Here is a 238151-nt window from a genome sequence, read left to right on the forward strand (position 1 = left end):
AACTGTGTTGCTTCTTTCTTTTTTTTTTTGATCTGGGAAAAGAGAATCCTACAAAAGATATATGCAGCTCCCACGCACTGTGGTAATCGATGTAATGGAAGCTTTCTATGGTGTTTGATTGTCGATAGTTGGAAATGATATCGACGACAAATGTGTAATTTCTTCAGAGTTCAGAGCTTACTTCAATACGGGAGTGGTGACTTAGTGTTAAACGTCATATGGCGTGCACCAATGCTATTTGTTTGCGTAGCACAAAGAACTCACAAGAAGACGTGTTTTATTGAGGCATTCTCTTGCGCCGTTGTTAATAATCTCTGAGAGGGTTGAGCATTATTATTGCCTCACATGCTACGTCGCATCCTGCGAACAGTTTTAAACTTTAATTGACTTATGGGGCTCTACGTGGCCAGACCATGACCAGACTATGAGGCACGCCATAGTGCCGGACTCCGGATTAATTTTGAAACCCGGGTGTTCTTTAACGTGTACCCATATCTATGTGAACTACTGCTTTTGTATTTCGCTCTCGTAGAAATGCGAGTGCCATGATCGGGATTGAACCCACAATTTCGATCAACGCCACAGCCGTCAAGCTATAGCGGGGGGGGGGGGGGGACAGAAGTTTTAATTGGGCGTGCGTCCGCTTGAGTAGTGTCACATAGACCTTACGATGTTTTAATGCGGCTTTCCGTCGGCACGCCCTGCGTCAGTTATCCGCTTGAGGAATTCGCATGGTCTTTGTCTTTCAGAAATAGTGGAAGCGTACCGAATCATACCTTCACTTTGCCCGCAACTGCTGTTTACTTAACTTTCCATGCCATCCCTTCCCTATCCCGCTGTATGGGAACTCCGAGATAGGCAAGGCTGTTACTCGCTTTCTTCGCGACTGCGTCGGTTCCACCCCTTCTCTGTCTCCTCTCCCGCTTCGTTCTGCATTTCTATCTATGTAGCCTTTGGACTTGCTATTTCGTACAAAGGCGTACAAAGGTAAGCGGGGCTGTTTCTGCAATGCTTTCTAGGAGGGTCGAAGATAATTAGCTGTCAAGAGGCTAATATGGCGATGCCCAGAGAGATTCAGAGTGCATTGTGCACTTGTTATGGAATGGACAGGTCCGAACGAGTTTCGCGCGTGGACTGCCATGTATTGTCATGTCCCCCCTGCAATGAGCTTTGGCCAGTTAGAAGCGGCGGCGTTCCTTGATAATTACGTCCACAGATGAAGCATTGTTGTAGAGCAACAAGGTATAATTCGTCGTACGCAATCATTTTGAGGACTTGGCCAACTTTACTAACCTCGGCCATCTTCTCGTCGAACTTCCGGCAAAGACTTAGCGCGTCTTGTACGTACGAGACACACGATTCAGTGGAAGTCTGCACTGTGATAGTAAGCTCTTTTCTCGCAGCCAGTTGGCGACCAGTGGGGCTTCCAAAGGGGTCACGGGATCGAATCCCTTGCACGGCTGCCGCGTATCATATGGGGAAAAATACAAAAACACCTGTGTACTTAGATTTAGATACACTTTAAAGAACCCCAGCCGTGTTAAAATTCCGGAGTCCTTCCCTACGGCGTGCCACATCAAAAGACCGGGATTTCGGCACGTAAAACAGCATAATATTTTAAACATTATCTTGTCTGTAGAATATGCCAGGGCCGCGGGGTATGATAGCCGTGACGTAAGTTGTTGGAGTCGTAGGCGTTTATGCAGACGAGGTCTCGTCTCCGGGAACCATGGTGGAAAGCTTAACTATGCGGAAGCTGCCGAGCTCCGTGACGAGAAAGGGGAACGCCAACCTTCACCAAAATGCTACGCGAACGATGGATTGATTACGATAGACTGGTTACAACGTATATTTACAGAAACAACAGCAGCGCTGGCCAGTTCAGCGGACATCTCTAGCCTCAAGAGCAGTTCATGTCCTTTGCTAGGGCTCCCGCGCGCGTCGTCCAAAAGAAACACGCAATATGCATGTAGCAATATTGTCACGGTGTGGCGTTGTTCGAATCGCCAAGCACCAATAAACGGGCGCCAAAAGGTTGTGGGAAGAGGAACCGGCGAGCAAGACGGGTATGGCCAACCACTCGGGCAAGCGGCGGGAAAAAGTCGAAAGCAGGTTAAGAGATTCTTTCCTTTTTTTTTTGTCGTCGGCGCGACCGTGACGCCCCGACAGCTATTTGTAGGAACCCGTGTGTATACTCTGCCCCGCGCGTGCATTAAGAAGCTTGCTAAGACAGCAGGGACGCGAATACTCCCAAATATGTGGTGTCTCTGTGCAATACCGTGTCCACGAATTGCTGAGAGTTTGTGTATGTTTGGCGCCGTGTGGCCGGCTACCGTCCTTTCTTTTGTGTTTGTGGACGGACAACAGAGGTCCACCATAAACTCAGGGGTGTTCGCGTGGGTCTGTGTGGTGTAATGCAAGTGCGCCACCTCTAACAGCATGGGAGAATCACCCGCTCCCTCGCCCCTAATTAAAGCGGGCGTGGTAAAGGCCTTTGGAGGAGCCGGGATACAATTGGGTGAGTGTGATTGGATCGCACGAATATTTGCCGTTCCCCGACCCAGGGAAATAGGGAAAGAAGAAGTTATTTAAAAGCAGGTTTTAGACCCAGCTAAGCAGAAGAGAGGCAAAGCAGAAGGGTGGGGGTAAAACTTATACTGCAGAAAACTAAAGTAATGTTTAACAGTCTCGGAAGAGAATAGCAGTTTACGATAGGTAGCGAGGCACTGGAAGTGGTAAGGGAATACATCTACTTAGGGCAGGTAGGGACCGTGGATCTGGATCATGAGTCTGAAATAATCAGAAGAAAAAGAATGGGCTGGGGTGCGTTTAGCAGGCATTCTCAGGTCATGAACAGTAGGTTGCCATTATCCCTCAAGAGAAAAGTGTACAAGAGCTGTGTCTTACCAGTACTCACGTATGGGGCAGAAAACTGGAGGCTTACGAAAAGGCTTTTACTTAAATTGAGGACGACGCAACGAGCTGCGGAAAGAAGAATGATGGGTGTAACGTTAAGGGATAAGAAAAGAGCAGATTGGGTGAGGGAACAAGCGCGAGTTCAATGACATCATAGTTGAAATCAAGAAAAACAAATGGGCATGGGCCGGACACGTAATGAGGAGGAAAGATAACGATGGTCATGAAGGGTTACGCACTGGATTCCAACGGAAGGGAAACGTAGCAGCGGGAGGCATAAAGTTAGGTGGGCGGATGAGATTAAAAAGGTTGCAGGGACAACATGGCCACAATTAGCACATGACCGGAGTAGTTGGAGATGTATGGGAAAGGCCTTTGCCCTGCAGTGGGCGTAACCAGGCTGATGATGATCATGATGAAGCAGTCTACAAGCTCAGGCTATAATCTGTTGAGAAGCTTGAAGGAACTAGCGCCATCCAGTATCGCCTGGGCAGTCTAGCTGCGTCTGAACTGCGAGTGACTATTTGGCGTAACAGACAACAAACCAAAGTCTGCAACGATGCTCACGGTAGTTCCCCTCAAGTTAGCTCAACCTGCTCGACGGAAGACGTCAGACCTGGACTCCCGGGAACCCAAGCGCAGCAATCGCATCCACAGCAACGAAATCGGCTTGCCAGCGTTCTTGGGGAAAGCTCTGCCGTCGACTGCACGCTTTATGGACTTGCTGCTGCTGCCCAGCTATGCGTATGCCATCATATGTTTTTTTAACTGTATTCAGTGAACCGCCATGAAGTGTATTCTTGTGTAATGTAAGTATCTATATGCACTGTTAATTGTTTGTTCTATTTCTTTTGTCGTCATCATTGATCTATATTAGGTGCAGGTGTGTTAGTGTTTTTGTGTTTATTTTAATTTTGTATCGCGGTCAATCGATAAATGATTTTTTTTTCTTTCTTTCTCCCGACTCTGGCGTCTTCACTGGGTTAGCTTGAGTACAGAACGACCGACCGGCTTGTATACACCGTCGACAACTTCGCGCCGACCGAGAACGGGTGACAGGCCGTGACATAAACACATGCTCTGAACCACCTCCGAAGTGGCGTGCAAGACAATAGCAGCAGCAGCGTAAAAGTCAAAGGACGAGGCAAGGACAGCTTCGCTTTAGAAGGAATTGCGCAGAGGGTGGATATTTGTCTTACTTAGTTTCTTTCACTAGATTCACTGAAGACCGTCGCACTGTACAGCGGCGTAAAAAACACTGCTTCTTCAACTGTGTGCTGGGCTCGGAGGAAAAACATGACGAATGTCTGACAATTATTGGCTCCACTTCTGCTACGTAAATGTGCACCCAAGGCATAAAACGGGATTGCGTTTGCATTCCGTCCCCATAAAATGAATAGTCACAGTGGCAAATCGAACCCACGGCTTCGTGCTCAGGAGCAGAAGTTCATAGCCAGTGAACCGTCCTTCACGTTTCCTTATATGTAGATCACACCTTTTGACGAGTGCTACTTGTGTACGAGTGACGATAGTGGCCGTTGTGGTAAACTCTGACGCATACTAAAGAAAGTGCGTTCCACTGTGCCTTCATACATTTCTTGTACTTCTGTGTGTTGCAGTGGTTGAACACAACGAAAATTGAAATACGCTCGACAATTTATGTTCTTTCACTGCCATTGCTTTTCGCCTTTATAGTGTGTGGAGTATGAAAAAATTGCATGTGTGACTAGAATGAAACAGGAATTGAGACAAGTAGTTGACGTATCATTAGATTTTTACTAATTTATTTTCGTGCCAAGCCTGTTGACAGTTTTGCTGTCGCACAATAAAGGGCTGCTTTTCGCCTGTTGCAGTCAAGGCATTGAAGCTGGCAGACTTGGTGGAGTAGCTATTTCTGAGGGTGCATTTAGTCGAATCAAGTGACTCTTTATGGATAGCAGGAGAATTTAGCCAGGCCATCCCACTAGAAGGCCAACAAAAATGCTGGAATTTCGTTGAAAGCGTGGACGGCCTCTGGTGCAATTATTGTGCATCTAAAGAATGTTTTATAGCGTAACTCCGTGACGCCAAGTGTACACGCCTTCTCATGTCTTGGACGTGGTATTTAAGCTTTATGGTCGACGCTCCAAAGCTTATATGGCATTGTCGCAATCGCAGAACCCAGGACCATTCTGAGGTTCAACCATCAGTCCGCGCCTGCAGGAAAAAGAAAAGAAGCAAAAACACACTTAAGTGACTCAACCATCCATACTAACATACTGCTAACATCTATACTAACATCCACTTACATCGGAGTCTTCACTCGAACTCCGAACATAGTGCTATATTGCAGTTGCAGACTGTTGTACGCAACCGCAAAAATACGATGGCGACGATTTTTATGGTACAAGAGGGCGACGCGACAAGTGCACTCGAAGGGATGGTGAAGCTTAATGAGGATGACAATGGAGTGAAGGTATTACGAAGACTACGACGGCATCGCGGTCGATATAACATGAAAATGATGATGGCATAAGGAAACACAATGGCGAAGAAATCAAGGGCAAAGGAAGTGAAATCAACCTGCAAGTGTGCAAGCTTGGGTGAGTTGGTAAAGGTTATTTTGATGACAGAGACACCGCACATATACTTTTCAATGCGATTAGCATTCTTAGGGTACTTCATGCGTTTTCCGAAGGCTCACTGTCTCTCTGTTTATTTCCCTTAGAACCTGGGTCATTCAGTAGGTCATGTTGAAATCGGTGTGGCATCTGGCTACTCTGCTGAGGGAACAGGGTCCGAAACCAGCTTTCGGACAAACTTGGTTCACTTGGTAGGTAGCAGTCCGTATCTATGTGCCCCTTTTCAACGAACCCTTTTGACTTGACTTTGGTCACTGGAGATGTGACACTGCGCATGTGTTACTAGGTATGCACCGCTCACCTATAAGGTTATTTGCCCCTGACTTGGAGCACTGGGCATATGACATTTGATCTGCAGTGCTCTTCAATGAATTTATTCGACGCCAACTGAGTCACTAGGTGTGTGCCAGTAAATGTGTTCGCTCTTCACTGAGTCTCTTTGACGCATCCGAGACATTTTCTATGTTTGCTCTAAGGCGAAAAGCAATGAAACCATATGTCACCAGAATTAAAGAACAGATAATCACCTACGAGCAGACCACTGCTTTGGAGGACTCATAATAATCACGAACTCTCCGAGAGTCCTCATTTCTTCCATCTGAAAAAGAAGCTCACCATCACAACAGATGTCTTCAGGTTTTTATCCGCAAATTCGAGGCGTGCGTCTGGCAGAGCGATGCGCCCCCTCTCTAAGGCACTGTTCCTCGGCCTCCTAAGCTATAGCTCCGCTGTAAGGGTTAGCGCCAGTACGGCCAACCACCGTGTGCTCCAGTCTGTGCAAGTCCAAGGTTTGCGTATATGGGTTGGCCTACCCAGGTGTGCATCCAGGGCAGCAATAATAGCCATCGCTTGTGAACATTCAACTCGGTGCTTTAAGAATGCACGTAAGACATTTCGCCCGACTTCCATCGCATAACATCGCCTCCCTTCCTGCCTCTAGATTTTGCCCACCGTTTAGCAGGATTCTCGCTGCCAATCGTGGAACTATACCGTCAAACCCACGCCTTCAATATGATCATTTCTATGACTGTGGTGCCTCCAACCAATCCATGCCATCTTTATCATTTCTGGCGTCAACAAGAAAATGGAGATGTCATCTTTTTCCCTAAAACAAAACGTACTTTTCTTCCAGCATGAGAAGCAATAAGAAAGCGTCCACGTTAGCTAAGATGGTTCCGTTTCTTCCAGAAGGTGAGCTGGAGCAGTGGTAATACCTGAGAAATCTATCGTAATTCAATACAAGACGTCTCACATTGCATCATCGACGGCTGCAGAACCAGCAGCGATAAGTCCTGTTCTGGAACTTATTGGCCACGAATCATCACAGCCATTGTTCATCTTTTGTGACTCGAACGCAACTCTCCAATGTTTGCAGGCCCTGTCCTAATATGAACCTAACCTGCAAGTTGTCGTCGACATCTGCCTTCTTCACCATCACGCATTCGACAAGGGGCACAACATAATCTTATGGCGGATCATCATCATCATCAGCCTGGTCACGCCCACTGCAGGGCAAAGGCCTCTCCCATACTTCTCCAACTGCCCCGGTCATGTACTAACTGTGGCCATGTTGGCCCTCCAAACTTCCTAATCTCATCTGCCCACCTAACTTTCTGTCGCCCCCTGCTACGCTTCCCTTCCCTCGGAATCCAGTCCGTAACCCTTAATGACCATCGGTTATCTTCTCTCCTCATTACATGTCCTGCCCATGCCCATTTCTTTTTCTTGATTTGAACTAAGATGTCATTAACGCGCGTTTGTTCCCTCACCCAATCTGCTCTTTTCTTATCCCTTAACGTTACACCTATCATTCTTCTTTCCATAGCTCGTTGAGTCGTCCTCAATTTAAGTAGAACCCTTTTCGTAAGCCTCCAGGTTTCTGTCCCGTACGTGAGTACAGGTAAGACACAGCTGTTATACACTTTTCTCTTGAGGGATAATGGCAGCCTGCTGTTCATGATCTGCGAATGCCGGCCAAACGCACCCCAGCCCATTCTTATTCTTCTGATTATTTCACTCTCATGATCCGGATCAGCAGTCACTACCGGTCCTAAGTAGATGTATTCCCTTACCACTTCCAGTGCCTGAGCTACCTATCGTAAACTGCTGTTCCCTTCCGAGACTGTTAAACATTACTTTAGTTTTCTGCAGATTAATTTTTAGTCCCACCCTTCTGCTCTGCCTCTCCAGGTCAGTGAGCATGCATTGCGGTTGGTCCCCTGAGTTACTAAGCAAGGCAATATCAACAGCGAAGCGCAAGTTACTAAGGTATTCTCCATTAACTCTTATACCCAATTCTTCCCAATCCAGGTCTCTGAATACCTCCTGTAAACACGCGGTGAATAGCATTGGAGAGATCGTATTTCCCTGCCTGACGCCTTTCTTTATTGGGATTTTGTTGCTTCCTTTATGGAGGACTACAGTGGCTGTGGAGCCGCTATAGATATCTTGCAGTATTTTTACATACGGCTCGTCTACACGTTGATTCTGCAATGCCTCCATGACTGCTGAGGTTTCGACTGAATCAAGCGCTTTCTCGTAATCAATGAAAGCTCTATATAATGGTTGGTTATATTCCGCACATTTCTCTATCACCTGATTGATAGTGTGAATATGATCTATTGTTGAGTAGCCTTTACCGAATCCTGCCTGGTCCTTTGGTTGACGGAAGTCTAAGGTGTTCCTGATTCTATTTGCAATTACCCTAGTTAATACTTTGTAGGCAACGGACAGTAAGCTGATCGGTCTATAATTTTTCAAGTCTTTGGCGTCCCCTTTGTTATGGATTAGGATTATGTTAGCGTTCTTCCAAGATTCCGGTACGCTCGAGGTCATGAGGCATTATGTATACAGGGTGGCCAGTTTTTCTAGAATGATCTTCCCACCATCTTTCAACAAATCTGCTGTTACCTGATCCTCCCCAGCTGCCTTCCCCCTTTGCATAGCTCCCAAGGCTTTCCTTACTTCTTCCGGCTTTACTTGCGGGATTTTGAATTCCTCTAGTCTGCTCTCTCTTCCATTGTCATCGTGGGTGCCACTCGTACTGTATAAATCTCTATAGAACTCCTCAGCCACTTGAACTATCTCATCCATATTAGTAATGACATTGCCGGCTTTGTCTCTTAACGCATACATCTGATTCTTGCCAATTCCTAGTTTCTTCTTGACTGTTTTTAGGCTTCCTCCGTTCCTGAGAGCTTGTTCGATTCTATCCATATTATACTTCCTTATGTCAGCTGTCTTACGCTTGTTGATTAATATCGAAAGTTCTGCCAGTTGTATTCTAGCTGTGGGTTAGAGGCTTTCATACATTGGCGTTTCTTGATCAGATCTTTTGTCTCCTGCGATAGCTTACTGGTATACTGTCTAACGGAGTTACCACCGACTTCTATTGCACACTCCTTAATGATGCCCACAAGATTGTCGTTCATTGCTTCAACACTAAAGTCCTCTTCCTGAGTTAAAGCCGAATACCTGTTCTGTAGCTTGATCCGGAATTCCTCTATTTTCGCTCTTACCGCTAAGTCATTGATCGGCTTGTTATGTGCCAGTTTCTTCCGTTCCCTCCTCAGGTCTAGGCTAATTCGAGTTCTTACCATCCTATGGTCACTGCAGCACACCTTACTGAGCACGTCCACATCTTGTATGATGCCAGGGTTAGCACAGAGTATGAAGTCTATTTCATTTCTAGTCTCGCCTTTCGGGCTCCTCCACGTCCACTTTCGGCTATCCCGCTTGCGGCAGACGGTATTCATTATCCGCATATTATTCTGTTCCGCAAACTCTACTAATAACTCTCCCCTGCTATTGCTAGTGTCTATGCCATATTCCGCCACTGCCTTGTCTCTAGCCTGCTTCTTGCCTACCTTTGCATTGAAATCGCCCATCAGTATAGTGCATTTTGTTTTCACTCTACCCATCGCCGATTCCACGTCTTCATAGAAGCTTTTGACTTCCTGGTCATCATGACTGGATGTAGGGGCGTAGACCTGTACAGCCTTTATTTTGTACCTCTTATTAAGTTTCACAACAAGACTTGCCACCCTCTCGTTAATGCTATAGAATTCCTGTATGTTATCAGCTATATTCTTATTATTCAGGAATCCGACTCCTAGTTGTCGTCTCTCCGCTAAGCCCCGGTAGCACAGGACGTCCCCGCTTCCTATGGCGGATACCGGGTCACTACTGAATTTCTGGTTATGAGAGTGCGGGTGACGCTGCTCGATGCGCCCATGACGGTGTCCACTGTATACAATTACCTCTGTAGAGAACAAATGCAGCCACAAGGCTTGGCTGGCTCACGCGTAAAGACTTACAAACGCCCTGTGAACACGAGTACGTTTACCAACACACGTCTCCGCAAATTGTATCCATATCTGTATCTCGGTCCAAACGGAAGCGACATTTCTGTGGCAACTGTGGCTCGGCCTGGCCTACACGAACGCCCTATTCCTGAACCAGTTTCATTTTTTTCTCGCAGCTGGACCTTTTAGGCATCAGATCAGTTCTCACAATTTGCTAGATTCAGCATTTATTTTATGTAGAATTCAGTGTAGTAGAATAAATACACACAGCTAGCTATAAGTTCATGCACATGCTACCGAAATGTGCGACTTCTTCACTAACCACACCGGGTAACCTTAGGGAAACGTCAATACAAAAATGCTGCGTTTCTTGCGCCTTTGAAGTTATCGTTTTTATTGTAATGGGGACTTTCTTTCTTTTCTGAAGTTTAATCTACTGATGCTGTTTAATTTACAGTTTTGCTCAAGATTATCTTTCAGAAAAGAAGTTGCCCACATGACTTAAAATACAGAGAAAGAAATTTTTTGTCAGAACCAACACCTTCGGAATCTTGGTCAACAAGTGCGACTGTTCGAGTTGTGTAGGGAGACAGGCCGTCACATTGGAAGATACCAGCATGAAAGGCTTGCGTCCAAGATGAGAACCCACGAAAATTAGGAACTTTGGTGGAGGCTTGCTTTGTGAGGGTAGGACAGAAAGTCAGGCCAAGTACCTCTTTTACAGACTACAGGTGATGGTGAAATAATTTCAACATGTACATGGTGAAGCATAACGGCAAGTCGGCCTAGTTGGAACAGATTCATTTTTTGTATATGTTCTTTAAAACAATTTTTAAATTGTTTGCACGCAAAAAAATTTAAAGAAATGTACAAGGTGTGGGAGGGAGGGCCGGAAGCAGGGGGTGCCACCACGGCAAAAACTCGTACCTAAATACTACTAGATGGTGCCCTTGCTCTGACGCCGTAAAATGCAAGTGCGGAATGCTTACTCAAAAATGGTGCAAAGAACGGCAAGTCTCTCAGATCACATGCACTTTACACAAGGCAATGACACAAAAATTTTGTTTCCTCGTGAGTTTTTTTAGGCAGTGGTATAATTACGGTACAAGGACTCAATTCCTTGAGTGACGCCAGTAATTATTTACAAGACCTCTTATGCGACTCATTCAAACTAGCGCACCAAGTGCAGTGCGATTTCAATTGTGAAAAAAGAGACTTTCGGGTCACCGAAATTATAGGTGGTGGTCATTGGGTGCGACAAACTACTAAAGGACGCGCCTTCAGCCCGGGGCGGGAGTTGATGACCATAAAATGAGCTCGTTGTCTAAAGCTGTCATAGTGGCCCTTGCAAACGTGTATTCTCATGAAAACACAGCATAGGCCGCTCACCCCTTTAGACCCGGCGAGAACTGAATGCAGTGCTTTCTGCATCATAGTCATAGTGTATGTACGCGTCCGTGATGTTTGGCACTGCAATACTGCCATATCAGGTTTCAGTGAGATGAACAGTCCTGTTTTCTCTCGCCTGAAGCTTTGCTATGCTTGGCGCACGTTTAGAATTCGGCAGCATTAAGAAACTTCCTGTTTATTGTGCGCACAAGCGAATCAGGCTCCATAGCATTATTACTGGGCCAGTAGCTACTCAATCAAGAAACAAGACAAAGGTTTTTTTCCCGTACTCCGTTAGGACAATGATAAATTATCTTTTTCTGACCAACCATCACGTACACGGACAGACTACGTAAGACATCTGAGAGGTTTTCAAAGCCAGTTACCCTTGATCACAGTGAGTGAAAGTGTTACCAGGACTGTGCTTCGTGTCATTCCTTAAGCGCGAAATATCGGATACTGCGTGCTACGGTAAGTGACGTATGTAGAGATTGTGTCTCTGAGCAACACACCATTGAGGTGCAGCGCACCACCGCCATAAAAAAAGTCACGAAACTGGATCAAGTAACCTTACACCCGAATATTTATACTATCAAAGTTAAACTACTGTAACTTTTCGATGGGTTACATCGATGCACACCATTTTATTGAGTAAATTTGGACCCTTCGCTTTTGAGCTTTTAGATTCTGATAAAAAAACGAGAATATAGCGTTTCTTTACTCCAAAGCCCCCTTTTGATGAGTCCGTACATATGAGCAAGAAAACCTAATTCCCTTAATAGTTGTTCATGGCTAACTGAGCCCACATCTCGGTGTATTCCTTGATTGCATGATGCTTCAGTTCAGTAGAGATTGATTTGGGGCTAGTATGAATAGCGGAATTACAATAAAGAAATGCCGAGAGAAAGTGAACAAACATTTATTTTCAATACCTATTTCCAGGTCTGAGTTATAGGGTAACACAGACTCTGAAGACGACGTGCACAGATGAGAATGCGCTAAATGAGTAGCAGAGGGGGGGGGGGGGGGGGGCTTACTCGTTTATCCTCGTGTTTATGCCGTGTTTATGCCTTACTTCTACAGCACTGTATTCTAATTACGGTGCAGTAAATTGGTGGGCTAGTTGGTGCAACATTTTGTGCAAAGGTGTGTGGCAAATTGGTACAGGAGATAAGTAGAACTCGAACGCCGTGCCGTTCCAGGAGTGTTACGCAGTACGTGGCGAGATTGTCGCTAAGCTTAGTTTGCGCTAGCAATCAACCAATAAAGATAGCTCGGAACGCACGAGAGCTGCAGACAATAAAATATCGAGATGAAGCCCCGTATGCCAGCTCGGGCGCAACCTGCGCACACCGCCTGCTCTTTTCCAACACAGAAGAGTGGGCAATGTTAGCGCCAGCGCCGCTTATTGTTCTCAACCCAATATTATCATCATCATCATCAGCCAATTTTATTCCAGTGCAAGACCCGCTCCACCTAATTTTCTTCTGTCCTCGACAGCACTTCCCGTCCCTTGGCACCCATTCTGTAACTCTAAAGGCGGAACCGCATGGCGCGATTTCAGGCGCGATTGACGCGCGGATGGTGGGACGCGCGCGTCATTTTGACGCGTGCCCAGCATGATCCGCCACGAAATCGCGCCGCCGCGTGCTGCTGCTCGGAGTAGAAAAAAACGCGTCGCGCGGCGCGTCCACCAATCAGAGTTCAGGTAAGGCACGTGGCATTTGGTCACGTGGCATTTTGGTTCTTTTTTTGCCACCAGATGGCCTTGCTCTCTGCGCATCTCGACGGAACCTCCTCGGCGGCACTTTTTTTTTTTTCTCGGCAGAACTGGCGCGCGCGTCAAGGAAAACATGTGCTACCGTAATTTCGTTCGCGCATCGTGTTCACCTAAAATGAACAAAGCAACCTTCAACGAGGCCCTAATAACTAAAGTGGAGAAGCGTCGCGTCTCATCGCTAATACTGGCAAGACAATTTGCTAATAATATTACCAGTGTATGGTGTTAGCTCTCTTCTCAACCAAGCAGGCCGCACCCACATGTACCTCCTGACCCGCATTTTTTCTTGCTTTAGTATCAGCATCCCCCTTAATAGTAGCAATCGCCTCTTCTGCTCGGTAGTAAGCGGCCGACCCTCCTTTTTATATGTGAAGTTGTAAACAAGCAGCGGCTTCTCAGCATGCGGAAGGTACATAGTCGCAGTTTCGCACACAATATTGCTGCTTGAAATTAAGCTTGATAAATACACTTCGGAAAGAAATGTCGCTGTCTAGTTACACTCAGATTATTTTTATTGTAGTGTTCTGTAAGTTTAAGGGCATATTATATATGCGGTAACAGAGACAATATATGTCTTTGAGAGTTATGTTGTCTGGCAACCCGGAAAACGCGGCGCGAAAGCGCCGCTCCTTTTTTTCGTACGGGTGCTCGCGCGTCGGCGGCAACGCGGGCGTTTGCCGCCCGTCGCGTTTTTCGCTCGCGAAAAACGCACCATGCGGTTCCAGCTTAATGGTCCACCTTTTGTCTGCTCTTCACATTACACGGCTGGCCCCGCTTAATTCTTTCTCTTAACGTCAATCATAATATCAGCTACCCCCTTTGCACATTGATCCACACCGGTCTCTTCCTGTGTCCTTACATTAGGTCCGGCATTTTTCGTTCTAGCGCTCTTTGCGCAGTCCTTAACTTAATTTCGAGCGTCCTTAAACTCCTTATGCCACTTCTATAAGTTAGCACCGGTAGAATGCAATGATTGTACCCTTTTTTTTTCTACTAAAGTGGTAAGCTTTCAGTAAGTATCTGGTAATACATGCCTTATGCACTCCAACCCACTTTTATTCTTTTGTAAATTTTCTTCGCATGGGGCGCTGTCCGCTCTGAGTAGCTGACCAAGGTAAACGCGCAGAGTCTAGAGGCTGTTTATCATGGATTCTTGTTTTCTTTCCAGGCTATTCAACATTACATTTATATTCTGCATACTGATCTTCCATCCTGGTCTTGTACTCTCGCTGTTATTGCCCTCAATCATTTGTTGCAATTCATCTTCAGTGTTGCTGAATAACGCAATGTTATCTGCAAACAGAAGGTTGCAGGCATATTCGCCGTTGATCAATCCTACTATGCCTTCCCAGTCTAATCGCTTGAATACGTCGTCTAAGCATGCAGTGAATAGCGTTGGAGATATTGTGTCTCCTTGCCGAACTCTTTTCATGATAGGTAATTTTCTACTTTTCTTGTGGAAAACCAAGTTACCTGTGAAATCTTCGTAGATATTTACGCAGTGATTCACGTATGCCTTCTGAACGCTTCGATTACGTAACAACTCCAAAACTGCTGGTATCTCTACTGAATCAAATGCTTTTCCGTAATCTGTGTAAGCCACATAAAGAGGCTGATTGTACCCTCCAGATTTCTCAATTACCTGATTGATGGCGTAGATGTGATCACCTTCTCTTGCCGCGTATCCCTGATACATGCCTTGCAAGACCATTTCAACTTCATCGATAGTTATGTAAGGAGGGTCTGCAACCTGTTCAACACTACTTCGAATGAGGGTAGCGTGACGGCTCTGGGCACTCTATAGGTCAGCATCGAATTATTTTGCTGCTTTTACCATATCGTTGAAATTTCTTATGAAATTGGAATTTCTTTCTGGTGAAGTCGCATCAATTTACGATAAACAAACAATTTGAGCAGCTTTAGCTAACATTGTGCAATCGAAACATTTTTTTTACTATACGCTTGTAACCGAAGTGCATTTTGTATTTATCACTTTACTGCCTAAATGTTATATGAATTTATCATGATGTTGTAATCCCTACCTAATGCTCTATAATGAAAAGTCTTTGTACTTATACATTATAACTGGTTCTATTTGTCTCTTTTTCTATGAATAAATAAATATATATAAAAATCAGTTTTGACAGTTCAGCGAATTCTATCAGATGTCTTGAGTGGACATTTTCTCGCTTTGTCGTTTTTTGTTAGGTCTATGGTTATATATGGTTAGGTCTATGGTTAGGTTATATGGGAGAGTTCACATAATTGTTGCCTTGGTGCCTTGCCTCCCACTTAACTTGCTGTTTGTTAAATTCGCCTACTTGCGGTTTCCTTCATTACCTCTGTGTTATCTTCATTGTTATGCTATAAAACTGCATTTTTGTTATGGAGAACCAGCCTGATTTTGCATGCGTTAACCAATAATGCCTCTAGGTTGGTCTGTTTCTTCTTGAATTATTTTGCTATTTCTCTCTTCAATAGAGAAATCCTAGAACTACTAACCTATGGCCGCTGCCGTCTAGCCAGTCTAACACATACAACCTGCAGTATGCTGGGATCGATAGAGACTATGAGGTCTGTTTCTTTTCTGGTTTCTGCATTAAGGCTTTTCCAGGTCCACTTCTTGATCTTCCTGAACAAGGTATTCGTTCTCCGGAGCATATTTGTTTTCCGCGAATTCTACAAACATCTATCCACTAGTGCTCCTGGGTTCGATGCAGTAGTTGCCAGTTGCTTGTTCCGCAGCTTACGTTTTGCCCATTTTTGCAGTGATTTCGCCCATGACTACAGTGTTTGTGTTAACACCTTTGCCTTTGCCAGTTCAACATCTTCATAAAACTTTTCTATATCTTCTTCACCGTGACGCAAGGTTGTAGGATAGTCTTGCATGACCTTTATTCTATATCTCTTATTCAGCTTTATTGCAAGGACTGCTACCCTCTCATTAAAGCTGTAGATTTTATCAATATTTCCGACTATGTCCTTATGGATTATAGATTGTACCCTTTATTCTCTATGATCTGGAAGCCTGTGCAGTAGATGATGTGGTCGCTGGTCAGCACTATATAAGCCTCATGAGTTATTCTAATCTTGGTAAGGCCAATAATATCTCAGGCAATCCGTGATATTTCCTCAAGGATCCCTTCTAAGATAGCCCGAATCGAGAGAATTCACGTAATAAACATTGCTGGCTACAGTTTCTAGTCGCCACCTGTCTAGACCCATAGATTCTTAGCACCCTCTGCCACGTCACAGGTCTGACCACCGCTTGGTTAGGTGCTCCGCAGCCGTTGGGGGTTAAGGGCCATGGGTTATTGCAAGAGTCATGAGGGATGTAGTGGCCGAATGCTGCACAAGGGAAGGAAATCCCTTTTCTTGCGAGGGAGTGTTTTGTTGAAGCTTAATGGGCTTTCCTACTTTTCTTGCAGTAGGAGTGGTATAGCCCCACTGGCTCCCGGCAATGTTTTCTTCTCGGTGTCAGGTGCGACTCAATACCTGAAAATGTCGTGGACTGGACGAGGATCCGAACTAACGACCTTCACATCAGAGGCCCGGTGTTCTACTTCTGCTCCACGTCACCACCACCGAAACATCATAACCACCACCAACAACAACGCAATATCCTAAAAAATTGACAGTCACTTTAGCATACGCCACAGAGGGTCAAGGCCAAAGCCTGCGAGCTCAAGATACATTGAATATCTCACTTGACATTCTCATTCGAGTGCAAACCAGCCGTGGTTGCTTAGTGGCTGTAGTGCTGGGCTGCTAACACGAGGTCGCGGGATTGAATCCCGGCCACGGCGGCCGTATATTGAAAAGGGCAAAATGCGAAAACCTCTTATAGATAGATCCAGGTGCACGTTAATAACGCCAGGGTGTTCAAATGGCTGGAGTCTCCTACTACGGCGTGCATCCTAATTAGATAGTGGTTTAGGCATGTAAAACCCCCAAATTAAATTACTAATTCGAATACAACACTGTGGCGGATTGGGCTATTCGCTACATACTCGGCAGGGCAACAGCGCGAAAGGACGATGGACAAGAGAGGGAACACACAGCTGCGGTGGAGCGTGTTCCCCTTCTTGTCCTTCTTTTGGTGCTGTTGCCCTGCCATTCGAATGCGTTGTTCGTTTTTATTACTTGTTTTCTCCCACCAACTGTTGTAGGCTCGAGCGCCTTAATTGACCATACCTTAATTACCTGTGCCTTAACTTTCAGCTAATTAACACCAAAGATCATGGATTATAGTGCACGAAATAATTCTATATTCTTTAAATGTACCATAATTACCTTCGCTTTAATACCTAAGGCCGTGGGTTCGACTTTCACCTAAGCTCGATGGTTCGGCTCCCATCGAAGGTCGTGGGTTTGAGTGCCTGAATTAAGTCTAGCTAATTACCTTTGCCTTTTTGGGGGCATGATGAGCAGGATCGCAGCCAGCTGGCAAAGAAAAGGATGACGAACGCGTGAGCTGTGGTAGGAACGCGTCTGCGCAAAGCGAGCTCACATGACTCTCCTTACTACAGGCCGCGTTTTGCAGACCATGGGGAGTATGAGACAAAGATTTTCGCAATACCCGGTTTGTCTCACTATGTAGATACACACTGGGCGCAAGCCGCTGGCCGCACCCTTCTTGTGCGTTTCGCCCGTGTCTCCCTTTCAGACGTTGTCTGTCTATGCACCTTCCAAATGGCCATAGCAGGCCATTGCAGTGCAGGCCATAGCCTTCACTCGCGGTACAATGCAAAATGTAATATATTGCAAATTATTGGAAAGCCCATTCAGTGCGCGTGTTGCACGTTATGAAGTGCTTGTCAACTACAACGAAGCACCGTATAGAAAGACAAGAGAAAACATTCGTTATCTTACTGACACACGTAACAACACATCGGGCGTAACGACAAAAAGTTGCCAATGGTTTGAATATGGGACTCCTTTTTCGGCCACCTGTGAGGCGACGCCAAAGTGACGGCAATCCAGCAGTAAATCTAAGTAAGCCAACAAGACTACACGCGTGTCAATGGCTAAATTTCGTGCCTTGACTCCATTAGCTCATCACACCTGAGGCCAGGCCTCGCGAAGAACCCGCACTTTGCCCAACTCGGCCGCTCCTGCATAGCACTGTCATTCAAGTACCTTCCACAATAAACTGATCGATCATCTTTCACCCAAAATTAATGATTCTACCTCCTCATCCTGCAACGATGCTCTTCCAACCTGGGGGCCGCTTCTTCCACGCTATTCACCGAAGCTGGACTCCACAGCCGTTCGGCTGCCGCCGAAGCGCGGGGCCTGCGAGAGAATGCAATGAACGGAATTCGCATATTCAGGGTAAATCAAGGAAAAGAGGAAGCAAAGAGCAAGGCTTAACCTGTTTACTTTTTCGGCGCCTAGCTGCGGCCTTTCAAGAGGCAAAAGATGACAAGGTACAGGGATTGTTTTTTGCGTGGAGCAATGATAATTGCAATGCCATGTTTTATGGTGTATCTGAAAATATCTGCCTTCCCTTGGCAGCAGTTACTCATTTTCTCAATTCCATTTCTACTAACATTATTCAAGTATTGCTTAAACAGAATCCAAGCTTTTCCCCGCCTGTTAGTTTGGACGCTCAAGGTTTGCTCTCTCCCGTTCCATAGAATGGAATGGCAGACCCGCTTTTCTGGATAGATACAACCTAGCAGTTATCTTTGTTATCCCAGATGAAACTAGAGTACCTGGGACCATACGCTGGTCCAAGGTGCTATAGAAATTAAGTGGTGTTGTATCCTTTATTGTTTCAGTTTCGTTTCTGTCAGTGTACATATTGTCATCGTCATTCAATATGATTTCCTATATAAGTGGCTTTACTGTGACGAATAAAGAGGGTTGCATACTGCGCTTGCGTGGTCCAGTGTCATGCGTCTGGGCTGAGCCAGACACCACATATTGGCGACGAGGGTCAGTATCGGAGCCATGCCGCTCGGGTGTTTCCCAGCACCGCCCCCTTTCTTGCCTGCACCCGGCGACCCGGCTGTGCCTTGGCAGCAGTGGAAACGCGTATTCCTGAATATTCTGGAGGCCATTGGCGGCGATGAACTGAAGCCGAAGCGTTGCAAGGCAATTCTGCTAAACTCGCTCGGGGTTGAAGGCCAGCGAATATTCTACAGCATCCTTGCACAAGGAGCAGACGTGACCACGGACGCCAAGGCCGAGGACAAGGTGGACCAGTTCAAGGACGCGCTTGCTGCACTGGATACGCATTTCGCGAGCGCTACGAATGATTTGGTGGAGCGGCGCCGGTTTCGCCAAAGACAACTGCCTGGTGAGACCTTTCAAGCATTTACAAACAGTCTTCGGGAACTTGCGTCTACTTGCAATTTTGGCAGTGCTACCGATAGCATGATTCGAGACCAATTACTGGAAGGCACTTCGTCACGAACAACCCGTGAACGCATGCTTTATGAAGGGTCTTCGCTTACACTGCAGCGTGCTGTTGACATCGGGAAGCAAATTGAGCAAACGCAACAAGAGCTCGGGGAATTCGCGCATAGCACTGTGAACAAGATTCAAGATGTGCGAAAAAGGTCAGACTCTGAGCAAGGAAGTTGCTACAGGTGCGGCTCGTCATCGCATATGGCTAACTCGACTGCATGTCCGGCGAGGAACAAGCGTTGCCACTCTTGTGGAAAAATTGGTCACTTTTCAAGCATGTGAAAATCGAAGAAAAAGAAATATGCCGTTCGAAAGCCCGAGAAGGCCAACGCCGTCACGGTACTTCAAATCGGTGACCGTAATGCGTCGGCGAAAGATATTCGAGCCAACATTTCTATCGGGAAGATAAGATTGTCGTTGCTTGTCGACACGGGCGCTACGGTTTCTTTGCTCAGTGAAGAGCACTACCACAAATATCTAGCCAACACCTACTCATTGCGACCGCCGACTGCCAATTTGTGTAACTATTCCGGAAAACAAATCAAGTTAAGCGGTTGCTTTCTTGCTGACGTATCTTACAAGGGAAACAAAGCCAGTGTGCTTTTTCATGTCACAACCAAGGGCACTTCGCTGCTGGGGCTTAATGCCGTTCGGAGCCTGGGAATCACTATCAACGGCTCAACCTTGAATTGCTGCCAGGTGACATGCCCTGATTCACTGCCTTCAGAATTCACGCACCAGTTTGCGCACTTGTTCACGGAACAGTTAGGGCATGTGAAAGGCTTTGTTCACCATGTTAAATGCCGTTCATCTGTGAAACCAGTCGTTGCGAAGCTCCGACGCCTGCCGCTCACGCTACGGCAACAGGTATCGGTAGAGATACAGCATCTGCTGGCCGAAGATATAATTGAACCTGTCAACGCATCGGAGTGGATTTCACCGATCGTCGTCGTGAGGAAGAAGGACGGTTCGATTAGGTTGTGTGTGGACCTACGTGAAGTGAACAAGGCAGTAATTGCCGATGCTTTTCCTCTTCCGCATACAGAGGAACTACTTCATGAACTAGCTGGAGGAACGTGCTTCTCAAAGCTCGACTTAGCGTCGGCGTACCACCAGCTAGAACTGACTCCAGAAAGTCGGGGACTAACCACCTTTATCACACACGAAGGATTGTTTCGTTTTAAGAGAGTGTGTTTTGGCCTTGCATCTGCCCCTTCAGCCTTTCAGACAATGATGCAGCATATTTTGAAAGATTGCAAAGGCGTACTTTGTTACATTGATGATGGGTTTGTGTGGGGCAAGACACGTGAGGAGCACAACAAGAATCTACACCAGGTGCTAAAACGCATTGGTGATTCAGGTTTGAAGCTCAACCAGAAATGCACATTTGCTGTTTCAGAACTATCCTTTTTAGGGCATATGGTGAGCTCAAAAGGGCTCACACCATTGCAGTCCAAGGTTGACGCTATTGTCAAAGTGCCTGCTCCTCACGATGTTGCCACTTTGAGGTCATTTTTGGGTCTCGCTGGTTACTACGCTCGGTTTGTGCCGCGATTTGCTGATCTCGTCGAGCCGCTTAGAAGGCTCCTGCGGTCTGGTCAACAGTTCACGTGGGATGATGAGGCTGAGCGTAGCTTCCAGCTTGTTAAGACAGCTTTGTCTTCAAGCCCAGCCATACAAATGTTTAACCCAGACCTTGATGTAATTGTTACGACAGATGCTTCTGATAAGGGACTGGGAGCCGTTCTTCAGCAACGCGATGGTGATAGCGTACGCACGGTAGCCTTCGCATCGCGTGCCCTGACTCCTGCTGAGCGGAAGTACTCCGCTGGGGAACGTGAGGCCCTTGCTTGTCTCTTCGCGTGCGAGCGCTAGCATGTCTACTTGTGGGGTAGAAAATTTTTGTTGGGTACGGACCATCAGGCACTGGTGACGTTACTTTCAGCTGCCGGTACAGGACGCCGACCTTTGCGTATATCCAGATGGTCAGCTCGACTTTTGTATTATAACTTCGACATAGAGTACCAAAAGGGATCGCAAAATGTCGTGGCCGATGCGCTTTCACGCCTACCTCTTGACTGTGATTCGCAGCAGACGATGCAGGAAGAAATTGTGTCCGTTGTATCAGAGTGCCTAACAAAGGAACGGCTGCAGGTGGCCACTGCTGCAGACAGCACACTGCAACAGGTTGTTCTGCACGTGGTACATGGTTGGGCGCCTAGAAAAGCTTTGCCAGCAGAAGTAATGCCGTACTTTAACGTGCGGGAAGAGCTTTCTTTCGTTGATGGCCTTTTGATGCGCGGCGAGCAGGTAGTCGTGCCGAGTGAATTAACCTCGCTCCTTGTTGGTTTTGCGCACGAAGGTCACCCAGGAATTGTGAGGACGAAGCAGAGACTGCGTGATCTTTACTGGTGGCCGCGTTTGAATAAACAGGTAGAAGAAGCAATCCATTTTTGTCATATCTGCCAGGCCGCGGACAAGTCCGCTAAACCGTCGTTTGCACCGCTGCAGCCGGTGACGTTTACAGCGCTACCATGGCAGAAGTTAGCAATGGATATAGTGGGACCGATTGACTGGGCCCCTTCAAAGTGTAGGTACATGATATCGCTGATCGATTATCATTCCAAGTGGCCTGAGGTTGCCTTTTCATCTACAGTGACGTCACAGAGTGTGGTCGATTTTTTGCAGACTGTGTTCAGCCGAGAAGGCTATCCGGAAGAAATTGTCACAGATAATGGGCCTCAGTTTAGATGTTAGCACAATATCTGCCTGTTCAAACGCGCTGGCGCTAAGGGCGCATACTCTCGCGCAACCGCGTAACAAGGCGCGTACTTCCCGGAACGGCATTTATTGGAGCCCATAGACATGCATGTTCACTTACAGGCACATTGTTTGTGCCTTTGAAGGTTTAGGCGCTGTGACAGAGGGCTCTGGATGGACAACTCTTTTCTATAGTGACTCTCTGCACTCTACCCTCACCGGTGGCCAGAGAGGAAGGCAGTCGCCTTTCACGCCAGCGCTCTCTCCGCTGTATACAACCTTTAAAGCAAATCGGCATATGTACATAGCCATCTGTATTAGCGCCATTGGTGTGCTGGTTAGCGGGTCAATTCTCTACGGAAATACTAAATTACAAAACAAATACTGCGTATAATTTCTGTAGTACACATCTCACGATAAATGCGGACGTTGATGAGATTAGCATTCCATTTATTTTCATTTTATTACCTTAAAGGCCCCAATAAATGGGGTGTGATATAGAGGGTGGGGAGAATAAAAATACATAGTCACAATAACATTAAGCTTTTTTACATTTGCGACGAACTTCGATGAGCACATGATGACAGCAGCGGAATCGCTTTATTAAGGCCGTTCCAGTCTGCAGCTGTGCAAGGAAACAAAAAGAATTTCAAAACATGACAGTGCGTGAGCGTTGACCGGCAACCTGTAGCTGATGGCTGGTGCGGCGAGATATGCGTGTAGGGGGAACGATTTCCAGCGCTGAAGTAATGTAGCAACGTACCATATTGGCAAAATTGTTACTTCGGTTAGAGTGTACTTGTCTTATTCAATGTTCTGTTAACGACATTTTCCTAACTTCTTTGCAGCTAAACGCTCCTCGCTCAATTCACGTCACTTCTTTGCAGCTAAACGCTTCTCGCTCAATTCATGTTCTGGTACCATTACTTTCATTTACCTTTTTTATCCTCAATAGTCAGCTCTTGATGCCGGCTTTGTAATGTGCTTGTAGGTGACGCCCTCAATTTCCTCTTGGCGACCTCACTTCTTGCTTCTTGTTGCGCTTCATATCTGGGCGCATACCCTGTGGCACATTCCCCCCTCTGAAGCGTTATTCAAGGGTGTCTACATACCTAGTGCCAAATGCCCATTTGCTGAATCCTATGGCCCAAGTTAGCGTGACAGAGGTTAGAAACAGACACCATTCCGGGAAGTGCGTGAAGTTCCCAGAGAATGTTAATTGCAGTAATACGCTCACGGCGACAAATATAACCTTTGGAGCAGCACATCATTCTTGTAATAAGGCCAATGGCATTTCTCAGTATAAGAGTTAATCTATTCGCTTACAGTGACAATCATCACCGACAGTTTCTGAGCTTTAATGCAATCACGATTATTTGGGAGCTTCAAGCATTTTCATGTGACTGTCAGCCTGTTTGTCTACAGTAGGTTTTGCACCAACTAGAGTTACTGACACAGCGGTAAATGGGCGCCCTATTCTGTGCACGTTGTCAAAAGTAAAGTTTCACCAACGATCCCCAGCAGTCACCTTTCTGCTCTTCTTAGGGAAATGAGTTCAAAACCAACCATTCGCTACGAGGTTTATTGAGTATTAGCGGGAATCGCAGCAACGTCACGTCCAGCGCAGAGAGCAGCCGAGCAATTCCAGCCAAGCGCGAGTGCGAGCAAGAACAGCGACACAGGCCGTTTGGTCTTTGTCTTTCTCACTTCACGTAACATGTGGCCGCAGTAACGCTTGTGCTCTGTTCATCCTTACAATGGCCCCACGATAGAGGAGTAGCCATCCTGGCGACTCACGGTGACGACACGATAAAGGGATCATTGAATATTGAATATGTCTTTATTTCCAACAGACTGCGGGAGACAGGGAAGAAAAGCTGCAAGTGCAGCTGGAAAAACACCCTGCCCCCTGTGACCATAATACGCTTTGAGCCGGTTGAAGTGCAGACACTCACGACCGCGACACCGCAGATCATCAGATCGAGTCAGAGGTTCGACCATATAGTTTACAGCAGATGTACACGCGACGATATGGTACGGTCCGTAGTACTGAGCCAGCAGGATAGATGAACGACCGGGAACATGAGGTGGTATCCGTGACCAAACGAGGGAGCCAACGCGGAAAATGGTAGTGCTCAGGTCACTGTCATGCCCTCCATTGTGAAGGTACGGGCAAGTTGGTGGCATTTTTGAGCGTACTTGTTAATTGTGATAGGGGCCTAAATTGGGAGGGGTCGAGTTGGTATGACATTACTGTTTCGAGCATGAACAAGGGTTCTCGTCCATACAACAAAAAGAACGGACAGAACCTATAGTCACTTCAGTTGCAGTATTGTAAGCGTAGGTTACAAAGGGGACAACTATGTCCCATTTCGAGTGATACGGTGCGACGTATGTAGTGAGCATGATGCCAAGAATGCGACTGAAGCGCTCAGTTAATCCAATGGTCTTAGGATTGTACGAGATGTGCGGTGGATGACGTGGCACTCGGCAAGCAGGGCTTCAACCATTTGGGAAAGAAAGACACGCCCTCTGTCACTGACGAGATCTAGAGGAGCGCCATGTCGAAGCACGACATTGCGCAGGATGAATAAAGCAACCTCGCGTGCTGTAGCGGCACGCAGGGCGGCTGCCTCAGCATATCGGGTGAGATGGTCAACACCAGCAATTATACATCGGTTTCCAGACGTATTCCACGGGAGTGGTCCATAAAGGTCGATGCCGACGCGATCGTAAGGCCCCGCAGGTCAAGCTAAGGGCTGAAGAGCGCCTGTCGAGCGTTGCGGAGGAACCTTGCGTTGTTTGCAGGCTTTGCAAGCACGAATATAGTTCAGGACAAAGCTGTACATATCACGCCAGTAAAAGCGTCGGCGCAACATTGCACCAGTTTTCAGGACGCCTGCGTGAGCACTCTATGGGTCGGCATAAAGAGCAGCGCAGATGTCGGAGCACAAGTGACGAAGCATAGCGAGAAGCCACTTGCGACCACCCGGTATATTGTTGCGGGGGTAGAGCATGTTGCCTCGCACGGTAAAATGAGAAGCTTGACGGCGTAGCACGTGGGAGGGTGTGATGGTGGTAGAATTCTACAAAGGGTCGAGCATAGCAACAAGCCACGGATCCTTCCGTTGCTCCGAATGCATGGACTCGACGTTGAGCGCTGAGATAGCGGTGTACTGTGCCGAGAGAGATGCTGTATCATGGGCTAGTCGAGAGCGAGAAAGAACGTCCACGTCGGAGTGCTTGAGGCCCGACCTCCATACTACTTGGATATCATACTCTTGCAGCCGCAGTGCCTACGGCCAAGGCGTTCCGAGGGTTCTTTCAAAGTGGACAACCAGCAAAGAGCGTGGTGGTCTGTGGCGACGTAAAAGGGTGGTCCGTAAAGTAGGGTCGGAACTTCCCAAGAGCCCACACTTTAGCCACGCACCATATCTAAGTCGTTGAATAGTTAGTTTCGGCGTTTGTGAGGGTTCGGCTTGTCCTTTGGTTGAGAGAAGTCTAAGGTGTTCCTGATTCTATTTACGATTACCTTAGGAAATACTTTGTAGGCAACGGACAGGAAGCTGATCGGTCTATAATTTTTTCAAGTCCTTATTCTCCCCTTTCTGGTGAATTAGGATTATGTTAGCATTCTTCCAATATTCCGGTGCGCTCGAAGTCATGAGGTATTGCGTATACAGGGTGGCCAGGTTTTCTAGGAGAATCTACCCACCATCCTTCAACCTTCATCTTCTACCTTGTCAGGGTTCGGCTGTTGTAGGCCGAACCCTCACAAGGTTGAAGATGAAGGTTGAGGGATGGTGGGCAGATTGTCCTAGAAAAACTGGCCACCCTGTATACGCAATGCCTCATGACTTCGAGCGTACCGGAATCTTGGAAGAACGCTAACACAATCCTAATTCACCAGAAAGGGGACGATAAGGGCTTGAAAAAATTATAGACCGATCAGCTTCCAGTCCGTTGCCTACAAAGTATTTACTAAGGTAATCGTAAATAGAATCAGGAACACCTTAGACTTCTGTCAACCAAAGGACAAGGCAGCATTCCGTAAAGGTTACTCAACAATAAACCATGTTCACACTATCAATCAGGTGATAGAAAAATGAGCGGAATATAACCAACCCTTATATATAGCTTTAATTGATTATGAGGAAAGCGTTTGATTCAGTCGAAACCTCAGCAGTCATGGAGGCATTACCAAATCAGGGTGTAGACGAGCTGTATGTAAAAACACTCAAATATCTATACTGGCTCCACAGCCGCCGTAATCCTCCATAAAGAAAGCAACAAAATCCCAATAAAGAAAGGCGTCAGGTTGGGAGATACGATCTCTACAATACTATTCACAGCGTGTTTACAGGAGGTATTCAGAGACCTGGATTGGGAAGAATTGGGGATAAGAGTTAATGGAGAACAACTTAGTAACTTACGATTCGCTGATGATATTGCTTTGCTTAGTAACTAAGGGGACCAATTGCAATGCATGCTCACTGACCTGCAGAGCCAAATCAGAAGGGTAGGTCTAAAAATTAATCTGCCGAAAACTAAAGTAATGATTAACAGTCTCGGAAGAGAACAGCAGTTTGCGATAGGTAGCAAGGCACTGGAGGTGGTAAGGGAATACATCTACTTAGGGCAGGTAGTGACCGCGGATCCGGATCATGAGACGGAAACAATCAGAACAATAAGAATTGGCTGGGGTTCGTTTCGCAGGCATTCCCAGATCATCAGCAGGTTCCATCAGCAGGTTGCCATTATCCCTCAAGACAAAAGTGTATAATAGCTGTGTCTTACCAGTACTCGCGTACGGGGCCGAAACCTAGAGGCTTACGAAAAGGGCTCTACTTAAATTCAGGACGACCCAAGGAGATATGGAAAGAAAAATGATGGATGTAACGTTAAGGGATAAGAAAAGAGCAGATTGGTTGAGGGAACAAGCGCGAGCTAATGACATCTTAGTTGAAATCAAGAAAACGAAATGGGCATGGGCAGGATATGTAATGAGGAGGGAAGATAACCGATGGTCATTAAGGGTTATGGAATGGATTCCAAGGGAAGGGACGCGTAGCAGGGGGCGGCAGAAAGTTAGGTGGGCGGATGAGAATAAGAAGTTTGCAGGGACAACATGGCCACAATCAGTACATGACCGGAGTAGTTGGAGAAGTATGGGAGAGGCCTTTGCTCTGCAGTGGGCGTAACCAGGATGATGATGATGATGATGATGATGATGATGATGACGATGATGGCTGTTTTAGACGACAATATACTCGTTAGAGCAAGGCTTGCGTTGCGCGAGCAACGCACCAAGGCTCACGCCGTTTGCATCTGTGTACCTCCGTAGGCTCCCGGGGATCGTAGTGCCGGAGTATCGGAGGATATGTGAGCAATTTGCGTAGTGTCTGGATAGTGTCATCACATTCGGGAGACCTGTTACACATGTTGGTGTCAACGGCGAGAAGGCGCGTCAAAGGAGCAATAACGGTAACGAAATTGCGCACAAAGCGGTGAAAATAAGAACAAAGATCGACCGATGAAGCTCCGGAGGTTCCTGAGCGACGTCGGTTTATCGAATTCAGCGACAGCTCGAAGTGTCGCAGGATCAAGGAGGACGCCGTCTTTGGATACAACGTGGCCAAATTTTGTCAAGGTGCGAACTGCGAAGCGACACTTTTTGATATTCAACTGAAGACCACCGTTTTTTAGACATGTCAAAACTTGGTGGAGACAAGAGAGGTGCGTCGAGAAATCTGAAGGAAACACGACGATGTCATCAAGACATATGCTCCATTTTAGACCCCGAAGTATGGTATCTATCGTGTGCTCGAAAGTTTTGGGCGCATAGCAGAGTCCGAATGACATGATGTTAAATTTTTATAGCCCTTTAGCGGTGACATACGCTGTCTTAGGATGATCGCGTGCGGCCATGGGAACTTGCCAGTAACCAGATCTAAGGCCCAATGACGTAAGGCCGCGCAGTACTCGGCGTCCTGTAAGTACTCGGCACCCTGTAAACAATCAAGTGCATTGTCAATTCGCGGTAAAGGGTACCTGTCTTTCCGTGTTACTTTGTTGAGACGGCGGTAATTGACTCAGAATCGTATAGAGAACATCCTGTTTGCGCGCTAGCACAACTGGTGAAGACCACGGACATTACGATGGTTGAACGACGCCACGTTCGAGCATCTCATTCACTTGATCATTGATTACACGACACTCCGCCGCTGAGACTTCATAAGGGCATTGTCTGAGGGGAGGCTGAGACCCGGTGTCGATGTGGTGGGAAACACTGTCCGTACGACCAAAGGCGTGTTCCGTATAGTCGAATGAAGAGCGGGATCTATCTAGGAGGGACATAAGTTGGTCGCGGTGTTCGAGGGAAAGGTTGGCGTCACCGCACGAATCAAAGGCATCGGTAGAAAATTAGGAGCTCCTTGAAAATGGTGTCATGGCGTCGACCGAATGTCCAGAAGAGGAGACCGGCACATCCCAACAATCCAACATTTTAATGGGTTCGACACAACCGAGGGACTCGTCACGAAGAAGAGGGAGCGGGTGTGCCAACGGTGTTTTGCACGAGCATAATTGTTGCGCAAGCGGCGAATGGACGCGGTAGAGGTTTGCGGTGAAGAAAAGTAGATAAGGGCGTGATCAGCACCTGGTCGTCGGGCACCGATGGACAAAACAAAGGCACCGGTATCGAGATGCTTTGTGACAGATCAGTATTGGCGGCGAGAATAATCTTTAAGGGGGCGAGCGAGGCGGCCGGCTGAGTGTTGTTAAGGACTTACAGAGCGACTTCTGCCCGGGCGCAGTCAATCACGGCACTACGGCGCGAGAGAAAGTCCCATCCCAGGATGACATCATGAGAGCAGGAAACCAGAATTTAATCGTGTAAAGTACGTCCTGAATAACGATTCTAGTGGTGCATGCGGCTGAAGGTTCAACGGGCTCCGTGGTGGAAGTAGGAAGTACAAGGCCAGAAAGTGATATGGTGACCTTCCTGGTCTTACGGCAGAGTCTCTTGTATGACGGAAATGGCAGCGCCTGCGTCCACAAGCGCGAATGTAACGACTCCTTCAACTTGTATTTCTATAATGGTTTGCGACGATAGCGGAGGTCTTGGGAATTTCGACAAGGGCGCAGTTCTTGCGTCCGAAACTGCAGCACTTAGTTTCCCTCGTTAGAAGGCTTGCGACCACGCATCGGCGATATCGAACAGCGGTGCGCTGATGGTGAACGACGGCTGCTGAATTTATTACGACCGCGTCAGAAGTTCGGCGACGGGTTCGAATCAGCATCCTGGTGGGCTTCTGGTACGTGTGGATCAACAGCGACGTGCAGACGTTGCAGGCGGCGGCGACAAAGCACGCCACATGTCCCGCGAGACCGCAGTAAAAGCATATTGGCCGATTGTCCAGCGTGCGTCATGGATCTTGCGGCCGGAAGTACTGAAGGGACATTTGAGGCACCGGGAGAAGTGCTTGGCGTGGTGGCGACGTTGGGTAGCGAAGCGTCATTGGACGAAACACGCCTTCAGCATACGTCAGCCGTAACGGCCTAGGACAAAGGTTGGACAGGCTTCTGGATCAAAGAGAACAGCGAGAGCTGGTGGGCTACCTCTTCACGAAAGAAGGCTTTGATTTGAGGTAGCAGAAACTCGTCCTCAGTCTGCCCGGGAGTAGGCACGAAGTTGGAAAAGGAGGCCACGTGAGGAACAGTTCGACGGAAAGCGCTCGTTGCCGGCGTAGTTCACGAAGTTTTGGCAGTAGGTGACTACGGCTGCGACGGTAGTAGGTTTCTTAGCCAGGGGCATTTGAAAAGCCTTGTCTTCAATGCTCTTGAGAATTTGATTGATAGTCTCTTCCTCCGTCATCGTTCGTCTCCCTCGGTTGCAGAGATTGATGGCGTCCTCGATGTAACTAGTGAAATTCTCGCGTTGCTGCTGCGCTCGTTGGCGGAGGCATTGTTCGGCGCGAAGCTTTCGCATTGCCGGATGGCCGAATACCTCAACGAAGGCAGTCTTAAAGTCATTCTATGTCGCAATAGTGGCCTCATGGTTCCGGAACCAGAGGTGGGCAGCATCCACAAGATAAAAAATAACGTTGGTCCGTTTTGTCGGATCGTCCAATTTGTTCTGGTTGCTCACCCGTTCGTACGACGAAAGCCAGTCGTCTACGTCAGTATCAGCGGCGCCACTGAACACAGCTGGGTCTCGTTGACGAACGGCACCGCAGGTGATTGGTGCAACTCACGAAGAGGGTCGTTTACCGCCGTCGTCTGGCACGGTCGTTGTGGTAGCGGTAGCAGAGCTCGACTCCGGAGTTCCAGGGCGAGGCGTTAGGGTACCCCGCACTTCCACCAAATGCTACAAGGTTTATTGACTATTAGCTGGAATCACAGTCCCGTCGGGTCCAGCGCAGAGAGCAGCCAAGCAATTTCACCCAAGCACCGACGCGAGCAAGAAAGTGGACAATGAGCGTTTGGTCATTGTCTTTCTCACTTCTAGAACCATGAGGCCGCAGTAACGCTTGTGCTATCTTCGTCCTTAAACATTGGACAAATTGGGATCATTGAGCGAGTCGGCATTGTAGCGAAGAAGACAGCCGTCTGCTCCGGCTGCATCGTCAACGCTTCGCTTAAGGACTGAAGCCCTGTGGCTCTTCAACGAACCTCGTTCGCACCATCTTGGGTCACTTGGCGCATGCCACTGGTATGTGACGCTGTTCGATGTGAACCTCTCTGACGACAGCTTGATTCGCCGGGTATGCGTCACTGGGTATGTGCCGCTCCTCAAATAACATTTTTGGCGCCAATTTCGGTCACTGCGTATCTCCCACTTGGCTTGTGTCAACACACTCTGACACCTAGGACAACATAGAGGAAATTACTTGTGCTTATTAAATGAAATAAAGAAACGATGAAATAATGCAAATGAAAGTGGATGAAAAACAATTTTCCGCAGGTAGGGTTTCCCCTTCCAACAAAGTGGATGGGGAAACGGCGCCGCGGTAGCTCAATTGCTAGGGCATCACATGCGAAACACGAAGGTTGTGGGTTCGGTCCCTCCCAGCGGCAAGTTGTTTTTTCATCCACTTTCATTTCCATTAATTTACCGTTTCTATTTCATTTATTAAGCACAAGTAATTTCCCCTATATTGTCCTTGGTGTCCGTGTTTGTTGGCTTCTTATGATAAGACTAATATAAAAAAAAAACGGGCCCCTTGGTTAATCCCCTTCCTTCTCGTTTATCACTTGGTATGTGACGCTCTTCAGTTGCAAAAATATCGCTAAAGCTTTAACCGGCACTGGGCCGGATTGAACACACGTCATATCTACTCTGGCTATCCTGTCTCAAATATATATTCCCCCACGAGCGACGCTAGATGGCCCAAGGTTTTAAGTTGGAAGCGCAAGAGAGAAATTCGGCTGCACACCGACCTCACAGATAACGCGTCTCTGTGGCGGCAATGTGGTGGGCCGCTTCGGACATGTGGTGCTCAATGCAAGGCTGAGAGGTTTCGAGAGTAATCAAGATGAGCTTTAATAGAATACGCAAACGTTTACATGACCAGAAAAGGCTTAACGCAAAGACTTCCACGCGCAGTCGACTGTAGTAACTTTTTTCGATCGTTGTCTTCATCTTCTTCATGCTGCTTCAACTTTTACTAGAGTCGACTGGCTTCTGGCGCATGACACGCAGACCGGGCACGAGGATCCATTGGTGCAGTGAAAGGAGGGGTTGCCAGAAGCGCGCCCGGACATCGCATCCCTCAGGGAGTAAAATTCTTGGTTGGCCAGGCTAGGCTAACGCATTATTGAAAAGAACAGTTACGCAGAGACCATTACGCCACAATAACACAATTTAGTCGCGTACATAGCTTCTGAGGTACGATGGTAACCGACGTTGACCTTCAGGTCTCTGGTCAGCTGTTCCTTGGTCGGAAGCCGAAGTAGCTTGGCGTTGCGAGCAGAGTGAGATTTGCGTTTCAGTACCGTTTGCTTGTGCGTGTACTGTTTCTTCTAGCCGTAATGGTGACACTGAGACGATATGCATATGCCTCTTTAGAGGCATATGCTGTTCTTACCTAGTGTATGTAGAGGTCGCCACTGTTCAGCCCTGTTTATTAGGCTGCCACTAGAGTGTGGCGCCCGCTGTGACCTGTGTGTGTCTGTCTCTATATATGTTCGGGCCCAATAAAGGAGGGTCATTACCTTTTCGTCTAAGCAAGTGTCGGTACGTGTCGGTCCGTCCCCGCGTGCCTATGCCCCGCGGCACTAACCACGCGACATGGTGTCAGAAGTGGCAGGATAACGCCCCCCTGCCTTAGCCCTCACCTCATAGAAAGGCACTAAGATGTCCCTCGAGACCGGCGAGCCACCGAAATTGTACGGCGTCTACTTCCAGCCGCCGGCACCGTTTGACTTCGCGAACCCGCCAACGTGGGCGACATGGCTCAGCCGCTACGAAGACTACGCAGTGGTTTCAGGACTGACGCAAGCGTCGGGAGACATACAGGTACGCTCGCTAGTGTACTGCATGGGCCCGGAGGCCCGCCCGCTTCTCGAGACTTTCTCGCTCGACGCCCAGTCGCTCGCTTCTTACCAAGCCGTTGCCACCCGCTTCACTGAGCACTTCGTGCAACCGGCAAACGAGCTTTGCGAGTCGTCATGGTACCACAGACGTGTTCAGCTACTCGACGAAAGCGTCGACACGTACTACGCGGAACTGTGCAGGATGGTTAAGTGCTGTAACTATCCGTCTGCTGCTGTCGAGGAAAGGCTCGTACGCGACCGGTTCGTCGTCGGCCTCCGCGACTCCCGTCTCTCGGACCAGCTGTGCCGGAACGCGAAGTTGACACTCCAGGACGCCTGGACACAAGCCCGTCAATCCGAAGACGCCGACAGGGAAAATGCGTTGCCCCAGAACCACACCGAGCACTCCCGCGAGCTCAACCTCGACGCCACAAAAGCTAACACGTTCCCCTCTCGTCGTCGCTCCGGCGCTAAGCCTCGTTCGCCGCAGCCGCAAGCAGAGCGCTCACGCGAGCCGTCCACATGTGAATTCTGCGGCCGCGCGCCTCATGGACGTTCAGACTGCCCGGCCCGACGATCCGCCGACTTGTGCAAAAAGAAAGGCCACTTTGCCGTAGTTTGCCGCTCGCGGAAGTTCAAGCAGAACAAGCTCAGCTCCTTTCCCCTGCACGCCGTCGCGACGCCCGCCGCGACAAAGTTCGTGGACGTCAACGTTGACGACTACACTGCGCAGTTCAAGGTTGACTCCGGAGCCGAAGTATCTGCCATTCCCAGCGACTCTGCTACGTTGGCCGACAAACTCGACCAAGTCGACATTCTACTCACTGGCCCGGGACGACAGCCACTGCGCGTGCTGGGCTCGTATGTGGCACGACTTCGGTGGCAAGGGAAAACAAGCTGTCAGCGCCTCGACGCGATCCAGTCTCTCACTCTGCCTCTTCTGGGACTGCCAGCGCTCCAAGCCCTCCAAGTAGTTCCGTTTCTTGATCAACTGAAGACTTCCAAAGCGACGCTGCACGCCGAGCTCTTCAATGGTTTGGGCATTCTCAAGGACGAATACAACATCCGGTTGAAACCCGATGCCGTAACTTTCTCGCTAAGCGTACCTCGCAGGAACCCCATCCCGCTGCTCGAGATCGTCAGCCGCGAGCTGGACAAATTGTAAAGCGCAGGCGTGATCCGTAGGTTCGACAAGCCAACACCATGGTGCACGGGTCTCGTCGTCGTCCGGAAAGGCGCTGGTTCCTACCGCCTCTGTGTCGACTTGACACAACTGAACAAGGTCGTCCTCCGGGGACGACATATTCTACCAACTGTCGAGCAAGTCCTTGGCCTCCTCGGCGATGCAACAGTTTTTTCGAAGCTGAACGCGACCGCAAGCTTCCACCAGGTGAAGCTCTCTAACGACTCCCAAGAGCTTACGACATTCATCACCCCATATGGCCGATACTGCCAAAAGCAGATGGCACTCCCAAAGCAGATGAAAGCAGTACTCCCAAAAGCAGATGGCAAGAATCCTGGAGGGCCAAGAAGGAGTCGCCAATATGATAGATGATATTTTGGTTTTTGGACGCACCCGCCAGGAACATGACGCCAGACTGAGCCAGGTGCTATCTCGCCTTGCGAAAGCAGGTATCACATTGAACCAGGACAACTGTCGTTTTGGGGTACCCGAGGTGTCCTTCCTCGGTGTTGTCGTCTCAGCACAGGGCATCAGGCCAGATCCGGGCCAGGTCGAAGCAGCCAAAGCCATGTAAGCTACAACGGGCGTCGCCGGCGTTAGAAGACTGCTCGGAATGGTGAATCATCTTGCCAGATTCTTGCCAGGCATCTCGGACGTCACAGCTCCCATCAGAGCCTTACTGAACAAGTCTGCGAGTTGGGTGTGGCAGCACGAGAAAAAGGCAGCATTCGAGAAAATCAAGGAACTCTTGACGTCAGACAGGTGCATGGCCAAGTACCACCCGTCGTACGCCACTACGGTGTCTGCAGACGCAAGCTCATTCGGACTCGGCGCAGTTTTGCTACAGACGCAACCCTTAGGAGAGCGCCGCCCAGTCGCGTTCGCTTCAAGGTCAATGACTTAGACCGAGCAGCGTTACAGCCAGACTGAAAAAGAAGCATTGGCAACGACGTGGGCTATCAATAGGTTCGACGAGTTCGTCCGTGGCATCCCCTTCGACGTCGACAGTGACCACCTGCCGCTCGCTTCACTTCTCGGCAAGATGGAACTTGACATGTTGCCGTCTCGTATTCAGAGACTACGGCTGAAGACCATGCGATACAAGTTCCGTATGCTGCACGTGCCAGGAAAGCTGCTAGCCGCAGCCGATAAGTGGTCACGCATCACCTACAAGCCACCCACTCCTCTAGACACTATCGAACTTTTTGCAGCACAGGTAGTCGGCTGCACGTCGGAAGTCTTGCCACTCAGCCCTAAAGACGTGCGACAGGCACAAGAGTCCGATGGTGAGCGCAAGGCCGTCGCCTCCTACTGCCAGCATGGTTGGCCACAAAAGACCAAGATACCACTGCACCTCTCAAAGTACGCCTCGGTGGCAGACGAGCTCTCTGTCTGCGACGGTGTTCTGCTGAAAGGCGCCCGGATAGTCATGCCATCGTCCCTTCGGCCAGCGGTCTTGACGCTGTTGCACGAATGTCATGAGGGCATCAACAGGACCAAAGCCCTAGCTTGGGAGTCAGTTTGGTGGCCTGGTATCTCGGCAGACATCGCCTCTCTCGTCGCCAACTGTGAACAGTGCGCTTCCACCCGCGTGAACTTTGCCGAGCCCCTGCTCTCCACGGCCCCACCTGGACATCCATGGAAATTCCTTGGAATCGACTTGTTCCACCTCAACGGCCAGACGTTCATCCTGGTGGTGGACTATTACTCAAGATTTCCTGAGGTGGTGACCCTGAGGAGCACGACAGCTCAGGCAGTCATCGACACTCTCAAATCCATCTTTGCCCGCCATGGAATCCCGCAAGAAGTCAGGTTAGACAACGGCCCACCGTTCTCGTCGCAAGAGTTCGCGGCGTTTGCAGCGTCATACGACTTTAACCATGGGACCAGCAGTCCACACTATGCTCAATCGAACGGATAGGCAGAGAGGATGGTGCGTACAATCAAGGACCTGTTTCGCAAGTCAAAGGATTTTCATCTGGCTCTGCTCAGCTATCGGGATACTCCAGGAGTCGATGGCTTTAGTCCAGCCCAGCTGTTGATAGGATGTCAACTCAGAACCAGAGTCCCAAAGCAAGACTCCCAGCTACGTCCCAACTGGCCGCCAACGAAAGACGTCGTCGCCAAGGATATGGCTTACAAGCAGAAGCAGTCCGACAACTACAACAGGCATCACAGAGCTCGAGACTTACCGCCCCTCCAAACAGGTCAGCGTGTCTGGGTGCGACCTGATCAAGTGCAGGCCACGGTGCTCAGTCCGGGGCAAAGACCAAGAAGCTACGTGGTCGAAACGGAGCGAGGTGGCACCCTACAGCGCAACCGGCGTCACCTGGTGTCTTTTGGGCCTACTGCCTCTGGAGAGGAACCATCACCACTGCAGCAAGTTCGCTGTCAGGAACCTGAGCCTGCGAACATCGTGGAATCAACGGTCCCCCTCGGACAGTCTGTGCAACAGTTCCCTGCAGCCAGGGACCGCAGTGTCGGTGTGACACGAACACCTTACGGCCGGCCTATTGTTCCGCCGCGCCGTTTGAACTTGTGAAACTTATGACGCGTTTGGCTTCCTGAGTCCCTCCCGTCTAACCTTCGGTGCTTCACGGGGGGAGATGTAGAGGTCGCCACAGTTCAGCCCTGTTTGTTAGGCTGCCACCAGAGTGTGGCGCCCTGTGTGAGCTGTGTGTGTCTGTCTCTATATATGTTCGGACGCAATAAAGGAGGGTCATTCCCTTTTCGTCTAAGCAAGTGTCGGTACGTGTCGGTCCATCCCTGCGTGCCCGTGCCCCGCGGCACTAACCATGCGACAATGTAAAAGACGATTTCTCGAATCAGCAATGGTGAACATCTTGACAATTATATTCACGTCGACATTCATCGTTAGATGAGCCCTGCCATATTGTCTGCTGTTGATTAAAGTATTGAATGCGATGTGAATTGCTGTGTTTTTATTATTTTTTATATACTTACGATTACACTTCCTTGTTCTCAATGCCCTCCATGCCGCGCTTATAGGTTTCGGATACTAGTACAAAACGTAACGCCGTGCTGGTGAATGTAGGGCGCCGCAGTGAAGCTGTTTGTCTCAGCTGCGCTGCGGTGGGAATTTTGGAGAATTTCGTGCGTCAGAGGCTTTGGAGCATGCCTTTCGTCACCAAGGAAGCAAAACGCTGTGCCGCATGCGTGCACTGCGCACTAGAATTTGCAGACGCCGCTTCTGTACGCTGTCGATTTCGTGCGTGTGCTGATCGAGTGACGCGATGTCAAGCTGCAACGGCAGACGGCCTAAATATGTGTCTGTTCGCTTAAGCACCTGCACCAACTCATAACCGGGGCCTAATAACAATGAATGAGCTAGCTAATGAAACTAATTTAATAAGCTACTGGCGTTAGCGCCGTGAGTCAGCTTCACCGGTTCTAGTATGTGTTGACGCTGAGACTGCCGGCCTCGTGTATGCTTATGCTGCAAAAGCGCATTTTCAGACATGGCAATCAGTAAATACCGTGAGTGTCTGTAGCCTTAGCGCTGACGCGCAGTACTTCTTTCTTTTCGGAGAAATAACGATACCACAGCTACAGTTTCGTTTGTTGTCATTCATTTGTCCACCGTAACATGTGATATGACAAAGGCTGCTTACCACTTTTTATGTTGAGTTGCCTATCTTTTTGCCGCAACTGACTCTCTGCACTACGTCAATCAATTCATTTTCTTCCGCTTGTTCTCTCAACAGCGCGTTCTCAAGCAGTTTCAATCGCTCTGTATGAGCTGTCGCTTAATTAGGTAGGCCGCTTCACCATCAGGAATTCATTTAGGTGCTGTAAATTCTTGTGCGTGGCCTGTTTTCTAACAAAAAGAAATCATCCCCATGCATCTTAGGAAATGACTGCCTTTTTCGTAGTTAAGTTAAGATGGGGCGCCCTCTCGACAAGGTGATTCACAGGCCTTTTCCGATAGCTGAACATTAAAATAAAACAAGAAATGAACCCTGAACACACACACAAGGCAATCGACACCTGGTGTATAGAGTCCTGAGACAGCGTATCTGAATGCGGAGCGCTGCGACTCTTATATTACCCAGCCAATTTTGCCACTCTGCACCCGCGTCCTGTGCCCACACCCAAAAACACCCACGTCCTGTGCATTGGCAGCCAATTAGAGATCCCCTGGTAGTCAAAATTAATGCGGAGTCCCCCAATACGGCGTGCGCCATAACGAAATCTTAATTTTGGCACCTAACACCCCAGAAGTCAATTCATTCAATATACTTCGCAATGCCGTATTGCGTTCCCTTTTGTCCGCGTGCGTCGCGCTGTAGCTGCCATGAAGCTACACCAACTGGCCCAATTTCCCATTTCATTAAATCTTGCGTTCCAGATAATGCTAGTCAAGCAGTTCTATGAAAAAGGAAAGAGATTGAAACAACACGGTGCAAGAATTGAAGGAGGCTGACGAGGTACGATGTTCGGTCGTCAGCCTTCTTCGAATCTTGTCCGACGTTTTCTTTATTTAACTTTTTTTTTCTTTGTGCAGCTTGGCTAACGTGAGCTGGGCCACTCTAAGCAAATATGATATGCAGCACAGGTTCGTTGCCTTGCGGCGAATTGCGGCAGTATTAATAAGACAGAATAAATGGTTGCCTACCGCTGTTAGGGACACGTGTAAACTATGAAGATAAAAACATGCAAGGCTCGTGCACTGTAGTCTGGAAAATCAAGGCATTTCATTTCATTAGTAAGTGAATGAGTACTTTTATGTTTGACGAATACTCACGCTGCGTATTCTTGGGCCGGGATAACGTAAAATAATTGCAATTGATTTTTATTTCATGTTGTACATTTCCTATCCGTGGTAGGTCAAATTAGACCGGGCGCAGCCCATATATAAGGGTGGGCGCCATGCCCTTGTGGGCGGAGCTTTGGCCATCTGAGCTAACGCGAAGGGTTGAAGGTGGATCAGCGATAAAAACGGGTTGGAATGGATTAACGTTATAACGGTCATTTTATTGTCGCGAACAGAAACTGCTTGCTAGAATTTTTAGAAAGAGAAAGTGTTCATTTTGTTTAGGCCGCAGTGTGCAAGCAATACACACACACACACAGACACACGCACACACGCGCGTCTTCCAGGCAACAATCTACACTACTTCCGACTATCCTATTACGTTTCACTTTATTGTAAGTTCTCCTTCAGGGGGGGGGGGGGCGGGGGGCGTTTATCCTTTCTTGCAAGCTCGTCAGTCTTGCCGGCCTTTTTCCTTTGGAGTTTGCATATGAACTAGAGCCCTGCTTCAACCAAATTATTTCTTGAAGTTAGCGTATGTGTTGTGCCCTCCGTCTGTCCCGGTTTATCGTGCTTCACTTGCCCTATGCCTTAGGAAAGAGAGCGAATGTGCAGCCTGCTGAACAATTTTAAGTTCGCTGCTTTCTCATAACACACACCCGGACTTTTTCAGGCTTGCCACGACTTAGCTGCAACACCCATTATGAGAATGCCACTGGTAATATACTGTTAACACCGCTAACAAGCAGACTTTATTTCTTTGCAGAGATAATACTGTAAACAATCACGCAATCAGTGCTTCTGTATATTGAGTTTGAGTGCGTACCATTTACACCCTCCCCCCTTTGGGCATATACTAAGATATCAAGCAAAACAAAAAGGACGAAAGACTAAAGAATACAGCCGGCTTCAAGCAGGCTAACTTATGTTCTGAACAACCTAATGTATGTGAGCGATGGCTCATGGAGACTGCATTACACAGTGGATGTTGAGTAGCTGCTTAAAAGAGGCGCCGATACTATAGTATAATTGCCGCCTTTCGCATTCTCTGCGGCAAATAACGCAAAGAAGAGAGAAAAAGGTAGATCACCAAGTCCTGCTTATGATGTTAGTGGCGTCTATGTATTCGGCCCAGAGGCAAACTTCCCCGCCAATGACCAGAGCCTTCTGTTCGGGACTGCCTGCACAGTGAAGAAAAGTGGCGTCCGTTAGCACGACGCAAGCAGAAAACTGGCGTACAACTTCAACTCCAAGTGTTGAAATATGACACTTCATATTTCGATAAAACGGAACGTTCCTTTACCAAACCTGCGTCTCTCGGAGAATTACTGATCAAGCATATTCTTCTGCTTCGCTTTAGCCACTAAGATACCTCTGCCGAAGCACATTTATTTGCACACATTAGCGAATTGGCCACAATAATGTTTTTTTTACTAGGGTCCCCTTTTAAACAGGGCTGTGACAAATAGTTGCCTAGCCTGCTTGATTTATCAGGTACAATGTACATGTTTTACAGCGCAAGCCATCATAGGATCATTCCAAAAGCCGTTTTGGTTGGCGATGGTGTCCGCCACCAATACCGGTGTTGTCCGGTGTCCGTAGCAGCTGTCACCGGGAACGAGCAAAAGAAATACACAGCTCCCGCCGAGATCGAACCCGTGAATGCTTCGCGGGCGTCAGCTGCTTTGACTTGCAGCCGCGCCAACGCTTTCGTTTTCTTTCTTTCATGCTATTTATTGCAGTAGCAGGTAACGCGATAGATTCTTCAAGCTTGCAGCGGGAAAATTCCCTATACACGTGCGCCGCGTAGCGTCGATACGTGCCCACTTTGCATTGCATTTGCTATTATTTCACCAGGTGACACCTTATGTATAAAACGCACAAGTAGGGGTAAAGCGTAGTTAGATCAGGTTTGAGGAAAAAAATAAATTTAAGTAGATGTATGCAAAAATGGTACACGCACCCAGCCCGCGTTTATTGCTCGCGCACGCGAAATCGAATCGCGTTCACCAGCTCACCTTCACACGCTTGCACTCATACGGAACCTCACGGCGAAGCTGAAATGCAGAAATGCCCCTGGAGTGTTCATACAATTGCTATCGCATTACATTCTAAACACTAGTCAAGGTATCGCAGGAGTGAAAGGGCCGATTTACTCTTGAAAGCGTTGTTTTACTCTCGCAAAATGTCGAGTGGAGCGAAATGCATTGTTCGCACCGTCAGCAAGGAGAGAATGAAATGTGCTTTTCACTCTGCCCTTCTGAGAGAGAGTAGAATGCCCGTTCTACTATTGCTGCAATAGAGAACAAAACATAGCGTAATCTTCTGCTTTAACTGTAGGAGGCTGGCCCCGAACATGGCGATGTATCACTCACGCACACTGAGCAATGAACACACCACCTTGCTTCTAGCCACAGTTCAAAGGAACATGGAGCCAGCGCTCTAGTCTTTCACTCGGAGTTGCCCCACCCCGCGCGCGCACAACATAACGGGACAGCACAGGACCAGTGAAGGGTGATGCATAGATAAACTCAGCAAGAGGGCGAAAACTGGCAACAGGAAACACGTCAGGCCCAGTATTAATGCCATCCGTTAGTTGACGCGAGCATGGGAAAATAAGATTGTGAAATGAACTTACAGACAACGTTTTATTCTTTTAAGGCCTTCCCGCGAAACTGCGAAGCTTTGCGTATAAATGAACTGATACATCGCGATCTACTTTTCTTGTGTTAGCTAGCAGAAAGCCAGCGGCACGCCAGACCCGCCATATGATGCGTCATGCGCCAGACGTGCCACCGAAGCAAGCGAGGCCGGCTACGCATGTGAAGTTCGCCTGTTCGCCGACCCGTCTCTGCTGGACGTAGCCCGTTTGTTGGGTTCCCGGCGTTTTCGTGCGTTTCTTCTGCATTTCGATACGGCACCACGGCACTATTAGACTACGGCCAGGTGAGAAGTTTTGTTTGACAGTCTGCGACGCATTTCAACCAAATTTGGCCTTACGGCACAAAACCGAGACCACAGTGACGCAGTTAGCGAATAACAGCTTGGCCATTCTGGCGCAGTTAATTTGAGTGAATGACTCGCATTGGGAAATGTTTGCGACGCTTTCTATGAGGCCCAACATTATTGTAACTTATATCGGTAGTTTTTGGGCACGCTTGCCGCACCCAGCTATGTGACGCAGTTAGAGAAATGCAGCGCGACTGTGGTGACGGATTCGCGTGTACTAAATCTTACTGGGGCAAGTTTGTGACGCTTTCCCTGACCCCCAACTTTATTGTATTTCGCTACTTTTGGGGATATTTCTCATGCATGCTCACCGTGCCTGGGGTTGTGAAGCAGTTAGCAAAAAAAGCAAACCGGCCGTGGTCGCAGTTGGCGTGTCCTGAATTTTAGTGGGACACGTTGTGACTCTTTTTATGGCCCTGCAACAACACATACCTTCTTTCTGTACTCACGCTTCCAGAAAACGCGACGAGCGATTGCGAAGAGTTATCGCACGGGGGTGTGTTGCTTGCGCCGGCAGGTCGCGTCAAAGGTAACGCCGAGGAGCTCAAAAACCAAGAACTTGACAATTCTGTCTTCTGAGTGACGGGAAACAGGCTTTGCACCCACGAATTTGACTTGAGCGCGACTAGAAGGCATTCTGCGAACGTGTAACATGGTCTGGCTTAGAGCGTGTGTTAAAAATTGTGGGGTTTTATGTGCCAAAACCACTTTCTGATTATGAGGCACGCCGTAGTGGGGGACTCCGGAAATTTCGACCACCAGGGGTTCTTTAACGTGCACCTAAATCTAAGTACACGGGTGTTTTCGCATTTCGCCCCCATCGAAATGCGGCCGCCGTGACCGGGATTCGATCCCGCGACCTCGTGCTCAGCAGCCTAACGCCATAGCCACTGAGCAACCACGGCGGGTTTAGAGCGTGTGTTGTGGCCACCTCTGTGTACTTGGTGTAACATCGCGTCGACTGAGGCCAAGTTATTTTCGAAAGACGCAGTCACTCGTGTATTTGGGCTCTTAAAGCGCAGGCGCAGCCTCGTTCGGGAAGATGCTATTTGCCGAGAGGCGCCCATTGCATCCAGTTCATGAACACTGGGAAGTGCCGAGAAGAGCTACTTCCAGCTCAACAAAGAAAGTGCAGCAGTAATCTACAGCGTCAGTCATTTTCATAAGTACATAGCTGGCCGGCATGTGACCATAACAGATCGCCAGGCATTGATTGGAATCGTGAGTGAAACAAAGCCAGTACCCTGGGTCTTTTCATCAAGAATTACACGATGGTGCCTTAAACTAGCAACATACGATTACAAGTTGCTGTACAGGCCTGGCCTACTGCACCAAAATGCGGACACTCTAAGCTGACTTCCACTACCGGCACAAGTTGAACCTTATACCCCAAGAGACGTGCTCATGTTGGCTACCATGCTCAGCTTCGAGCTTTCACCGTGCCAACTAGCACGAATGACTCGAGAGGACTCAGTTCTGTCCCAAGTGCTGGAGGCTGTTTTAAACGGTGAAGTTCATAAACTGCCAAAAGAACTGTTTTCATCGTGCCGGAAACTGGAGACTGAGCTTTCAGCGCAGGAAGAGTGCCTTGTTAGAGTATCCCGGATGTTAACTCCAAAACAAAGGCGAGAAACTACCTTCTTAATCTCGCACCTGCAAACCACCATATAATTGCGGTCATGAAGGCATGTGCACGAAGGTAATTTTGTTGGGCAGGCATTGACGCAGATATCGAACGGCTCACTAGAAACTGTGCAACTTGTTGTCAGCACGAAAGGGCACCAGCCAGGGCACCAGTGCCCAAATGGGAACGCACCAGAACGCCTTGGGACACAGTTCACGCAGACTTCGTTGGTCCCATGGAAGGCAGAATGCTGGCTTATTGTTGTGGACACATACAGCAAATTGTTGGAAGTGTGCTCCATGCATAATACACAGTCTGCCACATTGATTGAGGAACTCCGGAACCTTCTCGCAGCTTTTGGGCTCCCCAAAAAGCTTGTGACTGATAACGGGCCATCCTTCGTTTCAGTAGAAGTTAAGAGCTTCCTAAAGAAGAATGGGGTGACCCATGTAACAGGCACACCGTACCATCCTACAACAAATGGCCAAGCAGAAAGGATGACTTTGGAAACAAAACGAGCATTAGCCAAAAACAAGGACGGAACATTCGCGTGTAAGCTGGCCCAGTTTTTCTAGAGCAACACACCACCTGCACATCAACGGGTGAAATGCCAGCTGCACTTGGGTTCGGGCGTGAGGTGGATACAGCTCTCACGTGCATTCAGCCCCAAGCAAAAGTGAACAAAATCCATACCAACTGCAACAGGGACACAAAGTCGAGAGTACTCGCTGTCGCACAAGCAGTTTTCTTTCGAAACTTCAGAGGGAATCCGATCTGGACAGAGGGAACGGTTTTGGAAAAGCTAGGCCACAGATCGTGGCTCATTAAAGGCCCCAACAGGTTAGTGCAATGACAATGTGACCACATCAAGCCCGGTGTTTTGAGACACCCCACAGAAGATTTGGCGACACAGGATAAGGGCTGTACGCTAACCGCGAGCAGTGTCCCGCTCCCATTTATGCTTGGGATAAAAGCAGATAACTCCACGTCGTCAGAGGCCACTCTTTCAGGAATGCGGAAGCCTTCGCAATCATCGGTGACCAAACCAGAGACTGGTACTGCCCCTGAGACCGTGCCAAACACAACTGCAGAGTCATGCCCGCTGCGGGAACGACACCCCCCCGATCACTACGGCGACTCCATCTGAGAAGGGAGGAAAATGTTGTGTACAAGTGATGCACCACCACTCCTCGGCTGGACAAGGCACCAGTGAAGACGAAACAGGAAGCGACCCTGCCCCAAGTGGAGTTCCAAGAATTATCCATCACCCCCAGCGTCTCGGCCACTAGACAGGGACCGAGAGTTTGCCCCCTCGAACACATGCGGCTCTCATCTGCATCTCTTGCAGAAAATAAACTCGGTCTGTTTTCTGCCACCAACCAATGCGCATTCCTTTCACGGATGGGGCCAGACCCTGTACGTAACAGCTTGGAAGAACGCGCATACACGAGCACACAGGTGTATCTAAGCCAATGAGCAAGGGATCTGTCACAGCAACAGCATAGCCTGCTGAAGCGCCGCAGCATTATCTATTAACATACTCCTATACAGATGGTTCTATTATCACGGAATACAGCTGTGTTGATTGACAAGTCACTTCGTCACCGAGCACGCATGTGAATCATCAACAGTGGCTTGTTGATTTAGTTGCACTTTGATGCTGAGGTCTCTTTAGTAGCTGTCAAGTTAATAGTGAACCTACAATTGCTTACATGATGTAACACCGAATGAATGTACAGGAGCGCACAGAGCTAGCATTTGTTCATTCTATGTTACGTCATTATTTCCAAGTGCACTGCCATGTCAAGTCATGACTAAACAACTAGCCATCAGTACGTCTTGAGCAATTGATTACAATTATGACATACATAAAAGTTATATGTACATATCACAGTTACTTCTTCAGGCAGAGGTGCTTGTCAGATATGTTTTCAAGAGAAGAATGTTTGCATGAAAGCGAATATTAATTCATATTGCTGAAAAGACACCCCATATAGGCGCGAATTCACCTAATGTTTACATTTCTTGTTGGTGCTAAAAATGTCCCTGCCAATAGAAGTAGTGTTATGTCATTCATGCCTTAAGAGATGACAGAGGTTTACAGGGCACACAAGGCAGCAATGTCCATGCATAAAGGCCTGGGTCACCAATGTGCTGCCCCTTCACTATTTATCCATACCTCTATCAGCATATAAACAATGTATAGCCTGTGTTGAAAGCGAATACAGGCATGCTTGCTCTCTCAGCAATGGCGACAATCAAGGATGATTGCCTTGAGACCGTTTGCTGCTGTCAACATCATTTATGCATGCATTGTCTTTTTATTCTTTTCCCTAGATAAAAAAGCAGTGTGCACAGTCAGTGAGCTATAGTAAAGTAATGTTATTTGATAGCGTTGGGCATGGCCCTAATCTCATTCATGTAGTGACAACCTAGCTAGCTAATGCACAGCCCCATTAAAGAGAAAGAGAAGTGCATAGGCTAACAAACAGGTGCCCAGTACTTGTACTTCATCTCAAAGCAAAGCAAGATTATCAAGTGACTATAGAGATCTAGATTAAGGGGATACAAGCATTGAGGCCCCCTAGTACTTCGAGCCTCAACGATTGCATCCCCCTGATCTAAAACTCTCTAGTACCCCTGACACACGGGCACTCTAAAGTCCTTTAGGTAAGGGGACATCTACCGGAAAGGCGTTCAAGTGCAGTGACACACGACAAAGGAGTATCTCCTTTACGGCAAAGTTCCTTTTCGGGAAAGGAGATCGCGCAACTACTTTTCGAGCGGAAAAGGAGTTACTCTCGCACACAGCGTGCACAACTCGTCAATAGAAGGAAAATTGCCATACGGTGCCCATAGGTATTTTTTTTAGCTTGCGAAAATGTTTTAATTGTTAGCGGTAATACAATTTGTCGAATAGTGAAGATTTCCTCTAGCTATACTGTCAAACGCTCGCGTAACGTCGCTAGTGCCGCCATGTTGAATTCTGGCAGTGTCGTCGTCGTTTGCTGCGCGCGTGTGGTGTGTTCACGTCGCGAGATGGAGACTGCACAATCAGCGCCCGCAGGAAATACCCAGAAGAAACCACAGTTGTTGGAATAACATATTGAATAAAACGCGTTACGCCTGCGCACACAAAGGAAGGGACGACAAAGACGTGGAAAAGGAGACAGAAACGTGGGCATCGCCAGAATAAACAGCACGCACAGCAAAACACCGGCTGCACATAGTTGCTGGACCAAGTTAAATGGCTGCTAACAACGCAAAAACGCGAATAAAATAAACGACTATAAGCATTATTAGCCATCAACAATGAAAAAAATATGTTTTTAGGTTCTACAGTAGCTAAGTGTAATTAAATACGCAGCTTTTTAAGAATGTTTTCTCTTGTGGCTTTAACAGCCAGCGCTATTTTTCTTGCGGCGTTCATCTGAGGAACTACCTAAAGAAGTTCAGTGCGGTGCCGTGTGTCATCGGCGCAACTCCTTTCTGCAAAGGGTCCTTCAGAGTAGCAAAAGGGGTTTACTGGAAAGGACTTTAGTTTTGCCCGTGTGTCAGGGGTATGATAAGCTTTGCAATGAATGCAGTGATCTTGCATGCGAAATGGTTGACGTAGTAAGTCGTTTTATATTTGCCTTTCTGAATCAGTAACAGCTTAAACAGGTACACGACAATGAAATGAAATGCTGGCTCATATGGTGTACAAGACACAAGTAGGGGACAACATTTGCCATGCCTGCTGTAACCCCAATTCCAACATGCAGTAGCTTGTAGGCAATGAATGCAGGTTCACTGGGTCAGGGCAACTTGCACCTACCCCTAATGAAAGAACAGAATGTCTGCATCGTAGACATTAGTTAATTAGCAGCATGTGCGGGGCAGCACAAGAAAGTAAGGGAATGTTTGTTGCCATTTTTTGTTTTCATAACCAACAGACAGTTTTTTTGGTGGAGCTCTATGATGAATTCATATTATTTTCTGTGTAAATCTGTAATGTGGGCATGTTCTATTATTTGATCACTTCATAAGTAGTCAAATGAATGCAGGTAGCCCCATAAACACTGTGAAACGGAACGCAGAAATTTCCAGTTAAGAAGCCATAGTTACTCACACTCTGTGCTGAACATAATGTAGAAAAAATGCGTAGTGGCAAATTGGGTGCACGTTCTCATCTGCCATACAAATCCATATATTAGAAGTAATCTTTCACTAGTTCTCGTATTTCTTACAGTTGCACAAACTTTACTGCAGCTCCTCTGTGGAGTAAAATAATCTTGCCAGTCACAGCTTCTTGTTCACTCTATTAACAAAAATTAGCCCCCAGGCTCTCCTGCATTCCTTCATGCATGCTACAATAGCATGTCTGTGCTCAATCACCTCTTTTCATTCCACTGAAATGAAGATGGCATATATTTGTTACCAAAATATGCTCTAAAGCATAACTGTTTATCATTCTTTAAGCCTCTGGGGAGTAAGGATGGATGTTCAGCCTTGCTGTTGTGGCATTTCATAGGTCCTAACTCGCCGTCATATTTCTAAACAAGCAATGAAGAAATTATATAATCAAGCCATACCATTAGTACAACTGAGGTATTGCTTTCCCAGGAAGTCTCACTGCCACCTCCCCAATTTCGTAAATAATCAGACATGTTGACAACCTCGACATGTTGAAGTTACCTTCACAGCCTGTGTTTTAACACGACAAATAAACCAGATTAACCAAACAGCCCTTACATCATTCTCTTAATCACTTGATATACTAACTAGCACATGGCATTATAGTCATATTATATTCTGTTTGTATGTTTGGTGAATTGCACAAATCATTTTTGTCGCCCTTACAGCCTAGCTGATGCTGTCTTTCTTTATAACAATGAAGCAACAACCTTACTTGGTGCATTGCTGTCAGAACTATAACTAGCTTCACAGTAGCACTGCACATGTACCCTCAGACCACATCGTAGACATGCTTCTGTACATACGAGAGGCTAGCCACAATCAGCATAATTTTGAAATCTAGACGAACAGGGTGCAAATTCATGCGTATCAAATAAATGTCTGTTCCATTGAGAGGCTGTGTGTATGCGATATAGTTATCAGTTCACTATACTTATGGCAGAAGAACAGAATACACAAAACAACAAAATCAAGTTCTCTCTGAAAAGCTACTTTTTGCCACTATTATATGCAGCGAAGTAAGACTTCAGAAAGCAGAAATATGGCTTAGAACGACAGAAAGCTGAGCTAGTTGGTACGGAATCATTGTGCAAAAAAGAGGTGAGGTGTGCAGACAGGACACAAGAGTAGAGAAGTCCACTTCTCTACTCTTGTGTCCAGTCTGCACGCCTCACCTCTTTTTTACATCACAAATATGGCTTGGGCGCATCTTCGTGCATTGTGAGGTGGGCGAATGTTATTTTTTTTCAAACAGAAATTGAACAAAAATATTAAATGTCAAATATTGAATAGTGACACGACGACGTGAGTATTTGTAGTAGCAATATTTATTTCCGTATATTTAGGTACTACATCTTAACCAACTAGTGCGAAATAGAGCTAACTATTGGGGACAAAGGATAAGTTTTAAATGCAAGGCTACTAATGTTATATATAAAAAAATTACTTGAATAGTGTATCAACAACTTTAGAGCCTCGTTCAAAGAAGCTTTCCAAGAAATAATGGCTGCTGTATGAAGAGCTTCCAAAAATGCAAAATAAATTGTTTCCAAAAAAACATGAAAGTTGTAGAAAAAACAAACATAATGAAGGGTCAATGTTTTGCGGACACATGTAAAAGGACTTGTTGCAAGGAAAACAGCACAGACTTGTCACATAAAAGATAAATCTGCTAGATCGAGATGGGTGGTTGGCTTTAGGCAAAAAAAGCCTATGGGAATGTTTTGTGCCAATACGGCTAAAAGATGCATTCGTTACCGTGCTCGCCTTTGGAAGGCTGCATACGCTTGTTCACATGCAAGTACTTGTCACATATTCGTTGTTAAAAAACTTCCAATTTATATATTGACACAAAAGCCTCCTCTGATCACGGAAAAAGAATAGTATTGTCATATAGTATCCATAACATTTAGAACATCAGGCTACTATTTTTCACATTACGCAAATACTCATGCAAGACAAAACTGCAAGAAACAGCATAACACTTTGGCATAATCCGTAACTGATTATATCAATGAGTTTCCCATTTCATGAGGCAAAGTTGCATAGGGCAGATGGGATGTGATATCTGTGATTCAGAGATGCGTTATTGTATCTGAGCACAAGTATTATACAAATGATCATTGTGGGAATAAAGAAATAACAGGCATTGATTACCAGTATGTCATCATGTCACTTCTATCTGAAATGTGACTATCATATCAAGTCAAACTTGCATTGAGAATCATGTTTATGTGCCCATATATGTGGGCCCCATGAACCGTTGCTTTAAGTTATGTTTAGTGTCATGTCATTCCTGTATGTAAATGTGGTTTTGCACTATACACCTATGAAACTTTTGATCAGCATCCTAGTACATTTCCTTGAATTTGCACCACAGGCTTTCTGTCGGAACACCCTCTTTGCACCCATGATAAATGCTGCAGTCAGTAAAATAGAGCTTTAGATTATTTCCTAAACTGCTTTCATTCCAGCAAGTAGACGCCGAGCAGACGTGCGCCGCAAGTGAACATTTATGAGGGCGTTCATACTTGCTGTTTATTAAGGTGGCTGCAAGGTAAATGGAGGGAAAGTGTACAGGTGAAGCGAAGCTCCGCTGTCGCATGCACGTAAACAAAGCTTCTGGTTATGGCGTCAAAACATTGTTTTCATCAATCCTCCAACAATGGAGCATATACTGACAGGATGGAAAGCAGACACCGAGCAGACGGTGCGGTGCGATGAAGACACCTTGAGGGTCATTCAGCCTTCCTATTAACTAAGGAGCCCTGCAGCTTCCCCAGTGCGGCAAGGAACTACTGAGATGAAGTACAGCTCACAGAACAAGTTGTTAGCGTGAAATGTTGGTGTCGTGTTCCAGGGCTTCCGTGAATGCAGAGGTAGACTGAACTTGAAACATGTTTTATTGCATGGCAGCAACTTAGCGTGGCAGAATGACAGCCAAGGAATATAAGGACAAAAAAGTACACCACAGCTTGGCGGCCAACGATTATATACACATAGTGAGCGAGGGTGATGTGATCGCAATATGGACCGCATGACAGAAAGGGAAATGCTATCACACATGTACACGTGTACAGATATGTGACAGTTGGGCAGTGGCAGAGAAGGTGTTTTGCTGTGTCGCCACATGTGCAAAAGATTGCATAAGGAGCATTTACATAGCTTACATTACAGCACATGACACCTAGCACAAAATGAATAATTGCAATACGTGGAGCAGTGATATAACTTCTAAGCTGTTCCCGAGCCTCCCCTCTTCATAAAGTGTAAAATGTGCAGAGACAGCTCTGGAAACAAACGTGTACAAAGCAAGGAATCTGCTTTGATACAATACCTATATTGAGAGGCATAAGAGCATAAGCGACCAGCGATGCTTCTGCAATGTTTATTACTGCAGAGCACATGCAATTGACAGAAAAAAATCACAGACAATTACGGCACTCCCTAATACAAAATTTTAGTTCAGCTCTACATGTGTTGTCATTTTGCTACCAAGGACAATCGGTCTCGTGTGGCATGCTGCAGATGGAGCGAAGTGTGGCACCACTGCCTTGCCAATCTGGAGATCGCGTGAGCCAGCGCATGGGTGACGCGTGGGCGTGGTTCACAGATGCCATCGCCAACAAACCTCCCAGACATTGCGTGCTACTCTGGCACCATCCCGTAGCTACCGTCACTGTACTTCGCTTTTATTCGCACACTTTCGACATACGCTCCCCTGCTTACTGCCTCATGGTTCCGCTGCACCATCCTATCCACTTTTCTCCTCATGCCTCTTCTCACTTGCCGATTTTTTAATCTCCCACTGCATGCTGCCTTTGCTCTCACCTTTTGCTGAACTCGTTCGCTCAGTTTAACCGAGCGAACGAGTGGTCCTCACAACACGACAAAAGCTAAAGGAAATGTGCACAAAAGTAAATGGATGCAGCATGCAGCTTTGGGATTCCGCTAGCGACTTGAACCTTGTGCCTGCGGGTCTAAGCCACATGAACTTCGTTTTCGCCGACGAAGACCTTGTTGCCACCGAGGACTTCACGACTGAAGAAGTTGCCGGGAGTGTCATGGAAGAGACCTTGGCGGACAGCGCCTCCGACAGCGAATGCGACGATGCTAGTTGTGCCCCTACGCCGGTTACCTCCGCAGCGGCCATCGCAGCTGTTGACACGCTACGGATGTACCTCGGGAGTCCGGAGTTCGACCAGATCTTTGGTTCGAAGTTGGATGGTATGAAAGCCGCAATCCTGAAGTCCGCACTCGCGAAACGTGTTCAGGGGACGCTGGACCACTTCTTTCAGCGGCAATAAATCGGTACGCCCATGTTAGCATTTTTTTTTCATAGTCCACATATAACGAAATAGCGGATATAGCGAAGTGATTTCCGATTCCCGCCGACTTCGTTATAACGGGGCTAGACTGTACTACATTTGCATGACACTGAATTACGTACAGAGGTGATCCCACTTGTCCACAGCGACTGAGCTGAACTCTGCGCAAGGAAGAAAGAAATTTTAAAGGAGGTATCGAGGTACGAAGAAACAACTCGAAACTCAAGTGGAAAAACGTGAAACCCGTTCAGGCACAAGTACTTTGTCCTTAGTCATGCATCTACGCTAAATTTCAGTGCATTTTCTCCGCCGTACGCTGCTCGACGCTCTAGACGAGCCTGATCATTCCTGTACGCTACGAGTTTTGTAAATTGTTGTATTCTACAGCCGTTCTTTTCAGAAGTTTACATTTGGATACGCACTAAGATTTGTTTCTAACTGCACCGGAATAATTTGATGAAAACAGGAGTGCTTCAAAAACAACTAACGTCGGTTACCGGTATGCATTTGCGTTTACTCAGTGTTTTCGAAAACACAAATATATGGCTTCTTGCCCGTGAGCATATTCAATGCTAGTAACGACATGCTGACCTTTACAGAGCAAGTACCTTCACGTACTGTGGTGTTAAAGCAGTACGGCGGGCCCTTGATTGCACTCGTCTGTAGGCAGAGCGACTCGACCCTCAGCTCGGTGTCTCTAATGGAATAGTAAGCTGTAGGGTTAGTTGGTTTCGCATGATTTTTGCAAAGGGAAGCACAGAAGCGTTGTGGAAAAAGAAGACGTGGATAGGAAAGACGCTCACTTGCGACTAAGTATATTTTCAGAGACAGAATGATTTCAGACAACCTAAAAAGGATCGGGAAAAAACACGTCGTTGACCTCGCCTTGACAGCTCCTCTCAAGCTTTCTCGGTTGCGTGCCCTTGCAAGACGGCCATAACAAGAACAAGACCTGTGAAAAGAAACACACGAAACCGCTCGCCCCCTGTGCTCCTTGTGTGACATATCAGATACCACTCGACTGTGGGATAGCTTACATTGGGCAGACGGGGCGCTGTCTAAATGACAGGCTAAGAGAATATTCTTCATGTTAAAAGACCCTGAGGAACTTCGCCCACCTTACTGCGAATTGCAGGGATCGTGGCTGTAAGCCACTTTTTGATAAAACGAGATTATCAGCATATCTAAAGGCAAACTCGAAAGGAAAATTCTCGAGGCTGGTCAGATTCACGTTCAGGCTTACCTTTGTATTGGTGCCCCGTCAATGCATCTGATGGATAAGGAATTTACGTTCCGCGCCTTTGGCTTAAGTTTCTACGACCCCCTCCTGTGTTACCCTCCCCACCGCCTAAGTTTTTTTTTTTTGGAATGACTTCTGGCAGGCCACTTGCACGTGCCCTTGTTGCTATCACCTACACTATAGCTGTCATTATTGATGTATTGATGCATGGCCCATTGTTAGGAGAATTTTATATTTATAGAAAGTCTAAATTTGTTTTGTTTACAATTCACGATGACGGCGCGTGCGCATTAGCGATCCTGGTGGTTTGTCTCTGAACATATACTTAGTCGCAAGATAGCGTCTTTCATGTCCGCGTCTCCTTGTTCCGCAACGCTTCTGCGCTCCCCTTCGCAAAAATCGTCGCTAATGGACTTGAGCAGTAGCATATGACGAGACCTGCGTTGGATGTAGCTTCGCCTTCACTTACACACCTTTGCGTCTCTTAGCGAGAGAGAAAGTATGGTTTGCAGCAAAACCAGAGGGCCTGGCGTGCTTTGCTGCTCGAGATGCACACGCTTGCAAGATTGCCTTATCACCGTCGCGGCAGCCATTTCGACCTACCGTCGCGCCGCCCATAGTCGCTGAAATGACCGCATAGCCCACATATTATGAAACGCGGACATGGGCTAGCGTTTGTCATTATTCAAGATACCACACCATTTTCGCGGCTGCCTATCGAACGGCGCCAACCTATTTGAGTAGCACACTTGAATTGGTGTAGCGCCCCCTGGCTAGTGCTGTGCCGTATTGGAGGGCTGTATATAATGAGTTCACTGCAGTCAGTTCGTTTTATTACCATACAATTGGACCGAATGGTCCTGAGAAAGCACCGCCGTGTACATTTGAATGCGTGTCGCCAGCCGCCTACCCACACTAACGCGTGACGGGGCTGCCTGCTGTTGCTAGGATTGGGGGGAGAATAGGTATTCCTATCGTATAAGTTAAAAATTATTCACTTTGCAGTAAAGGCGTGGTTCCAAATTATAAGCAGAATCGTCGCTACATCCGTGGGTGCGGAAAAGTAGGACATTTCGCTTCAGTTTGCCGCTCGAGGAACCGAAAGCATCGACAGTCCCCTGCTCGTACGCAGCTTGATTTCGCTACATGCCAACAAGTGTCAGGAGTTGCAGCTGACCCAAGCGTTCAGTATCCTTCTCTTCCGCATAACGCTCCCTCGGAGTTCGCCCAGTCGTACTCAGGACAATCGGAACTTGTAAATGACTTCGTCCACGACGTTCATCTTCGAGCTTCAATGCAACCAGTCTTGGCGAAACTGCGCCCTCAACCTGGGGTTCCCCGTGAGCAAGTCTGCGCTGCAAACGGTATTTCGCCGCTGGAAAACAAAGTTCAATCAGTTGTTGAGGCACCACAGCCAACTGACAACAAGTCGCTGCATTCATTTCTTGGTGTCATGCGATACTACGCTAAACTGATCCCCCAGTACGCTGAATTGGTAAAGCCGCTTAGGAAACGGCTAAAGCAAGGACAACCGTTTGTCTGGGATCAGGATACCGAGTATAGCTTACAGACTATTAAGGAAGTGATTGCATGCGAATGCGGCTCTTACGCCAAAAGTGTTAAGACGTACGTGGACCGTCGTCGTGCATCAAAACGCCCTCGATTTCGTCCAGGAGATCTTGTCCGAGTACGTAACTGGAGAAAGTCCGGTCCTAAATACTCGGGTTCATTTAAGATTTACCGTACGGTAGGTCGCAATACTTTCACGCTTGAAAATGGCAAGCGATGGAATGCATCCAAACTTGTGAAATGCCCTGCACTACAGGAATTTCTTGGAAAATTCACTGAAAAGAGTCCCTCCAGTCACTACCCTTCCCTTGATGATTATCTCCCACCTTTTCTTCCAGTTACTACTGGTATAGGGGATACATTACGTTTATTGTAGCGTAATCGTGCAGTACGCACATCATTACTACGATGCTGACCGCCATACGAATTTGTCTTTCATGCTGCCAAAAAGCTTTTTTAAACATTAAATGGCCTTAGCATTCTTACGGGGTGACTATGGAGTGTAAAGTGCTTACACGCACATGTCCAATCCACGACAGCCACAGAGACTGTCTCGAGTCAGGGTCAGGGCGAATGAGCCACCCATCAGTGTTGTCCCAGGGGGCACACAGATGTTTGTACTGTCTACTTTTGTACTTCGTGAATTTTTTTTCCATGTGTGATCTGTGTGTGCAAGGCTGCATTTAATAGTCTTCCCAAGACGGGTACTGATACTCTGCAGAACTGGAGTGCAATAGTTCATATTCAGTTTTCATGTGGTGCGTTTTTCTTAAATGGGGAAGACAAAGATGTCATTTTTTATTGTGTAAAGATCTCATCACGAAACACGTGTGTTACAGTGCTAACATGTGTTCTTCTGTAACTCGTGACTTACTTTTGTTGCGAGAAGACTGAGTAGCGCATTTTCCTATCAAGGGAGAGGCGATGTGGTATCCTGTGTTGGCTTCTGGTTTCGGTTCTGGATCGTTTACGTCAGGGCGCCACTTAGCGCGCTGTAAGTTGCCTCCTGTTTCCCCTCGCAGAAATAAAAGAGCCTTCCTTGTCTGGTCCCCGACTGAAGCAGTCCCGCTCTTTCTTGCGGCGCAGCGTGCCCCGGCCGTTTAGGCCTCATGCCGTAAATCTTTCGACCGGCCGCCCCGTCGAAGCTACAACAGTAAGCTTTGAGACGGCTGACGTGGATGATGTCAGAGAGAGGTGAAGGCACCGTGGCGTTCAGCCGAGACGCTTCATATGTGACAGAAGTCACCTGGCGAAGGATGCGGTAAGGGCCATAGTATCGCGAGAGGAAATTCTCAGAAAGACCAACATGCCGAGTCGGATACCAAACTAGCACAAGGGCACCTGGTTCGTAGTTCACGTCGTGATGGCGCTGGAAGTGACGACATTTCTGGCGTGTCTGTGACGCAAAAAGACGAATGCGGGCTATCTAGCGTGCTTGGGTCGCTGTGGCTATTACATCCCGAGTGTACTCTGTCGGCGAGTCGAGTGTGGTCGAAACGAGAGTCTCGAAAGGCAAAGTCGGCTCACGGCCGAAGAGGAGATAGAAGGGTGAATAGCCAGCTGTGTCGTGGCGCAAGGAATCGTAGGCGAACATGACAAATGGTAGAGCAATGTCCCAGTCGCGATAATCGGAGGAAACATACATTGCTAGCATATCAGGTATTGTGTGGTTCAGGTGTTCGGTAAGACCATTAGTTTGAGGATGGTAAGCGGTAGCAAGTTTGTGTTTAGTAGCACATGATCGAAGTAGGTCTCTATGACTTTGGCAAGAAAGTATCCACCGCGATCGATGAGAAGTTGACGAGGTGCACCGTGGTGCAAAATAACGTTGTGAAGCAAAAAATCAGCGACGTCGGTAGCACAGTTGGTCGGTAGGGCCCTAGTAATGGCATAGCGAGTAGTATGGTCCGTAGCTATGGCAATCCACCTATTTCCGTCCTTGGATATAGGGAATGGTCCGAGGAGATCAACGCCAACGCGAAAAAACGGGTAGGCCGGTATATCCAAAGCCTGCAGCAGTCCAGCAGGAGGCACAGCTGGTCTTTTCCGGCGTTGAGACGACTCACACGCGGCAACATAGCGCCAGACGGAGCGGTTGAGACGGAGCCAGAAAAACCGTCGCCGTATTCGGTCATAGGCCCGCGTGCCGCCAAGGTGTCCAATGGTGGGAACGTCGTGCAGTTGCTGCAGTACAATCTGTCGCAGATGTGATGGATGACGGCGAGGAGCTCGGGCCCTACGGGGTGCATGTTGCGGCGATACAGGATGTCATTTTGTAGTACGAACATGTGAAGGGATGGGCCAGATGAATCAGAGAGCAGGCGTTCGATAACTGGGTGTAACGACTCATCGCGTCGTTGTTCAGCGCCAATGTCTTGCAATGCAGAGAGCGAAAGAACACATATCGGTGCGACAGCCACTGAACCGTCCGGTACATCGACGGGATGACGAGACAGGCAGTCGGCGTCCTGATGTAGACGACCCGACTTGTAGACCATAGTGTATGTGCATTCCTGCAGCCGGAGGGCCCAGCGACTGAGGCGTCCAATGGGATCCTTGAGAGAGGAAAGCCAACAAAGGGCGTAGTGGCCGGTTGTAACTGTAAATGGTCGACCATAAATGTAGGGTCGGAACTTGCCCACCGCCCAATTTAGGGCGAGACACTCGCGTTCAGTAAACGAGTAACTGCGCTCGGTGGGAGAAAGAAGGCGGCTGGCGTAGGTGATAACGCGGTCGTGCCCACATTGGGGTTGTGCTAAAACTGCGCCGATGCCGTGGCCACTGCTGTCAGTGCGGATTTCTGTCGGAGCAGAGGCGTCAAAATGCACGAGAACAGGAGGTGTGGTGAGCAGCGTGATGAGCTGCGAGAAAGCTGACGCTTGTTCAGAGCCCCGACAGAAAGGAACGTCTTTTTTCAGGAGGTCAGTCAGGGGACGGGCAACATGGGCGAAATTTTCCACAAACCTGCGGAAGTAAGAACAAAGGCCCATAAACCTGTGAACATCAGTGGCAGAAGTTGATACTGGGAAATGCTGCACAGCATGAACTTTAGCGGGGTCGAGGCGAATGCCTGACGAATCGACGAGGTGTCCGAGCATAGTTATTTGGCGGTGAACGAAGTGACACTTTGACGAGTTGAGCTGCAAGCCAGCGGTGCGAAAAACAGAAAGAACAGATGAAAGTCTTTCAAGTTGAGTCGCAACAGTTGAGGAGAATACGATGACGTCTTTCAAGTAGCACAAACAAATGGACCATTTCTAACCACGCAAGAGCATGTCCATCATCCGTTCGAAGGGGCGCGACACCGCCGCACCCACTATGTGCTCACCCCTTCTTGTAACATAGGTTGCTCTCGCTCTCTGGCTCGGCCCGCTTGGAAAGCTCGTCAAAGGTGCTCCGGGAACAAGCGCAACGAATGAAGTAGCATCGAAACACGGGCCTTCCATCCAGCCGGGCGTGCTTCAAGGCGAAATCGTCTCCCCGCCAAAACTGGAGTGCCTCGGATTCCTCGTCTGGCAACCCGGAACCACAGCAACAGTATTTAACCGCCCACCTTCGTCGCATTCACCGGGGCTCGACACCGCCGGACGCACTCACCCCTTCTTGTAACAAAGGTTGGTTACAGAGCCATTGCGCATGCATGCGAACTTCAAACCCATTTCTATTTGAGGTGTCGTGCCCCCGTGACACCAAGGACTGGATATTTTGGTTTGTTAACCGTTGTACGTCTGCGTTGTGCCATGTTGCGTTGTCACCATTGCTGTTGGCTGTGTCAGGTGACGTGGAGTCGAACCCAGGCCGTGATTGCGTTCAGGAATCTAGTACACAGACCGACGCAGTGGATATGTCTGCTGTCTTGCAGATGCTTACCAAGCTTCAGTCAGGTCAAGAAAAAATTTTGTCGGATTTAGCGGACATATAGACTAAACAATATGCCACTGGTGAAAAAGTGAACTTGACTGAACGTGTCGACCTATTAGAGCAAGGTCGCTCGCAGTCCAGTAACTCTTCGGCCGCTTCGAAAGCCCCGTCTGCAGAAATAGCTGCTTTGAAAGCTTCCACGGATGATTCCGAAAATAGGCTACGAAGGAACAACCTTCTATTTTTTGGTTTTGAGGATAACCCGTTGGAAACCTGGAAGCGAGCCGAAGAAACTGTTGTTACGCTCTGCTCTACTAAGCTAGGTGTATCGCTTGACCCCCTAAATATTGATCGAGCGCATAGACTGGGCACTTACAGTGAAGATAAAAACCGCCCCTTAATTGTTCGCTTTGTTAGATTCAAAGATAAAGATGCGGTATTGGGTGGGAGGGGAGGGGGTCCGAAGTTCAAGACAAGTGACATTTCCATCAGGGAAGACTTCTCTCGTTCGGTACGCTTAGCCCGCAGGAAACTTTCCGAATTTGCAAAGGCTCGGTCCTCCTCGTACAAACTAAGGCACGATAAGCTTCGTATGGATGGACGCAACTTCACTTACGACGCTGCTAGTGATAATATCGTGCTGCAAAAAAAGTGAACTTGAAACGCCGTCGAGCAATCCCTGTTACTGAAGTTAAAGGTTCCGTCAGCGTTCCCCGATGCCGCCCCGTTGAGCATGTGCCGTGCGGTCCTTCATTGGTAAGCGTTATGCTTATGAATTGCCGAAGCGTCAAGAACAAAACCGACGAGTTAACATGGCTCGTATCATCTTTTGGCCCTGACGTTGTTATCGGGTCTGAATCTTGGTTGGATGAATCGATTTCCAGCTCTGAAATATTTCCTGTGGAATACGTGGCCTATCGCAAAGACCGCAATACGCACGGTGGGGGCGTTTTTGTTCTAGTCAAGCAGAGCTTGTCAAGTTTCGTAGTTGACGTGGGGGATAACAGCTGTGAATCTGTTTGGTGGAAAGTTGTTCTAAAACATAGCAATCAGCTTACAGTTGGAGCATTTTATCGTCCACCTAATGACAACAGCAGTCATACCTTTAATACCCTTTCTCATTTATTACTTACGGCCTCAACAGATTTTCTCGTCGGTGGTGACTTTAATATGCCAGATGCGCAGTGTATATATATGTCAGGTGCGCAGTTAATAAGCTGCCAGTACTTCCTTCGTGCTCAACCCTGTCGTCGGCTTTTTACGATCTTTTCGCAACGCAAGGTCTTTATCAATTCGTGGAATGACCAACACGGCGCCATGGCAATGCCGCTTCCATCTTAGATCTTCTGATTTCAAACTCTCCGTCATTGCTGCAATCTGTTTCCATCATTCCCGGAATAAGCGACCATGATGCAGTGGTTGCCCATCTCGTTGCTCCCAAGCCGTACATACTTTTCTGGGTACCGAAACCCAGAAAAGTTTATTTCTTTGATAGCGGAAATTACTCTCGTATTTCTGAAACGCTTGAGTCAAACTTCGATACTTTCTCAGAACAAAGCAGCACTGTATCTGTCTCTGAGTTATGGCTGCTGTTCAAGGAACAACTTTTACAGCTCATTGACTTGCACATTCTGTCTAAACTTCTTTCTGTGAAACACCGAAATAATAAACCTTGGTTTGATAAACCCATAAAGGTGCTACTTAATAAGAGGAATCGTATGTTCAAACGGTATAGAGAAAAGCCCGATCCACTGCAATTTTCTAAGCTTCGACAACTTGGTTCTGAAATCTAGATGAAAATCATAGAAGGAAAAAAGCGGTACTTTGACTCTCTTGCCTCTAGAATTAAAGAAAATCCAAAGAAACCTTGGAAACTAGTGAAATCAAACAGTAAAGACGATGTTGGTATCCCTCCGTTAATCCACAATAGTGCTGCTGTTACTAATGATGGAGATAAATCAAGCTGTTTTAATGATTACTTTGTTTCTGTGTATTGCAGGCAAGTACCTCAACATCTTCCAGTCTGCTTGAGCAACGCGCTTGATGATATGCCGGATATTGCTATTCACTACTTCGGAATAGTCAGCCTTCTCCAAAAATCAAAACCACACTCGGCACCAGGCCCAGATAGGATACCCAATTTTGTTTTGAAATCCTGCGCACATATCATATCAAGGTATCTAGAAGTACTGTATCGCAAATCTTTTGAAACCTCAGAATTACCTGAAGACTGGAAGATGGGCGATATTGTTTCGATTCATAAAAGCGGGCCCCGTGACAGTGTCATGAATTATAGACCTATATCTTTAACATCTGTGTGTTGCAAAACCCTGGAGCACATAATTTACACTAACATCTTTACCCACCTTCAAAATAACAGTTTATTTGTTCCTTACCAACATGGGTTGAGAGCTGGTCACTCATGCGTAACTCAGTTAGTGGAATTTACCCATGACATGTTGACGCGAAATAAGTTTGCACGTGATGACACGGGACCCTTAATGCGAGTACGTACGACGAAGTTCGTGGTTCCGCGCGCGCTCTCCGAGGACCAGCCATCGCTAAAGGCAGACGTTTTTTTGCCAATCTGTCGGTGGTAAACTGTTTTAGTTGTAATAGCTGGGTGACAATATGCACATCATTTGACAAAGGTTTACAAACAGACTGCATACTATTAGATTTCCAGAAAGCGTTTGACAAAGTGGGCCATGTTCTCTTAATTCATAAGCTTTCACTTCTTGGTTTACCAGAAAAAATCTTTTATTTGCTCGAAAACTACTTGACAGGTCGTTTACAAAGAGTGGTAATTAATGGAACAGAATCAGAATACGCATGCGTATCTTCTGGCGTTCCGCAGGGTTCCGTCTTACGTCCTCTTTTATTTCTTATATATATAAATGACATTGGCACAGGAATCACCTCGAAAATCCGGCTGTACGCATACGATTGCGTCCTTTACAGAGAAATTAATAGTGATTCCGACCGAGTAGTATTGCAGACAGACCTAAATAAAATTTCTTCATGGTGTGACAGGTGGCTTATGTCTCTCAACATCTCAAAATGTAAGCCTATTTGTTTCACCCGCAAGCGGCAACCAATCCGTACACAGAATTACTTGAACAGCTCCCCTTTATCAGAAACAAGTGATGCTAAATATTTACATGTCACATTTTCCGCCGATCTGACATGGAATCGTCACATTCAAAGTATCACTTTAAAAGCAGGGCGAGTACTTAATTTTATTAGACGGAACTTTAAGCACGCGCCACTAGATGTCAAGAGTACACTTTACCTCAGCAACTTTCGCCCGATTCTCGAATACGCGTCTGTTGTGTGGGACCCGCATGCACAAATTCTTCTCAATAGCTTAGAAGCGACACAGAAACGTGCGTCCCGTTTTATAACCGGCATTTAGTCATTTCCAAGCAGCATCAAAGAAAGAAAACGTCACATACGTTTGGAAGATCTTTCACTACGCCGTGTTGTTTCCCGCCTCTTTCCTTCGAGATACTGTCTTCAATCGCTCACCACTAAACAAAGAGACTTACCTACAACCACCAACGTACATATCCGGGCGCCGCGACCACTTACTTAAGATAAAATAAATATGCGCGCGCACAACAACGTACCAAAACTCCTTTTTTACCCGTACAATACACGAATGGAGCCTGCTGCCTCCTGAACTAATTAAAGTTGCTTCGGATGTCACATTCCCCACTGCTCTCCAAGCATATGTTTGTATATATAAATGCACTCGCCGTTTGAAACTTTCTTTGATGTTTATGTTTCGCAATGTTAGCGAGCGGCTGTCTTAATGAGTGTATCTTGTTACCTGGGCGAAACTTGTTCTTAGTGCTGTCTCATGCGCTCCCTCAGAATGTAACACTTGTATGATTAGTATTGTACCCATGGTCTGAAGTGTTTAGCCTTTTTAAGAGTGTGCAATCTTGTATTATGTATTGATTATCTGTCCTCCCTACTGTAATGCCCAATGGGTGAAGTAGGTATGTAAATAAATAAAAAAACAAAAGGTCGCTGGAGCATTGCACAAGCCAAATGGCATTTCCCAGAACTAATATAAGCCGTCTGGTGTGACGAATGCGGTCCTTTCACGGTCCATTTCATCCACGGCAATTTGTCAATATCCAGAGCGAAAGGCTATAGATGAAAAATAAGTGGCACCGTGGAGACAATCCAGAGCATCGTCAATGCGGGGAAGTGGATATACATCTTTCTTGGTGATCGTGTTTAGATGACGATAGTCAACGAAGAATTGCCAGCTGTTATCCCTCTTTTTGACAAGAACAGGGGAGGCCCACGGGCTGGACGAGTGTTCAATAATCCCTTTGGCAAGTATCTTGTCAACCTCGCTCTGGATAACTTGTCGCTCAGAGAGCGACACCCGGTATAGGCGTCGACGAACAGGTGCTGCATCGCCGGTATTTATACGATGCTTCACGGCCGTAGTTTGACGCAAAGGGCGATCGTTCAGGTCAAAAATGTCGGAGTAGGACTGGAGGAGGCCACAGAGTTCTGCGGCTTGTTGGGTTGAGAGGTCCGGCGCAATCATCTTTGTAAAGTTGTCGGTCGGGGCTGATGCAGAAGGCCCAGAATGAGCATTGGTCGAAGACGGTGCAACAGATAGAGCAGAAATGTGGTACTCGTGCGTCGGTGACAACGTGGCAAGAGACATGCCTCGACGAAGTACTTGTGGGCACTGTCCGAAATTTAGCATGGGAAGACATGTCTGATTGTCCGCAACAGAAACGATGGTGTGTGGGAAGAAGAAATTGCGAGAAAGCAGGACTGAAGTCGCGGGAGTAAGGACATAGTCTCCGTCAGGTACAGGTGGGCAGGCTAAAACAGGGATGCAGGTTGCTGCAAGAGATTGCAGGCGTATAAATTCCGCGGAACAAAGCTGAGTTGGAGCTTGAGCAGGAAGGTCAATGTGAAGAGGTAAGGGTAGGTTAAGTTGTACAGTGGCGGAACAGTCAATCAGAGCAGAATTGGCGGACACAAAGTCGAGTCCGAGGATCACATTGTGATGGCAACGTTCGAGCACACTAAAAAAAAAACGGACGTCTGGCGGCCTGCGACACTTACACGAGCAGTACAAATTCCAAGAACAGCTGGAGTTCCACCATCTTTGACCTGGAGCAGTGGAGGCGGAGCAGTAGTAAGTACTTTCTTCAAGCGCGTTCGAAGCCCGCACTCATGATGGAAATTTAGGCTCCAGTGTCGATGAATGCTGCAACGGACAAACAATCCAAGTCAACGTCCAGAAGGTTCCGATTAGTACGCAGGGTCAGCAGAGGAATTTCAGGCCGGTGTTCTAGAGCAGCGTCACCTCCAGAAGCTGCCCCAGTTGGTTTCCCGTCGGAGAGCGGCGAAGGTTAGCTGGGGATGGAGAGCGACGCAGCTGGGGCGAACGAGAGCCGCGACTTTGTGGTGATGGCGAGCGGCTGGTCGCGGTGGCTCGAGCGTTGTCAGGTGCGTCTTCAACCTCGGTGGAGAGTGATGGTGGGCGATGATTCAGTGGGGAGCGGCGGTAGGCATGAAAGCTTGGCCGAGAGTGGGCTGGCCAGGAACTTCGACAGTGGCGAGAGATGTGGCCCACACGACCACAGTAAAAGTCATGTGTGCGCCATTCGGGCGGGTTGCGATAGCTCGGATATGGACCGTATTGGCTCCGGTAAACAGGGGCAGAGGCAGCAGACGAAGAAAAGTCAGGACGGCTGGCGGAAGAGATGGATGGAATACCCATATTGGCAAGATCTTGGCGAATGACTGACTAAATGAGTGACACAAGCGGCCGGGAATCGTCAAAGCACTGCGTCACTGGCATGGCAGGACACGTTCCTTCGATTTCTCGCCGAACGATACGTACAACGTTCTCGCAGGAGGTGGGCTCACGCGTGTTAAGAATGGCCGTACGGGGTGGCAACGTGCCAGCTTTCAGCCCGCAGCACGTGTTCCAAGCCCACCAGACAGGGCGCCCTTCGGAGAACTGCGAAGGGTCGGGAGCCACGTGGCGCGCGATCAACTCAGGAAAGTGGTACTTGGCTGAGCCATCCGGGACAAAGCAGAGCTCTACGAAGCCCTCTGACGTCGGCACTGAAAGCTGGGCGGTACCGAGAACTGTCCGGCCTTTTCACCTGTGTGTGTGTGCAACACGAACATTTCCGTCCACGGGGACCTCGAAGAGTGACGTCGAACGATGACGTCGAACTATGACGTCAAGCGGAGAGCTTATAAGCAGCGTTTGCCGGCTGCTAGAGCGTGCTCGTGTCGGGCTCGTGTCGTGCTCGTTGTCGCGCTCGTTGTCGTGCTCGTTGTCGTGCTCGTTGTCGTGCTCGTTGTCGGGAGCTGAGTGCTCTGTCATACTAGAAATGTACTAGTGAGCTGTGTGCTCGTAAGCTGTTTGCTGTATGTTAGTCTTGCGGGCTTCATATGGGAGTCGCGCTAGACTGCTAATGTATCTTGCCTAAAATGTAAATCCTGCAATTAAAGCCTGCTCGCCTAGTTCCTGCCAAGGTCCTTCCTACAGCTACGACTGCCTAATCTAATAACTGAATGGCAGCGGTGAGATCGGCCTACGGCTCCTAAATCGGCCTACGACTGGGAAACAGCAACGGCAGCTGACGGACGTTGGCACATGGTGACCGACCGGCATCCTGATCAAGTTGGAGGCGACTTGAGATTCACCACCTCTTGCAACTGACTGGATACGGCGGGGAAGGACTGGTGATATGGTGCTGCTTCAGTGGGTAAGCGTTTGGTTTTGGCTGTAAGGTTTACCAGGCTTCAATTTCTCTGTGTTTTTTATTCGATTTGCTGGGATCTGTTACTTGTATTTTGATTTGCGTGGGTATCGCAACAAGTATTGTGTGACAGCAGAGCCAAAGCTTAAAGCAGCGACCATGGTCCTAATGTGTTTGACGGGATCTGACCTGTTGTGGTTGTGTGAGCAGATCGGGGTAAACGTAGATGAGAACTTGAAGGAATCAGAAATTCGTAAGACAATTCTCGAAAGTGAGAATGATTTGAAATTCATAGAGCAAATGGGCAAACGAATTCTAAGTAAGAAACGGGAACAGGAAGCAATTAGGCAAGAACAGGATGAATTTAGGCAAAAACAGGAAAAAGCTAGGCAGAAACTAAAAAGGGTTTCGCAGGAAGAAGGCCTAACAGCAGTAACGAGGCCGTACATTGAGGCACTGAACAAAGAAATTGAAGGTTTTTTGCAGGTAATCGAGCAAAGTCAACAGTGGCTTGAAAAGTCTGTAGGCTGGACGCAGCGAAAGTGGCCGGAAGTAAATAGCAGATTTTGTTCAAAAGCCGAGGAGAGTAGTAGTACCTGTGAGAGTAGCAGCACGTTCACAAGTTAACTCGAAGTGCTAGCAGCTAACGAAGCCTTAGTGGCAACAGATGCCGTTAAAGGCCAGAGTGAGAGCGACGAAGTGCTGTGCCAAGAGATGACTGTAGAGACAGCTGGGCCAGCTGCGAACAAATTGGCACAGTTACCGCGCGTGTGCGTCGCATCTCATGGTAGCGAGGTCGTTAGCGAGGTACAGAATACTGCGGACTTGACAGACGCGAGCACCCATGTCGAGTCAGATCTGCGTGCAGAAGTGAAGTGCGAACTGGACGATGCAGTTGAGAATAGTTCTCGGGGTGGCGAGCTCCGTAGCTCACGAGAGAACAACTGCATTGTTCAGGGATCGGTGCGGCTCTCCGCCAGTCTAGATAGCCTAGATAGGGATGATTCAGTTGTTAATCATTCGGACTGTGCGCGTGAGACAGCGATCGATACCGACGGGCTGTGTGCAGATGCACAGCGTGAGCTGGGCAATGCAGTAGAGGGCAGTTCGCAAGAGTGCGAGTTGCATAACTCGAGTAAAGCCTGCTGCATTGTGCCAGAGTCGGTTGAGCTGTCCGCCAGTCGAGGCAAATTTAGAGCAGATTTTAATGTAAATCACTCAGACTGTGCGGGTAAGAGACCGATCCGGGCCGACGAGATGTGTATCGGCCAGCACGAAGCGCGAGATGACGGCATGAAAGAGAGCTCGAGGAGAAAGCGCCGAAAGGATCGGAATGCGGTGGCTAGTGTAGCGAAGCCAAAGACGGCGACAGGCGCGAAAAGGCAGGGCGCGAAGAAAAGACAGGTGCGGTCGTCACGGACGATGTTGACGCATCAAACACGTTCGAGCCACCGGTCAAAAGGGGACCGAGAAGCATGTTCTGCACGGACGCGGACAAAGGGCACGGGGCAGTTAAATTCCTCGTCGTTCCGTCGTTCTCTTCGAAGCTCAGCGTGCAGTACAAAGAAGCGCAAGGTGGCAAGGCGAGACCAGGTGGGGAGTAGCGACGCGGTCAATCGAGGACATGCTGAAAGCGAGGCGCGAGGACGCAAATTGGCAGGGGACTCTAACGTCTTGGGGGAGCTGATAGTGAGTCAGCCCTTTTGTTCTTCCCCCGTAGCCAGAGTAGCTTTCGGACCGCGACCACCTCGAGTACGGCTCAAAAGTATGAGTCAGTTGTAAATGCTTGGAACGGGAGGCCAAGGGAGCTTCCGTGGAAGTAAAGCATGTTGTTTTTTTTTATTTTTTAGCACTCGGATAATTTTGGCGATTTAAGTTTCTTTCAATATGTAAGGCATGAGCTCTGTTTATGTTTTGTTTGAGGAGCTCGAGATTTGAAAGACGCGTTTTAAGTAAACCTGTATTCTCGCGAGGTGTTCATTAATAAGTATATAGGCTTTCTTTTTTTGTGTAAGCGTGAGTAACCTGAAGGTCAAGGTTATCGTTGAGAGGCCTATCGTAACGCGCGTGTGTGCTATTTAACCTTCTTTTTTGAAAGCGTTTTTTGAATTTTCTAAGGTTAAGCGCGTAGATTTTCAGTAAGTGCACGATTTGCACTGAGAAGAGCTCTTAAGTCCTTTAGCGCGTGTCCTGTGTGGACGGAAAGAAGCAGATTTATGTCTGGGTTGCTCGTGTGTGTTGAGGGCAGCCGTATTCTGACTTCTCTAGTACGCGTGCGTAGAGCTAGTTATTAGAAGACACATTTGTTCGAAGGTTCCTCTGTGTTGCGTAAGTTACGCAAATTTGGTTGTTTGTTTAAGGAACGTGTCCTGTGTGGACTAAAGGAACAAATGTGAGTCAGCGTGATGAAAACTTTGTTGGATGCAAGCACGTGTTCGGAATAGGGACCACAAAGCTAGCGCGATTGTGATTGCGTACCTGTGGAGTTGGCCAGACTGTTCAGTGGCAACAGTACGTGAGATAAGTACGCCACTGCGATAGGGTAAGAACAGGCTGTTCGTGAAGTTAGGCTGCTTATGTTATGTTTGGGTATTGGTGTTTGAGAGCCTTCGGGCTAATTCTGCGTAAACCTTTACTCTTGTGCAGCACGACAGTCAGGTTTGGTCGAACTGAAAGGGGAACGTGAACGCTCGCTTTGGCGGCTCGAAATTTTGGGGCAAAATTTGGGATTCCCAGTTGAGTGACTTGCATTGGAATTGTGATGGGAGGCCTGGTGGGTTAGCAGCTGATTCCGGGCGTTTGAACGCTGAGCGGTATTGTGTTGCCGGGTCGGCTCTTCTGTGCCAGTTGTTGTAAGATGGTTGAAGGCATTCCAAGTACGCAGGGGTTGCAGAGAGCAAAGCCATCGTCTTGCTCGCCAGCCATTCTCTTCCTGCCCAGCGGTTGCCAGCACTGGCCAGGCGAGATTTTCTGGGCCATGGAGGAGCTGTTAAGAATGGCCGTACGGGGTGGCAACGTGCCAGCTTTCAGCCCGCTGCACTTGTTCCAAACCCACCAGACGGGGCGCCCTTCGGAGAACTGCGAAGGGCCGGCAGCCACGTGGCGCGCGATCAACTAAGGAAATTGGTACTTGGCCGAGCCATCCGGGACAAAGCAGAGTTCTACGAAGCCCTCTGACGTCGGCACTGAAAGCTGGGCGGTACCGAGAACTGTCCGGCCTTTTCACTTGTGTGTGTGTGCAACACGAACATTTCCGTCCACTGGGACTCCGTCCACGGGGACCTCGAAGAGTGACGTCGAACGATGACGTCGAACTATGACGTCAAGCGGAGAGCTTATAAGCAGCGTTTGCCGGCTGCTAGTGTGTGCTCGTGTCGTGCTCGCTGTCGGGAGCTGAGTCTCTTTGTCAGGTTAGAAATGTACTAGTGAGCTGCTGTGTGCTCGTAAGCTGTTTGCTGTATGTTAGTCTTGCGGGCTCCATATGGGAGTCGCGCTAGACTGCCAATGTACCTCATGTTTTAAAATGTTAATATGTAAATAAATCCTGGTCACCGAGTTCCTTTCTACGACCTTCAACTCCTTCAAATGGTGGCAGCGGCGAGATAGTCCGACGACTCCTACATCTAGCTGACAGCGGTAGGATCGTCCGACGAATCTAATACGCGGTGGACAAATGTCTTCGCACGTCGACGAAGCTGCGGTATTAGGTAGACGCGTAAACTGTTGAACCATGCGGCCACTCTTCGCGTCTTCAAAGCGGCGACATTCGTTAATGATCTCATTGACCGTTGTAATGTTCTTATAAACAAGCAGGTTAAACGCGTCGTCCGCGATGCCTTTTAAAACGTGGCTGACATTGTCTGCCTCTGCCATATTGTTATCCACTTTGCGGCAAAGAGCGACGACGTCCTGGATATACGCCGCGTAAGATTCTGTGGACGTCTGTATAGGGGTCATAAGGTTCTTCTTCGCAGCACGTTGGCGGCCGACGGGTTCGCCGAACAAATCTCTAAGCTTCTGTTTGCACTGGCCCCAACTCATTGTCTATTCTTCATGTGTTTCGAACCAGACCCATGCTGTTTTCTTGATGTAGAATAATATATTACCCAGCATAAGCGAGTTATCCTACCTGTTGTGTGCGCTGCCCCGTTCATAATTTTGTAACCAGTCATCCACGTCAACGTTGTCAATCCCGGAAAACACGCCAGGGTCGCGAGGCTGGGCCAGGATGAGCGTCGGTGGCGACGATGGCGCTGTGGTTGAACTCTCTCCTTCGGATGACGTGGCGGCCAGGTTACGTCCGCTGCGGAGTTCCGTCTTGCGCAAGTGATTACTCAGCACTTCCACCATTGATGTTACGGAAAGGAATAAGCGTGCGTCTACTTACAGATGGCTTTTAATGACTGAGCCAAGAAGCGTAGAGTAGCCATAATACTAAACTCTTCGTCGTCTCCAAGTCCAGCATCAGCGTCCTCTTCTTCCCACATCACCGACTGTGACAGTATGAACTTTCTCCTCGCTCCTCATCCCTTTCCATTCAACGCAAACGGTATTTTCTAGGTAAATTTCCCTCAAAAGCTGTAGACAATCGTCACCTAAGCCTTCCCCTTCTAGAATACCCCGCAATATGTTGCTGTCTACGTTGTCATAGGCTCCTGTAATGTCTAAAAAGCCACATATAACGGTCTTTCTACTTTTGATATTTCAATACACTGAGTAAGAACAAATAATTTATCTCAACGCCTACGTATTCTGAAGCCATTCAGAAGTTCTGCCAAAATGTCATTATTCTCTGCCCATGCTTGAAGGTTTAATTTGATTGCCTGCATTGCTAGCCTGTATATTACCGATGTAATGATCAACGGTCTATACGAGTGAATTCTATCTTTCTCCCCGTTACCTTGATAAATTAAATTCATTCTACTTTGTCGCCAGCTTTCTGGTACTAGTCTATCTTTTAAAGTTTTTTTCCACTGCTTTCATCACAGCTTCCTTACTTTTTGGTCCTAGTTCATTAATCAGCCTAACGGGAAGCTTCTCTTTCTTGTCTCTGTCGTTTTGCGCTAAACAAAGTATTCATGGATTCGCACCAACTAGCCCGCCAACGCATTGTGCTGAGCCATGCAAGGGAAACGGATTTTTGCGTCGCCCATTACAGAGATGGCGCCAATTTCCTGTGCCACCGGAACCGGGGAGTGTCCCCCCCCCCCCTGCGGCGACGTCGTTATCTCCATTTTACTTCATACGGAACATCACCGCGATGACGACTACGACGGCAAAAGCGTGCCTTGAGTTTCCTATAATTGGCTATCGCAATAACATAAGGAGAGGGGAAATGTGTGTCTTCTTCCTTGAAGTCCATCAAAGCGCTGGCCCTAAAATATGTCAACATTTCATAACACGAACTGACAAAAGAAAAGATTGGAGGACCCTTAAGTTTCGCCATCAAGAGTGGAACGCGATAGCGTTATCGCACCCCGTTCGCACTGCCCACCCATTCGCTCGGCATGCTATTGACGAGACGAAGGGGAGAAGCGGGCGAATGGCACGCCAGCTGTCGGGGCAGCGCCGTACATTGCGAGAGGGTCTTCTGTGTTTTCGGCAAGATGGCTCAGCGTGTGCGCCAAGCGCAGAAGAAATGTAGCGGAAACGTACTTCACTACTCGTTTAACTGCGACTCCTGTAATTTACATGCGCATAATTACCGCTAAATACCGCAGTATAACTATCTACGGCACGTACCTAAGGCAACACCGCATTCACTAGAGGCGCTTTTGTCCCGTTTTAAACCATCGAACTCATGGCTGAGTGGTAGCGTCTGCACCATCGAACTCATGGCTGAGTTGTAGCGTAGTGGACCAGCGTCTCCTTCTCACACTCCGGAGACCCTGGTTCGATTCCCAGCCAGCCCTTCTTGCAAGTTGTTTTTATTTATGAATTGCCTTGCGGGATTTTTCGCTCACGGTGAATGCCGCCAACGCCGACGACACCGGCTTTTCTGCGACACGAGCTCCTTAACGCTGTAGCGTTAGAATCCCACAGAAGCCATGTTACTTGAGTATCTACGTCAATGCAATGCATTTCCGACTGTCAACGACGCGCGAGGCAGGCGGCGACGCGACGCGTCGACGAGATAAACACTGCTGCGGAACGCTGTCTTCTAGGGGAAACAACATTTAGTTGTCTCCGAATTTCAAATACCAAACGTTCTATAATTCCTAAATTAAAGAAAAAGCTAAATATAAAGCATTTATTCCTGTATTGTAGTTCGTATTACTGATATAAAAAGGCTTAAGGCCAGGTACTTTATTAGAAAAAGGGAAAGTTAGGAATAGTATGCAAAATTCGCCGAAAAAGCTCTTCTCGTGAATCATGTTTTACTTCTGAACAATGAACCGTGTTAGCTGATAGTGCGTATTTTTATGTAACTGCAAATAATTTCGAATCGCCTCTTGTCTCATTCCTCTGCCACCGTGCACTTGGATCTTTCGGACGGCCTTTTCCCCAAGCGCTGTTCAACTGCTACTGAGCTTCGAAAGATCTCCTTCTTGGCCTTGCTCATGCTTGCTCAAATACACATACGCCTCTAAAAGAACACACAGAAAGGAAGACACATTGACGCAGCTGTTGTGCTTCCTATTAGAAACTAATATGTGTTTTCAGTGAACAACACGTCGTACATGTAGCCCACGGTGCATTTCTCGAGGTCACAGATCTAGTACTCAAGGAAATAATTGTTCATCGTTGTACAATCAATTGTATGAATTTTATGCGCAGGAACATAATCACAAGATTGACTGGGACAATGCCACCGTTGTTGCCAAAGAAAAGAACGTGTCATCCCGACGGCTGCTAGAATCTCTAATCATTCAATCGACGCCAGCTACGATGAAACGGACACCAGGGACTATGCCTGCCGTTTACGCACGTTCATTTCGTCACGTGCTGGCTATATAAGTGACGACGATCTCCTGTCCAATTCAGTGAACAAGGAACCCGTACGCGGTTCCGAAACGTCAGATTATTCACCAGACTTGGTCAGTGACCGTAATTCTCTTCATTTCCATGCCTGACCAGACGAACTTTCGCCGAACCTTTAATTACATCTCCCGCGAATTGCTTCTGACTGTCAACTCACCTGAGAAGTGGTGCGGGTCGCAGACGTAGTACTTCTTCCAGTCAGCACCGTAGGATATGTAGTCCAGGTACCAGCAAGCTGACAGTAGTGCCCTGTAGCCCGCAGACGTTACCGAGGACAGCTCCTCATTCTGTGGCGGCTTCCACACGTGCACCACCGTGTCCGGAGCAATCTAAGAACACGGTCAGCCACTTAGCTCATGCACTGCCGTCTGTTTCGCTCGCTCTCTACATACACAAAGAAGAGCAAAACTGGACATCAACCACCTCCTAAGGAAGTGTCCTGGATTTGACCTATTAATTGCGGTGGAGACCTGGACAAGCTCATTCACTTAACGGCTGGACGTGGCCGTAAACACTTCAGAAAGGCCGGGCTATTATCGTCTCTTTCTTGGAGTTCCTTAAGGTTGCGACCCTTCAGTGCCTATAATGATCCCTTTCTTCATGTAGGCCCGTGTACCGTAACCAATAAAAACGACATAATTGTCCATGCTGCAGGGGGACCCACTAGTAAAGTACCGTTTTTTGTCATATGTGGTTCTACATTTGACTAGTATACTTCCGGATCATGTGAGGAACGCGCCAGGTGTTGTAACCAACTTCCAAGAGCACATCGTGCTTATGCCAGGACCCTGACAGGCTTTGAGAAAAAGCTGCCAATATATTTTGCCGTCTCAGATCAACTAGCAAAAGAGAAATAAAATAAGAAAATAGGATAATGAAGTAAATGAGGAAGTGTTTGGGGAACTTCAGTTGTACTGGCTACCAAGAATGGCGCTGATTACAAAATTATTATTGCATTCCTCAAAACTGATAATTACTTTTCGACTTTGTCCTTGCACTTAATGGTCGGTGAAAGTTTCTGCGTTCTGAACTTCTTGAAAGCTCACTAGCAACTTCCACTTCACAATCACAGCAATTCGTTGCTGACAACGCTAGAGTGAGTGTATTTGGTTCAGAGTCTGATGTATACTGCATGAAGCGTAGCAACAATCTTTCAGTCCCTAATGAACAAAGTTCTGAAGAGAATTGCAAAAGTAGGATCTTACACTGTGGTTGTGATAGTCGTTGGCGAGAATCAGGAAGAATGTCAAAGAAATGTCAAAAAGGTCCTCACTTAGCTTGCGCTGTACAGAATAACGCTCAAAGAAGAAAAATTAGAATTTTTCAAGTCTTCCGTCGTTTACTTCGCAGAAAAGGTCCGGTTCGGACATATTTCTGGTTAGGTCAGTTTGTTTCCTTAAATCCAGCTTTATTCGGATTCTTAAAGAAGGGCTAGTAAACAGGTAACGAACACTGCATGAAATTGTTAATTATAGGATGAAGGAGCCATCAGTGTACCTGAAAGGGTGGTATACGCATGGCGCACTATTTATGAATAAAAGTATAGTGTCATGCGTATTTCGCTTAACGTGTTCGAAAGAAAGATTGCGCGCTTACCGCTGTACTGGTCTTGCTGAAATTTTGAAAAAGGATCGCATTTTTGAGTCTACGTCGTTTAGTGCAACACTTGTCATGGTTGATTGTGTGGTGCTCAAGAAAAAAAGTAAAAATTTGACTTCCCTTTCAGGGAAGCGAGCTACTGCTGCAACTGCGCCAGAATTATCGTATGTCACTGCCTGTCGGCAGGTGGAGAAAGCAGCGTTTCAGGGAGGGCTGCGCTATGTTCCAGGAGTGGGCAACACGCATCAACCCTCTTGGCTGGCTGCATTCTGTAGCAGACGGCAGGCGGCGACAGATGCACTAGTAATATCTGCCTCTTGGAACAATCGAGCTCAAGGACAAAAATTATGCCATCTGCCACAGATGATTTTTAAAAGTTCCATAAAAGGTAGAAGTCATCACGCTGTATATTCTCAATGAACGCTTCCTATTCTAGTTTGTGAGTACTTTTAGTAATAAAGTGTAAGTATACCTGATAAATTGTCCAAGTTCAATATTATAAACGTACCCGATGGTTTGAAAAGATGCTCTGCGAACTGCGTACTATTAGAAATCGCGCGTACCAACCCTGATGATAAAGTACTTGGCATTAGTCGCCTGGAGTCTGATAGGGCGAGATATCTTCTTGTGGCATGGATAGTGTCTACTTTTTGCACCGACGATCATTCCGAGGAAAGCTGAACACGTAAGCGCGTCTTGCATCCTCAGTTTTAACTACGTACCCTGACGGTTGGGAACACAACGATTGTTAGGCATGGCGATGTTAACGTCGCACCGTTATTGAAATTTGTGCACTTTTCAAATCTTGTTGCGAGAAAGGCGCAGTGATGCAATTTAGGAAGGCAGAAAATTTCATCCACAGGCGACTTGACCCAGGAAGTCAGTGCAGGTGTGTTCCAAATCGCACGGCGTTCAACAGAGGCTTTCTTACGAAGTGTTTGACGAGCCACGACAGCAAAGCCACGATGGCACCCAACTCACGTGCCGCAGCACTCATGGACAGGCGTGACGGCCAGGAAGGACGCGTTTCTTCGATCACCTCCATTTGATGACGTATATGGTCGTAGACCATATATGTCATTTGCATACGCCCACTGCTGGGCCTTTGCCCTGATGATGTAGCCAGGCTGATGATGATGATGATGATGATGGTCGCCGACTTCAGGCACTGCTGCGGCCTTAACTTGCTCCATATGGTGATGGTTCTACCCATTCTCTGCCTCCGCTCTGCCGTTCTAGCTACCTCCCTTCAGTACTTTTGCTCGTTAAGGCAAAAGTGAGCACTGCAGTTTCTGCAATGCTTTTGGACAAGTCGCGCTTAATTAGAGCCCTCAACACCGTATTGTTTCTACACCTAGGGATCTTCCGAGGTAGTTGTGGTGACCTGACAGAGAGACCTAAACGAGTTTCTCGTGTCGCCTTTCCTCTTTTACACGCTAATACTGCAACGCTTTCTGGAAGACACGCGGGCGCCAGCTATTACTATGGAACCTTCGATGACTCATGCATAAAAGCCGACGCGTTTGACCGGCAGATAAGATTTCGACAATAGCCCACTGCATTCGCCGCTATCGTTGTGCTTTGAGTTTAACTTGCTTTTGTGAGCACAGGTTCGCCCAATAAAAAAGTTAATCACAGTTTCGGCGCTGTGTCTTTCACCGTTACTAGCACGTAACAATGTGTACTATCGTGAACAATATGAGCGGTGTTACATTTCGCCTCCGACGCGCGGTATAGCCGGCGCGGATGCAACGGACGCCGGGGCTTCGTTCAAAGCGGCGGACATTTTGGCCCGTTCAGCGTTGCCGCAACGCCTCCTGCCATGCGCGTCCAGGCATGTGTCAATGCCACGTGTCTTCGTGTGTGCGTGTGTGTGTGTGTGTGCATGTTGGTGCCCACGCTTGTCAAAGCGCGGCAGCCGGGGAGAGGAGCTCCCCTACTGTGAAGCGAGGAGGTCTGACCGGCGCCGGCCCGGCGGATGCGTCACCTTCTAGTCTCAACGTGTCTGCGCGGCGCCGTCACGTGCGCCTCATCGCGAGCCGTTCCTTCTTGCCCTCGACTCCGAGAGTATAAAAGCAGCAGCCCACGGACGCCGAAAGAGGCTCCGATTTCTTCCGTCGAGTAACGTGCTCTCCCGTCTCTCCACTTCGGTCGACCTGACCGGCCGCTCTTTTGCGATGCTATAATAAACAAGTTGTTCTGTTAGCAGTCGACTCATCCTTTGCCAGGACCTTCGGATGCTTCCAGCTGTGCCCCAGGCCGCCAGGCCAGCGCTACCCTTGGGGCTTGCGACCCAGATGCAACAGCGGTAACACACAAACGTGTAGCACATAGCCTCGAAACCGAGATAAAGCGATATGCGGATGGCGCTGTCGAAAACAAAGCGGTAAGAGGGGCGCTCTTCCGCTAACTTTTCGCACTCTCACGGCGCCTGCATTTTTTCGAAAGCGGTAGCTCACGGCAGTTCATTGGCCGCCGACACCCGATTAGACGGTTATGCGTCGCAGCGACTTACAACTAGTATTTTCTTTTTCTTTCATCCTTTTTATATTTTAGAGCGCAACTGTTGCTGCCGTTCCTGCGTTTGGCGCAAGCTGCTTCCATATATACTCCAATAGGACCTCGTGTATACCTTATGGAGGGCATCGTGTCAAACGTTACAGGCAGACGGAAAGATTTCCCAGAGAAATGGCTCTAGAATGCTTACGCATCGAAACAGTGATACTATTGGCACGCTTCAGTGCACAAAGTTACCAGGAACCGCAATATCAAACAGCGTTATCAATGTGCGCTGGCGATGTGAACTTCCGCACTTTCTATAAAGAGACGCACGGTGCGAGTCCCAACGGTTATTAGAACAGCGTCCTCCTTTCCACTTTGTTTCCGACGGCGGCCGCCGCGTATCACCCATAGCAGGGTTCGAGGCTATCTGACAGCGCTCCTGTGTTCCCGCTCATACTTCTCCCGATACTGCGCTCTGAACCACATCCAGACGTGGCGTGCAAGACAGCAGCAGTAGCAGCAGCAGCAGTGGAAACGTCAAAGGAAGAGGAAAAGAAAGCGCCTCTTTTCAAGTGATATAGAAGATGTTTTACGTAATTTGAACGAAGTATTAAAAAAAAGTGGTTAGCCGCAGCTGAATGAAACCAACGGCGTATGGTTTGTTGTCGTGTGGCGCTCCTTAGGTTATTTTTATATACCGTTTAAGTAGTTAATTAAATGACGTGAATTGTGCAAAAATTTCAATATTCACTTTAGGGCGAAGTGAGTTTCGTTGCGTTGTAGAGGGGATTGAGAAACGACCGATCCAGTCTTTCTTCTTTTCTCTTTGTTTACCTTTTCTTTTCTTTTTTTTCTTTTTTAGGCAAGGTACAGTGCCGTCCACTCTTAGGGTGAACACGGCTCACCATGGCCGCGCTCCGCGGGGCGCCAGTGCGTCCGGCGCGGCGGCGCATCGAAGCGAAGCGGCGCAGGCGCACACGGACCTCAGGGAGGCGCATCGCGTCGACTGCAACAGCGCTGGAGCGCGCCGCTCTGGCTTTGGTGCGAGTACATGTCACCAAACGCAGGCGACCGAGGTGGCTTCGTGGGGAAGTGCGCCTCAATCACTGGCGCATGTTCCGGCTGGTTTTCACTACAGCTTCCGAACAGCCTGCTTAGGCAATGTGCATGAACAGAAACGAGCTTCTCACCACATAAATCACTTAGCATTTTTTTATAACTGATGATGATAATAATACAGTCATTTCTCGCGCTTTTTATTAGGCTGGGGCAATTTTACTTAACTTTCACAGCACTTGGTGTAGTGCATACCGATAAACCTATTAGGCGCACTCTTCTTCGTTGGAGTCATCCCGTGATGAGCCTAGCACGCCGTGTCGCGCATGTCTTGATCCTAGAACGAATTTGCTTAATTCACTTAAGAAGACGACCGAAAGCCGCAATAAATTTCACAGAAAGTTAGAGAGCGATTGTTAAATCATGCGCCATCATGTTTGCTATGGATTTTACCCTTAAGGAGGGCAATAATATTACTTCGACAGCAACTAAGAAGTGGCATCCGCTGCTTCGCGACTCTCTTATTGACGCTTTAATGTCGCTGGTAGGGGTGCATGGAGCGAGTTATGCGATGGTAGGAAAGTGCTCTACCCGGCATAGAAACTGATTTGGCGGCAATTTTACCCCCCCTTTTCATCTTTCTACATCCTATAAAAAAATTCATTTTTGTTGTCACAGTTTGGATAACATCACCGAAGCGGTGCTGGTTCTTTGACGGCTACCTGACGCGAGAAGTCGCATTCTCATTTAGAGGAATCGTCGGTCAGTTATTTGATTGCATTGATTAGGTGGAGTAAAACATGTGGCGCCGACGTTTTCTTGTGTGTATCCTTGGAGAAACAGCACGCAACATGATAATGCTGTTTATGTCAAATTTTAATAGATGGTATGAGTAAAACATCTATAATTGGCGTGTCAGTTTCCTAGCATACATTAAGTTTTCTTCTTTGAAAAAAGATGCAAGACAAGGAAGCTAAAAAGGAAACAAACGCTTGACATATTGTTACTTTGGAGAAGTCACATACAAATGTGTATTCCCGATATTTACGAGAGAGACAACGATGCATAAACAAGATGGCTGTCGAGAGCGGTTCCAACTCTACAAGTCAAATCTTCTGACTGGTGGCACTCTTGGTTACGCCGTAACAGCGTATTAATAAAAACATTTCTGCGAAGACATGGAAGAAAACGTTGACGAATGCATGTGGCGAAGATACACGTAGAAGGAAGAAATATTTCAGCCATAAAAGAAACTCAGTGAAGTCACCATCTCTCTTCACGGTTTTCAGTAGCCTTTTTGTCATCTCCGATATAACGCGTTGAGAATAGTGTTGTAGGCACAGATCTACACTGCGGCGTCTTTCGTTTTCCGGTACCCACGACATGGTTAGTTTCGGAAAGTGCACCGGGGAAACCAAATTATCCTGCACTGTTACAGCGTTTTTATCGCCGAAGTGCCATGGCAACCAGGAACCAAACAAAATGCAATTCATCATGCAAGTCGACAGAAATGCGTTTAATGGAGACACCTCTGGTGTCTTTCGATTTGACGAGTCATCCCAGAATCTTTAACTCGTGAGCGGCCAGCCGCATTAGCAAATTAAGCTAAGATGGGATAGCATGACCTAAGCAAAAACAAAAAGTCTCGGCGGTAGATCGGGCTGACGCCCATGGTCAGTTAAAAAGTAGACTGGCCCGACCACAGCAATATGGCTGGGGCCGGGATGGACCTTTGCAATTTCCGAGCGGCGCGCTCCAGCTCTGTAGGGGAGGCGCTTCGCGTCGCCTGCTACGTGCATGTGCGCCTGCGCCGCTTCGCGTCGATGCGCCGCCGCGCCGGCCTCATTCGCGCCCAGCGGAGCGCGGACACGGTGAGCCGTGTTCACCCTAAGAGTTGACGGCACTGTACATGCTGCGTGGCAATTTTTTTCGACTTTTAAACAAAGCCCGCGAAATATGACATAAAACCACGTAACTACGCTCGTACGCTATTGCCGCGCCTTCAACTGTACGTCGAGTCTATCACTTATCAGGGACGACGGCACGTCCTTCCGGTGTTGCACCGCCAAAGATGTTTACACACTGTGAAGCTGATTCCCAGAGCCGCGGCCGATCACTTCGCCACGGTCCGCGCGCAGGGTTCTATCGCACGCGGCGCGGTGTAGAGCGCTGCAAAACCTTAGCGCGTGAGTGCAGTTACGTGATTTTATTTCGTATTTCGTTGTCTTTCTTTAAACGGCGAAAAAAAATCTACACGCAGCATATACGTCGGCGCAAAAAATTGAATCAGTCCTTTCTGAATCCGCTCTAGAACACAACAAAACCCACTTGGCCATAAAGCGAACATTAAAAATTCTGCATAATTCATCTTATTTATTTGAATATTTAAGCGGAATATTAAAAGAAACACTACGAGCGCCATGTGACCGCAAACCATATACCGTTGGTTTCATTCAGCTGCAGCAAATGACTTTTTAACATCCTTGATTCATCATCATCATAAGTCTGGTTACGCGCCCTGTAGGGCAAAGGCCTCTCCTATACTTCTCCAACTACCCCGGTCATGTACTAATTGTGTCCATGTTGTCTCTGCAAACTTCTTAATCTCATCCGCCCACCTAACTTTCTGCCGCCCCCTGGTACGCTTCCCTTCCCTTGGAATCCAGTCCGTAACCCTTAATGACCATCGGTTATCTTCCCTCCTCATTACATATCCAGCCCATGGCCATTTCTTTTTCTTGGTTTCAACTAAGATGTCATTACCTCGTGTTTGTTCCCTCCCCCAATCTGCTCTTTTCTTATCCCTTAACGTTACACTCATCATTCTTCTTTCCATAGCTCGTTGCGTCGTCCTCAATTTAAGTACAACCCTTTTCGTAAGCCTCCAGGTTTCTGCCCTGCACGTGAGTACTGGTAAGACACAGCTGCTATAAACTTTTCTCTTGAGGGATAATGGCAACCTGCTGTTTATGATCTGAGAATGCCTGCCAAACGCACCCCAGCCCATTCTTATTCTTCTGATTATTTCAGTCTCATCATCCGGATCCGCGGTCACTACCTGTCCTAAGTAGATGTATAGATGTATTGCCTTACCACTTCCAGTGCCTCGCTACCTATCGTAAACTGCTGGACTCTTTACTTTACATTACTTTAGTTTTCTGCAGATTAATTTTTAGACCCACCCTTCTGCTTTGCCTTTCCAGGTCTGTGAGCATGCATTGCAGTTGGTCGCCTGAGTTACTAAGCAAGGCAATATCATCAGCGAATCGCAAGTTACTAAGGTATTCTCCATTAACTCTTATCCCCAATTCTTTCCAATCCAGGTCTCTGAATACCTCCTGTAAACACGCTATGGTTAGCATTGGAGAGATCGTATCTCCCTGCCTGACGCCTTTCTTAATTGGGATTTTGTTGCTTTCTTTATGGAGGACTACGGTGGCTGTGGAGCCGCTATATATATCTTTCGCCATTTTTATATACGGCTGGTCTACACCCTGATTCCTCAATGCCTCCATGACTGCTGAGGTTTCGACTGAATCAAATGCTTTCTCGTAATCAATGAAAGCTACATATAAGGGTTGGTTGTATTCCGTACATTTCTTTATCACCTGATTGATAGCGTGAATATCGTCCATTGTTGAGTAGCCTTTATGGAATCCTGCCTCGTCCTTTGGTTGACAGAAGTCTAAGGTATTCCTGATTCTATTTGCGATTACCTTAGTAAATACTTTGGAGAGAACGCACAGTAAGCTGATCGGTCTATAATTTTTCAAGTCTTTGGCATCCTCTTCTTACGAATTAGGATTATGTTAGCGTTCTTCCAAGATTCCGGTACGCTCGAAGTCCTGAGGCATTGCGTAAACAGGGTGGCCAGTTTCTCTAAAACAATCTGCCCACCATCCTTCAACAAATCTTCTGTTACCTGATCCTCTCCAGCGGCCTTCCCCCTTTGCATAGCTCCCAAGGCTTTCCTTACTTCTTCCGGCGTTACTTGTGGGATTTCGAATTCCTCTAGACTGTTCTCTTCCATACTCGTAGTGTATAAATCTCTATAGAACTCCTCAGCCACTTGAACTATCTCATCCATATTAGTAATGATAATGCCGGCTTTGTCTCTTAACGCACACATCTGATTCTTGCCTATTCCTAGTCTCTTCTTGACTGCTTTTAGCATTCCTCCAATTTTGAGAGCATGTTCGATTCTATCCATATTATACTTCCTTATGTCAGCTGTCTTATGCTTGTTGATTAACTTCGAAAATTCTGCCAGTTCTATTCTAGCTGTAGGGTTAGAGGCTTTCATACATTGGCGTTTCTTGATCAGATCTTTCGTCTCCTGCTATAGCTTACTGGCATCCTGTCTAACGGAGTAACCGCCGTTCTATTGCACACTCTTTAATGATGCCCATAAGATTGTCGTCTATATCTTCAACACTACGGTCTTCTGCCTGAGTTAAAGCCGAATAGGTGTTCTGTAGCTTGATCCGTAATTCCTCTATTTTCCCTCTTACCGCTCTCATTGATCGGCTTCTTATGTACCAGTTTCTTCCGTTCCCTCCTCAAGTCTAGGCTAATTCAAGTTCTTACCTCGATTGATTCAAGCTACGTAAAACACCCTGTATGTGACAGAAATGTATTCTAGCATTTGACCTACAATATCCATTCCGTACAGAAGACGTTCCTATTTTGGATGGCATAAATGTTGCGCCGAATTCAGGTTAAGTGCGTGGTTTTCGACCTATGGCTCGGTCGTTTTGCAGCTGTGTGATTCCCTACGAGATTGTGGGTTCGACTTCCGGCGTCATCGGCTGTTTATCAATGCAGCTGAACACAGATACTTTTCTTGACCACGCTATCAATGTATGTAAAGCACTACAGGTGGAAAATATCAACGGGAACCCGACCACTATGGCCATCTTTAAAAGCACTTGTTCCTTTGCGGCGTTATACTCTGTCAATTTGTGAATTGTAGTAGTGAATAAAAATCGAGGTTAACATGAATGAGCTATTTCAAGTACGTCTAATTCAGTGGTAACACAAAAAATTTACGTGATGCGTGTGGCAGATACTAAGCGGGCTGTCCGATATAAAAACCTTAAATTCTGGGGTTTTACGTGCCAGAACCACGATATTATTATGAGGCACGCCGTTATGGGGGACTCCGGAATAATTGAGACCACCAGCGGTTCTTTAACATGCACTTAAATTCAAGTACAAGGGTGTTTTCGCATTTTGTACCCCATTGCATTGCGGCCGCCGGGGCCAGTACTCGATCCTGCGACTTCGTGCTTCAACTAACAATGTGAAGCCAAGTAAAAACTGAAAATATCAATTATGTCCCTTCATCGTCTTTCTTTTTTTTTGTGCGTTGTGGAAGTCACACTTGAAGCACTATTTTATGCCATTTTACCGCTTTTCTTATGCTGTTATTGAACTAATGCTTGTTGTACTTTTTTTTTTGATACCAGGTGATTTGGTCCATCTCCTTTCTATTTTATGTATGTTCTACTCTTACTGCTGACGTAACATTTATTGGAATATAGTTGTATTCATCGACTTCCTTAACATTACCCCCATGCATTGTAATTAGGTTTGTTTTGGATCTGTACTCACATTATGTCTGAGATTATTGTTTGGGTTATTATGCCCAATTTCGTATGTATTTTTTCCTTTATATGCATCCTTACGTTGCTGTATTTGCCTGTCTCTGCCAATTGTACTGGGTCGTGGTTCTACTTAAGCCGTCTAGCGACTTTTTGACCGCGGCCCTCAGCATCCCCAATGGTGGAATAAAGTTTGATTTGAACACCCAAGCCACAAAGGAACCACGGCGGCTCAGATGTAAACATGCTCTGGAAGGCTGAATTCAAATGTTGACACTCCTTTTATTAGAGCTGAATAGTAAGTTGAAGTGACTGGATTTGCACAATACTCATCTTGTTGAAGTCAAAGAAGCTATCTGCGTGTTCAGGTCCTCTGTAAATATCTTGCTCCTAGCATAACAAGTACCCTGCAATGTCTCTCAGATAGTATGGACCCAATTTGAAAAAGCAACATGGATAATTTTGCTTAGGAAGACACCAGTGATTTTTTATAGCACTGTATCAGTATACTACTATACTTAGGGTGAATATTATCCTAATTGAGAAGGCGTCAAATAAAAATTTATGCGCAGCTATAAAAACGTAGAGAAACATAGCTAGCAGAGGCGTTATCACCGAGAATTTCCATTTGAGAGGGAAAGCCTGCGAACATAAATATTACGGAAGAACTTGTCTCACGATGGCTGTAGGCTATAATGCAAATAGCAGTCGAGCAATTTATTGAGAGACCGTATTAGTGAGGTGACGTTTATTTTGCACTTGTACTGGTAATTCTGAGACTTTTATTGCTTCAGCTATGCACGACCTACTCTGATATCGTCCGACTTTACTGTGGCACTCACTTCCCACAGTCCCCCACAAGTATGGCCGCATGTTCACTACTGTATGACGCCGACACAATGATGAAGGAATGACGATGAATGAATAATATCGATGGAACGCCAAGGGCGTATAAAGACGACGCCAAGACGACAATGAGATATTGATATTTAACTTGTGGGGATGTTACAATGACGACCCCAGAAGTATAATGCGATCAACAGCTGTACCCCGGCAAAAAGAAGGGGGGGGGGGGAAGCACCTTATTGACCAACGGCGATGACATAACCATAGCCTCATAATAAGACTTGAGTCTATCGACATGAACAATTTCGCGTCCCAGGCGAGGATGGTCAGTTGGGGGCGTCAGAAGCTCGAGGATGAAAAAAAATATGGGGTTTTACGTACCAAAGCCACTATCTCATTACGAGGCAAGCCTTAGGGGGAACTCTGGACATTTAGACCACCTGGGTTTTGTTAACGTGCACCTAAATGTTCAAACATGTAGTTGACGGGTGAAGTTTGGGTAATGACATGATAAGGACAATCACATTTCGGTAGTACTATGGAAGAGAGGCCTGGACTCGTACGTGAGATCGACAGACAAACAAGGGATTCAGTCGGGATGGTTGAAGCAGGTCGGCCGTCGTCACGTCGAAGCTTTTTGCGCGATTGGCCAGCGATAGTGAGGGAGCTGTCGAGCTGTCGGCATTCCTCGGCATGCTTTGTGGAGGTAGAAATCTAAATGCACTTTGATATATCTGGTTCATATGGAACGATCGTGTCGATGGTACTGGAAGGTTCAGGGTGGTAGATAAGGAAAAACAGAGAGATTCAAGTCGTGGCTTGTTTGGCAGTGTTGTAGGCGTGTGTTACGAACAGCACGGCAAGGTCCGAGTAAAATGCTCCGAGGCGACATATATGGACAGCACGAACCGGTCCGCCAGACCATTTGTAGGGGGGTGACAGGCGTTATTGGTGCGATGCAATAGGTAGCATTGATGAAGGAGAGACTTTATTGCTTCGGAAAAAGACACGCGCCCTCGGTTACTCAAGAGTTTGCGAGGAGCGCCATGGCGTAGAACGAGGTGATGGAGGATGAAGGAAGCGACTTCGTACGCTGTGGCGACATGCAGGTCAGCGGCTTCCGCATGTAGCGTCACGTGATCGCCAGCGACTATGCTCCAACGGTTGACAGCAAGCGTAGATGGGAGAGGACCCTATAAATCAATCCGGACGCAGTCAAAGAGGTGGACTGTGCATGGAAGAGGTTTTAACGGAGTGGCTGGATGAGGGACTGGTTTGCGACGTTGGCAACTGCGGCACGAGTTGACATAATTGCTGACGTAATGGCACATGCCTCGCCAATAAAGTCCAAGGCAGGTGTACGTCGTGGACACGCCGCCATAGCCATACTGCGGGTCGGCGTCAAATGAACCGCAGACATTTGGCGCGGCATCACTAGAAGCCACTTGCGGTGATTGCAATGATAATTTCAACAGTACAGAAGTCCATCTCAAATTTGGAAATGTGATGCTTGACGGCTTCTTTGTGTTACCACTGCGCTAGTGTTAGTTTCCGTAGCACTATGAAGAAGACAGTATGATGTCGACCATATTAAGAAACGAGAATGACGACGACGACAATGGTACGACCAAGGAGCCGTGGCGACACTAGTATGGCAACAGATGAATAATAGCGTTCGTGGGACGATGCCGTAATGACAATGATGAAATGAAAACGGTGGCATCATCATCAACATCAGCCTGGTTACGCCCGCTTCAGGGCAAAGGCCTCTCCCATACTTCTCTAACTACCCCGGTCATGTAATAATTGTGACCATGTCGTGCCTGCAAACTTCTTAATCTCCTCCGCCCACCTAACTTTCTGCCGCCCCCTGCTACGCTTGCCTTCCCTTGGAATCCAGTCCGTAACCCTTAATGACCATCGGCTATCTTCCCTCCTCATTACATGTCCTGCCCATGGCCATTTCTTTTTCTTGGTTTCAACTAAGATGTCATTACCTCGCGTTTGTTCCCTCACCCGATGTGCTCTTTTCTTATCCTTCCTTTTTTCTTTTTTTCTTATTCTTTTCTCTGTCTAGCGGAGTTACCACCAACTTCTATTGCACACTCCTTAATGATACCCACAAGATTGTCGTTCATTGCTTCAACACTAAGGTCCTCTTCCTGAGTTAAAGCCGAATACCGGTTCTGTAGCTTGATCCGGAATTCCTGTATTGTCCCTCTGACCGCTAACTCATTGATCGGATTCTTATGTACCAGTTTCTTACGTCCCCTCCTCAAGTCTAGGCTAATTCGAGCTCTTACCATCCTATGGCCACTGCAGCGCACCTTACCGAGCACGTCCACATCCTTTATGATGCCAGGGTTAGCGCAGAGTATAAAGTCTATTTCATTTCTAGTCTCGCCATTCGGGCTCCCCCACGTCCACTTTCGCCTTTCCCGCTTGCGGAAGAAGGTATTCATTATCTGCATATTATTCTGTTCTGCAAACTCTACCATAACTCTCCCCTGCTATACCTAGAGCCTATGCCATATTCCCCCACTGACTTGTTTCCAGCCTGCTTCTTGCCTACCCTGGCATTGAAGTCGCCCATCAGTATAGTGTACTTTGTTTTGGCTTTACCCATCGCCGATTCCACGTCTTCATTGAGGATTTCGACTTCCATGTCATCATGACTGGATGTAGGGGCGTAGGCCTGTACGACTTTCAACTTGTACCTCTTAATAAGTTTCACAACAAGACCTGTCACGCTCGCGTTAATGCTATAGCGTTCCTGTATGTTACCAGCTATATTCTTATTAATTAGGAATCCGACTGTTAGTTATCGTCTCTCCACTCAGCCCCAGTAGCACAGGACGTGACCGCTTTTTAGCACTGTATGTACTTGATTTGTTCTCCTAATTTCACTGAGCATTACTATGTCCCATTTACTGCCCTCTAATTTCTCAAATAGCACTACTACACTCGCCTAACTAGATGACGTTCAAGCGTTAAACGTTGCCAGGTTCAGATTCCAATGGCGGCCTGTCCGGATCCAGGGATTCTTAACAGCCCCTGCTGCGTCACAGGTCTGACCGGTCTGACGGACGGAGGGACGGGCAAGCAGGCGGGCGGGCGGGCGGGCGGACGGACGGGCTCAAAACGGTTTAAGTAGGCAAATAATGCTATTGGCATTTAATAGAAAACACTCTAATCACCCACCAACGCACCATCGACGCACCAACAGACAAAAGCAATGCCCTAAAACCGGATCATTAGGTACGAAAAGCATTTCGAAATGTATTGCTGCACAAAATGTAACTGCGCATTGACTGTTTCCACGACTCACTTGTAGCAATGAAACCATAGAAACCCAGGAGCTATCTCAGTATTTGCGGAACAGGTATATACGTAAGTCTCCTGACTAAATATTTTTTGGGCGAGATTTCCCAATCAGGGCGTTTGAGGGCGTTGCTTTATTGTGCATATTGTGTGGGTCGATGCGTACTTACGCGGTATTTCTCAGGTATCGCGAGCTTTGTTCTTCAATTGGAAAAATTAAGCAGTTTAATAGTATCTTGCGCAAAAGATCCCAGTTTTATGTTTCGTGTAGCTGTCTACAGCTTGCTGATTGGCATGCCATCCTTTGCTTTATCAATGACAGTAATTATCGAGTTAGGTCCTTATTCGTAGTTGAATACATGGATATCGACAACCAAATAATTACTGATGACTTCTCGACGGCACAGGCAAATACACCTGCTTGATTTTATTCTCAGTAAATGAGCCAATAGACCATTAGAGCTTGGACAGTCTAAGTATTCCATGTTCTCGGCAGATATGCTGCCTGACATAATGTACAAATGACATCTCGCTTTTTAGACACTTGTCGCGTGGCGTCAATTTGTGTCCTAGTATCAATGGTTACACGCCGGTTTAATGCGACATACTTGCAGATAAATTAGATCATACCAATGCACAATGAATTCAAGCTGCTAGGTATGACAGTAAACAAAACTAAATCATGTCGTCGAGCAGTCTGCAGACAAGCGTCAGCTGGCGTGCAGAAAGAATCGTTACACTCACCTTCACCTTGTTGTCGAACACCTCCTGCCAAACCACGTAGCTCTTGCGCAGGTTCTGAATAATTTCTAGCAATCTGCGGGACACAGCGCATTGGTTAATTACAGAGCATCTGCGAACCTTGCAGATCAATACGACATTCACGTGCAGGTAAATCACACAGTGTTATAAACTTGGCGCGACCTGGGGAAAGGAGATTCATGTGTTCCAAAGGAGGAGCGCAATGCCACATGAGGTAGCTTATTTTTGGGTTGGTAGTCATTACTAGGTGAAGTAATGGTAACGCAAATAAAAGAAACGCAAAGAACGCAAGACTGGACAACCTGCGCGCTAAACTAATTTAAAAAATAAATTCAGGGGTTCTACGCACCAAAATCAAGATTTGATTATCAGACACGCTGTAGTGGGATACGACTCCGGCAATGCTGACCACCTGGGGCCCCTTTAATGTGCACAAAATTCACGGTACACGGGTGATTTTGCATTATCGCTCCCGTCAAAATGCAACCACCATGGCCGGGATTTGATGATACCTTGGGTTTAGTAGCGCATAGCCGTAGCCACGACGTCACCATGGCTAGTAGGCTGTAAATTCACAATTGATCTTATACAGGAGCGCCATAACCAATAGCCATTCGAATTCCACAATCAGCCCTCTGAGATTCGTCAAAAGCTTTTTTTGGGCCAGCCCCCATTTCGCCTCTCTGTCACGCGACGTCATGGAAATAGCGACAGCTCCCATCTGACATGGCGAGTACACACTGGTTATGCGTGACTGGACTGAACAAAAGAAAAATAGCTATTTATGATTCGATTATTTTCCGCTATCAGTCATCCGGTATTGGTGAGAAGTTTTCGGGCTGCACCCACTTCACCTGCCTGTCACGCGACGAAGCACAATCGTGAAAACTCACCGCGTCAATGTGACGTGTACGCGTTAAAGATGGAATAATATGCGGAACAAAACTGTTTTTTATAATAGTCGCAGGCTGCCCCGTTGCGAATGGAATAAAAGATGGCTGCCGCCTTTAGCTCAAGCAATGGCTACTCGCACCTGCTGAAGAGCTTGGGTTTATTTGTGTATAATAAATCTTTTTGCGTGGATGTGCAACATTTTTGACCTCGCTCTGCCGATTCTTCTTTGCTGAGGATCCATTATAAGGGCATTCTTAACCTTCCGTTCCACGCCGCCGCAATTTTCGGCCAGCCACCACAAGCTAAGTAAGGGAAAGCTGACTAATCGCAGGCGCCAACACCACCCTCTAATTATCTATCTTCAGTGCGCTGGTTCGGCCCCATCGAAGCCCTCTCCACTTGAGCGTGCTTCTCGCCTCCTGGCAGCCAATTACAAAAGAAGAACCGCTCAATGTAGGCAACACTATTTATTTTGAAAGAAACGTCACCTCCTATAAACATAGAGAGCATTTGATTGGGCTGTTCAATTAACGCTACTGGTCAGCGCCGGATGCTTGCGTCGCGGTTAAGCAAACTTCATGTCAGGAGATTGGAATAGAGACGAATTCGAATAGCTTGGCGTTATAGGGCTCGAGGGCGCTATAACGTAAAACTATTCGATACTTTTCTATTCCAATTCAGCAATCAGCCGTCCTTCATTGGTCAAAAACCTTTTTGGACCACCCATAATTATCTATCTGTCTTCACCTGTCTGTCATGCGACGTCACAAAACCCGCCATAGCTCCCCATCGGATATGATGTGTACACACTGATTATGCACGATTTGACCGAACAAAAGAAATATAGTTATTTCTGATTCGACTCCTATTTGCCATTAGCCCTCGGCTATTAGTCAAACGTTTTCGGGCTGCACACACTTCACCTGCCTGTTATACTACGTCACAAAACCGGGAATACTCCCCGCGCCAAAGTGACGTGTACGCGGTAAAGATGCAATAATATGCCTCACAAAACTGAATTTTCTTCTGAATAGCCGCAAGCTGCCCCGTTCCGAAAGTAATAAAAGATGGTTGCCGCCGATCGCTCAGGCACTGGCTACTCGCGCCAGCCGGAAAGCATGGGTTTATTTGCGTATCATGAAGCTTTTTGCGTGGCCGTGTAACATTTTCGAGCACTTTCGGCAAGTTTACGACCTCATTCTGCCAAATCTTCTTTGCTGAGGATCCGTTTTACCGGCAGTCTTAAGCTTCCGTTGCATGCCGCCGCGATTTTCGACCAACCACCACAAGCTAACTCAGGGAAAGTGGACCAATCGCAGACGCTGGCACCACCCTCTTGATCCGATCATCGATTTTCAGTGCACTGGCTCGGACCTATTGAATCCCTCTTCACTTGAGCGAGCTCCTCGCCTATTGTCAGCCAATTAGATTAGACAAGCCGCACAGTGTAGTAAATGTAATCGTTTATCAATTAAACAAAAGTGGCCTCCTATGAACGAGGAGAACGTTTGATTGGTCTGTTCAGACAACCCTGCGGGATACCGCCAGATGCTTACGTTGGCGGTTACAAAATTTGACGCCAGGGGATTGGAAAAAACATATTGGAATAGTTTTACGTTATAGGGCCCTCAGTGAATCTTCTAGAACTCGAGAAAAAAAACGTACAATGTGATGACAAGCTCGTGTGCATGGGAAATGTACGGCACGTTTTCTTTCCGTCTTCCTTACGCTGTAATAACTTATGATTACAGCGTGCGTAGCGCTCAGTCTTATGTTCTATTTGTTCGTTTGATTGGCACGTGATGTCAACTAGAATGGAAGAAAAGAAAAGAAAAAAAAAGCCACAGTCTCGCCTGAAAGGCAAAGCACCAATTGTGATTGCAAATTAGTAGATAGCTACGGCAAGTAAGGATCGTAGCTTTATCCGCAGTATAAACTTGCAGTCATTCGCTTACTAACTAAATTCACGAGGACATGGAAAAAACAGCATAGAGACAGCGCTCTTTCTGTGTGTCTGTTTCTTTCTACGTCCTTGTTTAGTCTTGCTTTCCCATTCTATCATGGATTCAAGCCAACTAGCCTACCAACGTGTTTTAACAAAATTAACAAGCACAGTGACACGCGCGCACAGGCAAACATAAGCACATCTCACTCGATGAGCGTGGTAGCGTCTCCGTCTCACACTCCCGAGACCCTGGTTCGATTCCCACCCAGCCCATCTTGCAGGTTGTTTTTATTTATGAATCGCCTTCCGCCATTTTTCGCTCACGGCCAACGATGCCGACGACACCGGCTTTTCTGCAACACGAGCTCCTTAACGCTGTCGCGTTGAAAGAAACAGAATTAAAGACGCCTGTCCGTGTCTTTTATTGCTGTCCGGGTCTTATCTTTGGCGCCTAAAACCAGTTCTAAATCTAGAGATATGCGATTGTCATGTGGTGCATATTTATTGCAAGTGAGCCCTGTTGAAATGAAATTTCTCGATCGAGATTGGCTCATGTGTGAAAGGTTCGGAATGGACACAATTGTGGTTGAAAATGCACCGTGTAACACAGATTTCACAAATTTAGTGCAGAGGCCACACACTGCCCTGCATGTTTAATTTATACGCCAAGTATGTTTGCAGTTTTGTGTATTATAATTACCATCTCAAATGAACGCTCTAGAAAACAAATTCAGGTAGAAGAAATTTTAATGTAAACATTCCAAGGCAGCCAACTGGTTTATCATCCGATCACTGCAGCGGGGTGATTAGAGCCGGGTTATCAAAAGAGGCATATGGGGCGTATTCTTGGACAATTTTTTTGGCAATATTATCGCTTTCGCGTGACATATGTTCAATCAGGAAATCAGCTCATCCGGTTATGCTGCACCAACCAATTACCGCCCTGAAAGTGATATCACCTAAAGCGACAGTCGGAGATACATCCACGGAATCTATATATGAAATTCTAATTGGCCCTTTATTACCTAGGTTGTCGACACTATCGCATGCGATATTTCCCAGCTATATACTGAAGTTGGCGTTATTGTCCGTTTGATCACCAATAAAAGGTACTGAAACATGCACGAGGCGTTGTCAAAAGATTATTGTCAGGCGCGATTCCGTGGATGTCGGGCGAGAGCACTATGTGTTGGGCGTAGTATATTCAATGCATTTGCTGTGGAACGCGCACGTACTCGTTCATGCGCACTCGCTATCTCCGATAAGCAGGGAAGCTCAGTTAATCGCTACAGGGGTGGTGTCATGCCTAGCAGACGCAACTTGCGCTTCCAGTGAACTTTGTGCGCATGCGCTACTCTTGCTGGGCTTTTAGAAATGATGTTAGGTGCAAAAAATAAGACACGGACAGGCGCATCCTGGCTTTGCGCCGTTATCAGGCACTGACCGGCCGGCCAGACGACGCTGGCGCAGTACCATAGAGAAGTTTCAACAAGAGCGGACACTCTCATAGAGCCCAGCGGCCGAATTGACTGTAGCACACCAAGAGGATGGTATTAACTCCTTCCGGTTTCGGTTTTGGGCGCGCGCCTTTTGAACACCAGTTGGTACACGCCGCGCCGGCTCCGCTGCTCGGCGCGGCAGTCATTTTTATTTCGCTTCTGCTGAACCCCACGTGGCCTTGGCGTGGAATCGTTTCATTATTTAGTAGAAATGATTGCGAACGACCTTTACTAGACTGCGCCGAATCTGTCAGGTACAATTTCATAAAGAAAACGAAAGACGTCTTCTGAAATGATGAAATGTTTATTTTCCTCTATATAAATGCTTGGTCCGCGCTTCTGCATTCATCCAAAGTTGTGGCACCAGGTAAGCAGCAGTCGTTGCCGTACGAAGCTCCACCGGATGCCATCAGCTGAAAGAAAGTAAATTATAAGCATGTAACATTTTGGTATATTGACCTAACAGGAGTATTGCGTATAGAGCCGAAACGTGCCTAAGTGGTGAATGAGCGGCATTACAGATAAATTCACTTTTACGTACAGTCGACCAAAAACGTTTACGGACCACGGCATCTCAGAAAATTCAAAATATACGAGCAGCCTTTAAAAGCAGCCAGTAAAATTTGTGCAGTGAGCCTAAATGTGCTTGAAGTGCGTCACGGACTGTCAAACAAAATTCCTCACCTTGTTGTAGTCCAGTAGTGCAGCTGTGCCGTGCCGAAATGCAGACGGAACACGAAAGAACGCCGGGAGCCTAAAAAACAGGCTACATCCAAAAAAGACGGGTCGCCGAGCACGCGAGCTTCACATGCGCAGCCGGCCTCGCTCACTCCTGCAGCTTGTCTGGCGCATGACGCAAGGTAAATATACCTGGTAGCAAAGCTTCCATAGGAGCCCATACGTTCAAAACGTGGCGGTCCATCGGCGGTTCATGAGGCTTAGCACCATCTGTATGTGGTGGGAACACTTTCGGCGGAAGAAAAAATAATGTGAAGCCATGTCCGTTATAAGCAGAATTGACGTCATTTTGTTCTCGAAGGCGAGAAATTTGTTTTCTTGGCCTGCTTTTGGAGCTATATATTCAAATGCCCCGCCATTCGACTTGATGGGCGTTTCGAACTTCCAGCGCGGAAACGATGCAGGAAAAGCCACCCGTATGGTTGTCGAAATCGCACCCCTGCAGAGAACATACTTTCTTTGGAGGCCAACGTAAGCTTTAGGTGCAGAGTGCTGATCCTGTCGTCGGACGCCAAGCCCGTCGGCCGGCGTAGTCGCTCGAGAACAACTACACAATTATCTGGCGGTCGTAACTCCCTACTTTTGACTGAACAGATTAAGAAGCGATGAAGGTACCCGCGCCTCCAAATTCAGACAAACTTCGACAAGCAAGAAAGCACAAACTGTTAGGGGGGCGTATTTCAATAGGTGAACTTTACGAGTGCGCCTTTCTGCCCATTTCAAGACGTGCATTGCATTGCGAGTGATAATGGCGTCAACGCCCCCCCCCCCCCCCCCCCCTCTAACGATGGGCACCGAAAATAAATGCATTTATTAATAATAACAAAATGGAATAAACTTGAATTTCCTAACTCGTCACGAATATATAAAATTGGCCAGTGAAAGGGGGTTTATTGCAGCTCGTATGCGGGATCGCAAGTGGCTCTTGATCGCGAGTCCTAGCTGTTCGCATCAGCAGCCCGAGCTCGGGTCTCGCGCCGCAGCGGTGGCAGTCCGCACAGCGCCACATGCATGTTACCCACTACAATTGCCCCCGCGGTGAAGAGGAGCCATCCTGGCGACCTAAGGTGATGACACGATAAGGGGGTCGTGGTACGGCTTCAGGCGGCTGATGTGAACCGTCTCGCTGCCACGGCGGCGTTTGTCCGAAGATGGCGTCACCGGTTCGACCACATAATTCACCGGCGATGTACACGCGACGATCCGGTACGGACCCTGATATTTCGGAGCAAGCTTTGGGCTAAGGCCTGGAGATTGGAAGGGCAGCTGAAGCCAGACGTGAGAGTCCACGGCGAAGGACTGTGTGGGCTGCCCGTTGTCGTGGCGATCTTTGTGGATTCGTTGGGTATCCGACGTGAACGAGCGAGCCAGTTGGCGGCACTCTTCAGCATGGCGAGCAACTTCGGAAAGAGGGGTGAATTCGGAGGCATCCGGATGATATGGTAGCATGGTGTCGAGGGTAGTGGATGGTTCACGTCCATAAAGAAGGAAAAATGGGGAGAAGCCTGTGGTAGCCTGAACGGCGGTGTTATACGCGTACGTCACAAAAGGGAGGACATCGTCCCAATTGGAATGATCAGACGCAACATACATGGTGAGCATGTCACCAAGAGTGCGGTTGAACCGTTCCGTTAGACCGTTAGTCTGTGGGTGATACGCCGTAGTGGTGCGGTGAATAGTGCGGCAAGCGGCGAGTAGCTCATTAATAACTTCGGACAAGAAGACACGGCCTCGATCGCTGAGCAGTTCTCGCGGTGCGCCATGCCGTAAGATGAAATGCTGTAGCATGAATGCGGCGACGTTGCGAGCAGCAGCCGAAGCAAGTGCAGCAGTTTCGGCATATCTTTTGAGGTGGTCTACTGCGACAATTATCCAACGATTTCCTTTAGCAGTGGATGGAAGAGGCCCATAAAGGTCAATGCCAATCCGATCAAAAGGACGTGCAGGACACGGTAAAGGTTGCAGAGGGCCTGTCGTATGAGGAGATGTCTTGCGTCGCTGACAGGCTACACATGACCGAATGTATTTGCGGACATAAGAATACATGCCGCGCCAGTAGTGGCGCTGGCGGAGCCGCTCGTAAGTTTTCAGGACGCCAGCATGAGCTTGTTGTGGGTCGGCGTGGAAATACGTGCTTATGTCGGAGCGCAAATGGCGAGGGATGACTAGCAGCCATTTTCGACCGTCCGGCTGATAGTTTCGGCGGTACAAGATGGCGTCCCGTAGCACGAAATGGGTGGCTTGGCGACGAAGGGCTCGAGGGCATGTAGCCGTCGAAGAACTGTGAAGAATGTCAACGAGAGACACAATCCACGGATCTTTCCTCTGTTCAGACGGCATGTCGGTAACAGCAAGAGTAGCAACCGGGCACTGGGTGAGGGTGGCGTTTCGGCGGATCGCATGGGCGATCGGGAGAGTGCATCGGCATCAGAATGTTGGCGCCCGGATCGATAGATGACGCGAATGTCAAATTCTTGGAGCCGAAGAGCCCAACGTCCAAGACGGCCTGACGGGTCTTTCAGTGACGCAAGCCAGCAGAGCGCGTGGTGGTCTGTCACAACATCGAACGGATGGCCATACAAGTAAGGGCGAAATTTGTTTAACGCCCAAACTATAGCCAAGCATTCTTTCTCTGTGACAGAATAATTGGTTTCTGCCTTCGTGAGGGCACGACTCGCATACGCAACCACATATTCCGGAAAGCCAGGCTTGCGTTGCGCAAGGACGGCTCCAAGACCAACGCCACTGGCGTCCGTATGAACTTCGGTCGGTGCAGTCGGATCATAGTGGCGTAGAACAGGCGGTGAGGTAAGCAGACGACGCAAAGTGGTGAAGGCTTGGTCACATGCCGGAGTCCAATGGCGAAGGTCACCGGGGCCAGCCAGGAGCTTCGTCAGGGGAGCGATGATGCAGGCAAAATTGCGCACAAAGCGTCGAAAATAAGAGCAAAGGCCGATAAAACTTCGGAGCTCTTTCAGTGTAGTCGGCCGCGGAAATTCGGCGACAGCGCGAAGTTTGTCAGGGTCGGGAAGGACGCCGTCTTTGGAAACGACATGGCCAAGTATGGTCAGCTGGCGGGCGCCGAAGCGGCGCTTTTTCAAGTTAAGTTGAAGGCCGGCGGTGGCAAGGCAAATAAGGACTTCGCGTAGACGAGAGAGGTGAGTGGTGAAATCAGGGGAGAAAACTACCACGTCGTCTAAATAACACAGGCACGTCTTCCATTTGAGGCCTCGCAGAATATTGTCCATCATTCTTTCGAATGTCGCGGGCGCATTGCAGAGGCCGAATGGCATTACTGTAAACTCATACAGGCCATCAGGCGTAATGAAAGCTGTTTTCGAGCGGTCGGATTTATCCACTGGCACTTGCCAATAGCCCGATCGCAAGTCCAAAGAAGAAAAGAATTCAGCACCATGTAGACAATCCATGGCGTCATCTATGCGCGGTAGAGGATAGACATCTTTTCGTGTAATCTTGTTGAGGCGTCGATAGTCCACACAGAAACGAATCGAGCCATCTTTTTTCTTAATGAGTACTACGGGCGATGACCAAGGGCTGCAGGATGGCTTGATAACACCACGGTCAAGCATGTCTTCAACTTGCTCGGCGATGACACGACGCTCGGTGGATGACACGCGGTACGAACGCTGGCGTAATGGTGCGTGATGTCCCGTATCAATGTGGTGAGAGACTGTACTTGTGCGGCCTAATGATGCTTGGTTCCAATCAAAAGAGGCGTGAAAATCATTTAAAAGAGTAATTAGTCGCTCACGTTGTGTCGGCTCGAGGTCATCCGCAATGGAGCGACAAAAAACATCCGGTGGTACTCGGTTAGATGGCACATGGGGTGTCAGTGCTGCTACGTTGGCAGTATCTACGTCGTCGGCCATAGGGAAATGCACAATAGCGTCAGCGTCGACAGACTCGACGGTACCAATAGTCTCGCCACAGTGCAAAGCCAAAGTGTATGAATTTGGGTTTGAAATCAGTATTTCTGCAGCACCATGGTGAACCGTGAGGAGGGCGAAAGGCAACAATATAGGTTGGCGGCGAATGAAGACGGCAGCGGGTGTAAACATGACCGTCGCTTCGGCAAGCGATGCACATGAAAGAGGGACAAATACAGCACTGTGAGGAGGAAGGTCAGTATCCGAAGCTACACAGACCCTGCTAAGATCCTGAACTTGAAAGTCGTGACATGGCAAATCGCGCAGAACGGACAACTGAACCTCAGCACGTGCACAGTCAATGACGGCATGATGGCGCGACAGAAAATCCCAACCGAGAATGACATCGTGGGAGCAACAAGTTAGCACAAAGAAATCAATGGAATACAATATGTCTCGAATCAGCACCCTGGCAGTGCACATAGCGACTGGCTGAACTTGTTGTGCACTGGCTGTTCTAAGCAATGGAACCGAAGGTTTCATGGTCACTTTCCGCAATGCACGACAAAGCTTCTCACTAATCACGGATACAGCAGCACCTGTATCGACGAGCGCAAGGCATTTGATGCCATCAACGGACACTTCAATAACGTTAGCGGGGGGAAAACGAGGACTTTGATGTTCCGACGATGACGCAGTTCGTGCCTCAGGAACTGCGGAAATCAGTTTTCCGTCTCAGTAGTACTGGCACTGGGTCTACGACGCATGGGTGAGAGTGAGCGCCGACGAGGGGAAGGCGAGCGACGAGTGCCGTAGAGCTGTGACTGCGGTGCCGGTATGTCATCAGCAGCATAGACTTCCGGTGGTGGTCGCTGAGGCATACGGAAAGGTCGGAAGTCGGAGCTGGGTCGTCGCGGGGTGCCCACGAAGGCCGGCAAGCGCCGGCGGCAGAAGCGCACAACATGACCCGGGCTACCGCAGGCATAGCATATTGGGCGGTTGTCAGCAGTGCGCCAAGGATGTGGCCCCCGCTGCTGTGCACTGAAAAAGGGATCCACCGGCTGGCGAGGCGAAGGCGGAGGAGAGAACACCGGCGGGCGAGGCGCTGAAGGCGGAGGAGAGAATCCCTGTAGACGAGGCGCCCGTGCAACGGCTTCAGCATACGTCAGAGGCGCTGCCACGGGAGCCGGCTGACACGGAGGTGGAAGAGCTTCTGTCACTTGCTCTTGAATTATCTGTCGGAGCGCTGGAGCCAAACATTGAGAAGGCTTCTCCGTGGTCGGCAAAATCGAGAGCTGTCGTGCGACCTCCTCGCGCACAAATTCTTTTATTTGCGTCAGCAAAGTTGTGTGGTTGTCGCCAATAATTAATGCGGCTAACGAATCTTCCGTAGGCGGTGGGCGCCGAGCTAAGATGCGTTGTTTCCGTAGCTCGTCAAAACTTTGGCACAAATTGATAACTTCGGCCACGGTACGCGGATCCTTCGCTAACAACATCTGAAAGGCGTCCTCATCAATGCCTTTCATAATGTGTTTTATCTTGTCCTGTTCTGACATTGACGGATTCACGCGCTTACACAGGTCAATAACATCTTCGATGTAACTTGTGAAAGTTTCACCGTGATGTTGCGCACGCCCACGTAGGCGTTGTTCTGCGCGAAGCTTGCGCACAGCGGGGCGCCCGAACACTTCTGCGAAACTTGTTTTGAATGTGCTCCATGTGGCGAAATCGTGTTCGTGGTTTCAGAACCAGAGGTTCGCGACGCCGGTTAAGTAAAACAGCACGTTGTGCAACTTGGTGACGTCGTCCCACTTGTTATGCTGGCTCACCCGTTCATAAGAAGAGAACCAATCCTCCACGTCATGATCATCGGTGCCGCTAAAGATGGCAAGATCACGCTGGCGCAACACACCGGAAACGATGACCGCCGGAGGCTGTGGTGCATCTTCCTGGGTGGTTTCGTCAGGCATGGTCGTAGCAGTCGGTAGCGTCCGGCTTCGGAGTTCGAGTTTCCGAGGTCTACCCCGCAGCTCCACCAAATGAAAGGGGGTTTATTGCAGCTCGTATGCGGGATCGCAAGTGGCTCTTGATCGCGAGTCCTAGCTGTTCGCATCAGCAGCCCGAGCTCGGGTCTCGCGCCGCAGCGGTGGCAGTCCGCACAGCGCCACATGCATGTTACCCACTACAGCCAGGAATTTTATTTTCGTTGCATGAATCTAACTGTGTCTCACTTGAATTTAAAAAAAATGCTTTTTTCTTTCCCGCTGTTTGTTCCCTCCAAACATAGTCGCGCTTCAATCGCTGATCCCATAATCCCCCTTGCTGATGTCGGTGACAATCTGTACTGAACCGCTTTTCGCCCGAAGCTTCGCGACCTATTTGGATCGACCTTGCATGACGTATGCACGCGCGTCTGGCGTGCGGCTAGCTTGTTGCTAGGCAATGCAACAAAAATAATTTGCAAAGTAGAAGTTCACTTACACGCAAAACTTTTTAACTTTTAGTGGGAAGGAATAAAAAAAAATAAAACGTTGTCTGTGAGTTTATTTCACATTCCTTTTTCCTAATGCTCGCGTCAACTAACGGATGGAGTTGAAACTAGGCGTGTTGTGTTTCCTGTTGCCAGTTTTTGAAGGGTGTCCCCGCTTGTTGAATTTCTTTCTCTATGCCAGTACTGCGAATGTAAGCTATGGTGTTTTACGCAGATGTGCAAGTTGGCTTTCCTGCAGTGTGTTTTCGGCGCTAACGGACAAATCAGTGGGACATGGAAAGCTTCGCCTTATTAAACATCGGTGTTCCGCATAAAGCACGTATCATCCACAATAGTAGCCCAGTTGCTATGGCATTGCACTTCGGTGCTTCAGGTCGTGAGTTCGCTCCCAGCTGGGGCAACCGCGTTTCTATGCGTGCGAAATAGATAACGCTGCATTACATTAATGTACCTCAGGTGGTCAAAGTTAATCGGGAGTCCTCCACTATGGCGTGCCTCAATCATATCGCGGTCTTGGCACGTCATACCCCTCAATATAATTAAATAAATTATTCCACGGAATGTTGCCCGATGTTTAAAAAAAGTTGCACTTTCGCACAAAAGGCAAAACAATAATTGCCATAGGTAACTATTAGACACTGATACGCAGTGTGGTTAGTAGTTTTATCAGCTGCTTAATCTGATTTAAGTAGTCACTTAATAGATAAATTAACAAACAAGGTTTGACGCATGCATAAGCAAATATGAACACATCTCACTCGATGACCTCGGACACTCGCCATCATAACGTTGACGCGTCATGAAGAGCGGCAGCGGCGAGCGAATTAGCTTTCGCGGAGGCCTCCCGCTTCAACGCTGTGCCTGCGCACGAGAACACAGCGCACACGAAGCCGTCAGCCATCTAGGGTCGTCTAGCCTTCGAACCCTCTGCTTAATACCTTCAAGATAGGATGCACGCAACCTCACTTAGCCGCGTAATGCGCAGCTGGAATTGAAGTGGAGACACTCTACGCTGCCCGGTCACCCCTCGCCCCCCTTCCCCACCGCAATCCAAGCGGTCGCACCATTCCCGCCTTTCCCCTTTGCGCGGGCGATAAAACGCTGCCGGAACAAGCCTCCGTCTTTCTCGGCTCTCTCTCGAGTGCTACCCTCACACCTACAGCATATGGCACGTGGCGGGTATCTTATCCTACTTGGACTTTGTAAGGAACCTCATGGCGATACCGACAACACCGGCGGAAATTCGCCTGGAGGGTCCACGTAACTGCTATCGTAATAAAAGAAAAATCGGTGACCCACCTCTGAATGTAGTGCTCCTCCAATTTGTCGAAGCGCGATGGAAATCCCATTCTTCGCATAAAGCTCGTGATGTTCGGGTTAGACTGCCTGCACGCGAGACGAGACATCATCAAGACGTTTTTGCACATCACCCTCCAGCACAAATATTCCTGAGTTCTCAGATGTCTTTAGAAATAGTCAATTTGTTGCATGACAACGTGGGACAATTTTTGAAGACGGTGATCAGGCATTTCTTATCAGTGAGTCGTTGTTCAGAAAAGTAGGTTCCTTGTTCCCCAGCTGGCACAGATTGGCTATATTGCATCGTCTGCAAAGGTACTTTATGAGGATCGTCTTTTAGGCAAAACCGGCCGTTTAGGATGCATCATAATATTCACGAGTATAGTTTGATAATCTATGCGTCTGCACAACGGTCATTTAAGGACTATGTCTAGCTGAAACTACGAATCAACAAATAACACTCACGTTAAAATTTTATTGGCATTTTACCGGCACTGCTGTGGCGTAGAATGCTTTAGCGGGAAAAAAAATACGTGATTGCAAAGAGGCCGCAATGAATGTGGAAACTGATATGAGAGGGAATGTAGAGATGTCACCATAATTTTTGCGACACCTGCACATGCAAATCGCTTCCTTTCGTATGTCATTGCAGGAATTCTCCGAGCGAACATGGTTCCGTACAAAACATGGCATTATTATTTGAATTGCTGTTGGCTGGTCTGTTCCGTCATGAAATTATTCATTAGCCAATTTTTTTTTTTTTTCGGTAAAAAGCAAAAGAAGCATACGTTATTTTAATGAAAAAAAAAATGTTTCCCGCACATATTCGTGCCAAGTCACCTAAGGAGCTCTACTTCTAAGCCTAATATACAAAAATGAATGTAATGTGGCGTGCTATGCAAATGTATTAGTTGAGAAAGCATTATTATGCCTCGAAGAAAGCACCTGTCGGCTTATAGCGGCGCTTCTAACGACGGGAATTTGTAAATCAATATACCTGGGATAAAACTTTGAAAGTTCGTTTCTGACCACGTTATATAAAGACATGTGCAATCTCTTGAAATCAGTTTGCAGCCTAATATGCATACTCCAAATTTGTGCACGTATGTATAAGCACTATATTGAATTAGCACTCAAGGTTGTTTCAGTTTACCAACTTGCACAGGGATGTCACTCATTCTTAGTAGGCAGCTAATTTATTTCATAGGTTAAGTAAGGAATAAATATCAGCAAGTCCGGGATCTGTATGAAAAGCCAGCGCACCAACTTTCCGAGGCATATGACTTCTGTCTGAATTTTCGGAATACTTTAGTCATATATTCACGGTAGTGCTGATCATACCCGTAATGCAATATTGAAATACACGAACGCAATAATCTAATTGCTTAACTTTCGATGTCAGTTCCTTTTTATGGGGTTTTACGTGCCAAAACTGCTTTCTTATTATGAGGCACCCCGTTGTGGATGACTTCGGAAATTTCGAGCACCCGAGTTTCTTTAACGTGCACCTAAATCCAAGTACACGGGTGTTTTCGCATTTCACCCCCATCGAAATGTGGCCGCCATGGCCGGGATTTCAATCCTGCGACCTCGTGCTGAGCAGCTCAACACCATAGTCACTGAGTAACCACGGTGGGTGATGTCAGTTCCTGCAAAATAAAACGTGTGCATCGAATTTTCGGCCACTTGTAGTGAAATTAAGCTGAATATGCCCAGCGTTCCAAATGTATCGAATGGATAAGACGAAGCATTGAGCAAGAAAAAGTACTAAGCGTATGACACTCCGATATATATGCCAGACTCATGCATACAAGACACAGAAGCTTCACGAGCGAACTGGCACGCGATTTTTGAGAAGTTTAGCAGGAGTCTGTTTGCTGACTGCTTTTAGTGATGAATCATTACCGACGTCCTGACCGCACGACCACTTCATGGCGCCTACGTGGGCAGCGTTGCAGAACACTGCCGTGGTCTTTCTCCGCGGCAGCCGAAGAAGCTCATAGCTGACATTTAACAAGGCCAAAGCTGCCCACCACAATGTAGTACCGGTTACGAAAGCGGTAGCGGCTTCGGTCTACAGGAGATATCGGCTACGGTGTCTGCTCACCTCCATCCACCTGGACGTCCAGAAGAGATCGTTCCACGCTCATGCGCTTGCAGACCGGCTGCAGACCGGTGCACCATCATGGGTCGCAGAATCAAGCGTCTTTCCCTTCTTTAGACGTGGAGGTGGCACAACATGACGTGAAAAACAAAAGTTGCCAGTTCAGATGGAAGGCCGGTGCACCGAATGAGATAGGAAACGTCGCGCATGCACGCCACAGCGAGTGTTCTAAATATAGGCGGGTCCGACTGATGCAAACACGACGTACGCGTTTCTGGCCAAATTTCTGGCGCCCTAGATTCAACTCTGACACCACTTGAAATTTTCGGGTTTAGTTTTGGACCAACATCTTACCTGGTACGGCCTTATTTTCAGACTTAAAAAAAGAGAGATAAAGAGAGAGAGAGCAAGGTAAGAAAAGGCAAGGAGGTCAGCCAGACGAGCACCGAGTTTGCTACCCTATCCTGGGCGTAAGGGAAAGGAGGAGTACAAATAGGAAAAGAAGGAGCGAGTGAGCACTGAAAGCTTGTGGGATGATGCGCAGGGACACTATATAAATGGTCTCTTAAACCGGTGCACTTCAAGTAGTATACTAGTGCGCGAATCGCATTTAGTGCCAGTGACGGGTGTGGCCGCGGTCCAATCGAGTATCTTTGACTGACACAACGGCCTCGAGTCTAGTCGGTTTAAGGTTGTCCTGAGAGAGAGGCGCTGTACGTTGTAGCGAGGACAGGTGCACAATAGGGGTTCGATGGTGTCCTCGCACCTACAGGTGTCGCACATCGGGCTCTCGGCGATTTTTATACGATTGGTGTAAACGTTTGTCAACGAACGGCCCTCCCAGCCACAAGTGGCACAGCAAGGTGGTTTCGCCGCGGGAAAAGCAAGGTGTCAGTTGTAGCCATAGCAATGGGCCCGCTGATGCATTTTGGCAATAGAAGTCACTTAAATTACGGAAAGCTTGTGACTTTTCTGCGTGCAAGCAGACAAAGTTCCTTGGCAGTGTCCGTCCGCGCCAAAGGTATTCGACGCGTCTGGGTGTCTTCGCGGGCAGACCAGGCAGCCCTGTCAGAAAAGTCGCTGCTGACGATGGCACAGTGAGGAGGCATTTACTGAAAGATTATCTTGTGCCATTCAATTCAATTCAATCAAAATCTTTTGCTGACGATGGCACAGTGAGGAGGCATTTACTGAAAGATTATCTTGTGCCATTCAATTCAATTCAATCAAAATCTTTTGCTGACGATGGCACAGTGAGGAGGCATTTACTGAAAGATTATCTTGTGCCATTCAATTCAATTCAATCAAAATCTTTTGCTGACGATGGCACAGTGAGGAGGCATTTACTGAAAGATTATCTTGTGCCATTCAGTCAATTCAATCAAAATCTCGGGCATGATCGTTGGATCAGGGGGTACAAATGGCAAGACTATACGCAAGCTAATTGCTAAAACTGAAAGTGCTGTTCGTTTAGTTCGGAGGGTATCAAATCGGCATCACGGACTCAAAGAGGATAACCTCATTCGACTAATGCATGCCTTCGTTCTGTGCCACTTTAGATACGTGGCAGCCATGCATCGATGGAAACGGGCAGAGCGAGATAAATTTAATGCACAGCTTAGGAAGATTACTAAGCGGGTTCTCGGGCTACCCGTATACACTTGTACAGAGCGCCTAATGCAGCTTGGCATTCATAATACTCTTGAAGAGATTGCAGAGGCCCAGGAGCGCGCACAGCTAACTCGCCTAACATCAACGAAGGCAGGGAGATCCATCTTGCAGGAACTCGGATATCACCCCGATAGACTAGCGGAGGAGTTCTCTGACGTTCCTCCATCGATTCGTGAGAACATTACGGTCGCGCCAATACCTAGGAACATGCACCCCGATCATAATCGCGGTAGAAGGAGGGCAAGGGCGGCCAACCTCCTTAGGCAAATACACAGTGATCAGCGACAGGTCAGCTTTGTGGATGCCGCTTCTTGTAAGGGACGTCGGGCGTTCACCATCGTCGCTGTTGATGGTCGGCAAGGAATCACCAATGCTGCTTCGGTTCGGACGAAGGACTCCGAAATAGCTGAACAAATGGCTATTGCACTAGCCCTGCTGGATAGCTCACGGGATATCATCTATAGTGATTCAAGATCTGCAGTCAGAGCACTTGAAAAAGGCACCATTTCCAAACAGGCCCTCAGACTTATTGGGGGCAAGGCAATCACGCACAACATCATTTATTGGTTTCCCGCACACCAGGGTCAGATAAAGGGTGCTCCTCCCAACCTCAACGAGTCGGCTCACGGGGCTGCGCGTGAACTTGCCCACCGCGCAACCCTCGACCCATCGGAAGCCGACTTCCCAGAGGACAGGGACACGCCCTCCACCTACAACGAGATTACTAAACACTACTATCTCAGCCGTAGAACCTACTTTGTTCCTCATCCGCGCCTCAATAGAGCTCAAGCATTAACGCTCCGTCTATTACAAACGAATACCTATCCCAATCCGTCGCTTTTACATAAAATCTATCCGGATATTTACACCAATGCTACCTGCCACGATTGTGGAGAAATAGCCACGTTAGACCACATGCTCTGGCGGTGTGCCCGGTCACGCTCTATCATCGCTAACAGCTCGGCCAGATGGAAGGCGGTTCTCCGCAGCCCTCTTCTGGCTGACCAACTCTGGGCTGTCCAGCAGGCCCACGATGCGGCCGAGAGGCTCGGCCTTCCGGTTCCCACGTGGGAGCGGCCCGATTCGTGAAGACTCACGACCTGCAGGACTTCATTAAAGTTTTACCATACCATACGATACCATATTTCCAGTGCATGGTGGTGTACTTCCTTGATGCCGGGTATCATCTGCTCGTATGTTCTGTGACGTAAAGAAGATTTCATATTGTGAAGATCTGCCTTAGAGTCACAAAATATGAACCATTTCTGTGCCGGCTCTTCGGCGACGTAGATCATAGCAGCACGTAGGGTGTAAGGTCGTTGTCAACGGTCACCTTGGTTAAACCCATGTGGCAATTCTTTTTGTTTGGTTTAAGTGCGTGCTTGCTCGACTTCTCTGTGGTCTACTCTGTGTTTGTGTATCTGTTGCATTGCAATGTTGTGTTGTTGGCTCGCAACCGGGCCGCTTCCAGAGAGCGCCTGCTTTGGGGAGGCGCTTGGCGGACGCTGTTCAGCGAAGGGAGCGGCAGGGGTTCTCGCGCACTGCTTCTGGCGCGCGCCCTAAATCGCGCAGCGAGCCGCTGTAGTGACATCTGGAGAAGGGAGTCTTTGGGGAGTGCTTGGGTCAGGCCGAGGCGGCGCGGGCAACTCGGGTGGTTCGAGCGGCGGCCACCGCCGGTGCGATTTACACAGCCTGGAGACATGGTCCCGTGGCTGGGGGTGAGCATGTGCGCGGCCGCTTGTTCAGTGTGGTCTGAGACGTGATAGACAACGGACCGATCTCGTCATGTGCCCGATGGGAGCGACGGACTGCTCCGAGGCCTTTGCTCAGCCGCATTCGTTAGTATGAACTCATTTACCTTGTTTAGTATATACGGAGATGTTCCAGTGTGTTGTGAGACGTGATAGACAACAGACCGATCTCGTCATGTGCCCGATGGGAGCGACGGACTGCTCCGAGGCCTTTGCTCAGCCGCATTCGTTAGTATGAACTCATTTACCTTGTTTAGTATATACGGAGATGTTCCAGTGTGTTGTGAGACGTGATAGACAACAGACCGATCTCGTCATGTGCCCGATGGGAGCGAAGGACTGCTCCAAGGCCTTTGCTCAGCCGCATTCTTTAGTCAAAGCTTGTTTACCTGGTTTAGTATATACGGAGAGGTTCCCGTGTGGTCTGAGACTTGAGAAACAAGGGACCGATCTCGTTAAGTGCCCGATCGGAGCGACAGCCTGCTCCGAGGCCTTTGCTCACCCGCCTTCGTTAATATGAACTCGTTTTGCTTGTTTAGTATATAATGAGAGGTTCCAGTGTGGTCTGAGACTTGAGAGACAACGGACCGATCTCACGAATTGCCCGATCAGAGCGACGGACTGGCCCGAGGCCTTTGTACAGCCGCATTCGTTAATGTGAACCTTCATTCCTTGTTGAATATATACTCACTGTAACCGCTAGTGTTTGCCTGTAAATCAGTTCAAATAATTGACATCTGTACTGAAGGCACTGGGCAGTGGGCATGGTACTGGTGTGCCGGTGCAATTTAAGAAGGCAACGAGAAGTGCTGGCTTCCCCGTTACGATATAGCGCCGACCTGTTTAAGACTACCGCTACAACCTATAACTAGTGCTGCTAGGCGAACACCCCCGTTGCACATCCAGCATCTTTAGTCCCGGAATACCGAAGCAGAGAACAGTCCAGAGGCTTAGGAAGAGCCGAGAGCGAAGTAAAACACAAAGAAAGAAGAACTCGGTGGAGGGAGAGAGGAGAAAAACTTACTGAGGGCTGGAAGTTCTGGAGACTTACATGAAGTCATGTGTGACAATTTGAATACTAATGTAACCTGCTTGGCTGGAACGACGAATCTGGCAGTTGTGGGAAAAAAAAAATAAGGGCTGTAGGAGCTCTATCGTATATGAAATGTATGTATCCATTGCATGAAAATGTATGTATCCATACCTAAGGAATTAGCAGAATCAATATTAACATGTGGCATCACTCTCTATGGCTGCTGTTCTGAAAAAACAAACACAAGATGAATGCGTAAGTAAAAGAATAGTAAAACGCATAAATTATGGGGCTGCATTACACTAAGCTAGTATAAAATAGAAATGATATAGGGGACAGTGAGCAACTTCGTGCATTCACAGAAAGTTCTTTTGTGGAAGAACAGAAGGAAGATGAGTCACTGGGCAATGCTTCGTGCCAGGCGGTAGAGGGGTCGCACGGCATAGTAACCAATGGTCAGTTGCTTTATGACAGGAAGCAATTAGATGGGAAACAGTTCCTTCAATTAGTAGTACCAAAGTCGCACCGAGCCGAAGTGTTAGAGTTAGCATACGACAGTCCTTGCGGTGGTCACTTCTCAGAAAAAAAGACAAAAAGGTGCATTAAAGGGGCCCTCTTTTGGCCATCATTGGGGTCTGATGTGAAGCGCCATTGCCAGAGTTGTCAAGGGCATCAGGCTAATGCGCGTAAGGTGAAAACCAGCCAGGTGCCCATAACGCCGCTTATCGGACCGCAGGCACCTTTTGAGGTAATTTACCTTGACTGCATAGGCCCCCTTGAGCCAGCGTCGTCACGTTGCCATATATATGCTTTAAGTGTGGTGCATCTTTGTACTCGATGGGCAGAAGCGATTCTACAGCGGGCTTTAATAGCCAGGACAACTTGTGAAGCTTAATAGATGTGTTTAGTCGATGTGGAACGCCAGAGCCGATATGTAGCGACCAAGAGACAAATTTCACTGCGAAATTAACCAAGGAGCTAATGGATAGATCAGGTGTAAAAAAGGTTCGCGATGCCTGACCACCAGCAAAGTGATGGTATCGTTGAACTCTGAAATGGTACCTCCAAAGGTATGCTGCATCACGTAACCGGGACGCAGGGAAGAGATTGGGACCGCTACGTACCTTGCTTGCTGTGGGCGTATCGGGAAGTGGCGCACGACATCACTGGAAAGTCACCATTCGAACAAATGTATGGTCGCGCACCACATGGGCCCCTCAGCATTCTATGTAAAGCGTGGACCGGTGAGTGCACCACCCTGGTAGGACTAAGATAAACAAGCAGCTGTGTATCTAAAGGAGCGCCGAGAACACATGTGCAATGCTGCAAAAGTTGTACAATAGCGTAGAAGCGAAATGCAGAAACTTTATACACAGATGCATAGCCTGCGATCGAACCAGAAAGAGTTTTCGACAGAGGATCAGGTCCTCGCCATGCAAAGTGAGGTCGGCAGCAAACTGCAACCGAAGTGGCAGGGACCTGTAGTCGTGAAAAGAGAACGCGGATAGACAATTACGTGTTAGAGGATACCGGGTATGCTGAGAGGCTGGTCCATGCTAATAAGCTCTCACACTATTACGTGCGAGCTAGTAATGTAGGTGTGGTATTGGAGGCCCACGCATAGTTTGAGAACATCAATATGGCACCGCACACTGCCAAGCCAAGTGGCCGAGTGCACAGAGAAGTGACCTATGTCCTGACCTGAGGCAAGAACTCAGTGTAGTTCTGGATGAGTATAGGGCGGTGATGTCGGACCGGCCTGGCTGAAGTAACTTTGGTGAGCACAAAATCATTTGGTTACCCGGTGCCAAGCAGGCACCACCACATATGTATAGGGTACTAATGGCCTTCAGGCCTGAAGTTGAAAGGCCAATGCAAGAGTTGCTGGCGTGGGTCTTTATCTACCCAGTGCAGAGAACGTGTGCTAATCCAGTGGTGTGTGCAGCCCAACAGCACGGATCCATCAGAATATGTGTAGATTACTTGAACTTAAACGCCGTCACAGAACCTGACCAATTTTCCACCGGAAATGTGACCGAGCTCTTGTACAATATATCCTAGGCAAAATACATATCTCTGGTAGATATTACCCGTGGGTATTCGTAAATACCGCTTCACAAAGAATCACAAAAGCTGACAGCGTTCTCAACACCCAGCGGCTTGTATGCGTGGAAGGTTATGCCTTACGGACTACGCAATTCTGCGGCAACCTTCCAGCGAGTAGTCCACGAGTTACTCCGCAATCATCGTCAGTATGCTTGTGTATACATTGACTACATAGCCATATTTTCTGACACGTGGCAAGACCACATGCACCATTTGCGGGCAGTATTACGAGCAATTCAGGATGCAGGCCACATGGTAAACTTGGTAAAACGGAAATTTGCCCAACCACAGGTAAAGTATCTCGCAAACATAGTGGGATCAGGTGTACATGCTCCAGGCTCTGATAAGGTACGCGTTGTCCAGCAACTGAGGCCGCCTAAGAGAAAACGTGAACTGAGGAGTGTCCTCGGGCTTCTCAACTTCTATCGAGACTATGTTCCTAGCTATTCAAGACACGTCTTGCCACTTACAGGAATGACAAACCGAAGCGTTCCGAAGACACTGCTGTGGAACTCGGAGGCACAGGTTGCGTTTAACTCAGTTATGCCTTCGCATCAATTCATGAGTTGACAGCGCCACAGCCGGGCAAAGCTTTTTGTTTGAACAGGCATGCGTCGGAAATTGCAGTTGGCACTTGCCTCACCCAAAAGTAGGTGAAATCGAACGACCAGTCGCATTTCTTAGAAAGAATTTGGCCCATCGCAACAAAATTGGTCCATGGTTGAGCGGGAGCCGTTGGAATTGTTTGGGCGCTAGAGTATTTTGGGTACATGGCTATTTGTCACAAAGATCAAAATAATGACTGACCACGATCCGCTAACTTTCCAAACTCGCGCGGCCCCCTCCAGAGCTAGGCTAATGCGCTGGGTATTGGCGATCTAAAAGTACGACATCGAAATTGTTCACATCAGAGGTGCACTGAACAAGGCACTGATCAAGCACTGAAAGCACAGAACAAGGCTGCTGATGCAGTTTCACGTCTCGGATGATCATTCGGGATGTGCTATATATTTGTGCAGTCAGTGGGCTGTTATGCTTGGCTCAGACGGGTATATTATTTGATATTTAGCCATTGAACTTGTTTCCCTATATCGAATCACCCTGCAGGATTTTGTTTCGCTTGTTAGGACAAGTGTTAAATGTCGTTTTATGGTTGCTCTGATAGATGAATATTTTTGTGTATAATGTCGAAATGCCTCCTTTAACGTGTGGCAGTCATTCGCCGGTGCGGTCTATTGAGCTTAGGATATAACTGACACTGATTCCGTCGCTCCCTTTGAGTGGGCTGTGGGGGACCTTGGGGCATACAGAGTGGGTCTCGCGTGTTGGGACAATCACGATGCGGAGTGGTGACTGTGAGAGACACTACGCAACAGGACGATTGGGACTATGTTGTGTTTAAGTGGCTTGTGACAGAGGAGTCAAGCCCACACGAACTTATTGATACTGTTGACTGCCTCGCGGAGTGCGTCATAATTGTTTTTGCGTTGGTAGGATGGCGAGGCTTTGTTTATTAATGCGAATGTGAAGTATACTGCAATATGAGCATAGCCATATGTGTTTCTCTTCAGCATTATTACGCGAAGTTATCCTTTTGTGTTTGAAATGGAGATGGGTCCCGTGCGGCGGAAAACGACTGAATAAAATTTTCTCGGAGCTATATTTTTATCATGTTACGTAAACATCGAGTGTCCAGTAACACTCTTAAGAGGGGTGGAGACAGTTTGAGGTTATGGAGTTGCTGTTGTTGTATTGCACAGTTTATGCGAGTGCAGCAAAGCGCAGAGAGATGTCACACGCTGCTGTATCAGCCAATGACCGGAAACGAAGGACGCGGTTCGGCTCCGCAAAGAGGGAACGTGGGAGGCACCCACGCATGGAAAGAAGTACGGCTTAGTGATTGCGCCGTAGAGGAGCCGTCAAGTATGCACTCTCGCTCGGAGCAAAAGGGAAGATGGTCGGAGCGGAATGGGAGCGTTCGTGGAGGAGATGGGCGTGAAGTGGTAGAAGTATGCTTGAGGTCACCGCTAACGCCCATGCTCTTTTCACATGTCCAGTTCACCTTCTCGGTCACGAATGCGCTTTGTTTGTGGGCCTCGCTGGCAGAAGGGGAAGCATAGTCACGGAAAGTAGGCGACGCGGTAGATGCCCATCCGGTTTTAGTGTCATTGTTTGGCATACGTGCGTGTTTTTTGAGCATGCCCTACGAAATAGCGGTATTTCTACGGCCACTTAGCCGGCTACGACCGATGAATGCTTTTGTGTGATCGCATTCGGGTCCTCATAACGGTGTTTGGAGCGTTCAAGCAAAGCGGCCCACAGTTGCACGGAGGACTGAGTTTCTTAGTACTGGCAGGGCAGCCCATTGTCCGGCACACATGCCGTCAATAAGCCGTGGTTTCGTGGAAACATTCTCGCAGCTTGCGTGGCGGCCACTTGCAGGAGAAAAGGAGAGAATATCAAAACGATACTCGGAGCCTAACGAAGGGGAGAGGAGGATGACACGTGTCTTTGAACAAACCTATCCACCAATACCATGTGCGTCACGAAGGCTGTGCTATTGGTAGGAATAGTGTGAACCTGCATGCGTGATTGGCTGGTTTGTGACTCTTGCGCAATTGAGGGTTTAAATAGTCATGTTTTGGTTGTGTGGGAAGGAGCGGATGTTCGGGCTTGGACCGGGACAGACGCCTTGGCGTTTCTATAAAGCGTCTCTTTACCGTACAACGGCTCTTCCTTCGCGCTACCACCGTGCACTCGAGCCATTGAGGGGCGCCGACTTCGCACCTTAAACACCTTCCCTCCTTAAATAGTGTTGATGCTAGCTGAGGATAAAAGGAAAAGGAAATAAACTCCACCTGCAGTTTGCGATCATTCAAATGTTTTATGGCGGCGTTCACTTCGCCGGTCTGTCATGCGATGTTAAAACCGCGAAAACTCACCTCGTCAAGGTGACGTGCACGCGTTAAAGACGCATTAATATGCCAAAATAACTGAATGTTTATTGGAATAGCCAGAAACTGCGCAGTTCTGCAAGAAATATAACATGGCTGCCCGCGGATCGCTGCAGCACTGGATACTCAGAGCTGCCGGAAAGCATGGATTTATTTACATATAATAGACTTTTTTTGTGTGGCAGTATAGTATGCGTTCGTACCAACAACCCTTGTAGCCACTATTCTGAAGGATAGCGTTATCAAGCCCCTTCGGCACATATACAACATCGCTCTGCCAAATATTATTTGCTCAGAATACGTTCTGGCGGCATTTTTAACCTCTCGTTGCATACCGCCTCGATTTTCGACCAGCCTCCGCAAGGTAACTATGGGGAAGCGGACCATTCGCAGACCCCGACACCATCCTCTTCATGCGGATATGTGCTTTCACTGTGCTAGCACCGCCCTAACTTTTGTTAGATTCTTGTTGTGTGGCAAATATACATCCCAAAGGGCGTACATTTGTTTGACAGTGTATAAACGAGGAGTGCTTTTGAGTGGGCTATTGAAACGATGCTGCGGGTTACCGCTCGATGCTTGCCTCGGCCTTCACGTGAATTTTGCGTCAGGAGATTGGAGTAAAAAGAGACTGGAATAGTTTTCCGTTATATGATGCTTCATTTCCTTTTGTTGTTACCATATTTGGCTCTGAACATTCTATCTTTGGCTTTGAAGATGACAACTGAAAACATTTGTGACACTATATTTTTGAGTAATGAATGCTCGGATGCATAAACAGCAAAAGCTGAAGGAATCTAGTTCGTGCACTGGTTTTCCTTGAAAATGGTTAGGGGTTCTGTTTCCGTCGATTTTTTTTTCTTTCTTTCAAATTGCAATTCCACAGTGACCTTTTCAGGCTTTGCACAAAATTCATTTTCTTATATATAGCATCTCCCTAGTTGTACTTGATTTTTTCTTAGATGACAGTTTCGTATGTGTTTGTAAAACTGTGACCTGTGCACGCAAAATTAGCCGTTTCTGTATTGCGACAAAATGTCCTAATAACATCGTTGCGTACTGTGCACTATGGTAAATGATGACTGTCTCTTTGCCTTTTTGCATCCGTTTTGTTGAATGTCCTACCTGCGTACTTCTTCACTCCTGTAAGGGCCTGCTGAGGCTCGCAACGCAAAATAAATAGCAATTGTACGGGTTTCTATTTCGTTTCAGGTTGTACAAGTGTCAGTAGAGTCAGACACCATTGTATGACAACCCCTAGCATCACCCCGTTTGCACCGTCGTAACTTCTGCGCTCGACGGATCGCCGTGCAGGCAAATTTTAGAGCTTGTTCTGCTTGTACACGCGTGCTTACCATGGGTCGCCAATTCACCGACGTCGGCGACAATATCGCGCCCATGACCCTTACGAACTCGTTCTGTGCACGCCCGAACACACGCTCCCTCCGTCTGCTGATGATCAAGCCGCACTGGTCACATCAGTGCTTATTTTATTGAAGCATAATATTGCTGTTGACTGGAATATCAACCTGGCAACGTTTAACGCTAGAACGTTATTTAGTGAGGCGAGTTTAGCAGTGCTATTGGAAGAATTAGAGGGCAGTAAATGGGATAAAATAGGGCTCAGTGAAGTTAGGAGGACAAAAGAAGCATATACAGTGCTAAAATGCGGGCACGTCCTTTGCTACGGCGGCTTAGCGGAGAGACGAGAACTAGGAGTCGGATTCCTGATTAATAAGAACACAGCTGGTAACATACAGGAATTCTATAGCATTAACGAGAAAGTGGCAGGTCTTGTTGTTAAACTTAATAAGAGGTACAAAATCAAGGTTGTACAGGTCTACGCCCCTACATCCAGTCATGATGACCAGGAAGTCGAAAGCTTCTATGAAGACGTGGAATCGGCGTTGGGTAAAGTCAAAACAAAATACAGTATACTGATGGGCGACTTCAATGCCAAGGTAGGCAAGAAGCAGGCTGGAGACAAGGCAGTGGGGGAATATGGCATAGGCACTAGGAATAGCAGGGGAGAGTCATTAGTAGAGTTTTGCGGAACAGAATAATATGCGGACAATGAATACCTTTTTCCGCAAGCGAGATAGCCGAAAGTGGACGTGGAGGAGCCCGAACGGCGAGACTAGAAATGAAATAGACTTCATACTCTGCGCTAACCCTGGCATCATACAAGATGTGGACGTGCTCAGCAAGGTGCGCTGCAGTGACCATAGGATGGTAAGAACTCGAATTAGCCTAGACCTGAGGAGGGAACGGAAGCAACTGGTACATAAGAAGTCGATCAGTGAGTTAGCGGTAAGAGGGAAAATAGAGGAATTCCAGATCAAACTACAGTACAGGTATTCGGCTTTAACTCAGGAAGAGGACCTTAGTGTTGAAGCAATGAACGACAATCTTGTGGGCATCATTAAGAAGTGTGCAATGGAAGTCGGTGGTAACTCGGTTAGGCATGAAACTAGTAAACTATCGCAGGAGACGAAAGATCTGATCAAGAAACGCCAATGTATGAAAGCCTCTAACCCTACAGCTAGAATAGAACTGGCAGAACTTTCGAAGTTAATCAACAAGCGTAAGACAGCTGACATAAGGAAGTATAATATGGATAGAATTGAACATGCTCTCAGGAACGGCGGAAGCCTAAAAACAGTGAAGAAGAAACTAGGAATTGGCAAGAATCAGATGTATGCGTTAAGAGACAAAGCCGGCAATATCATTACTAATATGGATGAGATAGTTCAAATGGCTGAGGAGTTCTATAGAGATTTATACAGTACCAGTGGCACCCACGACGATAATGGAAGAGAAAATAGTCTAGAGGAATTCGATGTCCCAAAGGTAACGCCGGAAGAAGTAAAGAAAGCCTTGGGAGATATGCAAAGTGGGAAGGCAGCTGGGGAGGATCAGGTAACAGCAGATTTGTTGAAGGATGGTGGGCAGATTGTTCTAGAGAAACTGGCCACCCTGTATACGCAATGCCTCATGACGTCGAGCGTACCGGAATCTTGGAAGAACGCTAACATAATCCTAATCCATAAGAAAGGGGACGCCAAAGACTTGAAAAATTATAGACAGATCAGCTTACTGTCCATTGCCTACAAAATATTTACTAAGGTAATCGCAAATAGAATCAGGAACACCTTAGACTTCTGTCAAGCAAAGGACCAGGCAGGATTCCGTAAAGGCTACTCAACAATAGATCATATTCGCACTATCAATCAGGTGATAGAGAAATGTGCGGAATATAACCAACCCTTATACATAGCTTTCATTGATTACGAGAAAGCGTTTGATTCTGTCGAAACCTCAGCAGTCATGGAGGCATTACGGAATCAGGGTGTAGACGAGCCGTATGTAAAAATACTGAAAGATATCTATAGCGGCTCCACAGCCACCGTAGTCCTCCATAAAGAAAGCAACAAAATCCCAATAAAGAAAGGCGTCACGCAGAGAGATACGATCTCTCCAATGCTATTCACAGCGTGTTTACAGGAGGTATTCAGAGACCTGGATTGGGAAGAATTGGGGATAAAAATTAATGGAGAATACCTTAGTAACTTGCGATTCGCTGATGATATTGCCCTGCTTAGTAACTCAGGGGACCAATTGCAATGCATGCTCACTGACCTGGAGAGGCAAAGCAGAAGAGTGGGTCTAAAAATTAATCTGCAGAAAACTAAAGTAATGTTTAACCGTCTCGGAAGAGAACAGCAATTTACAATAGGCAGCGAGGCACTGGAAGTCGTAAGGGAATACATCTACTTAGGGCAGGTAGTGACGGCGGATCCGGATCATGAGACGGAAATAATCAGAAGAATAAGAATGGGCTGGGGTGCGTTTGGCAGGCATTCTCAGATCATGAACAGCAGGTTGCCATTATCCCTCAAGAGAAAAGTGTATAATAGCTGTGTCTTACCAGTACTCACCTACGGGGCAGAAACCTGGAGGCTTACGAAAAGGGTTCTACTCAAATTGAGGACGACGCAACGAGCTATGGAAAGAAGAATGATAGGTGTAACGTTAAGGGATAAGAAAAGAGCAGATTGGGTGAGGGAACAAACGCGAGTTAATGACATCTTAGTTGAAATCAAGAAAAAGAAATGGGCATGGGTAGGACATGTAATGAGGAGGGATGATAACCGACGGTCATTAAGGGTTACGGACTGGATCCCAGGGGAAGGGAAGCGTAGCAGGGGGCGGCAGAAAGTTAGGTGGGCGGATGAGATTAAGAAGTTTGCAGGGACAGCATGGCCGCAATTAGTACATGAGCGGGGTTGTTGGAGAAGTATGGGAGAGGCCTTTGCCCTGCAGTGGGCGTAACCAGGCTGATGATGATGATGATGATGATGATGATGATGATACAGAAGTCGACGCAGAGTTGACGCCGACTGTAGACGAATCAACAAAAGACCCCTCTACCTGAACCTGGCAACCTGATGTTAAATAATGAAAAGGGCCAACATCAAATGTTATCGGGGGAACGGCTTCGGCCTATGATTCCCACATTGCTGCGCGCTTGAACTATATGCGGGGGCGAAGGCGCAGTATAGGAGGCGGAATTCGGCGGAATGGTGCGTTATTAAGGGCGGGATTTTGCGACCGATTCGACAATTGTGATCGGCTGCGAAACTCTCATCAGATTTCCTAGTCTAGTCACCTAGGGAAGAGGATGGTATTAAAAGCGGAGACTTTTCGTGCAGTGAGGCGGTGTTGACGTGTCCTGATGTGAACTCAGACATTTAGTATGCTCCTACATGGAGTGGGCTGCCGCATCTGGAGCCAGTGTCAATGGTGTTGATAATCCCTTTTTTTCTTCATTCCTACTACATGATGTACTCGTCGATGGGCTCGGTGGATTCCTGGCCCAAACGCCAGCTGAAGCCGAAACACTACGTATCGCCTTTCCAGACTCTGTGAGAGCGCCCACAGAAACAGTTCTGTAGTGTTTATGTGTGTTTTTTTTCTCTTCTTTTCGCAGTATTTTTCTCGCGTCTATCTTATCCCTTTGCCCGCCGCCCACTATATGACAGCCAATCAGAGGTAATCTCTTCTTGACATGCCAGCCTTACCTTTGCTTTTCTCTTTACCTTCCCGATAAATATCAACCAACTTGCCCAACTTCATATTGTGCTTACATATGGCAAGTGGAAAGTGATGGCATAGCGACAATAACGTTACATTAGTTGGTACATTGTTGTATATCTTTGAAACATCTTTGTGTTTGAAAGTGTATTAAGGCAAAAGCCTTTGAGTGGCTTGCTCCGATGGCTCATCCCCGTAAAAAAGTCGCAGTTTCGGCCGAAGGGTGAAGCATCGATGGGGAGGGCAAATTATGAAACAGCCATACGAAGTAAGGATGGTGCTATTATCGGCCGTATCAAGTTGTAAGCTTTCGTTTGCTAACTTAATTAACAAGCATGGTTTCAGCGCGCACAGGAAAGATGAACACAAAGCACTCCATAACTTTGAATACTCACTGTCAAAACGCTGGTGTGAGGAAACGCGAGAGCAGCAACTCTCTATAGCTTCGACGCAAAGTGAGCTCCAGGAACGCAGCACGTACGAATGTACGAGACGGAGACGAACCTAGACCCTGCCCCCAACGTAGAACGTTCTCAAGATAAGGCCGCGCGACCGCGTGCAGCCGCCACATGCACAGTTGCAGCAGGAATAGAAAGCCGGCCTCCTTCCCTCCCCTCCCCCTGGTGCCTCGCAACCTTGGGTGCCTCGCGCGCCTCGGAAGACCGTGTGCTTCCTCTCTGTTTTCGTCCCTTTTGCGCGAGCCCGCGTTTGATCCCCGATCGTCGTCTCCCCTCGCACGTTTTCACTCGCACATACGACATAGGGCGCGGGGCGACGATGTTATTGCCCTTGCACTTTCTACAGAACCCCACGGTGACGCTGACTGGAGAGATGCGCTTGAAGCTTTCATTTAATTGCAATCGCAAAATGGCTGTCACAATAAGCTATCGCAATAGAAAGCTGCGTCTAGTCAATTGAGATGGAAAATATCATTATCAGGTTCGATGGAGCATGCTTATAACGGCGCGTTTTGCGGACAGGACACAGAAAAAATGCACACAGGACAGTCGACGAACACCAAGCGAGCTTTACTGCGCAAAAATTTACACGAGCAGCAGTTGCTGCTCAGAAACATTAGAAATTACATTGCCACAGCGCACTTTGCCAGCACAAAAGCAGATCATCATGTGCCACTTCACCACCGAAAGTCCTAATCTGCGCAAGATTAATGACATATTTTGAACCACGCTATAATGCATTCTACGCTCTTCATATCCGCGGTCTTCCGATGCTTATTGCGCAAATAGATCTCTTCTTTTCTTGATAAATTAAGTGACGCAGTGCTAATGCAACCTTCTCCTTTTTTATACAGAATGCTTCAAACAATTCCCTCTCTTTTTGAGCATTGAAACTTCCGGGTATATAAGGCAATACGCGGAAGTACACCAGAGTACATGGGCACCTTTTGCAATAGTCAGCCAAGTGACACCCTGCTACGAAAGCCTGCACATTTGCTTGATGCTCTCTCAAACAGTCAATATCTCAACGACCAGTCTGCCCGACAGAACATTGTGGTATACCACCTCCTTTTGCCGCATGCTTTCTTGCGCGCTTTTGCGAAGTGCATGCAATGTTCACTGCACGGAACCTGCGATTCGATTGTCACAGTACGCAAGACACAAATTACTTAACAAAGGCGCGGTGCTTGACCATATGCAGATCCTTCACGTAAAGACAAGGGATCTGCATTGGGTCATGCATCGCGCCTTTGCTAAATAATTTGTATCTTAGATATTGTGACAATCGAATTGAACCAAGCGTTGGGAAAGCATCAGTGGTAAAGGTTTATACATATGTAGATGATTATCTTCTTATCATGCGTGGTGTTAGAGAGGACGCGGAAAGCCTTAAGGTTAGACATGTGCTCGATAAGTTTAAGGCCAGCTGCGTAGGGCTGAAGCTAACACATGAACTTCCATTGAACGGGGAGTTGCAGCTTCTGGACTTGCGCTTGATCCTTGGATATGATGCTGTGTGCTGGATATATCAGCCAAGATCAAAAAAGGGTTTGTTGAATCACCATTAGGCCCACTCAAAACTTGATATGAGAGGCATCGCATTGAGTTGTATTAGATGCGCCCTCGAACGGTCATTCGAGCACTAAAACGCTTTGAGCGTGAACAGCCAAGTTATGAGGCTCCGGCAAAGGGCTTTTCCTAGTGAAACCATCGCTTCTGTTGTAGAATGTCTTATTGGTGAAGTAGCGTCAAGTGCACGGAGCAGAGGAGCTGAGAAAGAACGGCCACGTAAGACTGTGGTGGTACCTTATTTGCCTAACCTCTCCCACCGCTTGAAGAAAATGCCCGGAAAGGGCGGCGTTCCCATAGTATTCTCCACCCCTGAGAAACTGGCGCCTATGTGCCGTGCTGTGAACTGTGCACGCACTTCGCAAAAATGCGCAAAAAAGCATGTTGTGCCTTTTGTAAGCTGTCAAAGGAGGTGGTATACCGCATTCCACTCTCTTGTAGGAAATGTTACGTCGGCCAGACTGGTTGTTCTCTTGGCGACTGCTTGAGGGAGCGTCGAGCAAGTGTGCAGGCTTTCATAGCGGGGGGGTCACTTGGCGGATCATTGCAAAAGGTACCCGTGTACTCCAGTGTACAGAGGCACTTGTATACTCAGGAGTTTCAAGGGTCGAGAACAGAGGAAATTGTTTGAGGCATTTTGTATAAAAAAGAAGGAGAAGGTAGCATTAGCACCGCGTCACCTAATTTACCAAGAAAAGAAGATATATATTTGCACAATAAGCATCGGGAATCCGCGAATATGAAGATTGTAGAATGTGTCATAGCGTGGTTATATATGTGTCTTGACTGTTGCGCAGATCAGGACTTTTAGCAGTGAAGTGAGACATGATGATCTGCTTTTGTGCTGACAAAGTGCACGGTGGCAATGTTGTTACTAATGTTCCTGCGTAGCAACTGCGGCTCGTGTAATTTTTTCCTCAATAAAGATCATTTGCAGTTCGGTGTCTGTCCTGCGCGTATTCTTTCTGTGTCCTGTCTGCGAAACGCGCCGTTATAAGCATGTTCCATCAAGCGCGTAACCAACTAGCCCATCTAAGTCTGTTAATCATCATCAGCAATGGCTCAAACCGCCGTAAGAAAGCAGAGATGCAGTGGATGAATATGAATGAACAAACGAATGAAAGAAAGAAAAAAAAGGAAAGAATGAATGAAAGACATAACGAAAAAAAAGAATTGCCTAAAGAACAAAGAAATAAAGAACGAAAGAAACGAAGAAAGAGGGAAAGGAAGATTGAATAAAGGAAAGAACGAAAAAAATACCTTTGGGTAGTGCATTAAGTACTCGAATGTGTCGCTGAGGAGGTCGGCCTCCAGCGCTACTCGTTTACTTCCTACTGAGGTTCCTTATGCCTTCCAAGGAAGTTTGACCTGTCGAATGGTATAAGTTATTGCGCTACCACGTGCGCAGCAGTCTTTCGCCTTCACGTGTTGCAGGAGTGTACCATGCTGGCGAAATTTTGTTTTATAAATGCAGAGCTATAACCCTATTGTTACGCCTGAATACTCATTTTTGTTACGATTGACAGCCGAGCTGTACATCGGGTACTCGCATTTTCACAAACTCTTTGTATCATTTGTTCTCCTGCTGTGAACCCACTGCCCTGCAGTATTCTAATATAAACAAAACATAAAATAAGTAATCAAGAAAATAAACAGACAGTGGCATGTATGGACTGAACCACTGCAGTAACAGTTGAAACTGTCAGGGCACATGCAGCGATTGCTCACCAGCAATCGAAGTTGACCTCGTCTCCCCCCAGGTGGAGGTACCGGTCAGGAAAGACGCGCGCCACCTCGGCGAAGAAGTGCGCCATGAAAACGTAGGTCTCGTTGCGCGTCGGGTCCACAGGGCCCAGCTCGCCATTCGGCGCGTCGCCTTTGTAGCATGTGGTCAGCAGCTCGGGGTACGCCTGGCCCCACGACAACGTGTGGCCTGCAGTTCCACGCAAACAGGCAGGACTGATAGGTGGTTCGCGTAGCATTTCTTGTATAGCATTTAATATCTCGCTTTACGTTGTCGCCGTCACCTATGAACATGAAGATGTTTAGACTTGAAGACGTCCTAATAGATGCTTGAACGAACCAGAACATAACGATAAGGCAGCTAGCTACTTCATCACCTCCCACGAAAAACTACATTTTGTTAGAGTTTTCAGGCAGTAGGAGACCATATTAAAAGCCATAATCCTCAGAGAAGAATAAAAAATCTAGCTTACAACTACCGCACATTGTGATTACAGGTTGTTAAACAAAGTATGTCGCAGACTGCTATACTGAATTAGGACATTTTCATACTAAACTTTAAAGAAATAACGTGAATATTAGCAGCAAAAACAGAATAAACCACTACATCTTTATAAATATAAGACTTACTATAAATTGACACAAACATATACTTGTAGTAATTAGGAATGCAATAATAATATTTAAACATCTTTTACAATTATGTGCACACAGTAGCCTAATTACGCAAAAATCTAGATGCGGAATTTTAACCCATACTTGCATTGCTGGCACATGCACTGGAGGCATTGTTGGAACGAACTAATATTTTCATTTCAAGAAATATAGTAGACAGTTTTTCAGCTCCTGAATAAATATGTGTGATTTTTTAAATTTATTAATAGAAGCTAGTGTATTCCACAAGAACATAGTTGAACATAACACTCTTCGTTAGCCGTAGCTAGGGCGAACTTCGCTATGATGAAGGTATTATGCAGTGCTAGCCTTGCTGAGGGAGTATCAGTTCGCGATGATTGAGCGGTAAAGGAATGTCAAATTTGAATATTAATTTCTTCGAATATGATGCTTCCAAACTAGGGTATAAAAAATTACATATCTTTAACATCTTGTAAGGGAAAGCTTACGCAAAAGACGACACTACCAACCTTCAACTTAGTATTGCCCCGATGCTCTAAATTACAGGTAGTGTCATTCTCAGTGAGTAATGAAATAAAACGATGCCTCACCGGGAGTATCGAATTCTACCATGACCCGGATGCCTCTGGCTGCGGCCTCGCCAATCACGTACTGTACGTCAGTGGGCCTGTACACGTGCGTTTCAGGATCGTAAGCACCCTGGAAAAATTCAAGCAGAATACATCTCCCGATAAGTGATGGCGTTAAATCAATTAACATCAAAGCAATGCAGACACACGCCGTACTGTCACTGCAGAGATACGTTACGTATGAAGCGTACATGCAACTGGGATCTTCTGTCGCGCTTTCTTGGATGGATTTATGTTATGAACGTCCCCTTTGGAACGAACGTGTGGGTTGCGCTACCAAGCTCTTGCTAATATACTGCCTAATGTCCCACCTGGCTGAATAAAGGAAAAAGAAGAAAACAACAGCATGATGTATACCCATAACCAATTTTTCTAACCCTCTATTGTGAACTTTGTTTTTCTATATCTCCGCTTTTTGTTGTTTCCCTATTTTTCTTCCACCAATATTCCAATCGCCTCTTACTAATTTCTATTGAGGACATGTTTATTTTCCCCCTGCTCTCGCTGAACCTAATGGCTTTAAGGAGTCCCGTGATGCCTAAATAGACCGCTGGGCAGATACCTTCACATTCTAATAAAACATGCTCCATCGTTTCCCTACATTTACAGCAGCAAGCCATGGTTCTTCTCCTTCACGCTTTACAGGCGCGTTTTCTAAGGCATCCTGCTCTCGCATCGAAAAGTAATAAACTTCCTTTTGAGTTATTGTAAATAGTTTCTTTCCTGATTTAGTTTTTTCCTCTTAAGCAGTTACTCATGGCAGGTTCTTTTTCGATTGCCGCCACCCATGAGATTATTTCAGCCTCTCTGACTTTCCGCTTGACGTTCTTTGTTTCTGTGTTGCTCATCCTACAGGCCGCATACTTGCCTGTTAGCTTTCTAGTTCTTTTTCTCCAATGTGAATCAATGTTTTTCCTGTACAAATAATTCAACACTCTCCCAGCGCATTTACTTTCTTGCATATTCTAAATTCAAATATTCTATTTTACTGCGAGCTTCCCCATTTCAAAACTTGTCCAGCCCATATCACCCTGCACAGCTTCATTTGCGCTCAATGCGAGGCCTCCCACTGACCTCTGATTGCGGATGATAGAGTGGAACACCGAGTGGCACCGCCGCAATGTCTACGAATCGCGGGTGTGCGAATATAAATTTAAACAAGGTTGTTTGAATAGTTGACACTGGGTGGAACTCCTTCTGCACTGGATAAATTTTTAAATATGTTTTGTCATTGAAGAGCTGGCCATAGCTTCTGACCCCACTTGGAATCGCAGAGGTTCTTTGAAGCATGTCACATACTCAGTAACCGAAGTTGGCTTGAAAGAAGTTCATTGAAGAGCGGCACATACCCAGTGCCATATACGCAAGTGACAGAAGTTGACTGAACGGCAAGTTCCGAACCTGGTCCTCTCAGCACAGCAGCACGCCGCTCTACCCCTCACCCAAGTTGGATATAAAACAGACAGACAGACAGACAGACAGACAGACAGACAGACAGACAGACAGACAGACAGACAGACAGACAGACAGACAGACAGACAGACAGACACCGAAATGTACGTGAAGTATCCTAAGTATGCTAATCGCAATATTAAGCTCATACGTTGTTTCTACACTGCAGCGATTCATGAATACAACATGTAAAAATCTGCGTACTCTTCACTCTCGAGTACCTACAACCTTTCAGGCATAATTACTGTTCTTTCTTTGTTCTTTCTTTCTTGAGCATTTCACTTTCTTTCAAATGACTAAGTGTTATATCCTACCGTCCGGCAAAAGATAATCTCCATTTGTAGAGGGATTTGCGATTATAGCGCTTCGGTGACGCGGACAAGGAAGGTCGGCAAGACCGGGCGCTGGATTTAATTTGTTCGTTGCCTCAGCCCCCCGCAGAGTCGCCCGCTAGCCGTTTTTGCATGATATACCATTTCAACATGAGTTCACGTGAGGTTTTATGTTCGCCTCAATCATAATTTTCAACGATCTTTTTTTTTAAGTTGGTGTGACTACCCGACATTGTTGCATTGGTGATCCACGCATTTCTTCGTTGTTGCAGTAGTGCAACGTTTCAACGACTTTTCTGCGTCCTTCTGCTGCCCCCCCCCCCGCCCCCCCCAACGTGTAATATTTATTTCAACAATGGTAGTGCTATTTGTATAGCATATAGTAAAAATCACTTGCTCTGGAAAGCAAAGAAAGAACAGGAATCACTTGCTCCCTAGAAACACAAGAACAGAGAAATTGTTTTGATCCTAATTTATTGCATTGCCTTTTATGGTGTTGGTTACATCTAAAAGTAAAGGTTGTCTTTTTCGTGATAGTAAACTTTTTAATGCTTCTAGCATTCACTGAGAACGTCACCCTGGTTTCGGTATGTCTCTCTCTTTGTCCGCGCCTAACATCTTTTCCCCCAACTTCGTTAACTGGTAGACCGCAGTCAAACGGGCTGCTATGCTTGGAAGCCGGTTTCATAACCAACAGTCAGGCCAATTTGGGTCACTGAGTATGTTACTCTAGAAATGTTGCAGTTCTACACAGATTGCGGTCTTCATTAGCGCCAATATGCGGCACTAGTCATAGCACTCATTATTATATTTCTTTCGGGCAAACATAGGTCCTTGGTAATAGGCCGCCTTTCATAATAATGCCACAGTGCATGTGCCGCCTCTCAATCACCCTCTTTCACGCCCAATTGGCTCCTTGGGTTCGTGCCACTGGGTATGCGAAATCTTTCATAGTAATCTGTGTATAAAAGATTTCATTAGGAAAAAACTCACCAAGAATAATATAGATTGCTAATGGCATTAAAGCCCCAAACTTCTCGAAAGGATAGATGCGCCAGCAAAATTTTATTTTGAAGATCTATAAATCTATAAAAGAGAAATTGCCGAACAGACAATTGAAGAAGATACTCCAATGTAGATCGACAGCTCAAGCGAATTAAATAGGTATAGCATACAAGACAGTTGTAAAATTGCAATTAAGGCCACATTTTGAGAGAGAGAGGAAGAGAGAATCTTTGTTAGAAAAATAGATTTTTGCTGGGGCGAACACAACCGCTGGCATGCTACTCTGTATAGGGATGGGAAATGCGATTAAAAGATCGCCGAGGAGAGTGAAAAAAAAATAAAATGCGCAAGTGAACCTGATACTAATATATATAGGTGAGTGGCAGGTGAACTTAGGCTTTTCTATATGAACTGGCGAATATCTTTACAGTTTTTCGAATAAACCAATTTCTGATACGTATTTGAACAATAAATCCAAAGCCCGCCACTGTTTTGAAGGGTCGGGCATTTAACCTAATATGCTGAGTAATGTTAATGGATCGTGGAAAACTATTTCCATTTGTAACTCAAAAAATTCTTTCAAGTAGTATGGGCTCCGTTGTCTCTAAGCTGCCGCAATTATTACAGTAGGGATTTGTGGTACGCCCTATGCGGTAAAGGCAATTGTTCGTGCAGCCACCTTCAGTCGAATACGCTGGTACAGCTTGTCTATCTGTCGAGGAGCTGGTCGTGGAATTTTCGATCTCAGTTCTGGGTCAATATAATGCAGAAATCTATCTTTGTGAAGCGGCACATTCCAGAGGCGGTCTTTTTCTTGATAGGCATACTTTCCTGCCGTGTTCGAAGCACATTATAAAAAACAAAATTTCCCCCAATTAATGTACAAAATTCCAGTAATCGGAGAACTGTCTCGTCCCATTTGTCCGATTCAGAAGCAGCAATATATGGAGTATGTAGGATTACGATACCTGCTTTTTGTAAGGTGTTGCGGGAACGTAAGGATTATGTAATATTTTTCAACTTGCCAACTATATTAAAATTCCCAAAGCTTTAAAACCTTTGCATGCCAACCGGAAATTTGTAAATGTGACATTTACACGCAGTAGGCTAAAAGTCTCTGCGCTTATTGAGGCAGCCGAACTTTGGTAATAAATTGACATCTTTGATTGCAACATAAATGTATATTTTTCGCCCGCAGCAAAGGGATCGACTCCTGAAGGCAGACATTTTTTCGTTAGTTTAGGATTTCCTTGAAAACGAGTTTGTATTAGTTTTTGAATCTGGGCAGAAATGGATTTACCACTCCGTAGTGGGTGAAGATGATGCACGTTTTCTTGGATATTTTACCGCCAGTGCACAATGCTTGGCAGGAATAAAGGAGCTCCGTTTTCTTTGGCATATCGTTGACGTCCTTCAGGCACATCAATATCAAGAAACTTACGTTTGGTTAGACGGGGCAATCATGTGCACTCTAGAATCTACACAGTGCATGTATTCAGTGGTCACATGTATTGCATCTGCCTTCCTTTGTTAGGTTTCAATACGAACCAAACCTTTTGTTTTTACTTAGGCCTACCTTCTTCACCCATTGACGGGACCTGACGCTACTTCGTGGTATGAAGGTCATGATAAAAATGCTAAAAAGATTTCTTTCTTTCTTGGTAACATGGTCGGGCTGGCATTCAATGAGATGTAGGTTAAGTTCTCATGTTTTCATTCATCCTAATTCTTAGAGGCAATGCCAGCGCTTATTGTAAATTAGCATTACTCTGATTCTTTTCACATAGCGGGGTAGTCACAGAGAATGGCTTCTCATGCTTGCAGCTTGTCAAATAGGTACGACACTTACTTGAGACCATTAAGATATTCGCCTTTCACAGCAAGTTCCCTTTCCCCCAACAAAATTTCGAGGACTGGTGTTTTATTATTAGGAATGCTGCCTGCTTAGAAATGAAAGCCATCCATCCCACATCGAAGGTGCGCGCTCACTAAAGGAATGCCTCTCTAAAGCAATGGGATAATATTTTGCGGTACGAGCATTCGCGGTGATCTCGAGCACAACAGGCAGCGTTGCTTTTAACTAATAAAATTGTAACACGAATGATAGGCTCCTACATGAGTGCTTTTGGCAGTGTGCATTCTCTGATTTTCAACTTTCTTGCTAGTAACACCTTCCTCGTCTGTTAATATGGCAGCAAGATTATTCTTGGAGCCTTTCGTGTTTCCAGGTCCGATAACTGTATATTTTAATTGAACGCAACAACTTCGATATTGCAAGTGCAAAAGAGCCTTACAATGTGCTTTCAGGTTGTGTGTTGCAGCTTATACGGAAAGATGTGGGACATTAGCTGATATATAGGAAAATGCACGCCGAGAATACCTCATACCAGGGTGGATAAAGGAAACACTGACATATCTAGGTGGCCCTCATCTTGCGAAAATGCATGCAAATATATGAACTGTGACGTATACTTTGTGATTCCCTTCTGTCACCAGTTAATCGAGGTTCTTAGCTGTGGCTAACGAGACGGGACATGTAAAACAGACGACAAAGGCACCATCAGATGGCGTTATACTTGTCTTACAGAATACACTTGTGACTTGTGACACATTGCCGTTCATTCTCGCTTTCTTTTACACGTATTCTCTTAGAAGTGTTTTCAAATACAAGGGATGAATTGATTCTGTGTGTCCGAACGACAAAGTAAGAAGCACTAAAGCTAATGGGTAATGACATCGAGCTCATATATTTTTGAGCTAAGCGGAAGTTTCACATTGAACCCAGTTTCATTAAGACAATCATAAAAATGTAAATATTTACATATGTACTGGTATATTTGATTGACTAAAGATCTGGTATCAATTTAGCTAAGATGTACTGAATAAGCTACGGGGATCTACTGTTACAGGTGCCCTTATATAACACAACACACTGCAGCTACGTACCGATTTCTCCTGTCGACTCCACTTGCTGAATCACTGTGTTTAGGTTTTCTAATATATACTTACGACATCAACGAGAAGAAAGGGTGTTAACCGTGGGGCCCGATTATTATTAGTCATATTGTTACGTCAGTCAGTCATGTGTGCGCCAACTCTGCGGCACAGAGCCCTACGTCACGCACATTCAGGAAGTCTTGGCTCTGTGCCGTATAGTTGATGCACACATGACTGAGTCCGACAAGGTCTCTCACATCCTCAAAGGCATTGCCGATGACGCCTTCAATGTGCTCGTTTTTAACAACGTGGTGACGGTGAATGCAGTTATAAAAGAGTGCCGCTGCCTGGAACTAGCTCAAAGCCGACGTATCGACCAGTAGTTTGCCCGTCTGCCCAACACCCCAGCGACATCTTCCTGTGCCGACACTCCTCGTCCCAACAACACTGCCGATGTTACTAGAATCGTCCGGCGTGAGATCGAGGCCGCCTATCCGGCTGCGTTTGACTCCAGCCCCTCCAATGCACCTGCAGTCACGGTTTCCCTGATCCAGGCAGTTGTCCGCCAGGAGTTCGCAAACATGGGTCTTCGCAAACATCTGCTCGGGCAATAGCCCTGATACCCACCCGGCTTCGTTTCCGCCCCGTCCCGCATCTTCTTAACCACCACGTTCCCGCAACCCGTCTGAATGGCGCACTGCAGACGACAAGCCTATTTGTTTTCGCTGCCATCGAATCGGGCACATTTCTCGGCACTGTCGCAGTCGCTGGAGTTCCCCGAACCGGTCTGCTTATACTACCTACTCTCGCCCTCCAGGTGGCCCTTCTCGTCCCTATACTGCCCGCTCCGATAATGCCGCCACAGATTCTCCTGCGCCGAATCGCCCCTATTCTCGTTCGCCTTCACCCCAACGACGACAATCTCGCTCCTCCCCCCCCCCCCCCCCCCCGCCCCGTCGCTCCTATTCGCCGACTTCCTTGGGACGCCGCTCCCAGTCGGAAAACTAGACGATGCAGCGCCTCGAGGTGACGCTGCATTGCTCCCTACGCCGCCAAATCTACTGAAGTTGCCCACTCATCTGAACCTTCTTGACGTGCAAGTCGACGGTGTTTCTGTATCTGCTCTCATAGAAACTGGGGCGCATTTGTCGGTAATGAGCGCTGAACTTCGTAACCGGCCGAGGAAAATAATCACACCTGCCACGACGCCTGTTGTCCGTGTCGCCAATGGCGGAACAGCCCCCGTAATTGGTATGTGTGCCCCCCGCGTCTCCTTCGCCGATCGCTCATCTATCGTGCTATTCCCAGTCATCGCCCGCTGTCCCCACGACATCATCCTCGGCTTAGACTTCCTCTCCGCGCATTCTGCTCTCATCGATTGTTCTGCCAGTACACTCCGCCTTCACCTGCCTGTTCTGGATCCCGCTGAACCACACCCCAGTCACCTCGGTTCCGTCGACTTCATTCGCTTGCCACCTTCGGCACCCACTTACTTTGATTCGTGTCATCCCCACCAGTCCCCGACGGTCACTACGTCGCGGCTCCTATGCGAGACGTCCTCCTTACACACGGGATCGCAGTACCTCATACAGTTTTATCTATTACGGCGAATTGCGTCCGCCTGCCAGTGCAGTGGTCAATTTTGGCTTGACGACACAAGTGCTGCCACGTGGGATGTCTATGGCCCAGCTTTGCTCATTCGAGGATCACTCAGTAGCATCTATAGCAGTAGACGACAATTCAGCCGATCTTCCTCTACCATCACAGTCGGCAACTTGTACCATCGCGGAATTACAGAAAATGATTGCGACCGACATGCCGACCGAGCAGGCTCGTCAGCTCTACCGCGTTCTGTTTTCCTATACCACGGTATTTTTTACTTTACCAATCGTCCTTTGGCACAAACTACAGCGGTTAAACATTGCAATAATACCGGCGATGCCCCTCCTATTCATCGCCGCCTTTATCAAGTATCACCGGCTGAGCGTCAAGTTATTCACGCCGAAGTTCACAAAATGCTTGCCAAAAAAATTATTGAACCGTCATGTACTCAATGGGCGTCACCTGCTGTACTGGTAAAAAAAAATGGATCATGGCGCTTTTGCGTGGATTATCGGCACCTTAACAGGTTTACCAAAAAACGCGTACCCCGCACCTCCACCAGATATGTTACGTAGGAAGACGCTGACGAAAAGCTATATAGAAGTATATTTACAAGGCAATACGCCGCACTTGGCCAAGAGGCAACAGCCCACGCTAGCCTCTAATCGTTGTCGTCGTCTTCACCCTGCTCGCCTCTTTGTCATCGCAAATACTCTTCCGTAGCATTGTCATAAAAGCCAACAAGCAGTGACACCAAGGACAACATAGGGGAAATTACTTGTGCCTAATAAATGAGATAAGGAAACGATAAATAAATGGAAATTAAAGTGGATGAATAAACAACTTGCCACTGGTGGGAACCGAACCCACAACCTTCCCATTTCGCGTGCGATGCTCTACCGATTGAGCTACCACGGTGCTGTTTTCCCACTCACTTTCCTGGGTATTTATGTGTCCTAGTAGAACCCTGAGAGTGTTAGCCAGCGCCACCACTCACAGACCTTGGCGGCGGACGTGGAACGTCCTTTTTGGCGCAGGCGTCACGAGAACGTGACCTTTTTGGGTGAATGCAACTGGTCAATGAACCCACATATGCTGCCTGAAGGCATCAATGTTGCCGGATTCGAGACCCTCGTTATGTAATTTGAGACCCTCGTTATAACATAGTGGAAATTACTTGTGCTTAATAAATTAATTATTAAACGATAAATTAATTGAAATTAAAGTGGATGAAAGAACAACTTGCCGTAGGTGGGAACCAAACCCACAACCTTCGCATTTCTCGTGCGATGCTCTACCAATTGAGCTACCGCGGCGCCGTTTTCCCATCAACTTTCTTGAGTATTTATGTGTCCTAGTAAGACCCTGGGAGTGTTAGCCAGTGGCACCACTCACAGACCTTGGCGGCGTTATGTAATTAACGAGACCCTCGTTATGTAACGAGGATCTCGAATCCAGCAACACTGATGCCTTCAGGTAGCATATGTGGGTATATTGACCAGTTGCCTTCACCGAAAAAGAACACGTTCTCGTGACGCCTGCGGCAAGGACGTTCCAGGTCCGCCGCCAAAGTCTGTGAGTGGTGGCGCAGGCTAACACTCTCAGGGTTCTACTAGGACACACAAATACTCAAGAAAGTGAATGGGATAGTGGCACCGCGGTAGCTCAATTGGGAGAGCATCGCACGCGAAATGCGATGGTTGTGGGTTCGGTTCCCACTGCGGCAAGTTTTTTCATCCACCTTAATTTCCATTAATTTATCGTTTCTTTATTTCATTTATTAGGCACGAGTAATCTCCCCTATCTTGTCCTTGGTGTCAGTGTTCGTTGTCTTCTTATGATACTTATGACATGAAATACAACACTGTGTTACCTTTTCGATGCCAAAATGCGTGCACCTTGAAGCATTACACGATAAAACTAAACGAGGTCCAAGTGCCGGTGATGTGGTTATGACAGGGCCTTAAGGGCAAATCCTCAACGAATACGTCAAGTTGCGGCCATTATCGCGTAAGACTGCAAAAAAAGAACTCCGGATTGCAACGTCTCTTACTTTTTCACTGAGAGTTGGAAACGTTCTGCTGACAAAAGGAAAAGACTGGTCGTCGGTCATGTGCCAGTGGAGGACGTTCATTTTGTTGTAAGCCATAGCGTCCTGAAATGGGAAACATTTTCGGTGCGTCAGTAGCAGTCAAAGCGTCAAAAATTAACACTTGTTGCTTTGTAGGAAAGAGAAGTGGGCTTCATTAAACACTAGCAGTGTTATTCCAAGGCGTCACCTGGTAAGCTTGCACCACGGTGTCCAAAGTCCTATATGCACCATTATAGGCAATTTTTACTTAGGCGAATCTTTATCATGATGTTAAAATGTTACTCTCGTGGAACCATCAGGAAATATTATGTTAAACATAGTTGAGTCCACCCATAAAACAACTTTCAAATGTAGTCAACGGGAAGGGGACAACCTGTTAATTCCTCTACTATCCTTGATAATCTCTGTAATAGTACAGAATGAATGCAACAAATGTACAATCTCATCCTCCGGGCACACTTCTGTGGCGCCATCAAAGTGATGGCTCAGAATTTACTTATAATTTGTTCCAACATGTACTTATTTGTTTAATTTTCCTACTCAAATATTATTTCGTTTATTTATTTATGTATGTAGGAATTCTTTACTCGTGTATTTATTGTTTTATATAATTACTCTGCATGTCATTGCGTCAATAAAGAGAGGAGTGGGCGTTAAAAGTGTGTTCATAATGGCAGTCTTGAGAGAAGTGTCATCAGATTTGCTGGCCGTGTAGGCAGGAAGGCGATTCCACTCAGATGAAGAATTTGACGCAAAACATTGTACACATTACTCTACAAGAATGATACTTGAACTTTTAAACGATGCCCGACGCGAATTAGCACGTAGCATGGAGGAGAGAACTACATGTTCATCACCTCAGGGTGTCCAAAAAGTATATCGTTGGAGCAAAACATGTGCCGGCTAGTTTTCTCCTGTAGAAATGCTCACGGTGATCAAGAGAAGATTATATTGCAGTAATACTGACGTCCGATAAAAGTTAACGAGAATGAAGAAAGTTAAACGGTTGTGGATGAATATGAATCATGACATGAGGATACGGCTTTGTGCGCTGAGGGGGGCCTGCAGCCGCTGGTTCAAGTTCGCATATGCTGCAACATCACGTGCAAGTCTGCTTCACCTCCACCCCCCCCCTTTTCGTCCAGGACACAGCTCTGCTATTTATAGAAAAGGGAATGCTTTAGTATAAGGTAGGACAATATATTGATATATACAGGTCGTCGACCAAGGAACGGCTTTCTCGCTTATCGACAAGTCATGTTGCACCTCATGTGCGAGCTTTAGAGCATTTAGGTGAACAATGAGGGCAATTTTCAATCAGGCGAAAGTGCATTTGTTTAGAAGTTGGTATCTAAACTGAATAGTAAATTGCTACGGAGATTTTTGTAGTTAAGGGAAATATAGAAAAACTGCAATAATTAATCTCCCACTGACCGCTGGTTGAAAACTCGAAACTGCACAAGTTGTAAGCTCTTTCGCGCTTCACCCGCGATTCGGCAGGTCAAACCGGGGGAAGGGGGAGGTGAAGAAGGGGGCATGCACTCCTGATATTCGGCTCCCGTTCCATAATCCACGCGCAGCTGGGGCGCATTTTGTGAGGAGTGAGCTTGGACACACGTGCAATTATTATGGCACACCGACTGATACTAGACGAGCTATGTTTGGTTTTTCCCTGCAGCTATGTTTGCCAGCAAGGATTCGCAGCATGGTTAAAAAATGAAAACACCGTTGAGTCCTCTATGCAAATGTAACCCTGAACCAATGTAACAAACGAGGTGCAACCCTAGGGAAGTGCAATAATGGAAACGAATTATCGCTTCAAGAAAACCAATGCTGGCTTTAGATTAACTTAGAATCAGCGTGGTCAAATTTGACTATTATGCGAGTGCGGATAAAGAGGACTGCAGAGCGTGGCAGTCCTACCTACTACCTGCCTCGAGAATGATAACCGCATTAAGAGGTCCCTTTGACGCAAGAGCGGCTCAGTCTCAGAATTGTGAACGTTCTCAGTTCACGCTCCTCATTAAAATCATTAGCATTCTTCATAGAGTAGTTCATGCATATTAGGGGCTACTTGTTTGTCTAATCTGCCGGAGTTTCTAACCATTCAACCGCCAACTTTCAGTACTACATTGCCCATAGTTCAATGGTCAGAGTATTCGGCAGATGGGATGAGGGAACCGGGTACAGAAAGAATAGTGAGGTCAACTTGGGTCACGCGCATGTGACATTGCGCTTGTGCCATTTGTCAGTTTACCCATTTTCGACCAACTTGTGTTGCTCGATATGTGCTACTTGTTGCGTGCTGCTCTTCAGTGAAGCTCTTTCACTCCAATATGGATCGCTGGGAATCTGAAACTAGGTATACGGCATATTTTAATGAACTTTTTCGATCTTAATTTGGGTTTCTGAGTGGCTTAACTGGTAATGTGCCGCCCTTTGATGAACGTTGTTCACCCCACCCTGGGTGACTAGGTACATGCCTTTCTTCAATGAGTGCGTTTGACACTAACTTGAGCCAATAGTTGTTCCACTGGGTAAGTCACTTTGGTGACGAGGGCCAACTGGCCACTGCTGAAAGCAGCTGTGGGAGCGGTGGGAGACTGTGCAGTGCTATGCATTAGTGTTGCCGAACCAATAGATGTTTCGTCGTAAATTCGACAGATATATAGAAAATGCGTATTGTGTTTATATGTACATTACTGTATAAAAAGGCATATAGAAATCAACCTCTACACGTAAAAATAAACACTCTGCACTGGGACATAACATGGAGTTCTGTCTGGCTCGTTAGTTTCAACATCCGAAGACTTCACGTATGATCACTATTTGAGCACATCGTAAGAAATAAGGGGAATCGCAGTACCATGCCAAATAATCTCCAAAGAATTAACGCACGACCAATTTTTATTGTTAGTGCCTTCGGCAAGAGGCATAGCTGCAGGTTCCAGCGCCATTATAGCAGCACTGTGCGCCAAAAGAGGACACAGTGATCGTTTGCACACAACTTGAGGGCAGCCACCAGAAGTTGCGCAATACGCATGAGCAGCGAATGACTCACCAATGTCTCGACAATCTTCTTGAGCGGGAGGAAGTGCCTGGAAGTGTCGATGAGAAGACCGCGGTGCTGGAACCTTGGGGCGTCGTGGATGACAGTCTCATTGACAGCGAACTGAATATGTAACGGGAATGAAAAACATATACGGTTCCTAATTGTTCGTGCATGTAGCTTCAAATATTTGCAGCACATAGTGCGTACGTGAACAAGTTGTTGTAACAGATTTCTTATAAAATTATGCAAATCAGAAACCCATTCATTAGTTCATACCCTAAACGTTTGCTGTTTAATTAAAGCAGCACTGATAATGTGCAGAGGCACGACACTTATGTTGCCTCTTAAGTTACGGGTGCACCGTACTTGACGCAAAGCAATGTCTGAAATTCTGAGCCAGATAATATGTTGTCACCCACTACCCTCTGCAATGCCTCAGCGATTGAGAGTATCGAAAATAAATAAATAAATATCCATTTATACGCAACACGAAATGTAAAAAAATTTGTTCTGAAGATACGGAGCACTCTACACATCCTTCCTTTATAACTCGTCATTTTTAATGTGCCTATAGTGTCCCAAGCAGGACACTGTAATACTATAGGCTGCATTCTCATTACGTCGAGAGAAAATACTTCGAGGAAGACAACTTGGCAGAAAATTTCAAGTGCCACCAGCGGTGCACCTGCGGAGCATCGAGGGCTCTGAGCTGCAGCGGTCTCTGTCACGCACCTGAAAGCCGTCGTAGGGGTACACGACCTGGCTGAACGTCTCCAGACCCCTCAGCAGACCCCAAACGGAACTGGCCCTAAGTGAAGGCTGTGAGTTTACCGTCAGCTCCAGAGTGTCTGCAAACGAAAGGCTGCTGCTTAGAGCAGGTATGTGATACTTGAATTCAGTGTAAATTAGTAATTAGAATCTGCATAACAAGCATTGCTGTTGAAATACAGAGTGCATGGCCGCCACACTCTAGTCATTTCGGCTGTGGTTATCTGCGGAAGCTACGTTGATGCACTAAGCCAGTGGGCGGTGGAAAACCACTTCTAACGTTGTTTCAGAGCCTTTTGCTTTCAAACTTATATGTCAGACAATGTCACTGGTGCCGCGGTCGTCCGTATTCACAATCAACTAGACTCTACATACAATCGAAAGAGATGTCAAGACCAAGGTTTCGAAGCCGGTGGATGTGCTTGGAGAGACTTCTCAAGAATGTTCAGGCTGCAATCGGGTAAACCACAATAACTAAGCAAATCACTTTGTTCCTGTAAAATATAACTGGTGAACTGTTTTGAATGAACTGTTATTGCCTTAACTATTATAGACAATAATCAGTAAAACAGTAGAGTAACTTGACAATTTATATTGCAGGTGCACTATAAAGAATCGGCAGTCACTTAAGTATCCTTACATGATTTGAATGCGAAAGCAATCAGATTTGTCTAAGTTATCACCTTTATATAAAACTCCAGCTTAATTCAACTTAATCCATCTTGCTTTGAGTTGTGCCAACCATATTTCAGATTATTCCAGTTAATTCAGCTTAATTCTTCTTAACCCATTTTACTCCACTTTACTTCATCTTATTCCAATTTTTGGAGTGGGCCAGGTCGGTTATGACCGTGGGGCAATTGAATTTTCGAATTGGTCAAAGGAAGATTTTAGGGCGAGGCCACCGTAATTTTGGGGGTGGTCCAATTGAATATTGGCAGTGGGCCTGATTGGCTTTGAACGCCAGTCAACTGAATTTTCGAAATGGGTCAATGTATTTAGTGTGGGCCACTGCGCCCATCTGATGCCGTGGCTGTTCACCGCGGGATTTCGCAGTGCGAGTCACAGCAGATTCAGCGCCAGGAACGTGACGTCATCACTTATTTACGTGGGTTTTGGTGCCATCGGATGATAACAACGGGCACCGGATTTTTCCGGGTCAAAGGGCATATCATGCTTTCGCATTATTAAAATTGAAGGGAGGCCATTGCAAATGCGAAGCATTAAAATACATTTTTGCCACAGTCCACGTTCTCACATCAAGCAGTCAATCACTCAATTACCAAAACAAATCTGGCAGAACCCATCCCACGACGAAAGTCGAAGTCTTTAGCATTTGAGCAATGTAGCGAACAATGTATTAGCATCTAAGAGACGCGTGAAGTATGAGGTGTGTGTGACATTATTGGGTGCAGGATCACTCCATAAAGAGGCAGAAGCAGCACGCAGAAGTACAAACACACATCAGACTTGTATTTATGCACATAACATAAAAAAAACGGCACACACACTCGACAGTTCCCCGAAATACCTTCTAGGCGACATGCAGCTATATATATATGTATTGGTTAAATGCAATCGGCCTACAGTTCAGGCGAAAGCACGTGTCGCCGTGTCGGAGACGTCGTGGAACCGATGTTGGTCAGCAGGGTTGGACAGCAGTGTCGGACAGCAGTGTCGGACAGCAGGGTCGGACAGCAGGGTCGGACCACATCGCGGGGCTAAAGTGGTCCTGCGCCACAGTCGATATACCGGAGCCTCCACGTGCCCGCTTTCCCTCCGGCGGGGTTCGCGCTCGGAAGCCCACGGCAGCAGCCACCGGGTCACGTCCACAGCTGGCGGGGTAGCCCTGTGGCCGCTCACCCGAACGCTTCTTCACCCAGGTTCATAACTGCCAGCCCTCCTGGACCAGTTGTCCAGCGGAAGAACTGGGCGAGGTATCCTCTCAGCGGGTGGCAGCGCTGATTGGGATATGGCGTAGTGACGCGGGCGGTGGTAGCTCCTATGGGCCGGACGCCCAGCGACGAAGCTCTTTTCGACCGAACGCCGACCCTCGCGCTCTACTCACGCCATGGGCCACACTCTCTCGCGTCACGCTTTTCGAGGCGCCATTGTCGACGCTCCCGAATCGATGTCGATAATGATGATGGCTCTCTCGCAGGGATTTGCAAAGAGTCGGTGTCCTCTTCGCCACCGCACGGCGCACTGCCTTCATATGTTTATGCTGCCCACTCCCGCGTACTCTATATTATCACAGTGCGTACGCAGCCGGGCACCTCTCTCACGCTTCCGTCTTGACAGTCTGTCATCTAGCACTGCCGCGGTAAGGCCCACGTGTGAGACAAGTACGAATACATAATTTCCAAATCTGAATGATTATTTTTCAATGAACAGCGGCATACGCCCAGTGACCCAAGTGGGCGCCAAGGAGGCTCATTGAAGAGCCACACCTAGCCAGTGATGCTCTTCAACGCCAGCTCCCACAGTACAGTAGTGAAACCCTGTGCCCATTAGACCACTGACCAAACGCGGGCCCAAGCTGGGGGAAAAGCAGTTAGAAGCGTAATCCGACAGGTAAGACAGATATACACCGAAAAGTGCGTTAAGTATGCTAAGAATGCTAATCGCTCTAACCAATCCAAGAAATGGGCCCTAAATATTAGTGCCACCAGCCGTAGACCCTGGCATCTGGTCCTACACAAAAAAGTTAAGTATAAGTCAGCCACGCACATGCACTCCTGACGAGTACTAACATTGTTTAAGTGAGCTGAGGGAGAATTACGGCATTTGAGTGAACAAGTAAAATCGTTTACATGGAAGACTAACATTTTTGTTAACATTCATTTCGTCAGGAAGATGATCGTAATTGATTATGCCCACAACTCTAACATTTAGGGCGTAAGTATAGAAGCTTGTGGTACAAAACCAATTATGACGACTACGATGACGGTAATGACTCGGCAAGAAAATAGCTTTACAGCAAATGTCTCTGTCAAAGTTGACCGCTCTGCGGACGGAGAACTAACATGCTTCGTCCATGTCGTGATGCGGTATGTGCTCGCACGGCCCACCCAGTAGGACAAGCAGCGAGTTTATGCCGGCTACGGGCAGGCCCTTGACAGGGCCAAGGGGAGGTACCCTGCTCTGGCTGGCAGTCTCTCCTCTGGGCCCCAAGCAACCGCTGAAGATCAGCTGGTTACGGTATCGCTTTAGCGCCCGGTCGACGACGTCGCAGCCTCCAGGGGGCCCGACGAACACGAAGGTGAACGTGCTTGGGTTCAGCAAGAGCAGATCAGGCCCCGTAGTCTGCTTCATGGGCCGGGGCCATGCCTCGCCACGGCTCGGTGACACCTGTTGTGAGAAGGACGAGATGAGTGATTGAACTAATAAAGCCTTTATTTTAAGGAAGGGGATGGTGCTCGGCCGCTGTTGTGGATTACGTGGGAGATGAATCTAGGTTGCCGGATTGTTGGCTGAGGCAGATCTTCATCTCAGTCTTGTCTTTGATCTTCCTCTTTATGAAGACTCTGGTATTACTAGATGTATCTTCAGTTCGGTCGCCCTCGCATGGTAGGGTTGACCAGTCCTACACTACTCAAAACTGGCCACTTTGTCTGCCATAAGTCGCGATGGCTTTGCACCTTTCAGGGTTACTTTGTATTCGATTTCGGAAGATTTTAATGTCTTCGTGCAGTGAGTGTTCGAACCTGGATCTCCCTTATGAAAAAGCTGCGCAGCTCTAATTGAGGTGTTGCAAGTCTGCTCTGCGTGACTCCTGACATTGTGTGCATCGGGTAAATGTGTTCCCAGTCGTAGCGTCTCTGTTTTCGTGCCCCTTGTCATGTATGTGTGGTCTGTATGCAGCGTTGGCCAAAACCTTGTCGAGGAAAACCTCTTCCGTGCGAGTTAGCCCGCCCTTGTTTTCAAACACGTTCACTGGTGTAGCTTTTAATAGGCTCTGTTTGCTGGCTGCTTTTCTTTCACTGCGAATGTAATGCATCAATGCTCTGCTAGGAGAGCCTTCGGCCCATATCTCTAGGTAGGAATTTCGGTCTGTGGCGTTTCGCGAGAGAATGAAGTGTTGGGTGCTGGACAGGCAATCCAGCTTGCGCGGAAACTGCGTGGGCGGCTGCGTTTCCCCTATTTCTTGCCGGTGTTGTAGGGTTGCAACATTTGTCCCATTGTTCTTTATTCTCTTGTTTTCTTATAGTGCCATTCGCGATAGCATAATCTATCATAGGCGTGGTTAATTCGACCACCGCTTCGTGCGACGACATAAAATGCGGTTATTCATACACCCGCACTTGCTCTGCAAAGGTCCTTTTGCTGATCGACTGCGCGCTTAGTGTCATTTTAAACATAGGATAAGTAATCACAGCGAGGGGTAGCAGATTGCGCTAGTTGACGTTCCAATATGTTGCAAGACTGTACCGTGTGAAAAAGTCACAGCAGAAAGGCACCAAGCAGAAACGAGCGCCACCCTGCTTATCATACTGTCGAAACTGCTTCTCACAATACACCCTTGCTACATAAATAAATACGTGTTAAAATATACTAGGAGTGAAAACAAGCCGACTTCATTCAAACAATAAATGCAACAGCACACGCAAAAAAAAGAGACAATAAAAAAAGAGAATTGAGAATTAGCCCTCACTCTGCAATTTACTGGCCTCCTGGTTAGGTCAGATGGTCAAAAGCGTTGGTGCCGGGTTCGAGCCCCGAACCAGGACAATTTTTTCTTCAACTGCGAGGCTTTCTTCCTCAGAAACCTTTATGGGTTTCCTTTATAGCCATGTGCTACTACAATTTGGGTGGGTGCATAATTTTCCATTTCATGTACTTTCCTCCACCTGGCACGCTTCCGCAGAACTGATTTACATTATTTAACAGGCATTAAAGGCAATATGTTCAATTTTCATAGTTTGGCTTTTATCATAGTGTTTAAAGAAAGTGTGCAGAATTGTTTTTGTGTAATTCTCAAGCTTCTAGATTCTTGATAACATAAATAAGCTAATAGTTTAGAACAAGTGAGTTTAGCACTCGCAGTCTGCTTCCACGGCCGCTGCAGAAAAAAAAGGTAGGTGACCATAATCTTTGATTTAGGTGTCTCTTAGCGCCACTCGCTCCTCGGCGTTGGTGTTCTTTAGGTTAACTTCAGGCGAACGCGACGCACGAACCGAACTGGGAGGTAGCTATTTTCCATTACTTAGCCGGTTAAATATCATGCCACCCTCTTGCGTGTGACGACATTAGTGACGTCCTTACTTCCGCTTTCTCCTTCCGGGTTTCCAGGAATTTCGACGAAATCGTGCTCACGTGGCGGGTCTAAAGTCTAAAATTCTGTGCCTTTGATGGGCGGTAATGAGTGATTTCTAAATTATAAATATTCCAAACACTTCAGTAGATCAACATGTCGTTGCGCGGCGAGGCGAGCGTTATCAAGTTACGTGCCTCCTCTGAGCACCGCCACGGCGAAATCGCAAGTTCGCGGCCAGTAAAGCTTTCGCTTTAAAAAGGTGCGACCCGCCGCGTGCATCGAAAACTCTGTCATCCGCTGCGGCACCACCAGTTGCTTGCATAGAAAATGCGCTAGGAACGCTCTTGGAAGGCAGTCACCCGCGTAAGCCGGCACTTCCCACACAAGGAGGTTGAAGAACGGCTAGTGCGCTTCCGACCCGCAAAGTAACCGAGAAGGCAACTCCGACTGTCCCGTTCGCTCCTATTGGAGGCCACTCTTTATGATATTTTATGCGAAGCATATTACTACAGCTCAACCCTGCTCCTCAGGTGCGGCGGTGTCGCCTTCAATGACCTTTGACCCCATGCCATACCACGTGACACCGTGACGTCACGACAGAGGAGAAACGGGGCTCCAACTCGCGCCGTCGCCTTCAAGGCTGACCAAGTGACACCGTGACGTCACGACAGAGGAGAAACGGGGCTCCAACTCGCGCCGTCGCTCGCGGCGTCGCGGCGGTATATAAGCAGCTGCGCTTGTTTCTAGGTGGCTTTGGCTCAACTCTTGCAAGATGGGCTGGGTGGGAATCGAACCAGGGTCTCCGGAGTGTGAGACGGAGACGCTACCACTGAGCCACGAGTACGATGCTTCAAAGCGGTACAAAAGCGCCTCTAGTGAATGTGGTGTTGCCTTAGAAACTAGCTGTTTCCAAGGCTCAGGCGTGCTTCGCTTGCTCAGGCGCACATTTCGTTGCCGCGCCGAACGCTGCGTTGCTCGACGCTCACCGCGTCCGATGCGTGGCGCGTAGTCGCTGCGCCGTAGGCCATTGCCTTACACCCCTTGGCGGGTCGACGCATGAGTTGTTTCTTCGTCTAGCCGAACCAAATATAGCCAAGCAACAGCAGTTCACCAGGCTAAACAGTGGTTCAACAACTAAGATAAAGGCTAGTATGCTTCGCATCCTGGGCTTAACCTTAGCTAAGCCACATCCATTTTTTTTATCTAGTGGCCGTGCCACAGCCTACTTCATGTAATTGCTGCGATGTTAAGTTCTAAATAACGGTAGTCTGTGTTTATCTTACAGTATAAAATCTTTATTCTGGTCAGAAATAAACTTTAGCGTAATCCGCGTTTTAAAGCGAAAGCTTTACTGGAAGCGAAGTTGCGATTTGGCCGTCGCCGTGCTCCGAGGAGGCGCATGACGTCGCACGCGTTGCTCGTCGATGCGTTCGCCTGCGCTCGCTTCGCCAGCTGCTTGGCATGCCTGATAATATGTCGGAGGATTGAAAAAGAGAGCTGGCGTGCGCCGCAACCACAGTTGAGGCGGCAGTATGGGCGGTGACAATTCTGATGAGCAGGAAGAGGCCTGTAATCGACATCAGAGCGAGATGAAGAGGAAACGAATCGCCAAGGAAACAGACGAACAGCACGCCGAATGACTGGCTAAACGCCGCAACATAGCCAGACAACCAGACTAATCTAGAATTGCAATCAAGATTAACCAAGGCTAACCATGCTATGCTTTAGCTTTCGCTACGTATATCCTGGCATAGCCGAGCTAAGCCACTGCCAATTTTCTTGCTTCTAATTTTTCTACTGCGCCGTCACGAGTTTTGTTTATTTCAATTCTAGTCATCGACCAACTTGGAGTTCATAACGAATTGTGTTTATGCGAGTTCTACTCATTGTTCATAACTTTTATTTATTTCAGTTTTTTTCTATACATTCTGCTGAAAGCTAGCACGAGTGTTACTTTTTCAACAATGTTTGGCTTTGTCATAATGTTTTCTTTTGGTGCAATGTATTTTGGGCGCAAAGTCCTGCACTGGCGGCCTGTTAAGACGCGTTCATTGTTTTCTTAGCAGGTTGCCACTCCTACATTGGTCAATATGATGGTTGCTGCATACCTAGCATGGTATTCTGGATAATTTATTTTCGCGGACATGTTAACTTCCATGTCACGCGTCGACCTATAAAAGCAACAGTGGCGTGGCGCCAGGAGTTTTGTTGCACTAGACGCCTTCGTTGCGGTGCTCGTGTGACTGGAATCTAAAAAGGAAGTTTCAGATAATCTCAGACATTTCACGACTGTCTATACCCGCTTTTCATAACGTCCTAAATACATTTTGAACTTAGATAATATAAGGCAAGCAAACAGATTGTTTCAGTAGTGCTCAATCCCATTTCTGGACGACTTTCTCGAAAACGTTTTGAAGACGTGTTCTAGATGGTCTCAGAAAAAAAATTAAGTTGGAACTTAGCCGCCATTGATGACGTTTTAACAATGAGGGTGTCTTATTCGGGTCTTCTTTAAACCGTTCTGACCGCCTCGGACAAACGCTATAAAAATATATGTAAAGCTTTCGTGCTAGATGGGTTATGTGTCCTGAACGCTTGGAAAAGGGCGCTTCTGCCCGACCCAACGGTGCCCCCAGTGAGTAAGGCAAGTTGGACTCGACCTGGGAAATTGCCGCCATGGGATCGCCCCAGACTCTCTTTTTTTTCTGAGGGTCTTATGGTGCTCACAGGGTTCGGCGGAATTTGCATGGCGTGCGCTCCTTGCCGAAGTCAAGTGACTGCCGAAGTAAGGCGAGTGTCCGGCCGAAGGGCGCCCCTACCGATTGTGATCACCGGTGGGTAACCGTCGGTATCATAGTCTTCGACTCACGACATGTAGCAATCGAGGTGTACCTTTAACCACGAGGTGACGGCTGAACAAAAGTAACCAAAAAGGGCCAAAAATAAAGCATAAGCACAGCCAAACCAAGAAGTTGGAGTGCCTGGTAAAGCATATATACCGTTTTTGATTGATCCGAAAACACCCAACGTCCGACTGAGCGAAAAAACCGGAGCCTGTAGCAGCGAAACGGCTCCTAAATTCACGTTGGCTGCAACACCACGTCACGAGAGCGCCTCGACGGAGCAGACGCGACGCCGCGGGGTGAGTCGGCTTGTCGTCGGCGACGAGGCGCTCACGTGACACGCGCTTCCGGCTGCCGTCGTCTCTCTTTCGGGCAGCCCGCGTACGGTCTCACCCCCACTGGGCTTAGCTGCTGCGCGCGACTGCCGGCGGCCGCTGCTGCTTCCTCGGTTTCTCTTCGCGCGAGGCGTCGGGGCCATGCAGTGTCCTTGATTTATCAACAATATCGTTCAAATGATTCCGTTCTACAGCCACCATGCTAACGCAGAAACTGGACAAAAAATAACCCTGACCAATTTAATCCCGAAACTTGATAACATACCCCGCAGGGAAACTCGAAAACATTTCTCACCGGGCAAAAATCGAAGAACCGCTCAGCGGAGTTCAATAGGGAATAAACCTTTTCGCACTCATGACTCATTAGAAGTTCTTTGGTGTCATCAGATTTTTCTTGAATTAGTGTTTAATATTTATTTGACAATTACCTTACAAGGCCCCTACATGGAGAATTGAGTAAGGAGGCATAGGACCAAATGAACACATAAAAAGTGACAATACGAAAGTAAACGAAACAAAAACAACACAAACGAGGTGCACTGCCGAAAAATTACTGAACTATATCGCGATTTCGAAACATATTAGTGACATACAGCTGTCTGTTAGTACAATAAGAAGTATTCGATTAGTTTCTACCAAATGTATTACAGTGCAATGAAAAAGCAGAAGAAATAAAAACCAAACAGTTAGCATGATATCATGGGCTAACAATTGTTAAGCGAGTTGTGTGAAAGCCTGAAGTTTTCACCTTTGTATTCCGCAACTATATTAGCCGGGAGAACTTTGATATGTCAGCTTCCTCGGTCGTGTGGCAGTGCATACGTTTGGCAGACTGAAGTCGCACCAGTGTCCAGATGGGCAGGTACGAGAGAAATATATATAGCGAGGATAAGTATTAGCACTTCGCTGCCCACTGTGTATAAGGTGGATGTGACCAATGTAAGGATGGAATACTATGCTAGGAAATTGTAAAAACAAAGCGAAAAGAATTATACGACAGAGAGAAAGAGATTATACCATATCCTGCTATACCTGTGCAGATAATCCTACCATATTAGTAAAGGGGAACAGTTATGTGTGGTTAACATCGGCGACCCTCAGCTATAAGAAAACTGGGCTCTTTCTCATTTTTGGACAGGTCATTTTGGACAGAAAAGCCGCAATATTTTGAGGGATTCTCGCTGGAGAAAAAAGAAGCAAGAAGATGAAAAAAAAAAGACGGGAGACAAAGTAACACTTTCACTCTAAAGGTGAAGCATTGAATGCGATAGCGAATAATTAGCAACTATACGTAGTTAGATTACTCGTTTTGTCAGCTGCATAAACTTCTGTAAACACTCGTGTGCTAAATAAATTAAAAACCACGCCACGCGCGCCCAGGGAAACACGAATACATCCCACTCGATGAGCGCGAACAGTGTCGGAGCGCTGGCTCGCGGAAGAGGGAAGCAGCGGCGAGCGAGTTGCGTTTGCTGCTGCTACTCGCTTCAACGCGAACTAAACGGCGAGAACACAACCCACACAATGCCATGAGCCCTCGGCGCACATAAGAATATGTGCCCTGTCAAAAACGTAGATTTCTCTCAAGATAGGGCCCAGGAAGCCACGTTCGGCCATACGCTGCCGCCGCCGGAGTAGCATGATGATGATAGTGACCTAAAGAAAGGAAGGACTCTTGATTCTGCAACCCATGAGAGAGCACGGCAAAGCGTCGTCACGGGATAGGGAGTGGGAAGCGAAAGACGATAGAGAAAGAGGGAGGATGTGGCCTAATAGGAGTAGAATGCCCCCTCCCACCCCGGTTGCATTGTAAGTGATGGAAGCTGGTGTGCTTCCTCCCCACGACCCTTCCTTTCACGCGCGATATCGAGCCATCATCTCTCTCGGCTCACTCATGTACGCTTTCGCTCGCGCAGATATCATAAAGCGTATGGCCTCGATGTTGTCGCACTTAGACTTTAAAAGGAACATCATGGTGGCGACGACGATGACGGCGGAAAGGCGCCTAGAGTGCCGATGAATTGCTGCCGCAATGAAAAGAACAGAGCAAAAAAAAAAGAAATTGAAAGCTAGGGTAATGACGTGAAGATTCCCATTCAGGGGAGGTACACATATGACAGCTCATGTGAATAATGTACCAAAGGTAGATTAGAGCTAGTCACAGTATCTGTGTTAAAGAGGTGACGTCCCTATTTCCAAAACCAGCGTCTTCCAGTGCCATCCTGTGTGAAACCAGCGCGTTTGTTGACACGGGATCGCACTAGGGACGCTCGCGCTCGCTGGGAGTCGCTGGTTCACCGGTGAGAAGGTTGGATAACGGCTGGGTCACACAGGACGCGTCGCTGGTTTCACTGCTATGATGCTGGGGCGCACTGGTTTGTGCTGTACCCGCGCTGCTTCTCGCTGCAGTTCGCGGGCTCGGACTGCAGCCACAAAGGCAGCCAAGTACGCTGGCTGCCTTTGTGGTGCACTGGTTCCAGTACCCAAGGTAGTAATACTCATCGCTGGATACTAATAACTTGTCCTCAATAATGCTATAACTCCGGGTCATTAAAGTCTATTTCTTGTCGCAGCTTCAAATTAAAGTGCGTGATTACGCACCTTTCATGGTTCATGGCCTGTTTATCCATACGTATTTAACACTGAAAATCACTTTCGTTTTTGGCATTTCCCTTTTGCTTGGGCAGATAGCTATATTCTTAACAACGTTGCGCAAACGCAGATGACGCTTCGTTTTCTTGTAGTTTGTAAGAAACCGATGACTGCGAGTTTTCGCTGTGGTCGCAGAGTTGTGGAGTCTACATGAAACGCAGAAGTCGTTCAGACACTTTCGAACGGACTCCCAGAAAGCCTGCCGCTGATTGATTTTATCACACCGATAACAAAGCTAAAGCGAATCGAGTGCTTCCACATTGTCTAGTGTATTAAATGTAAGAGACAAAAACTCTAAGGCTAAATGACACACATTTTATCAATCGCCCGGTACACGCGCCAATATCCTGCATTTCCACCGAAACGTAGGTCTAACGTACCCGCCGAGTCCGCCTAAACGCTATCGGCCCATCTGAACTCAGGAATCAGCAAGTCTAACAAAGATAAATCAGTCCATATTTCAGCTTTCGGATCGGTGTTCTGAAATAAACCATCTTGTCGTGTCTACAGTGTCACCAGAGGAAGCGATTAGCGCCGATGTAATGCGTTATAAACATGCGTATGCGTGCCGTCGCCGAAGGCTGCCAGCTCGAGCCTACGCTTCTTTGACGGAGATATGGGACTAGACATACTGTCAATTGAATGGAACCGCTGAACTAAGAAATTGTTGAATATCCCTTGCGCGAAGGAAAAAAAACGGCTGTCAAAATCGGCAGTAACAGCCGATAGTGCGTCCCTGGTAGGCGGTTCATTTTGGACTTTTTACGAAAGTAAATTACCAAGCGCAAAAAAAAAAAAATCAGTGCTGTGGCACTTCCAAGCATACTATTACATACGGACAAAAATTTTTTCTGTCTGATACAGAGGTGAGTTTTAGTTGCGGGACGATGGCGCATCTGTCATGTCTGTGGGAGACGCGTTCGCGAAACTAAAACTGCGCCTGGGTCTTGATATTCCAAAGGATTCACACCCTCCCATCTGCTGGCACACTTCCACCCTACCAAGTAAAGCGTGGCTTCAGGTAAAATGGTTATATGTACCCTGGAATACAAATCGTAGAATTTCCAATCAACCCGAGACAATAGAACATTGATTTATTCTTTGCCGTGAGCCTTTCATTTTTGGGAGATTTTAGAAAGAACTATCAAAAAAGGCTTTCCTGTCAAATATTATGGTAACCGGTACCTTCCTTTCAGAAAGACTGCCAGAAATACACCTTACGATTTGTTTATGTTATTGGGACTTCATTCATTATGGAGAAGCCGAATGATCGACAGACATGCCGAGCCACCTCACGCGACAAGGTCTCTTTGAAGAAGAGGCTGCTGAAGTGCGCAGTGTGGTTCCTGAATGGATTTCGCATCCGGATTCTTGTGTTTGTTTGCCCGAATTACGAACTTTCATGGGACTGCGTAGCATGTGTGCATTCATTTGTCATGTGTGTCCAAATGTAATGTAACAAATTTGGAATGACACTACTAATGATTCCGTTCAATAACGACAACAAAAGATGGCGTGGCTGAGTACTTGGTACCTGCAGGTCAAAGGATAGAATCCTGGTGGCAACATTCCTGTTTTTACTTTTTCATCTTTCTACTGCAGTGAAATGCTCTCTGTTCCTTTCTGTATTAAATAAAATAGCCACGTTGCCCAGAGCCCGCGTATTTTACGCACTAGACCTCCTTTTCTCACCAGCACCCAGCGCCTCCAAGTACGCCGCGCCTGCTCAGCGCCTCAGGATGTAGCGCGCGACACTGGGTTTTGCAATAGGGGTATAAGGAGTATAAGCTTTCGACGGCTATCGATCGCGTTTTTCGCAACAAATCTTGTGCTTTTTTCTTCTACTCTTCATGCGCGCATGTGTATTGTAAGGTGCAACCAAGCCCAGTTTTGAGCTAGCAGCCATCCTGTTTAGTTTATTGTTGTTGTCATATTTTACGCTGCCGTAATTTGTCGAGGGCCTTAACAAATGATGGAGGACAGCGGAGAAAGTGTAAGAGTAGGGTTCAAGATTAATACCTAGCAGGCAAAGTTTATGTTCGATAGTCTGGCACGGGAACAAGAATTCCTGATCGCCTGTCAGCAGAGTCTGTGCAGGACTATCGGTATCAAAGTCAATTACTCAAACGAGATCTGGATCATGAGAAGGAAATTCACAGAAGAATAAAATAGGCTGGAGGGCATACAGCAGGCATTACCAAATCCTGACTCCAAGCTTCCCACTGTTGTTGACGAGAAAATTGTACTATCATTGCGTTTCATCGTTGCTAGTATATGGGGCAGAAACATTGAATAAGAAAGAAATCCGAGAACAAGTTAAGGACTGCGCAAAGAGCGCTGGAAAAAGAATGTTGGGCGTAACAAAAGAGAGAAGTGTGGATCTTAGAGCAAACGGGGTTGGCGATGTTGTGGTTGACATTATGAGAAAAAAACGGAACTGCGCAGGCCATGTCGTGCCTAGGGTAGATAACCGGTGAACCAGTAGAGTTAGAGAATCGGTCTCAAGGGAAGAGAACCGCAGTCGACGACGACAGAAAGTTATGCGGGGTAATGAAATGAGGATATTTGCAGGTGCAAGTTGGAATCAGCTGGGGCAAGACAGGGGTAATCGGAGATCGCTGGGAGACGCCTTCGTGCTGCAATGGACATAAAAATAGGCCAATAATTATGATGATTATGGTGACTCAGAATGATTTAACCACTAATCCAATGCGGCATTCATAGACTATTTGGGAATTGGAGATCATCGCAGAACGCGTCGCAGAGCATTAAAGTAGGAATATTTGTACTTGGGAAATTTATTCGCGGTTGTGGCATCCGATTCGTAAACAAACTGTTCTGCCGTATATGGTTCCCTAAGAAGATGGACACTAAGACAAAAACCATGTTTTCATGAGAAACGCTTCGTGAAGAGGCTAACATAGCCTTGGCAAATATTGTAGCTGCAGCTAAGGCGGCCGTAAAGGCGTGCTTTATTAAATTTTCATAATATAGGAGAAGTTAGTGATGGTACTGGCTAATCAACATGAATCACGTACAAAAAAAAGCTTCCTGAATATGACATCGTCCTATTCTGAGGAGCAAATATGCAGATTCATCTAATGACTGCAAATGAGCATCTCGTCGGCTGTTATAAACATATGCTGACAATGGTAAATAAAAAAAAAAAAACAATCTTTTCATGGTCCAGAACATTTCTCTAAACAGCGCACTAACATAGGTTTAGAGAAACGAAATTTTTGGTCCCCGTACGATGAAACGTTTGCTACAGAATGGGGACATGTCCCACGTTCAAAATGCTCAACGTCTTTCTTTGGCCAAGAGCCATAGTGGACAGTACAAAGATCATGAAAGGTCAAGGCACCAACGTGCCTCTACGTTTTGTAACCCAAAGACTTACCACCCACGGGCGGCTGACGTGTCTATATCTTCTTAGGCGCTGCGCCAGCGATACGTGGGTTACACACAGCGCAATCACCAGCATATGAGAGAGAGTCATGGCGAGGGTCAGGCGGCCGCCGGTCATTGTGATGTTCCGGCCAGAGGGAGAGCTGCAAATAAATAGCGAGGTTCAGAAGGGGACACAGGCTTCACCAATTTCGAGCAAATATTACGCCTTGAGATTTTATCCAGCTGTGGTTAAAGATGAAAAAAAAAATATTTTAGTCACTTTACACGTCTTACCATTACCTAAGAACACTCACCCTATGCACAACCAAGAACGCAGGCAGTAAGGAGCCAAATACTTACAAAAACGCTTTTCAAACTCCAAGGACGTGGCCTATGTAGACACTGCCGAATATCGTCACCGAGATGCTATGACAGCGGCTGCACTAGATCAGCAAAATCAAATCATCGCTGCAAGCTCAGTTATCACAAGCTCGTCGCAGGTCGGGAGGAAAGTCGCCATCGCCTTGGCGAACGCTGTCTCCCCAGACAAATTCATAGTCACCGACTCAAACACAGCTATAAGAAATTTCGCGAAAGGGCGGATTTAGTCTGAAGTCCTAAATATTCTGGCCAGTGTACCCGAAACCCGGCGCCGATGGGCGCAACTCTTTTGGGCACCGGCACATTCCGGGTTTCAAGGAAACGAAACTGCTCACAGTGCAGCGCGAGAACTGGCCATCCGTGACCGCACGACAACCTCTTGCGATGAGCAGTTCGAATCCCTCTGCCGCTCAGGCAGAGACCGGATGGTATCCTACAAGAAAATTCTACAATTCTACTGCCAGGCCAGGGGACATTACCCTGCCGCTCAGAAAAATTTAAATAAAAAGCAATCAGTTACCTGGCGCCTTTTACAGACGCACATTTTCCCAAACACAGGGACGTACAGTCACCTCTCTCCCGGGCTATATACAACGGATTGTTAATTATGCGCGCGTAGAGCCAATCTTCACCACATCATGCAGGCATGTCCCCTGATAAGGACCAGAAAACTCCCTTGCTTATTGCCTGCCCTTCCCATCACTACTCTAGAGCAGTGAGAGACTGCACTTCTCAGCTCAAACCTGGATGTCCAACTCCGGGTCGTCCAGATGGCCGAGGACGCCGCCAATGCGCAAGGCCTGGCCGCCGCCCGAGGAAGAAGAGGATGGGCCCTCCGACTCCCCTCCTCCCTAAACACCATCACGAACAAAATAAAGTTTATTCTACTACTACTACTACTACTACTACTACTACTACTACTACTACTACTACTACTACTTTCCAGAGTTAAGGTTTCTGGTTATGCGTATACGTGATTCATTGCTATTGTGAATTGCGCCGCTGGCTTGGCTACTCATGACAGCTTGTCTTAGCGAAAAAAGTACAAGCTTCTCCTCCTGACATTGCTGCAATGGTGTCCAATGATCAGAAGTATATCTGAGTAGCTTTAGAAGCTGAGATTGTAGGCGACCTTCAAGAGAATCTCAAGTGGTCACCGGGCCTCTTGTCTCCAGCAATCTAAGTTCCTGTAGATTGTATTTCTCTTCTATAGAAAGAAGAATGGCGCTAGCCCTGGTACTGTACCAATATATGAAATGATCAAAAACCTATAAACTTCGCGTTAGATAAAAACAAATACCGAGAGCTATAAAGGTGAGCCCCTAAAGCCCCCTAGAGAGGGCATCATCATCTGAGCAGTGCATTTCGGATGCCAGATTTCCAATATTTGTGGTAGAAGCCTTTCGCAGCCACTGCGCCTGTTTGGTGACTTGGTGAGCGTTTGTGATGCCGCATTGAGATGCATGCTGGTAGCTATTTTGCAGCACGCGTGCATCTGAACAAAGCAAAGCAACCTGAAGCTGTATTTTTTGTTAAGCGTGAATGTTTGTGCCAGTGACATACAAAAGGCTATATGAACCAAAATAGGCGAGGTTGATGTTGCTTTGGACTATGCATGAGCATAATCTGGCATCCAGAAACTGCCCTCACCTATACAATATGATGTCAACATATACAATATGATGTCCCGGCTAACCTGAACCAAGCTGTTCAACGAAAAAAAAAACAGATTTAAGAAGGGTGCAAGATAAGATTTCAACACCTACGGTGATCGGTCGTCAGACCGTTGACAACCGAAAACCGTCCCTATTGCAAAACCCAGTAACACTGGGACCCAGCGCGCCGGATTATGGGCCCAGTGCCGCGCGCTGGATGCTCGGGCGCTGGGCAGACGCAGCGTACTGGGAGGCACTGGCTACTCATGCGAAAAACAGCTCTAGCGCGTTAAATATGCGGCACCTGGACACCGCATATATTTTTTTGAATACAGAAAGCAACAAAGAGCGTTTTAGTGCAATAAAATACCAATACCAAGCCCGGCACTTTACCGCTACGCCACGCCAGCAGACGAACATAAACGGATATCTTGTCATGTCAAAATCGAGAAGGAGATTTAGTTTCGCAGAGCTACGTCTCGCGCAGACATGGTAGATGCGCTATCGCCCAGACACTGAAACTCATGCCTGTACTACAAAGAAAAAATTGCTGTCCGTATTCAGCAGCATGCTCGGAAGTGCCACAGCATTGATTTTCACTTGCGATTGGTATTTTAACTTCGAAAAACTGTCCTAAATGAAACGCGGACCCGGGACGCTCTATGGGCTGTTACTGCCGATTTCGATAGCGGTTTCTTGTTTTTCACGCAATGGATATGCAACATTTTCTTAGTTCACTGATGCCTTTCAGTCAACACGTCTGTCTCGTCATATATCTTCGTCAGAAAAGCGCAGGCTAGTTATGGGAGCCTTCGGCGAGGGCACATATACCTGTGTTTATGACGCGTCACATCGGCGGTCATCGCTTCTTGTGTTGGCACTGTAGACATGAAAAAATTGTTTTTTTAAGAACACCGATGCGAAAGCTGAAATATAGATTGATTTATCCTTGTTAGACTTCTTGATTTCTGAGCCTAGACGCGCCGATAGCGTGAAGACGGACTCGGTGGATACGCTATGCCTAGGCTTCGGTGGGGACCCATCTCGGCGCGGGTAGCTGGCGAAAGCTAAAATGTGTGTATTTGAGCCTAATAATTTTTTTTAGTACAATAAGAAAAGTGAAAGTGCACTAATCACCTAGCTTTGTTATCGGTGCAATAATATCAGTCAGCAATAGGCTTCGAACTCGGGGTCCGCTCGCGCGCGTCTGAACGACTTCTGCATTTCATTTCCAGTCCACAACACTGTGACAACGGCGACAACTCCCAGTCATATGTTGCTTGCGAACCATTAAAGAACGTGGCGTGCTCTGCATTTGCGTGGTTTCGTTCAAGAATTTAGCTATGCGCCAAGTCAAAAGGGAACATGAAAAAAAAAAAACGAGTTATCTTCACTGTCAAATGTCCATGAATAAACAGGGCAGCTGACGCACCTTTATTTTAAGCTGCGACACGAAATAGGGTTTTATGACCCCTAGATATAGCGTTATTTAAGACTAGAGACTAGTATCAAGCGTTGAAATTGTAAAAAGCATTTAATATTCAGCAGCGCTCGTCCTTGCACACTGGAACCAAAGCGGCACAAACACAACCAGCGCAGTTTCCAGTGTGAACCAGCGAAGTGCAGCGAGAACCAGCGCCTGTACAGCACAAACCAGTGCGCCCCTGCGTCATGGCAGTGGAACCAGCGTCTCTTCCAGTGTGACCCAGCTCTTATTCAACGTTCTCACTGGTGTCCCAGAGAGTCTCAGCGAGCGCCAGCGCACCCATTGCGACCCAGTGCCAAAAATTGCAAGACGCTTAAGCTTCGCCTTCAAGAGTGGAGCGCGATAGCGTTATCGCACCCCGTTCGCACCGCCTACTCAAGCGCACTACGCCAGCCAAACGTCGCGATCGGCACAGATAGCCGGACCCCGACGCGCCATGAAGGCGGACGCGATCATAGGGCGAGTGGCGCGCCCCGTGTCGGGGCAGCGCCGTACATTGCGAGGAGGGGGTCTTCTGTGTTTGCCGCAAGATGGCTCTGCGTGTGCGCAGAGCGCAGAAGAAATGTAGCGGAAAGGTTCTTCGCTACTCGTGAAACTGCGACTTCTGTAAGTTACATGGCCATAATTACCTATATACACCGCAGTATAACTTTCTACGGCATGTTTCTATGGCAACACCGCATTCACTAGAGGCGATTTTGTCCCGTTTTGAAGGAACGAAGTCGTGGCTGAGTGGTAGCGTCTCCGTCGCAAACTCCGGAGACCCTGGTTCGATTCCCACATCTTGCAAGATCTTGCAAGATGTTTTTTATTTATGAAATGCCTTCTGGGATTTATCGCTCACGGCCAACGCCGCTGACGCCGACGATACCGGCTTTTCTGCGACACGAGCTCCTTAACGCTGTCGCGTTAAAAAAGGCGCTGGTTTCACACTGGAAGACGCTGGTTTTTGCAATAGGGGTAGGTTATATAATCGTATCTTCCACTCTCTTTATTTTTCTTAAATATTATTTTCTTTGACCAGATTCCGCAACATTAGCTAATACACACGGTATACAAGATGTAGCCTACCAGCGAACCAGAGACGACGAGAGCGGACGGAAAAAGGATGCATTTATTTTTCATACGCCAATAAATATATCGTAGAAGAAAAAGGATGCCTAATCATTGCCAAATGACGAGTGTGTCACAACAATAAAGCTGGTGCCTCTCACCTGTAAAGAATTTCGTCACAAAAAAAAAGTGAAACGTGCATTCTAAGGAGCAGTACCAGCTTCGTTGGCCATTCATAAGTACAAGTTAACACGTGTGCACAGTGTTTTAATGACTACAGCTTCGCGTGAACGTCGAAGCACTGACAGCGCTGGCACGCAGGCGAAGCCTGTCCTGCTCTGCAGCGTGGAGAGCCCCTCGGGGGCTACGACGCGTGATAAGTATATCCGAGGTGGCCGCTAGAGTGGATCAGGAAAAACTGCATTGTTAGAGTTCTAGAGGCTTCACGTGCCCATACACAAACTTAAAGAGGCCTAAACCACGCTCCTTTGAAGCCTCAAACGCCTTAGGTCACGTATTGTGCCTAAAGAGAATATATTAGCAAATTAATTTCTCAAAGATGCCTAGTATGAAGGCAGCTACTACGTGTGCAGAGTTTATTTTTGTCATCCCCTCTCAGCGTCCTTCGTCCGGAAGGGGAGGGGAAAGGCGTCAATTATGTTGCCCCACTGTTAAGAACGGCCCGCTGACGTGCAAGTTTTGCCAGCCAGTTGCGACAGCGGGCGTCAACTTTTCCTGGAACGCCACCGCAAACCTCTAGCCACGGCATCACTAAGTCGACTGTGCGTGGAGAACAATACACGCGTCCTCGACTCTCCGTCGCTGCAGCCGAGATCAGTGCGACGAAGCAGGCTTTGTGTCTGAACCCGCCACTGCCAATCTGGTCTGCTGTGAACGAGGGAGTCCCCAAGGGAACGTAGTTCGAGGCCCCTTCCCATGCGCTGTTCAAGACGCAAGGCAATGGGCAACCGGTGGGCGCGCTGCGGGGGTCAGCTCGGGGAATAAAATGCGTCTTTATTGACGTAAGCATCGAGTTCTGCGAAGACCATCTGACCTCGGTTGGGGACCGTGAGCCTGTGCGGAAATGTGTCTGTGTAAGCCCTCCCGCCTACAGTGCCTGGCTGTCTAACCTACGGTGCCTGGTCGGCTCGCCTACGGTGCCTGGTCAGCTTGTCTACGGTGCCTGGCTGAACGTTTCCCTCACCTTGGGATCGAGGGAGGACCGAGTGTTTATAAACCGCTGTTGCGCGGCTGCTCCATGTATTTTCTCTCGCAGTCATGCTAGACGGATGAACTGCAGCGTCCTGATGTAGATACTGTAAATAAACCCATATTCCTCGTTCTCGATGAGAAGCAGTACTTCCCTTCAACAAAGTCCTCAGCGTGGATAAGTTGGACGATGGCATGGGCCAGCTACCATCTAATTCATGCCTGACTCCAATCTTGACATTTGATTACGAGCGATGGGATTAACCCCCCAATCCTCACACCACTTACACGGCTTTACGTCAACTGGCTTCAATTTTATGTTTTTTCGCTCAGCGGAAATTTAGGGGCGCTGTTTGTGACACATTGTAGCGACCGTCCATCACATAGCCTTGCCTCGTCGGGGGGTTCATTGCCCCCCCCCCCCCCCCCACTGTTCTTATTTGGAAGCCTTGTTGTTGTAGAACCTTATTTCGCTCAATTTACAGAGGTGTTGAATGGCTGCCTGCAGGGATCTTCTGTCTTGATGCTTCTGTTCCCAGCTGGGCTCAGCAGCGTCGGTTCCCTTTGTCCAGGGCTCCGTTGGCCTCAGCCGCTCTGCGAGCTCTCTGCACTAGACCGATTTGGTCTTCGCGGCGATGGCCAGCAGTGCCTGTTATCACTCCGCGCTTGGGTTTCCAATTATTGGAATCGCATTTGCTTTCCGGCATTCCCACGTAACGTGATAGAGGATCGGTTTCATGTGGCACCAGGGGCATTTCTGCATTGTCGGCATATCCTGTAATGAGCATTTTGTTTAGTATGTATAGGTTGGGAAAGGTGCCAGTTTGTAGTTGTCTCAAGTCGACTGCCTCTGCCCTAGTTAGAAATTTATGGGGGCGCTGGTATATTTTTCTGATCCCTCTGCTAGAACGGGCCAACTTACTCTGCCATTCAGAAAGTTTGGGCAGGCCGTTTGTGAATCGCAGAGTATGTTGAGCGAGCGCCAGGTCCTGAAGACCTCCGTCACTGCTATAGTGGCAGCCAGCTCATCAGCTTCGGTTACATACTGTGTTGTAGTGAGCAACTAGTGATTTCTCGGTGATCCGGGCTAGCTCATGTTCTAGCGAAGAGGAGTGAAGAGACAGGACGAACGGGAAGAGGAAGAAGAGAAGGGAGAGGACAAGATGGATCCTTGTAAATAAATGTGTGTATTTGAACTCGTACATTATATTTGGTGCAGCTTGCCATGTTGCTTCAAGTAGTGTTCGTAAGAAGAGCAGATGGGCAGGCAACCATAAAGACCTACGAGCTTGATGGCGAAGACCTAGTGCTTCTTCAGGAATCAGCGAATTCATCCGAACTGCTCAACATCATCACTGGGAATAGTCAACTTAGTGGAAGCGGCCCTCGTCGAGAAAGGTGCGGTGCGCATCGATGTTTCCATGTCTGAAATTGAGAATATGTTTCTGGGACATTCAGGGATAGATTCCAAGAACGAGGTTGAGCACAGCGACAATGCCTTGTTGCGACCGCTGTTGCAGCAGCAGACCACGCAGCATGAGCATTAGCTCTGATTCTCGAAGCAGTTTGCGACTCACTAAAAGCACAGAAACCACATCCAGAAGAAGTTAAGCCTCATAGTTTCGATGGGGCGTGCAATGCCGCCAACTTGTGGCCCAGATTTTATGAATACGTATGTGCGCAAACCCACTCGACGTCCTTGGGCAAGAAAGTGTGTCACACGCGCCATTTTTTATCTGGCAATGCGAGAAAAGGGTGCGATGGGCCAATTGCAAGCCAACGCCCTGACCCATGGCATAACTGGAAAGATAGTTTTCTTTCCGCTTTTGAGCGAAAACCGATAGACACATGGCATGAGCGAATAGCTTAGAGACACAGAGAAAGGACAGTCAGATTATTTTTTTAGTACAGACGATTACTCTAGATTGCCAACCCTAGTCTACCGAGCTCTGCAATCCTTCCGTTAATAATTCAAAGCATGACTTACGAAATGCAAATAGAGGTTCATGTACACCATCTGTTAAATATTATGCTCCGAAAAAGAAGAGAAGACGAAGTTAGAAGTGGGCGTGGACACGAGCACGTACCTGCATTTTTTAATTGTTTTTGCAAGCGTCGAATAAACAAGACGTTCTCTACGACTCCGCTTCCTGGTTTTCAACAGTATGGTGGCGTCACCAGGATTTCAAATCTACAGTTGACGACCCCGGACGATGAAGCGAGCTCCTTGAAGAGGATGACCGACTGACGCGATCAACGCGACGACGCTGTGACATAATCTAAGAACGATCCACGTCATCCCGAGGCCTCCGATCACCTACGTGACCAGATGAAATATTACAACGGAAGCGTGCTGCCGTTCGCGCGGCGGTCACCAGGATCATCAACGACATGACAACCAACACCGTCTGCTGAGCTGACCGACCACCTTAACCTATTGAACATAAAGGAAGCTATGCTTAGGGACCTTGATAACCAAGTAGAAGAGCATGTTACCGATGATAACAATGAGGCTGAGCTTCAAAGCTTGGGACAGTATCAAGAACCTATCGTCCTCGCGAAATCCCGCGCTGAACGCATTTTATCCGCTCTGCAAACAACGACTGCGCACGCATCTCACGATGAATTTCATCAACCACGCGCACAGGTTAACCTATCTAATTTCGAGGTGCTGAAGTTTCATGGTGACCCCATTAAATAGTAAGAATTTTGGGATCAATTTGAGTCTACCGTTCCCCAGAACCGATATATCGCATACGTAGGCAAATTGAAATATCGTCGGAGCTACTGGATGGCTAAAGCGGAAGGTGTGATCAGCGGCTTGCCGACAACTGACGAGAGCTATAGCACAGCTATAGAACTTCTCACAGAAAGATTCGGTCAGAAATCGCTGATTGTTAACGCCCACATGCGTTGTCTTCTAAACCTACGTAAACTTCGTTCTAGCGAATATTACAAAGGGCTTCAAAGGACGCATGAAGAAGTGCAAACTCGCGTGAGATCCCTGCATAACTTTAGCGCCGAAGAAAAACAATATGGGAGTGCTTCTGAAAACTGCTATAGTACAAAATCTTGCGCAAGAAATGGTACTCCGTTATGCTCAGTGCATCTTGTCTTCGAGAAATGCAGGGGTTAGTAGTGGCAGGCTGAATGAAATGTCTGTTCTTGTAGACTTCTTGAGCCTTGAAGTAAGTAGCCGGGGACAGGTTATAATGATGAATTCTGACAAGAGAGAACAAGCCTAAACCGCAAAACGACAATTTAATGAGCATTTTCAAGGTTCTGCGTCTATGTTAGCTGTGAAACTGACTCCAGAGAGTTGTATACTCTGCGAAGACAAAGATTACCCGGTGGATGTCTGCCCAACGAAACTAACATTAAACAAGAAAAAAGAGAAACTACGTAAATTAAGATGCTGTTGAAGCTAAGGAATGCAGAAGCTGGAAGAGACTAAGCTGTGCGAAATGCAAGGGGCGACATATCACCACGATGTGCGGCACAGTATGGAAGCAGAAGAATACAGAAACGCAGACAACTGCTTCCAGTTCGTCAACCGACTCGCGAAAGTACACAGTTCTTCTACAGACCGCCCAAGTTTGGGCTTTGGGCACTGGAAGCAAATGCTTTGTACGAATGTTCATTGATGGTGGTAGTCAACGCAGCTTCATCACGGAAGAATTGTCTAGGAAGCTGAAAGCCACTGTGTTAGCCGAAGTGGTGTTCACCATCTCGAGATTTGGAAACGTTTCAGCACCGCGGAAATATTATTGGAGAGTACGAGTCACGCTGCATAGCCAGTACGACTCAAACTCACTTGAAGTAGAGGCTATAGAAGTTCCCAAAATATGCAATGACTTGTCAGCATTGACAGAAACAAATGTACTTGCAATGTTGAAAAGCAAGAACTTGCGTTTGGCTCATGTCAACGCTGTTAAGGTCTCACATGAGCCTGATATAGGCGTACTTATAGGTGCAGACTATTACTGCCAGCTCGTGAGCGGAAGAATTCGATTGAATGACTCCTAGACCGCCATCGAAACTATCGTAGGATAGACACTTCATGGAGATATCAGAAGTCCACCTAAGTTCTACAAGCCGGGCACCGTAAGGAGCTTCAACATATGCCTAATGGAAGCCAATATTTCCCAGAAACTGAGGTCTTTCTGGGAAGTAGAACCTCTGCGACTGACTAACGAAGAGAGACTTTCGAAAGATGACGAATACGTCCTGAGGAACTTCGTCGAATCAACTATTAGAAAAAATGGTCTCTATGAAGTTGAACTGCCGTGGCGCAGCAATTGTTCCCAGCTTAAAAATACCCGGGATGTCGCGTTAAAGAAGTTAGAGTCATTGAAGAGAACGCTACATCGAGAACCAGAGTTTCAGAAGGAATAAGACACTGCCATTAGGAGCTACTATAACAGAGGCTTCACTGAGAAGGTCACAACCGACAGTACGAGTGAACATATCACGTACTGTATGCCACACCGAGCAGCCCAGGTAGCACACAAAGTCTTGAAAACGTCATATTAAGGGATTCAACGTCTGAAACGGATTTTTGACCAAAATCGACGCATCAAAGACGTTCCAAACAAGATAGCTTAAAAACGAGGGGTGAATACGTTTTGATAACGTTGGAAGCCAGACAGCTTAAAAACGAGGGGTGAATACGTTTTGCAAACGACTCAAAACGCCACCGCCACGCCACGGCGCGTCAGCCTCTTTAGCGGCTTCTACAATATTCAACAACCCATCAACGCGATCCAACCTTGCGCAAGGTGGCGATACCGTCGTCAAATCATGTGACCAAGGTGGCCACGTGATTCGTGATGCCGGGCAGCCGGGCAAGCCGGGCATAGTCGCGTCATCATGGCGTCGTCGCGTCACCGCACTCGCATTGCGCTGTGGTGTGTTTGCGGCTGTTCTGAACGTGCTGCCGCTGCCCCTTGCTATGTAAGTGTTGCAGTGTTTTGCTGTCAAGAAAACTATATTCTGTGATCAGTTTGGGCTGTGCGATATGTTTGTGTGGTTTTAATTTGGAAATCACTAGTGTTTTCAATTGTTATGTGACCAAGGCGGCCACGTTATTCGTGAAGCCGGGCATAGTTGCGTTATCGCACTCGCATGGCACTATGGTCTGTTTGCGACTGTTCTGAATGTGCTGCCGCTGCCCTTTGTCATGTAAGTGTTGCAGTGCTTTGCTGTCAAGAAAACGACATTCTGTGATTAGTTTGGGTTGTGCGATCTGTTTGAGCCGGGCATAATAGCGTTATCGCACTTGCATTGCGCTGTGGTATGAAAGCGGCTGTTCTGAATGTGCTGCCGCTGCCCTTTGTCATGTAAGTGTTGCAGGGTTTTGCCGTCAAGAAAACGACGTTCTGTGATTAGTTTGGGTTGTGCGATCTGTTTGTGTAGTTTAATTTGGAAATCAGTAGTGTTTTCAATTGGAGGGCGCGGAGTGGAGGGCACTAATCAGCTCTTCAAGTTCATTGTCATGTTATGTGAGGCGCCTTTTCACTGACGCTGTAATTAAGGCGTTAAGGGCAGTATAAGGACGAAAGTTAGAGGGACGAAATCGTGCCTGTGTGTCCCTAGCGTCGGGGTCGGCCGCTATGCGTGATCCTAACAAGAAAGCATTTTGCAGAATGCGAAGAAAGGCGGCAAAATTTCTGTCTGTGCGCACCTTGCCGATCTCCGCAATATAGAGCCGTCATCGTGGTATTTTAGTCTCCCGTTTAGCAAGACTGTTGCAGACAAGGGAACTGGTTCAAACAGGCTTTTTTTTATGATTCAGTACTAGTGCGGTATCCCAAAAGGTGAGGTCAAGTGCTCGCCCTATTTTCTTCCCTCGCGCTACAGCGCACTGACAGAATTTTGCGTGCACCATACCGTGCTTTTATCGCTTGCGCGTCAGCTTCTCGATTGTGTTTTCGCCCCCTTTACCCACGTGATGGGTATTTCATGGTATTACCGGGTACCACATGTGTCCATATATTGTGTCCAATATATGAAACGGCCAAATTCGATCTTATTTGACGCCTCAAATGGTAGTAATGTATTGAGTCCCTTGTAGCTTTGTGCTTGTTATCAATTTTACTATTTGGCGAATGGATACAGCATGTACGCTGCATAACTCGCTTGTGGATACTGCATACGTGAGTCTAGTATGGCCTTGGTATAAAATAACTTGTATGCTTGAGGTAGTACGATTGTTTGCAGTTTGGGACATGTGTCGGAATGTACGCTGTGCGCCCTTCGCGCTTTACGGCGGCCTGCCGAGTTCGTGCGGGTGCCATGTGTGCGCATGGAGTTCGCGAAGCGCTCTCGCAGTTTATATATATATATATATATATATATATATATATATATACATGTGTTCTGTTCGCGCGCTTCGCACAACAGGGCATGTCGCAGTTCTTTGTCCTTATGCAACACATTTTCCTAGCGTACGTCTGTGCATTATTTCATACCGGTTTCACACGGGGCTCTTTTAGCCGCTATCCAGTCCGTTACAAATCGAATTTCTCGGTCGTGAATTGGCTCCTCTGCGCAAGCTACGAGAGTGAGCCAGTCGCATCGATAATTTCGATCCGGATCGGGCTTGATCGCGATAGAGAGTGGTCGTGTGACACCGGTTTTACACATGGCTCCCACATAGGGAACACTTTAAGTTCAATGCTACTGAGTGAAGAGCAAGTGCATATATATGCCAGTGGTGGTATGTGGGCAAGTCTTTCTGGTGAAGCCAATACTTGTGCATTCAAAACATTTCAATTACCAGCGTAGTGCATCAACGTGTCTACTTCGACAAAATGGAGCACCAGTGCAGATATCTGAGCATACCTGTCCAGGGCAGCAAGTGTGTCTACATTGAAACCACTACCAGCATGTGCGGCAGTTCTATTTCGAGCAGCGGGACTGCACAATAATCAGTAGGGTGCTCTCAAGCTGTTTATCAATGAAGTTCTGCCTGGACTGTGTGCCAAATATTTTTGGACGTGAAAGTGGGGGTGAATTGGTAAACATCAGTGGAACTGTGCCTGGACTTTGTGGCAAATGTTTTTGGATGTGAAAGTGTAAGTGAACTAGCAAAGAATTTGCTCTGGGCTACATGTGTTAAACGTTCTTTCTCATTCAGAGTGCTTTTTTTTTACTTTAGGAGACTGGAGATGTGCGCAAAGTGTGACATGTCAGTGTGCTTATTAATGTATTTGCTGGTTTGCAAATTATTCGTTGCAACTTTGTTTTTGCCTGAGAGGTACAACTTTGCCTCTTGTAAATGGCTTTTTAGATAAAACACCCACTATTTATTATGACCATTGCTTCCTTTGTTACACAAATGCAGCTTCCAGTGCATTCCAGTTTATTTCCACGTTTATGTAAGTTTCTAATATGAGGCTTGCATATTCATTTCTCACGTTCTGGAGTGGCAAGATGCAGCATTACTGTCTCATCGTTCGCTGTACTACAGTAGTGTTCACTTGTTACACTGAATCCCCTTAAGTATTCTGTACTAATTTCACTTTATTGCTTTTTTGTTGTATGGCTATTTTTTCTCGCCATTACCTTCTTTGATATATCCTAAAGGCAATATTTCCAATTTTGCATTATTCCCTTTTTTATTTCTGTCACAGGATTGTTTTATGATGGTATACGGTGGTATTTCGTTTTGTGCTCTTTTCAAGCTTCTAGCTGATCGGTAACATTGCTTGGAGGCAGTTACCATCCAATTCATACTCTTGCATTTTTCAGTCTACTTCTTCGATTCGCACCGATGCCACTTCTGCATAACTCTAGTCCATCTAATAGCACGTGCACTTTACTATGATAAATTAGACACTTTAGTACACTCCAGGCTTTTCTGTTCATTTTTGTATGTACTCGGAATTTTGTTTATGTGCTAGTGAATGTTCACTTTCGAGTTCATTACGAATCCTTTCTGCGACTTTTGTCATTGTTGATGTACTTTTACTTCTATTTGCATTTCTCACACAGTTTGTTCGAACCTTGCATAAGCATTACATTTTAATAAAGTGTTTTTGCTTTGTCACAATGTTCTCATTTCATGCACTCTTGGCATGAAGGGCTTGGTCTGGCCACCTGCCAAGACGTGGCCATTTGTTCTTTGCAGGATGTCATTCCCATTGTGGTTGTAAGCATTGTAGCTTAGTAAAGGCGGTATTAAGGATTTATTATTCCTAACAGGCTCATTTTCGTGAGACTTGGTAGAGGATGCGCCGGCCATCCGGGGAACAGTGCTTGGCACTGCGCCGTGGCTCTTACAGTCAACACCGACGCTTCTACTCATCTGGGGCGCGATTGGAGATCGTTGTTCGAAACGCCCGATCAGTTTCACCTCACGCGATTGGCCTAGGCCGTGCCAACGGGTGCGGCTGACGACGTCTGCGCGGCATAGGCCAGTCGCGTGAGGCGAAACTAAACGCGTGTTTTGAACAACGATGTCTGATCACGCCCGTCACCCGCGAAAATTAGCTTCAGATGATCGTAAACCTTTCAAGACCGCTTCTAGACCAGCTTTTTGATAACGTCCTAAAAACGTTTAGAAATTGGTTACGAATAGTTTTGGCAAAGGGATTACTTGTGTCTTTCCTAATCCTATTTCTAGACCAGCTTTTCGAATACGTCTTGCAGACCTGTTTTAGATCGTCTCAAGAAAGTAATTAAGCCGGACATTAGCAGAGATATACGACGTTTTCCCGCCGAAGTTCTCTCACTCGTGTCTTCTTTAACCCGTTTTTATCGTCTTGGATAAACGCTACGAAAACGTTACGTATCTCTTTTGTGCTACCTGGGAGTAGTGCGACGCGACAGAACTACGGACTAAAGTACGGGTGGTATTCCACGCCTCTTTTCGTGCTTCGGACTCACCTTCACTGAACGACGGCTTGTGGAGAGGGCCGAATTTGAACCCTAACATCCTCGACTTACTGCTTAAGTTTCGCAGCTTCATGATTGGAATTTACGCCGACATCGAAAAAGCGTTTCTTCAAGTGTCGCTGGCTGAACACGACCGAGACACGTTTCGTTAGTTCTGGTTTGAAGAAGCGTCTTCCAATATTGAAGAACTGTGCATGACAAGGTTCCCTTTGGCGCCTGCAGCAGTCCCTTTCTCCTTGCTGCAACTCTGCGACACCACTTCCAACTGGTAGAAGACAAATACCCTACTACTGTCAAACTATATTGAAAGATCATTTCTAAATCGATGATTTGGTCATCGGGGCACAGAAGAAAGAAGCACAGCAAGTCGTTAGCGATCGCTTCAGTATCTTGAAAGAGGCAGGAATGCATCTAACGAAGTGGACGACAAATGATGGACACTTACGAAACCTTTACAATAGTAGAGACTTAAAGTTACACTTCGATGTGGAAAACGAAAAGAAGATTCTTGGTCTCGTTTGAAATACCGACAAAAGAACATCTTAAAGCCATCGCTAACAAGAATGGTTGAATTATTGAGCGAACAAAAGGTTACGAAGAGACAGATCTTAAGCTTCGCCTCACTCATGTATGATCCTTTTGGATTCTTAACGCAGTTCTTGCTGGCAGTAAAGTTATTTATACAAAGGCTGTGGTTAGAGTTCCTGAGACTTCCTGAGTCACTTCGTATAGAGTGGACAGCGTGGACTAAAGGCCTCAGAACTGTTAATCAGCTGGAAGTAAAGATACATTTTGGTCAATCCCTCCTGGACAAGAATGTGCAGGTTACCACCCATGCTTTTAGTGACGCTAGCCCAGTTGCGTACGGCACCGTGCTTTACCTTCATATGCGAGACTTCAAGGGAACCACAACAGTTCAGCTAGTGCTAGCCAAGTCGCTAGTCGCATCTCTACAAAAGATAACTGTGCCACAATTAGAACTGATAGGAGTCCTCGTTACAGCTCGACTAACTGCAACAGCGAAACGTGCCCTAAATCTAGAGGGCATTGAAACAGTTATGTGGACAGATTCTATGATAGTGATTCATTGGCTACACCGTTCAGCGAAACGCCGGGAACAGTTTGTAGCAAACCGAGTTACAAAGATACCCTCCCTAACTGAATTGACTTGAACAAAATAGCGCTACGAAGACGCGGACTACAAGAGGAACATGTACGACGGACAAGGCGCTACTTCCAACTAAATGTTTTTTTTTTTGAAACAGGATTTTAAATAGATACAACCTAGAATGGCCTATCGTGACCTCACGACCTTCCTATATTATTAGAAAAGCTGTTTCTTTTTCTAATTATTTTTCTAATTATTTTCTAACTTTTCCTGCTAGCATTTTGACGATTTATGGCACGAAGAGGAAATTGTAAGATTGTATATTCCGACAGCGCCAAGACATTTAGAACGGCCTCAAGGGAAGTCCAGCGACTTTATGAATTAATGAACTCACAGGAAGTACAATCGTAATTCGGATGTCACAGGATTGTTTAGAAATTTATCACCGAACAACCTCCCTGGTGGGGAGGATTTTGGGAACGACTCATTAGATCTGTGAAGTCTACATTCAAGAAAACACTGGGAAATAACTTCTTTAACTATGAGAAACGTTCGACCAGACGAAATCAAGTTGAAGCGATGATAAATTCGCGACCGTTAACATTTGTGTATGCAGAGGCCTCTGAACCAATGCCGCCTACGCCGAGTCATTTCCTCATAGGCCAAAGATTGACTATGCTTCCTCCAGACTTGTGCACAGCATCAAACGAGACACCTTCGTCACGGGAATGGTTTCAACGAAGATGGAAACACAGAGAACATGTGTTATACAATCTCTGGAACCGATGGTGACGAGATTACCTCCTAGAACTTCGTTCAGCTCACATTAATGAAACTAGACACTCAGAATCAGTGAAGCTTGGACACATACTACTGATAAAAGAATTAAACTCGCCAAGACCATTGCGGAAGATGGGACAAGTGACAGAATTAATTTCGGGCAGCGATGGCAAAGTTCGCTCATGCAAAGTACGCACTTCTAGTGGCAACACGCTGCGGAGACTGGTACAGATGCTGTACCACCTAGAATCTGCTGGACACGCCCCGTCTTGAAAAGAAACAGGCATACGCAAATTGTTTGGCCGCGGTCCGTTAAATATTATACTCCGAAAAAAAAGAGAAGAAGATGAAGTTAGAAGCAAGCATGGACACGGGTGCGCACCTGCATTTTTTTAGTTGTTTATGCAAGCGTCGAACAAACAAGACGTTCTCTACTTGGACTGCGCTTCCTGTATTTAAACACCGTCCAACCTCCACTGATGACTTGCTTGACTCAAGTATGTTTCGAGCGATTGACTGATCGATGGTCCGATCAAAAGATACAGTCTTTTATGACTGAGTATTGACGCACATGGCAAAAAGGTAGAATATTTCAATACCGAGCCTGACTAGTGTGAAAACATTGAAAATTTATACCTTTTGAAATCTGGCCTTTTATTTGTTAAAATGATGTTAAGTAGAAAAAATGTGGACTGCCTGGTATATACTGGAGCATCCGTAAGCCTAGTAAATCAGGAACTTGTCCAAGTAAATAAGGTGTTTGAAGGAATAATAGTTAGCGCTCAAAGCTACGATGGAAAAACTATAAGGTTGCAACACAGGATAGAAGTTGAAGTTGGATTTAGTGGACATCACTTGAATGTAGATACACTTGTAATGCAAGGTGTTTAGTGTTCATTTTCTCTAGACCTCCTATAAAGCGACTTAAGATGAATATTTCTTGGAGAGAGGAAGTGACCATTCACGGATCAGTTAAGCCTAATTTGTGTGCAATTAAAGATTCACTTTGATTTCCACACTGATTCACAATGAATTTTCATGAACTTATTTGTTTTGAGACGTACCCACCAGGAGCAGATGTACTTGAGGTACCGTTTAAGCTTGATGACGTTACAGTAGCGCGTAAAAAGCTGTACATTGTCTCCCACGAGAAAAAGATCTGGTTAAAGGCCGAACTCCTTTAAATGCAGCTTCCGGTATTATATGGCTTTCAACATCCACCTTCATGCCACCATTCACCATATTACAGAAAGACAGTGGCTCGTTTCGCCATCGCACAGAATACCTGCAGATAAACGGCCAGACTGATTTGGTTTAGTTTTCCATGCCCCGAATAGACGAGACCATCAATGAAATGGGAGGTTATATTTTTTTCTCTCGGCTCGACCTCTGTAATTGATACTGGCAGGTACCACTACGTGAAGGTTATAAGTAGTACACTGCTTTTGTGACGCCTTGCGATGTCTACGAGTCCAACCGTTTGCCATTCGGTTAAAAGAATTCAGGAGCTTGGTTTAGGAAAATTATAAATGGCATTCTTAAGAAGTTCCTGGGAAAGTTTTGTATTGTATTCATTGACATCCTCATCATATACTCAAGTACAAGAGAAGAACATGAAGCAATCAGCAAGTGAAAGAGACAAATCAAGAGCAATAGTGAATTTTTTCAGACTAATGTGACTCTCGGAGAAGAGTTTTTGACGGTAAAGCTAAAACAACAAAAGGGGAGTCTGTACAAAGGGTGAAGAAACTCATCAAGCCATATGACCTACACTCACTCCGGGTTTTCCTTGGACTTGCTGGTCATTTCTGTGGGTTCAGTAAGGATGAGGCTTAAAAGACACGATGCCTTAATAAGCTGACACAAAACGATCGGCGATTTATGTGGAGTGAAGAGTGCGAGAAAGCTTTCCAGTACTTTGTTGAAGCTATATCGTCGGATCCTGTGCTTGCGCTACCTCACTTCAGCAAGCCTTCCGAACTGTGCACCGACGCTTGACAATACGTCACAGGGGCCATTCTATTCCACTTACGGTTGAACACATTAAACATTAACTATTACATATTCCACTTACTCTTGAACTTCACCCGCCGTGGTTGCTCAGTGGCTATGGTGTTAGGCTGCTGAGCACGAGGTCGTGGGATCGAATCCCGGCCACGGCGGCCACATTTCGATGGGGGTGAAATGTGAAAACACCCGCGGGTACTTAGATTTAGGTGCACGTTAAAGAACCCCAGGTAGACGAAATTTCCAGAGTCCTCCACTACTGCGTGCCTCATAGTCAGAAAGTGGTTTTGGCACGTAAAACCCCATAATTTAATTTTTTTACTGAACTTTTTCGTCGTCCCCTATATGTAATGCCCTAACGGGCCTTTAGGGTACTCAAATAAATAAATAAATAAATATCAACTAGACACAAACGAGCAGGAAGGATGGCTACTTGACGTGATTGGACATATTCTTCTATGTTCTGAAAAGCTCAATTACATTATACGACCACAGGCAAAGAGGCTCTGGCTGTTGCGATGGCACTCCCGTATTTCAGAAGTTACAAAGAGGGCAGCCATTTCCGGCTTTTCACTGCAACCGAGGGGTAACCTACCTCTTGAGATTAATCAAGCCTAAGGGCATGGTGAGGCATTGCATCAGTGGAATAGAACAGTTCACTTTAACTGTAAGCCTGGTGATAAGCTACCTGACGCAGATGCTGTTTCGCGGCTACACATCACAGAAGTGAGCACATCTGCTGATGGACACGTTTTTAGCTTGTGGGAAGGCACCGAAGAATTGACTTGCGGGGCAGAACCAGTCATACCTTATCGGAGGCAGCCGCATCTGTCATCAAGCGTCACTGTCGACGAATAACTTATAAAGCGGCCGAAATCAAGCACTGCATCACAATGGCGGCCACGGCAGTATCGAGGGAACTTCGCTTAAATCATTACCTGCTTTAGCGCAGGTTATTATTTCTCAATCCTTCATTCCCTTTGTTTTTTTCTACTTGATGCTGCTGCCAAATAGTGAACATGACTCTGAATGTGTTATGTTCGACTTGCGAGATACGGCTCACTGAGTCGTATTCTTCTATTGCGCGCAGTTACTGCACTCTTTGTTTCCATTCCGGAAAATGTTCAGGAATTTCTGATACAATGCTAGAGACCAAGGGGGAGGCATACCGTATAGCTAGACGTGCACGGCTTGCCAGCGAAAGGAAATTCGCGTGCAGGTACAGAGTGCAAGTGAAGAGTCTGGCCAACAGGACGTTCGGATTGTGTTACATAATATAAGTTCTAAACTAGACAAATTGTTGCCGCTGAAGGAAGTAGTTGAAGACATTTAGGACTCTGCAATTCTGCTCGGAGCAGTACGATGAACTGCCACAATGCACGGACAGAAATGAACAGCAAATTAAGTAACTAAAGCGCCGAACCGAAAAACTCGAGAAAAACGAGAGCGACGTCAGTCAGCTTCAGGCCGAAATTGACGCCCTTGATTGCAGGAGCCGCCGCATTAATTTTGAATTCCATGCTATCAAGCACACGGAAAAAGAAAATCTGATGGATAAGCTAAATGTGCTTGCCGCGCAGCTTAATATTCCTGAGCTAACAGATAATGATGTGGTCGCGGGTCACCGTCTGCAATGAAAGAAAGAAAAAAAAAATCCCACGTATTATCTGTCGTTTTGCCAAACAGACTGGTAGGGACCGTTGGTGGCAAAGCAAAAAAAAGCTACGCCATAAAGATCACGTGGTCTTCATAACCGGAAAGTTACGAAAAGGACACGTGTTTTATTGCACGAAACAAAAACCTGTGCTAAGAGGTCGCAATACTAATATGTGTGGCACAATAACAACCGTGTTCTTGTGCGCAAAGCCAACAGTGGACATGCGGTGACGATTTTCGCCGCGGGTGATCTACATAAGCTTGGCTACAACACGTGTCATTTGTCGATAACTATATGGCAGGCGCAAACAGGGAAACCTACGTATTACCCTAGGTATGTGAGCGGTATATAGGAAAAACGTTCCTAAAATCATTTACATTTTTTCACCTGAACATCCGATCAGTTCAAAATAACAAATCCGAACTTTGTTCTTTGAAGAATTACGCATTCCATTTGATGCAATATTATTAAAAGAAACATGGTCTACCGATGATAACAGATGTTTTCCGTCTTCCATGCTATAACACCTCTTATCTAAATTGTCCCTATGCACGCGGCAGTGGTGTATGCATCTTCATTAAGAAAGGACCTAATTGTAAACTATTGTCAGAACTCTTTGTAAATACGAATTGCTGCGAAATTTTGTCTATCAAATTACAAGATATGGTAATAACTGCCTGCTATCGTCCCTCATTAGCATTGTCTCCTCTTTAACTATCTAGAAGCAATTACAGAGTTTGTGAAGAAAAATTATTTTGCTTTTATTTGTGCTGGAGACATTACAATTAATATGACAAAGAATGATTTCTCGAACTTTCAGCTTGATCTTTTACTGAGAGTGAACGGCCTAGTGAGCGCAAGTAACCTACCCACTATAATCGCTCAGCATTCTTCCTCTTTAATTTACATTTTTTTAGAAATAGATATCATGCAAACTGGTTGATTCGCTTATGATTTCTGCGATCACCTACCATTATTCATTTGCTGCAAAGTGCGTGTACGTAGTAAGAGGCCCAAGTTAAATCACTCTGCATAGAAAATTATGATAGAAAACTTGTACAGATTTCGGGAACAAATGTAATATATTTCGTGGGGAAATGTGTTGATTCAGTGACGCAAACGGGGCCTATGAAATATTTCGTCGTATTCTAAGACCAATATATGCAGCCAGCTTTCCTTCTATCCGCGTTAACGAAACGAAAAAAATTCGAAAAGCTTGGATAAGCTCACACCTTCTTTCAAGAATCGAGCAGAAGAATAACCTATACTACGAGTGTATTCAAACTAAACTTGCTGAGCTTTTTCTTCAATTTATATCATGCCGCAATTCTTTGGATAAAGATGTAAAAAAAGCAAGGCGTTACTACTTTGCAAATTTCTTTGGTGCTGCAGTTGGATATTCTCAGCTTATGTGGAAGAGGCTTAACTCTGTCTTAAAGCATGACGCGACTTCTGATAAATTTACGAAGCTAGAAATAAATATACAGGATCATTCAGGTACACGGCTCGCAGGCGCCTTTAATAAGCACTTTACTAGTGTCGTTAACATGTCCATTATGCAAAACAGCCTAAATAACCTAGCCTATGTTACAAGCTCAATTTTTTAAATCCGTAAATGAAATTCAAGTCAATCACGTAATTAATAACCTGAAAAGAAGTAACGCAAAAGACATCGATGGATTCCAGATTGAACCTATGAAGTATGATTCTGATATTTTAGCCTCGTGTGTTTCTTACATATTTAACCTCTGTCTTAACCAGGCTGTATTCCCTCGTCAAATGCATCTAGTCGTGTAATACTGTTACACAAACAAGGTAAAAAAGACGACTTGGGAAATTATCGCCCCATACAATCTTTCCTGCATATTCGAAAATTCTAGAAAAGGCTATTTTTTGATCGCTTTACTGAATTCAGTCAAAAACATGATCTTATAAGTCCGTTCCAGTTTGGTCTCCGTAAGGGTCTCAGCGTTCAGCTTGCGGTATTGGTTCAGGAAGAATAAATCTTAACCACTGTTGACGAGAGAAAATCGGTCGATAGAATTTTTGTAGACTTTTCCAAAGCCTTTGACCATATAAGCCATTCTGTTCTAATTGAGAACATGTTACGCCATGGCTACCGCAGCAAAGCTGAACACCTGATTAAATCCTATATATAGTACAGTGTCCAGACAGTAGACATAAATCAAGACCTCTCTAGTCTGTTTGCTGTATCTTGTGGTGTGCCACAAGGTAGCATCCTGGGCCCCTTTCCTTTTAATCTTTGCAATAATGACATTGTCGATATCAACTCTGCGGCAAATTATACAATTTTACGCTGATGAAACCAGCATCTTTTTAATAGGAAATTCAGTTGGTAAATTAATTTACGAAGCCGCTTTAACCTTACCGAAATTCGACGAATGGGCATGTCAAAATAGTTTTAGGCTAAAGACGAAAAAACAAAAGCTGTGATATTTCACAGTAAAAATAAAAACGTTGTCCTTAATAAACCCAGACGACTTAATTCTCGGCCTATCGTTATTTTACACAGCTTTAAAACACTGCGTGTCGTCTTAAAAGAAACGTTATCCTGGGATACACATGTCGATTGTTCAGCAGTAAAACTGTTACAGATAATTGATATTCTTTATAGCAATCGCTACATACTGCCACAAAATGTTCTGGTGCTGATTTTTAATAGTTTGTTTCAATCTCGGCTTAACTATTGCCATTTCGTTTGGGCTACTACCACTCATAAATATCTGCACAACATTCATGCCTTGCAAAAAAAAAAAAAGTTCCTATGGGTAAATGAAAATGTCCCCGGGGTACTTTCATACAGTTGCATTTCTTGTAAAGTTTGAAGTTATGCCAATCGCAATAATGTACGCTTATTGACAGTGTAGAGGTCATAAACAAGAGCTAACCACTGGATGAGTTTTCTTAAGCAAGTTGACAAGTTAGAAAACAATAGCACTATATAGACAACACGCAAAAGGGAATACCGGAAAATACCAACCGTAAGAAGTAAATATGCAAAACAGACGCTTCGTAAAAACATACAAAGATTACTAAATAGATTAGACAGTGAAACGATTCAACAGGATAACACTACCTTTCAAGCTATTCGTTATTTCAACATAAACTAGATGAATTTCTTCGATGTTTTCTCTTTTCTTCTTTAATTTTTCAGCAAAAAAAAAAAAGAAATTTGTTCTTGGCCTGCTGCCTTTTTTTGTACAAGAGCAGTATCTTTGCTTCTTTCGTTCCTGCTTTGCATCTAGCAGGCAAATATTTGCATAATAATGTATACGTACGGCTTTTTAACTTCTTTTCTTCTCTTGCACTTGCATTTTCTTCTGCAGATGCATTTGTCTATGTACCAATATGTGCCTATATTTCATGTATGCCTGTAAAATTGTGTAAGTTTGGATTTTGCTATACAGCTTTTTTTGTTATTTGTGTAATTTTTCTCTAGAATTTTTCAAAATTATGAACTGATTGAGTTGGTTGTTTGCATTTTGCTATACAACTTTCATTTGTTATTTGTGTAATTTTACTGTATTATTTTTCAATATTATGAACTGATTGAGTTTCTTGTTGCTGTAATCGTCAATGCGGAGGCCTGCGGCATTTTCCAAGGTGTCCAAATGACAGCTTTTTCCGCACGCCCCTTGGTATCATTACACTGTACTGATGTTAAAATAAACGTCGTTATTATTGTCGTAATGACAAATTCTTCTTGCAGGAAGTTTGAAGAAAAATGTTTTGAAGCTGTTCTATGGCAGCCCGAGTCGGGACGGCATGATGGATTCACGAAAACTTAATGCAAGATAAAAAAATCGATTAACGTGAAAAATATGGAGGAAGATATCAAGAACTACACGCCAACCTCTCACCAGTGCCAGAATAACAGGGCCAAGTATCTTCTAAGAGGCAATGAAATGGTCATCGCTAGTCATTCCAACGTACCATTTGATGTAATTCGTCTAGAATTAGCGGAAATAACAAAGCGAGGCGAGGAAGTCAGTAAGACTCAAACATTTCTTGTTGCAATAGGTGAATGCACACGTATGGCAGCTGCAAAGCCAGGAAAGGAACACGCCAATTCTCTTTTGACGTCACTGGAGCGAAGCATGTTAAAGAGCACCAAGGTAGCGGTGACCGACGACGGGCGAGCTTTCTACAGCAACAAGCTTCAAGAATGGCCCGTGAAAGAGCGATTGCCCTTAGATTTGCCGCACCCTACTATCCTGAAGGAGGCGGCCTAGCTGAGAGGCCCATTAGAGACTTGAAAACGTTTATCGCAATGTACCATTATTTCTATGGCTGAAGGAAGTTTTCTTGGAATCGGCAGTCAGGCACCATAACCATTCTTATACCAGGGGATCAGGATGCATGCCTAACTTTGCTGCATGACGCGAAGCAACTTCGCTACCGGCAGAATACGATCTTGAAATCGCTGAAAAAATAGATCTACAGGAAATTCGCAATACGGAAGAGGAGCTTATATGCTACATATCAACTATGAAGAAACACTATGATCTGCGACATAGATTTAAGATGTCTGTAATAGAGCCTCTAGATACAGTGCTAGTCTGAAGAAGTTTACACGGACCGAAGTCAAGATTTTCTGGTCCCTATGCACCGATAAAAACCATCAAGTAAAAGGGAAATCTAGAATCGCTACGCTACTTGTAATCGAAAGGAAAAACTGAAATAGCAGCAGTGGAATATATCGTACACTATTATCCCAGGAGAAATAAAAACCGATGTCTGGGAGGATGTGATGTTTCGGCAAAGAAGAATACTGAAGAGACAGGAAGAACGCGAAGAGGAAGAAGGGAAGGAAGTGGTCAAGATCCGTCGCCGTAAATAAATGAGTGTATTTTAACTCATGCTTTTCAACTCGAGCCACCATACCTTATTTCTTAGGGTCTTGCATTCCTTATTTCTTAGGTTCTTGTTAGCATAAGTTCGTTGTATATAGCCTTGTCTTGTCTCGTCTGCCTTGGAGGAGGTTCGGGTCCATATTTTGGGGAATTGGTGCGATTCGGAGCCTCCAGCAAAAATCGTCAGAAACGTCTGCTATTTTGGACATTTTGCTTATCTCTTCGATGCATTGTAGTTTTCGGAGGACGCTCTGTCCATTAGACTTCGAATAGCCTCTCTGTTTTGGCTTTGAGTTAGGCGTTTCTGTGCACTTGGAAGCTGTTGTGGATGCCCAAAGCTAGGAGCTCGTCTGTAGATGTGCTGACTGGCAGCTTGAGAGCTGTCTGGTATGCCTTGCGCATGATTATTACTGCTTGTTGTTCCTCATACAAAACCGAGGTGACTGCCTGACTGGAATGCACAATACTGCCACTCGGCAAACGTGCTTTTACTTTTGAATAAAGCCAGTCAACTCTCTGTTTTTCACCTGTCAAAACCTGCATTCCTTGCCGTCGCAAAACCGAGCTTCCAACAACGCTACCTCCCAGTTGAAGTGCTGTTAAGTTGGAGCTCCCCCCTAGGCTTTAGCACGGCGCAGTTGCTCAATATATGTGTCAGGTCCACCTTTTGAACGTTGCACTTTGTTCACTTAGGGGAGCAGCAGCCCGAATATAGTACTGCGTATTTGTAATGTTTGGCAAAAGAGCCAGTCTGAAACTCGCCCGTCAACCAGGAACGTCTCTTCAACGCCTGTAATTGATCCAGACATCCACGTCTTGAAGTCACGTACATGTTATGTCTGATATACGCGCCGTTTTTATTTATTGCATTTTATTTTATTTTCATACAGAGGTATTACAGAGAGGAGTGTTCCAATATTAAATTATTAATCGCAACATTAGGAAAAAGAAAGAACGTGACTCTTTATAGGACATACTACCTACATGGTTGTTAGGCTTCCAGTTAACCTTTTGTGGATGTACAGTGGCGTGCAATATGACTTGGAACACACTTTTTCGTTTTCGAAGGCGCGCCAGGGATGCGCGGCGGATCTCACATTCGAAACAGCGGTTTTATAAATACCCCTAATTTAAGCAGTGTGTAGGTCTAGAACTTACATTGTGTCTGCGGAGCCGTAGAGTCTTCGAGCCCCGTTCGACCACGGGCACCGGTGTTGCAGATCATGTTGCACGTCACTGTACATAGCATATCGTTCAAGCTCTGCTTGGTAGGTGTATTTTTCAGGTGCACACCAATTGAAGAGCGTCGCCTAAAGCTAGTACTTATATATATATATATGTGTATATATATATATATATATATATATATATATATATATATATATATATATATATATATATATATATGCACGTAGTTGGAAGAAGGCGTTTCTTTGCAACTGGTAAAATATTACAATTCCTTTTTATTAAAGGCTGGCCTTCGGCCGGCTACAACGCCGATAACAAATTTCTTTATTAATTTGTTTATATTAATTATTTATTACTCTATTATGACGCTAGAGAAAGAATTGGCGCAGATTAGGCAGGGCAACGTTGCGTTTATGGATGAAATTAAAAAACTCAGGGAAGAGAACGACCGTTTGAGGAGAGAGAAGGTGCCACGCAACGAGGAAACCTCGCGAGTTATAAGGGAGGAAAAAAGCACAGCAATGGAAGAAGACGTAGCCCTCATCGCCATTAAACGTAAAACCGAGAACGCTCCGATTGAAACCGGAGTAAAGAAACCCAAGCCAGGCACGACGCTCCAAGGAAGACAGGAGGAATTTGAACAGAAAATCAAAACCAGCATCAAACAGAACGAAACAAAATTTGAAACTAAACTAGAACAACTGGAAGTGAGGCTTGAGACAAAGATAGAGGCAAGGATAGAGGCGCTAGGAAAGGCGATACTACAGCAAGTGCAACAAATGATGGCTGACTTCGAAGCGAAACTAGCACTATGGGGACCGCATACAAGTAGGGGGTGGGGGGACCGGTTAAGACGGCCATTAAGCCGCACACTAGGCCCCCGGTACCCGCCGAGGGACTGGAGAACCTGTAACGCCGCCATGGACAGACGAATTAGATACACGATTTGGCAATGGAATTGTAGAGGATACGATCGAAAACGATACATTTTGCAACAACACCTTAAAGACAAAGAAAACCCGGATGTTATAATGATGCAGGAAACAAACGGGCTGGCAAAATTGTCGGGTTGCAAGTCCTTTGGTACTGCCGAAGGGGAGACGAAGGCGCTAACGACGTTGGTAAAGCGAAATCACCCGGTCGTTCCATGACACGGAAGTTAAGTCAATCGATGACATTGTTTTGGAACTCATACCCATGCGGAAAACGAAGGACAGTCTCTTTGTATTAAATGTTTATAGCAGTCCAAAGTGCAGACACCATAAATTTCGATCGCTCTTTAAAAAAACCCTACCCATAGCGGGCAACCAAGCGGCAGTGATCGCAGGCGATTTTGACGCCCAACACGCGGCATGGGGTTACAAAATCGAAACTCAAAAAGGCAGGAACCTATGACTAGACGTGCAACAGGAAGGCCTGACCCTCGCGACCGACCCGTCAGTTCCCACAAGAATAGGTACCAGCGTTTGCGCAGATACTACGCCAGATTTAACTTTCACCAAGAACATACGGGACACGCAATGGAAAAATACGCAACACGACTTTGGGAGTGATCACAATATACTGGAAATAACGGTAAGGGCAGGACCGCGCTAGACAAAGGGTAGACCACTTAAGATTGTCGACTGGGAGAAATTCAGGAAAATAAGGGAGCAGACCGACGACATGACACAAAGTATTGAGGAATGGACCAAAAAACTAAAGGGAGATGTGGCGGCAGCTACGAAAACGGTCCCGCCGGAGGCGCATTTAGAGAACGTAGACAGTAAGCTTCTACACATGTGGGAAGCTAAGTTAGGGTTGCAACGGAGAGGGAAAAAACAAAAACACAACCGGACGCTTCGTTGAAAGATAGCCAAATTGAACAGGGACATAGAACAGTATGCCCAGCAGCTATGCAAACAACAGTGGGAGGAAAAATGCAACAACAACATGGACAGTCAGATAGGAATGGCAAAAACGTGGAACATCCTTCAATATTTGTTAGACCCGGACGGGACAAAGTCGGCACATAGGCAAAATATAAATCGGCTAATACAAACGTACCGAGGCACAGAGCAGGACTTCCTCAAAGAAATCGAGAAAAGATACATCTCGCAAGCGCTGCCCGTCATACACCCTGACTACACAGGGCAGGTGAATGACGAATTAGACAGCAAGATCTGGGAGTCAGAGGTCAGGGCAGCCCTACAGAAACTCAATACCAAGTCGGCACCGGGACTAGACGGTGTAACGAATAAAACGCTAAGGAACTTGGACGATGAGTCTGTAGCTAAGTTAACCGAATATATTAACGAATGCTGGGAGGCAGGGCAGATTCCGCAGCAATGGAAGACGGCACAAATCGTGTTAATACCTAAACCGGGCAAGCGACTGCAAATTGAGAACTTGAGACCCATATCTCTCACTTCTTTCGAAGGGAAACTCATGGAGCACGTGGTCCTAGCAAGGATAACCACCTACCTCAAAGACTGGGACGTGCTCCCACCCACGATGATAGGATTCAGGAGAAACCTGTTAGCGCAGGACGCTCTGTTACAAATAAAACATAAGATCATAGACGATTCTGGCAGATCGACAAAGGCAATTCTCGGGTTGGACCTAAAAAAGGCCTTCGATAATGTAACATATGCAACGATATTAAATAGAGTAGGCGAACTAGGACTGGGAAAACGGACGCGTACGATTATGTTCGCAATTTTCTAACGGGCAGAAAGGCAAAGTTCAAGTTCAAGTTCAAGTTTATTGTTATTGCATGTACAAGAAACGGGCTTACATATTATATACAGCATCAGGAGGTCCCAGAGTTAGAAACTGCCAGGGGGACCTCCTATCATTAGTGAGTGCATAAGAGTATTAGAGCAGCAAGTAGAGGGCGAATAAACAAACAAAACAAAAGAAAAAAAAAACGCGTCAAGAAATACAATTCGGAGGGCACAAGTGCAAATAAATAGAAGACAATTAGATATATAATAAAAACAGCGTTATACAGTAATATCACAATAAATAATCATAAGCAGGAATATCTAGTAATCTGTAACAAAAATTTGGCTCTTCTGCATATTACGAACAAAGAAAAATACAAAGCGTTTTACAGAAATATGAAGCCTAACGATACAATAACAGAAATAATGTAAACAAAATTGAATAAATATGAAAATATATTAAGATCAGGATAGCGGAACTAGTTTCAGAGAAGATCGAGATAAGCAGCGCAGGTACGCCACAGGGCTCGGTCTTATCATCGACGCTATTCAATCTGCCGCTAATCGGGCTGCCATCCAAGCTACAAGAAATCGAGGGTCTAAATCATACCTTATACGCTGACGATATCACCCTGTGGGTAAGAAACGGAAGTGACGGGCAGATAGAACAAACGCTTCAAAAAGCGGCCGAAACAATCGAAAAATATCGAGAGGGGAGAGGGCTAACATGCTCGGCAGAGAAATCGGAGCTGTTGCTGTACAGACCGACTCGCAGAGGTCGCAAACCAGGCAACTACAGGGAAGATCTCACCCATAGAGAGGAGATACAGTTAAAGACGGCCGATGGGAAACCCATACCCAAGGTCGATAGGATCAGGGTATTGGGGCTCCTCATTGAAGCCAAGGGCAACAACGGAGAAACCCTCAGAAGGCTGGAGGGAACTGTAGCGCAAATCATGAGGCTAATCAGAAGGATAACAAATAAACATAGCGGGATGAAAGAGGAAAACACGATCAGGTTAAGACAGGCCTTCGTAATAAGTACAATAGTATACGTAGCACCGTACTTAAAATGGCAGGTCGCGGAAAAGATCAAACTAGAATGCTTCATTCGGAAAATCTACAAACTTGCCATAGGACTACCGATCAGCACAAGCCAGCAACACGATAGACGAGCTCATTGAAGCACAATGTACGGCACGATATGAACACCTCTCTAAGACTAGAGCAGGCAGACACATCCTAGAGAGATTAGACATAGGTTACCACACACAGCACGGTGTCAAGGTGCACATCTCGAGAGAGACGAACGAAAGATTGGTAATACCTCCCATACCAAAGAACATGCACCCAGAACACAATAAGGACAGAAGAGAGAACAGAGCGAAGCAAATACAGAAGAAAGTCGGCAGCGACAAGGACGCAGTGTTCGTAGACGCGGCTCGATACAGTGGCAGACGGGGGTTTACGGCAGCAGTAATCGATAGGGAGAAACGGTGCAAGACTTGCGCGATGATACGAGATAGCGGAAGAAGTAGCCATAGCGCTCGCAGTAGCACAGACTAACGCAACCGTGATAGTCAGTGACTCTCAGACGGCAATAAGAAACTTTGCCAACGGCCGAATCTCCCAGGAGGCACTACGCGTTCTTCTTGCAGGAGGCCAAAATTACAAAAGAAAGATATACATCACCTGGACACCCGCTCACACGCGGCTCGAGGGCTTACGGACCGAGCCGCAGTCGCAAGTGACGCCCCGACACCCTCCGGAATGTGCGGAATATAACCAACCTTTATATATAGCTTTCATTGATTACGAGAAAGCGTTTGATTAAGTCGAAACCTCAGCAGTCATGGAGGCATTGAGGAATCAGGGTGTAGACGAGCCGTATGTAAAAATACTGAAAGATATCTATAGCGGCTCCACAGCCACCGTAGCCCTCCATAAAGAAAGCAACAAAATCCCAATAAAGAAAGGCGTCAAGCAGGGAGATACGATCTCTCCGATGCTATTCACAGCGTGTTTACAGGAGATATTCAGAGACCTGGATTGGGCAGAATTGGGAATAAGAGTTAATGGAGAATACCTTAGTAACTTGCGATTCGCTGATGATATTGCCTTGCTTAGTAACTCAGGGGACCAACTGCAATGCATGCTCACTGATCTGGAGAGGCAAAGCCGAAGGGTGGGTCTAAAAATTAATCTGCAGAAAACTAAAGTAATGTTTAACAGTCTCGGAAGGGAACAGCAGTTTACAATAGGTAGTGAGGCACTGGAAGTGGTAAGGGAATACATCTACTTAGGAGAGGTAGTGACTGCGGATCCGGATCATGAGACTGAAATAATCAGAAGAATAAGAATGGGCTGGGGTGCGTTTGGCAGGCATTCTCAGATCATGAACAGCCATTATCCCTCAAGAGAAAAGTTTATAACAGCTGTGTCTTACCAGTACTCACGTACGGGGCAGAAACCTGGAGGCTTACGAAAAGGGTTCTACATAAATTGAGGACGACGCAACGAGCTATGGAAAGAAGAATGATAGGTATAACGTTAAGGGATAAGAAAAGAGCAGATTGGGTGAGGGAATAAACGCGAGTTAATGATGTCTTAGTTGAAGTCAAGAAAAAGAAATGCGCATGGGCAGGACACGTAATGAGAAGGGAAGATAACCGATGGTCATTAAGAGTTACGAATGGATTCCAAGGGAAGGAAAGCGTAGCAGAGGGCGGCAGAAAGTTAGGTTGGCGGATGAGATTAAGAAGTTTGCAGGGACAACATGGCCACAATTAGTGCATGACTGGGGTAGTTGGAGAAGTATGGGAGAGGCCTTTGCCCTGTAGTGGGCTTAACTAGGCTGATGATGATGATGATGATGATGATGATGGTGATGATGATGATGATTACCCTGCGGACGTGATGGTGCGGTAAATGAGTGGGGGTGGGAGGAGAGAATGACAACATATAATGACATTGCGAAACATTATAGGTTGCAGAGGCGCATATTCCCGCGACCTCACGCAATATTCACAAAAAAGCAGTCTGTCGCATAGCGGCAGTTACAAACTAGGACGTATCCGAATCCTGCGCTCTCGCACATCATATATCCGGATGTATATCCTACGGACAAATGCAAAACATGGGAACCCGAGCCACTCTGGAGCATATATTATGGGAATGCCAAGGGACAAATAACAATAAAGAAAACGCGGCCTCTAGCAGCAGCCTTCGCACGCGCTGGGAAGCCGCGCTGGGAAGCCCCGCCCTCGAGGATCAACTATGGGCCGTCCAGCGGGCCGAGGATGCCGCCAGGACCCACGAACACCTGGCCGTCACCTCCCCACCAACTCACAGGGCACACAATAAAGTGTCAAGTGTCATCCAATCTATTTTGTGAGTACGTGACAAAACTTTTTTGACCTCACATGAATAGTTGTCCTCCCGGAGGCGTTTTTTTTATTTCCCTATGCCAAACATGTTATCTCAGTGGTTCAACTTAGAGTTCATGACTGTCATGTTTGCACATGCTCTCCTATTTCCGCGTTCAATTTACTCTTAAAATGTGATCTAATTCAATAATATACTTGTACCAGATGTCAGGTCCTGAAGAATAGGGGCTCCACGCGTCCGCGGGACGGGTGGGCGTGAGCACTTATGCGTTCACGCAAAGTATCTGATCTCGCTCTGTGGCATTCTCTTCCTTGCACTTGTCCCATAGCACCTTGTGATGGCGCCATATTCAGCATAGAAATAAATATCCAATAGCCCTGATACGCCAGGCAGTCTGGAGAGTTTTTATTTCTCAGTAATCCTATTGAAATTTTATGTTCTATTTACGGTCCGTCAATAAAAGTCTGCTAAACTGTTCCCAAGCAGAAATGTGAATGTACAAAAATTCATCTTGGTCTTGCGATTATAGCGCATTAAAGCCTTAGACTAATATCCAAAAAGGGGTAAAAATATTCAGCAGAGACACTTATAAAACGTCTTTTCAACGTAAAAAAGAGGACTTTTGACAGTACCAACAACGCTATTTTCACGTAAACTAAAGCAATCGCAATCTCCATTGCAGATGTTGAATCTCCGCCTAATACATCTAATGTGCCTCCAGGCAATGTTCGTGGTTTATAGGGTGTCTTCAGATAACTTGTGGCAGTTTATCCAGTGATTTATGTGGAGGGGGGTATTTTTGCCTTCATTCGTGGTAGTGCATAGTAATTTCGTGGAATATCACCATGCGATCTCTCGCTGAACCTAGGTGGAGGCCTCCGGCCACCCGGCTAACGAAACCTCGGGCATTATTGCAGGCAGCCTCAATCCCTGGGTGTTAGGAATGTGCAGGAACGATGATTTTACTCTGGCGATCGGGTGGTGAATTTGCAGGGCGGGTTTGTGAAATTCGCCCCCGGAAAAGTTTCTAACTGCAGTTTTAGAACCGCAAAAAATTATTTTCGCGGTGGTGCCATTGATAGCAAGAGCTATAGCTGCCTCTTGTGATCCCTCTGTATGCAGTCAACTAACTGGTGCTGCAGAGAGGGCCTGGCCTTGATTGTTGACTATGCCTATAGAGAGGGCATCTCGATTTCGGTATTGCGCAACGTCGACGTGGACTCTATTCTGCAGGCCCGAGTAGTGTTTACGTAGAGCTTTAGCTCCTGCTCTCCTGTCCCTATGATGTTTACGATGTATTTCTTTTTTGGTTTTGGGTCTATCCGTAAATAGCTTTTGTATATATTGTTGTATAAAGTTTACATATAGAGGCGTGTGTGGATCCTATAGGATCCTCAGATCCTGCAGTATGGGTGTTCCTACTTCAATTTTGGATATCCTCTCCAACTGGGCTAGGTTGTGGAGCTCGGCCAGATGCTCTAGGGTATGGTGGATTCCCAGTTCTGGGAGCTTCTCATTAGCCATGTATCTGGGGAGTTGAAGGTCTGACTTCTGTGACTGTCTAATTAGGTGGTCGAGTTTCTTCTTTTCTGCCGGGTGGGGGTGCAGGTAATAAAGGGGTTATACTATCCGGTTCAGAACGACTGCTTGGACAAGTTGCCTGACATACGCTTCCTTCATGCCCTTATGTTTGTTTGCTACTCGCTTAGTTAACCTTTGTTTGGTTAACGCACGCTATGATTTCGTTCAGGGAGACTGCGTTCTTTCCGTTGTTTTATATGTGCATACGCAAGATTCTAATGGTCTGCACTTGTACGAATGTTCCATCTGCCATAACATTGATGTCCGCGTGAGGCGTGTGTTTAGGACAAATCGAGCTCTGGGCGCTGTTCGGCTCCCGCTGTCCACGTGCTAGTTGGTCTAAGAAAGTCTCTATCCTCTTTCTCTATGTCTGGCCTATCGAAAAAGAACCCCTTTATTCGCATGCACCTTGAAAACTTTGTTATATCGTTGGGGAGTTCGCATTCCTTTGCTGCGTTGTTCGTGCGACATAACGTAGACCACGATTCACGATGACATAACGTAGGCCACGATACACGATATCAACATAATCGAGGCTTAGACTCTGGGATGTGTCTACTACGTTGCTGTAGGCCTCAGGATGCTCGCTTGGATCCGTGCAGCTATGTGCTGTAGGGGTTACATGAGTTTTCTTGGGTGGATATGCAGCTCTAATACATTTGTGCTGGTATTTATCAAGTAGGTTTTCCTCCCTAGTTTCCACGAATTGTTCAAGTTCTCTTTTTTCCGGTTCAGATAAGCTTGTGCTCTCGAGTTGATTGGTAATTATCATATGTGGTTCCTTGCCGTGTTCTTCGAGAGTAAAAATTAAAGAAAGCGATGCATTTGTTAAATGAATTCGACTTGAATAATAATAGCTTGGTAGGTAAAAAGTCGAGGGCACATCTAACTTTATTTCTTTGACTTTGGGATTTTCCTCTGTTCAATGCCGCTAGTGTAAGGTTGAAGACGAAATCTGTAATTTGTTTGTTTGCTGGAAAGTTTGCGGGATTGGAGGAAAGGGCGAGAGTTGTTGCGTGTCCTTACCGTAGTGCATGCTGGTCATTTCAGTTTGGTTCTGGTAGACGTCCTGTGCGAAGCATGTTCAGGTGGTGCCTTTTTACGCTGCGGAGAACGGATTCGGAGAACGCTGTATTACGCGCACTGGGTTGGCATTCCACCGATGGTCATAATAGGTCCGCGCAGAGAAACCTCGAGTGGGATGGCTGTACGCGGTGTTGTAGCGCCGGCTCCCACGTTGACTGCTGGTTAGGGACGCCGCCGAGGTTTAGAGGGCCCTAGCAATGTTGACCATGTGTTGCGCGTACGGAGTGCGGGGGTCCACTCAACTACGCATCCAGGCGGCAACCACGTTTTGAGAGCTGAGAACAGCCGGCGTGGTGTCGAGTGACAACTTGCAGTGCACGCCGTAGATTGAGGGGCGGTGCGCTTGCAGAGATCGTGGTCGGAGAGCGTCGTCTTGAGAACACCGAGTCCGGATGCCGCCAACGCCATTATTTTTCAACGCGGAAAAACCTGGGGGGGGGGGGGGGGGGGGGGGTATTGCGGTACGCAGTGTTGTGACACCAGCGCCCGAGCCCCCTGCTGGCTAGGAATGCCGCTGAGGTTCGAGATGGCCTGAATAAATCGTGCGTGCCTGGCGTGTTTGCTGAGGCCGTCACTGACAACGTGGAAATAGGAGGGGGAAACGAAGTTGTGGGAAGAAGGAAAACAGGGTTGTTTTCCAGTACATTTACTTTTGAGAGTAAGGCCCTCCCTTGGGGTTGTGGCTCAACGAACTTTCAACAGTCATTGGCAACTGCTTCTTTGGGATGTGATAACGGGCCTACCGCCATTTTTCTTTGTCTCTTTCACCTATAACAATCGAGACGAGGTGCTTGTTCTTCAGTCTAGGCTGTAATTACTAAACCTGATAGACCAGTAAGACTCCGGACGATGCAACGCTAGTCTGAGCCGTAACCACTTAGTGGTAGAACAGTGAGACTCGGTTGGTCGTATGCAGTGACAGTTGTCCTAGGCTCTAACCTAAGAGAAAGTAGAAGAGTAAGGCGCTGTTTACTTCTGTGTTTTGCATCAGTGTTCTTTGCTAACTCTGCATTGGACTGTGTAAATATTTTCGTGGCAATATATCTTCAAGTTTTGTTACCTCCAACCTGCCTCCTGCTTTATCAACGCCAATAATCACCTTGAAGAGGCTTTGAGCGACTTGAAGGAGAAAAGAACGAAACTTAACTGTGCCCATAGATTTTTCTTGTCGAGACCTGTACCGATGTCTATCTGCATATTAGTGTATGTAGCTGTTTGCGTGAAGGCTTCGGAGTGATTGCGGGCTTCCGTATGAGTCGGTGTTGTTCAGGTGGCGTTGGTTCCGCGTCCATTGTCTGTGCAGATCCTTCTTGGGTTTTAGCTTTGGTGGAACGTGCGTACGAGCTGGTGTTGAAGATTTCAGGCGTGTGTTTCTGTGTTGTAACTAACTGCGACGGGGGCTTTACTGGTGTTGGTTGCGTCGATCTAAATGAGATCGTGAGCTTGGACTAGATACTGTTAACATTTACATTGACGCCATAAAAATTGAGATGTGGTCCGTTCTGGGCGAGCAGAATGTCCGGGTCCTGGTGTATTTCAGCGTGACGGATGACATCGACATTATCGTGCTGGTTTGCAATGTTTAGACGAAAATAATTGAGCTTACGTGTTCCTACTGCGTGATCTAGGAGTGTCTCTGATTGCTGAATATGTGGCCTGTGTTTGTTTGCTATCCTGGGAAGTACTGTTGTCAGGGTGATTTATACATTTCGTCTGTTGGTGCGCAAATTGTTTATGAGCGTTTTCGTGGTCTCAATTGTGTTGTCACCGGTGCCGCTGTTAAGGTCAATAGTCCTGCAGTGAATGATGAAATGTGTGATGTGCTGTGGTGGGCGGCAATGAGGTTTCGGATGATGTGTGTAGTGGCGCCGCTCCTAAAGCTGATGTGTTGGTGAGTGTTGGGCTGGCGGGCAGTGTTCGTCAGTGTACCTGTAGTAACTGTCTCCAATTAATCCTACGTGCGACAGGGAAAGCAGAGAGCGCTCACCGTGTTCCTTCATCTTCCGTCGGTAGAAATCAAGGGAAAACACGGAGAAGGCGGGAGATGGAAATTGAAGACGGATTTCCACCCGCCATGGTGGCCGAACGGCTATGGTCTTGCGTAGCTAAGGAAGAGGTCACAGGATCAGATCGCGGCCGCGGCGGCTGCATTTCGACGGCGACAAAATGCAACAACTCTCGTGTCCCGTGCATAGTTTTACCGGGGTGCCTCATAATCAAATGTGGCTTTTCCACGCAAAACCACATATTTTGAATTCTTTGCCATTCTTTCTATGCCACGCATTCTTCGTCATTTCATCATAGTCACTACTTGGACGCCATGCAGTGGTAATCACGCAGCCCTGTTCACGACGGACCTTCTGCAAGCAAGCAAATGCCATAGCAATAGACGATACTGAGACGATACTGGAGTATGTCGCATGTAGCCGAACCAACGCAAGTGTCAAAATACCTAATGAAGCTGTTAAATAAATATTCCAGGGCATCTAAACACTTCTTATGAGTTGTGAATGCGAAAGCATTGTAGTCCATTCAAACGCCGCTGAGCAATCTTTCAAGTTATTAACACATCGCGCGCTAGGGAGCGCGCTTATACGCTTGGCCAACGCCTCCTAGATAACACACGGCCGGTGCGCTTCGATCCGTGACGTCATGTTACCGTGCCTGACTGCCATACAATGTAAAAGGCAGGCTCCCGAGTAGGCGGCGGTGATTTTGACGTCACTGCTTTGGTCACGCCATGCTTGCTTGGCAGTGGAATTGTCGGTCCGAGTTGCATGAGGTCAGACAGTAGAGTGAACAGGCCTTCTATCTAGAAAGCTGTAGTTTAGCCCAGTGGGTAAGACACTCGGCATCTCAGGGTGGGGTCGTAGGTTATAAACTCCCTACCATAACTTTATAGCGTTCGAATTTAATAATACGAAGGAATGTATATGCATTATATGCCCCATTGCGCGAAACTCCAACGACGTGCCCGACAGATTGTACCCAAAATGGCCGACGCCTCAAAGAGTAAAAACACGTAAAAGAACGCTCGTATTCATGTCAAATTTGTCAGGAAGGTTCCTGTACAGACAGCCAAAATGAATTTGAAAAGATAATTTGGTAAATATCGGTTTGGGTGCGAATTGAACCATAGCCTTTGATGCCACGGCTGTTCCATGGTTCATTATTTTAAAAGTGTGCCTAGTGCGCGTGTGATGGGAAACGTCACCTCGTAGCCGTGCAACTTACTAATCGTGCGGCCTAGTGCGTCCGTCATTAGAGACGTGACGGTGCAGCCATGGTGACGAGGTGGTGCCACGTCATGAATGTATAAAATGAGTAAGAAATACAGAGCATGAATAGCCAACTAACCGTCGCTGAGCGGGGCTTCGAGTTATAAACTCCGCGCGGGCAAACGAGAGTGTTGACATGCTCGAAGCGTCTTCAGATGGCCTTAGCGAGGCGCTATTTGAACGCAAGCGAGAAGTTAAACGGACGTATAACGCTTGAAAAAAAAAAACAAAAAAAAACATTTCACCAAAGGGACTTTAATGCTTGTGTATTGCCACACGTAAGGAGTCTTAAGTGCCTCTGCCGAAGTTTCTGTTACTGATACATTAATTTCTTTATAGCGATTACCGAGGCGCAGTTATAACGCAGGAAAAAGCATACGGTGACAAAGGAGCTCGCGGATAAACGCCAAATTAAACGTACACTTGCCGTGGCTCGAAAACGCGCGCCCGCGCACCTTGCGTTTGCCCCGTCTCGCCAGAAATGGCAGTTTCAACGTACAAGAAGCGCTCCAGAGCGCGCCCACTTTGCCCACTATTTTCACGCTTGCAGACTTCGTTTCGCATTTTCGTGAGGCTGCCAGAGGAGAGATAATTGTCTGGCGAAGATATCTGCGCTCGCGCCGCGCTTCAACGAGTATCATCTGTCTTGTACAAGTCAGCGCATGCGTCAGGCACGCGGTCGCGAGGTTTTGCGCGCCGGCACACGTGCGTGTAGCTCGGCCTCAACATGGGCTAGCGAGAGCAAGGGTGGCATGTCGCGGCCATGCCCTCTCATGTCACGCTACACCTGGCGCCTTATTACGGGAGCAGGTGTTCCCTTTCGCCTGCTCTGCTCCGTCCACGCGCGTTCGTGACGTGGCGTCATAGCCAGTGGAAGTTTAGGTGCCGTTTTTCATTTGTACTGACGACAGACCCATGCCTTTTCGCTCAATGAGCCATTTTACCAATTTTCGTATGAGTAAACATGACTTCGAAAACACGGCATGTCGCTAAATTGCTCGAGTGCTCGTCATCGTGAGATGAGTTCTGCCGTCATTTTGTTCACATTGGCTACGCGAGAGCAAATACGCACGTACGCAGGAAGGCCGTGAGGTCTATTTCTTGCCGTTTTCTCCATAAAGTTCTCTTCTTGTGCATCATTTCCTGACTTAAGCTTTCCTTCTAACCCGTCCCGAACAGTATTGCTCATTACTGCTGCCGTGTGAAGGTCATGCGTGCTCGCGTACCTGATCAAGCGGAACGTTTCATCCGAATTACGTCCAGGCCAGATTGTACGGAAGCCTAACAGCTTCGGCTGGCCTGGCCGCTCGACTAGTAAAAATTATGCGATCGCAATGGCATTGAAAGGCACAAAAGCGTCGGAAATACTTGCTCATGTAATGACATATTCTATTCAACCGGAATGAAGCTCAACGCTCACCGTCACTCTCTGTGTGTCTGTTCAATGTTTATGCCTCATTCTGAGCGCTGATATTAGATGATTATGACTTCTGAGTAAAAATCCATCGTATCTCGTCATTTAAGGTCACGATGCCTCTGTTTGCAATGTCGAAAGGGAACGTGCACATGTAAATGCATATACGACAGGCTACAAGCTATTGCTTTGTACATACAGGACTTTACTAACTGTTTCCTCGATAGAATGTTATATTCACAAGTGCGATGGTCTGAGACGGTGAATCTCTTATCTTCATTGATGATGTGCGGAAAGCACGTACTCTTTATCGAATACAGACATGCGCAAGACGCCAGCTCGATCGCATCCCTGTGCGTCTGTCCCCCCCCCCCCCCCCCGACTGTCTGCTGTGCAGTCCTACATCCAGCAGCGATGCCAGCAACGTTCCGATCAATATAAGAAGATAATTCTTTTCAACCCCATCACAGCACTGCAAGCAATAACCTAATTGTAGAAAAACTTATACTGATCTTCCATACAAATAAAAATAATATTTACGATTGCTGCGCCGTATCCCTCCGAGGTGTTCTGACGCCGTTCTTACCTCCGCTGCAACACCGCACTCCTTTGCTCTAAGCCTTGGCTTACTTCTATTGTTCTGGAGAAAAGAGACATCGGGGGTTGCACCATTCCGTCTTCGCTGCTTTTACGTGCTGTGCGATGCGTTATGACAATACAAAAAGTCTGTAGATGTATAAAGACAATAGAGCCGCAGGTGCGAGCGGTCGCTGTGTTGAAAGTGTCCCGATTTCGTCGAATTCCGAGTTGAAAGTGTCACAGAATGTGAAAATCTTGCGCTTTCGCACAAAATAAGAAGATAGCATTGCGTCAAAATAGTGCGTCATGGTAAACAGAATGGCGTTTAACTATAGCCAAACATTTTTTTCTTGATCCAGCATACTAAATGCTTAATTTCTGCCATCGTATCTTCATGAGCCAGCTGGTAATGAATCTCAGTTGTCTAAACGTCTGTACTTGTAGTACTAATGCGGACACACGCATCTGAGTTTTGGCGTGTGAACTAGCTATAACTGTAGACGTAGTTCTGTTTCGGCTTGCTCCAACTGAATCACTGCTGGCGATTATTTTCTCGTGTAGCCAAGTGTTCTTTCGTTGAAATTTCATTCGCGAATTATCAATATGATTTGCGTTTTATAGCGCCGCAAGTAATCGCGTGTAGAGTTCTAAGTACGAAATCTTCCGTTTTTCTTTGTATCCCATTCGTGGACTTTGCAAAAGGATTTCAATGCATTTCGTAGTTTATGTTTGCCTAACAACGGTTTTATTTTCAGTAATTTCCGGCCGTGTTATGCACTTTCCTCTGTGCCCTGTTTAGATTTGTGTAAGCTTTTGGCTTTCCCGTCACTGCGCCGAGTTCACGAGAAGTTAAAGCTCAGTTTATCTCGAAGCTTCCTTGGGGCGAAAATAATCGTTTAACTACGACGACGCAGCAGCACTGAAGTGTCGGTTTGCGCTGGAAGCAGCAGTAGCCAGAATATACTTGGAGATGAGCAGTACACTCGTTACTTGTAGAAGGGGCAAAGTTCTATGTTGCTGGCGAAATTACAACGGCGTGTTATCTCACGCTGAGCTTAGCACTTTCAAGTCTTCCTGCAGACGGAAAAATCTGTGATTTTAAGTGCTTGCGTTTCATAGTGTTGTCAGAAAGCAGTGCTGCATAGGTAAATAAACTTTGAGCAAACAAAAAAAAGCTCCCTCTACAAATTTGACGTTTTGTTTTGCATAGTGATTGTTATGTAGTGTCGATTTCGGTCATGAGTTATCCACGAGCCCTTAAATATGCCGTATTAAAACGTTTCTTGTGAGCTTACATTTCCGGAATTAATAAATTTTTACAATTTCTTGGTATTCGACCTAGCTCATTTTATTCAATACTCCAGTAAAGCGGGAGAGGTGGACACTGATATCAACACCACCAAAGAAAGCGTAACCCCAGATTTTCCTGTGCAACTCTAGAGGGGATCACAGCACCAGTAAGCGAAAATTCGGTCCAGATGGACAGACAGACAGACAGACAGACAGACAATGAACTTTTATTGAGGTCCTGAGGGACTAGCCGGCGGAGACCCGTTGGGGCCCCCGGCTCGCCGCTGGCTGCTCCCATGTCGGAATCGGGAGGCCAAGCCTCTCCGCTCTTTCACAGGCCCTCTGGACGGCCATGGACTGGAGCTTGAGTTCCGTACTTGATGTGGCCTCGTCCCAGTACCGTTCGCTGGTGAAGGATGTATCCCGTAACGCAGGACACTGCCAGATCATATGAAATAGAGTGCTAACCTCCTCCCCACAATCCGGGCACTGTGGGTCAATTTCTGGGTAAATCCTGCTTAAGAAACCTCGCGAGCGATATGACCTCGTCAGAAGCATCCTAAGCCTGATCGATTGAGATCTGCATAGATTTGGATGTGCAGCGGGAAGTGCCTGCGTTCCTCTTTATAATGGGAGACGATCTCATGAAAGGTTAATAAGGGGTCGCGGTGGCCGAGCTCCCCCGGACCCAATGTAGCCCCACCGCCGTCGCGGCGCGTGAAATCTCGCTCACGGCGGTGACCAGTCTCATTGGGGTTCGGGCGGCTCAGCAGCACGTTGTCGCCCATGTGAGCGGGGAACCATATAATATAATGCGCGGAGTCACAATTAGTTCTGGGGTGCTATGCAGGATGCGCCGAGTTTGGCGAAACTCGGGATCTTCCCGAGCTCTGGCGACACCCCAAGATGAAAGCACAAATGGTACCGAGACACAGTTTATCTTTCGACAAGCCTCCAGTTTCATTGGTTTACCTAGATTCACTTTGGGTGGCTATCATTCCTTGGGCGTTGCCTTCTGGGCGGTCGACAAACTGGGACTCACGTGATCATACCGTCGGTGCATGGTCGTGCCTTCTTTCACTTGTTTGTCGTTCCACCGGGTGCAGTACATGCACAAGCGAGTTATAAAACATAAATTTAGTACAATATTATTAGTTAGTTTAACGTGGTTTAAAGGTATTTTAAAGCTTACAAGATGTACACTGAATGTGTATTAGACTAATTTGTAATTTAGTACGCTTCGCATTATAAAGACTTGAAGCTGAACATTTCGACAGAATTGCCTGTCTGGTTGGGAAATTGATTAGGACTTGAGACTGACTCCAACGAAATAACTGAATTTTATTAGCCCGACGTTTCGGAGCCCATTCGGCTCCTTCTTCAGGGGGTTGTACTTCGGGAGGTGGCGGTGCGCCGCTTTTAAAGCGTCTTTTTTGAAGAAAGGAGGGGGGAGCACGGGAGGTGGAGAGACACTTCACAGACGGAAAGGTGGGGGGAACAAAAGGAAAGGGGGGGGGGGGCGTTGTTGACGGCTTCCATGGTGCTGGGATGACCGGTGCTGGGGGGAGTGCTCGCGAGGGTGCCCTTGATGGGAGGCCGGGGGGGGAGGTTACAGGGTCGCGCCGACGTTTTTGTGTTGGTGAAACAAGCGGCGAGTCTACCTAGCTGTGCCTCCTTTTCTTCTTTTCGTCATGTCGCCAAGGCTATGGACATACACCGAGGGTAAGTTGCCCTTCACGCGGTTTATATTAATCCCCGTATTCTGAATGTGCCATGACTCCAGTAGTAGTCTCTTTCGCCAGTTCGTTCTGGCGACATGACGATAAGAAGAAAAGGAGGCACAGCTAGGTAGACTCGCCGCTTGTTTCACCAACACAAAAACGTCGGCGCGACCCTGTAACCTCCCCCCCCGGCCTCCCATCAAGGGCACCCTCGCGAGCACTCCCCCCAGCACCGGTCATCCCAGCACCATGGAAGCCGTCAACAACGCCCCCCCCTTTCCTTTTGTTCCCCCCACCTTTCCGTCTGTGAAGTGTCTCCCCACCTCCCGTGCTCCCCCCTCCTTTCTTCAAAAAAGACGCTTTAAAAGCGGCGCGCTTCGCATTATACCACGAGGGAACGCTGTGGTGGCGTCATCACATACATTCACCGGGCGAGCATGGCGGCTAAACATCGAAGAGGCCCAGAGTAAACAAACTCGTACAACGAGCTTGCAGTGCGCGACGTAGTGATCATGCTCGACGATGACCTCTATATCTTGTATAGTTGTGTTCCTCCGTGAGCAATCTTTCCGTGCACCCCGAAAGACTGCCAATGCCTTCAGCGATATTACAGATCGCAACGCGCACCTACTGTTCACGGCGCAATCCTGAACAAACTTATCCGGTGCTGCTTCTGTGAGTGCGCTGAGTTCCTCCATTCTGCGTGACTGCGAGCGTCACGAATATCGCATAGTGTGTGTAAAAGGAAGACAACCTATATAGCTACGATGCGACAAGGAGGTGGTGCCGACGATGGATCTCGCAACCAACACAGTGAAGGAGACATCGACAAACTTCAGATAAGTATATATCTACTGTTTCATATTTAGTATATAGATAGTGCACGGATTAAGTCACTTTCGTGGTAACGAACTGAATGTCCAGCAGTTTAAAAAATGCATCGAGAACCAATGAGTGTTCGTGCTTTTACATGCACGTAGGCCCGCGAAAATATGGAAAAGATAAAGGTGAGATAACTAACTTGGTGAGATAACGGAAATTCACCAGTGACATTCAGCCTACAGAATCTATGGAAGAGTATCTTTATCCAGGTGAAATATCAATAACAGGTACTGATATAACGCAGGAAACATATACAAAAATTTTATGGGTTGATCAGCACAAGGGAGGCATTACCGAATCGTGATCGCCACGTTACTGACATCCTTGAAAAATGTTTAGAATCATTGCATTCTACCGGTTATGCAATATGGGACATAAACCTGGAGGTTAACAAAGAAACTTGAGAAGTCGAGGACTGTGCAGAAAGCGAAGTAACACAAATTGTTGAAGATAGCATTAAGGCAGGAAAACAGTGGCGTAGTAAACCGTGGCAACTGATATGCTAGTTGAGATTAAGAAAAAAATGAATCGGCGGGCAGGCCATACACGTCTTCACTCACTTGTTGCCAATTCATAACAGGTGATTACATAAGTGTGACAGAATGGATGACAAGGAGAGAGCTGCAGCCGAGGATGGTAGAAAATTGCGTAATGGGAAAAAAATATGATGTTTGTAGGCATAGGATGTAATCAGCTCGCATAAGACGGGATTGTAGGGAGCGGCATTGGTTTTGCAGTGAACAAAAATAGGTTTGTGGTGCTGACAGTAGAGACTCGTGAAAGTGCAAGGACACCTCAGCTGCTGGCACACTAATAAACATTAGAATTGGCTCTCAAAAAACAACCCCAGTTATGAAAAATAAAGCAACGTTGTCCCGAAAAATTGTTTTATTATGCATACAATAAAGGCTTCCACAGTTAAGGGCATTTAGTACTAATAGTGCAATAAGCATTTTTCTTTGTAAATAATGGTTTTAAGCGGTCGATTCATTCCAACAATCCACTTTTTTGCAGCAAAATATTCTGCTGCAGCAGGCACTCAACCGCCTGGTTGCAGTAGGCGAGCGTCAGGCACGTGCTCTTGAGAGCGTGGCAAGGTCCAGAGGGCTGCTCTGCAACAGTAGGATCAGTGCCCTCACTGCTCTCCAGTCGAGCCCCCAGAACACACCTTATAAAGGAGCTTTCAGTTTATTATTTTGTTTGTTGTTCAAGAGCATGAATAAAGTTATTGCAGTAAACATTGTGTTGTGCATTATCGGACACTTGTAACATGCACTTGATGTCTCTTCAATATGAGCAAAAACGTAAGACAACCTGTGCCACTCTTGGACCGTGTAAATGAATACGACACTAATGCAGCATGCACGTCATTGTGCTGGTTGTTCTTTCTATGTGCAAGAATACAGTGCGTGTTGATTAGCCACAAGATGAACGGTGTGTGTATTTCCCAATGAAAAGAGAGGAAAGGGCATGAGGCTAATAATGCTGTCACCTATAGACTGTGCATATGAATGCAACACACCCCGATTTAAACTTGCCATTACATGCATGTTCGATACAACACATTCTTTAACAATGTCATATATTTGCATGTACTAATTTTCACACAGCTTAAGCCTTTGCGTAGCTCACTTGTGATGTATCCGTTTCATGGGCCAAATAATTGTACACTTTGTCCTTTTGTGTTGTATGAAAAGTGGCATCCTCTAATCAGATACAACTTCAGAAGACAGGACAGGCCCCGCCCAGATGACGAAAGCGCAGCAGCCAATTGCCTCCACGTCTAAAGGAATAGTCCCTCTCCAACGAGCAGCTATTATTGCGTCCGGCGGCACGACGTCGGTCTAGAGTGCGTGCCCATTGGTGCAAGCTTGTGTTCACCTGCCTTTAAAGTGCAGATTCCGCGGCCTGCTAAAGTGGTATCCGAATATAGAATCACGTAATGCGTTGCACCAGTTGCATAGACTTTAGCAACTTGATAGCACACAATTATCAGGAACAGAAATCTATAAAGGCATCCAAGAAAAGCTGGCTGGACACACTTCCATTATGAGGGGCTGTAAAAAGGTCTCAGCAAATATTCCCATGACGTCCTTGAAAAGGACGTGGTGTTTGGCACTTCTTTAGGATCAAAAACAGATTACAGTGAATGTTGTGTACCACGTCAAAACAAAGTGAGCTTGGTTATATTTGCACAACATGTAATGGAAGCTTGTGCTTCACATAGGAAGCAAACTGCTCTGTCCAGTACAATTGTTGAGGCCGGTATGGCACCTATTATGTCAACAGTGTCAATATTCAAATAACAGTTTTCACAGGCCATTGATTTCACCATTATTTTTGTATGATGGTTCTTTCAATCAGTGGTTGTATTACATGAGCAGTTGGATTTGAAAGCAAAGGTTTGTTTGCAAATCTTCAGACTTGCATAATTGTGTGGCAAGGCACTGGCATGTTATGCAATAGCCCACACTTCCTCGGTCCTGCACCAAAGAAACCCAATGCTCTATTTGAAGTTGGATCGCACAACAATCGACACACAAAGAAGAGTAACACACACGAGAGCGTTCTGCTGTGTGTATTTCTCTTCTCTCTGTCCCGTCAAATTGTTGTGCAATTCAACTTCAAGCTTCTATACCAATACACCCAGTCTTTAACTTCACCAATGCTCTAGCTATCAAGCCACAATGGCGCACATTTTTTAATGTGCCAACACAAATTTGCTCTCCAAAAATCACAAGTGGTAAATTTTGCAGCACAGGTGTATGCACGTGCCATATTCCTTACCACTAAACTCACAGGAATCAAAGGGGCTAGCATTAACCAGCCTTACTGCTGCCGTTACCATAATCATCATGACACCAATCGAAAGACAGTGCCACGTTTCAGTAAAGGGAGTGCTGGAGGGAAAGGTGTGACAGGGAGGCTTACAATAAAAATATCGGTTACAAGACATGTTCAATGCCAAAATATGCTGCATATCACTTATCCTACTTTAGCATTGTGGCAAGCTTTTACTCGTTTGAGCATATCACGTTCTGTGTAACCATTGCTCTAAAGCTGTACAAAAGGTCTATTTTCTCTGCAATTTTTATTTTTATTATGGTGGGTTAAGACCCACTTTTCATTGGCATCTGCACCACATTTCTCCCAATGTAATTTTGCCTTGGTGGTTCATGACATCTTCACGCACACCGGGTTCTGCAGAGCATTGGATCTGCATTGTTCTACTGCTGAAGAATTAGAGCCCCATTATGAGACGAAAATATACGATTGGTCCATCCAGAATAACGCTGCCCCCCTCCCCCAAAAGAATATGCTCCGAGCCTCTTGCACATGCACCAACAGTGAACACAGCAAACACTCTGAAATATTTGCTTCATGCAAGCCAGCACACTAAGATCCTCAATGCATTTTCATTTCTCCATAAATGCATAGGCACAACCGGCATGGCGCAACACCCGCATCTCGCACTGCAACCAATTGTGCATGCTTGCTGTTTCACAGTGAGGCCGATAGATGACGCATGACCAAAATTCAGCATTCTGCATACTAAGTAACTTGTACTAAGTACTAAGTAATCTCATAAAGAACTCCCACGTTCTTTATGAGATTAGCATTCACAGGGTACTTCACACAATTTGTGATATCAATTTATCTATTTATACTTCATTAACCTCTTTCCCCAAAAAGTGAGCCATTTGGAAGGCACCCTGGCAGATAAGTCGAACAATCGGCAAAAAGTCGGCAACCAGCGAAAAAGTCGATATCATAGGCTGCCGCATGTGTGATGTCGGTCACAAAATTTAAGTAGGCTACACAGAAGTGACAAATTTAGCAATATGGTGTGTCTAGACATTGCTTCAATGCTAAGCACAGTAACGCTGAAATTGAAGGCGCCTGAATTCCTACGTACGTTCCGTCGACACACCCGACTACGTTCGTAATGTTTCCGCGAAGTAGCGTTCATTTATAAAGGCCCGCTCAGCCACAGTCAGTCTTCGGGAAAGCCAGCCACCACTTCCGCACTGCCGCATCAGACACATCTCTGACACAGAGGCTCACAGTAGTTTGATGACGTCCAAGATAACGCTCGGCGCCGACGCTTCCCTGAAAACTCCCAATAGCGTAGAAACGGAGGGCACAGAGGACTTGCGCTTCGACGGTGAGCGAATGAAGCCCGCCACGCTGTCTCTACAGACAAGAGTCTTCGCCTTGCTCGTTAAACAGCCAGCGCACTGATGTCTTAGACAGGCCAAAATAACGCTGAAACTCCACGGCGGTCATGTACGCGAACGGGTCCAGACTGTCATACTGACGCTTGCTGCCGCTGGATGCAATGACACAGGCTGCTGCTGCCGCCGCCATGTTCCTGAGTTGAACTCGGAGGGGGTTTCGCGATGTACGAGTTTAGAACGAGTTCGCCTGTCAATCAAAGCCATAAGTCACGCCCCGCCGAGGCATGTAACTCTTGTGCGCGCACCCACCACGCTTGGGCCACGCCCAACTTATCTTTACGGCAACAGCGACGCGGTGCCGAGCTGAGAGGCATCAACAATATTCACCACCGACATAAAACACGCACAACACACTGTCATCGGTGATGTACTGCGCACCACTATCAAAAACAAAGCGTTGACTGTCGCTGGCTTATGCATGTCTTCTCGGGCTGAGATGGCCCTACAGCATGGTTTCATTGTCTGCATTGTGGCGACGTAGCGCACAGTAAATAATTATCGGCACGTCACTGTAGCTGCTTGCAAGGTGTCGATGCGCCGAGGAGGACGACGTTGCTAAGGAGTCCGTATCCCAGCAGTCGTCTGAGGTGGCTGCTCTGCCATCGGTGATCTGTCGGAACCACAGCGTCGTAAACACGATCAGCGTCCGAGAATCGCTCGCTTTTCTAGACCCAGTGCAATGACATTTCTTCACCACAAGCACTGCGCACTCAACAGTTCCAACACCTTCCTCAGTTCGAAGTCATGACTGCACACAAGAGCCCTCACCTGCCAAAATGCGATTGCTGCGGTGTCGTTACGATATCCTTCTGCGATCGCTGTGGCTCCAGCATAGGTAATCGGCCAGCACCTTGGTGCGCACAAAGCACTCAAATACTGCGTACATGCGCTCAGAGGCACTTTCACTGGGCAAGCGATGACAAGCGATGAATTGTGTCGCTGGGAAGCCCGCACTTCTTCGCAATGCATCGCCGAGGCTTCGCGCACGAAGATAAACTGGTACATTTTCACTGAACTGCGTCAATACGGACACTACAGACCGCCATCTTGCAGCGACAGCCGTTGCTCCCGTATTTATGACTAGTGTATCGTTTTTATTTGGTAAAGCGGGGGCCTTAAAGCGCCTGCGATGAACAGCCGTACCGCGGCGCTGCGTTTCTATTCTCCTCATAGAGAAAGAGTGGCGATAACTGACTTTCTTGAGAATAGCACTGTAGCGCCCCTAGGCGACTTCTCACCGTATGAACTGCCTCGTGCGTGCGACCCGCTTCAATGTATCCGCTTCTAAGCTTTCGCCTCACTGTCGCCACTCGCGGCAAGAAGTGCAAAATTTCATAATTTGCTCGATCTCCGTTTTTCATTAGAAATTTCTAGCATTCAAACAAAAAAAAAAATACACTCAAAGAAATAAAAATGTTATCTTATTTGTTGTGTTTAACGTATTCGTTTGAGGGAAAGTGTAGGTACAAGAATGCGCCGCATGTACCCTGTTCGCATTCGATGGAGGATAGAAAGATAGTGCCCGAAAGAGGATGCGCGCCCTTGACGCGCCCGGGAAAGGCGTGGCAAGCGGCTCACGGCAAGTGTGCAGATAGACAGCGGGACAGTCACAGTATTGCTAAATTGCGATAATCCTTTGATAACAATATGCGGTGCTGGCGCGTTTCGTTGTGCAGCCGTCTGCGCTTGAAACGTGGAAGCAGCATGCCGCACAGGGGGCGCTCATGTGGTCATACGCGGCTTTTTGTCTACATATTTTTTTTGCCTGCAGCCTTTGCGCGTTTCTCCCTATCTCCGTTCAGTGACTGCCGTCGAGAAAACTCGGGTAAAACTCGGGTGAACGAGAAACTCGGCGCATCCTGCATAGCGGCCCTGGACTTGTTTTTCAGAATTGCCTTCACCTGTCTCGCAACCATTCCCGAAGCGAAAGCCGTGACGGCCACGCGTGAGTCAGTGTAGATATACGGCCTTTTTGGATCCTGCATCGCCAGCGCCACCGCCACCTGTTCTGCCACGTCGGCCGTCACAGCGCCTACCGAGGCCGCAGATAGGAGCTCGCCCTTTTCGCTGACTTCCGTGAACGTCAATTTACCGGAGCGCCCAAATTGAGCTGCGTCCACGAAGGCTTCCATGCCGACCGTTTTCTTCAATGTCGCCCTGGCACGAGCTGCTCGCCTGCCCGCATTATGTTGTGAGTGAACGTTTCTAGGGAAGGGACTGACGACGTAGGTCCTTCTGGAGTTCTCGTCCAGCTGAACTGCCTCGCTGTGACTGTAACGCGGCTGCCAGCCCACCGCCTCCAAGAGGCGCCTACCGGCGCTGGAGCCCGAAAGCCTGGTGATCTGCGCCGCTCGTTGCGCCTCTATGAGTTCGAGGGTCGTGTTATGAACGCCGAGCTGCATTAGCCTGTCCGTGCTCGCCGTGATCGGAATACCCAGTACCTTCTTGACGCTTTTCCGCATCAGAGTGTCAAGCTTGTCCCTTTCAGTCTTAGTCCACTGCAGGGCCGAGACCACATAGTTGATGTGGCATATAAGAAAAGCGTGATGCACCCTAAGTAGGTTGTCCTCGCCTAGGCCCCCCTTCTTATTGGAGACTCTCATGATTAATCTGAGAATATTCTCGGTTTTGGCGGTCAGATGCGCAATGGTTTTGGCATTACAGCCCCTGGCATCGAGCAACAATCCTAGAACTCTAATCGAATTCACCCTGGGGATCTTCTAGCCGTCCCGCGGGTATACATCTATGGGGATCTGCTCGAGAGGCACGAGCCCCCGAACCCCCTGCCTTGCCGGTCTGTATAACATGAGCTCTGACTTGGTCGGGGAGAGTTGACCCGTGCCTCCTGGAGCGCCTGTTCCACGGCCGCCTCCGAGCCTCCCGGACACCAGATCGTAATGTCGTCGGCGTACAGCACGTGTCCCACGTTTCGCACGGCGGCCAGCCACTTCGAGAGTCCGTGCATTGCAATGTTAAACAGGAGGGGGGAGATCACCGCCCCTTGTGGCGTGCCTCTGTTTCCTAGCGGGAATGGTTCTGATTTTGTCTGCCCCACCTTGACGATCGCCGTCCTGCCCCTCAGGAGGGACTCCACAAACGCGAAAAATATAGCTCCCAAGTTCAATGCCGAAATCTCATTTAATATGAAGTCGTGCGACACGGTGTCGAAAGCTTTGGACAAGTCTAGTGTAAGAATACCCCTGACGTCTATAGTCCTGTTGTCAATAACCTGTCTTTTTAGCAGTAGCATGACGTCCTGCGTGGAAAGAGATGGTCTAAACCCTACCATATTGTACGAGAACTACCCCTCGCGCTTTATGTGTTTTGAGATCCTGTTATGTATAACGTGCTCGACAACCTTACCTAAACATGACGTTAGCGAAATGGGCCGGAGGTTGTCCAGGCTTGGGGGCTTTCCAGGCTTAGGAATCAGTACCACCGTCACCTGCTTCCACGAGTCCGGAACACTACCGTCCTCCCATACCTTGGTGATTTCCTTTGCAATGGTGGTAATGGACCGGTCGTCCAGGTTTCTCAAAACCCGGTTGGTTATGCCATCCGGCCCAGGGTCCGACCTGCCATTGAGATCGTGGAGCACCTCCCTGATATCTGCCTCAGAAAACGGATCATCGAACTTTGGGGCGTCCTCCCCCACGTATTGAGGGCATTCCCCTAGTTCATCCTTTCCTACCGGAAGATACTTCCTAGCCAGGTCTCGGAGAAGGGACGTATTGGAATGACCCCCCTGTTTTTGCTTATGCACAAGTCTATCTGCGGCGAGTCTCTGATTACCCTTGGTCTGTTTATCATCGAGCAGGTGCTTAAGAAGGTTTCATTTTCCCCCCGTGCGCATTCGCCCGTCTGTTGCCGAGGAGGCTTCGTTCCATTGTTGTCTGTTGAGCTCCAGACAGTGTGCCTCTATGCTGCGATTAAGCTCCGCGATCTTCTTTCTCAGCCTGCGGTTTAGCCTTTGCGTTTTCCACCTCTCCAGCACGGACCTCTTGGCCTCCAGGAGATGCGCCAGGCGCGCGTCCATCCTGGGGGTCTTAAGGTGCGTGGATATTTCCTTGGTGGCCCTTTCAACGTCTCTCTTGACCTGCGCGAGTAGATCCTCCAGTGCACCGTACTCCGACTCATCTTCGTCCCGTATCTTTCGGAAGAGATCCCAATCAACGTACTTAAATATCCTGAGCGGGGCCGCTCTGATCCTGATTGATAACGCCACAATGTGATGGTCGCTCCCTAAATTTTCTTGCAAGTTAGTCCAGGCTGCGTCAGTGTTTCTAACAAAAGCCAGATCTGGCATCGTGTCCCTCGAGACCGAGGTGCCTATCCTCGTGGGAAAGCGGGGGTCCGCCAGTAGGGTCAATGCGCAGTCTTCTGCCATGCTCACTATGTTCACTCCCTTCGCCGTTTGTCTATTATAACGCCAGGCCATGTGCGGCGCATTGAAGTCCCCTGCCACAATCAGAGGGCTGTCACCCGCTATGGCGACTGCCCTGCCTAGCAGTCCGCGAAAACTCTGCCTGTGATCTGTCGGAGGGCTGTACACATTGAGGACGAATATGCTCTGTTTGATCCTGCCACTAGGGATTACCTCAACCCGCTGCGCCTCCAATCTAGTGGTAGCATCAGCTCTGCCTATTGTGATCTCGTGCTCCTGGAAGGAAATTGCCTTCTTAACCATAGTGATTACCCCTCTCCTACCGTCTCCTGTCGTCGAGACAACGAGGTAACCCGAGAAGGTCGCCTCCTCACAAAGGGTCTCCTGTAGGAGCAGGAAATGCGGTTTGTCCGCTTGTGCTTTTGCAAACTGTTGTAGCGAGGCCTTGCGCCTCTTGAAGCTGGCGCAGTTCCATTGCCACACAAATAATTTGCCTGTGTTGTCCGCCATTGTGTCTCTATTTAGTTAGCATCCCCTTGAGTGCGGTGCACTAGCCCGACGCCTCGGAATCCTGATGTGCTTTCTTAACTTTACCAGCTACCTTCAGTCTGCTTACGTCAACAAGCTTAGCCTCCATTATCCCCATTCTGCGGTTGAGGGTAGCAATGGCCTCAGACTGTTTCTTGATGGTCTCGGATTGCTGCTCGATAGCTCCGGACTGTGTCTTAATCGCCTCCGCTAATCGATCGAGGAGTTCCGCAAGCGATCCTTTCGCGATGGTCGCGGCGGGCATGGAAGCCGATACGGACGCCTCCTCCATCCGCTCCACCGCAGCCTCGGTCAACTCGGGAGGGGGCGCCTTACGCTTTGCCTTACCCAGCACTGGTTTTAGTGCTGGTGCGGGCGACGTGCTGCCATGACCGTTCTGTGCTTTACGAATCAATTCGCGGTCTGCCCTCAACTTACGCATTTCGAGTTCTCCTGCTTTAAAGCCGCAAGACGCGAATCCTCCATCTGCTCTGGCAGTGTACCATGCGTTACCTTCTTTCCAGTCGTCGTCTCCGTGACCTTGGCCACCCAGGTACGCCCCTCCTGGATGCGAACACTGGAGCGCGAGCGTCCCCTAGAACGGGAGCGCGCTCTGCTGACGGGGCGCCCGCTGGATCGGGAGCGCGCTCTGCTGTCGGCGTGCTCCCTGGATCGGGAGCGCCCTCTTGTTGCCGACAGGCCCCGGGGAACGGACCGCGCCTGCCACGCTGGCATCACGTGATCCTGCAGCCACTTGAATTGCTATTCATTGTAGTGCGCAGAGATTATATGGTTATGATAAAGCACACGAAAAAACAACTGATATTCTTGATATTGATATCGATATATGGGGGTGGGGCCCAGAAAAAGACTAGGGTTTATAATATTGCTACCATGCAGATGACATTAAACCAATTATACGCGCCGTAATATCACTACAGGTAGACACGCATTCGACAGCCCTCTCACTCATTTCTGTTGATTTAACAAGAGTGGGAAGTCACTGAGTTAGTGCAGGCGTGTTCAAACGAACGCAAGTGCCGCTGAACGCCAGTAAGTGTAAGGGACATAAGTGCCCTTGACTGCCAGTGTGATGAGTGGAGCCGAGTGCGCGGGACGGACTCAGTGAGGAAACGAAAGTGTGCGCAGTGGTGCGCGGAGACGTGGCACGCGAGGAGGGAGTGCATGCCGAGATTCAATTGCGGACGGTGCGGTGAAAGAAACTCGAACCGGCGAGGCCTTAGTGGGATGTGTTCTAGGGCAATCGAGTAGGCTACTGGTCCGGCTTGGCGCCTGCCTGTTCATGGACCCAGCCGGGCCCGCGCACACACGACCGGCTGACGGTCCACTCGGGCAGCCGTCCGGGAACCATCGGGACCAGAGAACGGCTCCTTTGGCTGATGGTCCACCCTGATTCCAGTGCCTGCGGTCCCCCCTGAGAGCTGCTGACGAGGCCGAGCGGCGCCATGGTTCGCGTATTCGCCAGCACTGCCTTCGGCACAATTGCGCTGGCAGAAGCCAGCGGAGCTTTTCGCCTGCCAGGCACCTCAAGCACCCAGAGAGGTAGTCGTGCCTACCCCGTGCCAGGGAGCAGACAGCCCGCGTACCACGTACAAAGCCTACGTTCCGTGAGTGCACCGGCGCGAGACTGCGCATGTGATAGCCGGCTATCCAGTGAAAACAAACACTTAGGGCACTTAGGGAACTTAGAGAACTAGACCGCGTACCCATGGACGGTTAGGATAGGGTAACCCAGCTTGCTCTTTATATGCTTAAATATTCTATGTATTGTTTTGTTGTGTGTCTATGTGTCATATGTGATCATAACCTGAACGAGATAATGACAATGTCTGTGCTCCACACTCTTTTCCCTGTTTGCTGAGCCCCTGGGCCCATGAACCTTTCTATCACAAATGGCGAGCCTGTCATGAGTGGCTTATACCATTCACAGCCAACGCTCACGCAAAGATTAGAGACATGGAAACCGACAAATTGTGCAGTCTAGGTCGAGAGCTCGCTTTGAAAGAGGCAGCGTCAAGAGAATGGGTAGAGGTGGAGCGTGCGAAACTGTGCGATGAGATAATGGAGGACCGCATTGTAGCGAAAGTACAAAACGCCCTGGAACAGAAACTGCTACGGCAAGAGCAGAAAGTCGTAGAACTTAAGCTCTAACGTCAGAAGAGCGGGGTAACGCACAAGCTACCGAGGCCGCTGCACAGGCTAGTTCGAGTGCACCCGTGGCGACAACCACTTGTAGTACGCACCCACTGATTCCATCTTTTAACGGATCCAGAGATGATCTAGATGCTTATCTGCAACGTTTCAAACGGGTCGCAACGTGCCAGTGCATGACTGGGGAACCGCTAATGGTCATTGGTTGCCTTAATCAGCACGCTGCCCTGGACTACGGCGGGTTCAAGATTACACTCTTAGAGCGTTTTCTGGACATTGCGGATGGCTAGCGGGAAAAGTTTCGGTTATCCCGGCCTGAAGATAGAAATATGCAGTACGCCCCTAGGCTGGCCGGCTACTTTGATTATTGGATCAAATTAGGATAGGGGGAGCAAAGATACGATGACCTTAGGGACCTGCTTATCACCGAACAATTCGTCGAGGGCTGCTCTGCGCCACTATGGGTGTTCTTGAAGAAGAGGAGCTGTCGAATGCTGAAGGGCTACTCCCAGAATGCAGAGAGCTTCCTGGAAGCCCAGATATTGCACAGCCTAAGCAAACGGAATACTAAGATCACGGTTGCAGCTGTGAAAAGACGGAGTCAGGCACGAAGATGGGTCGGGGTGACGGGCGTTGTTTTCTATGAGACAAAGTGGAACACAGAGCGGCTGATTGGTGGTCGCGGACAAAACGAAGTTCCCTCGCTCATGGGCAAATGGGCACTAGAAAATATGGCACTGGTATGGCACTAAAAACGTGGACAAGAGGGAAGCGTCGTGTGGGGTCTCTTTAGACAAAAATTGAGGAAAAAAACCTCCATAGAAGAAGGGCTACGTTGTTCTAGGCTATCCGGACCGTCAACACTATGGTGAGCCGCTAAGTTGCTGCTGGTGGTTTTGGCAGGGTTCCAGTGGCCAACACATTTCTTGATAAATATCCAGTCACAGTGCTGCACGACAATGGCTGCAACACTGTGGTGGTGCGACAGGCACTTGAACCTTAGAGTTGGTTGACCGGGACCTATAGTCCTCTATTCTTGCTTGATCGCACGGCCCGCTATCTACCAGAAGCTACGTTCTTTCTAGACACGCTGTTTCTTGTGCGCGAAGTTCGTGTATGCACGACGCGCTGCAAGACGTGGTTCTCGGAAATATTCATGCAGCTGTATCAGCGGACACTGCAAAAATTAACCGAAACAGAGCCATGCCCATAAATAGCAGGGAACACGAGGCTACAGCTGTGGAATGGCAGACGCCTTCGGGAGTGTCTTGCCAGAGAATTCGCACGAGAGAAAAACAGATCCTTATAGCTGGTAAGACCCTGACGGGTTACAGTAGGAACCTTCGATGCTAACACTCGATTACCAGCTAGAAACAGTAGCCGGTGAGGCAAAGCTCGAAGACACGACGCTTCCTGTGTTGACAAGCGTGGGCACGACAATAGGCTGCTCGACTTTGGGAGCCTATCACTATGAAAGATGTTATTTGACAAGCTGTTTTCACGTAGTAGCGAAAAGGAGCGCATCAAACTCTTATGAAACAGATTTTGTTTACAGACATTTTACTCCACATGCACAGATTACCGTGCCTGAAAGAGTTGGAGTAACTGCTGGTTCCCCCAGGCCTCCGAAAGACAGTACTGGTACTAGCTCACGAAGGCATTTTAGTAGGTGACAAAAGATTGACTAGGGCGATGAACAGAATCGTCACGGCACTCTACTGGCCGGGAGTAAAATCGGAGACTAAGCACTTCGTAAAGTCGTGTGACGTGTGCCAGATGACAGTACCTCTACACCTCGTGCGACGAACGCCACTTGGGACGATGGCGGTCATTGATGCACCTTTTGTAAGAGTGGGCATCGACATTCTTGGACCAGTACCCCTACATCCACCAAGGGAGACCACTACATACTCACAATGATTGACTTTGCCACGCGGTATCCGGACGCCGTTGCTTTACCGTCCATTGACGCAAAACAAGTAGCGGAGAACCTCTTTGAGATGTTCTCCCGGCTGGGAATACCAGATAATCAGTGACAGGGGTCCCACTTCATGTCCGCCATAATAAAGCAGTTCAGCCGTCTGCTCTCAGTGAAGCCGATGCCAACGACACCATATCACCCCACGGCAAATGGTCTGGTGGAAAGGTTTAACGATACATTGATACGAATGTCGGGGCTCATTTGCCAAGAAAGCCCGAAATCTTGGGACCGTTACCTGGGGCCTGGGCTTTTCGCATGCAGAAAACTGCACCAAAGTAGCGCAAAGCGCTCACCCTTTGAACTACTTTATGGTTGCATTGTGCGTGGACCGATGGCAGTGTTGAAGGACGTGGCGACTAACACTTGCCTGGACCGGGATACTAAAGCGAAGAATACATATACAGTGAACTCTCACTTGAGTGAACTTTAAGGGACCGAATGAAATAGTTCACATAACTGAAAGTTCACTAAACTGAATATTCACTAGACCAACGTAAGACATGGCATACAGAGTCAAAAGTTTGAAGTGCAATTCATGGAGCAAAAGACATGACATCCATAGTGTTAGAAATGTGTGAAATGGGATTTGTACTTATCAACAAGTACAGGTTCATAACAGTAATAATGCTGCCTTTCTCACTTAGAAAAAAAAATCTGTAATCTTCTTCTGCACTTGTACATTTAAAGCACAGGAAGTAAAATAACTGTCCAAAGAGTCAATGTTTTTGTACACTTCTGGCACAGCTTGTTGTTGAGACACAAAGTCTCTCAACTTTCCAATGTACCCTACAACCTCAGCTACAGTTATAGAGCTTGAAACTGGCTCGGCAGTTGCCTCTTCTTCATCTCTTCTTTGTCTTCTTTGCCTCTTCTTCGAAAGAAAGAGACGACCACCATGTCATGACTAGCCGGTCGGAAAAAAACACACCACGTGGTTTGTGGTGTGACAGATCGCCGCTTTGCTCTGGTGGCGTTGTAAGCCAGCGATGTTACTTTGTTCATGGCCTCCGAGATTACATGCTTGCTCGTTTTGTGCGGGCGATTTCGGAGGCCATGTCTCGTTGCCGTTCGTTTTCCGCGCCGCCACCTTGCCCCATGGGTGCTGTAGCACCAGCGAGGTTACATTGCCGCTGGAGCGGCGGTTTGATGAGGACGGGCATCGGTTCTGATCGTAAAAATAAGCCTTGGTCCTCTGAGTGAGTTCGTTAAACTGAAATATTGACAGTTCCGAAATTCATTTAAGTGAAACATTTTTGCATAGAATCTATAAGAAAAGTGCTGGGGATTTTTAAAAAGTTCGTTATTTTGAAATATTTGATAAACCAACGTTCGTACAACAGAGAATTTACTGTATGGGGAAACTCCGGCAGCGACTCGAGAAAACATGCACCATGGCCAAACAGGAACTTAAGGTAACCCACTTACTACAAAAATGCTATTACGACAAAAACACAAAGAAGCTCCATCATTGTTCGGGTGACAAAGTCCTCGTGTTGTTACCGGCAGATATCAATAAGTTTGTCTCGTCCATGAAAACGGCATTCAACGTGGTGGAATCACTTAGTCACGCTGCTGACCTTGGGAAATGAATAACGCTGTTACTAATATGCTGAAAAAATTAAAAAGAGCGCAACGCCAGCTCTTTCCACTAACCTTCGATGGTCGGGCGTGCAGTGCCCTCGACCGAGAGCACTGCCCGCCCGACCATCGAAGGTGTCGACCATCGCAGACAGCAACCTTGCCTAGGAAGAGATGCACGCGCCTCTGAAACGCACACAAGACTGGCGAGACGTTGATATTGCTCCCCAATTCTCGCATCAGCAGCGGATGGAAGTCTGCCAGCTGCTTGAGGAGTATAAAAAAAATATTCTCTGACCTGGTTACCAGGGCAAACCGATGTCATCCACTGCCAGCTGAAACTCACTACACAGACTCCCATCCAAGTTATGCCATATCCTTTGCCACTCACACTTAAAGAGGACGTGGAAAAAGAAATGCAAGATATGCTATGCCTTGATGTTATTGAAAGATATTACTCTCCATACCATACCCGAAAGAAAAAGGATGACACAGTACGATTATCCATTCATTTCCGTCAGCTGAATAAGATGGTGGTTTCCGACTGTGAGCCGTTTCCCCGCTCACTTATGATGTTCACCAAGCTCGCAGGATTTCGGTTCTTTTCCCGGTTTGACTTCACCAAGGACCAAGGACTGGCAGGTACCTATGACCAATGCGTCAAAACAACTAAGTACATTCCTGTGACTCGGGACTTCACCAATTTAAGTACATGCTGTTGAATTTGGAGACGATCCCACCGCTGTCATCCAGCTGTTAGAGTTGAGGACGATCCCACCACTGGCATCCAGGTGCTGGATCTGGAGGACAATCCCAATTGCTGTCCCCCAGATTTCGGATCTTGCCGTTGGGTGCGGGAGTTGGCCGAGGTTTAGGAGGACTTTGAGATGAAAACTGGAGGTTTATTTACATTATTAACTGTGAGAGTACACAGAAATTAACAGTCATAATGTCATTAGGGGCCGGCAGCAATTCGGACGCTGCGGCCCGTGGCAAGAAGCTCGAAAGAGATGAATGAAGGAATCCTCCCTTGCTGCTCCCGTTCTCTGGCTTTTAACCCCTTCGGTGTCTCGTTCGGCCAATCGGCGAGCCCGCTCAGGTGTCGTCGTTTTCGGCCAATCGGCGAGCCCGCTCAGGTGTCATTTTCGGCCAATGGTAGGCGCCCGTGCGAGCGTATGTCACATGCGGCTCAGAGGGTCACTCCTTGGGCTCCAAATGTCTGAGGGATTATTTGTCTGCGGTATTGCCTTCCCGGTCTGCTACTGCCCTCACAAAGGCGGATGGGGGGATTGCTGCCAGGGCTTCACGGTGCATTACAGCCGTCTTGCCTCAGGACCCACGTTACCTGGAACAGTGCCAGGCTCTCGCTGCACTTTCGGGAAGAGTCAAGCAGGGAATAGCTTCACCTGCGGCGCACGAGGTGGGGGACGCCAACTTCTCGGGAACGGGGTACATGTGCTTGTGCGCTCCTTAATTAGCTGTGACGCGATTCGATGTGGTCTGGTGAACTCGAAGGAGGCTCAGGAAACGGTCCTGTATCTAACAATGCCGTTTGGTGTTAAGACGGCACCGGCGGTGTTCAATCGACTAATGCGTGCAGCCCTTGGAGACACTCAACGTATTCTATATAATAGACCACGTCTCTATTGCTAAAATGACGTGGAAGGAGCATTTACACACGCTTCGACTCGTATTCGAACGTATTTGGAAGGCCGAGCTCACAATAAAACCGAAGAAAATTGAAGTGGAATTCCCTACAAGACGATTCCTAAGGCATTTGGTCGGGCAAGGAACACTTCAGACCATGCAAAGTACTACCGACAAGATACAAGCGGCTATTAGAGCGCAAACTAAACAGGAAGAGGGAGCGTTCCTATGTCTCACCTGCTAATGTCGAGACTTCGTACCGAACTGCGCAGAACTGGGGCCGTATAACGTAAAACTATTCCAATATGTTTTTATTCCAATCTCCTGACGTCAAATTCCTGACGTCACCTGCAGGGTTGTCTCAACAAACCAACCAAATGCTCCCCTCGCTCATAGGAAGTCACAATTGTTTGCTTGAAAAACGAATAACATTTCCTGCACTGAGCGCCTTGCCTTATATAATTGGCTCACAAGAGGCGAAGAGCATGCTCAAGTGGAGAGGAATTCGGTAGGGCGGAGCCACTGCACTGAATATCGATAACCGGATGAAGAGGGTGGTGCCGGCGTCTGCGACTGGTCAGCTTTCTCTTACTTAGCTTGCAGTGGCTCTTCGACAATCGCGGCGGCATGCAACGGAAGCTTACGAATGACGCCAAAACAGATCCTCAGCAAAGAAGAGCTGGCAGAACGAAGTCGTAAATGGGCCGAAAGTTCTCGAAAACGTTACACGGCCACGCAAAACGTTTAATTACACACAAATAAACCCGTCCTCTCCGGCAGGGGCAGAGTACAGGGCCAGAGCGATCGGCGGCAGCCATTTCTTATTCATTGTGGAACGGGGCAGCCTGCGGCTATTCAGAAGAAAATCCAGTTTTCATCGGCATAATAATGCACCTTTAACTCGTACGCGTCACTTCGACGCGGTAAGTTTTTGCGGTTTGGTGACGTCGCGTGAGAGGCAAGTGAAGTGGGTGCAGCCCGAAAGTTTTTCACCAATAGCCGAGGGCTAATAGCAAAAAGGCGTCAAATCAGAAATAACTATTTTTCTTTTGTTCGGTCAAATTATGCGTGATCAGTGTGTACACGTCCTATCAGGTGGGGAGCTATCGCGCTTTTCGTGACGTCGCGGGAAAGACAGGTGAAGTGGGGGTGGTGCAAAAATGTTTTTGTCCAATCGCGGTGAGCTGATTGCAGAATTGGAATAGAAAAGTTTGGAATAGCTTTACGTTACAGCACCCCTGCCCTACGCCCAAACGGAGTTGACCAATAAAGGCGCTCCAATCAAGTTCCGGGGACAGAAACAACACGAATAAGGTTTCAGGAAGTTGAAAGACCACCTAAATACACAGCCTGTATTGAGGTCCCCATATTTATCGAAACAATTTGTGTTGCGCACGGATGCGTCGTTATGCAGTGTGGGTGCGATCTTGCTTCAGGAACATGACGGCCGTGTCGACCTAGTCTGTTATGCGAGCGGGAAATTACTCCCGTGCGAGGCAGCATATTCTAAGATTGAGAGAGAATGTCTCGTGGTAGTATGGGCCATTCAGAAATAACATGTGTTCCTGTAAGGACGACCATTCATTTTGCAAAGCGATCACCAACCTCTAGCTTACGTCCAAACAGCTAAGCACCTTTAACCAATGTGTACTTCTTTGGAGCTTACGCCTTATGGAGTGTGATTTGCATGGAACCTGCATAGCAGATTCGGAAAATGTTGCCGATCCTGAAACGCTGATGTCCCTCTAGATTTTCTGTTTTTGTGTAGCGCGCCGAACTGTTGCCCGTTGTGCCGCCTCCGGACCCAAACGTCACGGCCCAACGTACTGAAAGTGGGGGGATCGAGTGTGACAAGTGGAGCCGAGTGCGTGCGACGGACACAATGAAGAAAAAGAAAGTGCGCGTGGTGGTGCGCGGCTGCTTGGCGCGCGACGAGGGAGTACGTGCCGATATTCGATTGCGGACGCTGGGATGAAAGGAGCTCGGACCGGCGAGCGCCTCGTGGGATGTGTTCTAGGGTTATCGAGACGGCTACCGATCCGCCTTGGCGCCTGCCTGCTCGCGGACCCAACCTGGCCAGCTTACACACGAGTGACTGATGGTCCGCTTTGGCAGCCATCCAGGAATCATCGGAAACAGAGAACGGCTCTGGTGGCTGACGGTGTGCCCTGGTGCCAGTGCCCGCGGTTCCTCCTGAGAGCTGCTGACGAGACCGAGCGGCGCTACCGTACAGTGTCTAAAATAGGAAAGTGGGCGTACGGCGCCGCCGGCTCTGAAGCCTTTCCGCGATGCGTCGGAAAGAGAGGTCCAGGTGGCGCTGGCAGCCGCTTACACGTCCACGCGCTGCGATGTCGCCTGCTCGCCGCGCAGTAAATAGACCGAGATGGCCAACCTGCATTTGAATTCCGGTGCATTGTTTCTGTGCCAACTTTGGGTGGTGCCGCTGTGCATGAAGACTTTTGTAAAGCGATCATTTTTCGCCGTGAATTTTGTTGCTGCAGATTGCTCTCGGATCTCGCGCTTCTTTTGCATGCTTTTTTAGCATGTTGATATACGGTACGGACTCCAGGAGCCCCAACTGCAATCGCTGGCGCAATTAAATTTGCGGCGTTTAGTTGAAATGGGGTTGTGTTGCTGCTATCAAAGGTGACGCACTTTGCCAAGGTCTCGGCGCACGAGAAAGAAAAGTTGGCAAGTTCGCTTCGCACCGAGCGAGCTGTTGCAATACCATCTGGAGGGAGTTGTATATTTGCTTGAATGGTCATCTAACTGCTTTTCTAAAATCGAAAAACGAATTTTTGCTGCAAAAAAGTTTTATTCGGCAAATAGGTGACACTAAAACATTGAAGAAATTACAAAAATACCGCGAACACTGGATTTTTTTTCAATTAGATAAAACATATTCAACTGTACTCTTAAAAGGCTGACTTCATGCATTGTCTACATCCCTACATTATCGAGGACACAAATGAGAACACGTCATACGTCCAACATAAGCTGTTGCCATTCAAGTGGTTCTCCTTATATAGTTTCAGGTGTTTCCTTCTTTCGCTTGCTGACAGCCTATATTTATTCAGCGACTTGGTGAAAATGGGGCCCAGTCAGAAGAAAGAGCTTCATCATGTTTTTGGCGAGTTCTTCCTGGTGTGTCTGACACACTAGAAGAATAGTCGGAACAGTGCCAGGCAGAAGGACTGGCCTCGTTCTCTCAAGGCGCACAGTTTTGCCGTCAATGGTATACTCGAATTGACGAGACATGAACTGTATGTCAAAGTTTAGCTCGAAGATAGCTGCGTTGCGCTCAAGAGGCCTGTCTGCTCTTGGAATATTGCGCTGCTATTGTTGAAATACGTCCTCTTATTTCGGCACACCAAACAACGACAACTTCCCCTTGCATGAGTTGTACCCGCTCTTGCAGCCGGGTACAAAACATTGACTTTGTCGACGGCTCCTCGCGTATCTTCAAGGCAGCATTTGCAGGAAAAGAATGCATAAAGCCCGTGCCACTTACGCAGTCGATGATACAAGCACGCGTTCCATGCGGCGACCTGACGTTTAAGCAGGCGAGCACGCCACCCAGCGGAAGCATCGCCAAGCGGCTTCAGCGATTCCCATACGCGCCGCTTGGGGGTAATCACACTTCAAGTATTCTAGGCATTGTAGCTACGGTTCGAGTAGCCGCCATTGCTGCCTTCGGCAAAATTGCACTGGCAGAAGCTAGCGGATTTTCTCGCCTGTCACGCCCCTCGAGCCCCCAGAGGGAGTGGTAGTGCCTACCCGGTGCCAGCGCGTGGACAGCCGGCGTACCAGTACAAATTCTACGTTCCGTGAGTGCACCGCCGAGGGACTGCGCATGTTATAGTCGGCTATCGAGTGAAAACGGATATGTACGATAGCGAACTACACTCCGCATGCACTGATGGTTAGGATTGGGTAATGCAGCCTTAGTGAAGTGGTAAGGGAATACATCTACTTAGGACAGGTAGTGACCGCGGAGCCGGATCATAAGGCTGAAGTAATCAGAAGAATACGAATGGGCTGTGGTGCGTTTAGCAGGCATTCTCAGGTCATGAACAGCAGGTTGCCACTATCCCTCAAGATAAAAGTGTGTAACAGCTATGTCTTACCAGTACTCACGTACGGGGCAGAAACCTGGAGGCTTACAAAAAGCGTTCTACTTAAATTGAGGACGACACAATGAGCTATGGAAAGGAGAATGATGGGTGTAACGTTAAGGGATAAGAAAAGATCTGATTGGGTGAAGGAACAAACGCGAGTTGATGACATCTTCATTGAAATCAAGAAAAAGAAATGGGCATGGGCAGGACATGTAATGAAGAGGGAAGATAACCGATTGTCATTAAGGGTTACGGACTGGATTCCAAGGGAAGGAAAGCGTAGCGGGGGGCGGCAGAAAGTTAGGTGGGCAGATGAGATTAAGAAGTTTGCAGGGACAACATGGCCACAATTAGTACATGACCGGGGTAGTTGGAGAAGTATGGGAGAGGCCTTTGCCCTGCAGTGGGCGTAACGAGGCTGATGATGATGATGATGATGAACGCAGCCTTCTCGTTATATGCTTAATTGTGTATTGTTTTGTTGTATGTGTAATTGTCATATGGAATCAGAATCTGAACGAGAGAAAGACAATGTCTGTGCTCCACGCTTTCCTCAATGTGTGCTTCCCTTACTATGTGCTGGGCCCACGAGCCTTTCTATCAGGACCTCTGACAATGTGCGCGAATTCGTTACAACCTGCAAGTGAGACGATATAGGACTATGAAATAAACATGAAGCGCAAGGACATTGAAGGGATTTCAACACGATGAAGGATATGTAAAATGTGTTTGTGGATAACGTTAAAAACGCAACTGGACGTATTTCACTCGGTTTAGTTGCTTTCTCAGAGCATTCATTACCTGTGTTCGTCTACTGTCATGGATTGAATATTGCGTAACACTTAGTACGCGCGCATTCTATTCAGAATAAGTAGTGGTGTACTTATGTGCTAATAATACCAGCAAAATTTCAAGTACAATACCGTAACTTCAAAGGTCGGACACCTTCCATGTCGTTCGCCATCTCTGACAAGTTATGCACATGTGAAATGAGTGATACAGAATGTTCTGCTTTCTGCAGTAAATCATCGACACATAGTTTTACAATGCCGACACGGGCTCAGGGAGGAACAAAGATAGAAAAACAGGTAGGTTGGCCAGTGTGAATACAACCGGCCTACACTATGCTGGGGAAAAAGTATTTAGGGCATGAGCCGATACAGGAGAGCCGAGATTTTAAAAAAAGACCGCCCTTCCAATACTGTGAAGAGAGTTGCAAACGAAGTTTGGGATCCGCCTTCTTTGTTGTCGTAATACCTCGGCTTCGCACTCCCTCACGGCGACGTCTTCACATCGCCGACGAGCCCTTGCTTGAGCCAATTCCCGGTGGCGTTCATGAAACGCCGCCTGTTCTTCGACCGAATGGATGACGCATGGCCCGCCCCCGCTGCCATTCATAGAACACAGCCTGCTCTTCGGCAGAACAAACTAAACGCGGCCTCCCTATGCTGGGCCTGAACTGGTGGGAAATGGTGGACGTGAGGCAAGCAAACACGCGATCACACCCGTTGCCTCCTCTGGAGGATGGGGGCACCTGTGTTTGGCTCGCGCCTTGCGCTGCGTCTACTATTTCACGCATACAAAACCCCAATCCAAACAGAACTGTTTGTTGGCCTGGTTGGTGCTTGCTAAAAGACGTTTTTTGCCGGAAGTGAAAACACACAGGAAACAGTAGAACAGTACGCATTCGGGTTGGTTGGTTCGTGATTACGAACAGAACATTTTCCGTAGACATCGAAGACATTATACTCTTTGCCTCAAGAAGATGTATGCAACGAAGTTGGCCATTGCATTGACAAATACGGTGTTCTTAAGTTTCAGAATGCATGTGGTATCAATGTCGACAGGCTTTTAGATCCCTTAAATTTTTATATGCTTCCCAATTTTATCAACATTGAGTATAAGCTTTTTATAGAAACGAAAGATGTGTGCATCTGTCCATGTATTGCCGCTGTTCTAAATGACATTTTATTGGCCAGCTATGGCTGCAATCTTAAATCTGAGCTCAGCAAGATGACCACGTAAAATTGATGCGATGTGTTGATGACTCTCTATTTTTTTTTGTAATAATAGCACTCTTGACGCCTGCTGCTATACTACATATGACGTCTTCGGCACAGTTTTCGGTTCCTTTGAATTGATCATGGGGAATATGGCAGACAATAAGCTGCGTTTCTTAGACTTGCAACCGTGTATGCAACCATTTATGTTGGGGTTGTGCTCCTCGGACTCATAAGAGCCTTCTTCTCTTTTCCTCCGGCTATCAAAGGTAGTTAAGCGCGATATTGCAAGACCTTGGATGAAGGCGGCCCTCATCAGGTCTTGTGACCACTGTTGTAATCGCACCGCTGGCACGAGTTGTTGCAAACTCAGCGCTGACACCCGTTGTTGCAATCGGGTCGCAAGCCCCAAGGGTAGCGTTGGCCTGGCGGCCTGGGGCACTGGAAGCATCCGAAGCTCCCGGCAAAGCATGAGTCGACTGGTAACAGAACAACTGGTTTATTCTAACATCGCAAAAGAGCGGGCGGTCAGGTCGACCGAAGTGAGAGACGGGAGAGCACGTAACTCGACAGAAGAAATCGGAGCCTCTCTCTTGGCGTCCGGGGGCAGCTGCTCTTATAGTCTCGGCGTCGCGGGCAAGAAAGAAGGTCACGGGGGAGACCACGTGACGGCGTGGCACGGACGAGCTGAGATACATGTTGAGACGAGTGTAGTGACTCAACCGCCGGCCGGGCGCCGGACAGACCTCCTCGCTTCACACTTGGGGAGCTCCTCTCCCCGGCTGCCGCGCTTTGACAAGCGTGGGCACACACACACACACGCACACACGAAGACACGTGGCACTGAAACACGCCTGGACGCGCTTGGCGGGAGCTCCGAACGGGCCAAAATGTCCGCCGCTTTGGAACGAAGCCCCGGCGTCCGTTGCATCCGCGCCGGCTATACCGCGCGTCGTAGGCGAAACGTAACAGACTGCCCCGCCGGGGGAAGGAGATCCCGATGGTCAGGGGACTGCATCCGCTGTCCGGAGGGATGTCGCTCGATGATGCTCATAACCGAAGTCGGGCGTCCTTCGGCGTTTCTTGAGCGCAGCGCACAGAGAAGACCTCGTTCTCACGTTCAGGTTCACCCAGGACACTGCAAAGTGACTTCGGGAGAGTTGACATTTTTGTTCTCGTTCCCGGCAAGCGTTAGAACTACGCTGAAACTCAACCGCTCAGTCAGCAAGCACGGCACAACCCTCACTAAGCCCTGCCAGGCTCTTTCCCCTTTTATACTACTGCCTAGTTCCTTACAGTAGTTTAGCAGCACTCAGAACGCGTCCATAAATCGGAAAATTGCACTAGAAAGCACATCATCACTTTGAAACACTACACAAAAGCAATATGTTAAAAATCCTGCCTCAGGAAGAAAAACATCAGTAACAAACAATTTTGAGGCTGATTCCCACGTTAGGGGCTTCGACTTAAGCCATCGGCGTTACCGTTGAGACTCCCCTTTTTGTAACGCACCTCAAATGAATGTTGTTGCAAAGCGAGCATTTTTCTTGGCGATACCTTCCTTGACAATGCAGCGTATGTTTTCTAGGCTGCCATCGTTCTTTTGCTCGGCTATCAAAGCCGACCGGCTGACTTTTAGCAACCTGTTAAGTCCATCTGACGTAGGCGCGATGAGCAAATCTGCAGATAGCTCTTCTAACTTTCCCGTGTCGGGCATTTCCTCTCCAGTATCTGGTGCCTTCAACGCTACAGGCTCAATTTTATTCAGTTCGGGCGTGCTCTGAATATCAGCTTGCTGCGCCTCTGACCCTTTCTCATCGTACGACAACGTCGGCCCCGCAACTACCGCCTTTGCAGCGAGCTCCCGAACCTTCGATCTGGTTAAGGCCTGAACGCTAGCCTCACCAAACAAAAGCCCCTTCTCGCGCAGGAGGTGATCAGACCTGTTCGAAAATAGGTACGGGTACTGGGGGGGCAGCATAGATGACACTGCGGCCTCCGTCTCAAGCGCTCCGAAAGGTCCTTCAATAAGCACTTTTGCTACGGGCAGACACACGCTATGAGCTTCCACAGCTTGCTTGATCCATGCGCACTCGCCCGTGAACATATCGGGTTCTACGTAAGAAAGGTGAACTACATCCATTGTAGCTGCGGAATCGCGAAGCACTCGGCACTCTTTCCCGTTCACGAGGAGGTCTCGCATGTAAGGCTCGAGAAGCTTCATGTTCTCGTCAGTGCTGCATAACGACAAAAACACGACTTTTGTTTTTGTTTCCGGACACTGCGCCGAAAAGTGACCCGGCTTCTGGCACGTATAACAAACGCGCGCTTGCCTCATCTCGAACCGCTTTCTGCGTTCGGCTTCGGCTGCCGCCGTCTCCTTAGGTTCGGTCGGACTGCTTTCACTCGCATCCGCACTACGTGTGTTCCCCTTTGCTCTCATGGGAGTGAACTTCGGCCTCTCAAACTTGGAGCCAAATTCACCCTTTCGACCGTCTTTAGCTCCGCGAGCCCGACGCGTCACAAACTCCTCGGCTAGCTCAGCGGCTCTAGCCACCGTACTAACGTCTGGCCTATCCAAGACCCAGTACCGCACGTTCTCAGGTAACCGACTATAAAACTGTTCTAGCCCGAAACACTGCAGAACTTTCTCGTGGTCACCAAACGCTTTCTCTTCTTTGAGCCACTCCTGCATGTTTGACATAAGCCTGTAGGCAAACTCTGTATATGACTCACTTTTACCTTTCTCATTTTCCCGAAACTTCCGACGGAACGCCTCCGCTGACAGCCTGTACTTTTTTAGCAGACTCGATTTCACTTTGTCGAAATCCTCTGCCTCCTCTCTATTCAAGCGAGCGACTACGTCGGCCGCCTCGCCGGGTAACAAAGTGAGCAAGCGCTGTGGCCACGTTTCCCGAGAGAACCCCTGCTTCTCGCACGTTCGCTCAAAGTTAACCAGGAACAAACCAATGTCCTCTCCAAGCTTAAACGGCCGCATCAGGCCAGTCATTTTGAACAATACTCGTTCTCCTGCACCGTGTGCCTGACTTCCATTACGAGCGCGTTCAATCTCTACCTCGAGACGCTTCATTTCCAAAGCGTGTTGACGGTCGCGCTCTTTTTCTTGTTGCTCTCGCTCTATCTGTTCTTTACGTTCACGCTCTTCCTTTTCTTTCTGTTCTTTTCGTTCGCGCTCATCTTTCTCTTTCTGTTCTTTAAGTTCGCGCTCCTGTCTTTTTGCCGTCTCCCTCTCCTCAATGGTCTCAAGGCATTCCGACAGCTCGTCATCCTCAGCTTCTAACTCAAGAATAGCCCTTAGCAGTTCTGGTTTTCTGAGTTTGTCTGAGACATCCAGACCCAACTCTCTTGCAAGCTCCAGCAATTTCGGTTTGCGCAACGACTTCAAATCCATGGCTGCTCTGAATGCTGCTTTCTCTACTGCCTACTATTGTCTTGCCGCAAACTAACCCGGCAGCAACGACAACCACAATTACCAGCTCTGTTTCTGACACTAACGAAAGCCTGGCAAAACTCAGAAGAAGAAAGTCCCGCACTCACCAAACCTCGCAGCCAAGAATTCAGCGCAGTCGTTCCGCTGCAGGCAACCAGTCATCACACAGGGCTCGTTGCACTGCTCCCGGATGGTCGTTGTGCTGCTCAGCATACAGTCAACCGCATCTCTTCGCTGCTGGCCTCCGTTGTCGCGATCTCACCGCTGGCAACCAGCTGTTGGAATCGCACCGCTGGCACGAGTTGTTGCAAACTCAGCGCTGACACCCGTTGTTGCAATCGGGTCGCAAGCCCCAAGGGTAGCGTTGGCCTGGCGGCCTGGGGCACTGGAAGCATCCGAAGGTCCCGGCAAAGCATGAGCCGACTGGTAACAGAACAACTGGTTTATTCTAACATCGCAAAAGAGCGGGCGGTCAGGTCGACCGAAGTGAGAGACGGGAGAGCACGTAACTCGACAGAAGAAATCGGAGCCTCTCTCTTGGCGTCCGGGGGCAGCTGCTCTTATAGTCTCGGCGTCGCGGGCAAGAAAGAAGGTCACGGGGGAGACCACGTGACGGCGTGGCACGGACGAGCTGAGATACATGTTGAGACGAGTGTAGTGACTCAACCGCCGGCCGGGCGCCGGACAGACCTCCTCGCTTCACACTTGGGGAGCTCCTCTCCCCGGCTGCCGCGCTTTGACAAGCGTGGGCACACACACACACACGCACACACGAAGACACGTGGCACTGAAACACGCCTGGACGCGCTTGGCGGGAGCTCCGAACGGGCCAAAATGTCCGCCGCTTTGGAACGAAGCCCCGGCGTCCGTTGCATCCGCGCCGGCTATACCGCGCGTCGTAGGCGAAACGTAACACCACCAAGTAGATGCAAGCTTCGAACTGCAAGTAGTCAGGCTGAAGCTCGCAGGTTTCCCGCCACCGCTTTTAACTATGATCGCTGAAAGCCTCGCAACAAGCCTTAAAAGAAAACAATTGGCATCCGCTCAATCTGAGAATCACTCATGGCAAATGTTTGCGGTTATTCCATGTCCCACCAGGATGCGCATTATCTCAAGAAGGTTGTCAGTAGGGCAGGCGTTGGTTGCTCTTCACTGCCAGAAATAAACAAGGTAACCTGTGCCACCAAGTCAATCAGGGGACGGAGAACAAAAAGGTTGCTAAAAGCACCACAGGCAGAGGTTTGTTTTGAACTGTTGTGAATGTGTGGTTTATAAGATTCCTCTTTCATGAAATCGTTTCTATATTTGTCAAACGGGGCGGTGCATCAATGACTGCATGCGGGAACATTCAAACAAGGTTCAAAAAGAAGCTAGAGAGTCAATTGTCACTGAATTTGACAATGATGTTTGCTTGTATCAGCACATAAGTATATGACGCGATGGGCACGCAGAAAAAGCTGCCGCATGGACAGCTTGACGAAGCCGCAGGCCCCTGCATTGGCGTTTGCGCGGCGTTAGCAAAGACAAATGCAGTACATCATTGTTTACAAATGCCATTTACACAAATTTGAGTATCGCCAACCATGTCAAGCAAACGAAGAAAAAAGAACTGTGCTCTAACAACAGGACATAGTAAAAACACATCTCCAACCAATAAGGGCAAAAAAAAAAGCAATGATAGGCATAATGATATCGCAACTGTTCAAAAAAAAAAAAAAAAAGAGAAGCACGAGGGCGCTAAAGATATAATCAAAACACGAGCCGTAAGAATAACCTTTCTCATACAAACAAAAAAAAAAGCAAGAATATAATCTATACAATGGGTCTAGTTAGTTGCAATAAGAAAAATCTTCCGAAAGCCAGGGAAACAATATAGTGCAGGGAGAAATAAGTATACAGAACTATGAAAGAGGTATTTTCCAATTCATTGGTTTCGTTGTGTAGTCTAGTAGTCATGGCAGGCTGTTACGAAGAGTTTGTTGCCCGTATGTCGTTGTAACGCTTTACATTTACCAAAACTCTCTGGTCCTTTTCCTATATGTAGTTACCTTGGCTTTTAGATCAGCTAGTATTCGTAGAAAGCTGACTCCATTTTTTATTTCTTGTTTGTATGTTCTACAGAGTCGATAATCGTACGTACTGGCAATTGGCATTATATTGTATATTATAAAACATTCACGTGCATGAACACACTTTGGAACGTTTTCTGCAACTCGTAAGAATTTTTTTTTTTTGCAGTACACAAAGTTTTTCCAAGTTTCCCTGTTTGGTGGTAGCCCAAACTGAGCGGCATTAGTTTAGAGTAAAAAGAAAGAGTGTATTGAAAATAAGCATCCTTATTTTTGTCGGCAGTAAATGACGGTTACGATAAATAAGCCCGATTGTTTCAGATAATTTTGTCGCCAAGGAATTTACATGCATATCTCATTAGACATTTTTTGGAAGATAACGCCTGAAATTGCAATGACTGTGGCTGCAATTCGTCTGTTAAAGATGTGACCTTTTGTAAAAATACCACGATGACCGCGCACACCTTATTGCCCAAGCCTTTCACATTCATAATAGCGGCGAAGCATGTGTAAGCCTCTCCTCATTCCTCTCCTTCCGAAGGAGATAGCCTTCCAGTCTCATTGATTGCAATTTATTGCCACTGCGCAGTCTGAATGTTCTATTACTTTCTTGCTTTCAGATAGCGGTAGAATATATATATATATATATATATATATATATATATATATATATATATATATATATATATATATATATTTATGTTCCTACGGCATGAGCCGGGTGAGGAGAAGAGGAGGAACGCGTTAGCTGGCGCAGCCTCGGGACGCCATCTTGACTTCGCAATCAACCCCGTTCCTTAAATAAAGTCGGTTCAACATTAGCGTTAACAGTCTTGTGGTGGAGGTGCTGGGTACTTTCACCAAGACGACGGAGCTGCTGCAGCAAGTGCCACGCCGGAGCCAACGCCTCGCTCGACTGCCTCCGACACCACTTGATATCTCGATGTCCCATAACAGCGGCCAACTCTGGCTGCTCCAGTGCGCACACCCGGCGCCTGGATGCATCAGATAGAGCCCCGCCCTAGCTCACGAAAATTTGGCGAGGACGTAGAGGAATGGCTCACCCACTACAAGCCTATGAGCAAGTGCAACGGCTGGAACTGCACGGCTACGCTCGACAATGTGGTTCTGTTCCTCACAGACACTGCGCTAGTGTGGTTCAAGAACCATGAAGATACCTTGAAAACATGGGACAGCTTCATTACTCACCTCACAGAGTGCTTTGGCGATTCCACCACGAAAAGGAAGTGGGCGGAGCAGACATTGCTTCAGCGCGCTCAAGTCCCAGATGAGACCTGTACTACGCACATAGCGGTGATCATGAAGCTTTGCAAAACGGTCAATCGTCGAATGTCCGAAGGGGACAAAGTTGGACACCTTCTCAAAGGCATAGCCGAGGATGTTTACAATTATTTATTCGGAAAGGAGATTCTCGCCTCGGTCGCCGACCTCATCAAGCATTGCCGCACATTTCAGGCCTTGAAGCTGCGCCGTATCACGCCAAAGTTCGGCGGGTTAGCGAATGTCGCAACGGTGGCAAGTGTTGACGAAAACTACAACTACAGTTTTCAATTTGACCTTGCGGCATCTATAAGTCAAATTGTCCACGAAGAACTCGAACGACACACCAAAGGCGTGGATATCGAACTGCTAGGTTGCGCTTACATCCAACCTCAAGAACATGCATCTGCTGTGTCCGCATTGTCTGCCATGCCAGGCGTTGCAGACTGTCGAGTCGATCAGCTGCGACAGCACCGACGTACCGACGACATGACGCACGATCACCGAACTCGTCGAGCTACCACCACGAATTGAAATTCGGAAGATCGCGTTTATTATTCGCAGCGTCGCAGGGTTGACCCCGAGGCTTAACGTCGGTCGCGAATCGCCTGTGTGTTACAGCTGTGGCGCCTCAGGACACATTGCTCGTTTTTATCACCGGCGCTGACTAACAATTACATATGGCCCACCAGTAACTTGGCCTAATTTTGAACCTTACAGTTATGACGATCGTTGCCCGACAGACCCTGATACTACAAACACCACAAACGCGCCACCCTGGAATACCTTGCGTCAATATAGTAGAAGGAGTGGCTCGGCAGCTTCAGACCGCAGCCTGACGCCCCCAACCAATCGCCAACGCCATTCACCGTCACCACGGCAACGTGCTACGTCACCACCGCCATCGGGAAACTATCCGGCGCGGCCGATGGAGGTAGGGTCGCCGGACAGTCTGCGTCTCTGCAAAATTCTCCTCTGCCTATTTGATGGTGAAGAACAAAATGCTTGTGTTAATTGATAGTATACCTGCAACAGCATTAATGGATACTGGTGCCACCGTTTCCGTCATGAGTGTGACTTTCAAAGAGAGGCTGGGTGGGAATGTTATGTTCCCGTGGAATGATATTGCGACGTTCCGTGGTGTCAGTGGAGAGTGCCTAGTTCCCCTTGGTATTTGTGTTGCAAGTGTTTTATTCGGAGGAGAAGATATTAAAACGGAGTTTCTCGTACTACCGCGGTGCACTCATGATGTGATTCTCGGGATTGACTTTCTTCAGGATTGCGGTGCATCCGTTAACTGTGGCACAGGCAAAATTACTTTGAATAGCGCGCTTCTCGCCACCCTTGCCGACACATCCTTACCATAAAAAAGCTAGTGTGTTGTTTGGAAGGATTTGTTGCTGCCGCCTTGGTCGCTATCACGTATCCCATGTCAATTTCGCTGCTGCAGACCTTTCATCGTTCGACGCGCAAGTCCAGCCACTTACGTCGAGCTGTGTAAAGAAAGATCTACTTGCACCACGCTCTCTCGTGAGAGTAGTGAATGGCGCCTCAAATTTGTGGGCTTTCAATTGTTCTTGCGTCCCTGCTGTTCTCCCGCGTGATATGAAGCTCGCTGAATTTGACGAGATTACTTACAGCTCCATTACAGTTCTAAGCGAGGAAGTGCAGTCTCATACTAGCGATACACACCGAAGCACTTCTGAAGAGCAGATTCTGCTGATGATCAACAAGGCTCTGCCCTGACATGAGCGCCAAGCTCTCGCACAAGTTTTGTGGGCACATCCTTCTGCGTTCGATTTCGCACAAGGCGACAAGCAGGCTTCATTCCCGCGTTCTCGTGGTCGCCACAGAATTGACACCGGGTCTGCACACCCTATTCGGCAAAAGCCTTACCGCGTTTCTTCAACAGAGAGGATAGTTATCGGTGAACAGGTGAAAGACATGCTACGGAAAAGTGTTGTTCAAGAGTCCTCTAGTCCGTGGGCAGCACCAGTAATCTCAGTAAAGAAGGATGCATCGTGGCGGTTCTGCGTTGATTACAGGAAACCGAATGCGGTCACCAAGAAGGATGTGTATCCGCATCCTAGGATTGATGATGCCATCGACTGTCTACATTCCGCGACCTACTTTTCATCACTGGATTTGCGATCGCGGTATTGGCAGATACCCACGCACCCAGACGATAAGGAGAAAACGGCCTTCTTGACTGCAGGCAGTTTTATGAATTTAACGTTATGCAGTTCGGCCTTTGTAACGCGCCAGCAACATTCGAACCATTCATAGATACTATCCTCCCAGGACTTCAATGGGAAATTTGTTTGTGCTACCTCGATGGTGCGGTCATTTTTGGCAGCACATTGAGTGAGCATACCAGCCGTCTCCGTCTTGTTCTGGATTGTTTCAAACAAGCCGCCTTGATCCTAAATTCCATGAAATGTCGTTTCGGGGAAACCGAGACGTTAGTACTTGGGCATCTGGTCGACAAAACCGGTGTGAGGCCAGATCCACGGAATATTGAGGCAGTCAGCTGCTTCGAAGCACCGAAGTTTGTGCGAGAGTTGAGGAGTTTCCTGGGCCTGTGCTCGTATTTTCGTCGCTTCGTCCCAACATTCGCTGACGTGGTGTACCGCCTAGCTTGTCTTCTCCAAAAAGCCGTCCCTTTCAACTGGACATCGGCTTGCGACGACGCGTTCCGCCAGCTAAAATTTCTACTAACGTCAGGGCCCATATTGCGTCACTTCGATGCATCCTCACCTACGGAAGTGCACGCTGATGCCAGTGGCATCAGCATCGGTGCCGTACTTGTGTAACGTCATCAAGGAGCTGAACACGTTGTGGCTTAGGCTACTCGCTCTTTGATTAAGGCGGAACGCAATTACACTGTGACCGAGCAAGAATGCTTGGCAGCTGTTTTCGCTGTCCACACAAATTTCGGCTCTATATCTACAGACGCCCGTTCACTATCGTTTATGACCACCACGCGTTATGCTGGTTGGTGAATCTCCGTGACCCGAGTGGACGACTGGCACGTGGGGCTCTTCGACTGCAGGAGTATGACTTCGTTATTTCCTACAAGTATGGGCGTCGCCACGCAGACACTTTTGATGCCTCTCTTGCTACAATTTCTTCTACATTCCCAGACTCGATGACTTTCAAAGCAGAGCAGGAAAATGATATTAGTTCGGAACCTCTATTTGTAGCCGCATCGCGTCCTGGAGCCACCAGTGAATTTTGTGTCCGTGACGGCCTGCTTTACAAGACCAATTATTCGGATAAAGGCACACGCTTCCTTCTGGTGGTGCTGCAGAGTCTGCGAGCGGACATACTGAGAGCCATGCACGACGATGTGTCCTCTGGCCATCTAGGATTCATCATAACTTTGAACCGTACACAAGAGCGCTTTTACTGGCCCAGAATGCGGGACACAGTCAAGCACTACGTCGCCAGTTGCGAAGAATGTCAACGCTACAAGTGCCATACGACCACTCCGCCAGGTCTTCTCCAACCTCTGCCGCCGCCTCGCCTGCCATTTGAACAAGTGGGTATCGATCTTCTGGGCCCATGTCCCCGTTCATCTAACGACAACCGATGGGTGATCGTATGTGTCGACCATCTGACTCGTTATGCGGAAAAGGCGACCGTACCATCTTCATCAGCTGCGTTCGTTGCAACGTCTTTGCTTCGATTCATTATTATTCGATGTGGTCCCCCCCCGTGTCATCATTAGCGATCGCGGTCTTCAGTTCATTGCGGACGCCGTAGAAGATCTGCTTCGTCTCTGCAGTTCGCAGTTCCGTCATTCAACGCCTTATCACCCTCAGACAAATGGGCTCGTAGAACGTATGAACAGAACTCTAACATGCTGGCCATGTAGGTATCTTCCGATCACAGAGACTGGGATGACGTACTCCCCTTCATCACCTATGCTTATTATACTGCAAAGCAGGAGACGACCGATTACAGTCCTTCTTATCTCCTTTACGCACGTCCATCGCTAAGCTGCATTGACAGTATACTACCGTTTGACTTTCACAGCGAGTACTCTGTTGTCCACACGCTTTGTCTTGCCGAAGAATCCCGACGTATCGCTCGTCTTCGTACGGTGGCATCGCCACACCGATCGAAAGAGCACTATGACATCCGACACGAGTCTGTCTCCTACACTAAAGGAGACTTTGTGTGGTTGTGGAGTCCGGAACGTAAACGTGGTTTATGCGTAATGTTTTCACCCCAGTACACGGGCCCATTTCTCATTGTAGATCGCTTGAGTGACTCGACGTACGTTGTGGCGCACTTGACGTCCGCTGGTCGTCGGTCTAGCAGGACCCAGTGAGTACATGTTGCTCGTCTTAAGCGGTTTCACCCTAAGCGTTCCGAGTGATTTGTACTTGCCCAGCGGACTTCGTCTGGGAACTGGGTATTGCTACGGCATGAGCCGGGCGAGGAGAAGAGGTGGAAGACGTTAGGTGGAACAGCCTCAGGACGCCATCGTGATTTCACCATCAACCCCGTCCCTTAAATAAAGCCGGTTCAACATTAACCGTAACAACACACACACACACACACACACACACACACACACACACACACACACACACACACACACACACACACACGCACGCACGCACACACACACACACACACACACACATATATATATATATATATATATATATATATATATATATATATATATATATATATATATATAGAACTTGAGTGGTGCTACAAGGTAAACAGAACAAGTGTTTAATTTCGACAGTTTCGATCGGTGGACCGATCTTCATCAGGGTTTACAAAAAAATGGCAGTTCGGCCCTGGTAGTGAAGACACCAGACCGGGTGCCCGGTCGTTCTTACATACACCAAACCGAGAGGAACAGTTGTGACAGTGATTGATTTTCGGCGCCTTGGCAGATTTACAGCGGCCTTTGGCAGCTATGCAGGGCAAGAGGAAGGCGGAGTCACATGTACGTAGAGCAAAGAGGTCAGTGAGGAAAAAAAAAAAGGGAAAAAGAAAGAAAAAGGAAAGAAAAAGAAAAAAGCACACAGGAGGAGGGAGACGTGAGTCGGAGAGTGAGGGGGGCGGGAAGTAGCGGCAGCTAGGTTCCCGTGCACCCGAGGCAAGGAGGGAGAAAACGGTCGCTCCGCAGCACCAGTGCGTGGGCTGCCGTTGTAGCGGGAGAGAGGGCAAGTTGAATCGGGTGGCGGGGGCACAATTGAGTAGGGGCCCAGAAGGAAGACAGAACAGCGGCAACTTGTGGAAAGAAACACAGTGTCACAGTACACATATACAAGGCACGGCCCGTTCCGGCAACTCTGTGGTCCAGCTACGGTGTGAAAAAAAATATAGTTCCAAAAAAGAATATATGCGTGGAATTCGCAAAGCAAGTGCGCCCATGGGCTTAGATTTAGGGAGCCGAGTTAAATAGCCTCCTTGTGGTCCAATTTTTGAACGTTTAACAGACAACTGCCATCAAGTCAGCACGTGCGTATTTCAAGAAGGGCAATAGGTCACTCAGAATGACCGCTTCAGTGGCAGGGTCCAGAAAACTGAATTTATTGGTTTTCCGCTCGCGCCCTTGAGGCGCATGCGGAGGGGTGAGCAAGCAGTAAATAGACAGCGTCTCAATTTTTAAGTACAGAACATGTATTCGCGTTTCCCATGCACTTTCACGGCATATCCCGGAGGCACGTCAGCCGCCCCGGACTCTCATTAATTCCTTTAGTGTACGTTCCAAATTTATGGAAATGAGACCTTAGAGTAAGCTTAGGATGTATGTGTGTTTTGTTCCTGATATATTAGTTGTCTGTTATTTTACACAATTTTGGTTATAGACAAAACCTTTCTGTAATGAACGAGGCAAAAGCGAACTGGGAGGCCCAACTATTCTTCGTCACAACAGCATGAGTTCATACAAGTTTATGAGTTATGCTCGTTTCAAATTTCCCAAGCTGTAGGCATGAACACTGCCTATCTGCTTTTGCATTTCCTGTTGTGTTCTCTCTTTTACTTTTTACTTTCAGAGCATGGTATATAAGTCCTCATTCTGTGTTAAAAAATTGCAGTAGAACTATGCTCGGCACTTTGTTATGTTGTAAATAAGTCATTCTTCTTTGAAAAATATGTTATGTCTATATGTTTTCATGAACATTTGCGCATGAATGTACAACTTGCTTTTAGATCGCATACACAGATGAAGTCGACATTGTGATAGAAATGCAAAAACGCTTGTGCTATTCTTGGATGCGTATTAAATACCTCCAGATGGCCACAAAAAATCCGGATCTGTCTATTACTGCATCCCTCGTAATCCACAGAAGTTTCGGGATGCATGCTCCCACAGTATGAAATCAACCAATGTCTCGATTTCTTTCCCTCCTTCCTTCTTTGAACCTCTACGGTACTGCAGGTATGATAGCTAGTCACAAGGTCACACGCGCCTGGCAGGTGAAGAGGTGCAAAAAAGCAAGCGTGTGCAAAGCAGTGAAGCTTCCTATATTTGCAATACAGTTACGGTAAGCGCACGGATGGAGATACCGATGCGCATTGCTGCTTAAAGATAAACACTGAATCAATAAATACAACGGAGCGGCATAAAAGATAAAACGCGCCGTTCGAGAGAAGTTTGCTTGTACTCACAAATGCGATACCTGTCAGTCTTACGGATGGGGCATCCCTGTTGCGGCCTGCGGAATTGAACAGAAATATTTGTCGGTTCAACAAACTTTGATGTGCCGTCAAAATCCCGCCTGCTAATTGGACGGCTCAAAATAGCGGAACCGTATTGCCGTTATAACGTCGAGGCAGCGCAACTTTGAAGCAAGTGCAGTTACGTATAGTTGCAGGTGTGCATGTTAGCGACGGGTCATCTTTAACTGAAGCTAGTGAAGGAGATTGAAAATTTCTCCGACAAAGTGAAGTTCTCGGTTAACCAGCGACTGCAGCGAACAGTCCGCAGCATAGCGATCCTTAATTGATAATTTTACTATCTTGACGACCAGATGACTGCATCCGGATGACCAAGCTCAAATGAAGGCGATGGCATGACCATGACGGCTTCATGACGACAGTATGACTACGGATGCATGAGAGCGACTGTCCGAGTATGACGAAATGACAAGGATGGTATGCCAGTGGTTTCATAATCCCGAATAAATGGCTGCAGCATGATTGCAAGTTAGAATGCCAAAAAAAAAATCAGATCGATCGAAAGACAGAAGCATCATAACGATTTCGGATTGGCGACAATAGGATGACGCTTCTGAAGTGATGACATTGGTAGTACTCAAGCGTGACGACGACCGCGTAACGACAACTAGATGACGGCGACTTTGTGATGACGTTGGCATGACGACGCCAGCCTGATGACAAGCGGATAACGAAGTAAGGTAGACGACTATCGTACGATCACAACGGTACAATGATGTCGGTATGGAAACAAATTCACGACGATCACTGTATGACGCTGACACCATGGTGACGTTGATGTGAGAACCGTGTGAGGACAATGGGATGACGAAGGCAGTATGACGAAAATGGCATGATGACACAGGGATGGCATTTCTGAAGGGATAACGATGGTAAAATGACAGGGTGGTGACAACGGCTTGAACACAATAGCATGAGGACGACTGTGTGACTGCGATGAATCGATTATGAAGTTTGGATGGATATACTACGATGGCATGAAACAGCGGTATGAAGCGGAATACATGACGACGACTCTACGACGACGACACGATGATCACGTTGGCACGATTACAACATGAAAACACTTCGATGACAAAGAGGGCTTGAGGACAATGACGCGACGACGATTGTATGATATCATATGGCAACGACAGTGGGCGACTAAGGTATTGTGAGAGTCGGATGGCGAAACTGAACGGATTACGATGGAATGACCACGGCGGCCATCACGATAAAGTTATGACAACGAATGCATGACGACTGTACGACGTTCTTAGCCTGAGGACGATGGCATGACGCCCAGCAAGTGTGAAATTATCCCTAAAATTGTACACTTGTAGACCTTAAAACCCCTGATAATTACAGTTTCCAGCTTGATGGGCTATACCTAGTATGACTGAGCAATCTATGTGAATGCAACCACTCCCGCCCGGATCGAGAAACGTAGTACCGAGCTATGCCTCTCTGAACACCGAGCGGGCGGCTAAATCAAGCTCCTATTACATCACGCGTGGTGGGATACAACATTGCCGTCTGCGCATGCGAAACATGCATGATAGAGTAAAGGCTTTTTTATTCTACGCAACGTTATTAAAGTAAGGCGCGTAGGCAGTACAGGTGAATAGAGAGAAACGATAAATTTATAAGATGTTTTCGTTACATGCAGTTTTAGCAAATGATCCCCCCTAACGAATGTTCAAGACATTTCCCGCCAAAAAATAGCGTACAGGGTGTCCCAAATAAATTTAGCCAAGAATTTAAAAACGAAAGGCATGTAGGAAGTGAATTGAATTGAACGCATACTATTAGCAATCATCATCATCATCATAATCATCATCATCATCATAATCATCCTGGCTACGTCCACTGCAGTGCAAAGGCCTCACTCATACTTCTCCAACTACCCCGGTGATGTGCCAATGGTGGCCATGTTGTCCCTGCAAACTTCCTAATCTCATCCGCCCACCTAACTTTCTGCCGTCCCCTGATACGCTTCCCTTCCCTTGGAATCCAGTCCGTAACCCTTAATGACCATCAGTTATCTTCCCTCCTCATTACGTGGCCTGCCCATGCCCATTTCTTTTTCTTGATTTGAAATAGGATGTTATTACCACGCGTTTGCTCCCTCACCCAATCTGCCCTTTTCTTATCCCTTAACGTTACGGCCTTCATTCTTCTTACTATAGCTAGTTGCGTCGTCCTCAACTTAAGTAGAACTCTTTTCGTAAGCCTCCAGGTTTCTGCCCCGCAGGTGAGTACAGGTAAGACACAGCTGTTATACATTGTTCTTCTCAGGGATAATGATAACCTGCTGTTCATAACCTGAGAATGCCTGCCAAACGCACCCCAGCCCATTATTATTATTCTGATTACTCCAGTCTCATGATCCGGATCCGCGGTCACTACCTGCTCTAAGTACATGTATTCCCTCAGCACTTCCAGTGCCTCGCTACCTATCGTAAACGGCTGTTCTCTTCCGAGACTGTTAACCGTTACATTAGTTTTCTGCAGATTAATTTTTACACCCACCCTTCTGCTTTGCCTCTCCAGGTCAGTGAGCATGCATTGAAGCTGGTCCCCTGAGTTACTAAGCAAGGCCATATCGTCAGTGAATCGCAAGTTACTAAGGTATTATCCGTTACCTCTTATCCCCAGTTCTTCCCAATCCAGGTCTCTGAATACCTCCTGTAAACACGACGTGAATAGCATTGGAGGGACCGTATCTCCCTGCCTGACGCCCTTCTTTTTTTGGATTCTGTTGCTTTCTTTGTGAAGGACTAGGGTGGCTGTGGAGCCTCTATTATCTTGCAGCTTTTTACATACGGCTCGTCTACACCGTGATTCGGTAATGACTGCATGACTGCTGAGGTTTCGACTGAATCAAACGCTTTCTTGTATTCAATGAAAACTATATAAGGGTTGGTTAGATTCCGCACATTTCTCTATCACCTGATTGATGGTGTAAACATGGCCTATTATTGAGTAGCCTTTACGAAATCCTGCCGTGTCCTTTGGTTGATGGAAGTCTCAGGTGTTCCTGATTCTATTTGCGATTGCCATAGTAAATACTTTGTAGGCAACCGACAGTAGGCTGATCGCTCTGTAATTTTTTGAGTCTTTGGCGTCCCCTTCGTTATGGATTAAGATTATGTTGGCTTTCTTCCAAGATTTGGGTACGCTCGAGGTCATGAGCCGTTGCGTACACAGGGTGGCCAGCTTTTCTAGAACAATCTGCCCATCATCCTTCAACAAATCTGCTGTTACCTGATCCTCTTCAGCTGCCTTCCGTCTTTGCATAGCTCCCAAGGCTTTCTTTACTTCCGGCGTTACAGGTGGGATGTAAAATTCCTCTAGAGTGTTCTCTCTTCCATTAGCTTCGTGGGTGCCACAGGTACTGTATAAATCTCTGTAGAACTTCTTAGCCACTTGAACTATCTCATCCATTTTAGTAGTGATATTGCCGGCTTTGTCTCTTAGCCCATACATTTGATTCTTGCCTATTTCTAGTTTCTTCTTCACTGCTTTCAGGCTTCCTCCATTCCTGAGAGCGTGTTCAATTGTATCCATATTATACTTCCTTATGTAAGTTGTCTTACGCTTGTTTATTACCTTAGAAAGCTATGCTATTTCTTTTCTTAGAATAGGGTTAGAGGCTTTCATACTATGGCCTTTCTTAATCAAATTTTTTGTCTACTGCGATAGCTTACTGGTATCCTTTGTAGCGAAGTTACCACCGATTTCTATTGCGCACTCCTTACTGATGCCTATTCGCAATAGCCTGTGGTAACTCATACAGCTTTTTGTTTTCCCCATAACTCATTATTTATCAAGCATAATTACCCAACTTTTCATTTATTGGCTGAGCACCCCATGTAACATACGTAGATTCGTAGAACACCTTCAGAAACCATCGATCGAGTTGTTTCCTTTGCGATAGTAGTCGTAATCAAACTTAATAAGAGGTATGGAGATAAGGTAGTACAAACCTACGCTCCAACGTCCAGTCACGACGATGAGGAAGTAGATCAGTTTTATGAAGATAATGAATTAGCGCTGAGAAAAGTGGAAACGTGGTATAGAGTAGTAATGGATGACTTCAATGCAAAAGTGGGGAAAAAGCAGGCGGATGAACAGGCAATTGACAACTATGGTGTCGATTCTAGAAATGCTAGAGGAGAGATGCTGGTAGAATTCGCAGAAACTAATAAGCTGAGAATAATGAACACCTTTTTCAGGAAACGTCGCAAGAGAAAATGGACCTGGAAAAGCCCTAATGGTGAAACAAGATAAGAAATTTATTTCATACTTTCTGCCGACCCCAGCATAGTGTAGGATGTAGAAGTGATTGGTAGGATAAAGTGCAGTGATCATTGGTTAGTGAGGGCCAGGATTCACTTCAATTTGAACAGATAAAGAGTAAAATTGGTCAAGAAAAAATAGGTCAACTTAGAGGCAGTAAGGGTAAAAGCAGACAAACTTAGGCTGGTATTCGAAAAAAAATATGCAGCCTTAGTACAGTGAGATGATGGTGATGATGACATAGATGTAATGCATGAAACCGTAACGAGGCAGGCTTCAGAGGCAGCAATTGAAGTGGGAGGCAAGGCGCCAAAGCAACCAGTGGGCAAGCTCTCCCATGTAACTGTGATGCCCAATTGGGGACAAACAAATGTTCGTGTACTCAATGGTTCTGACGGTTCTCTTAGGCAGAGCCTCTGAGAAGCCTATTGAGGACAAAGCCGTCGGTTTCGAACACACACACAAACATTTAATGGAACTAAAAAAGGCTTAAAATAAATAGAAGAAAATAGAAAACAAACACTCACATAGACATCACGGTAGTAAGAAATACACTTGGGGCTAGTATGAAGTTAACTAGTGCGTGAGTCCGGGCTTGCCACGACGGCAGGGACACATAACAGTCTCGACGTGGCGACGCGGCGACAAGCTGACGAAAGGAGTTGCGCCGGTCTCACCAAAGGTCGTGGTGTAAGTTGGTTGACCGGGCGACCGGAGCGCGCCAGCTCCGGCTTGGAGAAGTAAAGCAGGCGGCTTGGTGGCACGAGCAGACAGCGGTGGCGTTCTGGCTGGGCAGCTGGGTGTAGAGCTCGGGCCCGTAGCCCGAAGTCTCTCGTCCTGCCCACGGGCACAGAAGCTGGAACGCCGGCCTCGGGCAGCAGGTGGCACGACAGACGGGGGTGGCGTTCTGGCCGGGCAGCTGGCGTAGAACTCGGGCCCGTAGCCCGACTGGTCTAGTCCTGCCCACGGGCGCAGAAGCCCACCCTCCTTGAGGAGCTGGCGGCATGCTCGGGTAGACGGGCGACGCGCAGGAACGGGCTGGTAGGAGGCCCCGATCGGGTGAAGTCCTGGTGGCTCGGGTCCGGAACCCGACGGCCCGTCTTCAACTCCCGGTCCGGTGGTTGACCTCCTCTTGGCGTCGCTTCCTGGAATTCTCCCGGCGTCTCCCCTGCGCCTCACCATTCTGCCAGCGCGCCTCGCCTTTTCTTCCGCTCTAGCCGATTAGGCATTTTCCGATTGGCGGCCTGACGCCCCGTGGTCTTTCCTAATTGGTTGGCTTTTCTTCAATTAGTTGCTTTTCTTGCGCCATGCTTTCACGTGCCGGACGCTCTTTGGCATCGTCGTTTCTCCTTCCAGCACGGAATTCGCCTCGGCGCTGGCACTCCTTGTCATCTGCTCCTGTCCGTCCCGACCACCGCACCATGTCGCGCACCACACATCCCAGTAACGAAGGAATTAATAAAGAAACGACAAAAAATGATAGTGTCCAACTCAAGAGATAAGATATAATTCGCGGAATTGTCAAAACTGATCAACAAAGCGAAGATAAGCGATATTAGTATTTATAACGTGTAAAAGACTGCAGAAGCTGTAAAAATAGACGCAGCCTGAAATCAGTGAGAAGGAAACTTCGTATAGGACAAACTAAGATGCATGCACTGAAAGATGAGGAGAGTAACACCATCAGCAATCTCGAAGGTATGATAAAAGCAGCGGAAGAATTCTATACTGACCTGTACAGTGCCCAGAGGATTCAGGAGTGCTCTATTCGAGGCAATAATTAACAGTATAAAGAAACTCTTCTGATAACTGGCGATTAGGTCAGAAGGGCCTTGCCAGGCATGAAACAGTGAAAAGCGGCAGGACAAGATGGAATAACAGTCAATTTGATCAAAGATGGAGGAGACATAATGCCAGGAAAACTTGCGGCACTGTATAGGAAGTGTCTATGGACTGCAAGGGTCCCAGAAAACTTGAAGAATGCAAACATGAGTCTAATCCAAAAAAGGGCGACGTTAAAGAACTCAAAATTATAGCCCATTAGCTTACTCCCAGTATTATATGAAATATTTACGAAAAGGACGTCCAACAGAATAAAGGCAACATTGGACTTTTGTCAACCAAGGGAGCAGGGTGGCTTCAGGAAAGGATGCTCTACAATGGATCACATCCATGTCAGCAATCAGGTTATCGAGAAATCCGCAGAGTAGAATAAGTTTCTTTATATGGCTTTAATAGATTACGAAAAGGCATTTGATTCAGCAGAGATAACAGCAGTCATAGAGGCATTACGTATTCAAAGAGTACAGAACGCTTACGGAAATACTTTTGAAAATATCAACAGAGGTTCCACAGCTACCTTAATTCTACACAAGAATAGCAGGAAGATACCTACAAAGAAAGGGGTCAGACAATGATATGCAATCTCTCCAATGCTATCCACTCCGTGCTTAGAAGTATTCAAGCTAATAAACTTGGAAGGCTTAGGAATATAGATCGACGGCGAATATCTCAGTAACCTTCGGTTTGCCGATGACGCTGTTCTATTCAGCAACACTGCGGACGAGAGACAGTAAATGACTGAGGACCTTATCAGGGACAGTGTAAGAGTACGGCTGAAGATTAATATGCAGAAGACAAAGATAATAATAAATAACTGGGCAAGGGAACAAGAGTTCACGATCGCGTCAGCCTCTAGAGTCTGTGAAGGAGTACGCTTACCTAGATCGACTAATCACAGTGAACCCTGACCACGAGAAGGAAATTCACAGAAGAATAAAGATAGGTTGGATTGCATACGGCAGACATCGTGAGCTCATGACTGGGAGCTTACCGTTATCATGGAAAAGGAAACTATAAAATCAGTGCATTTTACCGGTGCTGGCATATGGCGCATAGACTTGGAGACTGACAAAGAAGCTTGAGAACAGGTCAAGGACCGCACAAAGGGCTATGGAACGAACAATGCTAGGCATAACTTTAAGAGACAGAAATAGCGGTTTGGGGATCCGAGAGCAAACGAGTATAGACGATATTCTAATTGACATTAAGAGATAAAAAAATGGCGCTGGGCAGGTCATGTAATGCTCAGATTCTATGGAACGAACGATGCTAGGCATAACTTTAAGAGGCAGCAAGATCGGTTTGGGGATCCGAGAGCAAACGAGTATAGACGATATTCTAATGGACATTAAGAGATAAAAAAATGGCGCTGGGCAGGTCATGTAATGGTCAGATTAGATAACCGTTGGCCCATTAGAGTGACAGAATGGGTACCAAGAGAAGGGAAGCGCCGTAGAGGACGACATTAGACTAGGTGGTGCGACGAAATTAGCAAATTTATGGGTGCTAGTTGCA

At 47.2% G+C, this 238151-nt stretch overlaps 1 protein-coding gene and 1 non-coding gene across 3 annotated transcripts; both read right to left on the bottom strand.

Annotated features, from left to right (window-relative positions):
* Nucleotides 1-4672: 4672 nt before the first annotated feature.
* On the bottom strand, nucleotides 4673-190515 carry LOC126526655 (beta-hexosaminidase subunit alpha-like). 2 transcript variants are annotated; one of them, XM_055068333.1, is made up of 15 exons: nucleotides 190421-190515; nucleotides 151258-151365; nucleotides 150144-150294; nucleotides 138683-139007; nucleotides 135621-135736; nucleotides 134898-135008; nucleotides 131798-131899; nucleotides 122378-122486; nucleotides 121137-121341; nucleotides 100669-100755; nucleotides 87898-87970; nucleotides 72384-72555; nucleotides 39768-39858; nucleotides 18201-18305; nucleotides 4673-5112 (listed from the first exon to the last, which is right to left on the bottom strand). In XM_055068333.1, exons 3-15 carry the CDS (start codon nucleotides 150267-150269, stop codon nucleotides 5049-5051), a joined length of 1686 nt encoding a protein of 561 aa, XP_054924308.1. In that variant the 5' UTR covers nucleotides 150270-150294; nucleotides 151258-151365; nucleotides 190421-190515; the 3' UTR covers nucleotides 4673-5048. The 2 variants fall into 2 exon arrangements, with proteins under 2 accessions (XP_054924308.1, XP_050030479.1); XM_050174522.2 differs by lacking the exon at nucleotides 151258-151365 and having other exon boundaries at nucleotides 190421-190509.
* TRNAS-AGA (transfer RNA serine (anticodon AGA)) lies at nucleotides 130988-131060 on the bottom strand. Its single transcript has one exon. It is a non-coding gene; the product is annotated as a tRNA-Ser (tRNA).
* Nucleotides 190516-238151: the final 47636 nt, after the last annotated feature.

Source organism: Dermacentor andersoni, chromosome 8 (genome assembly GCF_023375885.2).
Source record: "Dermacentor andersoni chromosome 8, qqDerAnde1_hic_scaffold, whole genome shotgun sequence".
In the NCBI taxonomy this organism is placed as follows: domain Eukaryota; kingdom Metazoa; phylum Arthropoda; class Arachnida; order Ixodida; family Ixodidae; genus Dermacentor; species Dermacentor andersoni.

Bases quoted from the DNA above. Each gene is read 5' to 3' on its own strand.
- LOC126526655 (XM_055068333.1), bottom strand. From the start codon at position 150,269: ATGACCGGCGGCCGCCTGACCCTCGCCATGACTCTCTCTCATATGCTG. The intron at 139,008-150,143 runs GTAAGTCTTTGG...TTCTCACAACAG, and splicing joins ACGTCAGCCGCCCGTGGGTG to GTGTCACCGAGCCGTGGCGA. The intron at 135,009-135,620 runs GTGCGTGACAGA...TTACATATTCAG, and splicing joins ACCCCTACGACGGCTTTCAG to TTCGCTGTCAATGAGACTGT.